General features: G+C 40.0%; 8 protein-coding genes and 1 long non-coding RNA gene across 13 annotated transcripts; 5 read left to right on the forward strand and 4 right to left on the reverse strand.

Annotated features, from left to right (window-relative positions):
- Positions 1-33,790: 33,790 nt before the first annotated feature.
- On the reverse strand, positions 33,791-46,906 carry st8sia1 (ST8 alpha-N-acetyl-neuraminide alpha-2,8-sialyltransferase 1). The gene is made up of 5 exons (XM_051391995.1): positions 46,149-46,906; positions 44,943-45,087; positions 41,759-41,868; positions 38,978-39,070; positions 33,791-38,408 (listed from the first exon to the last, which is right to left on the reverse strand). The coding sequence occupies exons 1-5, from the start codon at positions 46,325-46,327 to the stop codon at positions 37,928-37,930; spliced, it is 1,008 nt and encodes a 335-aa protein (XP_051247955.1). The 5' UTR covers positions 46,328-46,906; the 3' UTR covers positions 33,791-37,927.
- Positions 46,907-56,738: 9,832 nt separating this feature from the next.
- Positions 56,739-59,964, forward strand: LOC127358700 (troponin I, slow skeletal muscle-like). The gene is made up of 8 exons (XM_051392002.1): positions 56,739-56,789; positions 57,380-57,389; positions 57,594-57,635; positions 58,119-58,160; positions 58,617-58,748; positions 58,837-58,926; positions 59,264-59,446; positions 59,571-59,964. Exons 3-8 carry the CDS (start codon positions 57,615-57,617, stop codon positions 59,670-59,672), a joined length of 570 nt encoding a protein of 189 aa, XP_051247962.1. The 5' UTR covers positions 56,739-56,789; positions 57,380-57,389; positions 57,594-57,614; the 3' UTR covers positions 59,673-59,964.
- A 5,323-nt stretch (positions 59,965-65,287) lies between these two features.
- LOC127358708 (uncharacterized) lies at positions 65,288-69,303 on the forward strand. Its single transcript, XR_007882507.1, has 3 exons — positions 65,288-65,387; positions 65,662-65,805; positions 67,765-69,303. It is a non-coding gene; the product is annotated as an uncharacterized LOC127358708 (long non-coding RNA).
- A 902-nt stretch (positions 69,304-70,205) lies between these two features.
- iqsec3a (IQ motif and Sec7 domain ArfGEF 3a) lies at positions 70,206-175,945 on the forward strand. 4 transcript variants are annotated; one of them, XM_051391945.1, is made up of 14 exons: positions 70,206-71,018; positions 90,738-90,818; positions 119,053-119,731; positions 128,260-129,563; positions 146,490-146,651; positions 150,824-150,946; positions 155,504-155,670; positions 158,928-159,067; positions 162,809-162,934; positions 164,213-164,312; positions 164,812-164,970; positions 167,058-167,150; positions 168,583-168,626; positions 172,379-172,530. In XM_051391945.1, the coding sequence occupies exons 1-14, from the start codon at positions 70,429-70,431 to the stop codon at positions 172,439-172,441; spliced, it is 3,831 nt and encodes a 1,276-aa protein (XP_051247905.1). In that variant the 5' UTR covers positions 70,206-70,428; the 3' UTR covers positions 172,442-172,530. The 4 variants fall into 4 exon arrangements, with proteins under 4 accessions (XP_051247905.1, XP_051247904.1, XP_051247906.1 ...); XM_051391944.1 differs by having other exon boundaries at positions 70,208-71,018; positions 172,362-175,945; XM_051391946.1 differs by lacking the exons at positions 70,206-71,018; positions 119,053-119,731 and having other exon boundaries at positions 172,362-175,945.
- A 1,000-nt stretch (positions 175,946-176,945) lies between these two features.
- On the reverse strand, positions 176,946-191,550 carry slc6a1l (solute carrier family 6 member 1, like). Its single transcript, XM_051391964.1, has 15 exons — positions 191,363-191,550; positions 188,400-188,799; positions 186,881-187,012; positions 186,122-186,222; positions 184,527-184,636; positions 184,218-184,350; positions 182,157-182,291; positions 181,963-182,066; positions 181,724-181,848; positions 180,218-180,330; positions 179,965-180,096; positions 179,565-179,667; positions 179,161-179,261; positions 178,202-178,369; positions 176,946-177,908 (listed from the first exon to the last, which is right to left on the reverse strand). Exons 2-15 carry the CDS (start codon positions 188,635-188,637, stop codon positions 177,813-177,815), a joined length of 1,791 nt encoding a protein of 596 aa, XP_051247924.1. The 5' UTR covers positions 188,638-188,799; positions 191,363-191,550; the 3' UTR covers positions 176,946-177,812.
- An 8,425-nt stretch (positions 191,551-199,975) lies between these two features.
- LOC127358683 (sodium- and chloride-dependent betaine transporter) lies at positions 199,976-215,539 on the reverse strand. The gene is made up of 16 exons (XM_051391962.1): positions 215,236-215,539; positions 214,732-214,932; positions 214,224-214,358; positions 213,673-213,813; positions 213,370-213,487; positions 212,277-212,327; positions 211,408-211,537; positions 210,617-210,751; positions 208,645-208,748; positions 208,409-208,533; positions 207,074-207,186; positions 206,853-206,990; positions 206,395-206,497; positions 202,540-202,640; positions 201,231-201,377; positions 199,976-201,132 (listed from the first exon to the last, which is right to left on the reverse strand). Exons 2-16 carry the CDS (start codon positions 214,919-214,921, stop codon positions 200,965-200,967), a joined length of 1,899 nt encoding a protein of 632 aa, XP_051247922.1. The 5' UTR covers positions 214,922-214,932; positions 215,236-215,539; the 3' UTR covers positions 199,976-200,964.
- A 491-nt stretch (positions 215,540-216,030) lies between these two features.
- LOC127358693 (protein mono-ADP-ribosyltransferase PARP11) lies at positions 216,031-220,750 on the forward strand. Of its 2 annotated transcripts, none has more exons than XM_051391993.1 (8): positions 216,031-216,268; positions 216,553-216,677; positions 217,341-217,461; positions 217,607-217,682; positions 218,038-218,110; positions 218,332-218,459; positions 218,846-218,997; positions 219,098-220,750. In XM_051391993.1, the coding sequence occupies exons 1-8, from the start codon at positions 216,211-216,213 to the stop codon at positions 219,412-219,414; spliced, it is 1,050 nt and encodes a 349-aa protein (XP_051247953.1). In that variant the 5' UTR covers positions 216,031-216,210; the 3' UTR covers positions 219,415-220,750. The 2 variants fall into 2 exon arrangements, with proteins under 2 accessions (XP_051247953.1, XP_051247954.1); XM_051391994.1 differs by having other exon boundaries at positions 216,032-216,416.
- Positions 220,751-220,865: 115 nt separating this feature from the next.
- On the forward strand, positions 220,866-223,244 carry LOC127358697 (protein mono-ADP-ribosyltransferase PARP11). The gene is made up of 7 exons (XM_051391997.1): positions 220,866-221,106; positions 221,227-221,341; positions 221,429-221,498; positions 221,645-221,708; positions 222,063-222,196; positions 222,284-222,435; positions 222,554-223,244. The coding sequence occupies exons 1-7, from the start codon at positions 221,017-221,019 to the stop codon at positions 222,850-222,852; spliced, it is 924 nt and encodes a 307-aa protein (XP_051247957.1). The 5' UTR covers positions 220,866-221,016; the 3' UTR covers positions 222,853-223,244.
- Positions 223,245-227,156: 3,912 nt separating this feature from the next.
- On the reverse strand, positions 227,157-284,101 carry tmtc2a (transmembrane O-mannosyltransferase targeting cadherins 2a). Its single transcript, XM_051391953.1, has 12 exons — positions 283,672-284,101; positions 257,148-257,748; positions 245,698-246,532; positions 244,689-244,803; positions 243,818-243,903; positions 242,909-243,093; positions 242,531-242,609; positions 240,992-241,113; positions 238,221-238,302; positions 235,612-235,726; positions 233,308-233,371; positions 227,157-229,112 (listed from the first exon to the last, which is right to left on the reverse strand). Exons 1-12 carry the CDS (start codon positions 283,752-283,754, stop codon positions 228,909-228,911), a joined length of 2,571 nt encoding a protein of 856 aa, XP_051247913.1. The 5' UTR covers positions 283,755-284,101; the 3' UTR covers positions 227,157-228,908.
- Positions 284,102-288,358: the final 4,257 nt, after the last annotated feature.

Consider the following 288,358-nt stretch of genomic DNA (forward strand, 5'->3'; position numbering starts at 1 on the left):
TTTAGCCATGCCTGTAGACTCTAAATCTTGGTTATTCAGTAGCCTGTAGATTAATAAAGCAAAACAAAAACTGAAAACCAAATATATACTGTCTTTATTACTGAAGTTATGCAGATATAAAAACAGAAAATCTGCTCTAAAAGCCTCCCCCTGTGTAAACAAAACAAGTTGTTCTCAAAATCTGTCAGGAAAAAAGATATTCACCCATTCAAAGTGTCCTCTTTTTGTCAAACTTTCTTCATTTCCTAAAAACAGGCCTGGCAGATTTAAATGCCATCAAAGCAAATAACAGTCTTGCTTTAAAGCTGTTAGTCACCTACTTACTTTACACACTACTTGATTAAGTATTTGGATGCACACTGCTCAAACTGGCAGAGATGACTCATAGATGATTTTAGTGCCAGCTTACTCAGTGCATACTGGGCAAGGTGACAAATGGACTGAACCACTAAATCATGCAGCTGATAAATTCATTTAGGCTTGGACACTCGAACACACCCTTAATCTCCGTATACCTGGTTAAACCACTCTCTCCTGTTTGTCTCAAACCCACCACCCCGCTCTCTATCAGCTATAGCTCACACTTCCCTCCAATCAGCCCCCTTCTCATCCACCTGCCCTCTCATCTTCATTCACCCCATTTTCTTGGCCTATTTATATGCTGTCTGAATTCTATATTCCATTTTTGTTGCCTCCTTTGCCCCATCTCTGCAGAAAAAAACATATATTAATCTCAATAACTTTTAATAAATGTGAGGCAGAGTGAAGCTGTGAAGAATCACCCCCCCGATAAATAAAGGTTAAAAACTGTATCTGACACTGCCGCACCGCCTGAAGACTATGTACACACGCAGTATAATGTGCACGTTTTTCAGTGGTGTGCTGTAGGAATTGTGCTGTGTCACTCTCTCTCACTTTTTGACAATTCTTCAATATTATCTTTCTGCCCGAGTGGATTAACAATTTGTTAGATACATATTTTAACGTTGAATTTGTGGTGACAGATTATCCAGGCTGTGGAGGCATTTATGACTGACTTTGATACAGATCCAGAGCGACAAGTTGACACATTTCTTCTGGGAGAGCTCACAGAACCACAAAAGTCTCAGGATAGAACAGAACAAATTTAGATCTAGTCATCGAGAGAGAGCGTGGACAGTTTTTGACAGGAGCAGCACTGACGGCGAAAGCACCACTGAGGTGGTAGGATGTAAGCTGTCTCCTAAACACCTGCAGGCCTGCTGTTAGACACAGCACGAATGAATGAATGAGTGAATGAATGAATTATCCTCATTTTCATTTAGTGGCTTAAAATCTGCGAGTGATGTAGGCCCGTCTGCATCCACAAGGTGCAGGAGGATTGTTTGTATGCTGCTGTTCTGTCACTTTTCCATTTTCTCTCACACATCATCTTAAGGCGGTGAGACAGCGTGAGTCATCTTTCACTGCAGAGAATTTAGCAAAAATCAATTTTCTTCTTTTATTCCTGGCACTGGCGAGGTAGAGTAAGCATGATCGATTCCGCAGCTTTTGTCCTCAAGGCTTGCGTCTTCGTCCAGAAGTGTGTGCCGCGTTTTTCTATTTCTTTGGACAGTTTGGACGTTTATTGGAGCCTTTTTGATCGTATGTGCGTAAATTGATTGTATGTGACATGAGTGGCATTTACTGTCCACACACAGACAGCATAATGAGACATGTTTATGCATCCATGTACACCTGTATGCCTGCACACACCTCTACACTGTATGTGCTTTGAAACAAAAGTAAGCTGTGTAAATGGCCGGCCACTGACAGACTGATGTATGTGTGTGTGTGTGCGTGTGTGTGTGTATGTGTGTGTGTGTAAGTGTGTCTCTATGATTGCACCTCTCTGCCTGTGTGCACTGGGTGACAAATAGCTGACAGGCAGCGTGTCCAGCAGCAGGTGATGGGTGGGGGCAGCACGCTCACACCGTCCTTGGCTCTCTCATCATATCGATCCCCCTCCATCTTATTTAGCTCCTGCCAAAACTCACAGCTCTGTATTGACTCAAGCTTATTACGACTTATTTTAACCCAGCCACACAACAAAGTGTAGAACAAAGCGGCTGCTGGCAGGTGGAATCTGCTCAACTGCCTCCAAAACAAGTGTTTTCATCAGAAGTTATTCCCTGATCTCCGGAGAATACTGATCAGTTTTCTTTGAGGTGGATGTGAGCTTTCAGGCCAAATCCCCAAGATAATTCATTCACTGGGAAAAACACAGAATTATTCATCTTAGTGAAAGCTGCTGAGGCTTTAGTTACGAAATTAAACTCTTATAAAACCTCTATACCCCAACATACATCAAAAACAAAGCTTTACTGAATATATAGGTAGAAAATGAACCAGGTAGACACATTGAATCCCACAACTAATTGCTAATTTTCTTATTTTTCTTCAACTGTTTTATAGTGGAATTAGAACAAAAACAGTGTCTTTCGACATGCATCTTTGTGCACAGCCATATTCTAGAGCAATGATTTCTAATAATTTCTCTTTTTGATTCATTTTAAGGATTTTATGGGCCTAAAGAAGTAAAGTATAGAGTATTTCACAATTAAAAAAAAAAAACTCTATAAGAACCAGTACTCCTACTAGAGTACCAGCCGGAGTGCATTTAATGAAGAAATAGATTCAAGCATTCCAGCACACACCCATGAGCAATTAAAGAAGCAATTAATTAAACATTTTTTAGAATCTATACTGCAAAGGCATTTGAGGGACAAATGTGGGGTTTTATATTATATGTTATATTTCATATATTCTGTTAAAATCCAAATGTGGATCTGAATAAGACTGTGATTAAGGGTTATACAAATATGTTGGATTTCTCTTCCACAAACTCTTGCAAAAAGTTATTTGAACTTGGCTTTAAGGTTATGGGTTTACATACAGACATTATATGCCACATGTGGACTCTCAGTACGAGGGAGTCATTTTTTGCAAATAGGTGGCTCCAGTGTGAATCACGCTCCTGGCTCACAGGATTGCTACCAATCTGTGGCTACTGAGCGTCATAGATGTGACACACACTGGGAAGTCAGTATGGTTCTATAAAGGAGCGTAGAACATTAGTGCCGTAATGGCATAGAGGTTGTTGTTCTTTATTGAACGTGTGCTTCAAAGGCATTTCTGCCTTATTGGATGTCATAGTGAAGGTTGAAAGAAGGCACCACATGGGACACAAACTATAATCCATACACCAACCTATAAAATCACGAGCCCATAGCAAACACCTGCGCCCACTGAGAAGTAGAGGTTATTTCATAAATGTCCAGGGCTGCTCATATAGCGACTGTATCTACCGGCTGAGCTGAACACTGAATGGTTGGAGTTGACATGCTGTTCAGGTACTAACTCAACCATCTGTTGTTTACACTCTGCTGCCCTCAACAATATCTGACAATGACACAGCTGCCCCTGCCTCTGCAGTGACAGGGACACTGAGACTCACAAAGCGCTGTCACTGATCTCCTCTGCACTCTTTGTCAGCTGTGTGCGGGGAACTATTACTGTCCCAATGCACAAAGATTGATTCCTTCTCTCTTTGATGAAGTATGGTGTTAAACAAATGATCACAGCTGAAGAACATTATATTCTTAAGGCAAAACAAATTAGTCATTATTGTCCTTAAACAAGTGTTTTACATTGGAATATTACCACACTATATGCAGTATTTGTCTACTTACTCACTATCATGAAAACACAACTTTATCATTTGATCCCGTTACAGAACACGCAGGTCATGCCAGGCCCCTTTTGTAGTTGTTACATTTTATTGTGTGCTGACAAAGGTTAATGCAAGTCATAGTTAATCTACCCTACATTCATTTCCAAGTCAGAAATGAGAAGCCAAAAGAATGTCATTATAGAGTGACTTTCAACGTGAAGGCTAATGTAAATGATTTTTTTTTACAGCGGAGACCGGGTTTTAAAAAGCTGTGTGATTTAACAACATCTCATACTGAAAATCAGAATCTAAAAAGCACAAAAGTAACAATCGTTCTCTGTGGGAAGCCACAGTGAACTGACATTGTGTCAAGAAATGAGTTCTAAGAGAGCATGCTTGTTTTCCAGAGAAGGAAATCACACTTAAAATTATCATGTATATACTGGTTTTTTAGACCAAGGTAAACCTGCTAATTAAGTGCAATTGACTCATTTCCCATTGCCAGCTGATTGCCAGTAGACGAGTTTCTTTTTTTTTTTATGCGTCACGTTCGACGTCACAAATGTGCCAGAAAACAGGGTTAGAAAAGCGTAGAAAGCAGCATGGAGGCCAGTGACAGTGATTACTTTAATATTTTACTTTCTCTTAAACTCAACGCAGACTAGTTTGGAACAGTGTTTGAGTTCTAAATCTATTAGACAGCTGTAGTTACTTCTTACTGTAGATTAAGATTTTACATGCAAAATGACTGTCTGCAGGAATATGATGCATTTTACAAATTAACAACAAAACAGCATATTACAAATGAACAGTAGGCTAATTAATCTAATTGTTCTCCCCTTTTAGCAACCTCAAAACTAAACATTTACTCATTACTGCATACCGCAACGAAGGCTTTTACTTTTGATAATTAAAGTATGTTTTGCTATAAAAATGTACCAAAAAATTGAGATAATCACTCCAAATGTAGAACAAGAAAAGGTTGTGAATATTGTATCTATTAGAAATAACACTATAATACAGCCTATGCCATTGTGAAAATACTAATTCAAAGATTTACACATTTTGTGCGAACATTTTTTTTATGGTTAACAGGTTTTCTCAGCCTGTTTTTACATGATATATAAATAAAGCTACGTTATAAATAAAGAATGCTCAGTATATTCACCAATTAATAGATGCACACTGAACATCTCAGTGAAAGACAGTGTAAATGAAAGTCTACAAGTTGCCAAGCCAGATAATGACACGCTGACATGGACAATGGCACATCTGAACTTTAAGTGTGTGGCCACGCCTCCTCATCGCCATCCACCAATCACCAGACAGTCTGCGCCTCGGACCTGACAACCTGTTATGAAACAAGGTCTGACACGAGAATCCAGCAGTAAGGCTAGTGAGGTCATCAAAGTATCAAACGAGATTGAGTCCAGTGTGTGTGGGTATGAGAATGGATGAGTCACACTTGCCATTTGTGCTGTGCTCACACTAACACAGGACTGATCAGCTGTGTGTATTTGTACGTACCATCGTGCAGTAGTCCAAAAATACATGGTTTAAATGGTAATGTAGGAGCAGAGAAATAGTGTGAATCTTGTTTTGTTCCTCTAGTGTACACAACTCTGTCTACAAAAGATTGATATTTACTAAAACTCCCATGAAGAAGCACTGAAAAGGAGAGCAAATTAAAGGAGGCCAGAGCTCTGCTTCTGCTCAGTGGAACCTCAAAAAAAGATTATTTACTTTAGAGAGTAATGTTTGAGCTTCACTCCGGAGTGGTATGATTGAATCAGGTCTTCTCTCGCTCTCTGGATGTGCCAGGTTTGTCACTTCATGTCCTTGACACAGTTAGAGAACTGTCACCGCATGCGGCAAATTCCACGGCTGGACACAGTGTCAGTGTCAAACACGCACACGTGCACTCGTCTACCTGCCCAATTTCCCTGAAACTGCTGGGTCGACGGCCATTAACGTCCTCTGCTCAGTCTCTGCAGAGAAGCGAGGCGAGATGGGGGAGATGAGGACAGAAATAGATGTGGCACAAACATCCCTCAGTTCCTTGCCTCGGACTGTTTTGACTAATGAGCCACGATAGCAGAGGGGTTAATTCCCAAAGGGTGCGTAGGGTAACGTCAATGCCCCCTTCTCCTTGCCCTATTTTTTCTTTTTGTGCGAGTGTGTGCTTTTCTGAGTGTATTTCAATGTGTGTGGTCGACATGAAATGCTCACCCTGGGCTGGACACAGATAGTTTTTTTTCTATTTGGGTCAAAATATAAACCTCTAGCGGATGGCTAAAGTGGGTCTTGGACCAGCACACTGTCTTATATTAATAACCCTCATAATCACAAGGACACTGAGACTGGAAAAATCAGCACAATAAATTGGTGAAGAAGTCACCAAAAGTCAAATTTGTGGCTTCCAGAAAAACAAGTGTGACCACAGGAGAATTGATCTCACCAGACAGACAGGATAAATGCCCTCCACCCCCACTGAGGAGGTGCTTTTGAGTGTGACCTTCAACCTCTAACTGCTCCACTAAAGCTGCTCAGTGACTAACTGATCGCATTGTGGTTGTACTGGGCACTTTCCAGGTGTGAATGTGTGTTACTGTGTGAGTGTGCCACCGGGTGTTCCTGGAAATAAAAAGAGCATTAATTCCAAGTGAAGTGAAGTCCCCCCCCCCAAAAAAAAACTACTGTTAAAGGAAAGTGGCTTGGGCTAAGCTAACATTAGCCTAACACAGGCCTGCTTGTGAAACCACAAGATCTTCCACTCTACATGTTAAAATCAGAAGATTATGGGGGCCACGCACTGAGCTTATACAATTTTATTATGGAGGTTAAAAAAGATCATGTGTGGTGGAAACATTAGTGATAAATAACTTCAGAACTGGACACAACAACACTGGATGTAAAAAATATCTTAATATTGATTTGCAGGATAATTATCCTTTAAATGCATATTGCACAAAAGACATAAATCCTAATTCACACTACAAATCTCAGAAAAGCCAAACTATAAATAAATACAAATGACAAAAAAATGGTAAATTAACAAAAAGTTAGTAGGGGTAAAGGACAATGATGCACATGCTATCCTAAGGCTTTTCAAAAAACAACTAGAAGGACGACTAGAATATCCCAGCATACTATGCCCTTCATTCAGGACAAAAACTAAGCGGTGTGGCTAAAAATGTTACGTGTGTGTACCTGTGTGAGTGTGCCATAGGTCAGAGTCAGGTCCTCCCTGCGGGGATTGGATCTGAGTGTTTGTGTGTGACTGTGTGTGGTCACCCTGAATGTGAGCAGGTTAACATGACCACTGAGTGACCCTGAACAAGGCATGACCCTGCTCCCCCCCCTCCCCCACCACCCTTCCCCAGACACCCTCATAGTTCACACAGTGAGATATTTTTGAATGGGTGCAAGGTGCAAACGCAACATATAAATCTTCCACTTGTGTTCATAGCATACCTTGGTGTTGAGTTTAGAGCATTTCAACGGGAGCACTGCAGTTGCATCATGTGTGAATTATCGAGTATCATTCATGAGATATTCTTGAGAATGAAGTATTTGAAAGGTAACTTTCACAGCCTTCTTGCTAGTATCCCATGTCTCAATGTGCAGATATTAAATATAAAATCTATCTTTATTGTCCCCAATAAAGGGAATTTGATATTATTCACTTACATAAGGACTTAAAGTACAAACAAAAAATATACCAGAAGAATCCCCCGCAGACCAAACCAACCAGAATCCTATAACATTCATAACAATTTATTATAGTCCCAGTTAAAAAAATGACAACAAAATAATAAAGTTTTCTTGTTTCTTTGGTTAAAAAAAAAATGCATTACAACTTTTATTTACTCTAAAAACCGTGACCGTGCACTCATCTTGTTTAAATCAAATTCATTAAACTGTGTTAAGAATTAAAATGGCGAGAGGGCTGTGTGCCAGGTGACGCAGAGAGATTCAGAAATTCTGTTCTGTGGAACAAAAACCAAAAACCCCCCAAAAAACCACAAGATGACAGATCTTTCTGCTGCCACCTACTGTTGTAATGTTTAACCACTGATGAATCTTAGTTCTGCCTGAGGGAGCTTTTGCAGGGATTAAACCGGTTCCACAACAGGTAATTCCATATATTTAAATAGTAAATAGTCATAATTGTATTTCAAATGTGCCTGAATGTTCCAGGATATTGTGGACAGTATGTTTTCCAAAGATATTTAAATCAGGGTGCTTAAGCCAGGGTGCTAAGCCTATTGACGCCCCTTTCCAACCAAAGCATTTACATGAGAAGGATATGCTCTTAATGCTAATCATTCAGCATACTGATTACTCACCTACATCCCACCCCCACCACTCCCCATTTCCCAGTTACAAACCACTTTGAAGTTCCACCCATGAGTGGAAAAAATGCCGAAATATTTACACTTTAGTTAGCCACTTCTTTCAACAAAGGATCTCAGCCAGAATTCCTTCTCGTGGGAGCGAATTAAATTGCCCTTGTTTTGATTCATGTGAAGAACTTTTCTAATCTGATTTCTCCGGGGTGGGTCATACAGTTTGCGCCGAAAACGCACGTCAGCGCAGACAGATAGTCATCAGTGGCTGTCAGCTCAGTAGTTTTGCCTTCATGTGGGGTGTAGGGAAGGACTTGAGGATGAAGATTACCCCTTAATTCCCTCCACACATACTGTAGCCTGACATTTATCCTTGATGTGTTTTCACACTTTAAGCAGGAGCTGGAACTCACACAAACACATTCACTCACACACCGGATTCTTTTAACAGCTCCAATTAAAAAGGAGGCTGTGTCCAATGTCCCGTCAGTGCCAAATCCCAACTCTTGGCCGGCTGCCCTCTTTTTTTCAGGAGGAGCCAAGTTTCCAAACTTCCTCTCAGGGGTGAGTATCTCTGCTGAGGTGGGGAGAGACAACGGCATAAAAATGACACAATGATCTCTCTGTAGAGAAACTTCCTTTTCACTCATCCTCTTGAGAGGGGGGCGGTCAGAGGTCGGCATGGGCTTGTAGGCAGCATCAGGGGCACTCGAGGGCTCTTCAGTTTAGGGAAAGCCAGCAAGGACCTGGAACACTTCATGTGTGGTTAACGTGTTGGTTTACCTTGCCTTCAGGGCTGGGACAGGGTTTTGGAAGTCCTTGGAAGGTGTCAGTACAAAGATAACAGGAAACAAGGGAGGGAGAGGTGCAACGAAGGTGCCCACCACCCGTACCAATATTTATCTAGATGAGCGTCTGCTTGGTGACAAGGGCCCCCAAATTAGACTGACATGTCTGTAAGGGAGTTACAAATGAAAATGTCAGTAAACACTAGTTAGTGCCCTTACTGGTAGCTATGTCTCGACCACTGACAGTATATAGGTCTGGACCTAGCCACACATCAAGAGCAACCTGGTAACCCTCCTGTCAGTCAAGTATTTGTACTTAATCGTGTTTTTTTATGTTGTCCTGCCATCCACATTAATGTGTTATTGCCTCGTATTTATCACATTTTCTGAATGTTTTTGCTAATCTAATGCCTGGAAACATCTAGAGCACAAACATCCGTAGCTTCCTAATATCCCTGGACATGTAAAGAACTATGGAGTTTAATAAAAGTAGAGAAAATATTTATGAGATTAGTTTAAATATTTCTGTTAGTTGAATAGTTGATTATATATTTGTTTATTATAGGAAACTGAATTCATTATAAATGTTTAATTGTATGCAGTTTTTTAAGAACTCAATTATATACTCTTCCCAGGAACACGTGAATTTAGTTACACATCAGAATTTATAGGAAACTGACACTGTAAAATAAAATAAACTGGAGCAGACTGTGTAGCGCAAGTTTCAGAGAGTGTAAACTATTGTTTCAAATGATCTTATGGTCACAGAAGTGGGACGAGCTTATACCTGGACCTGTATACAGCACTGCAGCAATCACAAATGGATCGATGCTGTGGCAGGCCACAGAGGTATCCATTAATCAGCCAGAAGCAGTCCTGTCCAATTCCCTGCTCACACACAAACAACACACACACAGTGTACCTTCAGCTGTAATTGCTGACCATCACACTTGGCAGCTGGACCACATGGTGAGCTTTTTAGATTGACAAGGTACTGAATCCAGGCAGCAAAGAGGACATGGGCCCCGCCGGCAATAAGTGAAGGTGAAGCCTATGCGTCACTCCACAGAAACAACTGTGGCCATTTCTCAGAGATATCAGTCTCTGGATCTGACAGGTAGAGGCTGAAAGAGAATCAAGATAACTGCACTGCAGACCTTTCCCCGCCAACTTTTCTCCCTTAAAAAGACATGGACCTTTTTGTATCCTGTTTTTAGAGCTCCTCAGAGATGGTGCAATAATTTCTCCATTAAAAAACCCCCCTTGTATCAGATTTATACTATGGAAGGTTTTAATCCTGTTCAGTTACCACACTAGTAATGCGAGTAGTTTGTCCCCGCCAGCCTGCGGCCATAAAACTTCATCTAAAAAAGTGCCGCAGTGAGTGCGCCCCTCACTGAGACAAATGCCATGCGACATGTTCTAAAAGTGGACCACCAATAATCAACACCTCTCCCTCTGGCATCAACCCTGAGTGACCTGCATAGGTTCTTCCTTTTTGGGCTCCAGGTTTGTTGGACACTACTGCCATCTTGTGGTAGCTTCAAGTATTACAGTGTACATCATGGGCAGAAAGTGTGGTGCAAAAAGTATATTGCATGGGCTTATTGTCAGCACTGTTGTGTGCAAATTCTGAGACTTCAACTTATAATATAAATTCCTCTAAATTGTGTCAGCACTAGTGCTAGTGAAAAGTCTCATCTGACCAATTTAGTACTGATTACTTGTTACTGTAATTCAGTTTTATATAGATCAGCAGTTTGTGAGGAAAGCACAGGGCTATACAGTACATATCTAGTCTTATATTCTGTAAATTGTCCTACGTCAAAAGTTCCTGAGAGATATCTGCATAATCCAGTTGAAAAGACCTTTGGTCAGGTTAATGTCATGTGACTCTTCATTGAAAATTAGGCAAATCTCTAAATTCCATCTTTAATGCAGCATTACACCCTTCCCCCACTTCTGTCTTAACTGAATTAATGGCACAAATAAAATTTAAATATATTTATACATAAATTCCCATGTATGTTTTCTATTAATTTAAAAGTGAAATGTATCACATCAAATGTCCTAGAAACATGGAAAATATGCACGTTTGCATTTGATATATTGAGTTTTATGGCTCATTTAAGTCCTAAAATGTGAGGAGGTACTCAACACTGATTATGCCGTTGCAAATATATGTAGTCATACGCGCCATTTTAAGCTCGGGGCCTCAGGTTCTTGGCCTCAACAGGCCATAGATCTGGAAAACAACGTGATTTACAGCAGCAGTCTTAAGCAGCTGTGTTACTACTAATTTGTAGATTAAAACAAAAAATTACACAAAAACACAAGGTCAATAAGGTTTGCATGTAACAAGGCACATTTATTGAACAAAGTTATCATTTAAACTCCATAATCTTAGTTTAAAAACACAAATTTCAAAGGTTAAAGCAAACATTTCACCAGGATCATTAAACACATTTCAAACTTAAATCTTCTTGGGAAAACAGTCAAGATAACCAATGGGCAATAAATGTCACCTTGTGTCAGTCACGTGAAGACCGACCTCGTTGGTCTCCTGTGCTCCTCTCTCACGGCTGAACCATTTGTCCCGGCAGGGGTGACCTGGAAAACGCTCAGACAACAGTGACCGTGGAAAGCCCCAACATCGCATCACAAATCTACCACTATTGCCATCAAAGACAATGCAGTGCAACACAATACCTGCCCGGGTTTTACCTGGATTTCCACAATCCGTGGCCAGGCCGAGAGCTGAGGTGCGTTTGATTCGTTCCTCTGGGAGGGGGGGGGGGCGCCAAGCGGCGGCTCAGGAGCGCTCCCTACTGGGCGGGCACCATCCAGTGCGCCGCTGTGAGACAAATAAAGCCCAAAACCATGAATCATGCGACATAGAAATCACATAATATGACATGGTCTGCAAATATAAATATACATAAAGTACATGTATCACACAATTTTAATGTCACACCTTTGCGTTTGCCCCTTTATCGGAAAGTCACGGCTGGAAACGGACGCCAGACCAGTTGCACAAGGCCACGTAGACCAGTTCATTCCGGTTTACCAACACAGGTCAAACGCTGCCTCGAAGTCCCTCTGCTGAAAGGCGAGACAGCTGTCATAACCAGAGTCCAATGCGGTGTACACACTCCCGGGTGAGAGACATTCACCGTACAGATCTGCGAACGTATCGTGTGAAGCTGGAAGCGTGTGCATGTCGTCTGTCTTCATGTCTTCGTACACATTACCCATCAGGTACTGCGTGGTGTTCTCCGGCGCCATTGCCCCTGGTGGGGGACGGTGCACACAGGCCGCGGCGGGCCTTCGCTCATACACGGACTCCCTCGTCGCCGTGTTGCCCATGTCTTCCAGGATTTTGGAGAGCTTACCGAGCTGCGTCCGCCTCTGTTCCCGGCGGAGGGTTTTCCTGATGGGCGCCCTCACCGCGCTGCCTCGACACGGTTTGTAGGCCTCGTCTTCATCTGTGGAGACACGGACCAGCCTCCATCTGAACTTTGATCCAGGTTTCATGTTTTTACGGAGACAGTCGGGTTGTGTGTGTTTCGATCTGTTATCCATCGTTTCTAAACACATTTCCGACCAAAAAAAGATTGTAGAGGGAAAAAAAACGGCGTCTCCGGTTGAGTGACTAAAGGCCTTTTGGTTTTTTTTAAAAAAAAATAGTTTTAAAAAATAAAAAGTTACCAGCAGGGATAGCCTTAACTAACCAACAAAACTATTTAAAGCTAAAAAGCTACTAACTAGAACAACTATGTGTTAAAATATTCCGAGCTCCAACAACACGTCTCACCCGAAGTTTCCTCTGATCAATAGTCTGTCCAACGCAGGACGCACGTTGCGTTATATGCGAGATTACATCCACAATCCTTTGCGCTCCGGAACTGACGGCGAGGCTGCATGGAGATGTTGCCACCTACTGGTGTGGAATGAGACATACGAAACCCACACTGACACTCCCACAAAGAGATCAACAGTTTTCAAATTAAATACACACATAAGATATTCTGAAAAAATAACAACAACAACAAAAAAAAAGGTATGAATTAGACAGATGTACAATGTAAGCATGGGATAATCCGAATCAGAAACACTTTATTGATCCCTAGGGGTACATTTGTTGGTTACAGTTGTTCCACTCACACGACGTTAAAAGAATAGTACTTATATACAATATCTAACACAATATATATGATATAAATGAGTGTATAGGTATATACGTATAGAGAAAAGTAAAAATAAAAATGGATATTTTATTGGAAGATATATAATAAAATAATAAGAGCCTATATACAAAGTTAATGTAAATCTAAACATAATGTCTTAACATATTCCACAGTATTGCTGACCGAAATTAAATAAGTAGTAATGAGTTTTAAGATTGTGGTAATCCAATAGTTTAAAATTCAAAATGACCCTTTTTTTAAAGCCTGTTTTAGTTTCACAACCATTCGTCGTACTTGCTTGTAAAGTAAAGCGACATTATGAAATAAACCTGGGGGGAAATGTTGTGGAATTACCTGCACCACACCGTGAACTAACATTTCATAAAATATTATATGGTTTAACAATTTCATTGTTATGTTATATAGTGTCTGTATTTATTTGTATGATTTTTCTTTATTTATTTCATAATGTCTTTGGGTCTCCACACTTCAATAGTATCTTGTATTACTGTTGGTGGTGGCCATGGTCAAAGGAGACAGGGTTAGACATTAAATACACATAAATATAGAAAAAACAAGCCAATAAAATCACACACACACACACACACACATATATATTTAATTTTTAAAAATTAATTATTGGTCATTTCACAGTGTATTCTTTATTTATTATTTATTGTCCATTCTGAAATTCAGTCATTTTCACTGCACTGAGGAACGGCAGCTTTTTCAAGAAAACAAACAAAAATCAGCCTGAGCAGCCAATCCCAATTCTTAATCAACAAGCCTTAAAAACAACATGGGTTAAGGGATAATAATTGTCTTTATTACCAATGTTATCATCAATTGCTGTGTCCTACAGTCTAAATGGAACAGTCGAAACAGGTATGTCTGGATGTTTACGAGTCCCCTTCTGTACAAATGGATGGAGAGGCCTTTGCCAGAAAAAGAAATGCTTTGACAAGCACACTGACCTTTTCAAATCACAAGCACCTTTATCTTGCACTCCAGGAGAGAAACCGATAGGGCAGAGCTGTTTGTTTTTTCTCTTTATTCACTAAAAGGATAGGAAAACTAATACTCTGTAAGTGCAACCATAAAACCCAGTACAATGGCAACAGGTAATGTGATCTTATTATACATTTCAATAAATGTTAGAAAGACAAACATATAAACAATACTAATTTAATGCTGAAAATTCATACATGTATTATAGGTTGAATAAGTCAACCACACAAAATGACACTATAAAATTACCATTTAGTCCATAAAGGAATAAAACTCCATGTACTTCCCTACATCATATACGCTGTGGGGTCTCTTCTTTATTGAGTAACTCAAGATGATAATACAGTACATAATTCCTTCACAACAGTAATCTTGTGAAAATATAATAAATTACTATAACATTATAATCAAATTTAAAATAATTCCATTAGGATACAAATCAGGGAACCAAACAATAAAATCTCTACAGCCTGCGGGAATATTACAGTGACGAAGCAATGAGGAAGCAATTAGATCACAGTATGAGTAGTTATGTATTACAGCAATATTAAAGTGATTTTTCAATAGCTGACAGACTTTCTAGGGAAATGCTATGTCTTCCACTAGATGGCAGACTCCAACATGAAATGCATCTTGCACACACTGAGAAGTTATTTTTAGTACCACCAGGGGACGACATATAGATGCCCATTGTGTTATAAGTACAGATACTCTCTTGTGGAGGCCTGTTTTCCTCATGGTCTTTTAAAAGCTGAGTGTTTTTGAACTAGTGATCTTCAGTCATGCAGTGTGCGTGTGCGTGTGTGTGTGTGTGTGTGTGTGTGTGTGTGTGTCTGTGTGTCGATTGTAATGGGATACTTGCACTGATTTTAAGAGTTTAAGATCTAGTTATAGGACAGGATTGTATATAAAATATATTTTTGACAATCAACAATAGTTAGATTTATGCTTTTATGTTCATATTCTCAAAACCGCTTGCTTCCCTTTTACAAGATAAACGGATTTGTGGACGAGGAATAACTGTCTTCTAATAACTAAATTTGCCTGGTGTTGCTGGTGTTTAAACCCCCCAAAAGCATGAAAGGGGTCCCCACTATGAGCCCACTGAAGCCTGTAGAGCACACTAGTAAGTTTTAGTATAGAGAAAAGAAAGAAAATCATAATCTGACATAAATACATACCTGATATACAGTCTGTGTATCAGTAAGTAGTTAGCCCTAATAGTATAGTATGTATTATACACAAAAATGTAATTACAATGTTGTTTTTTCTAACATAACCCCCTGGTAGTGGTTAGATTTATGCTTTAATGTGTGTATTTTCAAAGTGAGTTTAACTTTTACAAGAGAAAGCACACTAAAATCTGATATACTAACACACTTGTTAAGTTGTAGTCCCGAGCAGGCAGTCATTTTCCAAACGTAACCTGTAATCCCATAATAATACAGTTAGCTCCTGAAATAGTTGACTGTAATTCCAAGCTAGTTAGCCCATGATGTTAATGTTTGCAGCTTATGTTAGAGCAGACACACACAACTTATTCTGTACATTTTTGCTTTTGCGTTTTGCATAGGTGATTTAAAAAAACAAAAGAAATGCCTCTCCTAACTCTTCAGCCAACAGACAAACATCTCCTACAGGGATTTACAGAGAATCAGAATATATTCCACTGAGCAGCCCTGACACGACACAGCCTTGTTCCTCTATGTATGTACCCTTCTGTGTTTGTTAATACATGATGTCATATTAAGTAGTTCTACATTATTATTATTATTTTAACTAATGCACGAGCAATAAGGACACCAATAATTTGGCAGCTTTTGCACCCTCGCAGTTGTCTCATGTTCCTTTGGAAACTCGCATATCAAAGGTTAGATTGCCCTTCAACTTCTTGTATTATTAACAAATGCTTCTAATTGCTAATTACTCCAAGCTGCATTATGGGATTTTTGACCACAAGAGAAAGAAAACCGCTGTCCGTGTATCAAGTTGCTAGGGCTAATTGTTGGATTGTTACATATCTGGCAGACATAGAACAAGCTTAATATTTACTGGTCTTTTAGCGGTTGTTTGATCCACCAACTTACCTGTGCTTTAACTTCTTCACAAGCCTGTGATTTACCTTGTCTCATTGCTTGGATGGTGACAGGGAAGAAGAGCGACAGGAAAAGAGTGACAAAAGGAAAGAGATAAGGAACGGCATGCAGCAAAGGGCCACAGGTGGGACCCGCTGCAGCAAGGAGCCAGTACCAGCACATGCTAGTATAAATATGACCTAGTACCAGTTTAAGAGTTATACTCTAGAGTTATTTTGTTTATAACAGCAAACTACTGTCAGGCCCTTACTGACCCCTTGTCCTCTGCAATATATATCCTGCTGCTAGTGCAACCTATCAATAGCCTATTATACTATTAGTCTTATGCAAGAAAATACTTACTTATTTCTGAAGTTACAGAATTTTGGCCACTTGGGGGCAGTGAAAGCAAGTATGAACACAGCACTGAAATATTATCACCTTTTAAGTTGGGGAAACCAGAGGGCGATCAAGATATGTTGGCTTCACTTTTGGAGAGCTGTCATATCGTATATCTTTATAGATGTTGATGATGTAGTCCTTTGGCTGTTATGCTCTACCAGCCAGTTGCTAACTTATGCATTTTCACGGTGGGCAGGTAGTGTACAGTGAGTGTTTTTGCTAAAAAACTTTTTAATTGTGTTTATTACAGTAATAGAAACAAAGCTTTGGTGAAAAATAACATCTAATAATAAAAGTCCAGTGTATAAGATTTAGTGGGACCTAGTGGTGTAGTTGCAGATTACAGCCCCCTCGCCTAACCCTCCCAGGTTAGGCCCCATCTAGAGCCAGTGTTTGGTTTGTCCTTTCTGGGCTCTTATGGAAACATGGAAGTTCATGGCAGATGTCGAAAAGGAGGACCAGTTTTATTCTGAGGTAACAAAAACACAACGGTTCTTATTTTCAGGTGATTATACACTAATGAAAACATACATATTAACAATATATTCCATTTCTGACAATAGCTCCTCCTAAATGGTACACACTGGGCATTTATGTCTTTTAGTTAAGAGTTTTTGCAACAGTATCGCCACTGTCAAACTGAAGCCAGTCTCTGTTTAAGACTTTATATGGTGGCAAAAATTTAAATTTATTTAAAGGGATATTGTGTAGGAATTTCTCCCATCTAGCGGCAAAATTGTATTTTGCATTCAAACGAATAGTGCTCTCTAGTGCCTCGCGTTTTCAAATTCGTATTGCAACTACGGTAGCCGTTATGTACCAAGAAGCCTACCTGTCGCTTACGAGGATAAGTCAGATCATTGGCAGAGGTAATTTTACACCAATGAGGACGCATTTATGAATGAAGACATTGATTTTAGCTAATAAAATACTTAAAACACTACACAATGTCCCTTTAAACAAGACACTGGAAAAAAGGCTTCCCAGGTCAAGATGTAAGACTAAAGTACAAGGGATATTAGGGGAAGCAAACTAATCCTTTCTGTTTACCAAGATCCTTTCTTTCACAGATACTGTAAGGACATGTTATCACAAAAACTGAGTCACAGAGAGCTATTGAAACCCTAGGAATGCATGTAGGAATTTATTCTTTATTCTTCTGGTACGAACATGTCTGTGCAGATCGGTCTTCTTTTAATAATTTCAAAGCACGTATATATAATCAATCTTTTGGGTTGGGCGCCTATGTTTATTGAGTTAGTTTCTCTGCCAACTCATGAGGAAACTGGAAGTGGTTTTAGATGCTTTTTGCACAGTGTTGCAGGATGCATTTAGGACCTGTGTGTGTGTGTGTGTGTTTGTATGGGCTGGTTTGTGTGCAGGGCTGTGTCTGAGTGATATTCACGGGAGCTGGGCACAGTTCAAGTTTCCTCCGCAGTGCAGAGGCTCTGTGGAGAGAGAAAGGGAAAGACAGAAAAGCAGAGAGAGAGAGAGAGAGAGAGAGAGAGAGAGAGAGAGAGAGAGAGAGAGAGACATAATGTTAATAAACTAAAAACCCTAAAAACACATTACTGGCTGCACACATTCACACAAACCACCAGCATTGTCAAGCATACATGTATCTGTGTTGTTTGATGTGGCTCTCCATATGTGTGTCAAAGATTTGCGGTGACACCCCTAAGTTCCACTGAACATTTGCACTACAAAACCATAAAAATGCCAAATAAATCAGATCTCTCTTCTCTCATGTCTCACTTTTGTTAATTTGGTTTCTCTTTTTGTGCGTAAGCCTCCATCATGGCCACAAAAATCTCCCTTTCTTTTCTAGAAGATGGATATTGTTACTGGTCTCAGGTAGCCTACAGCTTCCCTGTTTATCTACAGACTAGAAAGGTCATCTTAATAGCAAAATGAATGATTTATAAGATATGCTAGCCTAGAAGTCTGGACCAGCGTTTTTTATCTCCAGTCATGGCAACTGACTGAATGATTTGTGGTGACTTTTCCAGTCCAGCTTCTAGTGGAATTAGACAGTGATAGAGTGGTGGTTGGCTTGGTGTTAATGTATACGACTGTGTGTTTGTGCATAAGGGAGAAGAATAATTAAAACAAGCTTCATCATCATAGCTCATAAACTGAGAAATTAATAAAATGATGAGGAACAATAATACCATGACATTTGTTTTTGGGCAGAATCTGACTCCTACATTTTGGTTATTTAGCAGAAGCTTGTTTGTACAGAGGACTGAATAAACATGTTCAGTGCCACTGACCTGAAGCTGAGCGTGGTAATGGGTCATTCAGGGTAATCTGTCCAGATGTTTTTCAGGTTTGGCTTCTTTTATATATATATATGCTGTGGCTCTTGGTCCAGAATGAGATACTGTATCTCAACAACTGACAGAAAGCCATGAAATTTTGTACAGACTTTCAGGGTCCCCAGAGGATGACGACTTAAGACTTTTCTTCTTGTGCCACCAATTTCTGGCTGAACTGTTATAACTTTGGTGATCTCTTTTAGCAGGTCAAAATTTTGTCCAATACTTGGTATACAAAACTAATGACATCCCCATCAGCCATACTAGTGCAAACTATCAAATGTATCAAACCAAAATCATGACACCAGGAAATGTGAAACCTGTTAAACATCAACAGTTTAGCATTGTCATTGTGAGCATGTTGGCATTCCAATGTGTTTTTTGCATTTGGCTCAAAGCACAGCCTCACAGAACTGCTAGGTTGGCTCTAGACTCTAGTCCTGTCTTTTTTCTCTTGTCTATTTAATGATTTAATTTTGATCTTTAAGTGCTTTTAAATTCTGGAGGTTTGCCATTATTCGCATAGCTGCCTGTTTTATGTATCTGCAAGGCACACAAGCCAAGGGCTTTTATAGAGATTACTGTTCTGCTCACTGTTCATCATATGGAAAATTGGATTGGCAGATTTACAGTCTAAAGAAAGAACGTATTTCCTGGTCTTTGAGTCACCTCAATTAAACAAATGTACATGTGCCTTCTGACATAGAGACTATAAATATAGCATATTATTTTAAGAAGAAAGACCTTTCATTTCATATTTGCTACCGGTTTCATGAAGATCATTTTGTCTTCTGTTGAATTTATGGCTTCATGAAAGAAATGAGCATATATATATATTGGTTTTTTCAGTTTTCTGTTTGTTGTAGTTTAATCAAAATACTTTATACTTCATTACAAAAATTGATTAGCGAATCGACTGACTAATAACGGGCAATTATTTTGATAATCTTTTAATTGTTTAAGTAATTTAACAAACATTCCCTAATTTCAGCTTCTCAATTGTGAGAATTTTCTGTTTTTCTTTGTCTTATCTGATGGAAAACTGAATATTTTGGGGGTTTGGACTGAAAACAAGCAATATGAAGGCACAAGAAGGGTGTTAGGAAACCTTTTATTGTAATCTCTATAGACACTCTATAGACTAAATGCTTGACTAAGAGCGAAAGTAATTGCCAGATTAATCTTTTCTCTACTTTGAGATTTTTCTGTACAGATTTGATACAGTGTTATTTTCTTTTGCATTTTATTGTGCCAGGACCAGCATGTATCCAATGAAAAAGGCCTGTTCTCCAGGGTTTGGTACCTGTTGCCATGCCAACCAAACGATCGGCACAGGAAAATATCCTTCAGTGTAAAAGTAGAGGGACATCATCAGCACCCTTTGTGTCAGTTCCACGCAAGATGTGTATATATGGGTGCGCACAATACAGCACTCCCCCACGTCTTTTTGGCCGCAGCATGCTCCCCCACTTCCTACGCCCACTGGCCACCTGCTGCACCAAATGCATGCTGGGATCTCTCAACCAGACAGATTGAACAGATGATCAGCTCAGACAGTGCATTTATGTGTGCATCTGCTAACATGCCACAATGGGTTTAAAATATTGGTTTGGAGGAAGCTTCTAATTCTGCGAATAAGAAGATTTTTGTCTTGACTGTACAGTCTGTTCCTGTGTCTGTAGCGAGACCCAAATCAGGAGCCTCTGTGAGTGCAGTGTGTGTATGTATGTGTGTGTTTTGCTGGTGTGAGACAAATGTGTTCTCTCTTTGTGTTCACCTCTCTGTGCTGTGACCCTGGCTCTAGCAGGATGTGTCTAATGAGAGCTATAAATATCTTGGAACAGACCTGGCTGGGCGCTCACAAACCTGCAATCTCTGCGCACACACATGCACACATACACACACAAACGCATGCTCTTATTCCCATCGCTCCTCCCACAGAGGATGACAAGAAAAAAGAGGGGGAGAGAGGGAGAAACAAATAAATTATGAACAAAGCTCTCCGGCACAGTCAGATGCAAACCCCCTGCCTGTTCTCCCACCTACTCGTCTTTCCACCCACTTGCCATTATTCTCCAAACTCTGCCCGAAAGCCTTCCAGCTCCAACACTGTGAGTCACGGCTACTTGTGTGGGAGTCAAAATGTCCCTGTCAATACCTGTGATTGAATCAACAACAGCAATTTAAAAGACGGGTAGGAAGGAGCCTAAAAATAAATAAATTAATGAAATGGTGTTGAAGGATTGATCAATTAATGCAAATTGCCACATAGGCTGTCCATGTATTGTATGTGCACCCACATCTACAAGCACACGCACTTCCAAAGAGTGTCATTGTAAGTATAATTACGGGGCTTTGCTCTCTGCAGGTGGTTATTGTTGAACTCTGGGGTTACAGACAAGCAGCCAGCTGTAGTGTTTCAGAAGCCCCAAACTCACTGAGCCCAGCACTTTGAATTGAATTTTTTAGGTAAACTGAAGAATTAAATCTTCCTCAGTAAACTCTCCACCTTCTTAGGCTAAATGAAACATTTAAAGATTAAATATACGGAATTCACTTGCCACTAGAAGTCACACTAGCACCAGCATCTCAGACCAAAACAATGGGACTGAAATAAAATGAAACCCACCAAAACCATCTTTGGTATATGTTAATGGATATAACAGCTTCAAATATTCTGAATATAGCATACACTTAAACTGAAATGGATTTTTTATTTGAGGGCTGTTTTTGTCCAGTTTGGGAACTTCAGAATTGCGCATCTGCTTTTTGCAGATGATGTGCTGTTGGTCTGAGAACACGGTATGTAGCCATCATGTGCATATTTAAGACATTTTTACAGGTTTTTCATTTTAAAATGAATGAGCTGGAAATTGAAGTGTGTTCTAGCTACCTAGCTAGCTAGCAAAAGCTGAAAAAATCGTCTGTCAACAGTCCTCATTTGTAACTGGCGATGATTGATTCTGTCAGCTGAAATGATCAAATTGTTATCTGTGTGAAATTGAAGACCCAGTGCTTAAAAAATGAGTGAGAGTTTTAAGTGGTAAATATGTCACTGTTATTATAACATTATTAAACGACATTAAGTGCCAAGAATGAACACAAGCGTAGTAACTAAGAGGGTAGGGGTAATTGAGACCTACTCCTAGACTTTTTACAGTCATATGACACCACTGAATCCAATCAGTCTTCCTCTCTGTCGGACTCAAAGTGATACAAATTGATTTGCCAGCAAAGATCTCAGACAGATGGCTGGATTTGTATGATAGTGGCATCATTTGGCTTTGTCTTCCTCCCAATGCTTTTAGCCACATTGATTTTTTTTCTCTTTACACCAAGGAAGGTTAAACTGTACCTCAATCAAATTAGTAAATCACATTTTATGTGAAGCGCCTGCCCACAAGGTACCAAGCCAGGCAGTTTGCTCAGTCAGTCCTGGTTAAGAGGGGTCACATTGGTCCAGAAAGAGCCTGACACCTTATTGGCACAGAGGCAATCTCACTTTGTCATCTGAAACTCACTCTGCTTCTGTCCCCGTCTGACTCATCATTTTGACCTCCAGAGTTGCACAAGCTGAACTTTGAGTTCTTTTAAACACTGAGTACAAAAAGGAATAGAAGGTTTTGAGTTGACTCTTAGTTAAATGTTGAAATACTGTAACAGTGATTTGAGACATGAAGGATTAAGCTATTTTCATTGTCACTAATGAACACTTTATTTCATTTGTGCATGAACTGAGCTCAGCAGTTGACTATGCAGGGAAATCAGGGGTGTTTTCATATTAACTTCAGCAGAAACAAGCTGTGAATACTGTTAAAACATAATTACCCATAGACCTAACACTGAAGTTGCGTTTCTGTACACCTGATAATTGAAAACTCCAAAATTGACTTTAGCTCTGTTCTTCTCTCTGCTAGGCTTCTAAATGCTATGTTCATTCACTAATTGTTGCTGTTTGGTGCTAAACCATTGATGCACAGGGACTTCTTAGAGCATTTTCACAAAAACGGCTGCAATTGAAAAACGACGCCTGTGAGAGTGAACCAAAACATTACAGTTGCAGGTTGTAAAACTGACTAAAAAGACCCAAAAACACTCTATAGAGCAGTGTGGCACTACAGATTGGAGTAATAAATTATCTGTGAGTTTGTCAGAGCAATACACACAGTAATTTGATCCATTGCTCATATAGAATATTTATTATAGCAGCTTTTTAGATTTGTTTGTGTATTTGCTATGCACATAGGTTCCCTCATTACCCCTCTTGGTTTAAATTATTACCTCAGAATCACAATCTGCTAAATCAGCTCATTTCCAAAGTGGCCACATTTACTGCAGCCCATAAATCTCATCTCCTTCCAGTCAATTCAGATGGACCACATGGCTCATCTCCATCATGGGCCCTCCATTCTTTGGAAATCATCCCAGAGGCTTTCTACTTTCCCCCCTGTTGGCTATGTGATACATTATGGATTGGTTGGAGGGGAAAATGGTACGCCAACAGGGTGAGAGCTATATGGCAGAGAGTGACAGATGATTGCTCTTTTCTTTCTCTCTATTCATATGTTCTCCTTTTTTCAGGCAGAATCATTTTATTCCACCAAAAACCTCTCATTCGTCATGTGGAGACCCAGAAGACATTATCTACGACCCACTAGTCATTAGACACACCAGAAAAAGACAAGGATATTGAAGACTCCCTAAATGCATTTTCTTTTTTTTCCCTACCCACTCACAGTCACTGTAGGCAGCTCTTGAAAAGATTTGGATAAAGAACAGAAAAGCTCTCTGAAGGGCACACCACCAAACTCGCACCCTCCCTCGCTTGGATTCCACTAACCCACTTTATGCCTGTGTTATCTGCATGAAGGAAAAAAATTCTGTTTGTAGTTGGGTGAAATCTCTTTATTCAGAATATGAAAATATGAGTGCAGTGACTGAGAAATTACCACTGGAGTGAGGAGATAGTGGATAGTGCCCATGGATGAGTGGCAGTCTGGCTTTTTAGATTTAGAAAAATAAGTTTTTCTGTGGAAATATGCGCAGTGTAAAATGTTTTCCTCACTTTTCCAATGCGCGATAATGAAGAATATTTGAAGAAGCTTACAGAGTAGCCCAAGAAGCATGTTTTAATGCCTTTAACGTTCTCCATTTACTAATTGAAACATTCCTGCGACTGCTCACCTCCCACCAGTCTCCCGTATTATTCCTCCATAATGTGAACACTAGGGAGGGGGTTACTATTGAAGGGCCAATCCCATAGCTTTTAAGTGCAGCCCCGTACCCTAATTGGCCCAGGGGAGCAGGCTGCTGGATGTAATGAGAGCTGACATTGGGCACCGGTGGGGAAACATGTTTGCATTTGCCTGTCCCAACGGCCTCTCTTTGGGTTTTGTGTCTCTCCCTCTGTCTCCTCTCTGCAGTTACAGGCTGCCAGAGCGCTCAGGCAAGGCCACTGTGCATGTGTGTGAGGGTTACATGTGTTAGCATGTGAAGGGGGTGAGACACTGCCCCATATCAACAGAGAAAATTAAATATAGATGAAGGGGCATGAAAAATGGAAAGACAGAAAAGTCATTAAATATAAACCTTTTATCTGGCTGCACCGACATGGATTGGACCAACAGAGAGAGTTACAAAATAAGACACGTTTTCATACGGCAACATGTGAATTTTTTATATGCATTTTATAAATGCGTTTATATAAAACAGTAGTGACATCATCTGTCATGGCATATCATGGATATACTAAATGTGTTGGATGATTTGCTAGCAGACTCAAAGATCTACCTCACCATTTACATCAAGGGTCAACAAGAAAAATACACAGCCATAGTGGAGACTGGTGTATTTATACGAAACAGATGGATCAGAGCAAAGATAAGGAATTCAAAGATGCGTCCATGAGAAGAAAGGTGCATTTGGTCAATAACTTTAGACAATAAAGGAAAAGGAACACGTCATAAAGACATATATAGCTTCTGAGGTTAAGTCTAAATATGATCAATATAAAAATGTGACAGCACATATCCAATCATCTTTCAATAATCTTATGATATAAAATGACATTTTCTTAAAACCGGTGCAATAACAAGTAATTACTCTCCCTTGATTCAATATACTGACCTTTGTTCACAAAGAAATCTTTTGGTTATCTAATACCAGTTTGTTTTTTTAAAGCCGAAGGTGACGTGTTGTGCAGACTAATCACAGCTCAGTTGTCTCAGAAATTTAGAGAAATCTACATTTTAGAAGCCAAGATAAGCTTTTGGCCTCCCATTGCAGATCTTGACAAAGCTGGTTTTGCCTGTGCGATTGGTTCTCGCTGAGGGATGAATTTACATAAGCTGAGAACACTGAGGTGACCCAGCAAAAACACCACTTTAATTTGTTTTCCCTACGCCAACCCTCTCATCTCCTCTAAATACAGCGTGTATTCAAGAGGACGGCAGGGGAGAAAAACCTTTGTCACTACAGCAAGTGTGCTTGTGTGCATGAATATAGTATACATCTTGTATCTATGAATACACTAATTTATATTTATACCCAATCAATAAAGTGTGTACCATCAACCATAAATATTCAGCAGCTGAGATATTATGCTGAATGGCATAGAAGCCATGAATGTATTTAGACTTCTGGAGTCTAATGCATAGGCACTTTGCTCATTAGAAATGTTTTATCAGTCAATAAAAACATTTCCACTTTCACCCGCTGACCTCTCAGAATTTCTTTAATTTAAATACAAGGCAAATCTAGCCTATTTACATGTCAAGGGTTGTGTCCAGTGTACGTAGAAGGTCTAATGATGGAACAGAAGCAGACGATTATTGATTTAATACACAGCCTCTTCAACAGTCTCTATAGCTGTGTACAGTACATATGTGAGTTCCTCTGTAATTTCTATCTAATTTTACCTGTTGGGTCTTTTTTAAAATGTTGTTTTTGAGTTGAAGTTTTCACTTACATCAAGCTCAGGAAAGCCATTTCCTGTTCATGTGTCTGCAAATACCATAACCACATAATGAAGACCTCTGTTAGTTAAAGTAAACATGTCAGAGACACACTAAACATACCAATACAGCAGGGAAAAGAGGAGGCTGTTCGGAGTCTGAAGTGGATTAGAAGGAAGTAGAGAAGTGGAATTTAGGGTAAATCCATGGGCTCACTTCCAAACCCCTATAGGGTCAAAGTATTATGTCTATGTGGGTAATGTGTGTCTATGGGCATGCATGTGTCTGTGTCTGTGCTGTAACACAATACAATGTTAGTGGTCACCATTAAGTGCCATTACACTATTGATCAACTCCAGAGAAGTTTTCAGACTACGTCGGCCTGTGCTTAATGCACCACAGCGCATCTATCCCGAGCAATAAAAAGGCCCAGCTAGTACTATAGACTAAGTACTGATGCAGTTATGATAGAGTATCAAAAAGCATTTAGACTACTCAATTAGTGAACTTTGAGTACATTACATTTTTGTGTGTACATGCACATTTGGTTTGTTTTTCTGAGTAATTATTTGTGTTTTTCTGAGTAATTTTTTTTTATGGTTGGTTTTTGGGAGTCATTTTTTTCTGAGTTTAGAGAGCATTTGAAACAATAGATGCATTAATTCCTTTATTGAGAGCTCGATTTAATGGAAACAAACATGACAGGCTTGTTTAGCTAACAGAGTGACGTTAGGGATGGCAATCAGTCAGTCCAGACTTAAATATCTAATCAACAATCGGATGTATTACAATGACACATCCGAATCAGGATACAATGGCAGCTCACGTGGTCATGTAAGTATTACAGATAAACAGTACACTAAAATATGTTTTTAAAAATAGATTTGAAGTGAAAAACAGTAACAGAATCTTGATTCATATTTGTTCAACACTGCCCAGTTTAACAGTTTGATCTGCGTTGTGCTGGACGGACACTGAGAGTGACTTCTCCAGTGCCGGCCCGTGGCATAGGCAGTATAGGCAAATGCTATGGGCGCCGTCCATCTAGGGGGCGCCACATGGGGGAAGAAAAAGAAAAAAAAGGTGGGACTTTCAATATTTTTATATTAAAACTAGTTGGTGCTATTATTTCTTAGTCCGAAAAAAATAAGCCCACATTAATTTAACTGCATAGCAAAGCCTATTAAACAATAATAACACTTCATAAGCCCCCCGTCCCCTCTCCTCCTCTGACTGATTAGACTCTACCTGCTCTCTGAGAGATAGTTGAGTTTTCTGACGTCACCCCAGAAACCATTAACAATGTCAAAACGACCAAAACTTTTGCTAATCAATAAAAAGCATTAGCTCGTTTTAACATCAGTTCACGTTATGGAGGGGCCTAACAGCTGTTATGGAAAAAGGTAATACTCCCACCTTATATTTCTCAGGGACATTTGTAAAGATTAGATTCATTCAGCAGGTGTTTACATTTGTCTACAATGTTATTTTTTATTTATTATTGGTTAGCTAACATTTGATCTGCTTGTAACAGTCAGTCAAATGCTATTCCTTTCACACACCTTTATATATTAGAGTTATACGCCTTGTTGTTTGTTGTGTTACAGTTCAGTATTGTCTAAAGTGTGTTTATAGTGTTAAACTTTACATCCATGTTAAAGTGCACATCATTAATGTTAATACATTCCCATATATTATATTATGCTGCAGTTTAGACTTAGACTTCTCTTTATTGATCCTTTTAGGATGACTCCCGCAAGGAAATTGGATTTCCAGCAGCTTACAAAACACTAGAAATACAGTATAAGATAAACAATAAACTCTTAGCTAAATATAGAAAGTAAACAATAAACAGTAAAAAGTAAACAATAAACTCTTAGCTAAATATAGAAAGTAGAGATAAGAATAAAAGTAAAATAAAATTCACAGAAAATAAAATCAAATAAGATAAATGTACGGAACTGTATAGAGGATAAATATAGATAAATATAGATAAATATATAGGACTGTATATGGAATTGAACTGTATATGGCATTGTGTTATTATACAGTAGATAAATGACATTAGCAGAAATTAGCAGTTAAATGAAATTATTGCACTTAAATGGTGGATTAAGTTATTGCACAAAAAAAGAAGAAGAAGAGTGTCCAGGTATGTATGAGTAGATTATTAATTGCACAGTGAGTGGCTACCACTCCTTCCCTTCTGTCCTCTTTACCCTATTTCCTTCTCCCCACGAGTGAGGAGTTGTAGAGTATGATGGCACGAGGGACAAAGGAGTTCTTGAGTCTGTTGGTCCTACACTTGGGAAGGAGCAGCCTTTCACTGAACAGGCTCCTCTGGTTGCTGATGACGGTGTGCAGGGGGTGGCTGGCATTGTCAATAATGTCCAGCAGTTTGTCCAGTCTCCTCCTCTCTGCCACCGTCACCAGTGAGTCCAGCTACATGCCGACCATGGAGCCGGCCCGCCTGATCAGTTTATCCAGTCTGGAGGTGTCCTTCTTGGATATGCTGCCCCCCCAGCACACCACAGTGTTGAAGAGGACGCTGGTAACCACAGACTGGTAAACTGCTGCAGATGTTGAAAGACCACAATCTCAATCTCCTAAGGAAGTATACTACTATACTACTAGTGATACTACTACTTATATTACTGCTTCTTTGCATTCTGCTAATCAGCATTTCACTGTAATGACAATAAGATTAAATCTAATCTAATTTGCATATGAGAAAAAATTGCACTGTATATCATTCATGTACAGTACAGTGAAAGTAATGCATCTCTTAGGTTTTTCATTTGTATTATTTAATTTTATTCTTGGACTCATTTCTTTTATTATTAGACTATAACACCCAATGGTGTCACTTACTCCTCTTCTCTCTTCAGATGCACTGTTGAAATATTTAAATCCACCTCCTGTAAATCCTGGGCCATCTACAGTCATCGCCGCTTCAACAGCATCCTCCTGTCCTGTCATTTCTTGTATTATTTATGTCTAATTTATTATTTTCTTGTTAACTGTTTTGATTGAGCAACTTGTTTCTCTAAAACTAAAAGAAAATGTCAAAGACAAAGCTATTCAGTTTCTTTCGTGAGTATATGTATGTATATAACTGGCAGTAGAATTTACTGCGATGCAAGGGGGGCGCCACTTAAAATCTTGCCTAGGGCGCCAAATTGGTTAGGACTGGGCCTGGACTTCTCAGTCACATAAAGCAAACCCTGCTTTATTGTCTATTTTACTCTAATTGGACCATAATGAACCTGATGTTGTATGGACGGAGACTTCAAACTAGCAATTGAGACCATAAACTCATTAGGAAACTGTTTAGCAAGAAGTGAGAAGTAGGCTCACTTCCCCACAGGAAAAGTAATGGCATTTACTCTGATTTTCTGATCTGTCTTTCAAAGTGTTAAGTTGTGACATTTGTCCAAAAAATACAGAAATCCATCAGTGTAAAGCTTACAAGATAGCTACGAGACTCTTTAGCACACACTGTAACACACAAAGACATAACATTTAGTTCTTGTTATAGGCCAGACTGAGGCTTCATTCAGTTTCAAAATTATGTATTCCATATACAGAAGTTTAATCAGTTTCAGTATGGCAGAGGAGCAGAAGCAATAATCTTGTAACACTGACTCTATTGATTTATGTAGGCTACATTACTTGAAGCAGAGCATGAAGGAGAATCAGGTATAAGGCTGATTCAGTAGAATAACAAAGGTGCATGTTCTGAAAGTATTTTTCTTTTCGTGGTTTCTTTGAAACATGTTGGCTTTTTAAATTAATTGGCAATTAAATTTATATTTCCATCCTTGTTGATATTTTTTTGGAGTGCCTTTTTGTTCATCCACTTTTTTTTCCCTGTTTCCCAGAACACCCAATGCATCTTCTGATGTATGATTGACTATTCAGAGCAGCCAGTCATCTTCCTTTATGCTTTACTTTTGGTGATAAGATCAATGTTCCTTAAAACTGAAACAGTTTCCTAAATAATTTGTCCATACTATAGGATTACTGTATGTCACACATGTTTAAGGATTTAATGCACTCACAGTGTCTAACAATGTTACAACAAAGCATCATCAAAGTCAAAAACTAAAAAAAGACGAAAGACTGGAAAGGCCTGAGTGTATACATGCAATATGGATACAAGGAGTCATGCACAAAGAGCACCAGTGATGCTATGGAAAGCAAATAAAAACAAGACATAGCCAGACAGTTGCTCAGTACCTCTTTCATTATAGACTTAAAGGAGATAATATGATCATCCAAAATAGTATTTACAGTTGATTCACTGTCCAGTCACCACTCATAGCAGATTCTCCTCTAGACCAGGGCTCTATAATGGTTTTGGAGCACATCTGTGACAAGAATTAACCAAGAAAATGAAACATAAGTGATTTGATTTGTGACAGAAATAGCCATTCAGGGTGTCAGTGTAACTTAACATAAACACTAATTCCTTCGAGCTTGTTAAATGTAAGCATTGCACTGCACACAAAACCTATACTCAGGTTTATGTCATGTTATTTTGTAGATTCTCGAGCTAAACTGGCCAACATGTTGAGGGAGTGCTGCTGTGGAAAGGCAAAAACACTCATCCATGTCCAGAGTTGCTATTATGAGCTTAATAGTGCAGAGGCCGTGTGTGTGCCAGGAAGACAGAGAGTTTCTTAATCCCTCTCAAGTTTTAACATTTGCTACCCACTATGGATAGGTTGCTTCAGTGCCAGAAATAGAAAGAAGGAATAGACTTAGACATACATAGACATAACTAGACAAGTGGAGAAAAGTGTGAAAAATGTTTGCTCTCTGCTCTGCTACACTTCTTGCCTCGCATTTAAAAATAGGTGAGCAAAACTGTGTGAGTGGTGAAGAACAGAGAACAAGATTCTATTTTGACAACGTTATTTGAGTGTAAGATGTACATGTAAATACACGTCTATCGGTTGCTTTACCTCATGGCCACCAACATGATAGCACATGTCAGAAATTAATTCTGAAAGTTTAAGTTTTCATCCACAGGTACTTCATAGCATGAAATAAAACCATGTGTAGTGAATAAACGCGGTGCACTGATGGCAAAATTACATGAAGCTGGAGTTCTTTGTTCACAGTTAAACTAGCAGTATTATAAAACTAACTAACAGCTGTATTAGTTGAGCTAATACGTTTTCAATACAGAGCCATGCTATTAGCTCTGTGAGACTGTACAAAGCACCATTGAAGTACAGTGATGCTTTGTACTGAATGGTAGCTGTCAACATGTTGACGATAACAATATTTAAAGAACCATCATGTAACTTTTCTACTTTTTAAAGGTGCACTATGCGATCCTGCATGAGGTCACTTCTGTTGTGGTTCAAAATAAATATCAAACAAAACAGAGCAAGCTTGCCACTCCCCCCATGTTTCCGTAACTGTCATGAACGTGCATTGAAATCGAGAGTGGAGTTGTGCTACGCTAACGTCGCTAAGATGGCTGAGCTAACTCCAACTGTTCAGTGAGTACATTTATATTCTAAGTCTTTATACAATATGTTTACGATATGAGGTTATTAGTTACAGCTGATATATTGAAAATTCTTGTATGAGCTTATGCAAAAGATACGGAAGCCAGAACGGCCATGGATTTTTAAAAATTTTTATGCACTGTTATCTCGTGATAAATCCTTTTGTCGTGATAATGAATTAATAAATAATGTGTTCATCTTGACTTCAAACTAATGCGCTGCTATGAACAGCTTCCGTCATTTACCGGTTGGCTACAGCTACGGCCAGCATGCTACGGAAGCCGTTCATGGCAGCGTATTAGATTGAAGTCAAAAGCTAGGAACTACAAACTATTCCATATTGAAATGGCTTACGAGTGTCATAATTTCTTGTTTCGCCTCTCATACACTGTCGAGCTGCAAGTCGTGGAAGCAGAGGTCGTGGGAGAGGGAGAGGACGGGGACGGGGAAGAGGTCTTCGTTCACGCCTTCTCAATCTCTCTTTTGTTCGCCGTATATTCCTCCGAGCGTCTTTTCTTTGGTCGTGCCTCAGCCATTTTCCAAAATATTACTCTCAAACACAACTCACGCTACTCAATCACTCTGCTCTCTGCCCCGCAATTATGTGCACGCGCACTATTTTGATTAGTGCTGTCAGTTTAACGTGTTATTATCGGCGTTAACGCAAAGCCATTTTAACGGCGTCAATTTTTTTTATTGCGAGATTAACGCCTAGCACACTTTGTAGTTTTTTTCACATGCTGTTGCAACAACTAGTAACGTTAGACAAACTACAACACCACACCGGATCTAGCTAGACTGAAACAAAACAACATGCACGCCGCACACACTTGTTTAAGAGTAGTAGACGTTACGTTTTGAGTGGGTGGCGAGCGCGAGACGCTGAAATGGATGGATTCCTTGTTGTCTGAAAATGTCAACAGGCTTGTCTGTTTGAGTAACTGGCTCAAAGCAAAGAAGTAGTAGGCTTACCTTTTATTGGTAACCGTTACTGTTCATTCTTTCGGAAATAAGAGGCTGGGTTGAGCCTCTGGTGAATAAAGAGCAGTAGCCTGACTGCTATGTTCGAAGCAAACTTGAGAAAAGTATTAAGCCATGGTTTAATTGCACTTTAGTCCTAGTTTACCTTACATGTGCACTTTGTAATTTTATTTTGTATCGCCCTGTTTTGATCCCTTAGAAAGGGCTGTTGAAGGGGCTTTTTGTGTGACAATGTATTTTTTTCACCCTTTGATTGGTGGACAGTGTTACATTGTGTGAGAGATTATTTGCTCCAAGTGAGAATGATAGTGTGAAATTGAACACTACAGTATATGCCAATGTTGTTTTCAATAAAAAATATCTCCATATTTTATGGAGAGGATGTTTCCTGGTTTTCCCTCTGATGTCCTCTGGCTCTTCTGCATCAAATTTCTCTGGCATCGCGCCAGAGCTGGTGTTGGGCGAGCGGGCAATGTAACTGGGCTCAGAAGCTTCTGTGCAGATACAGAGCTTGGCTCCTTGCTATTGGACTAGTCAGTAATATTAGCTGGCTGGCTATGTCTTGTATTGTTGCACTTGAATGATGTTTGGCTGTGTTAGCAAATTTGTCGACTCTCTAGTTTTCAATCATAAGTAATGTGATTATAACAAATTTAAGTGTAAAGCATGATGGACGTCACATCTCCACTTCCTCCCACCTTAGCCAAAATATCGATTTATATTTTGGCTTCAAAAAATTGGCCCATGTCCCATCTGTTAACAGGGAGGCGGCAGGCTTTATGACCTATACTGCAGTCAGCCACCATACGGCAATCAATATACCTTTGGAGAACTGTCAAACGTTGCCATCCGTGATGATACTAGCATGGCTAAAAACCTTATTTATAGCGTGTAGTTTAAAAAGTATACTCCCTTTTTAAGTAACACAGGATCTATTGCATACAGCAGCTTGCTTGCAAACACACACACACACACTTATCTATTTCCTTCTAACCTCTATAATTAAATCTCTATCATCTTTAATATGCTCCATCCTCTTAGCTGGTATCTCTCCACACCAGATAGACAAATTAGGGCCTTGATCATAAATACAGCAAAGCTGAACGATCCAGCGGGGAACAGGGGCCTGGGAGACAGCTGTGTAGTTTTTGCTCACACATCTTTAAAAATTCATGGCCCAGAAAACAGGCCGCGCTTGTGGCAAGCAGAGAGTTTCTCTGATGCCATTCCCCAGGAGCAGAAACATTCATAACCACTAAACAAACTATATGGGCAGCAAGATTCCTATGCACCCACACAAAGGGGGAAACACAGGAATGGTATGAAAAGCTTGGAATGAATGTGTTTCACCTGAAACAAGTTGTACACATATTCAAGAGAATATGGGAAAAGTAGAATCTTTTTTATTATAGTATATGTGCTCTACATTTGTTTAGTTATCACCTAAAAATGAGTATGACTACATACAGAACATCTGGCAGTCGTCATGTGAAAGAAAATCACACAGCTGAAAGCATTTTATTATTTTCCTTCTTTTATTGGATACCAGTGTTCACCTTGTATATGGATTTGGTTGTTCATGGCTATTCTGAACTGCACATCTGATTTATTTTTAACATGCTCAGGCAGGGTTGTTCACATCAGATGACTTGAATGAGCAGAGGAGGTGAAGGTAGCACAAACAGCAATGCCTCCAAAATGTTTTTTGTCGTTCATCTTTTTGTAACAATTCAGTCAGTCAAGGCAAATAAAGCACATTTACATCTGTTCATCAAGCTTGGCATATCATCAAATATTTAAATGTCAGAAGATTGAGCCCTCTGGACCGGTACTGATTTAAAATGAGTCAAACAGTCTATACAAAAAATGATTATTTGTATTTGCTTTAACCTAATTTACTTCATCACCACAACTGTGTCAATTAGTAATCATAGAACACTCTAACTTAAAATACTTACTTAATGTTTAACTGTTTGTTTAGGAAAGCCAAAGCCACTATGTGTAGAATAAAATAATTCACGACTTGACGCCCCAAGTGGTAGACTTAAAAAAGACACCAATGTCCGTCACTGCCCCCTTCTGATTCAATCCAAGCGACTGAAATGAACAGGCTGAAAGCAGCACAGTCTGCACAAATATTCACCCCATTATCTTAGTTTTTACGAGCAAAAACATGCCATCAGAATCATTTGAAAGATTGCATAAAATACTACACATAATGGCTTTAACTTTTTTCTTCTTTTTAACCATTTGACACATTTTATATTGCCTTTGTCGTGTCATTTGCGACACAGCATTCCCTTGTATTCTGTAGGCGAAGACATGACGGAAAAGCTTCCAACGATTACACCTCTACATCTGAGACTCTGCTGTGTTAAACCTGCACTAAGACATCATCATGAATATCTTGCTGTTTTCCAACTAACATGACCAAGAAGTAGAAGACATTATCATCATGAGGTGAAAACACAGTGGCTGGTTTCACACTGCAATATGTAGAAGTTCAGAATCAAACATGTGACCTTTCCATGATCAGACTCTAACCAATTGGTCACCCTGCAGCCACACATACTTTGGCGTGATAAATGCGACCAGTTGGCAGGCACAGGAAAAGAAAATGGACGACAATACCGCCATTGTGTACGAGCCATGCTCTATTTTGCTCTGTCTAGTTCCACTTTTTTCCTGCGGGCTTCTTATTAACGCAGCGGGAAATGCGCTTATTTGCTTTCTTTGAGAGTTAGATCAGAATAGAAGAATTTCCAGTCTTTCTGAAAAGCTACGTTAACTGGCAGTAGCCTTATACTTAAAAAGGACAGAAAGTGAGAGTGGTATCAATCATCTCATCAAATACTCAGCTAGAAAACAAACAAATGCATTTCCGAAAATGTCAAACTGTTCTTATAATTTGTCTGAATATGCGATACAGCACAGAAAACCCAAGCATAGTTATGAAACTGTAGAGAACGTCTTCCTGTGTTTAACCACGTAATATGAAACCTGGGCTTGGAATGTAAAAAACCCTTGGCAATGGTGATGATATTGTTCTTACATGTTCTTCCATGCTAGATCAATAACAAAAACTATTAAAAATGAATGATGTCAGGAGTCAGCGCTTTAAATATCAACTTACGATATGTGAGCTGTGCAGGCTGTAGCAGGGAGAGCACAGTGCCAAAGATTCAGATGTTTTCTTTTTGTAACAGCTGCAGTTTATTTGGACCCGTTGGGCTCGGTGAAGCTTCTGAAAAAGTATACCTATAAAGAAGGATTGGAGATCTAAAACTAATTGGTCATTGTGTTAACAGACCAATATTTACAAGACAGATTCATCTCCCTTTTGATAAGAAATCTCAGCTCTTCAGTGGTTCGATTATCACTCAGATAGGATGGAATGAGGGCATGAATCAGAACATAATGGAAATAGATACAAATCTGTGTACCAAAAGCACATGTACATTAAAAACCGTCATGCTTACTTAAAATTCACACTATGTCACATTTCATTCATTCACAGTACTGGGCAGGAGAGGGAAAAATACAAAGGTGCAAATAAGAAACATCACAATAAGTAAAACAAATTGGTCAAAGTGTTCATCAAGTTCAGTTTGGAGTATGGAGCAGCAACATGTGCATTTGGACTGGAAATTATTTGATTTCGGATCACTTCATGAACTTCGTCCTACATGCGGCCATCTTTAAGTTCATTTTACATGAAGTCAGGGGTCACTTACACACAAGCGACTGATCCACAGAGCCAGGTAGGCCAAGAAATCAAACACATTTAAGAGCATGATCAACATTAGAAATATCCCTCGTTTGAATGATCTTTCTGCCTTAATACATCTCAAAGGCACTGGACCTCATTCAGTTTAACAGACAAGGAATTGGATAAAAGCATGAAGCACTAAGCTATCGACATGTTCTGTACCTTGAGGGATTGTGGTACGCCCCATGCACTTTCCATGCAGAGTCATCCATTGTTGCGGTACTGACAGTATGGCACGTTCACATTTATCACTCTTAAATAACATTTTAAAAGAAAGAACTATTTCCAATCAAGTACACTGTTTTTCCATCCGCAAGGCCTGCAAGTACAAAAACAGTTGTGTCTGTCGTGTTTGGCTTTCTAGATGAGCCAGTCATTATTTTCCCTTGTGTACAAAAAAAATGTCAAAAACAAAATCACAATTATGAAAAGGAGCACAGGGCCGAGGCTCAGTAGTCCCTGCACTCCGATGCAAAATGGTAATGACAATAATTGCATCAATAAATCACAATTTAACCCTAAATGGTGTCCAGCTAAAACAAAAACAAAAGTCACCCATTAAAATGCCACTTTCTGACAGCAAGTCCTCAAGTCTTTTTCTGTCACTACCACTCTTTATATCAGTGACCCCCTTTTGAGAGCTACAAGGAGAGCGTGAGAGTGAGTATCAAAGAGAACACTGTTCCCTTGGCTTGGCACTTGGCAAGTATAGTACAGCTACCAAGAGATGGCTTGGTAACTGCCCCTCTAAAGAAGCGGGTCAGTCTGTTTTTGTTGTTGTTTGTTTTTTTTAACCTAAGGAGCCTGCTATTGAGAATCGTACCAAATAGTCAGTCGGTGATGATGTCCACTTCGAGCTGAAGTACCTATGTGAGATGTTTTTTGCAACAAATGTTCATTTCTGATTATATATGTCAATAACACTTTCTCCCTTCTCTTCATGGACACAAAAGAATTCACATTAATCCCAAAAACCACATTTGGCAAACAAAAAACATAGGTGGACACCAGGGTGTACTCATTTTCCCTTTTCTCTGAAAGGTTAAAATGCAACTTGGCTAAACATTCTAGGCTATATACTACTTAAGACTCCATTTCAAATGGCTCCTGCTTTGAACTTAAGCCCTATGTGGCACCAGAGAATGCCAATCAAGCGCTTGGTTGAAGAAAAGCAGAGAGAAATCCTTTCATACACATACCAGCAGGCTTTCACTCTTTCTCCCCCCTGCCAGTCTTTTTTTCCTTCCATTAAATTTCAGTCCTATTCAAGCTATTAGGTACCAGGACACCATTATCTGTCCCGTGTTCCTCTCATTTCGCCAGTCTTTCAGAGCGTTTTATTATTCCCTCTGGTCCTCCACTCCTTCTGTCTCTATTTAACAAAGACCCAGAGGGGGGTTTGGTCCAGCTGCCCCTTATGTCAGTCAGATACAGTAGTCAGCATACAACCCCCCCCAAAAAAAAACAACAACCATCCCCCACCCATCCAACCCCACGCACTCTCACCGCCATTAGTCCCAGCTGAGGCTTTCACAAACACATCCATGCACACACACACATTTCAGAAACAAAGGGAGGAGACATGGTAAGTTTTGGGAATGTATGAATAATTTACATTGTGTGTGTATGGCTGCATGTGTCAGTGTGTGTATTCTATCCCTGATGTTGCTTGCCTGGGTGGAGGACATTCTCATGATAATTAGGGATTAGCTGTGGGGGACAGCAGGAGTGTGTATGGACACAGACACAGTGCAGAAGTTCCTCAGGGGAAATACGTGCACCCATTTTTGTCATCACGACAACTTCCTGACACTTCACAGCCCAAACGTCTTCATCTGCTTCCTGTAGCCCACTGAACTTCAACTGACCGCTATCACTTCGACCCTAGCTCCCTCCTTCTTGAGGGGGACAGTGGCCCACTCTTATGCGCAGAGTGCCGCTTTTGTGTAGGTGCCAAAGCTGGACAAACTCCTCAGGCATGGCGTGGAACCATTTATAGGGCAGGATGTTGTCGTAGTAATGGTGGCTGACCGGCTGCTCGTCCAGGCCAACGGAAAATGGCCAGAAGCCATAGGCCGTCACTTCCTCGCACAGCCCCAAGGCCAAGCTGACCAGGAACAGCCCCGTGGAGAGGCGCTTGGCGTGCACGCTACGAGCTTTCCAGAATTTTCCCACCGTGCGCAGGAATTCAGGGTTGGCAAAAAGCATGGTGAGGTTGGAGGAGGTGTCTGCCAGGGCGTAGTACGCCCGCAGTGACGGGTCAGTGCCAGGCTTCATGGAGAACGCTGGCATGTAGATGTAGCTGGAGCCGTAGACCTTCATACTGTCCACAAAAGCTTTTCTCGACCACAAAAGGTTCTGAAATCTGAGAGCGATAAAGAGAAAGAGTTACTGTAAATGTTGTGGTGTAACGATTAAAATAACACTTTATCAGGATCAACCAGGATCTGATACCCAGCTGTTTGTTCCTTTTTCTGTTTCTCTAGAAAGGACATTTTTTGTGATCAGAGAGACAGTGGGACAGATTTAGGCACTTATAAGATAAAGTGGACATTAGACAGTTTAGAGAGAAAAGGCATGCTTCATTCAATTTCGCTTTTTTTCACTCAAGTTGTATTTTTTCAATATTGCCTTGGGTTTCTTTTATATCTTGTCTTAATGCCCTTTTTATCATATGTAAACAGGGTTTCTGCATGTCCTTAGAAAGTCCAATCATCAGAATTTTAGGCCATAAATTGTCTTTAATATTATATTATTTAATCATTACATTTGACAAATCTTAAAATTGATTGGAATATGAAGTTAATGCAGGTTGCGTTAACTTCCTACCCATTCGCTTTTCCCATCTATATATGTAAGTTATCAATCAAGTGATGAATGTGCAAAGTTTTACTTAATAGAATTGATTTTGATTCTGATCACCAAGCTGATTACCTTTTCTCTATGATGCTGGGGTTGGCTGTGACCATATGTGTTCTGGTTCCCACATCCTCCACATATTCTTTTGAAAGTGGTGGAAGGTTACACCTAAATAAACAAAACACACATGATACATTTAACATCTCACATGCTCCAAATATAGACACACACCATAAACACAGTGTACTGATGATAGCACCAATGGTGATTTATAAGTTATTCAAGACCTTATAGCACAAGCAACTTAAGGATGCATTAAAGTCATTATACCTGTTTATCTGCTGATTGGATTGCTCATTTGATTATGAGAGCGATGTGGTCTTGTGTAATGAAAAACAGACGTCAAAGATCTTAAATTACTGGAGGAGGCTAAAGGAATGGGAGCTTCTGATTATATTACAGGCAGCAACAACAGGAGGGACACATTTGTACAACTTTTGGTTTGCCAAAGTTGGCAGAATGGTTCCCGTAATTAAAGTCATTAATAACTGGACTGACAATGTCCCTCTGTAATTACACCCTGTATTTCAGCAATGAATGGTTAAACAAATGAAGTTATTTCACAGGACTCTTACTTTCTCTGTCACGACAAACAGTCTCCCAGCTTGACTTGACATTATCACGCTAAATGTATATTCCATGCAAGATAATGTGTTTAGTGGAGTAAACTACAATAATTAATAGAATTATGGAATAATTACGTCGAGCAAGCCACATGTAGTTTATCATCTTATGACATATCAGAGCTGTGTTGAGAGCAGACAGGCGTGCCAAGCTGCCATTTTTGCCATAGACAGAAGGCTATAACACATTTTTTTTTATAGATTAAAATGAATTTTCTGTCACTCAGCACATGAGGGTGCTTGCCTACCAAGAGACATCAAAGAGATGCATTTGAGGGGAAAGAAGATCTCATCTAGGCTCTTTTCCACTTAAAGTACACCAGATAAACTAAATAAATTCATACTCCTGGACCATATTGGAGGGTTTTGAATCAGCATCGTTTTACAAAATAGGGGCCACAAACAACATTTTGCACAGGGCCCCCAAAAAGCTAGAAACGGCCCTGTCAGCACATGCAGGAAATGCAGGACAGTCGGAAAGGAGTCTTTGGCTGCGTTTCATTAGTAGTTCCACTTCCCCTCGTTCACTTACCCTCAGCCCTTGGTATGACGTAACAGCATACGTCGCACGGAGGCCACTTGGAGCGCGGAGGGAAAGTGGGCGGGGGAGGAGCGGGGGATTTAAATGAAACGCACTTGCCCTTACTCTGCAAGTGAACGAGGGCATGTTGAATGACTAATGAAACGCAGCCTTTGTCTTTTTGAAGGCTGCCATTGCGTCCTTGCTATAATGTTTCCTCTGTCAGGGTGAATCAGCCCTGCTTTGCTTCCAAAAGCTTGATAGGTTCCTACTTTACTTTAGGTTCACCTATCGCAGTAACCGTTTTCCCAAAACTGTAGCAGTTTAGCAGAATTCAACATTCGGCACACTTTTTTATCTCTACCAGGCAAAACATATGGTAACATGGACTGGCATCCCAGACTCAAATATTTAATAAACCAGACCCACTGGACAGTAAATGGCTTTTATTGGGTCAAGTCAGCCAAAATTTGTCTATACCTCCATCCATTATCCTGTTGCAGGGGCTAGAGCCACCAACCATTGGGTGAGATCAGGATTACACCTTGGGCATGTCACTATTCAGGCAATTTAGATTTTTCTAATCTGAACTGTCTTTGAACAGGAACCCAGAATTCCCTGAAAGAAACCCAAGCAGAGCTACATAAAAAGGTGCAATCTGCAGAACACACAAATTCCTCTTATCTAGAGTGCTATCTGTGATTCCAAACATCCAATACTGGAACAAAACAAGGGTCTGTTCAAGCCTTACACTGGAAATTCACAAGAAACAGTGAAAAAAAAAGCATCCTAAGTGATAGTGATAATACTCAATAAATTCATTACGGAATGAACGGTGTGAAGAACACAGAAAAGGCTTGGATCAGCAGCTGCTGTGAATTGCAAATGCGAGTTTCAAGTTTCAAGAGCATGATCTGACATAATTTCCATAATAAAACTATTTCTGACACACAAGCCATAGCGTACTTGTTGTTATGTTCTTTAGCATCACACGTCAAAGTGACAAGTTTGACATAAACAAGGGGGTTTTGCAACAGGCCGCTGTTCCTTATACAAAGTAACTACTATGATATGATCAACCATGTATTTTTCCGAGCTCTCACAACTGTAGATTCCATGCCAGCTCTCTCTTCAACTTGTTTCCCCTGCAACACTAGAGTAGTTGTCACATTCTGTATAGCATCTTCAGAGATGGTTTCTTCCTCTGTCAAATCCAAACAAACGCATCTCTTTGATTACTCGTTCCAAACAGAAAAACACCTTTATCTCACATTCATAGTATGAATATGATTCTCTTTGTGTGGAGTCAAAGTTTTTTCAGCAAGTGAACAAAGATCATTCCTTTTATTTTGCACCACCAGATGGTTTCATTCTGCTTTCTGCGCATCTCCTCTTCCTCCCTCATCTCAGTCTGTTCTGATTTTGCTTACTCACGCCTAAACTCTTTTCTCTCTTGTCCTCACTGTGGCCCATTTTTCTGTCTCTGTCTTTCTCTCTTGGCTACAGTCGACACCAGCTCTCATTATCACTGATGGCTGATTGTATTTGGCTGCTCTCTCGGGCACGGCTGATTAACATTTAGAGGAGCAGTGACGAAGTGATGTTCATGCACGTACTTGTGCTAACAGCCCCACAGAGTCCCTTGTTTCTCACCGCATGATGAAGTCGGCCTGGTCAATGTTCCGTCCACACTTGCTGTTACGGAGAATGCCACCGTTGCCCACCACCGCACACTTCTTCAGGGGCAGCTGCAGAGGGTTGTCCTAGGCAGAAGGAAACATGCAGCTCTGTTAGTGTACACACAGACGCTAGCATCTGGACATAAACACACAAAGCCACTTGCACACACGCACAAAAACAAATATACATTTTCTCTCAACTCAGATCCCAAAATTGAGGCAGGTGCATAATTCACAGTGTGTTTAGCAAAGCGCAGGACCTCGGGCCTACCGCTAATTTCCCGTCACAGCCTCATGTGCTGACGGATGAACGAGCGTGGATATATGAACCGAGGAGGGGGACAAAAGCAAGTCGAGGTCATACAGCTAATGAATCAGATTACATTTCCAGCATATGCTCCAAGAACAATGTCTATATTGTACATGGTGAAATTATTTAATGAAAAATACCAAGGAGACGTAGATAAATCAGAAAGGAAAAAGGAACTTTAGCTGCAACTACATTACTTATCACTGAAAACAAAATGCTCAAGGATGGAAACAAACTTACTTTATAAAAATTGTCTGTTATGTGCCCTGGTAAATGCCTTTTGCACAGTGTTTGGGTCGGGTCCCTGCAGAGGCTTTTTAACTAACTACATCACCCATTCATCCATTACAATTAATTAACAATCATCTATTTCAGCCATTTACTTTTCAGCTAATGGACAACCATTTATCCAACTGCTCAGACTTCACTGCTCACTTGCTAGTTGGTTTTCACACACTCTCAAATGCCAAATGTGGTGTTAGAGCTGAGTCAGTATTTGAATATCTTTTTATCAATTCATATTTTCTCAAATTAGTTTAGCTACAGCACAATCTTTCCCCAGGAACCCTGGTAACTGCAAGTGCCACCTGGGGCACAAGTAGGCTGGCTGGGAATCACTGCCCTATCATCATCTAAATTAAAGCCTGGTATAGGACAGTATCAAAGCTGTTACTGAGAACACTGAAATACCACACTCCATGAGGCAAGAGCCAAAATTGTCTTTGCCTTGGTTGCATTTAAGTCAGAGGCATGGATTAAATGAGATGGCGGAAACAATTGTGCTCATTATTCCCCCTATTCACTCCCACACACTTGAGAATACACACACACACACACACACACACACACACACACACACACACACACACACACACACACACACACAAATGCACATGCACATCTTCTTACCTCAGGGTCTCTTTTAGACCATGACAGGGAGTTGAGTCAGAGGGCAATTCCCTGCTAACAGCACATCGAGCAGGGGAGGGGAACCAGCAAGCTGGGCTAAACCTTGCGAGGGGGGCACTTATTACAATATTAATGATCCAGCTACTTCTGGAGAGTTATTAATCAAACTTTTACCAATATCTTGACAGATTTTTTTTTTTTCATTATAATATAGCATGTTGAATGGGACAAAATAAAAGAAAACGACATGCTGTGAGCTCATCTACTGTACAGTCCAGTAAACTGTGTGTATGGATGCTCTGTTTGAGCCATTGAACTAACCAGCAATTAACTGTCAAAGCCCTAATTGGCACATTCCCTGGCAGATACTCAAATACTGTAGCTGTTGCCAGCTTGGTGTAGTGAGGCTGGTTGTCTGTGTTCAGACCTACAATCATAGCACTAGTTGAGGAGGCAGAGAATAAGCGTGAGTGTGTGGTGTGTGTGTGTGCGTCTGAAAGAGCTTGTGCTTCATCCACCCACCTAACTACTAGTTACCTTTCCACAGAGAAACACATAACAGGCCTTAGTATCGCAGAGGAAGTGCAACCACACTACTAGAAATAGGCTATGCAGATGGAGAGTTGTGAACCTTGCGCAGGGCGATGTACTGGAGTCTGACACAGAAAAATAACCATATATATATATATATATATATAACATAATTTTAATAGCTCTAATTTGAATCAATGAATGCATGTTGAATTTAGATTATAAACACTTAATAACAATAAACAGTGTGTAGATTCTTCTGTGGTTCAGCTTGTCCTCTCTGGCTTCATGTTCTCATGTCTTTACTTATTCACCTCCCCCATCCCTCATGAATGAACATGCATGGCTCACGCCTGCAAATTAGGGTCAGATATTCACCGCATTTACCAAACCAGGATATTAAACTGCAGCTCCGCAGCATTGGTAATAGGGATCCAATCTTGATTATTAGTGAGATGCACTGCCCCTGGATACAAAAACCACGGCAACAGCACTTACACCAGAGTTTCTCATTTTGTCCTGTTTCCAGGCACAAACACCCTCATCCACATGCGCACACACACCCACACACAGGCATGGAACCATGTAAAAATAGCCCAATGGGCCTTATCTACATGAATATACACATACACATAGGCATAAATACAGAGGTCCTAGACTGTGCAACAATGGAATCCTCTGCAGGGAAAGGGCAGGGGAAATAAATCAGGAGGGAGAAACTTGAAGCACATCCTCCTCCAGTTTTTACCCATAAACTGAACCCCCCTATCTTAGATCAGACTATGTGGAAAGAAACAAAACCTCTTGGGTGATAAACACAGACCAGGAGCTTGATTTGATATGTTAAAAAATATGTGTATACATAAAAAAAGATATATAAACACTCCCAATTTGTCCTCATCTGTGCCTCTCCAACTCCCCCATATCTTGTCTCAACAGAAACCCTGATTTATTGGTCCTATAGGGGGGAAGTAAAGACAAAGTGATCGTGGCGATTAATTGGAAAAATGAAAGAGGAACACGTTTCATTCTTGCATTTGCCCTTCCTCTCACATCACATGTTAACACCAACTCCCCTCCACTCACGCAGCAGAACACTATACCAATAATCCTCTCTGCCTTCCTGGATGTCTGCCTACTACACTATCCCACCCCTCCCCGTCTCCATTATGGATCAACAAGGATCCATGTTAAAGCCCACACTCCCCACAACAGAGTGGTAGAAAGACATTTTTTCTTTGCGTTCTGGCAAAGTAACTAAGTCATGTGTCTTGTGGGGAAGAAGTCTTGTGGCTGTCTGAGGGAAAAACAACCCCTTAACTAAGATTCACACCCTTTTGCATGTGATGCCTGAACAGACAATTTTAGATTGATGATTAATTGCTTCTACTTAGCTTCAGCTACATACCTGTACAAAGAGTGGGTAGGTCTCATTGTTGACGGTGTGCGAGTGGTAAAACTCGCCATCGTACCACAGGACCTTTCCCATTGGCGAGTTCTCCTTGGTGACTGCGAACATCCTCCGTGGATCGCAGCACTCTGTCAGCAACTTCCTGTGCAAGAGAGGATGTGGGAAATAAAGAATCTGGTCTCTTGTGATCTCTGGATAGTTTGACACAAATTGGATTGAACAGGGCAGCTGCGATTGGGTGAGGGCTAAAATAAATCATTATTTGCCCAGAGACACACAGATCAAGATGTGTATTGATGAGACAAGACAGAACCACTGGGTAAAGTCAAGAGAAAATGGTCACATATTTTGGGTTGTATGTGGCATTTTAAGGATTTTGGCAGTAGATAACTCATGAAATGCTTAAATAGCAGGGACTGTCCTCAGCCTTTTCACTCTCCCGGCTGTTAAATCTCAAGAATCCACTGGACGAAACAAAAGGTCCTTAAAGCTCTGTGACATTAAAACCACCGCTCCAAGTGAGCATCACATCCCGCTGCAGGCCTTGTCCACTGCTCTGCAGACGTCACCTTCTTTTCGTGATCCTAATCGGCTTTGCCTCGGAGAGTTGTCTGCATACATTCTTGAGTGAATAAGATTTAAATGAGACTGCCACTGTGTAACTAAACATGCTGTGTTGATCTGGTTTTGCTTTCCCTGCCACAGCCCGCACAGTCTGTGGCACTAAATAAAAACAGTGTTTGTGATGTGTTTCCATCTCTTATATCTTGATATCTTGCAAAGTTTAGGAATGTTTTTGCAGAATTAGAGCTGTAATTTTTTTTCCAGATTTAGGTATTTTATGAAATGCGTAAACTAATTACTATTTTCATTAATTGGTATCTATTACAGCCTCATCATAATGACATAATGCACATATGTCCAGGGACTCCAACTACAGACAAAAGAGGTCACAAGCACAATTTGTTCTCAAGACACCTTACTGATAATAGGGTTGATTCATGTGACTTATTAAACCTGTTATGCATTGTTTTGTTAGTATTAAACAGGACTAGGTTGAAAAAAAAAAAAAAAAAACATAAACAAAAAGAGGAAATCTTTCTGGTGACCTATAGTGGAACCCACTTAAAGACAGCTGGGGGCCGCACTTTGGGGACCACTGCTGCAAAGCAACGAACATAAAAGCTGATCCCTGACACGAACCTGTACAAATCGATGCCCGTCTGGTTCTTCTGCCATACCTCCCCCTGCCTCAGCACCTCTTCCACTATTTCTTTATCGCGGGGGAGTCTGTAACCGGGGAAAATGTAAAACCAGCAGAGCACCAGCACGCACAGAGCGGCCCACACCGACAGCTTGCCCCGGTAGCATCGCACCAACATCTTTCCCCCCCTTCTTGTCTGTTTGCACGTTTTCAAAACAACCGGTGCATGCACACGAAAACAGGTGCAGTAATACGCAGACTCGGTTCAAAGCTGGTCTCTCCGTCCGCTGCAGATCCCCCGTCTCATCCCGCAGACGGGGGTGGAGTATGAATGGAGCTTGCAAGGGAGTCTGTTACCGGGTTGTTTTGCTCACGTATCTGTCAGGAAATCCGGTTTTGGTTTGGTTTGGCTCTGATGGAGAGAAGCACAAGCGTCCGGCCCTGCAGCAGCTCACACCGGGTTGCGGGCGTGTGGTGCAGTGTGTCGGGCTCTGCAGGAATCCGCCGCTCTGCCCTCGGTGCATCACCATCATCATTACAGCCTGCGGATTGTGAGGAATCATGCGGGGGCCCCCTCCTCCCCGCCCGCTGTCCCGCTGTATCTCAATCTGAAAGGGGGTTTTGCGTGCGTCCCCGATCCGGTCCACCTTGATCCCTCTTTCTCCCGCCCGCACCGGTCCTCTCCTCGGGCCTCCTCGGTCCTCGTCCTGCTGCAGGGTCTGCGCTGTAAAGTGGGCCGGGTCAGTCCAGTTGAGACTCCCAGCACCTCCACCCCCTCTTTCTCCTGTCAACACCCCCTCGGCCAAGACAAAGTGCTTCTTGTGCTGCTGGATGCGCGTCAAGCTGGTTAGAAACCAGGCTGAGAACGGAAGTATTTGTTTTCAAAATAAAAGCCCCTAGTTACTGTAGCTACGCCTGTCAAGCTTCCATTCAATTCAATTCAATTCAATTCAAATGGCTTTATTGGCATGACGTACCACTGTACATATTGCCAAAGCAAGCGTTTGGAATTAAAAATAATAATAATAACAATAAAGGAAAACAATATTTACAATAAATTAATAATAACCAATAATCTATACTGTTGGTAATACTCTAACTATGATTGACTCAATCACAATCACAGTCACAATCAATCAATCTCAGTAACAGTAGTAAAGTAACAGACCACAGTTAAAACAAGTAGTCTGTTGTCAATATAACAGTAATAACAAATTATTAAATATAATATATATAATATTAAAATATATTAAAATTAAAATGTGTGTGTGTGTGTGTGTGTGTGTGTGTATTAAACAACAACAACAACAAAAACAACTACAACTAAAACAATCACTTATTTTATACATTTATCTGAGTTTCCACTGGTCGTCCTCAGTTTGTGGCATGAGGAGACATATTTTGCTACAATAATTTGACTTTTTGGCATTTCTCCCAGTAAATAGGGGAGTTTCTGTGTGTCTGATAATAATTCGAATTCGGGGTATATTTGGGAAATGTTTGCGAATTGTTTTTCTCTTAAAGTTTTGAATTTAGGGCATGAGATTAGAAAGTGCAGCTCTGTCTCTACCTGTCCTCTGTCACACTGGGAGCAGAGTCTCTCCTCTTCTGGTAGCCAGTTCTGTCTGTGGCGACTCGTTTCTATGGCCAGGCTGTGTTCACTCAGTCTGTACATTGTCAACATTTTTCTTAATCTAGGACATTTTATTGTGATCAGGTAATTTGCCAGTTTGAATTCTCTCTTTAGGGTCAGATAACATTGTAATTTACTTTGTGTTTTGGTCATTTCTTTCCAGAATTCAATATATTTTTCTTTTTGCTTGTTGATAATTTGGTTTGGTCTGATTGAGTTGGTGTTGCTGTCCTGAGGCTGTTGGGGACATGTTACTGCAGAGAGCCTCAGGACCAACTGGCTGAGGGGACTCTTTCTAACACACCCATAGGCAGTGGCTGGAGTTATTTTCAAACACTGTGCTTCATTTTACTAGAGAGAATTTCTGTAAACATGACAATATTTTGGGACATAGCAAATTGTTCAAAAAATATTAAACATTTGCAAAAAAAAAAGGCACCATTTTATAAACCGGAATATTTTGGATGTTATCTGTATGGTTAAATGTACACTTCCTTTTCATGATTCATGATATATTGTTCCTGGTATAGTATTTAGTATTGCGGGTGTGGACAATGCTTGTCTGCATGGCACACGTTTTTAATGAAGCCACTAAAGGTAGTGGTCCATGGGGTTGTGAACATGTTGCACCCTACATGGTTACTGAAACCTCTGAAGCTCATTCTTTTTACAATACTTACTTAAAAAGTAGAAGACACACCAATGTTTGTGCTTGCATGCAAGTTGTCTTATAATTTGTAAAAGCCACATATAAATGAATGAATGGGTCTAGGCAGAGGCCCAGGAGTCCAGTGGTTCAGGGGCCCATACCCTAGAGCCTCTGTATGAAGTGACTCTTTTTAAAGTTTCATGTTGGAAGAGGTTAAAATTAGAGCTCTTTTTTTTGGATCCTGATGCTGACTGAGTACATTTATTTTTCCTTTTATTTTCTTTTTCTCCTTTTTTGGCTAGGTATGAGAGGAGCCCTTTTACATGTTAGTGCCCAGGGGCCAATTGGCTCATTAACAATCGCAAAAAAGGGACACAGCTTTAACCATGTGGCATTGTTTTTCCTTTTACACCCTTTTAGAAATCACAGCACTACAATTAAAAAGGACTTACTTAGGCACATATCATTTTCTAAATCACTTTGGACTCCGCTTTTAATTTGCTGTAATTAAACCATTTGTTAACATGAGCATTATTTTGAAAGTCCTGCTTCAAAGTCCTTGCTTTGTTCTCTGTGCTTGACACTGGCTGCTGCGGAATGAGAGTGTCTAGTCCCGGCTTCCCGCTGAGAGCTGTGTTGTGATGTGCTGTCGCCCCCTGCTGGACTGAGTCTGCACTGAAGGAAAAAAGGGGCTGAGATGATTGATGGAGATGCTGCTGCAGCTGTCGGCCACAGTACCACACCCTAACAGTTACCCTAACTCAACGTTGAAGTCACCTTATAATCTTATTCACCCCCCCCCTCCAAATTGCTAAATTGAGCAGCACACTCACATTCTGTCCTACAATATTACATCATTTTTATTCTTTTTAGATTTTTCTTCACACCAGCAGCTGCAGAGCTTTGTAATAATAAGGCTCTACTGACCTCTTGTGGACAAAGTTAGTGTTCAGACTTCATTGTTTCCTTTTCCATAAATACAATCACATGTGAGGACTCATGGGACATTTTTAGTAACTTGAACTTTTTAACTTGGCTGCCAGCTCTGTTTTATCTCTGGATATGTCTTTGTGGGAGAAGTCGGTGCCTTGAATATTGTGTTCATGAGGACCAGATGTCTTCAAAAATTGTTAATTCTTTATAGAAACCACGTGGAGCTGTACAGTGAAATTCTTGTGCCAAGATACTCTCAGTTTTAAAGCCAAAAATATTAAATAGCATAAAGGTAGAAAAAGGAACAAGTGGTTATCAGGCAATTCTTATCACTATAGGAGTTAGATTTAAGGGTAATGTTAAGATTAGGGACATAATTATACATGACCTACAGGCTATTTGTGTGCATTTCTTTCTGTGTATAATAGACTGTCCAGCTGCATTGTTTTTAAATAGGCTTCAACCTTTCCAGCCATCTTGGGGAATAACGCAGATGGTTCAGGGTTGAAGGTTGGCTTCTATCACCTCTCAAAGGAGAAAAACGTCTTAATTTGGAGTAATTGCTGAATTTGAAAAATTATCTTTTATTTGTTTACACATTAAAAAATACAATTGTTATCACAGATATGGTATGCACACAAAACAACATTCACATACAAATAACATTTACCTACATGATAATCAGATATAATGGGGAGCATTAGCAGGATTACTATTTTAAAATCCGGCAGTTTTTATTTGAAAATACCTGGAGCAAGGACAAATTTTTTACATTCAGAGCCTTGGTTTCCATTTTCTTTTCAAAGGTTTCATTGTTCTGTTGTCTTATAGAATACGCTTACAATATTTGATGTTAATATAATCCAAAAGTAATGAAAAGTGATCCAGTTATGATACTTTAATGCTTGAATTAGGTTAGTGACTACATTTTTAACAGGTAATAAGTAACGGTATCATATTACATTTTTAAAGTAACCCTCCCAGCCCTGTATGTCACAAAAAACAATAATTTAATAAAAATAAATATATAATAATAATCATGCAAATACAATAATTCCTAAAACAAAAGCACACCTTTATCATTTTATTATATATTCCCACTATCAGAATATGTAGGCCGATAGAAGTTCGGGTAGCTGAGAAATGTTGGCTACTCAGGGCACACGCTGCACCCTATTGGGAATATTCGAGGGCAGTGTCAAGGTTAGAGCACCGGGCAGAGGGATGCCATGGCGGGCCACTTGGCTTCGGTCATCTGTCAGCTGCTCTCAGTGCCCTGTGTCCAAAACAAAGCTGCCACTATGGAAGTCTGTACAAGATCCAGAAAGTGCGAGGAGACGGGCAGAGTTGCAGAGGTACAGAGTGATGGGGAAAAACACCTAATATCTTGTTGGATATTGACAATGTTGTGATTATAAAGAAATATATTAGATTTAAAGGAGAGAAGTAGTGGTGGAAGAAGTATGTTACCAAAATGTTTTACCAAAGCAAAAGTAGTGACACTGAAGTTCAAAAATACTCCTGTACAAGGATAAGTCTTGCATTGAAGTATTATCAATTGCAAATAGAATACAAGATTTCCCTGTTACATGTAGTGAGAATTAAAAAGCAGTATAAAATAGGAATACTTCAATAAAGTCAAAATTGTACCAAAGTACAGTACTTTAGTTAAAGTATTCACCTCCACTGGTGAAGATCTGAGTGATAATCCTCTCATAAATGATCTCCTTTACTGATGCCTTGTATTTTCTAGACTTTTGTGTAGGAAATCTTAAACTGTAAAGTAACTGATCATTATAGCTTTCAAGTAAAAGTAGCGCAGTAAAACGTAAATTTCCCCCTGAAATGTAGTCGAGTGGAAGTATGAAGTAGCATAAAATGGAAATACTCAAGTACAAGCACCAAAGGGAAATTTTGAAGTGCTCTATTTGAATAAATGTACTCACCACTGAGGATAGAAAAATTAAGTTTCAGCATCTCCTAAATAATATGCTTGAACCTTGCTTGGGTCCGGTTACGTACAATCCAAAGTGGTTTCAAATGATAACACAGACCCCAAAGTCAGCACCTCATGGCTGAGCTGACTGGGTCATGACGATGTGTCAGAAGGATTATATAGCAGGCGACTGACAATAAATTAATAACACTTCAAAGATCAGGTGAGAACGATGTCCCTTTTTCTGTATTTCCTTCCCAAAAGGTTCAAAATGAGTTCAATTATTCAGATATACGACCACATATGGAGAACTATGGGGTGACACATTGAGCTGTCACCTTCCTATTTATGAAAGCAGCAACAGTAGAAAGTGCATTACAAGCACACTTCCCCGATACCAAGGCCTCCCTATTTGTTTCTTTTTGTGTGTATGTGTCTGACAGCAGGGAGTTGGGTTGCATCAGAAATAGCTCTCCCACCTGCTGAGGATCACTGAAAGAAAAAAAAAAGATGACAGAACATTTGTTGTCCCCCGCGTCTTCCTCCTTTTATTGCCTCTCATTGCTCACTGAGGTATTGTCTCTTTAGCTTCTGTTCCCCCTCTGCTGTATTATAAAACACTGTTGCGCTAATGTAACAGAAACTTTGACATATCAAAGAGATTTTATATCTGCTAGAATACACTGTAAAACTAGGGAAATTAATTTGGAGGAAAACCTTTCATAACTTGTAGTGTATGAATGTATTAATACTGTCAAATGTTTGTATAATAAACCTATTATGAGATCATTTCCTTGGAGACATGACATGAGGAATATTAAAAGAGAAAATCTCAGATAAACCAATAAAGTTAAGACTTAAAGTTTTAAAATGCTCCTGTGTGGGTGCACACATGTATCTGCTTAGTTCATTTAATTAGTCATTAGCTGGGCTGTGTGTATGATGAATTGTTCACATTAAGGCAAATTGGTACTTCACTGAGCCTCAAAATGGCAGAATTTCTTATGCAGCAGCCCAAAAAAGTCTAAAGATGTTTAGGCATCATCAGCATGTGAGATTTGTGTTCATGTCTAAAATATTAAGTAGTATAAGATAATATATGTAGTATAAGTATTTTCGCAATAATTCTATTTGATGTTTTGATGATACATACAAGAGAACAATACATATTTTGGGATATACATTTAACAAATATAATTATATGAATAATATATTTATACCCGATAGTCTAAATTAAATAAATGTAAAAATATTTCTGCTATATTTTAAGATGGATGTCTCTATATCACATTTTTGCTTTGGACCAAATATAATGTGTTTATATGTGTATGTTTATCACCTATAACCAATTTACACATACAACCATATATGTTTGTATGGGGGAGATAAGACATTCAAGGTGAAAATGGCAGATAAATCATAGACAGAAAGAATCAGACGTGTTATTCCGGTTGTGGACAAATCATCTCGTTAATTTTCTGGTTTCTAATCAATTTAATTCAATTTGTTTTATTGGTATGTGTGTAACAAAGACAATATTGCCAAAGCATTAAGGAATTATACAGTAAAAAGGAAAAAGGAAAAAACACTGGAATTCATAAAATCAAGAAAATATTAGAAAACACAGACTTCACTGCAAGTGTGTTTGACAGAGATGTCAGATAATTGTTAGGTGTCTTCTTCTCCTTCTTTTGTAAAAGCAACACCAAGTCATCTGCCTTAATTTCAGCATCATTCAGAGTGAGACCAGGTGCCAGAGAGTGATCTAAATGACATGCAAATTCATTAATGTATAAATTGAAGAGGACTGGACTGAAATTGCACCCCTGCCTCACCCCACATCCCTGGGAAAAGAAGGCTCTTTGTTTCTGTCCCATTTTAACAGCACATTTAGTATTTGTGTACATAGATTTAATTACATCATATGTTTTCCCCCCAATGCCACTGTTTAGTAGCCTGTAAAAAGGCCCTCATGCCCGATGGAATCAAAGGCCTCTCTTGAAATCAATAAAACATGCATTGGCCTTTCCTAATCTCCAAGAAGCCCTCACAGCTCACTGAGAGCCAAAGGTTCAGCATAGACTCTTCCCTGTTTTATGCGTATCTTCCAAAGATGCCCTTGTAGCTAATGCTTGGTTGACCAAAAACACCTTAGCACTTGCATCAGCTTTATTCCAGTGTAAGCCAGTGGAAAGAAGAGAAACTTGATGCTCGTGGGTTAAGTGATTTGCAAGAAGTGTCAGAGCTCAGGCCGAGATTAGCATGCATGCCCTGAAATCTTGATAAAGTCAGGCCAAGGAATTGTTGACAGCAGATGTAAAGACAAAAACAAACACGTAACAGGACAGACATGTCGACAGGTCAGAGGTCAGAGCAAACACAGACCTTTTGATAGGCAAATCAATGAATGAATTGAATGCTCTACTATCATATTGAAAGCACAGTCTACTGCCACTCACTCAGCAGCTCTGTGAGCAGCAGTGCTTTGAACTAAATGCTACTGTCAGCATGCCAACATTCTCACAATGACAATGTTAACATGGATGTATTATGATTACCATGCTCACCATCTAAGTTTAGCATAAACACACAATAACCACAAAGTACAGCTGAGGACGTCTGATGGGAATTACATGATTTGGTCATAAAGAACTGGACAAATGAAAAGTCTGACCTGATGTTAGCAGGGGAGGGAGACACGAATGAGTGCACCAAATCTCATGGCAATCCATCCAAAAGTTGTGGAGATAAAGACGTTTCACTTAAATCCACAGATGTCAACCGAATGTTTGTGCTGGAGGAAAAGCTGGGGAGACTTAAACAGGCTATGCAGACAAAGAGAGATGACCAATCAGGAGGAAGGAAGTAAGTAAGAGGTAGATGTTTCTTTCCTCAACTAAGCCTGATCAGAAAGGTCTACAAAGGGTATCGTAATAAGTATATGGGCCTGCATACATCTATGCATCTAGAGTATTTTTTTTACAGTTACATGGCTGGCTTACACAAACATCTCGCAACTACACAGTTTTGAAATCTGTTGCTCAGGGTTGTTGTCTTTGCTGCGTATGGTAACATGTTTCTTACAAATGTGGAGTGCAAGCCTTTCCACATTGTTACTGGTTTGTGCTATTGTACTACTCTTAAGTGTGTTTTCTATTTGGCAGACGTGTGTATGAAATGTTCTTCCTTGCTGAATGTTTTTTTACCTTGTACACAAGGAAAAAAAAAGATTACCACCTGCAGTATCTCCCTGCTTGAACTGAAACTAATATATTTTCAATGTCTTGGAAAAGTACGTAATATGAAATACTGGATGAAACAGCGGAAATGGGCTGTAAAAAAAGATAATTTCACACTGAGTCATATGAGCACTACTGAGGAAATAATCAAACATGTTCTTACTAATTCTTACTTGTGTGACCTATTTAAACCGTTAATGACTGTGGCATTGTCAAATAAAACAATGCAATTGGTATCACAGAAATAAGCTGTGACACTTAAAACTTGAGCTTTCTGCAGATCTTTCCCGCAAGTACAATTATTTAAAGGACTCTGTTTATTAGTCACTGCCTGGACATCTGCAGAGAATTACAGGCCATAGCGTTGATAAACAGATCAGTACATAATAAAGAACTGTGTTTCATCTTTCTTCCATGCCATGCTTTAAATCTTCTTAATAAGACTGTTGAGATAATAAATTGTAGGTCTTCACTGTAACTGCTATTTAAACCTGCTATTCCATCTACTCCTCTTCCGATGAACTCAGAGCCAGTGTGGCAAAACTGGAACAACCTCTTGTTATTTTGGGGTGCCACATAATCCCACCAACCAGTATTTTTATCATAATAACTATGATTAGAATAGATCTGTCATAGGAGCTAATTCCTGTTATTTAACCTTGATAATGTCACTCTGCACTCTCCCCTTGGATAAATCAGAGTGGTAATGACAAGAGCTAACAGTCACTGCATTGCTGAATGTGATTAACCTTTGTACATGATGACACGTTTGACCAAATACCCAGAAACATCCAGAAAATGAATAATACATAATTTGACTTATTAGTTATTGTGTGTTGACAGTGTTACTGTGAATTCATGTTGGTTAAAAAACAGTCTACAGTATAATGGGAGAGAGGGCTGACCTATTCTTAGTATATGATTGTGTGCTTTGGCTATTGGTGAGGGCTTTGGCTGTGTATTGTACACATCAAATGCATTATTAGTTAGCTATTTTAACTCTTGGGCCATTATTCCTCTTACCTCCGTTATTGCACTCAGATTACATTTCAATCCGGAGATGCTAAACGAATATATTTAATTGACATGTGCCGAGTAAAGATGAGAAATGTGAAAGGTCGTGACCCCTTCGACAAGTTTGAAGGTTGGTGATGCCGTAGGATGAGGAGTGGACTTCTGAGCGCAACCTGGGCACTGATATGATGAATTAGGGGGTTAATGGGGTGGATTTCGCACTAAGCGGAGTGCGGAAGAGAGGAGAGCAGATTTAAAGTTTGACAGCAACGACACGATTGGCTGGAGGAGTTTTGTGGTAAAGTCTGATTGGTTTAATTTGAAGAGTAAACGCCCACAGTCAGCTGATTAAGGAGAGTGAGATAATTGGGAATGAATGAGGCATAGTCTTCCTGGCTGACACTTGTGCTGCGCTTCATGTTTAATTTACATGTATTTTACTTTCTTGCCAAGAGTTAGATGAGACTGTCATGTTTGCGCGCTACATGTGAAGCTACTGCGAGTTGCCAGTTAGCTTAGCTTAGCACAAAGACTGGAAACAAGGGGAACCAGCTAGCTCTGTCCACAAAATCCATCTACCAGCACACCTAAAGCTCTCCAATGACCAGTTATTGGTTCTAAACCGAAGTGTAAAAATGTTGTGATAGTTGTTAAGTGATTCTTGGAATCGCTGCTAGTTGCCTAGCAACTGGTCCTGGCTAAGGAATAGTCTGTTTTCATTAATGAGCTTTAAAGTGCTGGTAGGAGGATTGTGTTACCTTTAGACAGAGCCAGGTTTTCCTTATGCTAAGCTAAGCTAAGCTAAGCTAAGCTAAGCTAAGCAGCTGCTGGCTCCAGCTATATATTAACCAACTTTTGGCATAAAGGAAATTAGCATATTTTCCCAGGTTTTGAAGTTTTCCCTGTTGTGAAATGATAAATGGGAAAGATACAGTGGTTGTCAATATGTGTTATTGTTATATGCATATTATATTATATTGTTATATGCATATTATATTTTCTTTTTCACACAGGAGGAAATATCAGGATGATACCATTCAAGTAAAGCTCATGATTTATTATTACACTCCTGGTGTTGTCGCAGTCAGGGGAGGTGATATTTAATGCTTGGGCCAATGCCAGCACATTCTTGGGACCAGACGTTATATCTGCTGTCCACGCGCCACACTGCTCACATAAAAAGCTGCCCATTGTCCTCAGCAGCCGCTGTTTGACTCTGCAGACACCCATTCACAGGTAAAACAACCATTGGTTTATTGTGTGCTAGGTATTTAAGGCTTTTAGTTTTATTTAGTTTTTTTTTATTCTTTGGAGTGTTTTGTAAAGTTATTTGTAATTTTCTTTCTAGTTTAAGTAAATGAAAGTCAAAAAGAAAAAGAGGAAAATAGTATTTCTAGATTTATTTAAATGTAGGTCTTAATTCTATGTCAGAAGAATTTAAAAAAATGTATTACAGACAACAGGAAAATGTTTTAGCAGTTTATATTAACATGTTAAGTAATTATAAATGTGAAATATGTTAGCTTAATGAGAAGCTGTCAGGGTTCAGTCTGTTGTCAGATAGAGAGCTTTTTAACAAATCTGTTGAGGTGTCAGTCGTACTCAAAAACAAACAAACCTAACATGATGCTGAATATAGCGGAGGGAATTTTTCTTGTCACGTCCTTGCTTTAATCCTCTTGTCAAGGGGATGCTGAGGACTGTTTGCTATGTTGCGCCTTGATGGGTCAGATTACATTGTAGTTCATTCGGGTGACACATTACCCCTAAACTGTACTAATACACACACCTCTGTTTCTGTCGTGTGTTTGTTTTTGGGCTTATAGCTGAAGTGAGGTAAGAAAATTCATGTTAATCCTCTATCCCTGTATACTACTGTCATGATTCATAGTTGTGTAATTGACTGCTCGTGATTACAGAGGAAGCTGCATTCACTTCTTAAAAAGATAAAACAGTATCTCTTTTTAATGCGCTTATATGAACCTAATTACAATTGCCTATTGTATCATCACCCTCATGTGTCCCTGTTTGGGGTTTCAGGAGCCTGACAGACCAGGAGCCATGAATGCCAAATGGGATAAGGTGAGCCAGCTATATTCCACAGTGTTAATCCTCCATGCATGGAGAGGGGACACATTGTCCTTATGCGCATGGCAAAGATCCGGCAGTGGTTATCTGTCAGAGTTGTTATCAGCATCTCTGAGAGCTTTCCCCTTGACTTCATCCTAATAATAAAACATTATCTTTTCACATGTGGCTGCAGTAAGTGTTGTTGTGTTTGATACTCACAGGTCTTTCCATACATATTTTTGCTGGATAATAAATGATGGAACATTTCAGTGTAATTCCAAAATACAAGCCCTAAAAGAATGTGAAGTTTATTTTCAATTGCAGTTAAAAAGTTCTGCGGTTTATGATATTATATTGCAAGGTGTAACTGTAATTTTGTCCATCTTTGCCATATGTGTGCCTTTAAAAGTCTGAATAGTCTCAGTGACCATTCTAAAAAATATATAATGGTCTGTTGTATTTTCAAATAATATTGATAAATACCTTTTTCCACAGCCGAAGTCGAAGATTTCGGCTTCCCGCAAGCTCTCCCTCAAGGTGAGTAGTTATGGTAATACCTTTTTTGTTTGATGTCGCCTCACACCCCTGTCATATGAACTCAAGTACCCGTAACACCATCCGTCATTTTCCAAACGTGTTATTTTGAGCTGATTAAAAACAAGATATTTTAATTATTTATCAATATTTATTATGTGAAACTGTTTGTCAAGTTTGTCCATTAGGCCATTTGTGATACTCCTTGGAGTGGCAGAAGGTGGACAAACCATTCCATTACTTTTAGACCTCTGCCTGCTTACACACACTGTCAACTGCTGTTGAGATGTTAGAAAAACTTAACTTTTTTCAAATGACGTACCCCTGGTTGGGATTCATTGCTATAAAATATTTTGTGATACTTTATAGATAACAACCACGACTTTTTGCTATATGATGATGTAAATTCACTCTGATTTCCTTGCCCAGTTTTGATTGGTATATGTTTTGTCCAATCAGATGCTTCTCCTCACAAGAGCCTGTGAGGATTTGGAGAGGGAGAAGCAGGAGAGGGAGGAAGAAAAAGTGCGCTATATAGCAGAAAAGTTGCCCCCTTTGCAACTGTCTGGATTATCAATGGATGAGCTACAAGTAAGGGTTTTAAGTGCAGAAGAATAGATTTTTCTCCTGCAGAAAATGTATAGGTAATATGTTTAAAAACCCTTCTTTTCCCCTTCAGAAAATATGCAAACAGCTTCATTCAAAAATTGATGTTGTGGATGAAGAAAGATATGACTGTGAATCCAAAGTTAACAAGCACAACAAAGATGTAAGTCTCTGAACACCCTCCAGCACCTACCACATATTCTTCTTATTATCTTGCACAGTCAATATTTTAAAATGAAAAAAAAGTTTCCTTCTTTGGCTTGAAACCAGAAATTGCAACCTGGAGAATAAAACCTTTATTGCTTGAACTTTTCTACCAACACAAACCACTGCACTTCAAAGAACCTACCAGAACATACTGTATGCCCATACTCCAGCTAAACAATCTTGAAAATATTCAATGCTTCAATCTTAGCATATTTATAGGCTTGATAAGTAAAGGTCAGAACATCCCAGAAGCATTTGTGTTTGTTTCATATATTTTCTGTGGTATTTTTTAGATCCACGAGCTGAAGCTGAAGGTACAGGACCTTGGAGGCAAGTTCAAAAAGCCTGCCCTGAGGAAGGTGAGGGTGTCAGCAGATGAGATGATGAGAGCTCTCCTGGGCTCCAAACACAAGGGCTCGATGGATCTCAGAGCCAACCTGAAGTCTGTGAAGAAGGAGGATGTCAAAACAGACAAGGTATCAATATTTAGTCTAAACTCCAGACTTCTTGAGGTTTTCCCATGCATGCAGAAAATGTGGTTGTTATTGGAGAGATACATGTGTTTTCATTTATATTTTACATTTTTCTGTTCATTCCCAGGTGCTCACTAGTGAAGTGGGCGACTGGCGTAAGAATGTGGAGGCCATGTCAGGCATGGAGGGCCGCAAGAAGATGTTCGATACAGGCGGCGGAGGACAGTGAGGAGCACTGCAAATGATGAAGTTGGTCAACGAAGAGCAGGAAAGAGGATATTGTCTAGACAGAAATATGGAATACTTATCTGGAGGCTAAATAACTTGGAAGCTGTAGGAATTAAGTACAAGCATGTATAACCCTTAGTACATCAGCTCCATTTGCTTGATGGCCATTTTCTGTGCATTGACTCTAAGCACTCAAAGTGTAGGATGAGTAGAGACCCATTGTTTTTTTATTACCAACGTACCTTTGTTTTGCTATGACATATTTAGACAATTAAAGCAGATACGAATAAAGAGACAGTGCTTCGGTCTTTGATGCTCCATATCCGTACTTGACTTTATCATGTTTCATTTTACTGGCAGCCGCCGGTTTATGTGCGGCATGTAAGAGAATGGAAAGCAGCTTAACTCATGATGGATTAAAAAAGGAAGATGAGAGGGGGCACAACAGCTGTTACCTACCTAAAGTCAGCCTCGTAATGTTTAAATAGATCTTGCAGACACATCATAAAATAAATTGAAATTGCAAGTTTATTTTACAAGATTGTAACAATATTTGCATAATAGAAATAAACCTTCAGAAATGTGGAACAAATATGTAATGAGCTAATTAAAGTCAAAACAAAATTGGACTCAAATCTAGTAATAACAGTGTTTATTTTTCATTCAGAAATAATAATAAAAAAAGGCAGATTTACTTTGTAGTTCAGTACAGCTACTTTTTGATAAGTTATATATTCAGAGTTTGATGTTAGAAATAAACCACAGGAGACTTTCCAGCAGATGCTGAAAGACTCTGGAACACCTGGGCCGAATATTTTTAGCCATGATGATTGTCCTCTACATAGTTTCTAGCCTTTGGAAGCAAAACTTGAGCTGGAAGGCAAAACCCGCTGGCATTGTTGTCCTACACATTGCATGCATGCATGTGCTTCTTCTGTGTGTGTCAGTGGGTTGACTGGCTGTTGTCGCCCAGCCGTTGTTATTTCAAGTATGACGGCCAACAATAGCTTTAAGATCCATGGAAGCACACATCAGTCGGCGTATTGTATGCTTTTATGGGCTGGTGACGGAAAGGTGTCTTTAAACAGCTGATACACATCTTTCACACATGTCAAAGTCCACTTATACACATACTCACTCACACAGTATGCAGGATAACCTTCTGATGATTGGGAAAAGTCATATCCTTCTTAGTTTGTCCCAGCCACCACTGTATGTATGTGCGCGCGTGGTATGTGTTTAACCTCTTGCACTCAGGCATAGCAAGCTGATAATGAAAAGCAACCCAGGTCTTCATACACACTCTGTGTCTATAAATAGGCACTAATGAGAGTGACCTTCAAACAGAACAAATGTTCCAGATGTGCTTTCCAGAGTTCATTCATGTCAACGCCACATGGCAACTGTTAAATACGATAAAGGTCATGACTCGGAATGAAACTTGTTTAGGTGACAAACACATTCAAGGGTGGCTTCATGTGTCAAAACTTGAACAAACAGTATTGTTTATGGGATGCAACACACTGTGGTCACTGTGCTTTACTGTCATTGCCACTTGGTGGCAGTCCACAATCAGAGTAATAAAAGGTAAGTGGATGTATTGGATAAAATACAAGAAAACTGATTTGTCTTCAGTTTTAAAGCCATTTCAATTCTCTGACTCTTGTACAATTCTCATGTATATTTTTAACAAAAACTGAAGTATCTGAAAGGAAATCAAAATATTTTATGATAGACAATTGTAGTTAATCTTATAAAATAAAAATTCAAAGATTATGACTTTGTATATTTTGTTTTTGTAGAAAAAAAGTTGGTGAAGTCGAAAAAACAATGTCTTTATCTTAAAAACAACCCTAGTGGAAAAACCTTAAATTTTATGACTAGGCCTGTAGAATATTTGCATGAAGAAAGTTGAGTCAATTACTGCCTGTTTGAGAGCGAAAAAAAACAACAACAACAAAACTTGTGCAGTCTATCCACTTTCTAGGTCTAAGCAGAAGTTCTCAGTTCTCACTCTGCATCTACTTGACTAGGCTAAACTTAAAGAAACTCCATTCATTCATGTTTTAAAACTGACTCTTCTCTCTTGAAGAAGAAAATAAGTCACATTTCCAAAAGTTGTAAGATGTAAGAAGTGAAGCCTGACAATAAATAATTACCGCTGTGTCTCTAAACAGCACCAGTTCATTTCACTCATGGAATAACCCAAAGGAAAAGAAAAATGAGTGTTAGTCTGCGAAGAAAACACCGAAGCAGATTACAGCGTTTGCAGTGTGTATGTGTGTGTGGTCTGATGAGGAAGTGTGATTGATGTCATTAATCTTCTACATGCAGCACGAGCAGTGTATTTATTGCTGCAGGGACTGGGGGGGTTGACAATATTGGAATATATTTGACAGTAACAGAGGGTGGTCCGGTGATTAGGCAGACTGCCCTGTGACTGGGAGCTCCAGGCTCAGCTCTTGCAGCAGCTAATGTTGTGTACACAAGCGGTCATGTGACTTGTCAAATTTCGTTCAGTGAGATGAAGTGTAAATGGAGCTAGAGTCAGGATAAGTCTGCAGGTAGTGATAGTGAACCAAATTCACAATTATCAACATTATCATCATTCTGTCACGGTTCAGGTACCTGGCAACAGGGATGAATAACCAAATGCAGAAATTCAGGGGTTGACACACAATAAAAGGTACTTTTCTAGAAGCTGTGGTCAATAATAAAGATTATAGTCCCCGACTTGGAGGCTGACTGAATCAGACAAACAACTCAAAGAACAGGGCAGGCTAGTCACAGACAAGTAGCAGCTTTTAAAGCTCCTGTAGCAAATATTGAACAGGCTAAAGAATCTGGCAGAAGGTGGACATTACTGGACCACTATGGATGGTACTATTCAGGAAACAGGAAGTGACTGGTATACATACACTTGGGCTAATGAGGGAATTAGGTGTGTGTGCAGCCAGGTGGATAATCAGGTGATTGGCAACGGTGGGAAGGAAGGTTTATCAATATCATATTGTTGTGCTTTGTTATGCATTTATCCTTAAACACATTTGCATTGTTGAACGTTTGCCTTTCTTACAATTTGGCTGGGATTTTATGAAATGATGTCAGTCAATTTTAAAAACCCTATCATTGTCTTTAATGTTAAGGGTTATGGCCTTTTCATGCACCCAAATGACCATGATTCTCTTTCTGTTATAAGAACATGAGACAATCTGGACAAGGAGCTTCTGTAGATGATACTGGAGTGCAGTTATATACAAGTTGGACCTCAGTGACGTTTTTGTTATACAGTACTCAGAACCTGTCCAACCTGTTTTGTCATTTTTATAAATGAGCTCATGAAGCCTTTTTCATTTTGTAGTTTGAGGAGAAGGGGTGTAGTGGAACAGGTATAACTTCTACAAATACATTGTTTTCCAAGAAGGCAGGGGAGAAATGTATTCATTTACTTCTCCACTTTCACATTCCCCTGTTGGTTTGGGGCTGCAAACTGGCGCCCTTATGTTACAAGCCCATTTCTGTGACCTCTGGGCTTGTGCTGAACTAACTAGCGAATGTACGGTATGTATTTACAGCTTTCTGTGGTGATGTGTCAAATAAGCAGCTTGAGGCAAATCCTGTTTCTTTTCTAAATGTTCGTCTATATTTGGAGGTAATGACACAGAAAAGGAGCTTTAAAAACAGCATTAGACTGGTGGATTCGAGGGTTTAAACGGAAAGAAACCCACACATATAATATGCAATATGCTCCCCTCAGTCAAAAAGTGTTAATTGGATTTGGAGTGAGATGTGCATCTCTTTTCAGTCTCAATGAAATATTCACAAGCTGCAAATAGAAATGACTGGAAACAAAACAAAGATGACACATATTTGTTATTCATTGCTAATCCATTTGACCCAACTAAAAGGTTGAGGGTTAACTTCGCCTTTCTTGAACTGAAACTACAAGTTTCCTAATGAACCAGACTCATTTAATCTTTTGTATTCTAGTTGAGCTCTCTGTATTATTAGTGATGCCCCTCATATTTAAATATATATATTATAATGGCTTCTAAAGTTACGTGTAGCATGGCAACAGACTGAAAGTTATGAATAATATTGGGCGTCAATATTATGTAACTTGTAAAAACATCTGTCTATCACCATCTATCGCAGGCGAACTTCAACCAATCAGATCAACGAACCGTATGACATTGTCAAACTCTGACTGAAGCCAGTCGGGAGAAGAGTGAAGACATCTTTTCCATCAATAAAAGCCTTCAATGCCGTCCTTCACTAATTTCTCAATGAAGCAATACTGTCCAGTTCTGATACAATTTCAAGTAGACTTTTCAAGTAGAGCCGGTCTAGACCGTACCCAACAGTTCCCACCATGAGCAAGCATTTGGCGACGGCGGCAAGGAAAAACGTCCTTTTAAGAGGGAGAAACCTCGGACAGACCCCGGCTCTAGGTGGGTGGACTTCTGACTCAACCACATAGCATTAACTCACGCTGTAGCTGCCAGTTGTTCCTCATAGGACGTTGATAGATCTTTGCAGCATGGTGAGCTAGATTCTCACGTGATCTTGCGAGTGCAACTTCCTCACAAGGTTAATTGATTAGCGCTGCTTTAAGTAAACACACTCAGTCAACCTTTAAACTTGACTGAGGTCGAACATTTTATGAGTTAAAATGTGATATATTAAGTGGACTAGAGTGAGTTCTCTTTCCACATTTTCTGTGTTTGTGTGTGTTTCTCACACATAAAAGCTGTTTCAGGGCTGTTTCATCAGCTTCAGTGGTGGTTCACAGCAGGTCAGGCCTCGTCCCGCCCACCTGTGACAGGCTTTGGTCTTTCTTTGTTCCCCTTATACAGTATATTCAGCTCGCCGAACAATGCTAGAGGGAATCTACAAAGAGGAAGAAGGAAAGTGAGTCGATATGAGCTGCAGCCAATGCGCATCTTGACCCCAACACTGCACCATCCACACTTTTACACCCATCATCTCTAATGGTAAAGTTAATCTACAATAGGTGCCGTTGGCCTGGCTCCCTTCTCATTATTGATTTCCTCTGAGCCAATAGGAAGGGATGGGGGGGGGGCTGATGGGTATTGGTTTTGGACACCAAAGCAGGTGAGAGGTCAACAAGATGCAGCCATTAACAATTCCCCCTTGCTTTAATCAAGTGGAAGCTTTCGAAAGGGCTGCAAACAAATATGGATGCTCCATCCTGTCCCAAAGTCTGCAGGTTATGGACAAGATGGCAAACTACTGGTAATGTCTGGGGAAACTAAATCTTGGAATCAAAACCCTGTACATGCAGAAACTTGCTCAGCTGATACTATGTCGCCTCAGGTCTCCCTGGAGTGACTGTGTTAACAGCCTGTCTAAGTAAATTATTAACAATGATGTTGGAATGTACCACCATGGAAGATGTTGTAGGTACAGGACATTAAGCTGTTGTTGGCAAAATGTCCAAAATGTCGTTGTAGTTTTAAGAATACCTCGGACACTGTTGAGTAATGCTCAAAATATTAGAGGCATCCTTAGTTGCAGCCCCTTTTTCATAACCCACATCTCACTGGTATCAAAGTCTAACACTCAGTTACTCTGCTTCTCTTTTATCTCCATCTCCTCCTCTGTGGGAAAATCAATGAAGAATAATGACTATTACCTGGACTCACCTCAGCAGTGTACTTCATGAAAAGTGTCTGCAGTATTCTCAACATTCAGGGTTGGCCTCTCTTACTCTTACTGGATTAAATATTTAAATTGAAATTAGAGATCTTGAAGCCCTTCTAGATCAATTTAAAGTTAGTTTTAGCCTCCTTAGCTGTGTAGCACGAGGGATGGCAATGTTGGTTGGTTGGTTCGTCGCTTTGGTCCAGACTGAAATGTGTTGAAAACTTCTAGATGGATTTCCATGAAGATTTTGTAAGAAATGGTGCCCAGATGATTTATTGTAACAACCATTGTTTTTTTGTTTGTTTTGTATTGGATTTTCCCAGCTTTTCATCCACCATGAGCAACAGACTGGAAGTTTTGATTAGGAGTGAAATGTCCTCACAACTACTAGATGGATTGTCATGAAATTTCCCTCAGGATGAAACTTAATAACTTTGATGATCTTCTGACTTTTCCATCATCATCAGGTAAAAATCTCTATTTGTCCAATACTTTGGTTTATGACCAGTATTTGGAAAACTAATGACATTCCTATGAACATCAACTGTACTAACACACTTAACCAATGTAAGATAGTGAACATGGTAAACATTATCCCTGCATGCTGACATTTGCATTTAGCACTGCTGTACAGCCTCACAGCCCACAGCCACTAGACTCTTGTTTCCATTAAAAGATGACCTTTAGAGCCAAAAATTGTCCCATAATGATATTCATAATGGAATTAAAAACACTTTAATTTCTATATTAAGACATATGCTGTGTAAATACTAAACAGTCATTGTTGCCACTTGGCTAAATCATAAAGTGCTGTTCTTACCAGATGCTCATGGTGTCAATAACTTGCTGACTTGCTCATCTTGACTGGTACTGCTGCAGAGTGTCACTAATGAACTGTAGCATTGCAAGTAATTAATCTCTACCTGACATTAATTGCTTTATCGTGTCGTCGGCTCTTATCACATCTCTTAATGTTCCAAAGTCCTTGGAAAAGCGTTTGATTCATTTCTCCTTCACATCAGGTTTTAACTTTCCCTTCTCCATCAGCTTTTTACCATGTGAACTTGCTCAACTTCGTGGGCATCATTCATAAGAAAAAGATGACAAAGACAGCTTCATTTTGATAAATCTTTCCCTTTTTATTGTGTTTTTTTTTCTAAAACCTTTCATGCCAAAGGGATAGTGATGACACATAAAACATCCATAACCAACAAGTAATTTTAGGGCATAAAATCTCTCATATTCTGAGTCAAGTTGGGTGCATGCAACAAGCCATTTATCAATATTAATGAGAAGCGCTGCCCCCAAAAGAGCCAAAGAATAGAGCAGTTTTCTTTTATTGCTTAATCTGAATATTGGGGAAAAGTGAGAAATCACTCTGAATGCTGTAGTGATATAATGATTGAGAGCTATCACTTTAAATGGAAAAAAACCTTTCAAATATATATGTACTGTAGGTGCCATGGCTATTCAAATCAAAGGCAGGAGTCCTTGTTTGTTCCAGACACTCATTGTTTCTTAAGGCAACTTTGTGTTTCTTTGGGTTCACAATAGTGCAGTCAGTCTGTACGTGTTAGACTCTGCATCAAACACGGCTGAATAATGAGAGAGCTGGTCTACTTTCAACTTAGCAACAAGCCTGAGATACAACAGCACTCTGGGGAGTAAGCCTATATTGATATAACACAGTTTTGAAATTAAAAGTTCTGGAGGAGGATTCGAAGATGGGGCAAAAGTTGAACACTGCCAACCAACTTTCAAACTTCTCTCTATCAGGAGGGAGGAATTTGAATATCAGTGATCCCTCTAAGGTTTTACAGGTTTTAAAATGTGATAAATGTTTTTACCTTAGGTTTTCAGCTTTTGTAGCCATGCTAGCAGCATGGTTCTAGGGATGGCAATGTCAGTCGTCCACTACTTTGGTCCAGACTATAATATATCTATTGGAACTATTGGCTAGATTGGCATTAAATTTAGTACAGAGATTCATGGTTCGCAGAAGATGAATACTGACTTTGTTAATCCCATGACCCTGGCTCTATAGAAGGTTTTAATTTGGGGATTTTAGTGAAATATCTCAAAACCTGTTTGATGTCATTTCATTTGATACAAGCATCACCAAACACAGTACCTGCAAAACTAATGAGATTCCAGTCAGCCTCAGCTGAACTTTGTGTTTCATGCTAAACATGCCAAACTAAGATGGTAAACATGGTAAACATACCTGCTTAACATCAACATGTTAGGATTGTTGTGGTGAGCCTGTGAGCAGGTTGACATTAGCATTTAGCTCAAAGCCCACGTACAGCCTCATATGACTCTTACTAAATGGAACTTTAAGTTTTCTCATCTCCAGATACATGGTAACTGAAGTAAAAAACTTGATTATTCGTATCACACTTTGTGCCCTGTCCTTGCAATTTCAGATCAAGGATGTGTCCCCCTCTCAGGCCTCAGACTCCCCTGTAAGGTAATTGGTGTTAAAGGTGGGTTGCACCTCTTCTAGCAGAGAGTCCATAATAAGCAAGGCTGGAACTTGCAGATGTCACCCAATCACCAAAGTCACTGCTGGCACCTTTTCCATTTTTACAATCCCACTGCGAAACTCATTTTTGTATCCGTCCAGCCATGTGTCGCTGGTCCGGTGCGCAATCCATTTTTCACTTCATGCAGCTTGTAAAGCAGCCATATGGAAGGAAGGACCTGGCTGCACCCGCTCTGGCTCACCACTGTGGTCCTAATATTTCACTGTCTCAAGGTCATTTGATATTTATATTTCCTCTGAGCTGTTTTTAAAAGTTTTATGAAACTTTTAACAATGTCTCTGTCAAAAAATAAATAAATATACAAATCGATTTCAGTTTTTTGTCTGTTCTCATTAAAAATAGCATTAATCACAGCATATCATTAATGTCACTCCTGATCTGGATGGATTTGGCAGACTGTCATTAGACTCTGACACTAATTAACAGTAATTTACTCATGCTGAATGTGGACACAGACCATGAATAAACAGTTAAGATTTTGACATACGTTTTCCTTTTAGATCATCTTGTCAGTATAAAACATTCTTCCAAACACAAAGACAAAGGCCTGTTAAAAGTAAAAACACAACTCATTTGACAATAGACTAATCAGGAATATAAATTAATTCATAATCTCCATGCAACAACTGACAAGCATCTCACTGCAGCGACCTGAACAGCAGAGCACTCTCTTAGTGAGATATCACTTTAAGTCTGTATCAGGAGGGATCATCTCTGCAAACCTAAAACCCATTTCCTTTCCTTGCTCTGCATGCATGCTATCTGTCTGGTTGACTTGCTTTTTATTTCCCTTTTGGTAAAGTCAGAGATACCAAAGCGCAGACTGAAAGGCAGTCTCCTTCGCCTGATCCAATTTGCAAAACGTTATACTGCTATCTCACCATAGCAGGAGCAGAGTGGAGTTTTTTCCCCCAAACTTAAACACTGATTTGTTAGCATACCGAAAGAAAATGGCGAATGTGAATATGCTAAAGAAAACCTACATCTTCTGAGTAAAAAATGTCCAAATTTCATCAAATCATTTTCGCACTGTGCTGCTAAGTGAGCAGCATTAGAAGAAAGCTATTACATTCTCCACCACGCCTTTCTCTTCCAACCCTGCAGGGCAACATCCCAAAAAAAAAGAGTTACCATCCGACACACAAAGGCTGCTGTGTGACAAAAAAGAGCACCACAAGCAATTCTAATCACATCACACATTCACATGGAGAACAGGGTCTTCCTGGGCTTTATCTTGTTAGATTCACATGCTGAAGTCACATCATGAACACCAGAAGTGAATTTCACCAGATTTTTGGAAAAGACCATATGGATTTAATGGAGAGGTATTGTTTCAAACAATGTCAGGCACTGCAATGTGGTGTATGGTGGCCTTGAGAGCACTGCAACTTAAGAAAACACAAGCAAATAAAGAAAACATCAGTTTGACAACATGTGCAGCATTGAGAAAAGAAATGCTGCATAGTGAGAAAACGCAACCAAATACACAAAACAGAACCAAATACTTGAATGTTTAGTTTAAACTTTTTGATTCAGATTTGAATTGTCAAGCGAGTAATCAGAAAAAAATATCAGTGTGACAAGCAATAATGTGTCCCTGGTGTATTGGGACATTCGCCCATTCTTAGTGTCTCTGGCTGTTTTCTGTCGTGTTCTGTAAGACTTGCAGCATTTCTGTATCTGGTTGTCTTTTCTGTGTTTGATAGTGTTTCCTCATTTTGCAGTGTTTCTTTTTTATAAATTCTGCGCATGTGCTGTCAGATTGGTTAAGAGGTTTTCCCCATTTGCTTGTGTTTTGTCTTCTTGCATGTATTACAGGGCCCCCTCAAGCCAGGTGGAATGAATCCATGGACTGGGTTAGCCCTGTAGGATTACTTTATGCTCCAAGTTGACATCTTAAAATACGGAAGAGTGACCGTGGCATGCAGTTTAGTTCAGCTGCATAGAGTGAGGATCAGGGCACAAAACAAATGCTGGTAAAATATGCAGATGGCTGGCAGATTTACCTCACTCATCAGCAACCATAAAACAAATTGTAATCTGATCTAGGCTGGAAAAATGTGAACATTCATTAGCTGTTTAGAAAGTGGACAAAAACCTACTTTTAAGGGCAAATAAAGTCTTAAAGGGATTATTTTTCTCTAAGAATTATTTTGCTTCCAGGGGAAGAGAGGCTGCAACGACGACTGTGGATTTACATGTGAAACGTGAAAGCGTGTTGACATCAGCGGTCACTACGGCTCCGCCTCCGCACTCCGCTGATGCTGATTTCCCCCCTCCCCTTGCATCAGCACCATTTCTGGTATCCTCACAGAGTATCGAGAGAGAGAGAGAGAGAGAGAGAGAGAGAGAGAGAGAGAGAGAGAGAGAGAGAGAGAGAGAGAGAGAGACTACCCAACCCCAGCAGAGCGTAGAGGCGTCAGACAGCCGCCAGAGCATCCCGGTTACGCACTGTTCAGAGGCCTCATCGACGGTGTGCAGCGCCAGAAACAGCTGAAGAACAAGTCAACACAGCCGGGCACACGGCCACAGCTACAGTCAGTAATGGAGAGCCTGCTGGATAATCCAATGAAAGCCGTTCTTTACCTGAAGGAGCTCACCACTATCGTCCAGAACCAGCAAAGTCTGATCCAGACGCAGCGCCAACGCATCGACGAACTCGAGCGAAAGGTGGAGGACCTGATAGGAGAGAACCGACAGTTGCGGGACCCCCATCTCTACGTCCAGCAGCCCCCTCAACATCACCACCACCACCACCACCACCCGACTCACCGCAGCGCCAGTCCCCAGGCGCCGGCCCACCTCCATCAGCACCCGGGGAGCAACAAAGCTGCGGCTCACCTCGGCCAGCAGGCGCAGCAGCAGCAGCAGCCGCCGCCGCAACAGCAGCAGCAGCAGCAGCAGCAGATTCCCGGTCTATCGGCCCAGCCTCAGCAGCACCCGACCCCTCCTGCGCCGTCCTCCCACCACCCGCAGCAGCTGCAGCTCGTCCCCACCTCGCCGCAGTCACCCAAAGCGAGCCAAGCCAGCCCAGACTCCGCTGAGGAGGACAAGAGGAGCCCCTGCTGCAAGTCCCTGGTTCCGCAGACTCCCACTGCTCTCTGCCGCTCAGTTGGATTGGCCAGGAAAGCGGAGTAAGTAGCTTTCATGCTGTGTGCAATGCAAAAACAACAATCTCCATCTTAAGACAGATTTACAGTACATTTTGAGGACTCTAAGAATTAGATTTTTTTAAATAAAGCAAGCAAGAATCTTCCTATAATAGGCGCTTAATACAAATCAGCATCTGGATTTTTATCTTTATTACAGTTTTTTTTTTTTATTTGCCTTTTTCAGCATGACCTTTTCTTGAAATGTTAAAAACAGCACAGTGACTTTATTTCACCCTGCTGTTTGGGCTTCATCTCCTGTCTCATGAAACACACATAAAATGCTCAATATTGCATTCACTGACCCTAATAAGATGGAAATTTTCGCTGTGTACTCTGGCAGATTTTCTTGTCTAAATATAGCAATACGTGTTTGGCCAGAAAACAATGTGACATCCTCAAGGGCCATCAGATGTAATGCCATAGCCTGTTATCACCCGAGTAAGGGGGTCAGCTGAAATTCTGGAAACATTTTCTACAGAAGCTATTGAAGAAATACATAAAAATACATAATTCAATAAAAAATAATATGGAGCAGCCTTCAAAAAATAATGTAAAACGTATAACAGACTGTGCTGGATTTCACATTATTTGCCTTTGATTAACTTCACATCCGCTGACAAGCTGCGGCTTAATTTTCTGACAGGTAATTCAAGGTCCTCCTGTATTTTCACATTATTCACTTGGTTGTTGCTCCGTTAAATCAATCGCATGCTTGATGGATATTGATTTCGAGGACCCAGGCTGGCATCAACAGTGCCGGTTTGTTAATTTTGCACCAGGGTAGACTGTCACTACTCGGTGGGAGGAAAGTGTTTTTGGATGACTTGTAGCGGAACAGAAGTTTGGTTAAATTATGCACTCAACATTTTGGTTCTGTAGGTTGTTGCCTGTTCCGGTGAGGTTTCAGCGCTCTGTTTTATGGCCCCTTGTGTTTCCACACTTTGAATGTGGAATGAGTTGAGTGTTCTTTAAAATGCATTTGTTTTTAGGTTCAGCTGAGGTAGCGATTTCGCAGGTGCCAGGAGAGCGTGGTGACATTGTAAACACATTTAAAACAAGCAAAATGCCAACTCCAAAGGCATATCACTGACTTTGAGGCAAATGTCAGCACTTTCACATTGTCACATAAAAAAAAACAAAAAACACCTACGATCCAGGTTTGATTGTACTGACTAGAACAGCCTGTTCCCCATTAAGACAGAAGCTGGAAGATGTTACACTGAGAGGAACATATGGGGGGGGGCAAAACAAAAGCAAAGACAGAAAGACATTAGCGGTTGTAAATCACAGCCTTATAGCCTCTCACTAATAAGCATTGATAAGTTTGAATCTGCTTTCTTGGAGATATGTTGTTGTGTCATGCAGAGTTAGTGCCATTACATTTCTATTCAGCCTGTTTATTCCCTAAAAGAGAATTTAGAGCTGAACTGATTTGTTGACTTATCAATTATTCAACTGACAAAAAATTAATCAACAGCTATTTTCATAACTGATTAATTGTTCAAGCCATATTTTAAGTAAACATACCAAATCTTTCCTGTGATAATAAACTGACGGAAATTTGGTGTTTGGGGCTGTTGGTCAGACACAAGACGCCATTTGAAGACATTCATTAATGGGGGAATGAAAGGCTGTGAAGTGTGTAGGAGAAATTATATCGGCCGCAAAACTTGCAAACAACGCAAAAGACCCCATTGTATAGCCAGTGTTTTGTCGTTTGGCTCTTCTGGGCTACTGTAGAAACATAGCGGTTCAACATGGCGGACTCCATGGAAGGCAACCAGCAGTGTCTGTAGGTAAAAACAGCTTATTCTGAAGTAACAAAAACACAACGATTCTTATTTTCAAGTGAATATACACTAATGAAAACATACCTATGAATATTACCTCTGACAATAGAGCCTCCTAAATGTTACGCACTGGAACCTTTAATGAGTATTAGTTAAAACTTTGGACTACAGTGGTGACATCTGTAGGACTCTGTTTAGTGTTTGTATGCATGTATGTATTCCAGCATCGACAGATTACTACTTACAGTAGATGTAATGTGCCGTTCCGACACCAACCAACAGATAATAGACCCTTTAATGTTAACCAATGGTAAAAGATCTAAAATATTAAATACTAAATACTAAAGTCTTTCCCCATTCCTCTTGGCAAACCTGCAAATCCAGCCACATATTCTTGACTGGAGTGAGATCTAGACTCTTTAGGACATCGATGTTGTTGTTTTGAAGTCATTAGTATGTAGCTTTGGCTTCATGCTTGGTGTCGTTTTCCTGCTGAAAAACAAATCTTACAGAAATTTCTTGTCGACTCTATCAGATTTTTTTTCACAATCTTCTTGTATTTTGCTGGATTTATTTACCCTCACAAGCCTTCTAGGACCTGCTGTAGAGAAGCATCCACTCAGCGTTTTTGATCAGTCTAATGAAAAACCCACTTAAAATCCCCCTTTGATTCAGTGTTGTAAAACAATAAAACATGATTTGCACTGTATGTGCTTCAGAACTGTCCACAATGCAGACTGTTTTTTGCTTGCCACTATCAAGGTCACATGAATTGCCTCTGCCAGAGCTGCACACGCAAACACATGCACACAGTTACACACAACGCATTGCACTGAGCCCCATCTGTTCCACTCAGCTGCATTTGCATTGTATCTATTAATCCAGATTGATTTATCGTGCCATTAAGACGTAATTCCTAAAGAGTGCAGGTCAGGAATAGTATACATTAGCATGGATACAAAAAACTGCTTTCACATGGATTCACCCAGACATGGGCAAACACACAGAAACCCTCAATGATAGGCTATGAGTCGTACAAAATAAATGTCAGAGGGGGATTCAATAAGTGGGCTCATTTGTGATTTGCCAACCATGCCCCCTGACAGTTCTGCACAATGATGAGAGAGGAAGAGAACTCGAGAGAGAGAGACAGCGTACTACACTATGTTATCCTTAATGTAAAAGCAGTGATACATGAAAGGCAGGAGACATGAAGGATCATTGTAATTTGCACTCATGGCATTGATCCTGGTCAGACAAGATGGAGTCTGGCTGGTTTTGTCTGTGCTGCAGGACAATTCTATTAATGGGTGGATGACAGGGGACATGTCACAAACATACTAATAACGGTTGTGTGTTTGTATATTTATCCACATTATTCCAAACCTCATGATACGTTGCATGAATTATTAGGTGTGACCTCTGGTTACTCCTTTTCCTGGACCGGCATCTACGAGGGTTAGTGGTATGCTACAGGCTTAATAACTGACATGGGATCACAGCCTGTCACACCTTAAAGGTCCAGTGTGTAAAATTTAGGAGTATCTGTTTGCAGAAATGGAATATAATATTCACAGGTATGTCTTCATTAGTGTATAATCACCTGAATATAGGAGTCCTTGTGTTTTTGTTACTTGATGGCACGGGTCGCCTTCCATGGAGTCCGCCATGTTAAACTGCCATGTTTCTACAATAGCCCAGAATGGACAAACCAGACCTGGCTGTAGATGGGTCCTTTTCCCATTTTACAAGGCCACCAGAATCTCCAATACACTTTGCAGTCCCAGATCGCCAAATACAGACGTGAGCAGTGTTCAGTTAGTTGCAATCTGCAACTTCACCGCTAGATGTCACTAAATCCTACACACTGGTCCTTTAAAGAAAAAGTACAAATGCATCAAACTACAGGTGTGAATACACCCTAACTCTCACAGGAGCTGATTCAGTGAAAGGAAAAACTGAATGTCTTGTCCAAAATTCATGCTAGGTATCTCATGTGGCTAGGAATAATAACATAGATAGGTTCTTTTGTTAATTTGTGAAGTAAGGAAACAAATAATCCCTTAATACTAGGATATACTGGATTTCCAACTTAACCACCGTTTACCCAGCTCATCTATGTTTTTACTTGATTGAAAGAAGCAGAGAATCCATTTGCAAAGCTTTAAATGAAAAATTAAATGCTCGCTCACTCACATCAAGCATTCCTCATCTCTTCCAGTGGCATAATTTGAAGAATGCAAATCAAGGCTGCCTTCAGCTATCGAACAATGAATGGGGTTTAAAAAGTTGTTTCCATCCCTAGCAGACTTCTGCTCTGGTATGAGCTCAAACTTCTCAGACTGAGTAACACAATTGCAACACTTCAGATTCTCCGTCTGAGAGGGATTCTTAAGGGGCCTGTGTGATGTGAGGGAAGCCTTCAGCAATCCTGTCTACTCTTCTTTCTTCTTCCTTTCGCTGTCAACTGCCTCCCACCCTTAGCTTCCATTGTTCCTATTCTCATTTTCTCACAATCTTTGACTCCTTGTTCCCAGCCTACAAATGATACCTTTGTCCATCCTACCTCATTACTCCTCCCTCCTTGACTGTCCTTGTCTCTTCCTTCCATTGTCTAAGCTCACCTTGTATTTTTAAATGTATTCTTCTCCACAGTCCCATCCTATCTTCCAGTCTGCTTTCCACTTCTCTGTTCTCCTTTCCTGTAATCAGCAGCTTATGCTACAGTAGCCACCTCTGCAGTCTGGATCAGTATTCATCCTCTTACCATCAGGCTCTCCACCACTTAACCCATCTCTATCTTCTGGCTGGGCTGGAGCGTTCAGTCCAACCTGTCCTTTGGTTCTCTGTATACGCTTGGGGGCTGCCAAGTGTGTGTGTGTTAAAATGAGAGTGCGAAGGTTGGACCGTGTGTTCAGGAGGGAGTCAAGACGAGTGACAACAAGCGTAGGCAAGGTGGTGTGCATAGAGGTGCGTGCGTGTCTGATAGGCAGCAATCCTGATGCCTGAGGTGGAAATCCCTGGGTTCCCATATAGCTGCAGGTGCTTCTCTGCTGCTTCCCTGCCTCCCACGCATTCACACAGATATATTAAGCTCTTGCTCTTACACACAAAACACTCACTAATGCACACAAACCCTAACATGCCACATGCCACCTGGCAGCATGTTGTTCCGCATTGGCCATGACTCTGCTCTGCGCCCATCATGCCCTCGTTTCCCTCCTTCTGGCCTCGTACCAGCTGGAGTGCAGAGTGTATGCCATCTCCCGCCTGTGCCTGTCTCTTTCATGAATAAACTGGGATGTACAGATAACACTTAAAGATGGGGAGTTCAACACATACTCACATGCATTACAGAGTATCCCTGCTGAGTGCCTGCTGGATGCTGCAGTCTCTCCTTGTTCTGATGCTCTCAGATCAATGAGCCTGGAGCTGTGCCCATTCAGGCTCCACCAGCTATGCCACCCCCTTAGAGCCACTGCTATTTCTGTAGCTTACAGTCAAGCTATTTTCTATCTGAATATATCATGGTTATTTTCTCTAAATAATGTACTAATAATAATAATGCTCCAGAGCAACCAGTACAGCCACACTAACTTGAGTTAATGACGCCAAAAGAAGAAACACACCAAAAAAAAAAGAGAGTATAAAAATGACCTTAAGTTACATTTACCTGGCAATATAAAGTGTCTGACTTTGACACCTGAGACACTTGTGATTTCTTATGAACAGTCAAATCTGGTTTGTTTAACCATGACCGTAAACTTTCATTTACCTTAACCAAGTTTTTGTAATCATGGAAATAATTATTATCTATCCTTAACTGAAAATTTGTTGAAACCTAACCAGATACAGTATTAAGCAATTTTTTTGGCCACTTGGCCAACCCATTGAGATATTACCAAATAAATTTGTTAGTAAATCAGTTGCCTATTTAGATATTCAGGAGACACAGAGCAACATTGGCATTCATTTAGAGCTGTGTTTGTGATCACCAGATCTCTCCGTGGTCAGTCTGCCCTTTGCCTGAGTTTAAAATAAGTTTTTAGCCAAAAAGAGCCGCCAGCTGCTGGAAATTAAGTTAATTACATTAAAATCGCAGGCCTGATAAAAAACAACAATGAACTGAAAGATGCTATAACAGTGCATGGAGATGGCAGAGTCAGATGCTAAATTTAAGAGCAATCCTTTTATATTACATAGTTAATTGATCATAAATATAAGATATTGATTTATGCAGCTTTAACTATATTTTTGAAAGGCATTGACAAATGATCCATTTTGCCAAGTATGAGGACTTTGTGTTGGTTGGCTTTTTGAAGTATGTATGGGTCAAATAAGTTTTTTCTTTTCACTTTCAATCAAATCACAAAAGCAACATATATTAGAAATCATTTCTATGGAAGAAACAACCCCACTAGACACTGTTGATGGAGAGGTTTAGACATTGTACAGCTTTGAGTGGCAAAATGAAATGTCATTCACCTCCACTTACTTATAACTGTGGCGGTATAACAGTTTCAGGACAGATATGTTAAAAAAAACTTGGCATAAAGAACTGAAACCATGTGCATAGCTCAATATGGATGGATAATGAATGCAAGGAGTTCAAATGGACATATTGCTCTCTCTCTCTGTCCTCCTTTCTGTATTTTCCTTCCTGCCACCATTACTCAAGAGTTGGAACCTCCTTTCCTGCAAACCTATGCTCTTTACTTCGCTTCCCCTCCCCTCAGTCTGAATGGGAATCACGTCTGCTCGGTTATGACAGGGTGGCTTGGCTCTGCTGCTTCTGGAATCCAAATCATGAATATCACATTTGGTGCGTAGTGCTTTTAAATTGCTTCATTTCTCAGAGGACGTAGCTGCTGGGTGATTCCTGACTCCCTGGTAGAATATTAGCTGTTTTCATGCACAAGTTGAGCAAAGACAGTCCCAGTTGTCTGTAATCCAGTTGTGTGTGTTCATGTGTGTGTGCATATGGATGTTAAAAGGACAAGAGAACAGATGTTGTAAGGGGATATAGGAGATAATTTTCTGTCTTTTTCATTTATGTGGTGGATGTATGGTAATCAAGGATGTAACTTACTTAGGCTTTGGCTTACTGGACACCTTGTTGGTCTGAGTGGTTTGTTTGATCCAATTTAGTGAACATATTATAAGATTACACTACACAGAGTATAAATAAAAAGGTTTCTTTTCAGGAATGTGGTCAGGAGCACAGGAAAACTAAACACAAAATTGATTAAAATGCTCATCTCTAAAAGTAAAAGTAACAAACCCTCTCTTAATTATGTCGTTATTTTACCCAGATTGCACGCCTACATCCTCATGAAACCCTTGCAAACACTATCTCTGTTTAGGTCTCAGTGTAAAAATACAAAGACAATTAAAAAACGGATTTCTGTGGATCTATTTACTAATTACGCTTCAGTCAGTTCTAGCCAGCAGCTTTTGATTGATGGTATATTTTGGCTGTCTTTCTGCACCTTTCAGGCTGCCAGATATGTTTACAAGGGGAAGATGATTGTAGAGAACATGGTAATGAAGGCACATACTGTAGACTCAAAAACAGAATGACAGACAGGCTAAATAATTAGACAGATTAAATAATAGGACATAATAGGATGGAATAATTTAATGCTGTGAAGCCCCAAATGGCCAAAGAGTCCAAATGTTGTCCCACTTTCCTCAAAACTTGGCTGAAATGCAAACAGTTTTTTTCCAGTGTCTTCTGCCTCTATGAATCCCAATCAATCAAAATGACAAAGTTTGGCTCAACTATGATTTTTATTCTTATAAACATGGCTCCCAACTGGCAGTCCTGGCAGTGTCACTTGGGCAAGATGCCCGACTCACTGAAAGACAGACGTGTCATCCTCGTCCTTGACACTTCCAGATGCCTCAGATGACATCATCTTTTATATGTAAATATTGCACACCCACATTATGGCTCTGCATAGAATTTAAATATGTTTTTGTTGTTAGTTACACTAGCTGCATAGTGAGTCGCCTCCTTCATGGCTGGAAGTAAATTACTCACACATCTGATTGATGCTTTTCAATTTTTCTTCATGCAAATGAACAGTAGGCCTAATGAGCAATCAGGAGAGTGTGTGTGTCATTAGTATGCAAACTACATATTTCAGAGTTGTGGTTGCTAATAGAAATGCCATCAGTGTTGTCGTCATTCAATCAGATTGGATAATGTAAGCAGATCATTTGATTCAATGCTCAAAACTAAATTTAAACTTTATTATTATTACTGATAGAAATGTAAAAGCATTATCAAGTTTTATAATGTTTAAAGATGACTTAAATTTGTTATCAAAACGAATGTCTCTTATTGTGGTAAAAATAAAATTATGTTACATTTTAAGGAGCCTGCTTTAAGATTTTCTTGCCAACAATACAGTTCCATAAAGGCACCGTTTTTTATTGCTGAAGTAGGAAAAAAAGTGTGTAGATGTGATAAGTGTAGCACTTGATAATCCTCCCCTCATATCACACTGTTTTAATGGCTCTGTAATGTATTACTCATTTTATATTTCACCATAAATGTGCTATCAACTGGCAGTTAGCAGCTGCTAACATATGTGGTGCTGTAATGAAACCAATGTGTTGACCACAGACTAACACTTAGAGATGTCTTGAAAATGATGCATGATTTAAAAGCGTGTTACTCCAGTGTTTGTCCTTCTAAGATGGTGGGATTCCTCAAGGGCAGATAATGCTGTGGCAAGACTGACTGTCATTGGTCAGTGAGCCAATGACCTCTGTAGCTCAGGGAAAAGGGACCTTTAAAGAAGGAACCGTGTGCAGTTATGGAAAAATGTCCACCCATCTGTCACAGAGATTTCCCCTCCTGAGAGCTTAGCGCTGAAAATCCCTCAACAGACAATCCTAATTGTTTTGCACCATGTGTACCAGTGTGCATCTGTGAGTGCTCGCGTCTGTGGGGGTTAGGCGACTGGTTAAATAATGGGCTTGTGTTAGGGATGAACATTTTGGGGAAGATATTTAGTTGTGATTTTCTGACTAATTTTGTGGTCTAAATTTCTAGTATTTTCTACAAATAAAGCCACAATCCTGTATTTGTGGTCTACATAGTAATAAACTAAACTAACTACTCCCCTAATAGTCGACTAAACCACTAGTCGATGAGAAACTTCTAACATATCTGTCTGCTAGTTGTATGTACAATTTATTTTTTTAAATGTCAAAAAGGATCTTCTATCATTGACCAAAATGCATCCTACAGAGAGAGTAAATATGAGAATTTTTCGGTCAACACTCAATTTAATGTTAATTAAGTTAAATTACAGCTGTGTAAATTTACTGGTGAGAAATCAACTGTCGCTGGCTTAAAACCCACTACAGCTTGGTCAGACACTTAATTATATAAGTTATAATAACTCTTATGATTTGAAAATTGCACTCTTTCAAATTCGATACAAATATTTTTATTGCACGGACCTAACTCTAGCTTATGTGCATTTGTGTATTTTAGTGTATTACAAGCTACACATTTATTTTCATAAGCAGTGTTAGATATGTGATATATTGTCATTTTATCTGAGTAATATTGGGGTTCATTTCTTGGCCATTGCTCTCTATCCAACCTAATCCCCATGTCCGCTGTTGCATTGTATACTGAAACAAACACACGCATGCAGAGGCACACGCTTGCCTAGGGAAATGTCAGGTACGGTTAACTTTACGACCCAGAGTAATGTTCAAAGCCATCCACCTAAGGCTGCGAGGCATTGCAGAGCTGATCGGAACAGGCACAGCATGTCCAATCGGCTTTCCTGGTCTTTTCAACACATCACACAAAGCCTCAACCGAGGCTCAACCATTATTTATTGTACTGTGCAACAGACAAAACAGAGGATACGTCCACTTGGTTACTAATTTAACCCCACACTCGATCATTCATTTGCATTTTTCACACCTGTAGATACACATTCAATGACGTTGTCCTTCCTTTTCTTCGACACTTTTAAAATGTACTTGTTTATGCGTGCTTTCCTGCAGTCCTGGTTGTGTAATATTATAGAGCGGTATTTGTTACCTTGTATTAAATGCTTGGCTGAGTGCAGAATTAAATCTTTTTTCCTGGAGGTCACAGGTAGAAATGACTATTTAAAGTTTTGTATATATGTGTGCCTCGTTGGTGCGTTAACCATGACATTTAATAAGCATTTGGCTTTTACACATAGTAGACTGTCTTCACATTCAGATGACCATAAAAGCATCTTGCCCTTCTCCTGCACTGTGGTTATATCATCAACGCCCCGTCTGTCAACCCCTAGATGCCAGGATTACATCATCAGGTACGCAGTGCCAGGGGGAGGAGCTGATGACTCTGCCAGTGATGTCATCAGAGGTTTCAACTTGGAGCAAATCCTAAAAGAAACAAATGAGATGAGCATGACATGAAGTCTGAATGAGTCATACGTGTGGGAACTGAAGTAAAGAAGTTACTGTATGTGGATGATGTGGTGAAAATTTTGCTTTCTTTCCCTCTGTCATGTCTCCCCCACCATCTGCCTACACCTCTTCCTCGTTCTTACGCACCAATATATTTTTTCTTCCTTGTGCAGAAAACCGGAATCATCATTCAAGTTCTGTGCCTGCCTTATAAATGTATAAATGAAAAATCATTCACTTCAGCACAAAATGTATGGCCGCCATCACTGATCTGGTTGATGGGATTTTCCTCATCAGCCGGAGCCCTGGCTCCTTTATGACAACCACGTCAGTTTGATAGCTGTCAAGCATCAGCGTGAAGCATGGAGAATATCTGTGAAATTTGACCCACTGCCAAGTCTTCAGCAGATGGCCCTGCAGCAACACAGTGTAGCTTGATGCTCGATATGAGCCGCTAAAACTGCTCAATAGTGGAGGCACCAGATGGAGATCAGATGAAAACAGTGGAAAAAGCTTCTGCTTTCCTGGAAAAAATGAGTGGCTGCAATTGTTTTTTTTTTTTTTTGTTTGCGAGTTGAAATTGATCCCTTTGTGATATTTGTTTCATCATGGTGGCTAACTTTTCCATCATGTGAAAATGTCTTTCTGACAGTAGTTTTAGATTAAATACACAAGAGCAGCTAACCAGGATGCTACATGAAGATGAAGATTCATTTTGTAACCTTGTATTCTCGTCCTAGCTGATAAATTCTGCCATGCTTGAAATGTTTTACTCAAGTTGTGGGATCAGAGTCGGGTTGCATGACTCAAGAGATTTAGAGATGCACAAATTTACATTTTCTAGCATTCTTCTCTACAGTAAAATCATAGCAGCCAAATTTTTAAAGCCAGAATAATGACATTGTGGAGGTTGGTGTATGGGGGCAAAGTTCAATTGGATTGTTTTTTCATTTTTTATCATCGTAGTAACGTAGTTATGTGGCTATGTATTCTTAAGAGATGTGGGCAGCCATTCTGAGGTCTGGAACCAGGCTACCATTAACTATTGCATTATTGTAAAAATATGAACCTGGTTTAAAATGACGAGGCACACAGTGAACAAATAAAATTTTAATATATTACTATATTTTTACTAATGTTATATGTAGTAGTTTGTGTTTGTAATGTTGTAATTGCTATTTTCATTGCCATTCAGTGGATTTGTGCTTGATAGAGGTGTACTAGCCTATTCTTCTCGACTCTTTTAACAAACATCAGTTTGCTGTGGGATTCCAGTTTTTCCAAACTGCAACGCATTTATATCGGAATACCCACTCAAAACTGTCAAAACTGACTTGCAATGGATTAATTACAAAAACTTTAAATCAGTGTGAAAATAATCCCAGCTATCATAAACACTGATGTTTGCAAGCTAACACTTCATTTCTTTTAAGACTATAGTGGCATTTTAGCTTAGCTTCCCTAGCTAGCACAGACTAAAAAACCCAGAGACAAATTTGGCTAAAGAACAAAGTATTTCTTGTAGACCGATAAAGTAGAAATAAATTTAGCTTAATTTTAGTCTTGAATCCCCTCAGCCAACAAACATGACTAAAATCTTTCAAGATTATGTTGGCAAAAAAGAACTAGCTAGTAGAATTAGCTAAAACTGAGGCTACTGATCAGTTTGCTATCGCTAAATAACCCAACAAGTACTTCCATTAGTTACATTTTAGTATGAGAATTTCAGGTGGTGTAGCTCGCGATTTTTGTAAGCCAACTCTTAATTTCTATTTTTTGTGGCAAAATAAAACTCATCTTCTGGCTGTTTCACTGTAATGTCTGCCACTGTGTAGACTAAAAACCCAGGTATCTGACACAATGCTGCAAAAAAGTGTTTTCGGTTAAAGAACACCATATTCTCATTTCTAACACAAACATGTCCAGTAGAAATAAAACCAAGTCAGTGTCAGTTTTGAACCCCATTCAGTTGACGCAGCTCTCTTTGACAAGCGAGCACCAGGAAGTGGTTCAACTCCTGTTCTCCCCCCCCGGGCTCAGCTCTCTCCTTTACTGCTTGTTTCGCCTCCTCCGTCAAAGGCTTCTCTTTTAAGTTTTACTGAAAGGGGGACCAACAGTTGGGAGTTGTGTTGAAGAAGAGTATAAAATGTTGAGAGCCTAGGAAAAAAACTCCTTCTTTGATTTTTAGGGGATGACATCAGAACTTGACATTTCCGTTTGATATTTTGGATAGTGTATAATTTTTCCTTCTCCAGAACTCGTACAGCCGCTGAAAATATACCAAAACCGATGCCACGCGGCTGACGTTTGGCCTGGTAAACACTCAAAGAAAATCTTCAAATAGGGCAGATGATCTTACGAACTTTATTACCCATCACATTTCCCTCTCTTCCGCTCTGAAGCCTCAGTTGCCACCAGCTTACATGTTATAACTGTGATCTCAGGAAGTGTTCAGACAGACATGATGCAGCATAAATGATAGAGAAATGGTTTCATATTGACTGTCGAGTGCCGCAGTGGAATCAAGTAGGCCACAATGAGACGGAGAAAGTGTGAATAAAGCTCAAATGTTGCAGCTTTCCTGGCACTGGCACTGTCAGGAGGTTTTTTTTCTTCTTCTTTTTTAAGGGATCGAATACAAGGACAAAATGTTTTTTTTCTCCTCCTTTGTTTGCTTTCTCTCGGGAAAAGTGCTCTCGCTCTCTCTCGTCCATCACCAGTTCTCTCAGTTTCGCTTGCAGAAGGCGAGCTAAGCCGCTTGGGATGGCCCGTGCTGACGTAAACCTTTCAAGGAGGCTTTTTTTTAATTCACTATGCGTGTGTGTGTGTGTGAAGGAATTGATATGGTAGGCTTTCAGGACCGAAATCTGAGGTGTGTATCTCTGTGTGTGTGTGTGTGTGTGTGTGTGTGCGCCGTGCAGTACTTACACAAGAGGCGTCTAATTTAGTTCAAGGATATGTTTCGGTTAATAATCCACTGCACAATCATGTTTAATACATCGTTTTAACCACATGGAGATATGCACAAGCCACCACAAAGCTCTGGGTATGGCTGCTGAATTTGTTTCTCTCCAAAAGCCTTACACACTTACAGCCTGTAAAACATAGTAATAAACTGGCACTTACAGCGACTGCCAATTTACCAAATGGAAGTGAAGTATTACAAAAACATTTTGAGTGTCTTTTTTTATTTAACTTGATCAAAGCGCTCTAGTAATACTGCCATGAGATGGGTTGACGCGTGGAATGCATATGATATATCAGCCGACCTAAATTGATCTCAAGGACTGTGATGATTTCTATGCTGATGCTTTTAACATTCTATATTTATTCTTTTTTTTTAAAACCTTTTTCTAGATGTGAAATAAGTATGCATGACTGTCAGAGTTACTTGGTTTTCAACCTATTTCAATAGAAGGTCATTTTGTTGGGGATTTATAGTTTTTTACCCACCTTACTATTGCTATATGTACATGTTTCTCTTTACTTTCCCAAAGTCTACTCTTGATCTCACTTCGACCTTGACTCTACAATTCATTTATTCCAAAATGCTGCATCAAAACAAACATGGAAATAAAATAATGGCAGCAAGCACAAAAATCTCTCTTTTTTTTAAGTAAGCAGTCATGACGCTTACTTAAAAAAAAGAACGTATTAACAAGCAGCCATACGCTTGTTAGTATGTTTACTTCCTCCAAAGTCAGTTAGGTTTGTATTTACCATGTTTGGCCTTCAGGGGCAGCTTCTGATATTGCATAATATGTTGTTTCAATGAGCGAAAATGTTCACAGCTGTTTTTTTTCTTTCCCTGACTGCAAAGGAAATGGTCTGTGAAAACTAATACATCAATTATTGTGAGCTTTGATCCCCCCGCCCCCCCTCTGTCTGCCCCATGCTTCAAATTGTATCACTTCAGTGTGCACAGATCTTTTTCCGCCTTGAGCCGAGTTGAATCAGCCGGAGAGCTATTGACACAGTAAGGCTGAATTCAACACAAGGAGGAGCGCATCGACAAACACATTAGACACGAGAAGTTAAAACAAAATACAATGAAACCATGGTGCTCAGATTACACTCTTCCTCAAACAGACCCAGTGTGTGGAAGAGCTTATAAAAGCTTATAGATTTTTTATAGGTGGTATTAGCGAGTTTAGGCCACGAGGGGAGCTGAGTCAGTGGTGTGGAAGATCAGAAAGCAGGTCATGCGAGTTCAGTTTAATCTTCGGCGCCTGCATTGATCAAACAGTGTGTACTGTTCGAGGGAAGTGCGTTTGAAACTGGAGGCAAGGGTTTGGCGTCTAATTGAAATGCAACGGAGGAGACGTTCATGTGGATGTAGGAGAAATGTTTGTAATCCTGAACATGAGAACGGGTGGATTGACGTCACAATGGGAATTTGTGGAAAGGAATGAGATTAATCAAGGAAATCATAGCTCCTAGTCTTCTCATATCATATCATCAGCAGGAACAGATTCACGATGTATGACTTTTGTGCAGTTTCAGGTCGGGTGTGTGCTATCTCTGCAGCACAGAGGTGCCTTTTTAAAAGGTCCCCTCATAAAGCAAAATTGTTATAAAGTGCTTGCGAGCTGTTTTTGAGTGGAAAGATGGAGCTGATAATAAAACTTAGCGGAGAGAGATGGCAAAAATAATGGAGAGAAAATTGTGAGAAGCCAGAGATCAAAGCAGAAAAAGACAGATGGTTAAGATGAATCAAAACGAAAGGTGCTAAAAGATAAAAAGAGTCCATGTGATTTTCAAAAATATGGTGAAATCAGTGACTCAAATGGGACCATGCTATTTTATTTATGACAGTTTGGCTGAGTGTGGGTATATGTCAGCTATGGCTGTGTCTTTGGATCATCATGAGAGGCAACTAACCCCGATACACACCCTGCTCGCCAATAATAGCCATTGATTAAATTCAAATGAGCTGTGCTTTTTTCCCCCATGCTGGTTTCAAGTAAAGGACGACTCAGCAAGTTTTGAGTGTCTGAGATTATGGGGTCTTTATTCATACGTATTTTGTTCAGCACTCAAAATCAGAGGCCGTTCCAAAGTCAGATCAGGAAGATGATGGCGAACTAGTGTTAGGATCCTCTCAAAATGGAGGATGTAATAGGTGTAAAGTAAGTTGGCAGCATTTTTGTGCTTATTTTTTAATCATAAAAAGTTGTTTTTAAGATTAAAATCAGCACAGGAACAGCACATTGACGATCACAGTAAATGTTATATCACTGATATAGAATAACCAAAAAGGAGTTTACTTATGCATCTCTTATTCTTATATTTTCTGGGTTAAAAGATCACAATATTGATTATTTTTTGGTTACATAAAAAGTGTAATATTCACAAGAACTAGTAGAAATACTGTTCAAATGTTAATCATATAACTCCAATTAAAGAACTACCATGACATTTTGGGGAATAAGTTGCTTACTTGCTGGAAGTGAGGTGAGAAGATCGATGCCACTTTCTTGGCAAGAATGTGAGTATAAGTGTACTTATGTCCAACTATTTAAAGATACTCAAACTGATTGTGTGACTCTATAAAAAAAGTAAATTCTAGCCAAAAGAGCCAAAACATATTCTATTATCAGAGAACTGAAGAATTACTTATTTTACTCATGTCAGTTTGCTGTAAATCTTACAAAATCACAATGTCTGTTAACCTAGATGTTTTTAAACCTCGTCCTGCAGAATATACACGCTTTATCTGTGCGAACAAGTGGCTCTGCTGTTTTCAACGCTCGCACTAATCTGTGTCCCCTCAGAGACCGACTGTGTTCTCGACCTATTAAAAATGGCCACAGCGGTGTCATGGTCGTTAAGGCAAACACAATTAGACGAGGCATTAACAATGGGAATTAATTTGCTGTCATACCCTCCCTGTACTGTCTGCTATTGTTGCTGTCAAATACCCCCCCAACCTTCCTTTTTTTAAGGTCTTTCTCTCTGCTTCTTATTGGCTAGCCTAAAGAAATAATTCTTTTTTTTTTTACCTTGTGTATTGTGTGATAAACTATTGAACCTCACAGCACGGAGAGCAGGGTGGTTAGACTGAACAGATTGAAGTGCTGTTGAGGTGAAGCAGCAGTCACGCACTTGAAGGAGGTATATAAGAAGACATACAGGTCTCCTTGTTTTCTCTGTCCTCTCCCAGGGGACAGACAGGAGGGGGGGAAGAGATTGGGGGAAGGAAGATTGACTACAGGGCAGAAGATAAAAAGGCAACAGAGAGGTGATAAGGGATGGAAGAGTGGTTGCTGCTCAGAATAGTGGCCTTGGTTTCACATCTTTATGTCTCACCTCTCTCCTCTCCATCCTTCTCTGTGTTTCGTGTCCAGGGATAGGACATATGGAAAGCAGCTGCTCTTTTTTTACTGGCTACATCTTCTGACAGCAAGGGTAATTGTGCAAATTCCTCTCTTGCATAACACACCGTGCCTCTAGGACCCAGAATGGGGGGGATGGGGAGTCGTAGAGAGTAATGGAAAATCAGTTTTAAAGGGGACAGAAGGAGAGGAAGAGAGTGGGGGGAAGGGTCGATCCCGAAGGATGAGACGGATGAAGCCCGAAAGTCAGGAATGTGAAGAATGTGAGGATTCAGGTTGAAGGAGAAGACGTACTGATGGAGAAAGTAAATGCACTCAATTCTTTCTCACATTAAATTTTGATGTCCTTGCTCTTTCCATGCTATATTTCAGTATCAGTCTTCACTTGGGACTGTATCCAGAGTACGTTCCAGTAAAATAGGGGAATATCTTAAAAAAAATTGTAAAAAATTTCTGTGTTCACTATCCTGCAAATTATTCTTATTTTTATTCTGCCGAAATGTGAGGACATGTTTGATCACAGTTTGATCAGTGAATCCAGAAAATAATAGGTAGCTTAATTAACAATGAAAATAATGATTAGTTGCAGCCCTGCACTGCTTTATAAAAACTGGAACTAAGTTTTACTTTGTATGGCAGCCTTGTTTTTTTGAGAACCTCTCTTTCAGATTCGAGCTTCAAGTTCAACCTTGTCTCTTCCTCTGTCTCTGTCCATGGTGCTGACACATTCGCTGTCTGTCTGTCTCTCTCTCTGTGGTTCTGAAACAGTGAAACGTGTATCTTTCTGTCTATCTCCATGGTGATGAAACACTCAAACTTACATTCTCTCTATATCTCTCTCTTTATATAATTTTCAGATCAACTGAACGCAGAAAAAAAAACATACATCAAAAGCAAAGCACATAAATGTGGCCTTTGACTTCATCTGCAGCTTTCATTTATTTATTTATTTTTAAAATTCCCAGACTTTGAGACACTGCTCACACTCTTCTTTTAAGTCTATAAACACGTTGCACTTCACATTGATATTATCTAGTTAAAATTCACCTGTAGAGCTTTCTTTCCTTTGATGTTTTGTGTTCCAAGTTGGGTTCTTTGAACTCTTTTAAAGGTCCACTGTGTAGGATTTAGTGGCGTCTAGATTGATTGATTTGTTCATTCTGGGCTACTGTAGAAACATAGCGACCCCCATGGAAGGTGACCTGCAGCATCTGTATATAAAAACAGCTCATTCTAAGTTTAAAAATACAATTACTCTTATTCTTAGGTGATTATACACTGATGTATAGTAAGAATGAAAAAACAACTGCCACTTTTCTGCCAATAGAGCCTCTTAAATGTTCCACACTGGACCTTTAACTGCACAAACTGCCTGTTCTGCTCTGTTTGTGGTCAGGATTCACAAAAATATTACCAAAGGGTAAAAAGAAGAAGACTTTTACTCTGCGGAGGCTCCAGTCCTGCTTTTGGAAATCAGCACACAGGTTAGCAGAGTCAGTACAGTCTTAAGATATTAGTATTGACATGTCAGTAAAAAAAAAAGAAAATAATTAAATCCATCTTGTATCCTGACTTTTTTAAAGCCTTGAGGTGTTGGTGCTGACAGAACCTGGCAATCATCAGTGGCAGCTGTGAGTACTTGAGAATGTAAAAGACATCTGGTTGTATCAAGGTCTAGTGTTAGTGAGACTGCTGTAAACCGGGCAACAAAGCTGTCAGTGGCTCAAATCCAGGCCATTGTCTTCTGATTGCCAACCTCACTGACATTGGGCCAGAGATTTTATGCTAGGGTAATCCTGAAAGTCTCCCTGTAAATAACCTCTGCAGCAACATTGTGTCTGGGTTGAGCGAGGTGGTGTAAGGGCTAGACAGAGTTGCTCTAAAAAGTTGGACTCAAAAGAAGCAGACGTTGCAGGCTACGGTTGTAAGGGTGGAAACACTCTTTACTTGGTCAGTAATCAGAAAAAATGATGATTGTGTCTGCAGATCGCACAAGAAGGCTGACAAAACCAGAAGGCCTAAGGCAAGAGGGAGTCAAACAGCAGGCAGGCAGGCACAACAGGGGAAAGGCTGGAAAATCTACAGTTATGAGACCTAGTGGACAATCAAGGCCTAATGGCAAAAGGGTGGATGCTGACTGTGGACTATATTCTGGGGCTGATGATGAATGGGAAGCAGGTGTGTACGGAGGAGACAGGTCAGGTGACAGAAGGGAGGAATGAGGAATGGCAGGGTGTTTCATCCTGTAGGTTAGCTGCAAATAAACAAAATCAACTGTACACATTTCTGTTGTATCTGTATCTAGGTTATGTCAGTTAAGAGATACTTATTCTAGGTTTTGATGCAGGAATATCAAGATAGTGTTTAAATTCTTGTCTGGTGATTCTATAATTGAATCAGCACACAGTAATGCCAATGTTGGATAGTTTTCTAGTTTTTATGTCTAATGCCGTCATTTTTCTGCAATTTCTGGGCATGGCAGCGATTATATAGTTAAGGTAAGGGTTGGCATTGTAGTTAACGGAACTAAAAATATGGGTATAGTTAGGTTAAGCCTACAAAATAGAACAATGTAAATAATGATGTGCAGAATTGTCATGACGTTTACAGTCACAGGTTTATGAATAAAAGTGATTAGTTATGTTTAATCAAATAAAGAGCAGGACAGAGCTGCTAATGTGCTAAAATATAGGAGCAGGACTTCCCACTGGGTAATTACTAAACAACAGATGTGCTACCATGAACAAGTTTTATTTTATTTATTTTTTACGTAACCTGTAATAATATAGTGTGGAATGCTGTGTTAGGACACAGCAGATCAATTTCTTATACTTCTTCTCTTGTTGTTTTTGGTATTAGAGATGGTAGAAGAAAAAGATAGGACCATCCAATCCCTTTATGGTATCTCTGTTCAGCTCCATGCACACCGCTTCAACATGTGGACTAGTGATGGGCAAAATTAAATGAACAAATCTTTTTGAATAATTTTTTTCTTTTGTTCGCTGTTCAGGGAAAGGGGTTTAGCAAATGGTCAATTCCAAGGAATGGTATTGAAAATAAACTTTTACAATGAAGTATATAATGACATCCTTTTGATCATTTATATTTATTCAGTTTTTCTGTTTCTACTCTTCTGCTCAAAGGAACCAAACAGTGCTTCACCAGTTCTGCTGCCCCGCCCCGGAGGCCCCTGAGGGGGAGACTTCTACCGCCTGTGTCCCCAGGTAAGACAACTGCATCCTTGTAACATCTGCACAAATATATTTTTTTAAACTTATTTATTTACTTTGAACAATTACATTTTTATTTTCTGTAAATTTTAATTGCAGCCACTTACCATGCATCCTGTTAGTAGCGGTGCTGCAGTAGCTACTGTAGGCAACACAACTACCCCAGCAGTGTTATCTAAGTTGAAGTGGTTGCAAATGCTTCAGTTTCTTCCTTTCTTCAATCTGAATTTCCTCCCCTCTGTGTTAACAAAGAGCCAATAGGAGGGAGACTTCTGGATACATCAGCTTGGGTTTTGGGTCTTTGTTGTTGTGTTGTTTGTCTGTCTATTGAGATAAATCCACTGGAACACAGTAGTAATATCCAAATCAATCACATCAAAATCCCATTTCCTGGACAATGGTCAAGTCCTTGGTGGAGCTTTGAATAATTGGGAAAATATAACATTGAGTTTAGCAAGCAAAGCAGGATGATAATACTGTTATCTTTTAATGTCAGATTGGCACATGATAGTGATAGAGCTGATGCTGTCGAAAATCTAACTGTGTACAAATACTTATATATGAACTCCAACTCTTTTATTTTAATAACAATCTGCCATTTTAAAAGCTCTGATGTTACTTGGATGTGGCAATGTGCACCCACTGCCCTGGGAAATATGAAAAATAGAACAAGTAATAATAAGCTGCTGTAACTGTACCTTTGTATGGTGGCTTTGAGGGAGTATACTAATTGATATGTAGCGTTGAATAGGCAGTCTATAGGATTACATAAGCAGGAACAAAAATAAATAATAAATGCCTTTATTATCTCGCCTCTTTCAAGCAGGACTGACAGCACAAAATGTTGTGTCTACCGCCTGCTTTTATTTACCCAAGTGCACTCCACCACCGGAGTTTCACTGAAAATTACAGCATTCATCTGGCCAAGGCGCATCAGTAGCAATTAAGCCATCCGCCCCAAAATGGTTTGTTTTTTGTGTGGACCGCACATTTTACAGGATTGTTGTGCTGCATTGTCTGAGCTATGCAGAAAATAGCAGATAAGCAAACGTGTATTGATGGCAAATCACGGCCCCCGCAGTAAATAAGTGGCAGAAAGCGCACTTTAAACATTTCGGAAGGCCTGTGTTGTATTAAATCAGCCACATGGAGACACTAAAGGACAAAGAAATGTGGGGGGTGGGAGGGGAGCAGGGAATTCATTATTGGCTTTGTTTGCCACTTTAATGAACAGCAATTTAATGAAGAAAAAAAAGGGCTTCATAAAGCCACTCAGATAATAAATTGTCAGATGGTGACTGACTCAAAACCCAAGTCTCTTACGGTATCACAAAAGTCACTTCATGCCTTTATTAAATACATGTGGAGATTCCAGAGGCCGTGGTTAAAATTGAACAGGACTGACTTTCATAAAATCAGAGCTGGAGGGGAAATTGGAAAGGTAGAAAAAAAAAAAAGGACAAGAATCGATCGGAGTTCAGCAGCTTGAACTTTGCTTGATAGAAGCCGTTTTGGTGCTGTTCTGTTTGGTGATTGCTTTGTGCTTGGGGACCATTAGTTAAAGGTACAAACAAAGTGCACAACAGAAGGTCTTTGCTAACTTGTCAACCCCTCCAACTCCTCAAAACAGCCCCCCCTGCCAATCGCTGAAGCAAACCACTTCATAGGAGGACTCTCTGGGGCCCCGAGATAGAAAGCAGCTTGTGGTTTTGTCTTTCTTTTTTGTTCTTGTTGCGTCTTATCTCTTTTTGAAAGCTGTATTCTGTTGTTGTTGATTTCTGTATTTCCGCATTGTTGTCAGTGATTTGTTGATCATTTACTCACGTGGCATCACCACATCACATCACAGCGACATAACTCCACATAGCACCCACACCTCATTGCATCCATCATCATTCATGGTCACTTCATTCGGGCTTGTCTCTCCACTGTGGTCACGTTAAGTTTGAAAGAGTCATGTATGAATATTACCATGTAACAAAAGTGTAATTTATGCAATGTAAAACTACCATAATGCATTGATGTGTGTACTGTAGGGTCTTTTCCATGCTGGAAACTGGTGAGCCTTCTTGTTGACACATGTAATGCATCTGTGTTCATGTGAAAAAAAAAGTTCTTATCATGTTGCATGCTTTGGCTTGGCAGTGATCAGAACATAGCTCCCTGTCTATCCGTGTGTGTGTTGATGTACATGTGTGTGTGCCAGTGTGTCACTACGGTACACACAGCGTACGTTAAGTAGTTTATATACTCCAGGAGAACACACAACACTGTGCACGCCACCAGATCAGCAGGGATATCCATAATAATGGCCAAAAGAGATGAGTGGGTTACATCACCTTTATCGAACCCTAGGCATTTTTGCTTGTTTGTTTTTTTCCACTCTTTATTTACAGGCTTTAGCAGAGTCACCGCATGTGTTAGCCAGGCATATATTGTTATTTTCAAAAGGCAAATATCTGGGGAGAGGCAAGTGTCAGTGTTCCATGAATATAAATGCCAAGTTTATGGGTTATTGTGAGCCTTAATAATGTCAATAAACATATTGATAGTGCCACAAAAAGAATGTTGCTATGGATTCAGTGAGCCCTCTTTTTTAGCTTACATTTATTTATACTTTTTGGCAAATTGGCACCATTAAAAGCATGCTGAATGAGCAATTACCAGTTCCCTATTTGCAGTGTACCCACAGATATTCAGACTATCACTGACTTACTTTGATACTGAGGGAAACTTAAAAATGTGATGATTCTCAGGCCTGGAGTTATATGGAGCGCCTTATTTTCTATTCGCATGGAAATCAGAGATAATGACATCCTTGGAAAGTGTAAGTCACGCTGAATCAGAAAAAAATATGTGTATCACGTCTGTGTGTTCTCATTTGTGTAGGTTTTGACTCTGACAAGGAGTTGCACTTTTTAAAGCAAACTGCTGCAAGTGGGCACAAATTACTTAAACCTTGCGAAAATCTACAAAAGCCTCTTTTAAAAGATAAATGTGAGTGGATTCTCTTGTCTCGCATGATTGAGGGGTTCTACTTGCCACCAAACAAGGCCTGATTAACATATAAAAAGAACAACTCATTGCCTCTTTGTGCGCTGCCTACCCTTCAGGATGTAATGAAGCCTTATTTCACACACTGAACCTGACAGACAAAGTGCAATCATTGATATTTCATTTGCACCGCTCCTTCTACTGAGAGTAATTCAAGCCTCGGTGTCAGCAGGGTCAGCTCAGAAAAGGGCACCGGTGTGCGCTTCGACAAGAACTCATTGTGCTAATTTGAAGCCATATTTGCTCTTGGTTTGTATCTGTCTGCACCTGGGGGGATTTATCTGATCAGTTAGGAAGCGGGAAACAAGCAGGTAATAACACGGTGTATGTGGGATCATTTAAATGAAGAGAAAGTAGGAAGTAGTGAACTGAAAAGAGGAGGATTTCACTGTCACATATAATGAGGACCCTACGGAGGCTGGAAACTCACCCTGACAGTCCGGTCACTCTTGCCAGGCTTTCAGGAGGCACCAGAGGGTTTAGAGACTATAGGGGATTTGTATTCAGGGTCACCAAGTCAGATAATCACTCATGGAAGGGGCTGATTGTGTAGGATGGCTGCAGCCTTTCAATTAGCATTGTGAGCCATCTTCTGCTGCTGTGTGCTGAAATTGCACTCAGGAGTTTCGTTGTTACTTTTACAGTTCCATAGGGGACCTTAAGTTTAACTTTCTGCTTTGCAGCAAAACTGAGAACTGCTGTGGTCAACACATGAGGCCCCAGAAATCTAATAAATGGAAGGAAAGCATTATTAGAATATTCTAGCATGGAGGCACAGCCGAAGAACTATAAATAATGACACACAGGAAGATGCCTGGTGGAAAAGCCGCAGGTAGAATGATTACTTTTTAAATCGCTTGTTTTTGTGTGTATTGGCGTCCTCTTTTGGAACAACAGAAAGACTCTCCAGGTTTCAGGCTGAACAGAAGTGCAATGGCTGAAATTTAAATCTGTGAGATTCACATACACAAGCGCACTCATTCAAACTCATTCATGGAATCTCTGAATTCGACTGGCAGAGTTTCCAAGTACAAACTGTGTATACTCAAGGCTTGATTTGTATTGCAGCGCGAGGAAAACATTGCAAGAAACAGTATCTCCTTGGTCTTAATAACACTTCCAATGCACACATTTAATTCACAGTTTGATGCCACTGTATGAGGTTTACTCAGGTGCTTGGGAGAACATCCAAATAATTTCTCAAGTGTTGTCTGTGTACTTCAGAAACACAGTTTATTTTTGTAAATCAACAAAAACTGATGTGTACAGTATGTGTGAACAGTTTGAACCGTGTGAGGTGTAGCTTCTACAAGGAGATCAGTAAGAGTGCAGCTGCCTTCTCAGCTATCTTGTCCAGTAAAGTAGCCAATAAATTGTTGGCTAGGGTTGGTTAGAGTTGTCACTTAAGATTTACAAGGTCACTGGTGCAATACTAGTTCTAATAGAAAACAATACAGCCGAAATGCCCCAGACAAAGGGCACATTACTGCCATATGGACTGTATAAGATATAAGTGATGGTAACATTTCAAGATAGATATGATTTCTCCTATTAAATATACACCAGCCACACAGACAATGAGACAATGCAATTGGTAAATAGAGGTAAATGCAAATCAATATCAAGAAATACGTTTTTGCAAGTTTTAAGTCTGGTCTTGGTCCAGATGGTGTTTTTCCTTGTTAATTACTTTTTCTGACCACATTTCATCCTGTCTGAAGATAAAACAAGCATAGAGAGTGAATTTAATCCAATAGCAGAGCCGCCACAGTCCAGGTGGTTCAGACTTGCAGTTCTGGATGTAAACTCCCAGCTCAACCTGTGCCACTGTTAAGGCCCGGTCATCCCAGCATCTAAAATTTGTGCCATTTTCAGTTCCTTTTTAATGGAACTGCTACAATTAGTGGATTCACTTGCAGGGCCAAAGAAAATTACCAATAGCAAGCCCTCTTGAAAGGGATCTATAAATTATTAGCTGTGCTGCACCATTCATCTTATTTATTTAACTAACTGACAAACTGACCATTACCAACCTTGTGAGCTTGGAGAGCTTTATTTTCCCCCTACAGTAATCTTGTTTATTGAGCAAAATAAAGAACAATGGTGTACAAAATGCAGAGTAAACACAACAAAAGAGAGAAAATAGAGAATCTACGGGAGCTCTTGTGACTGAGTCACACTGGCCCGACCTGCTTGCAAGTTGGTGGTTATAGCTCATCAACTACAACAGTTCACCAACCAGCCCTGTGAGTATAGTCACTCCATCAAGTATTTTGAATATTAGATTCGCTAGACCACTTTTTAGTGTGAGCAGGCGTTTAAGCAAGAAAGGGAACAACAGCAGAAGTTAAGAACAATGTACAGGAAGGGAAATGAATAGCTTAAGCCATTTGATAAATGTAGCATTACATAGTCTCTTCTTCTTTCTTCTGTAGGCAAGGCAAGGGAGGTTTATACCAATTCCGAGTCCTTTGCATACAGTAAATGAACTGAGGTAGGGGGCAGACAGTGATATCTACATGGTGCAAGAAACAAATAATGTGAAAAATATGGAAACAACAACACCTTATAAATAGGAGCACATCTCTGGAATAGCATTCCCAGCCACACAGAATAATGTCATGCAGAACAATGTCTTTAATCAAAGACTTTTCTGTCTCAAGTGAGTCCCAATATGTATTGCAGTATATCACAATTTGCATAAAAACAACTGTGCTGAGTCTTCATACTTGAAGTTTAAATTTAGCTTAGCTTAGTGGAACTTTTTAGCACAATATACTGTTTTTACACACTTCCACAGTACTTCAAGTTCAATAAAACAGTTTCCCTTCATGGATGAGTCACCTTGGACACATAATGATGGCACTGATAAGGATAGTAAACACTCCCTCTTTTGGTCACAGAGTTAAATATAAACTGACCAGTCAGCCTTTGGCAGGTGACAGCACATATTTTTGGCATGATACTCGAGCCTGTCGGCGTTTCAGCTGCCAAACCGACTGCTTTCCCAACCACCAACTCACGGTGCGCATGGAAAGACTGACATCTTGCTCACCATCTAAAAACCCCTTTAAATTAGTCTTCCTGCTGTGCTCCTGACAAATGACTTGCACACACGCACACCGATGCCTTAATGAGGTATTCTATGCTAATTAGCTCACACAATCTGCCATAATGATTTACCTTGTCAGAGAGGAAATTAGTTATCAAGTTCATGAGACTCTTTTACTTTTTTATTTGACAGAGAATAATTTTAATCTTAATGAATACGTGATAATAAGAGTTTATTTTGGGGGTAATGGTTTGTTGCTGGGCAGTAAAACCATTCATCCAAACGTTAAAAGCAAGATTTGTAGCTAAATTTTGGCTTGCCTAATCAGAGTAAATTAGAGGCGATCTCCACTTTTGAACCCCCAGTGTAATTAAAGTTTACAACCTTATCTTTTATGATAGGCTATAAAGCATGCTAAAGTAGAGAAAAGGAAGGATTACGCAGTACATCTGGTGAAGCATATGACTTTAGAGAAATAAAAAAAAGAAGGACAACACATTTGGGTCATTGCCAGACCAGATTTAGGAGGCTTGTGTCATCGTTTTTATCTGCACCTCAAAAACGTCCTTGGTCACAAACGCGGATAAAATGTCGATAAATGCCACCAGTGGTGAAGATGAAGCATGACACCTTGAGAGATCGTGGTGGGGAGAACGACTGTGTTTCTGCAGGAAATTAATTCACCTCTGGTCGTGGCACGGGTAGACAGCTGTGTCGTCTCGCCAAGACACCTTTTTCTCTAATTAATCACTGGAATTAATAATAAACTGCACTAATTAGTGGAATCATGCTGTCTGCCAAATGGTAAGGTGACATGGGATGAATAAGGACACAGCTGGAAATGCTTTGTCACTTTGGGTAGCAACCAAGACAAATAGAGGTTCTGGTTGCCGGGCAGAACTACAGGGACCATGATGCATTGAGACAGACTGAGGAACTGATAGAGTGATTGATCTGCTCTGCTTGGAGGACATTCAGGGGGCATTTTGGGGAAGTGCGCCTGGAGCTTTATTTTAGTCATTCAGGCCTTGCCTTTGAGATATGCCGTGGGGCCACACACACACACACACACACACACACACACACACACTGTAAGGCCCGGACTTGTTAAAGTGCGAGATCACGTCTGCCTTTTGTCCTCACACCAGCAGCCACCCAGCATTAGTCTCACTTGTGCATCCACAAATTAAATTTCACACGTGTGGTATTCCTCGATCACAGTTCCCAAAGTTCCCTCACCTCTTCACCCTGTGATTTAATATTTGGCCTCATCTCCCTCCACTCCTGTCTCTCTCTGTTGTGCACTGTGGTCGTGCTATCGTGCTGCCTCAGCTGGAGAAAGTGACCTTGTCAGCTTGCTGTTCTGTTGTCATGGGAACTGAGGGCACAGCAGGCAGATACATAACATCCAGAGACTGTCTGTTAGGAGCTAGGCGTGTCTGAGTGTACAGTATGTGCACATGTACGAATTTGTCTTTGTCATAATGGCAGTGTCATCAGTGTGTTTTCTTTCTCTGTCTGTCTGTTGTCGTCTTCCTATTGGCTCAGAGGGGTTGTCTCGGAGCCAATCAGAGGAGCAGTCGGTGTCATTCTCCTCAGGGGTCCATCCATTCAGCTGTTGTTTTTTTTTGTTCTAGCTTATTCCTCTTTAAACACATCCTCTGGGATTCGAGTAGCCTAAATTCACTCGAAAATTGAAATCAGCACTCAGCAGCATTGTGAATGAATGAAAGGAGCTTTTAAAGAGTGCGAGTGCTTGGAGTAATTTCTAATTAAAGTGATGCTCCGACTAATTTATTCTCACCCTAAGGCCTGCTTTATGCAAGACACTTACCACAGAACAGTGATACCAGATCTGCTCGTGCTCAGTTGCATCATCATAGACGTCATTCACTGTTTTGTTCTTTTTAATGCATGTAGATCTTGATGAGACTAGACGTGCTATACATGAAGAGGACCGCGGCTTTATACTTGACACGTCGCTCTGCCGCATTCCTGCACAGCGTCACGTCAGCCCATCTCCCGCTTTAGCAGAACAGTGGCACAGTGGTGAGCGTCAAATGTTCAGATCTGAGAACTTCTCCTCCTCTTCTTCTCCGTTCTGCAGCTTATCTCAGCATTGTGAAGCAAGCGGAGGGTTTTATTACAGAGGAGATTTAATAAAAGCACAACATTCTGATGACTTTGCTGCAGCATCTCTTGTGTGTGTGTGTGTGTGTGTGTGTGTGTGTGTGTGTGTGTGTGCCTGCTTTCAAATGTTTCTATGCTTGCATCTCTGTATCAGCAGTCTTTTAAGTTTCAGTCTCTGTATAAATGTCAGGGCCTGGTTCTTAGATCTTCTTTGACGCAGACAACCTGCTTTTAAAAGCAGAGTGAAAGCTGTTGATAGTAATATACATTATTTATATATTTAAAGGGGGTCCAATGATTTCACATGTCAAAGCCAGTTTACTTGTCACAAGGACTGCTACTCAGCCTGTTTAATGTCTTCTTTGGTTCTTGAGGAGCTTTGTCAAATCAAGAAAATAACTCTTAATGATGCCATAATAAACAGACTTTGTTAATAAACTTAAAAAGATTTGGAAAATTTAGAATCTATATGAGGGACTACAGTCCGGATATCTCTTTTGCTTCAGTTTTTGACCAAAAATCAAAGTGCAATTTTGTGAATTCCTGGTGTACCAATATATTTCATTCTATTTGGGATTTTAATAATTATAGTTAATAGGTAATAATTAACTTGGTAGCCTAATATTGCTGCTGTTCATACCGTATTCTTAAGTAAAGCCAAGTATTACATTCACAGATGCAGGAAATGTTTAAAGTGCATGGAATGCCTAATGCATGCAATTTTTCTGACTCTGTTTGGGATATCTGATCATTCATATCCGACATTGCACCATGTTAAACAATGTTTTAGGTCATTTATCTGACTCACTTGTCCCTGGCGGCGCAGCTACCGCCATGATATAAGCAGGAATATGCTGCAGTAAGTAATGACAAGATCATAAATACAGCACAATGGTTTTGATTTCCTGCAGAGGGAGGCAGTGGAAAAAAAAAAAAGGTCCATGAAACGCCTAATGCCTGCAGTTTTTCTGACTGTATTTGGGATTTCTGATCATTTTTATCCCTTACTGCATCATGCTAAACAATGGTTTTAGTCATTTCTAGGAACCGATTCACTTGTCCCCGGGGGCACAGCTACTGCCATTGAAATATGCCGCAGGAAGGCTTATCATGCAATAATAACCATTCTGTTCAAGCACAGTCACTGCAGGAAATAACACAATAAATATACATTCGTCCGCAATGTTGTCCATTTTTCAGAGAAAAATGAGGTGATCATTACGAGGTGAAGTCCTATTTTATATCTGTCTTTGCTCTCAGCCTGAATACAGATCTTTCGATTGGCCAACAGCTCAGATGAATGCGGTGTTCTGGCTACTAGGATTTCAGATAATAAAGATTTTGAGTACAGTGGCAGGGCTGTATGATTTATAGTCTCATTGACTTACAGTAAGCATCCTTCTCTTTCTCACTATCTCACTTTTTCCCCTCTCACACACACCTACCTGCAAGCACACACACACACACACACACACGGTAGGTAGTATTAATGCTCTCCCTTTCCCCTCTTTTGTTCCTTTCTGCGGACGTCTTTAATGGTCTGCCATCTTATTAGTCTCCATCATCTCAGGGGTCCCAGAATACCCATAGTCCCATTCTGCAGGCCAGTCAATAGCTCAACCCCTGCCTGACTGCGCTGCGATAAAATGTCCCCTGTGTGTAGGTGAGTGTTTGTGTATGCAAGAGAGGGCGTGAGAGCAGCATAATGTCCAGGGATGAGTGTCTGCTTGTGTTCCTGTTCTTTGTGTGTAGCTGTCCCTCTATCTAAATTGCCTGCAGCTCCAAAAATGGACAAAATTACTCCCCTCTGGACAGCAGGGGGTGCTGATGAGGAGCAGAAGTTCTGGCAGTCAGAGACATCTGTCTGTCCACATGCTGGCTGCACATTTTGTCCTGACCTTCCTGCTTTTGGCCGTCAGCCCGTGTTTTCATCGTCTGCCCCCCCGCCGCCATAGTCATCTTTGCTCTTCCTATCAAACTATAAAGAAGTCAATGACTGCAGATATATCATTTGAGCCCAGTGAGCATCCTTTTCGCCCCGCGTAGTCCACATCATGTGAGCCGGTGCCAATGTGTTACATGGCTCATTGTGGAGAAAAAAAACTAGAGCCAAATGCCCCAAAAGCAGGCATCTGGTGCCCTCAGCTGCACTCCCATCAGCTCTAGATGTAGTAGAGAGTGTGAGCTGTAAATCTCCTGTGGGTTCAAACGGAGGGAAGAATTAACAATCTGCTTGATTCTGCAGTGCACAGCAGGTAACACATGAGGTACTAAGAGCCTGGAAATGTAAGGCTCTGTCTGTCCTTTTAAATACAAATTATTTGCATCTTTATCATGTGTGAGTCACTTGGTTAAGTTCTCTTAGCCCCACTCAATATCCCCCTTCTTTTCCAACACAAACAATAGCAAAAAGGCAGTGATACACTAGATAACCTTTAAGCTAGCTTTAAAGCTAGTCCCTATGGAGGATGGATTTTTCACTAAGCTGAGTTGGTGTTTTTTTTTTACCTCGGTTCCCGGGTTAGTGTTATCCCTCTGAATAATAATGTGTGAGCGCACGTCCCTGTAAATAAAACAGCACGTGGCTTGAGGAAACGGGAGGAGTTAGGGGCCAATTGGTAGTAACATTAGCTGCTAACCTTACGGTCACAGGAAAGCACTTGAGCTGATTTACGCAGTTTCCTGATGGACTTCTTGCTAAAATTAGCTAACTGCTAACTGTAATGTTAGCTGACATTAGCTGGTTAGCTTGTGCAGCTAACATTAGCCACCTCAGTAGTGTATTAGGCCGCATTGACTGGGGGCTCCCAGTCTGACAGAGTCAGCTAATAGAACTGCTATAGCTACATAGTTATAAAAACCCTGGGGTTACATACTTAAAGATATAGATGGTTGATTACAGGTTTCCAGCTGGTATACCAAATCATTGATGGCTAAATCGCACACAAACACAACCATGATTGTTAATTGGCTTTGCGCAGCGAGGTGCCATAATGTGCAGCTGTCGGAGCCTTGTGTGTTTAACTTCATTCACTTCACAAGCAAATACAGCATATAAATAAATAACTGCAGGAGCATGGGAGAGTGAGAGACTCACTGGTGTTTCAGAGAAAAATGGAACAATGTGTTGCATTTATCCTGCACACCTGCCGAACCTCCCAGTCACGCACACACTGAACCAGGTAGCGATCTAACGGGTACAGGTTGTTCCCTACTGTTCCCTGTGAAGGGACATTAGGTGTCCCAGGCGTGGATGTCACTGTCAGGTTCAGCGTACATCACCGGGTAGAGTCCTTGTCCTGACAGCTCACCGACAGGCACACGACGGTAGATCAACAAGAAAACGAGTGGAGAGGAGGAGGTGTGTGTGTGGGGGGGAGGGGGGGCGAAAAAGTGCTGACAAGGCGACCTGCCTCTGCTGTCGCCTCGCTCACTGTAATGAGAGACGGGGATGGCGAGGAGGAAGAAAGGAAGGAGCGTGTTTGAGGTTTAGATTAGAGAATGAAGAAAGACAAGAAGATTTAATGATGTATGTCTCCATCTGGTAAACGAGATACTATCTTCCACGAGTTTCAATCATCAGTGCGGTCAGTATTAGAGGATGAGAGGAAGCCGTATCCACTGAAAATGAGCTTTTTGTGTTTTCGCTCAAATGAATGACCCACCTTCAGATGGTTGAGTGCTGATAAATGTAAAGTGTTTCAGAGAGCATCATTTTGTACTCTGTTCATGCTTTTGTGCACACTGTGCAGCCGTTACCATGACTTCAACTGTGGGTTGTGTTTTTTTTATTTATGGTGAGTCATTCCCTGTCAGCCCTAGCCTTCTTTTGAAGAGGTGATGGGTGGTCAAAATGAGTTACTTGTTAAAAAAGACCAGCGGTGGCAGTCCCAAAAAGTATTTTCCACTTTTATGTTGAACAGAAAACATGAAGAAACCCTCGAGATGAAGACGGCTTAAGAAACCTTGAACTTAAAGGTAGAAAAAGTAACTTAAAATAGTGTCGGTGAGTCACGATCATTCAAAGTTAATGTAGCTTCTCCTCGCAGAACTTAGTTTTGACCTTTTAATGTAAAAGACATTGTTGGAGAAGTTAGACTTGTTATTGCGCCACTACTGCAGACCAGGTGTCCTTCTCTTTTTGATTCCACCCTTTCACCCCATTTGGTAACCATATAACGCACCATTAGTCTGCTACTACAGTAGCCCACTAAGCCCCTTTTGAGATAGACCTGCCTTGACATTGCCGAACCACTCTGGTCGCTCTCTAACAGCCCACATCACCCCCAAAGAGGACCAATGTCAGAGAAAAGATTAAACGTGAAGGTCCACACAGGCATGGGCTGGCTCTCACTCTGGAAGAAAAACCTTTCACATTTCACTGAGATGTAATTGAATTTTCCCCTCCTCTTATCGGGCCGGTGATGGGATAGCGTCTCACCACTTTCTAGCGGAGAGTCAATGGGAACACAACGCTGGCCTCCTCCTGGCTTAACTTTATTTTTGTCAAAGAATGAACAGAGTGAAACTTTTTTTTCCCTTGAAAGCAATTTCACCGATGAGGGGAGACTGATTTGGAGTATATGAGTGTGTGCATGTGTGTGTCTGAGAACGGTGACAGATAATGGAGAACGTGCCAAACAGTGAATAGTGCTGCCTGATGCTAGACAATGCTTCTTCTGCCACGGCGCCTTTGTTACGATAAACAACCTCCTTTCCCGATTTTCTTTCTTTTGTAGCGCAAAGCGCAAGTGACAAATAAACCCTGTAGTAGGAAGGGAAATAAATAACTTCACACTGTAAGCCTGTGCACATAATCTGGAGGCCGCCTTCTCTAGAAAAATTGACAGCATTAGAGCTTTGTTCATACACTTTAAAATGACCTGTGCCAAAAGCAAGAAGTATATTTGAAAACTTTTATGGGAAAAAAAAAGCTTTGAAAGGTCAGTGTTTCAAAGCTTTAAGTATAATAAAAAATAGGGTTTGCAAGGTTTTAAAGGCTTGCATCATTTTAAAGTTAGATTTTTTTAAATGTATGCAAATATTATTTTTCTTTCACAACTGCAGCACTCTTTTCATAGCCTTTCTCCAAAGTTTCAGATTTGTCACTGTTCTCCCGGCATATTTGTTTGTAAGTTTGAAGCTTTGTTAATGGCTTTGTAAAACCTGGTGCGTATATGTTGAAGAGTTTTGAGAGGGCAAATCTTTATTTATTTTGAAACTGTTATAGATGCACGTTTGCACTCGTATTGCAGACTGTTCTTTCAGAGCTGAATTTACAACAGCCACTTTTCTATGGAGATCTGCCCACACAGTTGCAAGTTTGCGAGTCACATGATTTCTGGCAGTGTTGTCTCGTAGCTCTGGTCTGAAACTCAAACTCTGAAACGCCTTATGACACGAAGACACGAAATCTTGAAGTCCAGTCACATTATGCAAGCCTCCAAAACTTGGTTTTATCTTGCAAAATATTTTAAATTAGATTTGGAACCTGTCTATTGTGTGTAAAGTTGAAATATCGTCTTCCCATATTTGGTATTATGGAGTGCAGGTAGAGGCTGTCGTGTGGTATAATGCAGTGAACAACTTGTAGTGTATTTATCAGATATTTGTGTTATGTGTGTCCCAGAGTTCCTCTGTATTATTGTTTGACAAGCCCTAAGCCCCTGCTGTGTTTGGCTGCATTAAGTATCCGGCTGTGCAATGCCGAGTCTGTGTTTGTGTTTGTGTATGTGTGTGTTTACGAGCGTCAAGGCCCACTCTGGTGTAATACACTGAAGAGCTTACAATGTGTTTTATCAGATGCCAAAAGTGCTGTCTTGTCCCGTTATCTCTTCCTCAAACATGGATCAAACAGATCATTCTGTATGTACGGGACAGCTCCCGCCCTGACGCTGTTATATCCACACTTCCTTTACTGACAGAGAAGCGTGAGTGATCATCAGCAGGCTTTTAAGGTTTCTGAAGGTGAATGTAAGGAAGTGGAGTGATGTTTTCCATTTCTGTTATTGGCACTATTTTAAGAGCACATCACAATACTGCAGGGTCCAGTATAAAAGTTTTAATCAGATTTATGTTTCATCATTTGTTTCTGTTTCATGAAGGATTGTAAATTTAGTTTATAGTAATTCAGTTTTGTTTTCTATAAATATAGCAAGAAAGCAAGAGTATTCAATAACTACATGATTTTTATTATACCGCCTGGGAAATTTACTTTCAGCAGCCACTACCAAAATAAATCGTTTACAGTGACGAACCCATGGAGAATTATCACTGGACTCTTGCAGTTCCCCTCAGCTACAGAGCATTTTTGCACCTTTTCAAACTCATAGGTTGGTCACAAACTTGCTCGGGGACTATAACAAGTAGGGAGTCTGCACAACAGAGTTACTAAAAACAAAAGAAATCTATTAAACTAAGGTTAACACAAATTATAAGACAAAACAAAAGACAGCGATGCAGGGTGGAAGCCAGCTGTAAGAAGGGAGAGCGTGAGAAAACGCATGGGCCGGCTTTAATAGCAAAAGTGTGCAGGCGCTCTTCATCAGCTGACGACCCTCCCGCGTCAACCAGTTGAACGCTAAGGTTGGCAAGGACAGCCTCCGAGACAGTAGGAGGGGAGTCGCACTGAACCACAGCTTACTGATTTAATTCACCTCATCAGCCTCAGTTTGAGCTCTGATTGACCCACTGTACACCGGCTGCCCAGCACCAAACAGCAGACAGACAGTTAGCAATTAGATAGTGAACACAGTTCAGCAGCTTAAGAGACAGATGTTTCCCTCAGGAGACCAAAGCAGAGGTAAAGGGAGAATAAATATTGGACTTATATTAGCAAGGAATGAAAATCAACTCTAAATCATGTACATTTGGATGTGTAAATAGGCCTGACATTGGCAATGATAGTATGTCAGTGTCTACTGTCAACACTTTTCCCTAATCCTTCATCTGTTCTGACAATTACTTTCAGAAAAAGTTAATGGGATAATCATTAGTGTAATGACCTTCATGACAAAATTCTACATCCTTTCCTTGCTTATGTTTTACATTTACAGTGTTTAACTGGTTGTCTCTTCAAATGTGCTAGAATCTGTCCATATCCTAGATCACTGCACTTGATCTTCCATTTTAATATCCCAGCCTGCACTTCCATCATTTCTGTCTAAATCACTCTGAAAATTGGTGTATTTCCACCCATGTCCCCCTATTTTGTTTGTTTTGGATATAATCTCTTAGACAATCAGTTTCAGCACTGTATTGATAATCCTCTTTGAACTCATCTTTATCCTCTACAGCAAAGTCAGTCCTCAACACAAGGGGAAATTTCTCTATTCACATCTTGTTTGGTGTTAATATTTTGACTGTCGCTACCACTGCACTGGGTAGTTTCATTTTCATTTCATTTTCATTTTCCATGACATGTCTGTGAGCCTTTCTGTTCCATTTGTGAATCTGTCTTCTCCGTAACCGAGAAGGCTTCATCTTCTCGCTGCCCCACTCTGAAATATCGCAGTGAGTTTGTGGATATTCTTAAACAACTTTAAGCTCCCAACATAAATTTGACCACTCATTCCCTATCCCCTCCTGGATGTAATAAAGTCTGGATTTATCTCCATGCCTCCGATTTCCCTGGATGGTCTGACAACCCCCTCCAGCCATTTGTCGAATCAGTCTCTGGGTATTTTTTCTTCTTTTATTTTTCTGTAAACCAGACCGTGTAATATACATTCATCTCCTTGTCCACCTGTCTTTCCATATTTCCATCCAACCTTTCCAGCTCTTGGTGAGCAGCTTTACTCTTCCTCCTCTTTCTTCACTGTTTATCTGTTGACAGTTTATACCACTGCCATCTTGCCAGTCTTTCTTTTAGTTTAAATTGACATACACAATTCACCCTTCACTAAGCCCAATTGCAGTTAGCCAATTACTATGACTATCAGGCTGTCTGTTTTTGCATGGGTCATATGCAGTTTACAATGATAATGGTGACAGACTTACTCAACATTTGCAACAACAAACAGGTGTTTGATTTCACACAGACATAAAAAAAAAAGCAGGCCTCTCATTTCCAGCCAACAACTACTGTTTCCTGGTAGCTTGGAAATAATTCTAGGTCACTGGTATAAAGCTAATTAGCTGGGAATGCTAATATTTGCACTTTGGAACATCAACATACGTATTTAAAGATGAACAACATGACAGCTCTCCAAAAGTGAAGCCAAAACCTCTTAATCGTCTTCTGTTGGCTGACTGCAGTAGGCCTATAGTATTTAACGCTGATGAAGGTTCAAGTGTTCATTTTTCTGATCATTTGGTTTTCAAGTCAGCCGTGCGGATGGGCGGGACTTCGATACTGTGGCGCCAACATCGTTCACTACTGCTGGCTCTGAACGGCGAAAGATGGCAGCGATGTCCATTTTAAAATGTCAATGGTTTAGAGCAGTTTTTGAAGGGCTCCTCCACTATCTTTTTATACAGTATCGCTCATATTAGAACCCCATGCACACCCTTTCAGCATGCAGAGAAATCCAAATCTTGACAGATCTGCCGTGTATAGATACACTTGCAATGCTATGAATGGATTGACATTTGCTGTTCTGGCGTGGGGTTTAGTAAACGGTCAACTGAAGTGAGTCTTCACAACATTTTATTATGAAAACACCCCCTTACTTTAAACTTTTACAGCCTTCAAGCCTGAGTGTTAAACCTTTTTTGGATATCGCTAAGAGCTTAATCAGAAAAACATGGCTTACATAAACTCCTTAATCGGAATAAACTTGCTAATTCCAAGAGAAATTTCATTGCATTTGAAAGTGTAATATCTATCAGTGCATGCGAGCTCACCCACATGACACAAAGTAGCTCCCGGGAGATTCCAGATCATGGTGGGCGGCTCGTCTTCTTCCATTTAATAAGTGCATGAGTAATAAAGGAGTCACTTCAGTAGAAAGCATTGAAGTGTACTCATAAAAGGTCAGAAGTTCAATCTTTTTTTGTTGTAGAAAGACTTTGACAGAAATTGGGAAGGGCATCCTAAACGTTTATTTCATTGCTCAAATATTTTGCAAGGATTTTTATTCTGGTTAAATTTAATTTGAAAATAACCAACCAACATCTACTAGGCTACCTCCTCAACTGACATGGCGTCCTTTAATGAATCCTGAGTGGTATTTCCCTCAAGAATTGGTAGAATCCCTTCAGTCAGATTTTCTTTAGGTTTGGGATTGTTCCCTCTCTTCCTCCTTTTCCTCCATTTCTTCCTCATAGCTATACATAGCTATGTATATCTGTGGACAATACCACCACATGTTAGCACTTGATCAAGCTAATCAAAGTCATAGATATTATTTATTAAGATTTTAATATCCAATAACCCGGCAGAACTGTGTGGGTCTGGTTTGATTGGATTTCATTGATGGTTGCCTGGCAACATAAGCAAACAATCCACCCACTGTCATTACATTCTGATTCAAATATTGCTGTATTCTGATTGGTGCACAGAGGAATGTGACATCACCATATTCTTATGTGAAATAACCAAAGCTGTTCCAGCTATGGCAGATTATTTAATGTTCATAAAGGACTCCTTCGCTCATACTAAGAAAATATAAACTTCATTCTGTCACAGCAAAGAGTTACAATGTTCTCCTAACTCATTCCTAAGAGATCTAAAATGTACAGTTACCTCATTATTTCATAGCAGTGGCTTTTTAAAGTCTTTTGTTTCACTTTGACATCTCTATTACAACCTTCTTCAGCACTCAGCCGACACACATAACTGGGGTTGTCAAACTGGGGTTGAAAACCTGCACTTTGATCATAACCACTGTGCAGTGAATTACAATAAATCAAATACTATACTAGCTGAATTATGTGAGACTTAACGATGTCTTATCACCGCTTTACCCTCAATAGATGGACATAGTAGTGGCAGGGACTAACTATAACAGCAGGTATTAGCTATGATACACAGGGATTTGCTGTAAGATCTATTCCTCAATATAGTTTCTCCTCTTTTTAATCCAATAATTTTATAACTTCAATAAACCCACGGCAGCAAGTTACCTTAGAGCAGTTGAATCAATACACTCATATAGTGTGTGTACAGTAGATGTATTTGATTTTTTTTTTTTAAAGCGCAGAGTTGTTCATTTCTGAACCATTTCCAGTATTTTTCAAGCCTCTGTGATTTAGCATCACATCCTTGAAGTATTAAACTGTGCTGCTTAAAAGAGCCCATTTCAAACAAGAGAGACGTGCATTGGGAAGCTGCCTAAGGATATTTTCAAAAATGTGAGAAAGGAAGTAAGCCAAATAAGGAAAAAAAACACAGTTATTTCCCCCTGACGGGCCACATAATTGGCAATTAGCTTGTGAAATCGTCAGGGTGGGGGGGACGGCTCAATTGTTCTACTCACAGCGAGGCGAAGCAGCAGCTGAATGCTTTCTTCGGGCATTGTTGTTCTTGAACACACCCTTTTCTTTCTGCCTCACTGTTAGGCGCCCATAAAAAGCTGCTTTTGCCACAAGGTTTAAAATAGCATTGTGATTCTTATGTGTAACAAGATGTGAATGCGAAGCACGGAAAAAAGCAACAAGGCAAAAGACAATGACAATGTGAAAATGAGGAAACATTTATATTGAGAATATCTGAGAAATGCCTTTGTACAGTGTTCTGTTTTATGGTTATTTGTAGGCAGTTCCAAGCACTTGGATAAGGTTGGCGTGTTAGGAGCCAATACATAACTCTAGTCAGACTTGATTCATAAATCTGATGACTTTGACAGTCTTGACTTTAACAACTGAATCTGGAGCCAATCACATTGTGTGCCATTTTGATTTGTCTGATACGTCCTCCTCAGTTGTAGGTCGCGTTTAGGGTGTGCCTAAGTCATTGACAGTATATATAATGGGCCAAGCTTCCGGTTCTCAAAAGTGAAGCCAAGTGTCTTAAAACCTGCATTCTATGTAAAGGTCAGCAGGGGGAGCTCCACTGGCTGCAATAAACACCGATACGATACTCTCTAATGGAGAATGAGCCCACTTCTCACTTCATTTATGAGCTCAGCAAACAGTTTCCTAATGAGTTTATGTTCTCAATCGCTAGTTTCATGTCTTCTTTAATACATTATGATCATTCATTTAGTAAATTATGGAGTTTAGAGTAAAAACTCAAACTCTCAAACTAGGCAGTGCTGATCAAATACGAAGCAAGATTTTGTTACTGCGTTGCCTTGTTCTCACTTAAAATCGTTTACAGAAACATATTTTTGTGTACTGTTTAGCTGTACTACCAGATTGTGTGTGACCAGGCAAGCCGCCATTGTTTCCTGCTCAGAAGAATCAAAACTGTGTAGCCAACTTACAGTACGTCACCTCCGCTAGCTCTGGCTCTGGTAACCGAACTCGAGGCTTCAAAACGGTACTCCACAAACCAATGGGTGACGTTGCGATAGGTCCACACTTGGCCTAAGTACAGACTCACAGAGACTTTAGCATGACTGTAAACTTTAAGACTTGTTAAATGTTGTTAAGTTAATTTTAATTATATAATAATAATGCTAATTTGATTAGTACCGTATACTTTTTCTCTTTTTAGCCGCATTCAATTTGTTGCATTAAGGCATGGACTTGACCGGTAGAATTTGTAGCCTTCAGACTTACTTTTGACTTACGAAACAGGGCTCTCATACCTCAACTGGAATGTTTTTTTCACGGTGCATTTAATACTGGCATCAATTAATGTTTCCTCTAAAAGGTAGTATAGTATAGTAGAGAAACATATTTTTTGGCAGACAGGGATGATATGTTTATAATTGACCTTCTGTGACATTGAATGATGTTGTCAGTGTCTCTCTCGTTTTTGATCCTTGAAGTGCTGCCTCTCAGTACCGGGCTGTGTATATATCTGTATATTAGCAGTATGTCAACCATAAATCTCTGATGCAACTTCCACTGCCACTGCTCTCTCTCTCTCTCTCTCTCTCTCTCTCTCTCTCTCTCTCTTTCTATCTCTCCCCCCATTTTACCCACATCCCGGGGCATCGGCTTTTGAAGAGATTCAATTCGAAATCCTGTCTTGCATATTTCACGAGCCCAACCTGTTTTTATACTCTGTTCTCTGTTGTTGCTGGAAAGATGTTTCATTGACACTGCATGGGAATGCCTGTGGTTATAATGGTCTGTGTCTATATACTTGCATACTGCAAGCAGTTTGTTCCTAAATCCTTTAAGGCGACTAGCCTTGTTCACTCTTAAAATTCCACACAATGAATAAAAGCCTACCCTTTTACAGCAGGAGGCCGCGGTGTCTTGTTTTGTAGTCTCACCTCAACCTGTTCACCCTGTGATACAGATCACTGGCCCTCCATAAAAGAGCAGAGTGCCTGCATAGGATTTTAACAAGAGCCAAAGGCTGATTCTCTGTTTTTCCAAGATATAAACTGGTTGACATTGATCTCGCTCCTCTTCAGTCAACTGCCAGTGTTCAGAACGTATGGATTACATATAAGAATACAGAACGGCCTCACTTTTATGTCACGTTTCTTCTCGTCTTCTTGCCTCCTTCTTGCTAAATAGTGCTATTTATGAGCTATGTTGTGCAGCACAAGCGAGTGCAGTATTGATTGGCATCCCCATAACCAATCCATCACTTCAGAATTGATCACATGAGGTGAGCATGAAGCACAAAGAGGACACCACCTTCCATGCATCACTGCAAGTCTACTCAAGGTGAATTTCTTAGCGCAGAGTTAGCCATGTTTGCTATGGTATCCTAGTTATTCAATACATATTTTATGTTTACGTAACCTTTAATATAGGTCTTTATCATCTAAGTCTTCCAGATCCAAAAGGAATTGTCTGGTTGTTTTAAAATGACCTTTCCCCTAGCATGCTTTCAGTCATACACAAGTGCAAAGGCTTTGACTTCTTCTCCTCGGGGGAAGAAAAAAAAAAGTCCAGATACTGTTAGACATGTGACTCATCCACTGCCTATCTCATGATTTAAACATGTCATGGCTATATTTGTTAACCATTCTACGCTAAAGCTTCAGTCAACGTGGCCAAGAATGTGCTGCCAGCTCTCTGGAGATTACTATTAATATGCAGGAAGCATGTGAAATGTTTTTTTCACTCCTTTTCTGGACTTTATTGTCTGCTTTGAAACAAGAGGGTGGTTCTTATGGGAGAGAGGGTGCTGCAGATGTGGGGGAGTAGCCGATGTATGTTTGACCTTGATCATGGAAAAGGCCCTGATGGATGCATTCGATTCCAAAGAGATACTGTACTTTTTCATTTATATTGTAGGCCTTTGTCAACAAATATTGGATGGACTGCCATGACATTTTGATATCCCATGGTTCCCAGAGGAAGAGGCCTACTGACTACTGATCCCCTGACTTGTCCTCTAGCACCACCGAGAGGTTAATATTTCTGGTTTCGAATGAAATATCGATATAATACGTTTATAATGTACTAAATCATTTTCCTAATTATGATGTGGTGATAAACGTAATTGTAGCCTGGATTATGTTAACAGGATTGTGTTTTGAGTGAACCACACAAGAGTTGCAGGGGGATGCATAATGGCCGTACAAGGGACAGAGCCTAAACATAACCTTAAAAAAGTTTAATAATGCAGCAGTCACTGCAGTACAAGCAGATATTTTATTGCAAGATCCGATATATATATATATATATATATATATATATATATATATATATATATATATATTTGGACTAAGTGGTCAAAATCAATGCGGCAAAGTCTAAGATATCCTGACTTTTATTAAAGCTTTAACAATGGTGGATCCTACAATACCCATAATGCAGCTCTCTGTTTAGACTCTCCCCACCTAAATGCCCACGTCTCGAGCCTTTAACATCATGGATCTTTTGCACATCAATATTATTTGGCGTGGTGACTTTCCCTTACTGCCTCATCTCCTCATTCCTAATGCAGTCATACCACATCTCAGTTAGCAGTTCACTCTCCCCACTGCCCACACACACACACACACACACACACACACACACACACACACACACACACAAACACACATTCACACACTTGTCTCTGGACACTGGTCTCCCACTGTAGCCCTGACGGCTCACGCTAGCATATTATTTTTTTTAAAAGTGACACAAAATAAGTGAATGTCAGCCTTAAGTACATGTTCACAGGCGGGTTAACAAGCAGCGAGGTCATATATCAATGAAAAGAGGTAGCGGAATTGTGTTATGTACTCTTCTTGATCGCTATTACTAAAGAAAAACCACTCAACTTGACCTCGTGATTAGAGAGAATCAGAGTCATTTTGATGCTAATTTAAAGCTGACATTGTGCATTTTAATAGCTCGTGTTTTTTTTATCAGGGGTGAGATCTTCTTAAAATAAACTGGAATGGTGCAAAGCTGAACTTGTGGCACTGTCTTGAAGCCTGGAAATTCATCAGTGTTAGATTGAAGTGAATTAGCTGAAATATGGAGGTTTTCTTGTATACTTTTGCCTTTTTCTTAGAGATTTGTTTGCTTAAGTGAAGTGAAATAATGCAGCATTGTCAGACTGACTTTTTAATGTTCAACGTGTTACAGTGTGAATTCTCAGCTGTGCACATGGCACTAAGTCATGTTTTTCCAGCTTGCAGAGACTGTGATGAATTTCAAATACACTCGGGTGATGTATTCAGCAAATTTACCCCATACATTACCCTCTGCATGCATCAGAAGAAAGAAATATGCTTATTTATGCAGGAGCTTCTGCTCTCCAGTCTGCCCCTGTGTTCTGCCTGATGAACTGATTAATTCTCTATGAGCAGTATGAGAAACAGATATAGGGGAAGCAGGAACGGAAGAGGAATTTAGTATAAGTGACAAGGCGACTGATTCCTGTTTAGTTTTAAAGAGGGATGAGAGGCACAAAATAGAAATAGGCTACAAATATTACAATACAAATCAATCCTCTATATGGCAAAAACATAAAATCCATGTCTAAAATTGGAAGAAAACTACTTTCTCGAGCAGGAAATGATGGCAGCGACTCGCTTCTTTGGGGATCTCATTTGCTATGACTTCTGCTGATGCGGTTTTCCTCACATAATGCCCTCTTCAGCAACTCTTTGGCTGCAGTCCACCAGAGGATAGACCCTTTGAACCCCACAAGTCACACGGGCTGATGTCTCATCTCTGCTGCTGCACACCTACACGGTGATGATGCAGCAAAAGCTCTGCGATCAAGGTTAATGAAAGTAATGAAAGTCGAAGCAGCCCACAGTGGCTGAGTTCACGCTGAAGACATAATCAGTGGACCTCCTGCATAAAGATGGTGGTCTTCCTGTCAGATGTCATCACCTTTACAGTGCAACAGATGTAGTCAGCACCGGGATTTAACTTATTTTACTTATTACTTACGTATTTTACTCTTGGAACCACTTCAGTTGAAGGATAGACATCTGTCTATTTAGGCCTTCATTTTTAAAAGGGATACATAATATTATATTTAAAGGAATAGTATGACATTGTGGGAAATGAAAGCTTAAATGCTTATTCTCTAGCTTGAAGCAAAAATGTTGCCACAGAGGTCTGGTACACACTTTGTTTTTAACATATGCAGTCGTACTTCTGAACATCTGTTCCCCATTAAATGTGAAGCTACAGCCAGCAACCATTTAGCTTAGCATAAAGTTTACCAACACCTTTGAAGCTAATGTGCCAAACTGTGTCTTGGCTGGGACCAGAAACTTCCTGGCAACTGGTTACTTATTAACTAAAATGTCAAAAATATTCCTTTAAGCCAAAACACACTCACATCTCAGGCTGCTGTGTGAGAAAGAGCAGCATTGCCAACATACTGTATATAGCACATGAGACAATAATTATACACTTGAATTTATACCTCCACAGCAGGGGTCAGTACCTTTTAGTACTGAAAGAGCAATCTTTGGTCTGGATCTGCAAAACACGTTTGAGCCTTATAGCACTATATGCAGATCAAGCATACTGGTAAGCCAGCAGTATTGGTGGTAAAAAGGAAATTCCCATGTCTTTTTTTTGTCAAAGCCACAGAGAGCCACTGGAGTGGGCCTTAAGAGCTCTGGAGCCACAGGTAGCTTATCCTGCTCCACAGGTTCAAACATTATTGCATCTTTTTTGGTAATTTCTTGGTTCCAACAAATAGCCAAAATGTCGGTGAACAATGTGATAGATCACGCCAGAAGAACTGAATACTGTCTTTCTCAGATGTCTCTGTTGCTGCCCTTTTGCTTCCTTTCTCTCTGCGACAGAAATAAATGATAAGGATGGAAAGAATACAGCGTCTCCTCAATGTTCTTTTGCTGGTGCTCCAAAAAAGGAGCACAAGCGCATCTGAGCCACTCAAGAGAGAAACTACAAACGGTTGAAATAATTGTTCAAAATTATTAGAGAAGAATTTGTCCAAGACCACGTTTGTGTAGTCAAGACCAAGTCCAAAGAGGCGTGAGTCTAAGTCAAGAGTCCAAATGAGAGAAACAGAGTCAAGACCAAAACAGAAAAAAAAGAATGCTTTTGCCATTGCCAATGAGATGAGTTTTGGTACGATTGCAAATGACTGGCCACCTGGTAACCATGGTTAACGCAGTCTTGTGGTCTAAACTACCAAACTGCATTTAAAGAAGAATTCAGCTGTTGTTTCACCACGTGTCCAAAAACTTCATATGTTCAAGTGACAAAACTCCATTAACAAAGTATTTTATTATTTTAACTCAAACCATTTTCCTTAAACCAAACCTTAACCCATAGTGTTGTCACATCATAGAGTGGATTTTTATTTTTCAACAGTAATTTCTAATGTTTTATTTTAAGGCACAGACAAATTTTGTCCTGCCGATAGTTGCACATTTTGCTGATAATAAGCTGGACTTTTACTTCCATAACGTAATGGAATATTTTTACATTTAGATTTTACTTACTTATCTGTTCTTATACACACACGCACACAGAGAAAGCAAAAGTGCTTGTGAGAGCACACTACACTCACACATAGTCAGTATAAATATAGATTGTTTCACATCCCTGCAATGCTGCAAAATGACAGCACGTATAGAAATTGTGTCCAGCCAAAAGTTAAAAGAACTTAATATAGGTTCCTCGATTAATGTTAAACTAATGGACATTTGCTGGTATATGGTATTGCAACTCGTTGCCTGTGTGATACACTAAATAAACAACGCCTACCACCACCACACACACCTGAACTCAGATCACACTACAGTACCAGCCTGTTAGCAATCATGGCAGAGAGAGCAGGAGACGTCAGCGGACACCGTAATTATATTCCGGATGGAACGCACGGAGGCCGCAGCGCTCATCCGTCTTCAGTACTGACGCATGGGATGATGAGAGGTAGAGAGGGGAGGCATCCAGGGCTTGTCTCCGCCTCGTCAGTCACGTTGACACCTGGAACCGCTCAATCTCCTTACCTGGTTCAGGACGGAGTGGCAGGAATAGACGGTTGGACAGAGAGGATGACAGGAATGGATGACAGGAATGAGGATGAGAAAAGTTGCTATGCAGAGACGGGGTGACAGACTTAGAGGTTGGAGTTGTTTACAATAACTCTCGTGCTTTACATAAATATACACACATGCATATATTATGTTACCAGTGACTGCGCTCATGGTGATTTATTTACCGTCTCCCCTCACAAATAATCCCTTTTGAGAACTTTATCCACAGTGTGTGTAACTTTTTTTGGGGGGTTTCCTTATCGGAATTTAGACTTAAATCCAGCCCCACGTTAGCCTATTGGTCGTCAGATTATCTCTCAGCAGAACAAGTGCTCCTGCAAAATGCAAATCGGGGGAGGCTGCATTTAGATTCACAACAGTGAGCGGAAGCATTGTGAGCAGAGATGGTAGGCTGCATTCTCCTCCTAAAAGAAGTCTTTCTGTTTTTCCAGGCAGGTCTATTTTTCGCATATGAAAAAAAAGCTCACCTGCAGCTGAGCGTCGAAGCAGCAGACGTTATTTCTCCATTCATTATTCATTACTCATACGAGCTCTATTTTAGAAGCTGCGGACCCAGCTATATCCCCCACTAAAGATACTTTCTCTTCAAGCTTATGCGCTGCCATGTGTGATGAAAATGAGAAGGGAGCCGATGCAGGAAGAGGGAGCAGACAGGATTTTTGCTGCTCACAAATCTGTTTGGATCTTTTTTTTTTAAGATGTAAGGCTTTGTACACACAAAACACACTCCGGACATTTATATAAAATAGCAAAGTTTAGCCACAAATAGACACATACATTTGGCGGATATGTAAGGGGGTTACATTCTTTGCACTTGTCCCTGCAACTTCTTCAAATACACAGATTGCAGCAGCTGAAAGTTTGTCGTCTCTCTGAAGCCTCTTACCCCTCTGGGGAGAATCATGCCGGTTTTCTTCTCCAGCACTCTGCATATGGCAGCCTGAATGTCCTGATTTTATGCTCACTGACTCCAGTCTTATCACCATATACAAACTGGGTAGTATCATGCCGAGCTGTTGTCACAACCACTGACAACTAGTGCTCAAATTCAAGATGATAGAACGATAGATGAAGTGATCGATGGGAAAATCTGCTGATACCTGATGCCCTTGTGAATGGTGTGTAGCAGTACTTAACAACTGTGACAATGCTGAGGAAGAAACCTGAGCAGGATGCAGCGTTAAATCTGAGCATTAATAATTTATTAGTCAGATGTTGCTTTTTCTTCATAAAAGGTATTACAGTATATTTTAGGTCATAAAATTTTGCACACGCATTCATGGTGCTTAGAGGATGCAACGTAATACATTTAGTAATCCTCTGCCATTTTATCTAGCGCCACCAGCAGGTCAAAGTTTTAAATTTATCCAGTGAAATATCTCAGCGTCTACTAACATATTGTACAGACATTCATGGTCCCCAGAGGATGAATCCTGCGGACTTTGGTGGTGCCCTGACCTTTCATCTAGTACCACCGTGAGTTAAACTTTTGTGATTTTGAGTGTAATGTCAGAAAAACTATTGAATAGATCTCCATGAATATTTGGTAGAAACATTCATGAGTTGAGTTGTGATGAGTAATGATGACGGTGATCCCTTAACTTTATCAGGTTACAATTTCAATACATAAGAAACTAATGACATTCCCATTAGCCTCAGCTATACTTTGTGTTAATTATCAAATGTTAGCATGCTTACATACGAAAGAATTCTTATGTGTCGTCACTACAGCTTTAGCTTTTAATCTGTAGAGCCTGAGCTGCAGGGTCAGACGTTTATTCAGCAGCTGACAAAGAAGCTAACCAATCTTCCTTGGACTTAAACTGCACCACAGGAAAAAAAAAAAGGGGGCTCATAAAAGAAGAAAGAAGGGGGTCTAGCCGGTCTTCAGACACAAATGGAACCAAAACACAGATTCCCACCTCCCCTCTGTGCTTCAAGTCGCACCTCTTGTTGTTATTACACCATAAACTGCCACCTCCCACACTAACACTCATACATGCAACTGTTCGCACATATACAAGCGCAAATATAGTTTAAAAGACATTTGTATTAGCTGCATGACAGTCTCCCCCCCCCCCATGTTTGTGTGTGTGCGTTGGGTGTGTGTCACTATTGGCTGTCAACGTCCTTGTTTTTTTCACACTTTCTCTCCTGAAGATTTCTGAAATAAATAATCGCTTTTGATCTTTTTTTTTTCACTCCTGTGCACTGTGGTTTTTGTCAGCTGTTCTGTGCTGTACGTTTTGCCTGCGTTTCATTGTCTGTCAGTGTGTAGACAGACAAGAGAAGCAGACAGAACAGAGCAGGTAGACAGATGAACTGGCCCTGCACACAGTTGGTAGCAGATTGAGTGAGATCATACAAAAAAAAAAAAAAAAAGGGTCAACTTCTTACCACTAACCCAGGCAGCCTGGAGAAGAGGTCAGAGCTCACCACGGATGCAGCAGCAACCTCACTCTGCGTTTTCTCCTCCTTTCTGCAGCGATGACCTTTCTCCAGACTCGTCTTTGGGGGAGGAAGGGAAGGGAGGAGAGGGGGAGCTGCAGAGTGAGGTCGAGTCACAACCACAACCACAGCCCCAGCAGCAAGAGACTCAGCCACAGACTCAACCACCACAGCCACAGCCACAGTCGGAGCCCCAACCACAGACTCAACCTCAGCCCCAGCCCGAAACCAAACCTCAGCCAGAACCCGAACCAAAACCCCAGCCTGCGGCAGAGCCTGAGCCCGAGCCCCAACCCGAACCTGAACCCGAACCTGAACCCGAACCCGAACCCGAACCCGAGCCTGAGCCTGAGCCTGAGCCTGAGCCTGAGCCCCAAGTCGAGGCTCCTTGCAAGGAAGCAGCGCAGGACACCCCTAAAGCCCCTTCACCTTGCAGAGAGGAGCAGACAGTGGGGGAGCAAGAGAAGGAAAAGTCGGAAGAAGTTGTGGAGGCAAAGCAAGAGGGAGAGGAGGCACAGGCCGAGCATCGTGAGGCCGAGGCAGCACAGGAAGAAGAGGAGGAGGAGGAGGAAGGGGGAGGAGCAAAAGGAGGTGGGGCGGGTAGGAGAGCCAGCCTGCACCACACGGCCTCGCCCTTGAGGGTGCAGCGCAACGGGGCCGGCTCGCACTCCGCCACCTCCGACTATGAGCTCTCGCTTGACCTCAAAAATAAGCAGGTAGGGTTGTGTTGGGGACGGGGGAGGGGTGAGGGTTGGTGTGTGGTGAGGGGAGTGGGAGGGCGGCAGGTACAGTAACTTTGGCTTGTGTGTATTGTACGTCTTGTGGTCTGACATGTTTGTGATGTTTAGTTTTTCTGTCTGAGGAGGAGGACTTTTGGTTTGGGGGGGAAAAGTTGGTGTTTGATGAGACTTTTTATTTTTGTTTGTTTGTTGTATTGATCGCTTTCGGCACTTCTAGACTTCAAAACTGTATCAACTAATGATGAGCTTCCTTTTCTTCATTATCATTAACCATTCATGGTCATTGCCATGTCATCATCTCATCAGCATCCTCACATGGTTTCATCTTTCACCAAGTCTGGATTGTGAAAGTATGTTTTGTGAGAGTACTATATAATCTATCCCCAGGTATTTCACTGCTGTGCTGTAATTTACTGAACATAGAGTGGCTCATGTGCATTCACTTTTAGGTTCAGGTCTTATACACTGTATTGTTTTGGCAGCCTTGCATACGTACACATACACACGTCAGGGTAAAATAAAGACAATTTGCAAACAAGTTGCATTTGTATCTGCATAAATGAAAAGCTTGTTTCTCTGCTGCATTATGAGATACTTTGGATGATGAAAAGCCCTCATTTCCATTGAGAAAATGCATGCGACTGTTATCTGTTCTCATCTTATTACAGCCAGTTAAACCGATTTTGTCTGAAACTGATGTGTCTATGAACTGTGACTGTATTTAAACATGCATTTCCATGTTCTCATGTTTGTGTTCTTATCATGCTGTCCATCAGGGGCTTGGAAATCATTACATAATCATCTCCATTTCAAGAGCCATCAAACGTTCGCCATCCGTTTTCATTATCATCCATCTAACCGACATTCTTCAGTCCATGAGTCTTCGACCAGGTAAGGCAGCAGAGTTTGGGTCTAACTTTTGGGGCTCCTGATCAGTTTGTTACAGTTGCAGTTTAAAGGACCATTCCATGGATAAAATTCAGTTTTCCCATCACATGAAACTTCTGAAGTTGAACAGTTTGCTTATATTACAATGTTGTTGCAAAGGTGTGGGGTTTTAAAGAAGTGGGCATATTAAGGAGGCAGAGATGGTCTAATGAAAAACGCTGTTATGTTGCATTATGGGAAGTTTAGGGTCCAGAGTTTTTGGAACATGATCCTGGACTAAAAGGCAGGGTATCTGCTTCTGCTGCTTCAATTGTAACCAGTTTTTTAGTCTTTCTCATGCGAGTCCCCCAACCTTAAGGAAGTGTAATACAAAATGGATGGAATACCTCTTCAATTCCTTGTCAATTTTCAGGCAGAAATGTGAAACAATGTGAATTGATTATTTTTGGATTATGTTGGATTATGAACTGTTGGTAGGACAAAACAAGACATTTGAAGGCATTAACTTGCACTGTTGGACATTGTAATAGGCATTTTTCATTATTTTCTGACATTTAATTGAGCAAACCGGTATTTTCAGATTAATCGACAATGGCAATATCTGTTAGTTGCAGACCTGAATATAACAAATGCACATCATGCATATTTTGTAATAATTTTACAATGTTTATGGATTCATTGGTTTCTTTATGTAGCACAAATGTTGCTGACCTGCCTCCCTTAAGTTTTGACTTCCATTAAAGTCTCTGTAAGTGTGGTGTGGCGCACTTGACCTCTTAATCAATAACTCAGAACAATCAGTAAACAGAGTCGCTCTGGTGTTAAGTGTTTCTCAGCCTCAGGGCACCATCCATAGACTGTGAAGATAAATCTATTCAGTGGTGTGAGGGTCAGTGTCATTTGGATTGTGTCCCTCTGTGTCAATATTTTTTTTAAATTCAGTGAATGAGAGGAAAACCTATAAGATTAGCTACCGAAGCATTGTGGTGGATGTTTACTAAAATCCATCTTCCAAGCGACTGGCCGCTGAAACTAATGCATTTGAGTGAGATGGTTGCTTTATTTCACTCTCGGTCAGCTCCATTTTCACTCAGTTTTGCCTTCATTTCCTTACTCTTTTCGCTTTCCTTTTCAAGACTAAAGGTTCTTTTAACATCGGCTCCTAACCCGCATCACCCTTCTTTTCTCCATTCTCACTCTTTTAATCTCACATCTGAAAGTTCCCCCTCTTCCACTATCTCCCTGTCAACAATGCAGGAGATACGAGATCAGCGAGATTGATCTTCTGTCTGTACAGTGGGGTGGTGCAGGGGCTTGATGCCTCTACGGATCAATGTCAGGGTAATTGGATCTGTGAGCAATACCTTGATTGCTGGGGAAGAACCTCATGACGAAGTAGTTAAGCGTCAACTCACTTCAGCTAGAGCGTTAAACCTCCAATTCAACTTTTTCCGTGTTTTTTTCAAACTGATTTGAATTTAAAATGTCATTTAATGTTTAATTATGCCCTATAGTAGAATGCTGGCAAATTAGCATGTTATTTTCATGCTGTAGGCAATTCTGTGCATTACATTAATATGCATTTCTGTAATTGTTTCTTCTTTAATGAGATAAATGAACAAGAACAAATTCCTTGTTCCATACAATACAAAAAACACTTTAAAAAAAAAAAACTCTAGCCAGTAGGAGTTATAATTAATTTCAAATTAAATAATTAAGTAAAAAATAAATTATTTTTACAGCCTCAGGAATAATAGAAAAGGAACTGGAGTGAGTGTACTCTTTGAGCTGCTATGTGAAAATTAAGAAGTTAGGCTTTATACCTGTAAATTTGAATTTGTAAATATGAAATTTAGAAAGATACAGTTGAGAATTAGAATTTATGTTATTTTCTAGGATGACAAATAGTAGAAGTTTGCAAAATAATATTAAATGTTAATCAGTATGACTGTTTATAAGAACACCAAAGTTATTCCAAGAAAGTCTCACAAAAGGACTTCCGATGATTTAGATCAATATCAATATCTTAACTTGTTTCTGTTAAGTTGCCATTCAGTAATGTATCTTACAGTTTGTAATACAAACTTACAGGCAATACTAAAAAAAGGTTTTGCATCACCAGCTGCAACACATATGATAAAGAGAGTTGTTCATGTTAACAATTATGTGACTTATAGAGGCCACAGCAGAGACACAACAATGAAAGGTTCAGAATGAGCACGCAACGAATTCAGAGAAACATTTTCACCATGTGACCACCCCATATACACTACATAAGCAAAATCAGCACAGCTTTTGCATGAAAATCCTGCCGGTCTCTGGTACTGGTATATTGTTGTTTGTTGTGAATTGACAAATTTAGCAAAAAATTAGCAGCCCACAAACCCACTGCCACCGGGGTCACTCAGGTTAGTCTTAACGCCAACTAACGTCATCTCAAGATCATTTGAATTCCTTTTTAAATTGTTTTTAGGTGACACAGTGTTTCTCAGACTCATCTGCATTTTCATTTGCTCTGAGTCAATTTACACTCTCTCAGCCAAAGCTTTAGGAACACAACACTGGTTTCCCCCTGTTTATATAGCACTGACAAATTGACCAAAAAGTTGTTCATCAAATGGAGAGGCCTCTGTCTTTGCTGACTGCGAAGCCTTTCGTTTTACAGGATGATGAAGTGATAGGGGATGAGTCCCGATTTTAAACGACTACTTCTGCTCTGTAATTGCTGCAAATCTCCACTCGAGTAAATAAATCAAAAAGCTAATCTCCATTAAGCGAAGCATTTAACAGTAAAAGGTTAAATTTGATGGCTTGTATTCACTCATAATTAAACTCAAATGCACAAGTGCATGAATATAAGAAAAGGGCTATCGTTCAAAACGTCTTTTCTGTTACAAGAAGTTCAATAGTTGCTTGTCTTAAAACTGCTGATGCAAAGGGATGGATGAGCAAATCTAATGACATTGTACAGTAGGTCGCTGCTGAGAAAAGTGAAAATGTATCATCTCATCTAATTTTTTTTCGACTTTGACTGTCAATATCATCCAATTTTTTCATTAATTCCTGGTTTTTGTGTGCGTCAGAGTGAGTCTTCCAGTAACCACTGACCTTTTGCGGTAACTGACTTTGGTCAAGGATGAATCAGCTTAACGGATCCCCATCTTCAGATGACATCAAGTCTTTTATTGTCATCCTCATTTTGTAATACAGTCAGCATTAGTTGTGTCCCAGTTTTGCGCTTATATAATCATCTCATTAATCATGCAGATGTTTCTGTGCTGTAAGACAGTGTGCATGAGCTTGAAAGCTAATAATCATGGCTTTGCATTTTGCCCCTTATTTCTGCAGCACATGATATCCGATTATCTGCTGTTTTACTTACACACATCAGTCTTTTCTTGCACATTTAAAGAGGAGACCCATGGAATCTAATAGTGATTGATTTGGGGCTAAACTGATAAATTAACAGAGAGGGCTTTATGACTGGTATTGACATTTCACAAATTGAACATTTTTAACATATTGTTGCTGTCCTGTAAAACTTCAAAACATCAATGTTAACAACATTAAAAAAAACATTGTCATAGAAAGCAAATAAGCATATTTCCCAAAATGTTGAAAAATTGCTTTCAATTGGTTGGACTCCCTAACAATTAACCAAACCGATTCCCCACACACTGTAATTTTAAATACAATGTTAGTACTAACATCCCATACTCACTGTGCCTGCTATTGTAGCTCATGCATGGAGAAATACTGAACTCTAAAATCTAAATTTCGTAGACTTCTATCGGTTAACGGGGTCCTTAAAGGTGTCACAAGTAAAATGTGTCATCCAGCTTTAGCATTGCTAAGCAGAAGGTTAAAGCAGACGTGTAATGCCAGGTTATCTTAGGAAAATCTCTTATAATGCTCAAAGGAAGAGAGAGGGTGTAATAATCATGGCTCATGACGCTAAATACCAAAATCTGCCTCTCAAAATCACAAAAAAAACCATGCTGTGTATTGTACTTCTGGTTGACCTTTAGTTCTGAGACACGTTTGTATTTGCTGCGCAAACATTTCCAGACTAAAACACATTCCTTTTCCAAAGCCTCTTAATAGTTTATATATAGACAGAGAAAGTCCCATATTTCAAGCCAACATCATGCTGAAAATCAGCCTTTGCTCTTGCAACTGGAAGATATTTTTTTTTAAATTACTGCATTTGAGCTTATGTGTACATTTTTTTATTATTTCTATTTTCTAAAATTTCCTATACTCATATACACATGAAAGAAATGAATACTTCATTTTATGTCCTTGACTTTAAATATTTACATGTCCCATTTATACACTTGCACCTTTTCCACTCAGTGTTAGTTCTCCATGTAGAATGGCAGTGCTGTGCCACTTTGCACTGGTTTGTTTTCCACCTGTTTTCCCCCTCATTGAAAGGGGAACATGAGGTCAGCATGGTGCTGATCTGCCCATCAAAATCGATTTAGACACCCTTGTGGAACGGAGCAGTGCCATCACCGTTCTCTCAAAGCACTGCGTCTCCGGAATAATCTCTCTCCATCAGCGCTTAGTGAAGTGATCAGAGGTAGAACTGACAGTCGGTTAATGGGGGGGGGGGATTTTCAGCAGTGCCACTCTTGGCGCGGTCATCCGTCTCGCCACCTCTTTCTATATCTTGCCTCCTCCGCAATACCCTGAGCCACTTGTTTTCGTGTTTCTTCAGTGCTCTGTTCATCCATCTTTTTGCTGTTTCTTTTCCCCCCTGTAGAATAGATGCTAAGCTCTCTAAGCGGTAGTCAGGTCCCAACTAGGATGTGCCGGTATCAAATTTTCATGCCACGATTATTGTGGCGATAAATATCACAGTATTAACACGATGTACCTTTAGGCTCGAAGTCCAGCTTTCCCCTAGGAGGAGAAGATAGTATTGTTGTTGTATTTGTGTTTTTAAGTTTAACTGGACATTACTTAAAATGTATGGTTTGGTTGTCTGGTCCCCAACTTCACTCTTTTCACTCACCGCCCTCATAGTTTTGTTCTTGGCTGCAGCACTAACTACTAACTCACTACTAACAAATACAGACAGAGTTGAAGCTAAACCATGAGGAAGAATGCAATATGTGCCATCTAATATACAGCTTTCCTCTTTGTTGGTCATGTAAGATGCATGCTCTCAATCTAGCAACCCATAAAGTAGGTCTACTAGATAATGTTAGCTGGTAGCTGGTCTTTGACAGAGCAGCTAAAGCCAAGTACACAATCAGCCTGGTCGTCTGTCCGTTGGAATTTGGAGGTTTTGAATGTTGATAATCACAGTAATTAAAGAAGTTGCTTGTATTGAGAGTGTTTAAGCACACTTTGGTATACCGGCACATCTCTAGCCCCAACACAATGCTTGCTCGATTGGCATCAAATCCTGTGTTCTTTTCTTACTTTCTTCCATCTCTTCATGCTTCCTTCCACTATACATCATGTCCCAGCTCTTCCTGGTGGCTGTAATTCCATCTGAATGGCAAAGTATATCAGATACTCACTCTGATAAAGAAAGCAACGTGACCCAAATGCTTTATTCATCATCCCCGACCCGGCTTACGCAGAAGGCAAAACAAACAAGCTCGACTGCCACATTTAATCAAACGCAGCCACACTGACGGCCCTTTCTCACATTCAAGGGCACCTCTGCAGTGGAACTCGTTGCAGAATTTGTCTGATGAAGGACACCTTTCTGAGTAATGAGGTCAATCATATTACCTCTGCGTCTAACTTAAAAAACGAAACAAACCCTAGACAAGGTCTATTTTGGAGTGCAGTCATGACGATAAGGCTAACCTTGTCATTTCAAGAGTGCACACAGCGCAGTCACAGAACAATCCAGATTAAAAAGTGATGAATATTCAGGCTGAGTTTGACAAGTCTGCAAGAGCTGACAGCTACTGAGAAGTGGCCGTCAGCAGATACAGTAGAGCTCCAAACCGCCGTCCTATTCAGAAACCACCTTAATATTTTCAGTATGTCTCACTTTGCCTGCTGAGGCTCTGCAGCGAAATGTAAATGGAGTAGATAAGATGGATTTTCAGTGTCATTTCACTTTTCTAAAGAGCTTTGTATGTGATTCCATTCCTCCAGTGACAACGGCAGAGGCTGCATCTTGTTGAACTAACCACTTATCACAAATTGCAAACCTTTGAGGCATTACAGCATATCAGGAGACCGTACAGGGTGGTTGGGTGACTTTGTCCAGGACTAAAGCGAAAGGAGATTAGCGGCCAAAAAGTCAAATTTTGATCCTTCGTGCCCATGCTAACCATTCGTTCAATTGCATTTACAGGGCGGATATTTTACTTGAACCAAATTAATCCTCATGTTTCATCACCCTGATACAAGAAGCCAGCTTCTAAAGAAAACACTGAGGGAGGGAAAAGCAAGGATTTCTTTTCCCTAGAATTAAATGCCATGCTATTTTTAATGTGCACCTTCTGTGCAGTATATTTAGAACGTGTACATTTATTCATATTTGTAAAGTGACAGAATGTGACACTGCTATTCTTTTCAAAGCTGAATCCTCCTCCACACTCGTGCCCTTGAATAAGTTAGAACAGAAACAGAATTATATTCATTGATTTAGTCTGAATGAAAAGGATTTCAGAGTGACTCAAAAAGATAAGAGCTCTTTCTGGGCACTTCCAAAGATACCCACACCCTGATTGTTCTGGGAAACTCAAAGAGGTCTCATCTGGTGTTTGAGCTGCTGCCAGATGAGTGCGGCTATATAACGTCTCTATCTAGTTCCCACAGCATTTGAGCAATTTTTCACAGGCAAGATTAATGGCTTGTTCAGTTTCAGACAATTTAAAGTTGCGTGGAGGACCTCTCTATGGAATTCGCAGAGATTATGAGTTCTATTTGCTGAGGAAATTAACAGTTTGTCCAAATGCCATGAGTCAGCCTTTACTGTGCTCTCCTTTCCAAACTGTGGCTTTGACCAAACTGCTGTATATAGTTTCAGTACACACATTACAAAGCCTGCTTGCAAAATAGAATTACTGAACCATCTGAGGATATTATTATTTGAATTTGGAGTACTTTAATATTTGAATTTTGCCTACTCCTTCCAGAAGTTGGACTTTACAACCCTTTTCATCTCCTGGGATTTTCATTTATTTTTCTTTTCATACCACAATTATCTCATTCCTCTTTTAATGTCCAGCTCATTTATTTTCCACCAACGCTCCACCTGGTTTTTCACACCGCTATTCAACCCATATACCATAATCATCTTCCATGCTCCACAGGCAAGAGAATATTAAAAATGTTTAAACGCTGGTAGTGACATGGCGTGCATGCTCCCTAACCAAATACAGATGTCTGTGTTATTGGGGATTATGGTTGTCACAGATAAGGAGCCCATGCCAATGTTTTTACCTATCCTTACCTATCTGTGTGTATCTGTGTTTGTTCATCAATTTCTAATCAACATGCAGCTATGACTGTCATATTTGAGTCCTGACAGTTGTGTTTATCAGTAATTGCAAGTTGTCCTGATGTAATGAATTGGTGATGTACAGAAATTCCAGCAATTCATTTTTGCCCTTTGTATCCTCTCTTCTATTTTATAGATCGAAATGTTAGAGCTCAAATACGGTGGCCACCTCATCTCCCGCCGCGCTGCCTGCAAGATCCAGACTGCCTTCCGCCAGTACCAGCTCAGCAAGAACTTTGAGAAGATCCGCAATTCGCTGCTTGAGAGTCGTCTTCCTCGACGCATCTCCCTGCGCAAGGTCCGTGTCCAAAACACGGAAGGTTTCTCCGCTGAACGGGCCCTGGCAGAAGGCTACAACTTGGCAGGCATCCCATTGGTGCGCTCACCATCTCTGCCCACCACAGTTGGTGGCACCCTGACCGACCTGGAAGACTCATTCACTGAACAGGTCCAGTCACTGGCAAAGTCCATAGACGATGCACTCAGCAACTGGAGCCTGAAGACCATGTGCTCACTGCAAGAAGGCGGCACTTATCAGTTCAGTGCCGACTCCTTCAGTGCAGCAGCAGCAGCAGCAGCAGCAGCAGCAGGAGTGGGAGGTGGAGGAGGAGGAGGAGGAGAGGGAGGTGGTGTGGGAGAGTCAACTATTCCTCAAGGCCCAGTGGACCCGAGTGACCTGTCAAGAAGCGCGAGCAAGCTTATGATGGCGTTCCGGGATGTGACAGTACAGATCGATAGCCAGAACTTCCGTGTCTCATCTTCAGTCCTGGAATCATCCACTTCTGTCACCCTCGGCAGTGTCCAACAAGAAGGAGCCTACACCTCTGTTACACCCACTTTCACAACAACAAACTCCACTCCAGCTTCTATTCCTTCTGTCCCCTCGCAAGACCCCCCTCCTCCTCCTGCAGAGGTCCCGGCTGAACCCATAGATCCCCCACCGCCCCCACAAGAACCCCCACCACCACCAGAATCAGAAATAGAAGGAGATGAGCAGGATGTTGAATTCCCTGCTCCTCCTCCAAGTGAAGAAGAGCTGGGGGAGGAGGAGCAAACCCTCCTTACCCCTCTGGATAAGATGGCTGCTCCTCAAAGCCCAGAGGAGATTGTGGTGGTGACACTACCACCCACAGAACCCTCTTACATTCCTCCACCACAGGAGGCTGTACTGCTGAGGAGCTCGCCCGTGGTAGAGCCGCTGGAGGTCAATAGGTGTGGCTCCGAGATAGCAGACAACAGCTCAGAGCAGATGAGCAGCAGCAGCACATCAACAGAGGCACGCTCCACATCTGAAGCCTCGTCCAAGGAAGCACTGCAGGCCATGATCCTCAGCCTGCCACGCTACCACTGTGAGAACCCCGCCAGCTGTAAATCTCCCACGCTGTCCACTGACGTCATGCGAAAACGCCTCTATCGCATTGGCCTCAACCTCTTCAATGTGTGAGTAGCCACTGTCTTTCTTTTGAGCTTAGATGATTCCAACTTTTTAAAACAGCAGAATACATCAGGATGAGGTTTTGTGTTATCACTGCGGAATCACTGCTCCTGGTTTGCCATCATTAACTGCAGTGAAACACAAAATAAATCATCTCAAAGAGACAGAAATAGTTTTTTGTGTCCGTTAAGTTATTTTTCTTAAATTAAGTTTCAGAGGAGTGAAATTAGCTTCTCATTTCTTCCTTATTTCCAAAAATAAGTAATGTGATTGTTCTTCTTGTAAGGTGTTAAATTCATTAAATCTGCTGATACAGAGACAAAGGAAGAATGCATATTCTGATGAAAATTATTACTGGGAAGGATAAAAGAGAGAGTGAAGTGAGATTTATGAAACAGACTACCTCCACCCCTCCTCTACGTGCACCTGAAGTTTGATGGGGCCCTCTGGACTCAAAGAGCAAAGAAAGCACTTTTCCTCACAGGTCCCCATTGTGCCGAAAGAACAAACAGAAAGAAACCAAGTCTCTAGCTAGATCTGAGGTGCCTTCTTTCTAAGAAACAAGACAAGGACAAAAACAGAAGAGGATGGATTACTGAGACAGGGAAGTGTGTGAAAATTGATGTATAAGCAAAAAGGAACGACGTGAAGTAAATTTGAGTACCTTTTTGAGATGAGCTGAGACAATTAATGATAACGTACATAGTACCCAGACATGGTGGAAATGACAGTTGACAAAGGCCCACACCCCTGTTGCTACCCATGTCAATCTCTTCATTCTCAAACAAAACATATGCAGTAATTTTGTCATTTTTAAAACAATGGGTCCTTGATTTCAGACAGAGACAAAACACGGCTTCTCTTTTCTAGCTGACAACCGTCAATTTGCTGGATGAAGTGACAGTCAACTGTCGCTGACAAATAAGCTGTAGCTCGCTAACTACTTGAGCTAACATTGGCTCCATGAGTTGCTGACTCTAGTGGAATAATTTTCAAACAAAAATATGTAAAAATATGTACTTGAAGGCTACATGGACTAAAGCTACATGTACCCTAAAATCTATGGGGAAACACAGTTTATAAGGTAGTTGGGAACAGTTTTTTAACATAATTTGTTCACATCTGGCTCAGCTAGCTAACTAACTAGCTAACTAGTCGATGACTTGATGATTGATGTTGTGCCCCTTGGCTTTGGAAGTAATGCTCAGTTACTACTGCAGGGGGTAAGCTAGTTAGCCAGACGGGCTAATTACAGCTAATGTTAGAGTAGGGAATCACATTCCTTTTGTTCTTGTGTTTTGTTTTTTGAACATGTTGGAAAAAGACACGTCCATCCAAACGAATTAAATATTGCTCGCGCACTGCTTAAAAAAGTATAAAGACTTTGATAGTGCCTTTATGTTTGCTAAACTAGGATTGGACAGTCCCTGCTCAGTGTAAGGGGGTTAGCACAGTCAATAGTGCTACAATATATACAATTGATCTGACATTTGTGCCAGGTATAATGTGCCAGTCTTAAAGTGCATCTTTTAATGCCAAGAACCCAGGTGTGAGACCCGATACAGGTAGCTCTTGTATTCCTACCAACACCACCAACTCCCATTGCATTTTCCTCTGCGGCTTCACAAATTGTCAGCAGAAGAAAAACATGCCTGTCTTGAAAAGCTGGCTTGTGTTTCCTGTTTGCAGCTTTTCAGTCATTGTGAATTCATCCCTCCCCAAACGCTGCCGAGTGAAGAATGACAAAGTCAAAACCAGATAAGACCTCCCAAGACGCGCTCCAGACAGGTGCAAGGTGGTTACATGGCAGCGAGAGATAGGAAGAAAAAGCGTTACCATGGCGACAACGGTGTATGGGGCCAGAACTGACTGAATCACACAAACACTGAAACCTTGAGATGTGTGTCAACCTTACTCAGTTTGGTAGCAGAAAATTTAAAGTTTGACCTCCAGCTAGTTCCCATAATTAACACGATCAAAGCAATCACATATTCAGAGAAGCAAGAGTAAAATGGAACGTCCCAGCATGACTTTAGGTTGGTTTACCCCTCGAAACAGCTCAGACTATTTGCTCAACAAAACCCTGAATTCTCCTTTTAAGAATGTTTGTAACCACATGACTCCTGAAAATGCGCTCAGCAGCCGACAGCATACTTGGAAGGAATCTTTAAATAGGGAGATTTACCATATGCTCTATTAGCTTTTCACCCAAAACATACCCTAAAGGACCTAAACACCCCACATATTCAAATAAATGCACTGGACTCGCTCACATATATTACAAGTTGAGCTCAACCACTGACGGGGAAGCTGGGTACAATTAAGTGGAATACACGAGGAGTGAATTAAAAAAAATAATGGCAACGATCCACAAAGCCTAAAATTCTCATTAGTCATTCCGCTGCGAGTCGTGAATGTAATTAAAAGTTCCTTCAGCACTGTGTGAACCGGCACCTTGGGAACTGGAATGAAAAATTTGTTAACATTTCAATCCGAGCTGCCCTGCCACCTCAACCATTTCTGTAGAAGCTCCCCTTGCTTTACAAAATATCTTGCAGTGTGGCAAAATACACTGTGTTCCCTTGGGTGCAAAAGCACTACAAGATTTCCTTAAGATATTGCCCCAATTAAGCCATCTAATACAAATTTAGAAGATTGGAGCTCATAAACACACATTATCTTTTTTTGCTCATGCCAAGCTCTGCAGCGCAATAGAAATGCACAATAAAGCCGATTAACTTTGACTCAATGCTGGAGCGTGACACTGAAAACAGGAGGAGCAGGAACGAGCTTTGCAGTTACTAGATGGAAGATGCAGTCGGAATAATTACCAGGACAAAAAAATGAAAGGCCTTAAAGAGAGTTGTGAAGCTGTCAAGTAAATTTGAGTCTGTATTTATATTTCCATTTTCAAAGGCAAGGGGGTTTATATAGAAATTGCAATAAACATAAATTTTTTTTATTAAATAACATCAGAGATTTGTTCCCTGGTGCATATCAACAGCAATCAGCCGTGCCCCATGTTATATAAAATACTAAAAGGTGTCATTCTCATATAGTCAGGCAAGGACTCAAACTCAAATGTTGCTGTTAATATGCACAAAAGAATTTCTTGAGTAACTATTCTCCTCATAATGTTTTTTATACTTGATTTAAGTCATTTCAGCCAACCAAACAGTGTGCAGCATTGATCTAATTATACTATATAATGTTACAGGATTGTCTTATGATATCAAGTCAAATAAATAAATTCTGTTTATAAGTTTTGGGTAAATCGGCTCATTCTGTCCAACAACTGTCCTCATCCGTGTCAGAAACTCTGATCTGCCAACAAATGTTGTCGACTGTACAGAAAAGATTATTGCATGTTCCTTCATCACGTGGCATGTTAGGCCTGTAACTTGTGGATATCAAATATGTATATAATCGTTAGTTATATAATACATGTAGTACAGTTTTGATAATAATGACGGGAGCAAAGGAGTAAGTCAGGTGATTGTTCCATAACCTTATCCACGTCTATTACTGTAACCATGACAACGAAGGTCTCCTAACCTGAACAAAGTAACAGTATAACCAGACCTTAACCACAGCTTTGTCACATGTAAAACAGATTTCATTTCAAACAGTGGGTTTTTGGAAGGCACAGACAAATGATGTCGCCCTGTGAAGGACACATTGAATAAGGGAATAAAGTTTGGGGCCAGCTAAACTCAGGAAAACTACTTAAATGACAGAGTTCTTGTTTGGAAACTAAATCAGCCAGGATTCAAGGTCAGAATTGAATCACGCACAAATGAGAAAAAAAACTAAAACTACAAACTAAAATAATTGAAATATAAACCTAAAGTGAACACACTGGCACAGGTAATATAAGGTATGAGTTGAGACTTGATCCCTGGCAACGACACTTTCCAAGCATTATTTCTACCCCTACCTACCCCAGATTACTTTATATGTGCAGAGGACATATTGGTACTACTTTGAGGAAATTGTAGTTGAGCTTAGCAGTTAGACTAGACTTAGCAAGTGTACCTACAAAGTCAGTTTTAACAATAAAAGATCACTTGGTCAGACTCTAAATTGACCATTTTCTGTACAGTTAGTTTCAAACATGTCTACCTTGATATTGTCTGTCTGAACAGCAGATCATTTGTCTGTTTTTTCAAATTGTATTTGAAACACTCAGCTGGGTTTTTTTTCATTATGAGGGGTGAAGTGAGGATGGTACACATTTGTAATGACTGTTTAATGAAAGTTTCCAGTTTGATTACGAGGTTCTGTGACACTTCTGAGACAATTTTCATAAAATGACCGGCTTCCTAGCCTTTTCTGTCTATTTGCAATCCCCTCTTCTCATTCCCCCGATCAAACACCTTGAAAGATAAGCTGACTTTTAATAAATTGGCTGCAAGAGAAGAGAGAGACAGAATGAGGAAAGGAGAGCAAAAGTAGAGAGAGAGAGAGGGCAATCGAGCTTGAGGCTTATTAGTTCCACCAGTTCGTATCCTCCCTCTAATACCTGCGCTGTTGTATCCTTTGCATCTTAAACAGGGCTGTTTGCTTTGGGCTAAAGCTTGGGTATTGCTTGATCATGCGGACAAAAAAAGCTCACGCATATGCCCACAGTTGGGTAATGTAATGTCTGAGTGTGTATGAGTGTGTGTTTGTCTTGCAGCAGGTGGTCTATGCGCAACCTTAGCGGCAGGAGCAAGAACGGCAGGGGGAGAAAGTAAATTAAAAGGGAGGAAAAGTCAGAAGTTTCGGGTGTTTGCGTGCACCCGCCTGCACAAGAATAAAAAAAGATACAACAGCGAGTGATGGAAATGGAGTGCAAAAGCAAGAGAGAGGAACTGAAAGAGACACAAAAAGGTGGCGGAGAGAGAGAGAGCGAGAGAGAGAGACCACTTGAGAAAGTTTCCACCTTGAGTGTGGATGGAATGACAATGAGTCCATTATGGGAGGGGAGAGTGTGTCAAGGACACTGGCATCACACAAGGGAGCTGGTACCAAACCTTCAGCAGGGAGAGAGGATGATGATGTGAGCAGGTGTGACATTAATGACAGATTCCTGAGTAGATTTCTCTTTTTGTATGCATGACTTTTTCATTTTATACCACTGGGTTTAGACGTATCCTTAATTCTCACTCCTGCGGTATAGTGTAGCGAGAGCATTGATTGGACACCAGAGAGCTTTCTGAATTAAATAAAAGGTGGCATGGACTTATAAGGTGATGGCATAAGTGTGAAGAGAGGGTGTGCGGTAGACAGAAAAAGACAGATCTGAATACATATGTCAAGGAAGGCTAATTAACACAGCAGCTCAGCAAAGCCTGCCCAGCTCCTTGAGAATGATAACCTGACGTGCCAGGAGGAAAGAGCTCAGTGTATGTATGGTTTGTGCTTGTTTGTGCATACACAAACCTTGCCAGTATTAACATTCTGCCCCTGGTGCTAAATGACCCAGCACATAATTACTAACTCTGAATTCCAGATGGCGAACAGAGGAGGCAATTGACAGGCGGACCAAGATTGTAGAGAAGCACAGCTCATTAGAAAAAATAGAAATTACACTTTTATGTAAGTTTGGAATCGCCTGTTGTATTGATGACTTTTCTTCAATAATGACTATCCTAACATGGATAAACACTATGTATTATTTACATTTGAAACAGTTTTGGACCCAAAAGCAGAACGATTAAATGATTAAATCTTCCATTTCGTCGATGTCCCCACAGTGTTGCATGACAGGGAAGAATACTGTTGTAACCACATTTCCCACAAAATATCCTTTGATTTTGAATATGTTTTTTTCAGTTTCAGATCATTACTGAACCACAACGGGGCAATTGGGCTCAAAATAGTTTGGGAACCCAGTTTTTCTTTCCAGTCTAATCAGTGGTTTGTCTGAATAGGTTTAAATTTTGATTTGTCTGTCGGATGTTAAGCTGTTATTCTTTGATCCAACAGCGCTAACCTTAGACCAACCTTCTATTTCTATTCTGAACTTTTAAGAATAGCTTTCCTAAGGGAAAAAGCCTGTTCAGGAGAGACTTCTTTAATAGTGAACAAAAAATAACAAATGTTGGCAATCAGGCCCCATTGTGTCATCGTATTTTAAGATGGTAGTGAAGCCATGAGTAGCATAGAATACCCCCCTGATGGAGGCACTGGTGGAGGTGTGAAAGTAATAAATAAATTGTGGAAATATCGAGCTCCTGACACTCTAATTAGAAGTACTAAATATTAATAAAAAATCTAAATATTCACTTTTAAATTGTGTTAAAAAACATAAAGTTTAAAATCATTTCAGAGTTCAAATGAACATATGAACATATCAAATGGATTCATCTGAGAGGGCACCCAAAAATCGAGAAAAAAAAAAGGTTGGAAACGACTGCCCTTATTGAAAAGAAAAAGAAATGCTAACTTCAGGAAAGGAAAAGCAGCCATATCACTATATTCTTGCCCTTTCAGCAACAGCACACTTGATGGACAAGAGCAGCGTTTGCAACACCAAGTCCATATCGGTGTAATGATTCAGGGCTTTGAAGCGTTTGCAGTCAAACCACCCAATCGTGTTCCCACTCAGAAAAATGCACAGGGGCACTAACCGGCCATCAATCTATCACTAGTTAGTAATGAAACAGAAATGTGCGCATCTGGAGAAATAGGCAACATGCAGTGCTGACAGTTAAGCACTTGTAAAGGCCATAAAACACAGTTCTACAGCCACTGTGCAACATCTGAAATAGATCTAAAATAGAGGGCCAATAAAAGTTATATCAAGGCGGTGAGGGAATGGTGTTTTTATGATGGAGTGTCAGTCCGAGATGAAAAAAATAACAGTGTGTGTGTGCGAGAAGGAGGCAAGGAAAGTGTGTGTGAAGAAGAAAGATGTCTGGGCATGTAGCAGTTTACTTGGGAGTTGTCATTTCAGCATGACACCTGGGTCCCATCTCTTGCACTCCTTCCCCTATTTTGTGTGCATGTGTGTGTGTCTATGTCTGCCTTTCACATTTCAACCTTGGTCAGTATCCTGTGAATCAACTGCTCCATCCACCCAGTACACATACGTAAATGGCAAAAGAGGTAATTTGTCTGTTTGCTCCCAAATGACCGATATGATATCACTATGGTGAAGGTCTGGTTAAGATTAGGACAATAAAACTAATTGAGTACAGTTGGTTTAAACCACTGTTGACTGAAGGCAACCATGTTTCCTTGAAATTATGTATATACTGTACATACTGCAAAATGTTGATACTGATCATACATTTTCATTGATAATGTTTTTCATTTGTTTTCCCACAGTGCCAAATTACAGTCACAAAAGCATGATTTTATGGCTATGTTGGGTGGTCACAACACTTTGGTTAGGTTAAGGAAAAATTGTTGTCTTGGTTAATATTTGATAAAGTCAACAGTGACTTAAAGGACGAGACAGAACATGTTAGCAGTATGGACATTTTTACTGAAACCACAATTGTTCCCTAACCTTCACTGAAGGGATTTTGTTGCCAAAACCAATCCACATTGGAGTATAGATACACACTTCCTTCGATTGAAAGCACTGTCTGTGAACGTAATCCATCTAACAATAACAATCCCCATCAAAACGGAACTGGAAAAACAACTCAGTAGTATATAAGTCATTTCTAGGAGACATGATTGCAGTAGGAGGTATATCGGAGATGGGATGCAACCCAGAAGCCTTCTGTGTTAAAGCCATTGTGTTATAACATTACAGTACTGAGAAAAATGAAATCATCATGAAAAGTGTAAACAGGGTTGCTTTAAGCATTTGAAAAAAACAACCCATGCTTCTGATTCTCTAAGGAGTACACTTCCCGCTCTGCACCACTCCATCCATCGTGCATCTCCTGCGCCATTTGCTCCCTTTCCTACCCTATCTTCATCCCTCCATCCACTCTGATTACGAATAATAATCACCATGTGTGATCCATCTGTTGTTGGACAAACATCAAATGAGTGATATCTGCCAAAATTCATTTGGCGAGACATCACCTTCAGCTGAGAGGGTGAGCTACAGAAGCTGAGAGTGTGCCGAGGCACAGCAGATGCTTTCAGGCACTCAAGCCTGCGCTCATCGTCCTCCCTCTCTGTCCTCGCATTCCCCATTCTCGCACATCTGCTCTGTCTGGTCTTCTTCCAGTCTCCTCCTTATATCCTGCCCTTTATCCTTCCCTCTACCCTCCCCTCTGTCCCGCCCTCGCCTTACTAAACCCATTAGCTGTGGTGCACACACACTGCTCCGTTATGTAAAGGCTGTGGTTTAAACACTGTATAGAGACCGGAGAGGAAGAGCTGTGGCAATAATGTGGTAGCCTCCCTAGAGCAACTATCCTCTGTGTCTAATAGGGTTATAAATAGTTATTGTGCCTTGCAAAGCAAGCACAATACTACTCTTCCTCGGGCTTATTATTGTGCCTTGCATAAGCAAGCACAATACTACTATTCCTCGGGCTTATTATTGTGCCTTGCATAAGCAAGCACAATACTACTCTTCTCTTATTATGCTTATTAAACTTATTATTCTTCCGCACGTTTTTTCGGCGCGCTTCTTCTCCCGCAGCTTTTGTCGCACATACACAAAAAAGGTATCAAAACGTGCGGCTCGGCCGGGAATGGTAGTGCTATGACTTTTCTAAGAATTTCGCCAAACGGTTTGCCGATAAATCGCCAAAAACCGGTCCAAAAAATGAATGGGTGTGTATTGCGAGAACCTCCAACCGAAAAAAACTGCCAGAGTGCGTGACATCATCGCTAGAGTGTGGGGAGAGGGAAAAATTTGTCGAAAAAATAAATTTGTAAACTGCTGTCATGGCCACAAATTTCACTCTACCGAAATAATTTATAGATAGAAACGTAGGTAAATCCGTTGGGGTCGCAGTGATACTACTGCTGAAGCTGTCAGACAAATAGTTTTGGCGGGAGACGCACTGATGCGCCAGCAACGCCCTCTCACGGCCCCATCTACTCCCATGTTAATTTTAGAGGAGGAATCTTGAAACACGCTCGTTGAACCTCTTCTCTCTCAATCTCCCCAGGTCACATTTTTTAACTTTAGCCACTGAAACTCGGCAGCGCTATAGTCAACAAGATGACGACGCCCGCGGTCTTTTCGGTTTTCATTTCGGTCGTTCCTGGCCATGCTTTTGAGGGGATTCATTTTAAATGTTTTCTGTCTCTCTGAGGAGTTAGAGACAGAGAGAGAGCGTGCGCAGCTGCTGTGGGCTCCCCTGATTGCCATGACAACCAAAGCCTGCTCACACACACACACACACACACACACAGCTAGCTACAGAGAATGACAAGACATTAATAAGCTAGCGCTAGCTGGCTAGCTAAAGACAATTAGCAGGTGGCTAACAAGCAAACAATTTAAAGCTGAATGATTTTAATATTAACACAAAATAAGAACAATACACCTTAAATATTTTACCCTACTATGAGCTGTTCCTTAATTTACATTAGCACTCCTTCAGGAGCATAATACAATTAAACACATTAACCAAAGCTAGCACTTAGCTAGCGATTAGCGCTTAGCTAGCGATTAGCATGTAGCTAGCGATTAGCGGTTAGCTAGCGATTAGCACGTAGCTAAGCACTAGCTTTGGTTTATGTGTTTATGTGTGCTAGCTCTAGCTAGCTAGCTAAAGAGAATGACATGATATTAATATGCTAGCGCTAGCTAAGGAGGATGACAGGTTATCAATATGCTATAGGGAGGATTACATGGCATTAATAATCTAGCGCTAGCTGGCTAGCTAAAGATAATTAGCAGGTGGCTAACAAGCAAACAATTTAAAGCTGAATGATTTTAATATTAACACAAAATAAGTTCAATACACCTTAAATATTTTACCCTACTATGAGCTGTTCCTTAATTTACATTAGCACTCCTTCAGGAGCATAATACAATTAAACACATTAACCAAAGCTAGCACTTAGCTAGCGATTAGCGGTTAGCTAGCGATTAGCACGTAGCTAAGCGCTACTTTGGTTTATGTGTTAGTTTACTCTAGCTAGCTAGCAAAGAGAATACATGATATAATATCAGCCTAGCTAAGGAGGACAGGTTATCAATATGCTATAGGGAGGATTACATGGCATTAATAATCTAGAGCTAGCTGGCTACTAAAGATAATTAGCAGGTGGCTAACAAGCAAACAATTTAAAGCTGAATGATTTTAATATTAACACAAAATAAGTTCAATACACCTTAAATATTTTACCCTACTATGAGCTGTTCCTTAATTTACATTAGCACTCCTTTGGGAGCATAATACAATTAAACACATTAACCAAAGCTAGCACTTAGCTAGCGATTAGCACTTAGCTAGCGATTAGCATGTAGCTAGCGATTAGCATGTAGCTAGCGATTAGCACGTAGCTAAGCGCTAGCTTTGGTTTATGTGTTTATGTGTGCTAGCTCTAGCTAGCTAGCTAAAGAGAATGACATGATATTAATATCCTAGCGCTAGCTAAGGAGGATGACAGGTTATCAATATGCTATAGGGAGGATTACATGGCATTAATAATCTAGCACGCACAAAATAATTAAAGGGGCTAACAACAAACAATTAAACAATATTTTAATATTAACACAAAATAAGAACAATACACCTTAAATATTTTACCCTACTATGAGCTGTTCCTTAATTTACATTAGCACTCCTCAGGACAAAATACAATTAAACACATAACCAAAGCTAGCACTAGCTAGCAATTAGCGATAGCACTTAGCTAGCGATTAGCGCACAGCTAGCGATTAGCGGTTAGCACGTAGACATGGTATTAACATATGGGCCAGAGCAAGGCACAATCAAAATTGCTTTAGGAATTTTCTAGTTATTATTCTTCTTCCGTACGTTTTTCGGCGCGCTTCTTCTCCCGCAGCTTTTGTCGCACATACACAAAAAAGGTATCAAAACGTGCGGCTCGGCCGGGAATCGAGTGCTATGACTTTTCTAAGAATTTCGCCAAACGGTTTGCCGATAAATCGCCAAAAACCGGTCAAAAAAATGAATGGGTGTGTATTGCGAGAACCTCCAACTGAAAAAAACTGCCAGAGTGCGTGACATCATCGCTAGAGTGTGGGGAGAAAGGAAAAATTTGTTGAAAAATAAATTTGTAAACTGCTGTCATGGCCACAAATTTCACTCTACAGAAATAATTTATAGATAGAAACGTAGGTAAATTCGTTGGGGTCGCAGTGATACCACTGCTGAAGCTGTCAGACAAATAGTTTTGGCGGGAGACGCACTGATGCGCCAGCAACGCCCTCTCACGGCCCCATCTACTCCCATATTAATTTTAGAGGACAAATCTTGAAAAACGCTCGTTGAACCTCTTCTCTCTCAATCTCCCCAGGTCACATTTTTTAACTTTAGCCACTGAAACTCGGCACTGCTATAGTCAACAAGATGACGACGCTCACGGTCTTTTCGGTTTTCATTTCGGTCGTTCCTGGCCATGCTTTTGAGGGGATTCATTTTAAATGTTTCTGTCTCTCTGAGGAGTTAGAGACAGAGAGAGAGCGTGCGCAGCTGCTGTGGGCTCCCCTGATTGCCATGACAACCAAAGCCTGCTCACACACACACACACACACACACAGCTAGCTACAGAGAATGACAAGACATTAATAAGCTAGCGCTAGCTGGCTAGCTAAAGATAATTAGCAGGTGGCTAACAAGCAAACAATTTAAAGCTGAATGATTTTAATATTAACACAAAATAAGAACAATACACCTTAAATATTTTACCCTACTATGAGCTGTTCCTTAATTTACATTAGCACTCCTTCAGGAGCATAATACAATTAAACACATTAACCAAAGCTAGCACTTAGCTAGCGATTAGCGCTTAGCTAGCGATTAGCATGTAGCTAGCGATTAGCATGTAGCTAGCGATTAGCACGTAGCTAAGCGCTAGCTTTGGTTTATGTGTTTATGTGTGCTAGCTCTAGCTAGCTAGCTAAAGAGAATGACATGATATTAATATGCTAGCGCTAGCTAAGGAGGATGACAGGTTATCAATATGCTATAGGGAGGATTACATGGCATTAATAATCTAGCGCTAGCTGGCTAGCTAAAGATAATTAGAAGGGGGCTAACAAACAAACAATTTAAAGCTGAATGATTTTAATATTAACACAAAATAAGAACAATACACCTTAAACATTTTACCCTACTATGAGCTGTTCCTTAATTTACATCAGCACTCCTTCAGGAGCATAATACAATTAAACACATTAACCAAAGCTAGCACTTAGCTAGCGATTAGCGGTTAGCACTTAGCTAGCGATTAGCGCAGAGCTAGCGATTAGCGGTTAGCACGTAGACATGGTATTAACATATGGGCCAGAGCAAGGCACAATCAAAATTGCTTTAGGAATTTTCTAGTTATTATTCTTCTTCCGTACGTTTTTCGGCGCGCTTCTTCTCCCGCAGCTTTTGTCGCACATACACAAAAAAGGTATCAAAACGTGCGGCTCGGCCGGGAATCGAGTGCTATGACTTTTCTAAGAATTTCGCCAAACGGTTTGCCGATAAATCGCCAAAAACCGGTCAAAAAAATGAATGGGTGTGTATTGCGAGAACCTCCAACTGAAAAAAACTGCCAGAGTGCGTGACATCATCGCTAGAGTGTGGGGAGAAGGGAAAAATTTGTTGAAAAATAAATTTGTAAACTGCTGTCATGGCCACAAATTTCACTCTACAGAAATAATTTATAGATAGAAATGTAGGTAAATCCGTTGGGGTCGCAGTGATACTACTGCTGAAGCTGTCAGACAAATAGTTTTGGCGGTAGACGCACTGATGCGCCAGCAACTCCCTCTCACGGCCCCATCTACTCCCATGTTAATTTTAGAGGAGCAATCATGAAACACGCTCGTTGAACCTCTTCTCTCTCAATCTCCCCAGGTCACATTTTTTAACTTTAACCACTGAAACTTGGCAGTGCTATAGTCAACAAGATGACAACGCCCACGGTCTTTTCGGTTTTCATTTCGGTCGTTCCTGGACATGCTTTTGAGGGGATTCATTTTAAATGTTTCTGTCTCTCTGAGGAGTTAGAGACAGAGAGAGAGTGTGCGCAGCTGCTGTGGGCTCCCCTGATTGCCATGACAACCAAAGCCTGCTCACACACACACACACACACAGCTAGCTACAGAGAATGACAAGGCATTAATAAGCTAGCGCTAGCTAGCTGGCTAGCTAAAGATAATTAGAAGGTGGCTAACAAACAAACAATTTAAAGCTGAATGATTTTAATATTAACACAAAATAAGTTCAATACACCTTAAATATTTTACCCTACTATGAGCTGTTCCTTAATTTACATTAGCACTCCTTCAGGAGCATAATACAATTAAACACATTAACCAAAGCTAGCACTTAGCTATTGATTAGCGATTAGCACTTAGCAGTTAGCTAGCGATTAGCGCTTAGCTAGCGATTAGCATGAAGCTAGCGATTAGCGGTTAGCTAGCAATTAGCACGTAGCTAGCGATTAGCACGTAGCTAAGCGCTAGCTTTGGTTTATGTGTTTATGTGTGCTAGCTCTAGCTAGCTAGCTAAAGAGAATGACATGATATTAATATGCTATAGGGAGGATTAATGGCATTAATAATCTAGCGCTAGCTGTCTAGCTAAAGATAATTAGCAGGTGGCTAACAAGCAAACAATTTAAAGCTGAATGATTTTAATATTAACACAAAATAAGTTCAATACACCTTAAATATTTTACCCTACTATGAGCTGTTCCTTAATTTACATTAGCTTTCCTTCAGGAGCATAATACAATTAAACAAATTAACCAAAGCTAGCACTTAGCTAGCGATTAGCGCTCGCTAGCGATTAGCGCTTCGCTAGCGATTAGCACATAGCTAGCGATTAGCGGTTAGCTAGCGATTAGCACGTAGTTTAGCGCCAGCTCTGGTTAATGTGTTTATGTGTGCTAGCTCTAGCTAGCTAGCTAAAGAGAATTAGTAGGTAGAAGAAGGTATTAGAAGGCTAGCTAATTAATTTAAATGCCTTGCTTGCTAGAGAGGATAAGCTACTAATGTTCTAGCACAAGCTAGCTAGACAGAACAAGGTATGAATGTGCTAGCACTCGCTAGCTAGAGAGGACAAAGGATTACTGTGCTAATTAAATGTCACAAAAGACACTGAAATTCTTAATTAGCCATCTATTTCAACTTGTTACACATGACACAAGTAATACAGATTTAGTAATGTAATAAAACATCAAGTTAGATTTATTTTGTGAGGAAGAAGACACTCAGACTGTTGTAACTGCCTATGACTGCACAGTAAGAATAGTTTTCTTTCTTAATTATGTATTATTTATTAATATAAATATTGTTATTCATGTTATTGATAGCATTACTTATTATTGTTATTATTATTATTACTATTATTATCATTATTATTATTATAACTACATACTTATTATTCCCACCATTGTGGTTATTACTTATTTAGTTACTTTAGCAATTTTAATTAAACCATGACCCTTCCTGCATTATCCCAGGACAATATTATGCCAAACTCCATTTAAGAAATACCATATGTTAACAATTATTTGCGCTTACATAAAAGCACATAACTGTAGAAACACAAGAAAAAACTCATCATATCTCAACAGTCTTCTTGTTAATTCGGCATCAATATAATACATAAATACCAACTTTTTGGCCGACTTTGTCGCATCAACTCGTTACCGGCCTCACTATTTCAGTGGGAGAAGATCGTGGCAATAGATGGAAAAAACAAGATTTGTCATTAAAATACGTGGTTGTTAGTGGATCACGCGGACGCCGAATTAAACACAGGTGTCTCCCCTCATTGTACTGTAAACTACTCGGCAGTGTCAGTAATGTATGGGCCAGTGTCACGGGCCAGAGCAAGGCACAATCAAAATTGCTTTAGGAATTTTCTAGTTACGATATTACTCCCTTGTTCATACATAAGTAACTTCTGCCATGCAGCTGAAATAATCTGCATGACGTCTGATAAGATCATAGGAAAGGAGATGATTTTCAAAAACAATAATTCATGAAAACCAATGAGATGTTTAGACAGTTTTCTGAAGGCATGAGCATGGAAGTACACCTCATTATCCAGACAAATAGATGTTCACTTAGGCTACTCATACATAAACATCTCAAGTAACCTTATGTCTATCTAAAGAACCCTGCCATGCATATTTTAGCTTGCTGAATTAATGGCCTCTTCTACCCTCACTATGTGTATGCAGCTAAACACTGGAGCAATTGTGAAACTGTGGAAACAGTACTGAACAAGGATAGTGATTACAAATCAGACAATTAGACAGTTAAGCTGGCCCAAAAGTAATTAACATTTAGCCCCATCAAACAACAAAATGACTATATTAAAAAGAGTAGTTACAGATTATACTCCAACAATTGCATTTGAGGAGTAGATACAAATGCTTGGAAATATTTGCTTGGTCACAGATATGACAAAATGGTGGATGTAACAATGTCAGTTAAACTTCTATGGAACTGTGCCAGTAGTGAAACGGCATAGAGTCAATTTTCAAAATAAAATACCGCATGCAGGCTCCATATCGAATTTTCCGCTACATCAACATTGTGGCACCAGGCCTGAAGTCAATCAGTCACTGGAGGGTTCGATTGTAAGCATAGAAATACATCATCCATTTCTCCAAAGGCCTGTTGTTCCAAATAATGGGCCGTTGGGACAATGGGCAGTCCCCAGCCCTTATTGGTCATACCCGAACAAGTAGCTCTGACAGCAACATTCCTGAGTACATTTAATTGGGGAAGTGTGGTTTTATTGCTCATTAATTTAACTTATGGTTTGTAAGAGATATAATGTAATATTTCTCCCTTTAAAAGTGACCTAGTCTTGCTTTAAAGCGAGCCTTTTGTTGAGCAACAGCTAATGTGGCCATTGCTGAATGCCAGAATATCCATTTGCCAGCATTAGCCATCACAAGCTTCTCGTCGAACCAAAAGAAGTTAGGCTGAATCAGCAAAACCCCAACAGTGTGTTTTATTGCTTATGAATAAAACTTTGTTTGTAAGAGTTGTAATTGTGTTATTTCTTCTTCCATCAAAGTTAACATTGCCTCACTTTGACTTCAGACTGCCTACTTCAGCTAACTTTTAACTGTTTTCAAAACCATATCACAAACAATCTGACAGGTAGCAGTTGGTTTATACAAATTTTTAATTTTGGTACGCTGTTAAAATCAACTTGGGAGAGACCTGGCGTAAATTTGTGAAAAATCCACAAGTCACAAACTTAACTAATCCAACACCTGTCCCACTTTAACAAAGTCTACTGGAGAATTCCTCACAGTCTGTGCATAGAAGCAGGGATATAAAGCTGCATCCCAGATCAGACATTATGATTCTGGCAGTATCCTCTGAATTTAGAGCGTTGGGCTGTTTAGTAGTTGTTAATGAATGTTGGAAGTCAGTACGGGAAGGAATACAAATTAGATTTTGTCGTGCACAGTGGGTGTGCACAGTCAGAACCCAACTCATATTTTCAGACCAAGAACCTCCGTACTGCAGAGCAATCTTTTGTTTTTATTCATTTTTTTTTTTTTTTAATGGTCTCTCAGCAATCATTATAATAAATAAATAATAAACAAGTAGCTCTAGTTTGTGGTCTGCATGTGTGCCACATTTACACCTGCCCCTTGATACTGTAAACCCAAACAATTGGACTTATTAATAATGCTAAGTGCGGTTAACTATGTTAAAGTGAAAATCATCTGTCACAGTCACACAGCTACCGCCAATATTTAGCACATGGAATAGCATCTCGGCAGTTTCAGAAAACTGACAAGATTTCCTTTCACTAACTAACCAAATCTCTTCCTTTCTTCTCTTTTGTTTGTCTCAGAAATCCTGACAAAGGCCTTCAGTTCCTGATCTCTCGAGGCTTCATCCCAGACACACCCATTGGCGTGGCCCACTTCCTGCTACAGAGGAAGGGCCTGAGCCGACAGATGATAGGAGAGTTTCTCGGCAACAGCAAGAAGCCCTTCAACAGAGATGTCCTAGAGTGAGTAGAAACACATTACTTCATGAAACCGTTTTAGGATCATTTACTCCTCATAAAGTGATTCTCCTTGGTAATCCCTACATGTTCTGGGAGATCAGGGGTCAGGGTCAACTACAGGACTGGATGTGATAGGGGATTTGGCACAAGGAAAGTCCATAGCTTTAGTAGTCACAATATAGTGGTTTATACATTTTTCAACTCTATCCTGGGGTTAGATGATTCCCTTAATCTAATCTAAACGTGAAGCCTAAAGTATAACTTCAACATCCACTTATATCAAAGCGGTTGTTTTTGCAGACACTGGCATTTCATTATAGTTTTCATCAGAGTAAACAAACTAGCAGAAACTGAAATGTCATGATCTGACAAATAAGCCCTTATCCGACTGCAACTTGTAAATCTAGGTTGACTTGGAAAACAGATTATAGAAGTTGGATTACCAACTGATAAAACAAAAATAAAATAAATTCAGCTGATAATGAAAAGATTATTTTTGAGATTTAACCCTAATTAGTTTATTTTCTCAGACTTAAAATTAAAGACACATTTTCTGGAAATAACTCTAGAAAAAAAATCTAAATAAAAATGAGTTATGCGAAGACAAAATCATGGATCAGTTTTTTTTTCTTCACATTTTTTGTACAATCTGTTCTTTACAACAGAATAAAAATAAAAGGACATAAATGCCCTGAATGAGTATATAAGACAGATGCCTCCTTCTTATGTGAAGACACTGTAGACGTGCACACATGAGTCACATCACCCTTTAATTCCAGGTCCTTAATCTAATTGACATTATTTCCTTCAAAACTGCAGAGGTTTTTTTTTTCCTTTCTCTTTTCCATCTTTCAATATCTCCCTTACTTTATCTCAGTAATTGTCTTTTCTATTCTATTACATTCCTCTCATTCACCAGTTACCTCTAAATGTGCATATTGACTGGAGGAGGTACTGCAGATCTTCCCTTTTGTCCAAGAACACACTTTTAGTCTTTGCAAGGTCACGACACAGCACTCTGCCAAGTCTCTCTCCCCCCCCCAGGTCGCTCCTCATTTAATATCCATATATTTTCTAATGGATGCTAGCATGGTTTCAAACGCACTGTTTTAACAGGATTATGCTTTTAAGACTTCCAACTCCAATTTGCAGTGCAGATATAGTCAGTGCAGGTGACATTGGGTCATATAGATGTATATTCTCCCACAGAGCAGTCATACAGTCGCACTCTGAGTGGAAGTGATGTTGAAGAAGAACATGATATGAGAGTGCAAAGTGTGTGTGAGAGCACTTTCGATAAAGTGTAGTCACAGGAGAGTGGGTGAGGGATTGCAGTCTAATGTGAAAATCACTCATGGTGATTTACTGAGCTTGAATTTGTGTGTGTGTGTGTGTGTGTGTATGTGTGTGTGAAATCATGTGACTTCTGTGTGTGTATTGGGAGGGTTTGAATGCATGCGTGTCTATATTTGTGTATGTCCTGAATCTACATCCTCTCCATATAAAGCTAATTCTCTTCATTCTCTTCACATTTCTGTAAGCATAAACAACCATAGTTAAAACGTCTCAAGTCAATTAAGCCAAATTGTGGTTATAGATTTAGGTTCCAAGAAATGTGGCACCCCGAGGACTCATTTGCTGATAATGTAGTGTACTTGTTAAGCAGGAAAAATGAGATCTGTTTTCATCCTGTCATCTACTCATTGGTTGCTCAAAATATGGTTCCATCTGGCCTGCTGTTTCTTTTTATTTGAATTGTGTGTGTGTGTGTGTGTGTGTGTGTGTGTGTGTGTGTGTGTGTGTGTGTGTGTGTGTGTGTGTGTGTGTGTGTGTGAACATACATTTTAGGCTTGCTGTGCAGACAGATGTGTCTGTTTCCCTGCCAGGTACTGTATACTGATCAACAAAGTGTATATGCATGTGTGTTCGCCCGTGCGTGTGCGTTACTGCGTTTGACTGTGTATGGGAAGGAGACGGGAGGGGGAGGAGAAGGCTGATGTACTCAGGCTAGAGAGCATCTCGTCTGACGTTACATAAACAAGGAGTGACAGCCGGGGAAAGGAGGGAGGGACGGTGGTGGAGCGAGGAAGTGAGTCATGAAGAGGGCGATAAGAGTGGCTTGCCAGTCAAGAGGCCTGATCAAGAGGGGGATCGAGTCAGAGTCACTGTAAGCTTTACCTTCATAAGCACTGTGTGAAAATGGTCTTTAAATGTAATCACTGGTAGGAAATAATACACGGCTGAACTCTCCTGCCAGTCATGGGATGATTATTAATCGCATTAGCTGTATTAATGGATGTTGGTCGCCCAAAACCCCACAGGATGAGTGGGTAAAGATAATCGATGGATGTCTGTATTTGTACATTAGAAATAGCAGCATCCACTATCATACTAATAGCAGTAATAGTGACGACTGTGACGTTCAAAGTAAAATACATAGTAGAAGCAATCAATTTACAGAAGACGTGACAGGAGTACTGACAACCACATAAGTAGCTACTGTACAAACATCAATCAAGTCGGAATAGTTTTATACTACTAGTATGTGTAATAGTAACACAGCACAAGTAGTAAAGTTAATACTGACTAAAATACTACTAATAATAGTAGACACTGGACAAATGCTAGTTGTAGCTGTAGTAGTAGATAGCTGTAGTAATATTAGGAGACTAAATAAAGCAGAGGGCTTTGCAGTGTTTGTAATAATAGTTTTAATATACTGTGAGTAGGTTTTACTCAACAGGGGGAGCAGAGGGAACAGTTAAAGTAATAGCGATTAGTAGTATAAGTCATACACATAGGACAAGTAGTTAAAACTGTAGTAGTAGTATCTTTGGTAGTATTGGTAAACGTAGTTGTAGACATGGTCGAGTAGTAGTACTAGAAAGAAGTAACAGTAGTAGTAGTAGTAGCTGCAACGTAGTAGGAGTAGGAGTAATACGCATATCACTAGTAGCAGTGGTAGTTGATGTAGTTACAGTACTAGTAGTAAAACAATGAATGTGTAGCAGTAAAGTAGTAGTAGTAGTAGTAGTGACCAGAGTAATACGCATGGCTAGTTGTTGCAGTAAAAGTCACAGCAGTGGTAGTAGCTGGAATAGTGACTGTAGTAGTAGTGGAACTAGTGGCGGCCATAGAAGTAGTAGTAGTATATGTGTTTGTATACAGTTTGTGGTTTTCTTACGGTTAACCATGTTTTGCCCTGATCTCGTGTTGTACTACCACAGCATCAGGCAGTACTGTAGACTCAGCTATCTGACTCTTTTCTGCCAGAGCAGCATGTGTCACAGTCAAGTACTCACCTCATTAACTCGCTTTGTTCACAGTAATCCATCTTCATGTAGTGTGTGTGTGTGTGTGTGTGTGTGTACGTGCAAGAACCCCAGTGTTTTCTTAGAGTACAACAAATAGAAAAGATCTGAAGCAGAAGGCTGTGTCTTGACACCACCACTAACTTGTATGTTTTTAAGGATTTTGAGCTCAACAACATCATCTTTCGTTTGAACGTGCGTCATAACCATCAATAGGGCATCAAAAATTAAGGTTATCTCGAGCTGGAGCGCATAGGTTGGGAGTAAACCACATGAAAGCAGATCCGATTGTTCAAAAAAATGACTTTAATTTCATACTTCGATTATCATTTCACTTTGTACCTCGATGGAACATGTCACATCAAAGCGAGGAAAACTTTAAAACCTTCCAACTTGTTTTCAAAGTCACCTTTTACTTAAGAACCTCATTTCACCTCCGACTCGCCCAAGTTGTACTTATACCGCCTGAACTCATTGGACAGGATATTTTGCCTTTTTAATTAAAGTCATTAAGCTGGGGTTGTCAGGTAATAGGAGGATTTTCTGCTCGGAGGGACTGTATGCGAGTACGTGAGCGTGTCTGTGTGTCTCTTGGCAACTGTGGCGCGGAGAAAATAGCCGGGCCCAGTCCTTATCCCTGGTGTCCGTGCGTGTCTAATACCTGCAGAGTGACCGGGAAGCACACGAGTGGACTTCTTTTATCTTAGTTGTCCATCCACAAATCCAGCCATGCCATCAGTGAAGAGGCAGCCACTTGCATCATGTTGATATATTGTTAGAAAGTTTGCTAGAAATGTAATATATTTTCTTTTTCCCCCATGTCTTCCTTTCCATGTGTCATCCCTTCCCCACTGTGCTTAACAGTTGTGTAGTGGATGAGATGGACTTCTCAGGTATGGAGCTGGACGAAGCACTGAGGAAGTTTCAGGCCCACATTCGCGTCCAGGGAGAAGCCCAGAAGGTGGAACGTCTTATTGAGGCCTTCAGGTAATTATAAAAAGCAGCTGCTGTGAGAGTCGGGGTTTATCTTGCATTGTTCTCACCGTAAAATAAATGCATTAGCTACTAGTTGTACAAAATTCCAAAAACTGAATTTGGGTATGGTTTTCTTGTATTCATTTAACGTACTTACTTGCGTAGTGTGCTAATTTCGCAAGCGTATTGTTGTCTCAAATCGAGAATGATTATTGATCGCGTCATTCTACCGCATCACCTTCTTCTTACGGGGATCTGCTATATGATTCAGATTACACTCCAGAAACCCCAACCAAACTCCCGCTAGTCAACATTACATTTGCCAAACACGTCAGTTAGTCTCATCTTCAAAGCATTTTATCTTGTGACATTAAAACTGAAGGATATTGTAGGATAATTATCTGAGGATGCTAACTTTTTGCCTCATACATGAAGTGTTAGCCATAGTCTTTTACCATAATGTCATGTAGCCAACAAGTGCATATTTAAACCCCTTTACAGGGTTCTGGTTTTAAAAAGAGTCAGCTGGAAATATTTTTAACCAACTCATAAAGCAAATGTCAGCTAGAGCTAATAAAATCTGCTAGTGACATTTGTAATTTCAGCTGACAAAAAAAAACTTGATTTTGTCTACCTCTTAAACCAAGGACCCACTGTTTACAAAATGACTGAGTTTGAGTAGTGTTTTTGTAGACTGCATTTCTACCGTGCAAGAAAAATTAGCTTGAAAAGGCGACCACTAGTGAATAGATCATGCGAGAACCAGAGACTGACCATGTATGACAAATATATTAATATTCAGACACATTGTGCCGGGAGAATAGTTGCTTTGGAGGAGTTGAATATAAATATTCATCATCCTGTAGGTTATGCAAAAAACCCCTCATTTGTCCTACTGGTGTGGTGTCATTTGTTTTCTACTATAATGCAACACTGGGTGTGTTGATATTTGAGTGCATGTAAAAAGTGAAATTAAATTCTGTCACTCAAGAAGAAATTACCTCTGGGCCAAACGTGTCTTGCAATGCTTTAAGATGCAATTCAGAGGTTTTTTGATCATGAAAAAAGCATACATTAAGTTTTGAAGGCGTGCTGAGAGGTAAAGATGGGGATTTGAGATTTGTTTGTGAGATGTAAGCGAAGGTTTTGCGCTTTTTTTAATGAGTAGGACACAACTGGGCTCACAAATACGCAAAGTGGGAACATGAAAACAAGCTAATATAATTAATAATATAATTTAATTAAAAAAAACAACAGTTTGTGTGAACAATCTAAACTATATGTAAGAAGTAATGGAGAAATCAACCTTGAGCATAAATATGCATGAATCACACACACACACACACACACACACACACACACACACACACACACACACACATATGCTCTCAACAGTCAAGTCTCACTGCCTCGTCTCACCAAACACACATGCACACTTTTTTTGTCCTCTCTGCTACAATACAATGTTGACAATGCAGCCCTCATCTAAATAGCCAGGCAGGATGTAATTTCTGGCCACAATTTGTGACAGAGAGACTATTTGCAGTGCAGCTGTGGCACTGTGTGTTAATGCTAACTGTTTGCAGTAGCCCCTCTGGAGTAACAACCACCTGTCACAGTTGTCGAGGTGCCCAATGAGGAGAAAAACGGCGGCATTGTCATAGTCAGTGGGCAGAGAGGTTGGCGCTGGTAATGTTTGGACATCAGGCTGGCTCTGCGTGTTATCGGGAGCAAGAGAGAGGGGGAGGACGAGGGGGTGAGGAGACATGGACTGGGAAAAAAAGGAAGGAAGGAAGGAAGGGGAGAAAAGGAGCGAGGGAGGAAGGTTTATAAATATCCAGCGTTGCGTAACCGTCACTGCCTCTCTGTGCCTGCCTCCCCTGCTCCTGGGCTTTGATATGCCTCCAAACACACACACACACACACACACACACACACACACACACACAGAAAGAGAGAAATCTCCAAAGTAAGTGAAGGGGATTTGAAGCAGCAGTGAAAAAGAGTGAGGGGAAAAGTGAAAAGCAGCCAGCAGCCTCAGTATCTGCTGCGTCAGTGTGCTAATGAATGAGCAAATATGAGCCAGCTCCCAATGCTGCAGATTTATATTTATATTCATGTCTGCATTACAGTGTAGTTTCCAGACATCCATGTTTACTCACCCCGCAGTCACATACAATTGCTGTGTTTTCTATTACGGTTATTATAGATAAAGATCGTGCAACTTGTGTAATCTTGCACCAAAACCCATCTTCGCTGAGTACATAATGACTGTTGGATTACGCCGTGTTTAGCAATCTGTAACAAAGGCAAAATTGGTTTGGAAGACAGCAACAAATGCCAAATTTGAAGACTGCCAAATCCATTTCAGCGAGCAGCTTCATGTGCCATTTTACCCTCTCGTTTTTTCATTTTTCATTTTTCCACGTCTTTCTGTGCAGAGTAAGCGCACACTTAGACAGAAAGCAGCATACATGGAGGCTTTTTCGCTGCATGGTGCTACAGTACATTAGGATTTACAGACAAGGGCATAATTACTGGTTGCTGTCGAGTCACGGTTTTCAGACACGAAGATGTGGATAAGCATCTGTGCAGCCCTGTGATTATCATGCTAAAACAAATACCGCGTGATGAGAAACACACATGAAAGCGCTGCTGCTGGAAGTACACACACAATTGTGGGGTTGGGAGTGCAGGAGTTCTTCACCAAACAAAGTCCTCAAGTATACGACACAAGTAATATAAGTATTATTTATATAAGTTATAACATACGTAAGTATGTTATCATGTTTTCCCTAATGGTAGTGTACCAAAAAAGTAGCCACATAACTACTGTGACCCAAAACCTCCTAGTACCTTTGATAACTATTCTGCTAAATAATAAACTAAGAATTCAAACTACCATTTCCAATATTAACAAAGGGTTTTATTTCTACTACAACGAGCACTATCTTCTGTTGCATTATCTTTGATTCAGGATGAATTTTAGGAGAATTATCTAACTAAAAACAGCAAAATTGTTTGATTTTTACCTGAAAAAGCATAGCAATTGAGGAACTTTTTTCAGCCCTGAGTTGTGTCTGTAGTTTTCCTCACAAACATATAGCCCCAGTAACCTCCACCAAGAAGGTAGGGTAGCTTGAATGTCGCCTGAGTAGCAAAAAAAAGGCAGGAAATCATTTTTTCTACTGCTTGTAGAGTTAGTTTCTCCTTTTCATAGTCTTGAAAAGCTTAAGCAGCATTGGAAAGCACATTAAAAGTCTGTGTGTGTGTGTGTGTGTGTGTGTGTGTGTGTGTGTGTGTGTGTGTGTGTGTGTGTGTGGAGAGAGACAAGGTATGAATCTACTGTATGCATACTAATATTTGTGTCTTTACTCAGTCCCACAGAGACATTAGTTTCCAATCATGTGGCTCAGTGAGTCTGCAAAACGGTGCTACAGGCCCAATGTGGAAATGATGACAGATTAAAGTAACAATTACAGTATACACTCCAACACTGAGCCCACAGGGTCCCACACACACCTTCTCATTCTCCTTTCACTCTGTATATTCCTGTCTCTGATTACTCATTCACTGTAGATATTGTACTATTGTATTATTCATCCCACAACCAGGAAGTATCCATGCACCTCACAGAGAAACAATTTATTTGCCTCCTCTAGGCACTTCTTTCTTAAAACACACATATGCAAACACCCCAAAGTGGGTTGTCTACAAATCTTTTAGATTCATGTCTTCCATAACCACACGGTGCGCAGGCATTTCCATTCTCCACCTCTTATATTTAGGGGTTTTTTTTTGGGAACTACATCAAACCGAGCCTGGCCTCTGTCGCGTTCTTTCGCAGAAAAAGTGCCTCGTAAGGGATTTCACATTTCAAACTTCATATTTCTTCTCTCCGGCACAAAAACAAACTGCATAAATCCAACAACCAGGCACATAAATGTTGGAAAATGTTTAACTATGGCTAAGGGCTCAGCGGACTCACCCAAGATAAAGTCAGAAAACCGACCCTTTTTTTTTCATGTGAGCGTCCAATCCAGTGAGACAAATGTGTTTATACAGAGGGACACAGATTCGGCAGAGTGGTCACTGTGAGGTTCATTGTTGCTGAGGGGCAGCTAACAGCTTCAGATGAGGCCACGAGCTAAATTAAAGCCATAACTCTTATTTCGGTGCGACACTCACACTCAGCCTGTGCCAAGGCATTCATGAGCATGAGCAGTGTGTTGATGGATGCTTTTAACGGAGGATAACATATTATCTGTGCCTTTTTTCCCATCTGTTTTTCCTTCCTATACCTGTCCCTTGTGTTTTTCTAATTCATCTCTCTTTCTGTAACCCTAACTGGCCTCGCAGATCCTATCTTCTTCTCCCTCCCTCTCTGTCATCCCTCCATGTTTGTGTCCTCTGTCATGACCCAAATCTATTACTACAAACATTCATCCCTCTCTTTTCCTTCTTTACCCTCCACCCTTTGCATCATCACTCCTTACATAATTTTGGTCTCGTTTCCCCCTTTTTTTCTCTCTGAATCTAACCCTCTTCTTTGTCTCTTGACGCCAACAGTCAGCGCTACTGCATGTGTAACCCCGACGTGGTGCAGCAGTTTCACAACCCAGACACCATCTTCATCCTGGCCTTCGCCATCATTCTGCTCAACACCGACATGTACAGTCCCAACATCAAGCCAGACCGCAAGATGTTGTTGGAGGACTTCATTCGCAATCTAAGAGGTAAGTGACACTGTGTCGGCTCGAGGAATGTGAGTTGGATTTGTAGAAATTTGGCCATAAAGTATTGGACAAATTAAAAGTTTTACCTGATGATGGCACTAGGTGAAAAGTCAGAGGATGGCTAAAGTTATTACATTTATTCCAGGGAAGAACATGAATATGCGACCCAAATTTCATGGCTGTCCATCCAGTGGTTGTCAGGATAAGTCATTAAAAAATGCTCGGCGCTAGAGAAGAAGTCTGGGGTTCACCAGAGTCAGTAGGCTTCCTCCTTTGTCTTGGCAATCCATCTAATAGTATGGGATATTTCAGTCTGGACCGAAGTGGTGGAGAAAAAGACAGACTGCATTGCTCAGAGACGTTGCCAATGCTGTTCATAGAGCCGTTGCAGTAGCACAGTGAAAAATATGGTTAACAAATACGGTATCTTACGCCCTCAGTGCTGGGATATTTGTTTATGCCAACTGAATACCACCAAAAACTGGAATAAATTACCGCAGACAAGAGGAAAATTGAAACACCCCATAGTTATAGTGTATGGCTTTCAATTTGAATTTACTCTATGGCACAAGATGCTAAAAAATGCTCACCAATGGCCGATATACAATATATGACTAACTGTACAGAGGTGCTGTTCCAGAAGAGAAGAGAAATGATTGGATTTAACTACAATGTAGCCAAAAGATATATATAAGAAATCAATATTACTCAGAAACCTTTCCTAAATATCTCCTGTTGGGGGCTTTAAACAAGGCAGCTGACCCCACATATATAAATCAGGGAAAGTGAGTCAGTGTCCAACAGTGTTTGGATCAGTATCAAATCAAACCGCCCTGCATAAATTTAGCTGATAAAAATAAGGCTGAATTTCTATCCTTGCCCACCATGCTTTACATATTCACAACTCATAGTGACACAGACAGAAAGCACCTGTAATTCTTGTCTCCCATATGCAGACAGATGCTCATTCGCCGAGCGGGATTGCGGGATAGACGGTCGCGTCGTAGTTATGTTCTCCCTCTGCGCAATCAATCAGGGAACACTCAGGTCGATGCAGAACAACTTTAATAGATTCATCCAGACTGTTCCCCACAATTAAATTAAGTTGGAAAATCAATTTCGGCATCTTATGCAAATTAAAATATGCCACTCTGTCTTGGCCTCTCTATTTGTCTTCAGCTCAGTTTACTATGTTTTCTCTGTCTATCCATTCTCTTATCTTGTTTTGTCTCAGTCAGAATATTATTTTGTCTGTTTATTCATCTGTCTTTCCTTGTTTATATTCTCCCAGTTTCTATCTCTCCTCTTTTATACTCACTCATGTCTCTCATACACAGTGACAGAAGAATAGCTCACTCAAATAATTGGCTGAGGTGAAATGCAATTATGCGCCAGAAACCAATTGTAATGAAGAACCATAGAACATTCATTATCTCAATTAAAACAGACTGTCAGTGTCAAAGCTATTTCACAATGGGCCAACATAATATAAACCAGCTTCCACCATAAATTAATCCAGTATGTCAGCTCATTAAAAAAATGAAAATTGTTGTGTCTCAGTTACTGGATGCTTTGTTTTTAGGGAGGGTGGCTCTGATTTGCACAGTGACTTCACATCACCTTTTAAGTTCGATATGGTGGGCTGCTGGTTCATCAATAGGCCTTGTGACAAGCCAAATTTACACTTGGGATGATGAAAACAGGAGGAGACAGGGAAGGAAGAGGCCTGGCCACAGGGGGAACATGGGTAGTCTACAGCCGTGCTGGCAGCTCTGTGGAGTGTACTCGGGCCCCGCAATGCTTTGAGCTAAATGCTTATGTCAGCTTGCTAACATCCTGATATTGAAATGGTATAATGTTTACCGTGTTGACCATCTTAGCTTAGCATTCGCTACGCTACGTGAAAAGTATGAATATATCAAATATGGCAGGTGGTGCTAGAGGAAAAGTAATTTTTTGGGGGGAGGTTTATCATCTGGAGGCCGTGAATGTCTGTTAAATAAAGTTGTGCCAACCCCTTTAGAGAATAGTTTTTTAGGATAGATTGAAATTATGTCCTGCTAGTGTTACTCAAATACATATCAGAAGGCCACCAATTAGCATTAGGATTCATCCTCTGAGAACCATGGTCTGTACCAAATGGCATAGCAATCCATCTGATAGCTGCCTTATACATTTGACTAAAAACCAAAAAGGTCAACATGCTGGTGGCACTTGAGATTAAGTCAGAGGATCAGAAAAGTAAATAGGATTCATCTTCTGGGGACCACGAACGTCAGTACAAAATTTCATGTCAATCCTTTATATATAGATATTTCAGTCTGGACCAAAGTGGTGGACCAATCAACCATCATTGCCATGCAAAGAGTCATGCTGATAGCATGGCTAAAATAAAATCAGTGAAGTCATGAGGAGTGTAAGGAAAGTGAAAGAACTGGCAGAAGAATAAAAAAAAGGAGACGTTCAGCAAAAAGATGTAACTTATTAATCTGACACTTTACACACATTTGCCCCTGGACATCTCCTCCTCTCCCTCTGACTCCATAATGTGCAGCGATGTCTCAGCAGTGTCCCAGGGTGCCTCACTGTCAACGGCATCACTTGTGGCGGCTTCATTTTCCCCAAACACATCCTGCCCCATTGAAAACGTAATGTACCACACAGCGCGGTACAGCTGTGCTGATATAATGGGGAGCATCTTGAGGGCAACCTTTCAGCCTAATGACATGCAGCTCTACCTGCGTCGAAATGCCACGGCCTTGAACTGCACTGTGTTCCAGACAGAAAATCTTCTATGAGTGAGGCGAGGGTGTTAACCTTTTACTTGCCAATTAACCTCCCATCACGCTGCCTTCTGTCATTATTTAATGGAGACAATAAAAGACAGAAAGTTAAAGAAGGACAGACAAGGAGACTGAGAGAAAGAGCCCTCATTTGCTCTGAATATTGACTATCCCCCCCCCAACTCCTTGAATGTCATATAACAAGGCAAAACCGATGTGTGATTACAGCCAAGTGTGTAATATTTTTGCGATTTTTTTTTAAATGCACCCTTATGTGTGTGTTTCTTCTTTTGGCAATGACACACACCCTGCTGTATTCAAGCCACAGAAGAAACACCGTGTCTCCTCTACGCCTCTTAGAACAACCGTCACTCCATATTTCTTCTAATGGACGTGGAACGCTTGCTAAAAATTAAAAGCAGCCACCCTGTGATGTGTGTTTATTTGTGTGTAATTAGCCTATTCCCATCTTAGGTGTGGATGACGGAGCAGACATCCCCAGAGACATGGTGGTGGGAATCTACGAGAGAATACAACAGAGGGAGTTGCGCTCCAACGAAGACCACGTCACCTATGTCTCCAAGGTTGAGCAGTCCATCGTAGGCATGAAAACGGTGAGGACACGTTTGCTCTATACTTGTGAGGACGTTCACCATTTTCAATATCATTTTTAAGATCAATCCATTAATCTTATGGTTTATAAAATGTCAAAAAATAGTCCATCTCAGGTTAAAGGTTATGCCTTTAAATGTATTTTCTATTCAGCCCAAAACCTAAAGATATTCAGTTTAATATGATATAAAACACAGGTTGAAAATTGCATGATTATTTTGATCTTGATTTACTTATCAATTCTCCAATTAATCGTTGCAGCTCTTAACACAGCAGTCCTATAGTCTTCTTGGCTTGCTAGAATAGTAGACGGGGCAGGATTAATCACACAAAAACACAAATGATTACACACACGCCCTTTTTTCCAGCTCCATGCCAAGTCACTCACTCATTATTCAAGGCCTTATCACTATCACCTAGCCTTAGTAGCGTTAGCAGAGTACATTTATTAGCCATTAAATGTCTCATCAGCAGCGAGATCATTACCCTCAGGTCATTACTCCAGCTATTTACGTCATTAACCACTGCAATCATTAGACTCTTTTTTTAAAAAATGTTTAAGGTTAAAAGGCTTAGTCGGTGCACACGAGTAGCAGAATGTAAGTGGTTGAACCTGACGCTAGAATTTCTTTAGTTAAGAATCAACTTCATATGCTCAGAGACTTGTTGCTATTCTTTTCATTCAGTGAGACTATTTCTGTGGAAAGTTTCATGTGTTTTAGATTGTCAAAGACAGAGGCAGATGTATTTAGCTGGATAATAGACTGATTACTCTGATTCATGTGGGAATGTACTGTGTGTGCCCACTCATAACACTGAAAGGCTTTTTAAAATGCTTAAACAGTGCAGGGAATTCATTTTGAATCTTATCAGTGCACCAAGGCCTTTCAATCCTTTATTCATTAAATGTAGATATGTTTGTTTTTTCCTCCATGTACACTCTGAAACTCTGTGAAACTCTCTGAAATTTAAAAACATACCGCATCCACATATACAAATTATTTCAAAATTGCATTCTGGTTCGTGCAGATCCATTGAAACTGATTTCTTTTGTTAACATCACAGAAACACAAGTGGTTTGAGATTTTTAGTCATGCTATAGCAGCGGGGATCTAGGGATGGCAATGTTGTTCAGTCCACTACTTTGTGAGTAATATTATAACCCTTATACCTGCTTCGTATCAGGATGTTAGCTTTGTCATCGTGCATTTTATTATGTTAACATTAGAATTAAGAAAAGGAATTTGAAAATTAAATGAAAGACAAGTTCTTGCAAAACTAACGTAATTCCCATCAGCCTCAACTGCACGTTGTATTACTGCTAAATGGCAAATGTTAGCATGATAACATGCCAAACTGAGATGACTAAGAAGACATGATGTCATGGGGTTACGATTAAATATATTGTAATAAATCATGATACTGTAAGTATAAAGAACACACTATCATATTCATAAAGTCTGAGTTTAAAAAGGTTTACTGTTTTTATGCAACCAGAACAGCTGGATCGACATTTGTATTTTAGTCCCTGTAACATCCAACGCCATAGCTCTCAGTGTTTACAACACTGCTATCTAGCAGTTGGGGGTCTAAACACAAAAATCAGTACGCTGTTTTTGAGAATCAATACAAAATTAAAAAACGAAATATTGTGATACACTACTTTCTTACACCCCTAGTACCTGCCTCTTGTCCATCCACAATATGAACCAACCATTGAATGAATTTCACTATAAATGCACTTTTTAATTAGTTTAACATTTCAATCTCTGTCATATTCTGTTAACTTCAGAATGTCATTGGAACTCTGACATTAAAAGGATTGCTTCCATCTTTTTTTAAATTTTGGCTTTTGCCTTTAAGTGTCCCTCAGTGATGGATGAGTAGCCATAAGATGACAGAAGGAGTGTTGTCATAGCCAAAACAATGATGGATTGTTGTGACAGGAAGTGACTATTCCTGTCCTATGGGCGCCATCTGCCTTAAAAATAAAGACTTAGATAAAGTTTCTTCCTTATTAATACTATCACAGCAGGTGTCAGTGTCCCTGTAACGGGGTTTTAAAGATGTCTTATCTATTATGCTAAGAGGAAGTATCCCATATGAGAATGTATTTAATATAATTGGGTTCTCCATAATAGAGTTTGCTTGGTGTAAATATTTGATGACTTGATGAAAGTCATATAACAACTCTTCTCCAATGTAATGGAGTAGCTTTACATCCAACTGTATTCCTCCTCAAACACTGTTAAATTTTGCTTAAATATTTGATATGGAAAACATTTGTAGAATCGTTTTTCTTTAGGCATACAGTTCATTTGTTAAATCTATGACTAAACACTCTCCTGTCACACTGCTTCTTAACAATCCCATCATGAAAGGACTGCATTTCATTATTTATTTATTTATTTATTTATTCAAGCAAGAGGCATTTCAAGCTAATGATGTCTTTACATGTTTCTGACATTAGTGTAATGAGAAAGCAGCCTGGCTGTGGCCAGCTGGGCGGGAGTGTATACCCTGCAGTGGTGAGAGATGAGAGAGCAAGAGACAGAATCTCTGTGTGGACTCACTGCATTGCAAATAGTCCACAGGGAGCAGGGGGAATAAAAATTGGAAATGCACAGAGAGAAAACTGAACAGCGGCCGTGAATATTTGTGTTTTATCATGAAGAGGGGATCGACTCCACATCGACTGACAGTCACTTGGCTGCTGTTTGGATTGCCGTGATCCAACACAGAAAAAGCTGGATGAGACAAGTCAGAAAGACATGAGTGTGAAGGGGCGAGAACATGATTAGATCAGTCTCCGAAGGCATGAGCCATTGCTGTAGTGTAATCTGCTTAAACGGGGGAACAGCACTTAAGTCCAAGAGGAGAAGGCAAGCCCCAAGGGACACAACCACAGCCTTTTGTGAAAACTTTACATTAGACCTCCAAGTGTAGCGTTATCACCTTTGCTAATTCAATTTGGTCTAATATCACAGCTAATAACTAAACCACAATCACCTGAATGTACAGCTCCCCTCAGCTTTATGGAGCTTTATACTTTCAGCTCATTGTTTAGCTGTCCTGTCTGCAACTTTACTGTTTTGTTTCACTCTCAGTGCGGCATTTTTGGCAACAGCAGGCAGCTCTTTTCAGCAGAAGAGCTGGTACACCCCATCTGTTACAGTTAAGAATCCGTCAATAAACTCATATTAATCTATGAATAGGAAGAGTTCATTTGGCACATTTAATCTACCGCTCCATCAAAGAAACAAAACTGCCCGCAAATATGAGTTTGCATTGTTGTTATTACTTACACATGATACAGTGAGAAGAAATGTAATGGACACACTACAGGCATTTGCTTTTCAGATTAGGCAAGAAAATGCCTAAAATCTACCCCTGCAGTTATTCCCATGTTCTCCTCAGGGGAACACAGTAAAATATTCAGATAACCTTGACACAACACAGTCTTATCTGTTGCTCTAATTAATGTCTTAGGTCAGTCTTCATGTCACTAATTTATCTCAGTATACTGTATTTAATGGGTTTTTCCTTTATACTCCAGTCTTAGCTTTTAACCCCAATGAATAATGTGTGGAACTCCAGCCAAAAGTCATTTGTATTCAGTCTCAGTTTCTCTTCATCTCATCTGTCTCTTCATTTTGAATGGTTTTAAAGCCTCTCAGTCACCTAATCTGAGTGATTGAAGCTCTCCTTTTTACCTGGATGTCTGTTTCTGCCTTTCTCTGCAGGTTCTTTCTGTCCCTCACAGAAGGCTGGTGTGTTGTAGTCGACTTTTTGAGGTCACAGACGTCAACAAGGCCCAAAAACAGGCAGCACACCAGAGAGAAGTCTTCCTTTTCAATGATCTCATTGTGGTAAGTAAACGGGAAAAAAATAAATGTTGTTTACATGTGTACAGTTTCTTTTAAACTAGCCCTAAAATGTTTGTTTCTGCTGCACACAGTCGAAGATTTAAAGCTGCTTATTTTTTTGTGACAGCTGCAATGCACCATCACCTACTTCGCCTGTAAGGAGCTCCCTCTCTTCTTTTATGTTGTTTCATAACTCAGGACTCTCCGGCCATTTCTTTTAATAATAGATAGTAGCAAAAGCAGTGTAGCAGTGCACTCATAAGCAAAGATCGGTTCCCTGTAGTGCAGCTTTAAGGGCCAGTAATAAAGTTGTGTTTCACTGGCGCCACAGCGCAGATAAGTTGTGCATTTGGTCCAAAGTCGTGTAGATTAGAGTATTATCAAAGGTTTAATGTTTGGCGTAATTGATGTGCTCATTAGAAGCCACATATCTATCTAAAGTGTTTAACTACTCTCATAATTATGTCAAATGTTGATCTCATTCCAACAGAACACAGAAAAAGAAAAGCAGTATGGCCATTTCCCCCCCTCCTCCTCTTTCTGCTAAAGCAAAAAAGTAATTGGTAGCTGCAGGAAAAGGAGGTTAAAAGGCAGATTTTGAAGAAAGAGGCAAAAGGAGTTATCCCCCAACATCACAGTGGAATTCTGTTCATTTGGCACTAAAAGTTAGCTGTGCGATATATTCCAGTGAGATGTTTTCCCCTGACAGCTTTGAAAGCAGGGCAGAAATTGTCTTTGAAATTTTTTTTGTACAAAATTAAAGTGATGGGGACTTCTCTTTTGAAATTTGGCCCCCTGTTCTAGCAGCCTGAACATGTCGAGAAGTATTTAAAGTGCCAATGTGATGTATTGGTTTAATACGGCTCGCCTGGTAAATTATGCCCCACAGTAGTGCTGCAAAAACAGATTTGCCTCATCTTTCTCTATCTGGAAGGTCATTCAATGAAAAAAGCATACCATCTTTAATACATCCTGATTTAAGCTTGCCAAGGTGTTGTTTTTCATACAAATTAGAGCACTAGCTCAATCTTAAAACACTTTGAAGGTTGTAGTGTACATGAATATTGACTCTATCTGCTCTTTAAATGTACTTTAAACTATCAAACTGTTTGTTCTTTCTAAGCCATCTTTGAGGTGCTCTGTGATATGGAAATCTCAGTGACAGTCAAAAAGATTTCAGAAGTGCCCAGAACACTGAACAAACTAATTTAATGGGTTCTCGTGTCATTCAGAATTGTTACTAGAAGTCTGTTTTTTTGAACGTTTTCCCGTTGTCTGCAGATCTTGAAGCTTTGTCCAAAGAAGAAGAGTTCTGCAGCCTACACTTTCTGCAAAGCCATGGGCCTACTCGGCATGCAGTTTCACCTGTTTGAAAATGAATGTAAGTCAGAATGTTTTCACTGCAGTCAGCAGGCATGAAAAACATACACCACCATATAACAAACAATGCTTTGGGCTGGTAGGAAACAGGGAAAAGTACAGAAATAGGTTTCATTTTAAATTTTTATTGCTATCATTATGCTATACTACTTTTTGTCTATATTCATGATGGCAGAAATTCATCATCTTGGACTCGGTTGGTCACATAGAAAATGTTTAAAAACAGATAGCAGTCTCACATTAATCATGTTTTTGCATTTTTTAAAATGTAATTATACCAGCCCCTCCAGTCCACACTGCATGAAGAATTCCTAGCATATTTGAAATACCTCGCTAAGTTTATTGTGTCCATGAGAATATCTCCAAAAAGACTCCACAAATTGACTTTACAAATCTACATTTTGAGCCATTTTCACACCTCACAATCACAAATCTCTCGCCTGCACTTCTTGTGATTTAACTCATTACTTTTTGTCTCAACAACTAATTGTCCTCCCCAGACTACCCTCATGGCATCACCATCCTCTCACCTTTTGGCTCAGACAAGAAGCAGGTACTTAACTTCTGTGCCCAAAGTGCTGAGGAGCTGCTCAAGTTTATAGAAGACCTGAAGGAATCAATTGCAGAGGTGTCGGAGATGGAGCAGATACGCATCGAGTGTGAGTATCTCGCCTTATGAGATTTCTCCCTTGACAACACAGTCGGGGGGGGTTGGTTGTTCCCAGCATTGCTTATTGCACACGTTTTTGTGCCCATACTTGCCCATGTCCTCTAGGACCTTCCATACACCGTAGTACTACTTAAGAAAGCAGACATATTTATAATTATAAGGCTGATTCTGTGGCTGGAGGCTACCAAAATACATATGGGCAATTCATTACATCATGATGTCAAACCTATTCTCTATTGGGGCTAAATGCATGTACAGTATATTTGTGTTGTCCATCATGCTTGTGTGTATTCCTCCTGTGGCAATGCACCCAAGAACAAAAGAAGGGTCAACAGCCAATTACATTGTGGACTAAATCAATAATCTCAAATTTTGGGGAGTGAGAGACTACAGTGGATTCTTAGATACTCAATGTGTGAATCAATAGGTCCTCCGATAGTACAGATGAGTCAGAAACCATCCTTTGTTTTTATTATTTGCTAACTTGTAGTCAGCGTCCCCATTTGTGTAGGTGCAGAACGACTTTTGCATTTTGTTTCCTTTGGTGCACTGCAGCTGAAACAGGCTGCAGGAGGGCAGTAAATTGGAGGTGAAAAGAGGCCAGTTTTTCGAAAGGCAGCTAGGCATCAGAGTTGTTTGGGTGTGTGTGCATATGAAATTCTCCAGACAATAAGACATCCACATACTTAGACACACATGGAAAAACCTGAGTATCCCGTGCCTGGCTCCTGCCAGTGGGCATCAAAGAGAGCCTCCCTGCTGGGATTTGACGCAACTGCCTTACCCTTCACAGAGAGGGAGGGCCAGCAGCCCGGGGAGAGCAGGCAACAACATATGGAGACAGGCAGAGGTTGACAGAAGGAAGTTATTTCTCACTCTAAAATGGAGCTAGAGACAGCTACTGCATACAAAAACTCACATAAGCCAACTCACTCACACAAATAAGAAAACATACAAAGACAATACAGCAAGCACACACTTTCTCTCAAGATATAATACAGGAACATAACTTGGAGCAAGAATGATTGTCAAACACCACATTTTCTTTTCTCCTCTAAGTGCTTTATATTGTTGGCACATTAGTAAATATATGCCTGCGGTTGGCTCACTTATGTTTGGGCTTTCCCTCTTTGAGATAGGAAGGAGAAACCTGTGTTTGTTTATCTGGAGGTGCATTTTTTTCCCCTGCAAGTTTTAATGAAGGAAATTCATATTTGAATTGATCATTTTAATTCACTCCTACTCTCACACTAAACTTAAAAAAAAAAACACTCATTTCACAGCTACTGTTCAGTATTTCTTCTCTACAGTCAATATGCCTGCACTGTAGTAACATAACAGTAAGTTAGGTCAATTTCTCATTTTAAGTGCAAAATAGTACATATTAAATGTGAAAACTGCTAATTATAGGACAACGTTCACATTTTGGCCTGTTCAGATGACCTGCTAGGCACTGACTAAAAGTCTGTACTGTAGGTTACACTACCAATTAATTAGAAATGTACCAGTAAAACACTGTCTCTATTTTCCCTTGAATTATTCCCAAAATACGTAGTTATTTTCAGGAAACTTCTAAATTAATTCATGGGAAATTTTTAGGAACTGGTGAAAGTAAGTGTCACTGCTGTCTATTTATAGCTTAATCTGACCCCTTTTCGAGGAGATAAACTACAAAGCAGGACATTTTCTGTTTATTTTGTCAGATTTTTGTCACACTTGCACCAAAATGAATCGGAGGACATTGTGTTCTGCACCCTTAAGGTCTCACCTGGCAGTTTTGCGGTTCAGCATCAGAATTAGGATGCAGTGCAGTGTTAGAGACAAAACAACATTTAGTCATCATGATTGGAAATGACATGCAATTACCATCAAGTGTGAAGTTTAATTAGTGAGATGGAGAGTCGTGTTTTGAGCTTAGAGAAGAGAGTGGGAGGGGAAGGCAATAAGAGAATGCGGATGTGTGTGTATAATAAAGTAAAGTAGAAATAAGCTACCTACCTCTACCTGTGTCTACCTATTTTGCTTTCTGTCATGGTGATTATGATGATGATCATTTTTGTCTTCTGTTCTCTTCAGGGGAGCTGGAAAAGCAGCAGGGAGCCAAGACTCACTCTGTAAAAAACAACGGCACACAGCTAGAGCTGCGTGGCAAACAGGGCTCCCCATCAGGTGTGTGTGTGTGTGTGTGTGTGTGTGTGTGTGTGTGTGTGTGTGGAATGTGTGTGCACTGTCGCCTTTTAATTTCAAAACCCACTGCAGAGACCTTGCACTCAATTGCATTAATTTACCCGATGTAAAAATAAAGTTGAACTACTGCTGTTTTTATAAATTGAAAAACAGAAGAAATTGTAGGCCTATATTTAAAAAAAAAAAAGGAGGTCAGATCTGTTTGGATGCTTAGCATTAGAGGTTAGATTTATGCTTTATTGTTCGGATTTTCAATGTTACAAGAGAAGGCCTTGATGAAGACTCACTGATAAGCTTGGCATAGTTGCATAAAGCTATTTGGGGTAAGGAGTTTGGCTAGGTTTGCTGAAGAGTAACTAATAGAGAGCAGAACAGCCACTAATAAACTAAATTATGATATCTCTGAACCCCTATAACCTGACAAAATAATGGTAATGATCTATATGTATTGAACTAAAGCTATCTTAGCGCTCTACTGTAGGTAGGAAGCTAGTGGGACAGAAGTGCTAATGTTGGTTTCTGAAAGGCAATAAATGCATATCTAACCATCTATTCATCCTATATAAAAAAAAACTTCCCCTTGTAAACTAGAAATAATATGTTAAATATACTTTTACTTGTAATTATTTTGATTGAATCTGCATAGAGTTGCAAAGTGGAAGGACCTATGCTCGTTCCAGAAGTGAAGGACCCTTTAATTTTTCCAATAGACAATATTATGTGATTCACAGCTGGAGATTTTCTATGACGCAGTCCAAAATATCAACATCTGCATTCAAGTTCTTTCATAAAAAATAGGAGGCACAAGCTTGAAACATCCAATCACTGAGCCTCAATTTCTGTAATGTGTGACGCTAATGGCTAGCGGAAACTAAAGATTACAGTGTTGAGAAAACTGTTAAAGAAATCCATTCACTTAATTCTGGGCTCAGCTTTGGTTCTCTACCGTTTTGATATACACCTCTGACTGGATTCTCCATGGCAATGGCAGCTGAGATTCATGGGTATTGTAGGATTTAGAGCCGTCAGCCATGCCAAAACATGTTCCACAGAAACAATGTTGCAATAATTGAAATTGGGGGTCCTAACATACTGGCAAGCCTATATGATTGTTTCATTATCTAGGAGAATCCTCTGTTTCTATATTAAGCCATATGGAGGATATTGTTGAAAGGAAAAAAATAGATAAGAATACAGAATGGAAGAAACTGCATTTCTGGAACCAGCATCCCCTCCCCACTTTGCAACTCTAATAGCATATCATATTCAATGCACTTTAACAAATCTTAAATTCCTTATAATAAAAAAATCTAAACCTGTAGTAGAAGATAAAATGAATGTTTAACACAGAAATTTTGCTGCCACTTTTGTCTCTTTTCCCATCCCTCTGTCCCATCCCATGACCTCTGTCCAGGAAACCAGGAGATAGATGAAAGAAGTGGACACAATGCAGTAGAGGTAAGTGCTTAGTATAGGGCCATCTTCCAAACAAAAAGGTAAGTCAATACAGTGTGTCATTGTCAAACTATTGTAGGATGAGGATGTAGGACTAGTCATATCTTTAGGGCTAGAGGCGTCAAGCAGGAGTGGGTGAAGAGTGGATGAGAGAACGAGTGCTGCTGGGTAAAGTGCTGCGGGCATGTGAGGTAACCCAACCAAACGAAATATTAGATAAAAGGAATCCTTTGGCGTGCAAAAATTAAAGACGGTGGTTTGGGGAAATTAATAAAGTCATAGCAGTCAAAACAGAAAGCGCATCAGACTCAGTGGCTTGTAAGCCTAAGAAGGAGTAGGTTGTAATTAGTGTCACAAGGCAGAAATTGTGACTCCTGTAAGGCCTTTAAAGGAAAAAAAGAGAAAGCAGCTGTTGCTAAAAGTAGCTGGGGACATGTGCGCACTGTGTGTGTGTGTGTGTGTGTGTGTGTGTGTGTGTGTGTGTACGTACCCAAATTCAGCACAGAGACCTTAATTAACACAGTAACATGCAGGCGGATAAATTTAACGCTCATTTGACCTGGAGTCGTCACCTCCTCACCCCTTCCGGGACCTTCGGGGGAAACTTCTCGTGCGAACATTTCGTGCAAGCAAGAGAGCAAGCTGAACTACAGTACCCATGGGGCTTTGCAATTACCATCCTAGAGGCATCAGATGACCTTTCCTAGTCTGTTCCGTGGCAGCGGAGTTGAGGGCTGGAGCGAAAAGCCAAATACGCAGGGTCAATTTGACATTCAGTGGCTGTTTGATTCCTCACAGCTCACTGGTACACTGTGTTAGGCTGTAAATCTTTACTCAGGTGCTGGTTAGAGCAGAAGTAATTACATATACATCAAACTGAAAGGCTTCAGAGCTGTTTCATTTTCAAAGCTGTAAATGCCTGTAGAACGACAACAATTACAGCGGAGCAAACACGCACTCATTTCTGCTCAAGAGACATTTAAAGACATTAAAATGAAATGGCTTTTTTTTATTACGCAATGGAGTATCTGCTCATTTTATGCATACAAGCTCTCTCTCGCGCTTAATAGCCTTTGGGTTCTGATAATAGGGAGCTATGATCAGGTCAGTCTTCATGGTTGTCTGAGCTACCTTCACCAGCCGTCTTCCCCTCTACCGTGCAGCCTGCGGTAAATGTCAGCGGCTGGTGGGGAGCCGTTAGCTGTCGAAACACATTTATCTTGGAAACCAGAAGGGTCACCCAGACAATCTTGCTCATACTAGAGGCATGGGGATGGCAGAATCCCACGACTTATAATCAGAATTTGATAAGGAAGGTGTTGAGATTTGAACCGTCTCCCTCAGAGCAGTAACAATACACAAATCTGTGCTGAAGTTTCAGAGCGGCTAAAGATAGTCAGGGGTGTAATTTTCGTGTCACTATTTTTTGAAACGACGCCCTTGAAGACAGTCGCGGTAATGGACTGTGAAGTCAGCAGTGGCAGTGACATGGTGGAGCATATGTTTGAACAGAAGTGTGGTGGGGCTTTTGTTTTTGCAAACGCCGAAACCAAAGACAAAGAAAGCCATCATCACATAAAGGAAAGGCAAACAGAGGCTGTTTCAGTCATTGACTCTTTTATTCAGATCATTTTTAGAAGCTTAAAAGGACAAAGTGCTTAAAAGTGAATTAAAACCCCTAAATCAATAAAAAAATTGTCAATGATCGTTCCTTTAGTTGATGCATATGATAATCTCAGTCAGCTGTAAACAAAGAAAAACAAACTTGATTTTCATTGGTATGTCTCCTACAAATATACCACCTGATTCACATTCAGAGACGGTCAGCTTAAAGGAGTAGTTTGGGGAAATAGGATTATTCGCCTTCTTGCCGAGAGTTAGACGTGAACATCAATAAACTCACCACTCACCAGTCTGTCTGTCAAGTATGGAGCTAGAGGGAAAAACGGTATCCCAGCCCTGTCTATAGTTTAAAAATCCACTTACCAGCATCTCAGAATCTCTCTAATTAAAACTTTATAGAACAGAAATGTAAAAATTATGAAAGTTGTAATATGTGCTAAATCTTTTTATTGGCTAGATGCATTAACTTACTGAGAGCTGTGTTGGAAATCACTCCCCATACAGTATAGTGCACTATATGTGTTATTTGGACACTATATAGTAACTAGGGAGTGATTTCAGACAAAGTGGGAGTATTAAGTGTATATATGGGTATTTCAGTAATGTCTTTATTCAGAAGGGATCATGTAGTGCTGAATTTCAGCAACCAAACAACCCAACCTGTCCTTACCCAATGTAACAGTCAACATTTTACATTGAAGGACATTTTATAACAGCTTATTCTTCATACTGAAGAAATCCAACTTTTGAAAGACACCAGGAAGTCAAAGAAATCCTTCACTCTTTATCTAAAGTGCTTCAGAGCTCATTGATAATGTACTCTTAAGTATATGTGCTAAGTCGTCAAGGAGAAATAGTGCAAATGTTAATGGAGTTCTTTCACACAAGAGTTACAAAGGCTCCTGTAAGAGAATGAACACTGCTGCAAGCCCTTTCTTGCCTCAGATACTTTACATTAAAGGTCTATTATACTGCAGGTGAATTACTGTTGACCTTATGGCCACAGATGCCATTTTGAAGAGGTTTGGTGAGAAACACTATTCGGATTGACACTTACAGTAGATTAAAAGTTTATTTAAAACGAAGATGTAGGGTAAGTTAGCTACCTGAAAGAACCTAATAGCAGGATAAAACAATGTGTTAAAATCCAAATATGAGCTCCATGAAAAGTAAGGCTGTTGTTTTCTAACACAAAAACATGATGTAGGGTAAAACCAAAAAGCAAAAGTCATAAGTTTGGATACATTTAGTTATATACACCAATAATTTAACCTAACTTTCTTTAAGGTAACAAACACATGACAAATGTGTTAACTGCGTGCCTGCCATGTGCTGTGGTTGCATACTCAGATTGTGCTCATTCCATTATTTTGTATGAGGCTCCCCTATATTTTTGTTCAGGTGTATGCTTTTCAGAGAAGCGTAGTGTAAGGTGACATGGAAACAGGTTTCTTAGAGATATACAATAAAGGAAACAGAGGTAACAGAAAAACAGCTCTGAGAGCAGGTCAACAGGAAATAAAAAGTGTGACAATATAAATGTGACATAATGGAGGTTTGCATTCTGATGAGTGTTGCCTGTGGACGTCTGTGGTTGTCAGTCTGCTCACCTCCTCTCCTCCTCTTCTTCCACCTCTCCCTCTTCTTCGTATGACCTCCGTCTATGTTCTGGTTACCCCCCCCCCAAATCTCCTCGTGTCCGATGTCCCCATAGCGCCACACAGTGGTTTGGAAGGGAGACACAGGGGCCCTCAGTGTCCCCTTTGGAACCACCGGGCCCCTTCTGTTAGCGTCGCACCAAATTTCTTATCCCCATATCCCCACCACTGTCCTCCTCCTGACCCCAGTCACACACTGGTGTTCCCAGCATCCAATCTACACTGTTCCCAGTACCTGTGGGGGTGGAGGGAGGGGAGAGTGCAGTAGTCACGGTGATTTAACACCTCCACCGACCCCTAACACCTAAGCCCCCACGCATGCCCTGTGTGTGTGTGTGCTGTGCGTTCACCACCCCACCCCCCCCAAAAAAAAACAAAAAGAGGGCTTGACGGATTGTAGAGGAGGAACCAGTTTTATAACATTTGATGCTGTTCTCTTGGCTGTTTTCTAAACTAGGTGTCAATTCACAACAGGCTTCAGACGTACCAGCTCAGCAGCAGCACGGCTCGGAGTCCCGAGAGCGTGGCCCTTCTTAACCACCGGGGGGAGCTGCTTTTCCAGCAGGGGCCCCAGGGGCTAACCCAGGGGCCGGCGCCTCCACCTCAGCACCCGCAGCTGCAGTCAGCGGCAAGCACCCCTGCCCACCACCTCCACCTCCAGCAGCACCACCAGCCCGCTGTCAGCATGGCTGATCTGCGGCCCGAGACACTCATCCAGTGTCAGCAGATCGTCAAGGTCATCATGCTCGACAACAGCGGCCACGGACGCATGGAGGCCTTCCTCAGTCAAACGCCCACACACCACCACTACCAGCATCACCACCACAGCCGCCACCAGCTCAGTCAGTCGGCCATGTCCACCCCGGTCCGCTCGCCGGACGGCTCCCATGGCAACGATGGCCACCAGCCCCCGCTGCCTCCTCCACCTCCGCCTTACAACCACCCGCATCAGTATATACCACCCGACCCCCGCCTCAGTCTACACCGGACCCCAAGTGGCTCTCGGAGCATGGTGTAAATAAATCAATTAGTATTCTTTCCCCGAAACACACACTTCCACACAAACCCTACCCCCTCCTCTACCTATTTAAAAGTACATAATGTACATATATACATACAGATGAAAGAGCTATAATGAAAAAATAAAATCTCACTTATATGCATATATTTAAGGAAAAAAAATAAACGAAAAGAAAAATCAAGGTTTTAAAAAGAGATACGGAGAAATAAAGTGCATATATAAAGTTTTACTTGATTCCACATGTATTTTGAAATATTATGTAGTTTTAACAAATTTCTATAACTTTTTGTCAGTTTTAATTCTTGCTAGAGAAAACAGATGTTCAGTTTCTGGATGGATCCCTTGTAGTTCCAGTATTCACCAACAACAACAACAACAGAAATATGTGAATCCCTCAAACTTTTTTGGGGGGATTGTGATGGACGGTCACACTCCAAGGACCTCCTGCTTCTGTTTCGCTTTTCTCATCCCCAAACCTCATGCCTACTGTGCTGTATGTGCGCGTGCGTGCATAGTTGACACTTAACTGAAAACATGTGCCAAAATACATACGCTTCCACTAAAAACACTGACTTCTTTGCACTTGACTAAAATGCTAGGGCTAGAAGAAAAGAGAGAAAAAAAAACCCTCCCTCCTTTTTGTTTTGAGAAAATAGTCCTTTCACGCTTCTCCCTCAAGGAGCAGAACAAAAAAAAGAGTAACAAAACTGATATTACACAAAAAACCTATCTCCTAGTTTGCGCTGTTGCTGATTTATTTATGTGATGGAGAGCCTTCTCTCTTCTTCTCTGCTCCCCTGGATTAAAAAAAAAAAAAAAAAACAACATCCTCCGATAAGCTGTGTTTGTTACGCGCTCCTCTGTTGTGTTGTGGCTCTCTATCATCCGAAAACACTCTCGCTCAATTGTCACTCTCCATAGATCATTCTACAGCGAACGATGACAGGAAACAAAAAGGCAACCAATCACATGGATTGCTGCCATACCAAAAAGTCAGCCCGGGATGGTCCTGTTGATTGTTTGTCTTCATATTTAATATTGTTAGCGCTTCCCGGGACTTCTCGCCACATTTATCTGCTGATGGAGGAAAAGTTTTTCATATTTTGGAAATTGTTTAAGGCTGAAACTGCTTTTGGACTTTTCTAAAAAAAAAAACGATTCAGCATTCACATGTAATATTATGTGCAACACGCTGTGCTGTCATCTGTTTATGAAATGCTTCTTCACATTTCCAGGAAATCGCCATAAATTTCCATGAGGATGCTTCTGCTACAAACTGTTAAATGTCAAGATCTATGTTTATTTTAATTTGCGTAAAGCATATTCCACCTTTGTGTGTGTGTCCCCCCCCCGTTGGTGGATGAATGCAGGACCGAGTCCACCCGCTAACACACATCCAGACACCGTCTCTTTGTGTCGGTACAACTCCCAGGTTTGGTTTTCAGCTCTTCGTGACTGTTTTTCTCTCCCCTTCTAACCTTTCGGTCTGACATTTTCAAAAAAGGCAAAAACTACAGAGGCACACACACAGCTTATATTGCAAATGCTGGCATTAATGGTATTGTTTGTGCTGTTGGCAAGCCTGCTTTAAATAAGAATGGGACAAAAAGAATGCATTATCTGATCTCTTTCCCTTTCAGCCCCAGCCCAGAATGTAAATACCACATTCAAGCAATGTCGGAAAGGACAAGCAAACTACCTTTAGCCTCTTCAAAATGCTATTGCCCTGTCACGCGTCCTTCATTCTGAAATAGGTCAGCCTGAATGCGTCTATCTTTTAAACATAAGCCCCAGCAGGTACTGTGAAATGGATGTTCGGTTAACTCTGCTCCCATCTGACCCCCATCTGTCTGATTTGTTGATTTATAATCGCAGAGCCACTGCAGGGAGGTCTCTATCTCATCTTTCTGTCCTTTTCCGCTCCCCGACTTTACCCAGTGGAAAGACAGAGGTTGCAGAAAGAAAGCAGTCTGTTGTTCTGGCAGAGGTGATAAATGTGTGTGTGTGTGTGTGTGTGTGCGTGTGTGTGACCTAACAGTAGCATCATAACTTTCCCGTAAACAAAACCTCTCTTTTGTTATTATTTTATAACACAATGAGAGGAATTAGTGCTTTAGAAAACGAACGAAGAGCAATTATGGCAATTTCAATATTTTTTACTGGTTATAAACAAACTTTTGAAGGCGATACATTTTAGCATATAGCATAAGCTCTGCATTTGCATTGATGGATGATGACTGTATGATTGCTAATTTATTTAAAATCAAAACATTCAGATATAAAGCGATTCTTTTCTCATGCATGGCATCAGTTTGGAGGCCTATTGAACTCTGATTCCCAAAAGTATTTTTTGTGCATGACTGAATTTGCTGTGAGCACACAAGTGGGAGATGAAGATGAAAGTTTTTTTTTGTTGTTATGCTGCACAAGAGAGTTTGGTGGAATTGAAAAAAAAAAAAAAAAAAACATTTATAACAGCAAACACCCCTTCAAACAGAAAATTGATTTACAGTGGTAAATTTGAGGCCAAACAGTGGCCATTTTTGCTTCCCTGTCTTTAACTACCCTTTGTTTATGGTTGCACAGTTCTTTGCTACTTGACAATGTGTTAAAGCATTTTGGGAGATAGACATGCTGTGTGTGCAATAAACACGAATATGAGGCTGAGACTGAGTTTATATTTGAAAGGAAATAAATGTAGCATTTTTGGGAGTGCAGCATATGATACAGAAGCGCAGTAGTGGCTAACTTTCCTAAAGAAACTGAAAAAAAAGGGCTCTGCCATACCAGTGCACTGCTTCATGAATGACATGTGGATCTTTTGTCTGGCTCTTCAACACTGTGTTTGCTCATACTAGTTTAAAAAAGACAATATTTACAAAAAGTGGACATATTTAGGTTAAGACAGGCGGAAACTGAGTGTAACAGATATGAATCATCACCTCCCTCAGTTGGCTTTGAATCCCTCTCTACCTGTCTTTGCAGTATATCAACATGCTATTAAAGATGATTTAAATCTATTCACCACAGTGGTTTGATTTGGTTCCTTGGATTTAATAGTTTGATTCTTCAAAATTCCTCAAACGCCACCATCAGTCTGGAATTCCTGGGGAGTTTTGTTCATTTTGAAATGTCATGTTACACACTGCACACACATTTTACCATGCATTACACCACAAAGCTAATATTTTAATTTGATAGCAGGAAGTTTAATCAGTATTTACAGTATATACTACAAACCAAATAATTAATGTTCTAAAAAAGTACAGCCAACATATTGAAAAATAGTACATTTTCATTAACAAAGGATTGCATGATTACTTTTATGTGAAAGGGGAATTATCACACCACAGCTCTATGAACTGTTTTAGTGTCTTTCAGCTCATTGTTTTGGTTTTCTGGAACACAGCTTTAATGTTTTGGTAAATCCTTATCTGCTCTTGTCAGACCAACATAAGCATTAATTAACTGTGTTTGCTGGGTGTGTTAATAGCCAACTTTAAAAAGGATATGTCTGTTTTGTTCACCGCTGGTTTCTGTTTCCCTCAAGTGGCCAAAAAAGTGTGGCTTGCAGGTTCAAGGGATAATTCCCCTCACAACTTTGGCTTTACTCCTGTAGCTTTCCCCATGGTGATAAATGATCATATTCAATATTTCATCACTTAGCTCTGTGGAGAGCTTTATGTAGGTCGATGTTGCAAAGAGTGCTGCTCCGAACACATCGCCAACTGTGAATAGTGATCGAAGCGCTACAGCGGAGTCAGACCACAAGCTTCAGGGTTTATCCCAACAAGACTACCTTTTACCAAACGCTTAATGCATCACATCATTTTCCTCACCATCTCAGTTGTGTAATGGACCACTTTTCAGTAATGATAATACATTTTCTGGTCTTTTTCAATAAGTACTCTTCAGTGAAATACTCTCGTATCAACTTTAGGGGCGTAATAAGTAATTAGCAATGAAAAAGCTACCAAGCACAACACTATTAGATGCTGCAATATGCCGACAGGAAAGGAGTTACCGGGAGCAGTTTATTTTGTTTTTAATGACATGAAAAAGTGGAGTAAATACGAGGCAAATCATTCATACTCATTTCATTTGATGTAGTCCCCAAACTGACAAAACAGAGCCTTTTTATGGCACTCTGTCGTAATCCACAGTAGGAAACAACCCTTTAAAAAAAATACACACAACACAACATACTTAATATAGTGGCAGAATTATATTTACAGTTTTCTAAGATTTTAATCAAACAATCTGCCATGAATGGCTAATATTTAAGATTATACAACATCATTTAAAACTTATCTCAAAGCTGTGTTATTTGAGTAATTGTCTATGATGTACAACTTCATCACATTAATAGATACAAATGTTTTCTTTTTGTTTTGATTTTTGTCGACCTGGATCAACAAAGGCAGCAAATATAACTGTAGGGCCTACAGGTTCTTTAAGCTACCACTTATATTACCACAAATAATTTTTGATGCATCACAGTTTTTTAATGCTTCTGTACAACAACATTTGTGGGCTTATAATCAAAGACGCTGATTTTGTTGAGTAGCAGAGAAAATTACAACATTAAATGGTATATTTGTGGTATATGTACACAGGTTCAATGCTGAGCTATAGCATTCAGTTTGCTATCAGAGCTCACACTTTTACTGCAAAAGGAAATCTTCTATCCTCTAAATTTCAAAAGTGCCCCCTCATCTTCTTCCTTTATTCACCTGATGTAACAGCACAATTTAAGATGGAGGAAAACATAATCGTAAAGTACTGTACAAGACTCCATCTGCCCACTTGTCAAATTTCGATGTTGACTACAGTTAAGTCCTGGCAGACGGAGGAAAATGGCAGATATCTCGACCTGAACAATCCTGGCTAGACAGGAGCTTCGCCCACGCTCCCTGTGTGTGTAAATTCTTCATGCCCCGATGGCTTTTCATCCTCCAGGGCAGTTGTCATCTTCCGCCAACGCTGTTCAAGTAAAAAAGAGCTACATCAGTGCCAGATTAAATGCCTAAGAGTGATTCTTTAAGGTGAATCCAGATGTGGAAGCTGGACCAAAATGTACATGCAAATAACATAAAAATTTGCTTTGTATCTCTCAACTATTGCCTGTGGCCTAGTATTTATTTTGTGCAGCCTACTTTCCGTTTTCCCCTCCTTGCACCAGTTCCGCATAACAGTATCTTTTCTCTTTGACTGCAGGGAATTAAAATACATTAAAAAACATGCAGAAAACAGAGAGGCTTGTAAGAGGTTTGTACCTGTTTGATGCTGCCTTTGCTGGTGCAGAACATGTAGATGACATAGCCTGGGATCAGTAACATGGAAGACAAGGCCATGAACCAGCCAATCACTTGGCCCCAAAGCGGGTACACATACTTCCCCAAGGTCAGAGGGGTCATCTCGATGGCACTGAAGGTAAACACCCCCTACAATATACATTTATGTTATTATGTTATAGTCAATTTAATCTCAAATGAGATCAGCGAGCACTAAAAAAAAGCTTAAAAAGCTTTAAGCTAAATGCTAACAATGCTCACAATACCAGTGCTAACATGCTGATGTTTAGGTGAGCATGTTCATATTTACCATGTTCACCATCTCAGTTTCGTGTGTTAGCGTGCTTACAGCTAACATTTGGTAAGGACTGAAACACAAAAGTCAGGGTTTTTGCTCTGAAACCATGCTGAATAATTTAAAACCTGATGTTGGGAGGATACATTTGTAAACTAACTTTTATGGCAATTCATCCTACAGTCATTTAGACATTTCAGTCTAGTGGTGGACCAAAAAAAAACTGTTAAAACCGGGCTAAATTCACTTTTCAACCAAATTTAGCCCGGTTTTAACCTATTCATTTAGATGTTTTTTGACCTACCCACAAATCATCAAATCAGTGCTTACTGGGAATAAGCTGGTAGAACACCATTCATTTGTATTCGTTCATTCACTTATATAGCTTCCTTTAACAGTACACTTCCTTTATCTCTATGTAGTGAAGATAAAGACTTTGCCATGATTTCCCCCGAGGGCCTGAAGTACAAATCACCACAGAGGGGAACCAGCTGAGCAATGTCATCAATTCTCTACCTATCGGCACTTGCTGTAGCTTGATGGGTCCATAGATCTCCGCGAGGGAGAAGGAAGCACATGTTAGAGTTCGACTTAGAAAAAAAATTGCATATCAAGGGGGTTAAATCGATAATCCCTCCCCGCCTACCAGGCAGATCAACGGAGTGAAGAACTTCCAACAGAGCTTCCACCAGCCACATGGCCTATACCCGATCATTTCCTCAATGTTCTTGTAAAACCTCTCAGCTCCTGTGGCATAAAGAGAGGAGGACAAAGAAGAAACATGTGTGCGTTAGTATGGAGATAATGACTACAAGAACAAAGCCTTATGGGGTGAATGACAGGGGAAGCTGATTGGACAGAGGGTCTTATAACAGAAAGTGAAACAGATAAATCCAATTTCCTGTTGGACAGCCACAGCGTATATAGGAAATACATGGTCGTCAGGCAAGTTGGCACAATAAAGTCCTTTCTATCCAGAACTAATTTCAGCTATGATTTTACTCTACTGTGTTTAGTTTAAGCGTAGACAACATAAAATAGGTATCCTACCATAAAACCAGGATATGGAAACGGTTTCAAAGAAGACGAGGAAGAGCAGGCACATCCCACTGGCGGAGTAGTAATCAAACAACTTGAACACGTACAGACCACCCTGGGAGATTTCAACACACACACACAGACACACATATCTGCTTTAGAGGCTGAATATTAACATCGCTCTCTTTATTAAATAAAATATGCATGATGAATGTACACCGCAGGTTGTTGTGAGATCATTTTTCCATTATGTTTAATGCAGGAGGGGGCTCTATTCCCTAGTGTTGACAACCAACTTCTTTGAATACTTATTATAAGTCATACACGCTCACATCCTGCAGTACAATGTAAAAACCGATCTTCTGAATGTTTGTTATATTAGAGAATCCACATGTGCACAACTCCAGTGAACCTGTGTGATGTTGGAGAAGCCGATAATGAAGGAGATGAAGCAGACAATGAGGATGAAGATCTTCTTTCTCTTCCTCAGCAGCAGGGGATATTCATCCATCAGAGCTGTGATGAAGCCTTCCACTGTGCAGAACTAATACATGTACATTATTAAGAGACATGGGGCAGAATGTACTGGAGTTTGTTATTAAAAGAGCACTCCACTAATAAATAATGAATAGTTCAGCAACAGGTAAAGTGTGTGTTGTTTGTACCTGACTGTCCAGGCCCAGCATCATGAGCATGGAGAAGAAGAGGATGGCCCACAGAGAGGACATGGGTAGCTGAGTGACAGCCTGAGGATAAGCTAAAAACGCCAGACCTGGACCTAAATGTCACACAAAAGAGACATCATTTTGTGGCAGTACTGATTTCCCCAAGTCTCTACTCAAGGAAAAGGAGCCTGAGAATCGGTTCCCAACTGCATAATAAAAATTGCCAAATTACACCAGACTGCCCTGGTACAGGCACTAATGGAGCAAAATTCCCTCTGTGTTTAGTGACAATTCTCAAACACTTCATGGCAACAAGAGAGACAGCAAATAAATCTCATGGGGGTCCTCAGAAGTTCAATGCAGCGACGGACTGAAAGCAGGTCAATTTGTCTGAGAAAGCTTGTTCAGTGTAAAATCACAACCTGTCTCGAGTTTTAAGAACATTTCTCTAATCACGATAAATATATGCCTTTAAAATGTTAGAACATGAGTTATCTTACCATCGAGACAGAGAAAGACAAAAAAAACATCACCCATAGTGTGGGTGGTGGAAAGTAACTAAGTAGATTTACACGAGTATTGTACTTAAGCAGTTATGAAAGAGTCTCAATGTAATGATGACCTACATAAACAAAGAGAACCATCAGCTACAAGATAGACTATGAGGTTATTCCTACTGCCTGCCACTGGGTCGGATTCAAATCAATGAAATTAGGTGGTAGAAACACTACCATGATTGTCCACAGGGGCCGCCAGAGACATCAAAAAATGAAAGTTCCTTGCAGGGGCCTTGAGTACACATTTGAGGTACTTTACTTGAGTATTCTCATGCCACTTTATACTTCTGCTCCACTACTATTCAAAGAGAAATATTTAACTTTTCACTCCAATACAATTATTTGACAGCTTTAGTTCCTGGTTACTGCTGTTGGTGCTGACATTTTACAAACAATACATAGATTAATCAATTGAGGTAGAGCAGTGGTTTCCCACCCTTTTCCTTAACGGACCCCTTTTCTATCATTGAGTAAACTGGCGAGCCCTGACTAAATGACATATTTTATGGAGTCTTATGTAAAACAAGTGATTTGGTTGAATTTTGAGCAGATTATTTCCTATGAGTATTGATGAGTAAGTTTCACTAATATTTTTTTAAAACTTTTTATGCAATTTTTAACAATCATGCATACTTAATAGGCTTTTTTTTTGTTGACAGATTCAGTTTTCTTCTCATTGTTCTATTAGCTCTTTGGTTGTTTGAACTTTCCTTTATCAAATAGTGAAGGTACTTTTGATACTTTTAATACATTTTCCTGATGATAATACTTAGGTAAGGTTAGACTATTACTTGTAATGCAGTCTTTTACAGAGTGGCATTAGTACTTTGACATAAGTAAAAGATCTAAGTACTTCCTCCTCCACTGTATAGTAGAACAAGATAATTATTTTCAGACTCGTGCCTTGGAGGATACACACAGCACTAAACAAGTCTATACAGTACTATACCTGATGCTGCTAATTCCTGGACAGGTCTCTTAGTGATATGGGACATAAAGCCTACAATGGAAAAGATGACAAAGCCAGCAAACATGCTGGTGCAGGAGTTGATGCAGCACACTATGATGGAGTCCCTGAAGAGAAAGGAACAAAATTAAGAAGATGAAAAAAGAAAAAAAAAAAAAAATATATATATATATATATATATATATAAAGGATGCACAAAGCTTGTTACTCCGTGTTCTTACTTGTACACATCATTGTTGAAATTGTTGTAGCTTCCCAGCGCGATGAGCGAGCCCAGGCCCAGTCCGTAAGAAAAGAAGATTTGAGTCGCCGCATCCAGCCACACCTGTAAGACAACAGATACAAGTACGGGCATGTATTTGTGTCTCTTTGTCTATGACCATGTGTGATTTGATGTGTGTGCAAACCTGTCTACCTCAGACCGGATGAGCTTATTGAAGTCTGGAGTGATATAGAAGCGGATCCCATCAATGGCTCCAGGCAGAGTGACCCCACGAAAGAACAGGATGAACAGCATGAAGTAGGGATACGTGGCTGAGAAATACACCACCTAGGAGACATACAGAGAGAACAAGTTAATCACAATTGCAAACAACTCAAAGCCATTCCTCTTAAATAAGTAAAACTTATAAAGAGATGCAAAAACCCTTGCTGACACAGATCACAGAGTGAATAATGTCTCAACTGCTAGAATATATCCATGGCTTCACTTTGCCAGAAGATCTTGCTAGAGGACGTGGCCAGTAGTTCTGTAGCATAATCATTATGCTTAATTGGTAATGTCCGTCAAGGCCAGGTTCTTGGGGGAATTCATTTTTCTCACACACATTATAATCCAATTATCCCTGCCAGTGAATGTGTAAATGTGTTTCTGCTCACATACATCGCTTCGACTTGCTGTAATTTAAAAAATCCAGGCAGTAGGCAGAGTGAGTTATTTTTTTCTTCTCTTTTACTCATTTTCTCTTAGTAGCTTCCTCATCCAGCAGTTTGGGATTAAATAAAAACTTTTGATATTTCATATTTCAGAGTGAAATGCTGAGAGAGTGACAGGGTTTGAACAGCAGAATGGCAGCAGATATAATCAGGGTTAATATCTGAGAAGAATAAATACATTCTAAGACCCCTGCTCCATCAAATTTATTTTATGTATGAGGGCTCAGAATCAATACATATAGACAATTTACAAGCTCTCCAATCAGGATTGCATATTGGGCAGCTTTAAGAAAATGAATAAATCATAGATAAAATTAGAACAGACACTCTTCGTATGAAGTTCAAAGAGCCAGACATTTCAATTTGATTTGCAGATAAATACAAATAAGCAATAGAAAGGGGAAGAGCTTAAACAGTCATTATTAGACTAACAAGCAAAAAGGAAATTAGGAAAACTGCATGTTCATTAATGATGTCCTATCCAGATTTGAAAGATCTGTAACTACTAAAACATAATATACAGTTTATATTATAATATCTAACTGGGTAAGCTGAAATGCCAGCACCACTTAATTTGAAACTCTCTTCAAACTCTAGAATCAATTTTGAATGTGAATTTATGGATCAATGGATGAAATCCTTGTTTTCCTATTTTGGGGACAGATCAATAGCCTGTGCAATGATGAATAACATCCAACTGAGCTGTGAACTACGAGCTATGACTCTATGCCAGTGTGCTTTGTGATTAATAAACACACAGACAATCAGAAACACTGAAAAGGAGAAGGGGGCTGAAATGATCCAATTACCAATTTCACATATCTCGTCAAGCCTGAGATTACTTTTTCTGGCCCAAGGAGAGACCTAAATGAAAAACAAACCCACTACAGAAGTTCAGTTCTAGTGTCAATTTTTTGGAGCCCCCCTTTGGACTATTATATTAATGGACCAATAAACCTACTGATTCCTGATCATCTAACTTTAATCCTAAAAAAGACTAGAGTCTGCTAGCACCTCTGGGATGTGCATGGACACTGCAGTGCTTTGAGCTAAATGCTAACATGCTAACAAATACAATTACAACTATAAGATCAGTGTTCTAGCATGCTAACATTTGTTAATAATCATCACTAAACGCAACATACAGCTGAGGCTGATGGGAATGTCATTAGTTGTGTTTAGGTTTTGCTCATAAAAGTATAACACAAGTTAAAAATTTTAACTAATGATAGTACTAGAGGGAAGGGTTAAAGATCCCCTGCAGACATGTATTAAGACGTATTTTTAAAAAAATGGAACAATAATCTATTTCAGTCTGGTCTCCTGAATCCATTTTTCTCTTTAATCAGCTCCACCGATCAGGAATGGACAACAACAACATCAGTTCTGCCTCCTGAGCAGCTCTATGCCTTGTCATGTTTGTATGATTACAACGTGAAATATGCAAAAGGAAGAGAAAGAAGCTCAGATAGATCAGAAGTAGTCTGCGGCCAGAGACAGTACTGGAAGTTTAAAGAGAAACTCAAGCACAGAGTCTGACCTTCCCCGTCCACTCCACTCCTTTCCAGATTGAGAAATAGACAAGGACCCAGGCCAGTGCCAGAGTGCCCACTAAGGGCCAGCGAAGCTCCCCTGGCTCCTCCAGACCGCTAGACAGCTGGTGCATGTTACGCCTTCAGGAAAACACACACACACACACACACACACACACACACACACTGAATTCAGACACAGATAAGCACAAATAGCTTCCAGAAATAGCTTCAACACTTATTTACACATTCTTGTACAGAGCATCTTGCACACACATTCACACGCTGTATGGCAGGAACGTATCTCGCTGACTTACTCCCAGAACTCGGTGACAGCACTGGTCAGGTTGGTGGTGTCTGTCAGGCTGTAGTTGCAAAAACATTTCTCTGTGTTCCAGGGGTTATCACAGCTTTGCCAAGGCAGCTCCTTCACACAAAAAAACATATGCATAAAAAAATATATATGGCTCCAAAAATATGATGACATATTTCTCAGTTTTGCATTCTATATTTTGGCACCAAAGGCTGTTGTGGGATTTATCGGATGTAGCATTTTAATAAACACATAAACCAACAGGATTTATACAAGAAAAACACATTTCTGCTTTTCTTCCCAGGAAAACATTAACTTCTATCATGTGTATCCTTCACTCTCCACGTTTTAATGAGCCAGTCATGTTTTTTTCGGCCTTCAGATTAAAAGCATAACAATGAACAATGTATTGTTTGATCCCTGCTTCTCAATCCTCCATTTTTCCCACCACAAGAGCCTCAAGCACAATGCCTGCAAAGTCTTTAAATTTCTTCCACCAGGCTTCTTTGAGCCGGGCAGTCATGCAGAGACATACAAACAGAATGAGAAAAGCCAAAACAGAGAAAGAATGACATTGTAGAGGGGGTAAACAAGACCCTGAGTATCATTTCTCAATATACATGAAGTGATGAAGGCATGGCTGGCAGTAAACAGGTACAAATACCTTTCTGATGTGACACTGAACCTGCAATTACTGATTTTTTTAAGCCACTTGGGGGCAGCACAAACAAGCTGTAATCACAGTAGGTAGGTAGTAGGCCTTAATATACATCCAACAGACATAGAGAAATGTTAGTATTTATTTGGAGGCAAATGAAATATTTGGCTATGCTATGCTTTTCTATGCTGATCAGAGCTGTGAGAGTGAACCTAAACAGTAAAAATGCCAGAAAACCGAAACAATGAGCTTAAAGACACCATGTGATCTGTAGAGTTGGGGTGGAATTACAGAGTTTGGTGATAATTCTATGTGGGTTTGTCACTACAGACTACAACTTTCACATTACACATAATCATTTGCCTCTTTGCTAATATAGAAATACTGCTTAGTGCAGCTTTAATTTTACTGCTTCATTTTTTGATGAACTTCTATATCTCTTTTAAACAGATCTGGCTCAGTCAGTGGTGAAATAAAAAGGGCACCAGTGCAGCAAGTCGCATTTATGGTAAAACAGATACATACTCTGATAAGATTATTATGTTTTGTCCACTGGTATGTCACCCTAGGGGGGACTTTATCATGTTTTATCAACCATAGGGGCATCCAAGAGGGCACTTTTGCTGTGCGGGGCGGTTGCTCTAACGATTTGCAATTAATTTATTAGTAGACTAATAGATTAATTTGCAGAACATGGTAAAATATTCAGATTGCTTGTTTGTCCATGAGTCCAAAACCCAAAGATATTTAATTAACATTTTCATCATATATGACAAAAATTCCACGTTTAAGAGGCTTGAACCTGTACGTTTTTGACATTTTTCTTTGAGACAATTAATCAATTATCAAAATTGTTGGCAGTCATTTTCTGTCAATTAACTAATCAGTTCTTAAAGTTTTAGTTTAGGTTTGCCCCCCGAAGGATTGATTATGTAACATACCGAACCAAAGGAGTTGAATAAGTAGTAGAGTGCCCAGGCAATGATGATAATATAGTAGATGTTGAGCCAGAAGGACAGGACCACTGCAGCTAAACCAACACCTGAGGAAGGAAGAGACATTCATCATTTTACTGTACAATATTTTATAGGTGAGCTATCATGCAAGGTAAACATGTAATGCAATATGTAAGGGCTAAATAACACCAGAGCAGATGGTAGGCAGAGAAGAAAAGGTTTGTTACTCAGCATGTAAGTAATAATCTTCATCATCCTCATCATTGTTATTTTTCCATTTCTTGTTGTTTACTTGCCCTTGGCTTTGAGTATCAGTTGGCAGGGCGGCACACTCACTATCACTGTTGCCGTCTGTGCTGGCAGGAGATAAAATGTGCTTCACTCGAGCTCTTTGAGCTTGGAGGCAGTGGCATAATTGCCACCAACAAGCACTGGCTGGAGAAGATTCTTAAATGGGGAAAGTTGTCAACAAAACTATTATCCTTCTTTTTTTTTAAACTTTTGTTTTTATGCACCTCTTTGGTAGTTTAATATCCTTGCCATTTGCATTTGAATGTTTATTTTACGTAAGCAACAAGTGTCATGGTATAGAAATCATCCTGAATCTGTGCTAATAAATCAAATGTTTCCTTTTGTGCATCCACTAAGGGGAACCGTGTCAGGAGCTCAAATGTGTACATTTAAATGAGGCAACAACAGGTAGTTCAGTACATCCATTTCTTCATATTTATATCTACATCTTACCTTTCATCATGGGCAAGAGCTTCCACACCCCCAACCCTCCCACTGAGGTGAACTGTCCCAGGGACGTCTCCAGAAGGAAGAGAGGTATCCCAGCAAACACCAGGGTCAGAAAGTACGGGATCAGAAAGGCCCCTAAAGAGATCACCACAAAGTACATAAAGCAAATTTGTTTGGTATGATAATGTTGATACTAATTTGAACGACTTTATGTCTGTCTCTAATTATATAAATTCAAAAATGGCTGAAGTACAATCAGAAAGTTTTAGCAGCAATACTATCATAAACATATCAGAGTAATACCCATTTCAACACACTGATATGATTTAGATTGACAGCTCATAATACAATGTAGTGACTGTATGAAACCTTAATATTTAATATTTATTTTTATTCATTTCAGACTGAAAAAGAAATGGAATATTGCTGTACTATTATGGTAAGAATGACATATCCATTTTCTCCAATTTGTTCAACCACAGCTCCCGCCTGAAGATCTATTTTGTTATTAGCATTTTATGAAAAATGCTAGAAGACAGTCCTGTTAAAAATATGATACAATCTGCATGCAGGGGACACACATCTTCCAGAGAATATACACTTGCCCAGAGCGAAAGTTTGCAACTGATTAAAAAAAGTTTCCATAAATGTTAATGTGTTGCTCAGGACCTTTTCCCAATAAAATGTATTCTGAAAGGGCAACGTCAGTCAAAGACCCTATGAAAGTGCACTGGAGGGACAATTTGGGGTTTGTGAGACTAGGAAAAAGTTAGCTTTAAAGTCAAGGCAGCAACAGGAGATTGATAGGTTCATCAGAGAGTGAAGGCAACTGTAGATAATGAGAGGGAAGTGCATTAATGAGTAAAAAAAAAACAGTCAAAAATGAACTAGGTAGTTAGAGGCTTACTTAGAAAAGCTGTATACACACAAAAATAGGGACAGGTTTACCTCTACATACACCCCCCACTGGGGTACTAGACCACCCAATGGATGTTGAACACCCACTTTGAAAAAGGTGGAAATGGTAGTTAGGCAATTGTAAAGGGTGTGCTTTGAAGTAAGAGTTTTAGATAGATGGGGACTTTATTCCAACAGTGTTAGAGAAGCCAGTTAAAGTTCATAAAGGAGCAGATCCAGTTGTTGAGGATGACAGTATAGATACTCAAACTGTGGTGTCTGAGGGCTCCTTATAACCAGTTTAACAGAGGAGTGCAAAAGCAAGGCTGGAGATGATGCTGAGTCTACCGATATAGCAGCAGGCCTACATAGTACAGTGTCAACAATCTCATCAGGGAGGAAGTGGAAGACAATACAGGCAGCATTTAGACATAGGGATGTTGTAGGGCAGGTACAGCTGGGGATGGGGAGTTTGGACTACAGCTGGCATGGGGCAAAGAAGCAGCGGTTGGCAAGAGGAAGCTGGTTTTAGAGTTGATTCAGAAGCAAGAAGAGACCGCTAGAAGTGTGTGTTTGTTGCTTGCTAAGATGAGGTAGCTGAGGGTGATGATTTGATGGCAATTACCTCCACCATTCTTGCCACACAGATAAGGGAACCTCCAGACATTTCCTAGGCCAATGGCGTATCCCACACATGACAGCAGGAAATCAAACTTTCCCTTCCAGCTCCCCCTGTCGGGTGGCTCTTCTTTTTTCTTTTCATCTGCAGGGGGCGCCACAGGATCCAGTTCCTCAAAGGGAACCGCTTGTTTGACCTCCGTCGGGGAGTTTAAATCCACTGTACTCTTCCCAGTCTTCCCCATGGTGGGACCACTACAGACCAGTGGGGTCAGGAAGTCACTTGGTCTTCACAGCCTGTAATGGTGACGAATTAAACTCTCTGGTCCTGTCCGGCCAAGGCTCTCGCGTCGAATTTGGTTCTCGACAGATTCAGACAATGCGCAGACACTCAATGTGCAGAAAATCTGTAGACAGAGGGAGAATACATTTTGCAGTGTTACAACAATTATATATGGGCAATACTGGAAGCTTTTTGGTGTGTTTCAGGGGAATGATACTTAAATTACAATCTACTGATGTTGAGGCATTTTTTATGGTGTTTACAGCCCTTTTATTAACTTGGGCAACTATATAGCTCCCAAAACTATGACTACTGCATAAATCAGTGAGAAAATAATACAGTGAGGAAGTTGAGAGTTCCTGCACAGACAAATATGAATCAGAAAGAAGGAAGAATGATAGTGGACCACATTTTCTGGTGTAAAGGTGAAAATATAGTACTAGAGGGGTCAGGACTCAGGCTGACCTTTTGTCTGTTGAGACAGTAGACTAGCTGGCTCGCTGGATTTGTTCCCAATCCAAGAGCCCATGGAAGGGTATGAGAGTATTGGTCTTGAAAAAGTAAAGTAAGTTACTCTGTGTGTGTGTGTGTGTGTGTGTGTGTGTGTGTGTGTGTGTGTGTGTGTGTGTCTGCAACGTAGCTACTTAGCATAACGATAACTGTTAATTGTAGCCGTTTAGAGCTAGATGATAACTGTTTCCACCGATGCTTTTGAAATTTATAAATGTTGTGTCTGGGTGTTGTGTAAAGATATTTTCCAAATTATTTCTTAGTTAAATTATGACTTTCATACATCTCTAGTACAAACTTTAGCAGAAGCATATCCTAGAAAGTCATAATATCTGGGTGGCTTAAGAAGGTGATACAACTAGGATCTCAATTCCTTGCTCTATATGTATGTATATGTTGCAATGATGGTTAAAAAAACAATCTGAACTTGAGTGTAAGTACAAAAGTGATATTTTTCCAACCAGTATTGGGTGTAGCGCTGCAAATAAAACATATTGTCATTATTGATTAATCCGATTTTTTTCCCTCAGATTATTCAAAGCCCAAATTTTCTTCTTTTGTTCAACTAAAAGTGAAACTAAAAGATATTCAGTTTACAATTACATAAAACAGAGGAAAACAGCAAATACTTTCTATTAACTGAATGATTTATTGAGTAATTGGGGGTAATTGCTTCTCCAGAAATTCTCTTTAGAATCCTATTTTTGGTGAGCAGGTTCTGTGCCTCTCCCACAGGCGGAAGAAGCTCTATTATATTAAATCAGGGAGGCATAACTACACACAAGACAGGTTTTTATTTGATTATGGAAGCCAACAAAAATAGCACAGAACAAGCACCATTGGTCTGATATGAGCAGGCAGGTGGCGCAGTCCAGGTCATTCTTGAGAAGACTGCACCGTACATCTTAATCACTACTGACACACCCTCTACCTCACCTTTCTTTCCAGTCCACCACAGTCGAGTTCATGGTGAGTCATCACAATACCAAAAGATGGGAAAAGGAAGAGAGGAAAAACCTAGATGAAAATATCACAAAGGTTCAACTATGTGCTTTCCACATATCGCTGCTCACTCTGGAGAATATAAATATATGAGCGCGCTTCTAGCAAAGTGAATTCTTATTCATTTATATCTTAATTATTAAGCCATTAATTGCCTGTGGAATAATCTCTCATCTCATGTCCGGATGGCATCACATGATCGCAATGTTAATTGGGAGGAAGTTGTTCATGATTAGCAAATATTGATTGACCCAGAAATTGTCCAAATCCCTTGATTTCATCGCTTAAGATTATTTGCTGATATAAGAACAGAGATGTTCTCTGATCAGCCCTGATATTTTTCGAGGAAATTTCATTGCTCATTTTCACACACAGAGGAGCTTTGAAACAGAAGGATCACACTGAGCTTTCTCATTGTATTACTCTTTTGCATACTTAATCATTAACCATGTTACACTGATTTAAAAAGCCTGCCGTACTTCATTATCTGTCTGATTGACTGTGCTCACTGTCTTTTTCTTCAGTATTCTTAGTATTCAAATGTATATTCATGTTCAATTGCAATTTCTCATGTTGAAACGTCTTTGCATTATTTAATAGATGCATCATTTATGACTACTACCCTTTGATGATGCTGATGAAAAAATTATTGGCAAAGTGTACTGTCTACGCAATGGACACAGATGATTCTTATTCAAAATACAAAAAAGGACAAAGTAATGGAAAAAGTCAGAGTGACAGTTTTAAACAGTGACTGTTATGTTTAGTATAATCAATACTGATCAAACAAATTCTCCCTTGCTGTAAAATGACTTGTGTAAAAAGCAATCAACTTCAATTGTGCATAATACTGTGAAATGATCAAAAATGTACTATCAAATTGTTGTCTAGGTGAGTACCGGTATCGGCTTCAAAAGCATACCCATAATACCAAACACATCAGAGATTCCCTTTGAGGGTGTCATCCATTTAGATTCAAAGTAAATCATGCTGTTTATGACACAGACTTTGGATGCCAGTTTTTATTTTGCCTTTCTATAGCAGCAAAGTTTTGTCTCGCTCAACAGTTAAAGCAGAATTTAACAAAGAGTTTCAACCCGTTAATGAAGTCATACTGATTAACAGATTTATTTCTAATGTCTGTGACAGACAGGGGAAAATGAGGGTAATCCTACCTGAGAGATTTTCCAAGTCCTTCGTCAGGTCATCAGCTTCAGTTCTCCACACGGGCACCACAAAAGTCCTGAAACTTCAACTTAACATCCAGAGGGAAAATGATCATCTTTGAGTCAACTGTGAAAAGCTTCAAGCCGGCTCTCCAGGCCCAAGGGAAGCCACAATGTATCTGCTGCCTGAAAAGCTGTTTTTGATTTTGCAGCTCTTTCCTGTACACTGTATTTTGGAGGACCTGTGGCTGTTCCTGCTGCTGGTATCGAGTGGTTGATAATAAAGTTCGACCTGTGTGTCCTCTTTGATTACTGCTCAGCTCTGACTAGTGAGGCCCCGAGGCCATGGGGGATACGTCAATCGCCCATCTCTGGTGGGGAACTCTAGCGGCAGCAGCAGTGTGTCTTTTGTGCTTTGTACATGTGTTTGTTGCGATAGCCGAGGTCAGCTCTTGCCAACACCGTTGCCATGGTATTTCCCAACAGAGAAGGGCCCGATCAGTGAAAGAGCTCATGGAGTTTTGGAAAATGAAACGAGGGACGACTGCTGGCAAGGACCCTGGAAATGTATGACCACAAATGCGGTCATGCCAGTATCAGATTCAGCAATCAGCACATAAAATGACCTAATATTCATCCTCAGTGTCCCCACTCATATGATTGGAAGGAAATATAGGACAGATTAAAGTGTATGAGTGCCAAAGAATTTTAATTTCTCTGCAAACTTTGTGTACCAATACCATATGCCAGCAGTCTCAAGAAATATTGCATCTTGAAGCATCTTCAGGCATATAGCAACCTTTTCTGCTAATGAAAAAAATGGACCGTTGTGCCACACAGACCGAAAGGAAATGTCATGTGCCACTCTACTATACCTCAACTATCTGCCATATTATTCCTCTAAACTGAAACTTTGTTTGAACAAACTCCTCCTCTGTCTTTAAGCAGTGCCAAATAGTCCCAGTTGGCGCCTCAAAGGCACATTCAAGCATGACTTTGACTACTTTGATTTTGCTTAACCTTCACTGACTTGTGGCCACAAGGGGCAATTAATGTCACACTGAATTTTCCCTAGATTGAGTCAGTTGAGTTGAGTTTGTTACGGTTTAATCCAGACACCATGAAACCAGTGCAATTGTTACACCAATAATAGATACAGTGATGTTAGGTATATTGTATTTTTAATTACTCTGGTGACAGTAAAACAATGTCTTCATTAATATTAATAAGATTAGATACGATGAACCCCTCTTGTTTCCCCTGGCAGGTATCCTCCTAACATTAATATCTGCTCCAGATATTTCATCACCAGCCAATTAGAAAAACTAATGAACATTGCCACAATGGCCCTGGCAACACTGTACCCAGTGCCCATTGGCGTGCTTGTGGGTGGGGACGGTTGATAGATACTGGGTTTTTCAAAAGTGAGAGATTAAATGATATTAGAAGCTTAATTACACCCGTAGCAAGCTGCCCCTATCAAGAACAGATTCAGTGTAATCTCTGGTGAGGTTTATTGTCCGTATGGACCCAAACGATGAAAGCTGGTTGGATTGGAGTTGTCAAAGCTGGTTTTCATCAATCTGTTTACAGCGTCCCTCGATCAATGCAGCCTAATTACGATTCCAGAGTGTCCACAGCCAAGAATAATAGGGAGCGATTATGTAGGTGACAGAGGCAGGCTGACAGAGAGAATGAATGTCATAATGAAAAAGTTTAGTTTGTCAGAGTTTTGAAGATTTCCCTCCTTAGGTTTTTGTTAAAGGGCAGATGCGTAATATTTAGGTGGATCTGTTGGCAGAAATGTAATATTCATCGGTATGTATTTATTAATGTATAATCACCTGACTATAGGAATCATTTCCACAGTAGCCCAGAATGGACAAACCAAACACAGGCGCTAGAAAGGGCCTTTTTTTGGGAGTTTTGCAGCCACCGTAGACATGCTTGGAACAGGAGGGTGAGACGAGAGGCTTGTAATCTACGCCGCTATAGATGCCACTAAATCCTACACACCGATCCTTAAGAGAGAGAGACAAAGGAAATAAAGTGACAAAAAGTGAGAAGCACAGATTATGTTCCTCTGTCTAAAGTCCTCTTTAACAGCGTTTATTTTCCTGCAGTAATGCTTGTTGGCTTTCCAAAACATGGTCAGAATTTAAGATCTTCTTTGTGGCAGATTTAAGTCTCCCACGTTTTTCTTAATACAGAACAGTTAAGGCGCCGAGACGAAACACAAATGTGGTGTGAAATAAAAAAGATAGAACAGAAGCAAACCCTTGTTTCATTACACAATTGCTCCACCATGTAATGCTAAACCATTCTTACCTTGTTGTGTTTTTTAAAATATATTTGTTCATATACTGCATATAAACCTTTGTGGTTCCCTTTGTGAGGTGTGGCATGTTGTGTTAAGGCCACCATAAAATCCACTGTAATATCTTATTTACTTTGTAACAGCATCTTAACTTATGGATACCTCTGAGATTTGCTGACTCTGCATGCCCAGAGATATACTTCTAGTCATTTCTATGCATGAGCGCTGGTCCTGACGGTATGTAATGAGTGCCTGTAGCAACATCCAAACACATCCTCATGAAGCAGAATAATGGATCATAGAACATATTCAAAATGAAGAATATGTCCAGTTTTTGAAAACATTAAATTCTATAAATTCTCAATATTTCACTGGACTAATGTTTATAATAATAACCTATGTTGCTGTAGATTTCTTGTATTCAACGTTTAAAACGAGTCTAATATATTCTATTTTTGTCAACACAACATTATTGTTGTAAGTTATGTTGGCAAAGGTCAAAAGTATGTTGCTAGTGAGAAAGACTTCATATTTGATGCATTTCCCTCATCACATTCGTTAGAGAGCTGCGCTGCATTATGCTACATATGATAAATGACTCAGCAAATCCAGATGTTGTTTTGTTGCAGAAAAGCAAAACAAAAAGCTGAGTAATGGCTCACTCCCGACATACAGAATAAATCATCTTGGAGGTTGATAATAATAATGTCACTCCGACCCCCTGACCTTACACTAGTAGGTCAAAGTTTACACTTTCTAATGAAATATCTTTAATTGGATTGATCCGCACAGAATTTTTTCACTGTCTGAAGGCTACATCCTGACAACTGGTGATTCCCAACCTTCACTGTAGTGTCAGCAGCAGATTGAAATGTGAGTTTGTCCAGTTCTTAGGTCTATGACCAAATACTTTAAAAAACATTCTCATCAACCTTTTTTCGCTAATCAGGGCCCGAGCAGCGACCACTGTGAAGGCCCTATAGGTATGAATATAGGAATTATTATGCCTCCAAATGAATCACATACCGGTATTTGAGGGGCTAAAAGTGCTTGAAAATCTACATCTCACAGGGGTCTTGTGCATGGTCCTGCTAACGAGCAGCGCCACGGTAAATTCCACTGATATGCATATATATTACTTCTAATACCATCAACTCAACCCATTTTGGATTTAGTGGTCATTTCTTGCTGGAACAGAAGAATCCGTGATGTTGAATTTCGATATTTTGCAGCAAAACCGGAAGTTGCAGTAACTTCTAACTAGTGTACATTGTCCAATCTGCCTTAATCTTAATCTCTTAATAATAAATAAGGGGATTTTTTGGTGAATCAATCTTGCAAATAGTAATAATTCAACAATTCCAACATATCATTCTGTGTCAGTGCATCATAAAAAGTGTTGGATTTGCATTTTGCTACTGCTGCCTATGGGGCCTCCTTGTGAGCTGCCTTTAATTCACAGCACGTGTCGTGGTCTGTGAATCAATGCAGGGGTTATTATAAAGCATGGAACACCCAGAGGCGATTGGCATGCATAGAAATGAAGGCTAATATTACCAACATTTTTACCCAGTAATGCAGTAGGTCGGTGCATGCTGCATACATTTCCACAGGTTAAGGACAAACGCAGGTCAGGCGCACATCAGAGAGAGCATGATTGTGTTAATGAGAGAGAAAGAGTGAAAAGATGAAAGATGATGAGGGAGGCAGGGGCAGAGAAATCACTGAATAGAATGAGGGAGGAAAAGGTGTGGATACAATTTGGGGGGCAGAATGGAAAGATAGTGAGATAAAAATGGGAAAAATTGATATGTCGCAGTATAGTTCCTGAGTAGATAAGAGAGGAATGAGATAAAAAGATACACAGAAACTGGAAAATGACTGCAAGATGCAGAGGAAGATTGTTCCATCACTGGAGATAGAAAGAAAAAACGGAAAGTGAGAGAACATCGGATAAAAGAAGTGACAGAGGGCACTGAAATGTCTTCATTTAAAGTTTGCCTGATACATAAATCCAGTAGAGTTTCATTGGCATCGCTGCAGAGTGTGCCATTTCCTCCCTAGAGATCTATCAACCCCCTCATTCTCCATTTCATTCTGCTCTCCTTCCATTACCCCTGAGTCATGTTTGATCATTGCAACTGTCTAAAATTTTTGTGACCTTGTTATATGCAAAGTCATTGTCCTTAATATGCCCCCCACTAAATTACATCAAGACACTGTCGCCATAAAAGCCTTAAAAAAGCAATCAAGCGGAAATACAATCTGTTATGCGGAACAATCTGTTACCATGATGCATTCAGTGTTGCCTTCATCTTAGTGATTTTGATCAAATGGTCGACTGAATGATAAGGGCAGACATTTTTTCCTTTTCTCACCTTTTGCCCTGTGAGAATTGCAATGCAATCAAAAGCTTCATTAAACATTGATGAAGTTATACAGGCAGGGACAGACAGAGATAAATGCAACGTAGAGTGATGCATGCCTTGCAGAGAAAGTCATTCACTGCCATGTATTCAGTGAGATATGTTAAACAGGAAGTGCATTTCTACCTGCATGTTTTTAACGTGCATCTTCAACTTGGGCATAAACTAGAGGTAACGCCTCGAGCTTGTATTCCTCCGCCCACCAGTGAAGTTGTAGTTCGGTTCAGTGTCAATCCTGACTCATGTAACACTTTCTAATACTTTCAATACTTGTATTGCTAAATGGACGTTATCATCCATGTAATGGCTGGTACCCATTTACCTGATGTAAAGATTGATTCTTATATTGAGTAAAGCTCACATGATCACACACTCCACACACATTGTTTGCAGTCACATGATTCCAATCATGCTCGAAATTCAGAATGAGGCAGGAAGTGAAAGGCATAATGGATGAGGTGGAAATAGGAATGCCAGTACTGTGCTAGGTGTTTACCCATTGTGTTGTCCCAGTCAACGTGTGTGTGTGAAATCTGAAGTTCATTCTTTAAATTATTAGCTAAAAACCTAATTTGAAGTTACAGCGACCTTTGACTCACAAGTGTCACAAATTCAGTGTCCAACCAACTGTGAAATATGGCCGCAATCTCCCCTTCTGTTCCTGAATTATGCTGTTGAATAATGGCCAGAACATTATGATGTCACAGTTAACCTTTGACCTTCTGGGTGAAAAATGTCATCACTTATCCCATTGAACATCTGTGTGAAATTCTGTATAAATATTTTTGACTTATGACCAAAAACAAGTGTGATGACCTTGACCTTTCACCACCAAATTCTAAATCAGTTCTAGTTTTAAATAAGACAAATTAAGACAGAACTGGTGGTGACCTTGACCTCTGCCCTGATTTGATATATTTATTTGGAAGTGTTTTTACCAAATAGTCTTTACCTGTCTCTTTTACATCTGATGCTTCCAAACGTTGAGCATTCAATTTCCTTTAATCAGCTGGCCAACTGTATATATGATTAAACGATGTGGTTGAGGCATCAATAATTACCTGACAAGATAATTACCATTCAGCTCCATGTTAGTAATGAGCAAATGATAATATCACATTTCCTTTTTGTTCACGTCCATGTGTTCTATCAGCATTGGAGATAGTCGAGGAGACGTCACAGCCCAACTTAAGGCTGGACAAAGAAGAGAAGACACATGCACTGTAACTTGAAATATGTGCTATATTTTTACTTAAAAATAAAACTTAAATGAGAGGGAATGAAACCAAACCAACAGAAAGACTGCTACCAGCTTAAATAGAGTAGTAAGCAGTGAGTGCAGGTGAGCCAAATCTCCCTGATTATCCTACACCACCCGCCGTGCTCCTGCAGGGAGAACCAAGGGAAACTTGTTCAGAGGGTTGTTACAGTATTAGGTATACGGCAAGACATGAAAACATGGTAATAATATAAAAACAATAGAGAGAATACTGAGTATAAGTTCAGCGAATATCTTTGAGTAAACTTTTTAATTTGGGGTCCCCTATTTACAACCCACTGCGGATTTACGCTCTGTAATCTTCTTCCCACATTTAACTTAATAGAAGAAATGTCCCTCTTGTCTTGAAATATCTTCGCAGTATTTTTTACAAGCCCATTTTTCTTATCTTCTGCTTCTTTCTCTTTGCCTTTTATGAGGCAGAACGAGGGAAGGGGATACAAAGATAGCAGGTATCATTTGGAGGAAGATCCCAGTTCATTAGTGAAGCGAACTAATGATGCAGCAGAATTATACCAATGTGATATCCCAGCATGCTCAGATTTACTAAGTAATTTAAGAACAAACTATTTTTTATATTATTTTCTTTAATATTCTATGTCTTAATTTTGTTGTTTTGTTGATTTTTCAAAGATCGGTGGTTCAATATTGATATGTTTTTAAAGGGTAAAATTATGTCTTCCGTGACTTCCTGAGAAAATAACCCTGATGACATCACAATAACGTCATTTAGCTCAAGACTTTGGATGTTTAGCAGAAAGCCTGCATTACAGACGAAATGAAATGTGGAGTTTGACAGATGTCAGCATTTACCAGTCAGGGTAGGCCTATTGACACTGTCAAGTTGCATTATGGGAAATATAGGATTTAGTGTTTTTGGTGCTTGACCCATACTAGGGACTGTAGGTTAAAATATTTCAGCTTCTGTTGCTTCGATTTTGACCATTTCTGTTTTAAAAGAGTTTTTGTGACTCCCAACATTTTGTGGATGACCAATGCTAAATTGCTGGAGTGTTCCTTTAATGTAGCTGCAGTACCAGTGTTTTGGGTATTGGCTGCAATATCAAAAATATAGAAGTACACAATAAAAAATGACCAGGTCAAAAGTGAACCAGTTGGAATCAATAAAGCACTGACATAATACTGGGTCAACTTTTTTTTTTTTTTTAAATGGTGAATGGACCTGTATTTGTATAGTGCCTTTCTAGTCTTCCGACCACTCAAAGTGCTTTTACACTACATGCCACACATTCACACAGCGATGGCAAAGTCCATTGAACAGAAACTAACATTTTCTGGGTTCAGTATCTTGCTCAAGGATACTTTGACGTGTTGCACCAGGAGCCAGGGATCGAACCCACAACCTTCTGATTGGTGAATGACCCACTCTGCCTCTGGGCCACAACCACCCCGTGCTTAGTGCTATTTTTTATATTATTGCCCTGTTATTTGCACAGGCTGTTATACTCTAGCTCTTTTTAAACTTACATGTCACTATCTGTTAATGATATGTGTGTGTCTGTTGTGGTTTTTAGTGTCATCTGCATATTGCTTTGTACAAACATTAGATTTGTGTGACTTTTAAGGTAAAACTTGAGCTTGTTTTTGTCCCTTGGTCAAAATAAACATATTTAATAACCAAACAGTAAATAACACAATCACTGGGTCAATACACAACAATGGTTCTGGGTGAAGTCAACCCAGTATTGTGTTGGTGCTACATTGAACAGCGTCATGTTGTAACCCAGTGATTTTAAATGTGTAGAAAATGAACTTGCTTAATAAAACCTACAATATTTATTTATTCACTTGTTTGATTATTGTTTCCATGACAGCTGATAACCCACTGGCCTTATTTTGTTGACCTTTTGCATGCTGTATTTGTATGACCTGCAGATATAGACAACTGGTTGGGTTTTCCATTACAGTAACTCTGTAATGTTCTGCAGCAGGTTAGCGGCTGATCATGGAAAGGCTGATGATGCTCCAATTAAAAATGCTGGCAGTGTTGCACCACATATAGCTCTTTATCCACCCTCAGGCAACCTGTAGCTTCTAATGTAAGCAGAGAACCATCAATGTATAAAATGGGGGCATGACCTCACATATTCCTACTGCTGTTTTCTACCACTTGAGGAACATTGAACTGCCAATGGATTGACCCAATAGTGGGCTTTCGAGCATTCAAGGCAATATTTTTTCAGGACTGAGGGTCATTTTGTGTCATCGGGGGTGGAGTGGAGGCAGTCAGGAGAGCTGGGAGGCAACTGGGCGGAATAGCTTGTTAATTGAATGCCGGTTTGGATTACACAGATGACTGAACTTGGCATTATGATGGAGCAAATTCATGTTCACCAATAACACATATCCTGTGAAATCACACATACATACACATACACAAGAGGGTATAAAGTTCCTTTTTTAGGAGGTAGGAAGACACACAGACCTGTGGAATATTTTTGTTTTCTTGCTGCAAAACAGGAAACATGAGATTTGTTCACTGATCTGACAAGCTTATCCTCCTGAACTTGTATTGAATGTTTGTCCTCTCTGGTCAGAAATCAATAGGACAGAATCAAAAGAGACACACTGCACCAGGATATTTAGCAAACTGACACATTTAATGAGATTAATACAGTTTGTAACCATTGTCTGCACATATAGTATAAACACAGATAATGAATTGAAGATAATGTACACAAATTGGTCCTATAAAATAAATATTCCAGTGTACACAAGAATACTAGGATTAACACTATTTATTAACAAATTACATTAAAAACAAAAAGGAGCGAACTACGTATTTAGTACATCGCTTCATGTCAAATATTCACTGATGAATCAACATGCGAAACATGTAGTTTGCACCATATTGTCTTTAATGTCATCTATTGATAGCTATTTGTCAATCCTAACAACCCTTAGTGCACTGGAATATACATTTTTTGCATCGTTTGTTTATACAATAAAGATCTGTGTGCTGATCCCGGTAGACAGATCACAGGCACATTTGATTACTTGTTCACAGAGCACACGCTGCAGTATCTTCAGTGTTCAATCTTTTGAAGTATAAGTAAATATATGTAAGTAAATGTATTCCAATATCTTCTGTTTTTAAACACAGAGGGGGTATGCATTGGATGCAAGGTGGTTTGTATGTTTTAAATTTTCCATCCTTGTGTTTTTCTTTATTGCAAATGAAAACCTGGATCAATAAAGGCTTGGTTAAAGCTTGCTCTCTCTTTCTCTCCCCTACTCCTCCTCAATCTCCTAGAAAATTACAAAATGATTGTGATATTTTTTTTTTAACTGCCCATCACCAGTGCTAAATCTGTGGAGTACTTTTTAAGAAAAATACAGGATTATAGGTGTACAGGAACATTATATGTGACGCTCACATCATTATTCATGATAAAAGAAGTATAGAGAGTAAGGTCTTATGTAACAACAAAAAAAAAAAACATTACCCTAACTTTTATAAAACTTTGCATCTGATTTAAAAAGTGTATTTTTGTTGTCATGTTACAATTCAATGAGACCATTTATCCACCATAATTTGCTTCAGGCCTATAAGTGTCATCAATGACCATCAAACCCCACCGTGGTCCCCCATCATCATCTTCTCTTCTCTTCTGTCCACACTCGTGTTTGGCTGCCTCTGTGGCCCGAAGATGACGCGTTTACACAGTGTGAGGATTGGCTTGTGTGGTCGAACCTGACGCAGATCACTGGATGGTGTAGTCATGTTGTTAAGATTCTGATCACAAGGGGGGGAAATGCAATTATGTAATGTTCTGAAACATAGTCATGCAATCACATTTTGAAAATGACCAAATACAACTTGAATTGACTCACCTTATAGAGTGAGACAAAAGTGAATGCTGGGATGCATATCAGTGGAGTGATGATAAGAAGTCTGGCTATTATGGTACTCCAGAAACCAGGTACATAACCATACACCATGAAGATATGTGGTTGTAACAGGTTATATAACAGTGTGATCTAGGCGATAGGAAATGGTCAAGTTAGATGGTTCAGCTTTGAAACAAACAGTAGTTGTCTTTAGGTGAATAAAATCAAATTCTCTGCATCAAATCAAATGATGAAGAAATTATATGATTATAAAGTATTCAACTGGTAAATAAGCACATGCAAATGCTGAACTATTCTCCAACTTAGAGGGGCAGCTTCTGCTAATGGTTCTCTCTTTATTATTTGTCTCCAGGCATATTATATAACTTAATATATTATATAACTTTCTTCACTACAACTACTTCACTGGTGGTGTTAATATAGTGCCAGTGCATTTTTTAATGCTGAAGGCTACAGCAATGAACACACAGTATTCTGTGGAACATTTTTTGACCACTTGGGGATAGCAAAACAAGCTGCAAACACAACATATTGTCACCTTACGCAGTTTATATGGCGTTAGCATTTATTCTCCTTTTAGCTCTGTTTTGGTCTCCTCCAACAAACGTTAATATTTCTTCACCAGTTAGTTTCTAACCTTCCCTGCCCCTTGATGGTGGGTACAGTGGGTTTATTCAATTTTGTTTGGCCAAAAGAGGTTGATGAGAGCAGTGAGAATGGACCAAAGCAAAAAAGCTGTGGACCAGAAAACCAAAACAATGAGCTAAAAGACACTAAAATGCTCCGTAGATAATTCTCTGCGGGTCCATCAATATGAGCGACATGTAAAACTATGATGCAACAGTATCTTAAATTGTGTGATTTGTGTGGCTTAAATACACAAAAACACCAGTATGCTCCTTTTACTGACTTAAGAATTAAAATGCTGTCTACAGTTTTTGATTTTGCACTGATCATGTCTACAGTGAAGTGTGTTTTAAAACAGATGAGTCCACATTTTCATGTAAAGAGAGCAGTCTCTCCTCTTCTTTCCCATATGTGAAGTCAAGCATAATTACTGATGTGGCAAAATTAAATATATGAAAGTCTGATCAAAGATGAAAGGCCAGGAGAGAGGGAAACAGGAAGAAGCAAATATAAGGGGTGATGAAGGGCAGACAAAGATCTGCGCTCAGAAGTAAAGTAAGATTGGAAATAATGAACACAGATGAGAACATGAGAGGAAATACACATTAAAGCAGAGAGCCAAGTAGATCAATCAAGAGATGTGAAGCAGGTGTGAGTATCTTACTCCACAGATGAGCGGCGTGATGAACATCCAGCAGTATTTCAGCACGGGGAACGGTCTGTACCCAAGCATGTCCTCAATGTTGTCATAGAAACGGTCCGCACCTGCAAAGTCATGGATGGGAGGTGTTGGTCAATCAAAGGGAACAAAATGGTTTTGTTTTTACCAGAAATGCTCTCAAACTCATGGGGACTGAAAACACAATGAGATGGTGAAGCCTCGGGTTTGTGACATCCTGTCATCAATTCCAGATCGTTGCTGTTCGGGAATGATATTGTTACTCTTTATTAAGGAAGTTTTTAAATTCTTAATCTATGATTAGATTGTTGATTGACCAGTAACAGAAAGTTTGTAAGTTAGTACGTAAATGTTTGAAATATTTCCATTTCATGCTACTTAAAACTTCTACTAGACTACATTTATTTTATACTAGGCTACATTTATTTAACAACTGTAGTTACTTGTCAGATTAAGGTTTTACATACAAATCATGTAATCAGTTCATGAAATATTAAATAAATGTATTTAAATATCAAAAATATCATAAACTACCCAAAGTCACAACAGCTCTACAACATTAAGGTCATACATATTAATACATCAACAATTATGAAATAGTCTGCATAATAAAATACTTTTACTTATACTTTATGTCCTAAATACTCATGTACAGCATGCAAACTGTAATTCAGTCCCATTTTCTGAAACACCAATCTTAATTGCAGCTATGAATTTAGAAATACAGCATTAGTAACACAATCTAATATATCATTTTGGTTTTACAGTGTTGCATGGACACAATGAAGAATAAGTGAATAATTAGGAAGGAGGGAGGGGAGAGGAGGAGGCAAGTATCCAGGGAAATCAAACTCCAGTTTAATCTCAGTACAAAACTCAGGTGGTTCAAATGAGGGGGAAAGGTGAGGGGAGGAGGAACAGAGGAGGAGGAATGAGATGGAGATGAAAAAGCTGCTCGCCTTGAGCTGCCAAAGAGAGGAGGAGGAGGAGGAGAAGAGAATAACTACAGAAAGAAGGAAACATTAAAAAACAGGAGAAAACTGATATGAGATCGGTCAAGTACATGACCTGGCTGATTGAACAGCATCCGCAGATTGACTTTTTGCAAATTCACAATGCACGGAAGAAGTTACCTATTTAGGAAAGCAGATGCAAAAATAATACAGTTTTAAAAACCCTAACTAACTACATTCCTGCACAAGAGGAAAGTGAGTGGCCTCATTTAAATTTGGTTCAGGAAGTTTCTCCACACATAACACAGACTCACTCTGAAGAGGCAGAGGAGCCGAACGAATGGCTAAACAAGTCAAACCGGGGAGAGGAAGCAGCGGCAGAAACTGATCGATATCTCACTCCGAGTCAGTTTGCAGTATGAGATGTGTAGCCGGACACTAATTCCAAAAGAGCAAGAGGCCTTTTGGGAATGGAAACGCACTTTTCCAGAGTCACAGAAATTGAATATACATGTTTGTGAGGACATTTTTAAGGAGTGACACATACCTTCCGTTTCATTAGAGGAAACGGCTTGTTCTGAGAAAAGTGTACGATATAGATGAGATCTGAGAGATGAGCTCTAAAAGACAAACACGAAAACAGAGGAACTCCCTACCCACATGCTGTAATTTAGCCAGTAAATTCAGTCAGCTAATGAAGGTGTGGGAAGCAGTGAGAGCTCAGACGATTTATCTAAAACGATGGCAGAGGAAGACTGGCATATGGAAGTGGATGTGGTTCAGGCTGTGGCATTTGGGATATAGGCTATGGACAAATTGTGACGCAGTTGAGGAGAATACAATACTGAAAACGAAATGGTAAGGAGGCCTAAAGTTCTCACGTTTCCTCTGTTAGTGTTTGAATGAAGTCAGAAACAGTCCAGTAGATGGAGCACTCGACCTTCTGCAGGAGAGAGAGGGTCATGAGAAATACATCATGTTCTTATTACTCTCTGTTCAGAGTGCCTAAAGTAAAGCCACTTAAAGTAAAGCAAAAAGGAAGAAAAATGCTATTTACAGGTCATCAGTATAACAGCAAACAGGTATTTGCTATGTAAAGATATAGTGGATTCGTGCCATCCTAAGCAGAAATTGATGTCACACTCCCTCTGTGTGTGTTGTTATCACAGCTTGTCTGCACTAACATGCATGTCCGTGGCCGCACATGCATGTTAGTGCATGTGAGTACCTCCCTGTGCAACTGAGGAAAAAGACTGAAACTGCTGTTTTTCTCATCCACGACGGTGAATTATGGATTTATTTTTAACCAAACCAGAGTTTGTGATTACTGGAACAGTGTGAGGACTAACAATGGCGGCTTTGATTTTATTTTATTTCTGCCTTTGAATGAAGTAACAATAATCTGGGAAGAAAATTACAGTTTTTGTAGTCATGGTTGCAAGCGATAGCAATGTCACAGTTGTTCCTGGTTAAACAAAAGTTCTATCTCTGTAGGGATCCTTTCCATAATCTTATCGGACACTTAACAATAAGAATAACAATCCAAGCCTGTCACAAATATTTTCACATCTTATTCTGCGAACTAAGGGTTTATATAAACCAAATCAGCATTTGTGATTGTTTGAAAGACTAACAATGACTATTTTGTTTCTGTCCAGTTTCAAGTGTGATTGACCATTATCTGCGAGGTAAAATTACTGTTTTTTTCAATGGAGTCTGGTGGGCTGCAGCACCCATAGTTTTATTATGAGATCCCCTAGTTAGACATCTAGTAGCAGTGAATTTTGTATATTTAACCTTTAAGGTTGAGGTCCAAAATTAGTTTTTGATCTTCATCAGCCCAGCATAGTTAATTTAATAAATTTCTAGAAGGCGGTGTCAGAGTCAAAAGAAAGTCACACACAAATAATTGCAAATGATTTGTTGCCAATAAAAATAGTTCACAGTATACATATTTTTACCACAAATTACAGTCCTTGGAGAAATAAATTGTTTTTATTGTTCATGTTTTTTCTATTATTATATTCAGAATTAAAATTTTTAAAATACAAAGTACAGTTGAGGCTGATAGAAAAATGATTGTAAAATTGAAGTATTGGACAAATAAAAATTGATGATGGAAGTCAGAGGATCACCAAAGTCATTAGGATTCATTGTCTGTGATGAATGAATGTCCGTACAATATTTCATGGCAATCCTTCCAGCAGTTGCTGAGATGAGCCGACCCCAGCGATAACTCGGCCAAATATTTGTGCCATTGTTTGAGATTTTAAAAAAAAATACAAAAGGCTGGAAGCACCTAAAATATATTTATTGAAGCTCCTAAAAAAGAGAAAAAGCCCAAGGTATTGAAAGTGGATACCTGGATTCTGTGTGCCTCCATACCCCTGTAGTGTATGTCTGCAGTGTATGTGATGCATATGCAGAGTAATGGGGGAATAATGTCTGAGAAACTCACTCTAAAACAAAAATGAACACAGATCCTGTTATCTTTTCAATCTCACCAAAATGTCTTTTTGTTGTTAGTCCCCTTTAATGTGACTCAGGATAAAATAAAATGAGTGTGGATCTTTTTATCAAAAGCCGGCCTCTTACAGATAAGATTATACAGATGCAGTGAGTTGATTACACTGATGAAACAAATGCTGCTGTCAGGATTGCACAAGTACGAGAACTATAATGAAGTTCCTTTTGGTAGCTACTGTGAATGTAGTGCACTACTGATGATGCTGATATTGAGCAGCGACACTTCTATACCCAAAAGCAAAAGGTTTTCACACATTTTCAGAACATTTTAGAAAATAAGTTGATAAATCACTTTTGTGTTGAGAAAAAAAGTCAATAAAAAGCATCATGTAGTGCAGTAAAGACCAACAGAGTGACTTACCGTACACCCAGCCAACCACAATGGTCTCTACACAGGCAATGATCAGGAGACTGGTTCCACTAGGACCGTACGTGTCTATCAGGTTAAAGAGGACTATCCCTCCCTGAAACATGAGCAGAAAAAAATCATGTCAGGCAGGAAGAATCTGTCACACGGAAGCTGTGTTTTTCCACTTGACTGTGAAATGAAACCATTTAATTATTGGTGTACATAGCATATTTAGCGAAGCACATAGTGGGCATTCCAACAATTTCACAATTCCCTTGCTAGTGATGTGTGAATCATGAGCGAATTGTTCGAAACTCAAGACTTTTTTTTTTTTCACTGACTTTGGAGTCACAAGTCCAGCTCCACTAAGGCGTTCTCTGACTCCCTCCTCCTAGTTAGTGCAAACTATTGTGCAACTCATTAACTGACTGTACTTGCAGCATCCATCAAACATACTCTCTGCTACAAACCTCACTGATGAGGGGCAGCCCCAGTAGAAAACAGACGACAGCGATGACTAGGGTCAGTTTCTCTCTGGCGTACGGTCTCCTCAGGTAACGTGGGAACATGTCGGTGAGGGCTGTGGCCAGGCTCTCCACACATACAAACTTTAAGGACAGAATTGAAACAGATTATTTTTTAAATACAATATGATGCTGGAACTCTATATATGATGCATTGCATACAATACCTGACTGTCCAGACCCAAGAAGAGGATCATGAGGAAGAATAGCACCGTCCAGAAGGACGAGACGGGCAGCAACGACAGAGCCTTTGGATAGGTCATGAAGGCCAGACCAGGACCTGTAGAAAGCACATGCATGCATCTATTAACACATGATAGTGGGCAGCAATCTTTCAAGTTCCATCCTTTCTGCCTTGTGACACCTTAAAATGTTTTCTGAACCTCATCAAAGGTTAGAGAGAGAGATATGAGTTGAACATTTTACTTTATTTAACTTCTTTTGAAGGATTTTTTTAGAAATCTGAAGAGGTAGAAGAATCCAGCATCCCATGCCAAAATAGAGAATTATTATAGAACAGTGAGCAAATGAAACAAAACATTGTGAAGGATAATTTTTTTGGGCACCACTGTTTTAACACTGTCGACAGGTTTTAAACTATTAATAACTTTAGTTTAAGAGCTTTGTTTGCATAGCCCTTTCCTCTGCAGAGATGAAGTCTAAAGTGCTTTCCAAAAGTTGAGCAGGGAAGTAGAACAAGGAAACAACAAAAAAATAACAATAAAATATTAAAAACATTCCACTGACCACAATAAAGAGACTTTCAAGCAAATTCTTTCAAATGTATGTGAACATAAGATGCCATCTTGTGGACACAGTTGGTTGTTGTACCAACTGCCTGTCTTTGTCACACATGATATTAAACTCAGAGGTGCGAGGTAACGCAGTATAAATACTGCTCACTGCACTTAAGTCGTTTTTTCAGGTATCTGTACTTTAGTTTATTTTTTAATTTTACTTCCTTTTTTTGGCATCACTGAACGCCTTCCTAGCATCAGAATGAGTGTCACACATGACAAACGTTACATGATTAAAAGAACGTAAAAGACTGAACAGACAAGAGAGGGAGACTCGACCCTATTTTAAAGTTTCAGTTAGCTTTGCACAGGAACAGCCAGTAGAAATGTCCTTCAAAGAAGCACAAGAGTACTTTTTACTTTTATACTTTGAGTACATTTCTGAACCTGTACTTTTTCACTTTTACTTGAGTAAATTGGTTGAATCTGTACTTCTACCTGATTAGAGAATATGTGTACTTTTGCCACTGTTGAGAAAGGTGTCCTCAGGCTGTGGGAAATAAAGGACATTTTCCCACTATTTGCTGGTATTTTATAGACAACGAACAATCAATTTGTTGATGAAATAGTTCATTGCAGCCAATGCATAAAAAACTAATACAGCAGCTGTTATGAGATGTAAGAATAGCGCTGTTTATTAAATGAACAGCAAAAGCAGTAAAATAAAGGATGCAGATGATGATGAAAAGGGAGGAATTAACTCACCAGCACTGGCAACTTCACTCAAAGGCAAGCCAAGTTCATGAGCCATGAATCCCAGCACTGAGAACACCACAAAACCAGCAAAGATACTGGTTGCACTGTTCAGACAACACAGTGCCAAGCAATCCCTAAAACACAGCAAGAACAAAACAACCTGCACTGTCACAGAGCACATGAATGTAAAACTGTAAATGTGATAATGGACTGAGAATGGCGTGACTGTGCGTATGGACGCTGACCTGTAGCAGTTGTTGTTGTATTTGTTGTAGCTTCCCAGAGCAGTCAGTACTCCCTGACACACAGCGTAGGAGAAAAACACCTGAGTCCCCGCATCAGACCATACCTAGAACGGGTAAGAGATTAACTTCATGAAACATTTCCAGGTCCAGTGTGTAAGATTTAGTGGCATCTAGCAGTGTAGCTGCAGATTGCAACTCCCTCGCTTCCTGCTGTCCCCCTTTTCCTTTCCCTTTTTTTTTATTGATAGTGCAAGATACATGATTAACATTAAGACATGACAGCAACAGATATTGACAGCAACAGGGGTATTACACAACAGCAACAGCAACAACAACAAAAGTCAAATCAATTAATCAGAACTTAACAAGAACAAACAGCTCTGCTTTATGCCAGCGTCAAAATTGATAAAATCTCCTTTTGCAGGAATACAGATGTCCACTTTTTTTGTAACTACGTGAACGTGCGTGTGTATTTGTGCGCATTCAGGTTTCTGGGTGTAGGCGGGTTTGTATACAAGAATGTCTGTGGGCCCTTGTTCTGACAGCATCTGGTTAACATTAGTGGCACCACAGTGCTGAGTTTAGTCACTAAAAGATAGAGTTGGCAAGGCTCCACAGCAATATACAGACCCTTACTCTGGCCCCTTGGTGGGCCCGACTTAATCCCAGTCTAGGGTCAGAAATACAGGCTTAAGTATGTCCTAAAGGATCTTTACATTTGATACTGGACAAAGAGGAAACTGTTGTGTTCTTAGAAGAATGTGTTCTATTTTGACTGCTCTGCATACAGACTCGCATACGCACACTGAAACATGGACAAAAGGAGACACATTCACACATTAAACAGACCTCAGACGCAAGCCAGAGCACTATTACGATTTCCTTTCTGAAGGAAAAACAGATGCTTGCATGCTAAAGCAAGACTCATTAGAAACAGATCTGTTTTAAGAGCATCTGGTATTGTGTAACTCTCTCACCCATAACTGCTTTCACCTGCTTTCGACATTATCCAAATAGTATTCTCACAGTTTTTCTCTTTGCTGCGTCTCATGATAACAAATGAAGATTTCCACAATAGTTCAGAGCTGTATGAATATCAGTCATGTTTGGGTTCTTAGAGAGGCAGACACATTTTGTATCTTGCATCTTCTCCTTTGCACATCTACATTCCCACAGAAGAAGAGGAAGCGACCTTCTGAGCCTTAACCCCCCCGCTGATTACATTTGAACCCTGAAGCCGAGAGTGTGAACATTCCAGGGGAGGAAGACAGAGATAGAGAAGCAGAGAGAGGGAGAGGGGTGACAATCAAGAAAGACCCCTTTTTCTTAAGACGCCGTTACTGGCAGAAACAGACGCTGTCGTTGTACGAGAGCGTGCCAACAATCCCTCCGATCTCCACCCTGTTCAATTCCCTATTCAGTTTAGAAATTACATCATTATGCTGAGTGAATAATAGATGAGCTGTAAATATCGCTTTTGGCAAATTACCATCATCCTAAAGCAAGTTGTATTGACTTTTTATATAGTAAATATACCCTCAAAATGTGTGAGAAATTCCCCATGTGAAACTATTTCTGTGTGATGATGTCACTGTGTACTCAAGGGAAATGCTTTCTCTGACAACCCTCTCACTGGAAAAGGGTATCTTGGTTTGCTTTTCTTGTTAAGACTCTTAAGTCTTGGGACCGGAAGCAAGAGTCAAGGCACAGAGAAAGGGAGCGGCGATGAGAATAATAGCACACTGTATTCAAGGATCTCCTGACAGTGGAATCCAACAGTGGAATCCAACAGTGGAATCCAACAGTGGAATCCAACAGAGAGATGTATAGAGAAATAAAAAGAGACAGATGATGCTCTGGTTGGTTGTGAGACCTGATGTCAAACGCTTAAAGTTCTAATGACGTGGTTCTAACGCAGTTGTAACAGCACACGTGGTTACGAGAGCAGTTGCTCATGACAGAGAGGTCTTACCGTTGGATCAGCGATCTTGCTGAAGTCAGGGGTGAGGTAATATCTCAGTCCGTCCCCCGCTCCTGGGAGCGTCACTCCACGGATGAAGAGAATGATCAGCATCAGGTAGGGAAATGAAGCAGTGAAGTACACCACCTGAAAACACAAAAAAAGCATAGAAACAAATAGGTTATGATTCAGTATGTACACACAAACACTTTAAATCAAACCTGTATTAAGTGATTTTTTTTTTTTTTGGCCATTTGGGAACAACAGTTAACCCATTCTAAGGTAACAAAAACACGATTGTTATTTTTTAGATGATTATACACATATGAAAACATACCTATCAATATTATATTCCATTTCTACTAATAGAGCCTCCTAAATGTTCCACACTGGCCCTTTAAGGATTATAACTTAATTTCCCTTTATTAAATCTGTATCAATCACACAGGAGTGAACGTAGATAAAAAAGAAAAGAGGATTAGCTAAAGGCAGCTGACAGGTAGATTGTTCATTAAGGCAGATTCCCAACAGTTTTTGCTGGTGAGCCCTCAAAATGAAGATATATGTATATGCAAACCCTTGTCATAGATTGCATAATTCTGAGATGTGAATACTTAAACCAAAGATGAATGATGTTTATAGAACTATTCAGTGTTTCACAAGAGCGAAGACTAAAGATAAGTCAAAAACGAAATAAATTGTTTCATGTTCCAGGATCTTTTGTTTCTTTCCTATCCAAGTCAATCATTTGGACCGCTGCAATATCGGAGACATAACTGTTTGTATGCTAAAGGAATACTTGCCTTTCCTGTGACTTTGATTCCCTTCCAGATGCAGAGGTAACATATAACCCAGGCAAGCAAGAGACACAGAACCAAATCCCAGTGTATCTTAGACAGGTTCATGTCATCTGATATTCTTAACACACGGTGCCTGTGGGGAAGACATCACACACGTAAACACATATATGCAACTGCATGGTCTGCAAATAACATGCAGCATAATGGCATACAAACACACTTTGTTTGTTACTTTCAAAGCTTTCACCTATTGCAAATACACTACACAGCCAACTACAAATGTGTCACGGCTTAACAGCATGAGAAGAATGCTATATTTCGTGCGACACCAAAAACAAATACAAATACAACATCCGCATCACGAATACAGATGTTTAAGTCTGTCTTAGTTTATTTTGGACAGCTTCAGTTTATATTATACAAGCTGCAGGGAAAAGAGAACACGTTGTTCTCGTCATGCAGTGAAGCTGCGTGAGAGATTTCTCAATATCTGACCTTACACCAAATCAGGAGAATATCATGTGAGGAGCAGCGGCCATGTTTCAAAATATATAAAAGTAAGAAGAAAAAGTACTTTTAATCAAAGCTGGAAGTTAAATAAAATGGTGTGATTGGTCATTTTGACAAATGTAACTGGCTCACACTCTCTGCTATGTTTGGGTGACCTCGGTTCAGCTTTTGTTGGTTCACCATTAACATCACGTTCACTCAGTATCCTGAGAGTATAGATGGTCTTTGGCATCTGGGATGCATTAAGAGTTATTGCTGAGGAATGTTCCCCCAAAGACCAAGCGAACTAAGGAGGATGATATTACTGTCAAAGCTGTTTTCATGTTTTAAAAAGATAAAGTGTGTGTTTGTGTGTTTCTCACTTCCAGAACTCCTCTTCAGGTAACGTGGCAAAGAAAGGGTCTGTGTCATTCCTGGAAATATAAAACAAAATAGAGATACTGGATTTTGATGTCAATAGTGATATCAATATTTAAGGGTTTCTAAAATCTGATAACAATACAATGGCTATTTTTATTTTTTTTTTAACATTAACACATAGCATTGTTTAGAAATTACCTCAGACCTTTATTACATTTCTGCATTGCACTTTGATACATATTATTCTGACTTATACACTGATGTCAATGTATCTGAAATGAGATACTATTACTGATACAGAGTGATATATTTATAGGTCTAGCTTTACAACACACAACCATAGGGAAGCCCATTTCCGCCAAGTCATTATAATGACAAACCTTCTCAAAATAATGAGAAACTTTCTCTAAATCAGGACTTAATATCTCAAAATAATGATACACTTTTTAAATAATGACTATGTATTTCAAAATAATGACTTAATAACTTCCTAAAATAATAAAAAATGTTCGTCACATTGGTGGAAATGGGCTTCTATACAGAATCCTCTATGTGTCTTTTTTTTTTTTTTTACGTTTATATTTTTACACTGATTTTGTTACCTTCTGATAGAGCCAAGCTAGCTGTTTCCCGTTTCCAGTTAAGCTAAGATAACCGGTTGCAGGCTGTAGCTTCTCTTCTAATGAAAAAGCAAATAAGTGTATCTTCCCACAATGTCTAATTATGTTTTATTATATTTTAATATGGTATTTTTCTACCACTTGACACCCCACTTGTTTTTTCAGCAACTTATAAACTTAGATCTGATAAGTCCTGTTTATTCAGTGTACTTTTCACCTCTAAACTGTCCCATGGCAGCAATTAATAATGTTTTTATTTACAGTAACAGATGTAAGAACCTCCTGCTCTGAACACATAAAAGCACGGGTGTGTCCCAAAGCTGCTGCAGCTATGGAAGCCAAGACTCATCTCTTATTTCTTATCATTTCTTTTTATGTATCACGTCAATATGATGACTTCCCACGGTGCATTCAGTATGTGTCACACAATTAGAAGTTGTGATAGTTAAGATGGTAAAGCTGGATTATAACTTACAGAAAAGTGAGTTTCTCAGAGTAGTCAGATGCGGTGAAGTTGTTTAGGAATGACCAGTTGGAGTCAGGTTTAAACAAATGGGGGTTGGCAAACATGGATACGGTACTGTGACATGACTCTAAGAGGTTGAGGAAAGAGAGAAGAAGGTGAGTCGGATGTTGCAAATTTCAAAAGGTTAAAATGCGTGGGAGAATTCCTCTTGCGCTTCCTGTTGAAGCCTATAAGAAAGCAACAGACACACGTTAATCAAATACAGACGTGTTTAAACAAGCCAGCATTGACTCTTCACAAAACAGTTCTTACCAGTGTTCCACCAGTTGTCACAGGTGGACCAAGGCAGCGGGCTCTGGAACGAGTTACACAGGTAGAAGATAGCCCAGGCCAACACCACGATGTAGTAGATATTCAGATAGACCACAATCACTTGGGATGCTATCCCCACCCCTGCAGGACACATTTTTCACACAGTTAGTGAATGTTTACAGCACTGGCCACAATCAATGAAATGTTCCCTTCCACTTAGCATTTATTTTAATGTATACCCTGCCCTTGTTTTAGAGCTGTGTGAATTTAAGTATTGGAGAAAACAAGCTTGAAAGAGGATGAACTATTGTTGAAAAAGACAGAAAATATCTCTACAAGCCAATATAAAATGATTGATATAGTCTTTTAGTTTCATTCGATCTGGTTAGAAACATTAAAAATGTACATCTTTAGTGTATACCAGCATGCAAACAGATATATCTTCTCCATTAACAATGAAGAAAGGACACTGAACATTTTCCCGCTCGTCAGCTGACTCTTCCTCCGGTCTTGTGTAATTCAACAAAAGTCTGTCTGAGGTTTGTTTTTACCCTCAAACATGGGGCATATCTTCCTCCAGGCGGTCACCCCGCCTTCACTGGTATACTGGCCCAACGCCGTCTCCAGGAAGAACACAGGGACACCACAGAAGAAGAGGAACACAAAGTAAGGGATGAAAAAGACACCTGCAAATATAGACACCCGTGAGGAAGAGTTACATGTTTGTGGCATAAAGCAAGAGAGCTCCATAAATGTTGGCATGCCACACACACTGACAGACAAACACATATTAAGCCACAAAAACCTCCACATATTAAAGGTGGATTATGAAACTTCCTAGGCGGGAGGAGTTGTAATGAATGACCTTTAAATGGAATTATCCTTTCGACTTGTCTGGACAAGCTAAAACGGTACACTATGAAATGTTTTCTGAATATGGTGATAACAATGTGCACATATTTTCAGCCTATCTGCAGTGCTTTTACTCAGCCTCCGCAGCCATTTATTTTATATGAAATCCAACAGAAATCCACCACACATCCAAACCCGGTCCCTCACCTCCTCCATTCTTGTAGCACAGATATGGAAAACGCCATACATTTCCAAGGCCAATGATTTCTCCAGCCATGGAGAATAAGAACTCGGATTTGCTGGCCCATTTCCCCCTTTGCTGAACCCTTTCCCCAGAGATCCCTTTATCTGGCTTGGGGTCTCCGGCAGGGGCCCCTCTGGCTGTTTCTTGAGACATGGTCTCTCAGTCTGTTGTATGCACACATAATAAAGAGAAGATTTTTTTTGTTTTTTTTACATTTTAATAGATAGTTCTCACATTTATTCTAATAGATGCAGTGTATTATGGTCTCTTCCTCTGGTTAAATGAATGCAAAAATGTAAGAGACTCTGACAAAAACAAACGCCCAAATGCTATTAACTGCAAATTGCATCAAATAAATGATCTACTAACTTGTGCTGAGGACTGGAAAATCAAAAAAAAACAAACGCAATGAGGCAATTAAATATTTTTAGCGTCTTAAAAAAAGGTTTTTAATGCATTAAACTCACCCGTGAGCTTGCAGTGGACTCCGACAATAAAATCCCCTGACTGACTGAGCGAGGTTTGAAGAAAACCTTTGGGGGTGTGTCCTAAACATTGACCTAAAGGATACCACACACAAACACACACACACACACAGACAAGACGACGACTGGAGCAAATGTAACGGGGCAGCGTGTACTCTCGGCGCCTGCGCACTAACTTACAAAGATTGGCGGAAGGAATGTGACTTTTTCAAGCAAAACCTACAACACCTCAATGTAGGAAGCAAAATGCACTCCAGAAACAAACGATGCAAGTTAAATGCTGCACCATTTAGTCAGTCAGTGTTATTATTATATAGGATTATTATTACAGATGTGCGTACTGATGCGTTGTAGTTTAAGCAGGTGATTTTTTATTTTTATTTTTTTCATGTAAAATGATAATTTGCAAAGTAATTTAGTATTTTTATTTTTTTTTTTTACTATAATTTATACTTTCTGAAGGGTAGAGTGCGAGAGTAAAATGCAGGATATTCTCTTTGTAAAAAAAAAAAAAAAAAAAATGGATTGCAAATACGACCCTATTATCAAAAACCTGTTTAAATCGCAAGATGAGATATGTTGAACTACCATGGTTCTTCTTATTCCCCAGGTTCCTTAGGCCTACAATACTACTCTAACCTCTATACCCTCATAACTGTCTATGCCATAGATACCTATCCATACCATGGGCACAATTACATCCAATTAAATCACTCTTTGGGGGTGTGGTATTTGGGGGGGCAGATTGTTCACCTGACAGGTCAAACCCGGGGCAACAGCGCTGCACAAAAGCTGGAGGCGTTACATCACATCACATTGACGCATTGACGTTTCGTGCGTGACGAACCAGGAAATAAAAGTAAACAACGCACAGGAAGACGAGAATGTTATGTAGCGTTATTAGTCATCCATTCTCACTCCGAGCCTGTGATTCCTGTGGTGATTTATTCATAATGAATGAAGGATTTATATCCCGATAAGGACAGGGAGCCAGTTAGAGACAGGCTGAAAACTGGTAAGACACCCGTAGAGTGGAGAGGAGTCGGGTGCGGCAGCCGCTAATGATAGCTAGCTCGATGTGGCTGTTTCCTGTATTGTTTGAATTTGTTTACAAGATGAAATACCCTCACGACCGTGGCTTAAAAATGTCTCCTTGACGTTAGGTTCGTCACACGAATTAAACATCACCTTGCCCTCCCTCCCCACCTCCCACCTCCCTCCCCCCTCTCCCCCGTTGTACTTTCCTGTTATTCCAGTTGCTGGTCGTCTAAGTGTGTTTCCACTTTATTTTAATTTCAGATTTAGCTATGTTAGCCATCAGATCGTCCGAGGAGGAGTCCACTGAGATGGAGGAGATGGACACCTCAGAGCCCAACTGGTGCTGGTTCTACTTGGCTGAGTGTGGAGTGTGGCATATGTTCGAGGTAGTTCACAGGACATGGCAACTGTACACATCACAGTACTGTAACCCCCCCCCTCGGTGACACCTGGGTCTCTTTATTGTGTGAGCCAACAGTCTGATGTTAGTCAGAGACCAGGCACAGAGTAGTCCTTCCTCTTTGATTGAGGTCCATTAGTCAATAAAATGATTTGGTTGGTGTTACTTTTGCATATGAGTTCAAAATGAATGGATTCATTCATTTAAGTTATTTGTCAAGTCAGAATGCTACGCAAATGTGAGAATTTGCTTGCTTTTTCCCTTCTTACTTTGTTGTAAATGTAATATTTTTTTAACTTTTGCTGGTCTGACAAAGCAAAAATATTTGATGATGCCGCCATGTGCTGTAGGATATTGTGATTGGCATTTTTTCCACTGGTTGTTTGCTCTATAAAATATAGACCAAGCAGTTAATTGAGTAATTGAGAAACAACATGTTAGTCCAACCCTAATGTGACATCAAATTATTTTTGACCAACAGACCAAAACAATATAATTTAAAACAAAGAAAAGCCACAAAAGACACTGGAACTAACAAATTGCCTTTTTTCTCTCGAAAAATTACTTAAACAATTAATTATCTAAATAGATGCCACTTAATTCTACAGTATGTCAATCGCCATTAGACTAATTCATCTTTTCCTGTCAGATTGATCCCAGTGCAGCCTGCTCTGTGACAAGTGCTCAGATTGAGCAGTGCTACAACAGAAACCAACGAGGTGTTATGGAATTCTACACAGCGAAGTACACCTACAGACTGGACTTCTCAGGTAAGGGAACATTAAAGGTGCTTCATCAGACAAAGAATAAAAGGAAAGTAGTCAAGAATTATGGTAAATATAATTAATCCCGTTGTAGAAATTGTGCATGAGTATGAGTTCCTATGGCTCTAATCTTTATTAAATTCCTCACCAGTCATGCGGCAGATAAACGTAACGACGGGGAAGCAGCGGCCAATCAAACGCTCCCTCCACTCTGCAACGGGCTTCAGGTAAGATTTGGTGACATCCATAGAACCTTTTTTTTTCATTTTAAGTTTCAGTTCATCCCTTCATCTAACAAAGACAATATGCTAGAGGGAGCTAGATGAAGTTGTGAGTGAGGACACCATGATTTCAGTGAAAGGTCAGGGTTCAAGCCTCTGCCAGCATCAGGAATCCTTGACAATAACCCCAAATTCCTGCTAGCCCCACAGGGAGCTGTCCTGCTGCTGACCCTGAGCTTTGTTATCTCCATAAACACAAAGAGCAAGAGAACTCTGCATCAGGCACAAATATCTTAGATGAGGAATTTTTTTTTAATGAGACTTTCTTACACTGCTCTCTTTCTTCTGCTCTTTCTGTCAGGTTTATTTGTGATAATCTTGCCTTGCCTGTTCCGTGTCATTGGGAGAGAATCAACACAGATGAGCCCTATCAGGTGAGTAAAGGAACCCACAGCTTAAGCATTTAGCTACCCAGTAGATTCAGATTCTTTTTAAAGTTGATATTGAGAAGAAGCTGAAAATGTTTTACACTCTTTTACACTCTGCAGTGGTTTAGTGGTCTACCATGATTTAGTTTTGCTTTCCAACCAAGCTTTGGCACTGTAACACACCATTGCATGTCCTGTTTTACCCATGTGTGATTGTGTTTCTGCAGCTCATCCAGCTCGGAAGAGACACCTATGAGTTTAAAGAAGTCGCCAGACTGTATGAAAGGACTATGGATCATCCAATCAAATCCATCCAGAGGATTCAGAACCTGGACTTATGGGAATTCTTCTGCAGGTAGATAATTGTTGTCTTGTTGTGGGTTGACTGCAAGTTCTGTTTTTTGTGTTAGCAGAGGATTCTGCTCTTGATTTGGCTAATTTTATAATAATTCTTTAGGGCATGCGTTAATTTACAATGAGAAATACAATGGTACTTTCCCCAGCTCCTACTGCAGACAGAGCTGTTAAAGTAAATGAAACCCAGTTGAGATTCTCAATTCTCTTACCTTTACTGAAACACTGATTTTGCTGCAACATCTGAAGGTACACACATTCAGTTAGTCTTTTTCCATTAAAGTCAGTCATGCTGTAGGTTTGAGCACATGCCTGTAGGAAAGTACACTTTTTAACAAAGTGATCACTACTCTGTGTTGTGTTGTCATTCCTTGGTTCCCTCCTAAGGAAGAAAACACAGTTGCGAAAAGTCAAGCGCACATTGGATATTGAGGAACGAATGCTGTTTCACGGCACAGGACACAGCAACATACAAGCTATATGTACATTTAACTTTGACTGGCGGCTGACAGGAAGCCATGGCGATGTCTATGGCAAAGGTAGATCTTTCAGTGTTGTGATGCAGCATCATGAAAGAATTCACTGCACATTTTATTTGGGCCAGACTTTTAACATTTCATTCAATTTTCCTTCCTGCAGGGAGCTACTTTGCCCGGGATGCCAAATACTCCAGTAAATTCTGTCACACCACAGGGAAGCACAACACCACCCTGCAGAGACACGGACTCGCCCCACCAATATTTGCTAGCGAGCCTCCCTACAAGACCATGTTCCTGGCCAGAGTGCTCGTTGGAGAATACACTGTCGGTCATCCCATGTACTGCAGACCGCCCTCCAAGGATGCCAGCTTCACCAACTTTTATGACAGCTGTGTGGACGATATGGCCAATCCAAAGATTTATGTCATTTTTGACAGTAATCAGATTTACCCAGAGTATCTGATTGAGTTCTACTGAAGCCTGAAACGGAGATATGTACTTTTTTTTAATAGAGGCTGGATCTCAAAAACTGAAACATTTTGGATACAGAATCAGATGACGGACAAAATGGAAAATGCTTAAGGGACTTTTGCTTTTTCTTTCAGTCAGATCCAGTGCCTAACTGAATCTGAGTCATCTAAAGTGCCTTTGGGGAAATTGGAAAACAAAGAAGACAGTAAAGGCTTTGTGTACACTTTGTATACTGTACAGTATATTCTAAGACGGGCTGTCTCTCTGACGTAAAAAAAAAAAAAGGATGAAAATAATGACTAAAGACCAGTCTTTGTGGTAATTTTGTATTAATTGCAGATTCTGTGCTTGCTTGTTCAATATCTGTGCACAGTTGTTAAAAATAAGAGTGGCACTTGCAGCCTGTAGGTTATATAGGTGATGTCCCGCCATCGGCAACAGCCCTTCCTTCACATCCACAGTGCCACGCATGAGCTTATTTACAAGTCATGTTGTCATGAATCCAAATAACGAAGCCAAAAACCACAACATGTTCCTGCTCACTCATATAGCACCGTGATCCATCAGTCAGTGAACATCCACATCTGTGTGTACCTAGTACAATGTATTACGTAGGCATGGGTTTTGTTTTTGTTTTTATTCAAAAAACGCTTCTACCTCTACATTTTTTTTGAACCATGCATCAGTGCACTTTCCCCCCTTTCCATGAAAGGTTTTGTATTTGTGTCACAATGACATAAAGTTGTGATGTCATGTTCACTTGTGGTCCCTGAGCAATATGTTCCCTTCTTGTGCATCTTTTCTGACCATTGACTTCAGTCTTTAAAAGACTTAACAATGACTGAGGTTGGATTTCGTGGTTCAACCCGAAACCAGAATAAGATCCGTATCAGCATCACATTTGACTTAAAAAAACCATCCGAGTGCGACGTCACCACCTGCTAACGTCTTTCTTTAGAGGATTACACAGGTTATCTTTGCACCTGTGTAAATTTATCAACAAAAAAGAATGTAGCCAGCACATGTATAGTACTGTAATGGAAAGTAACCACACAATGTAATATTGCTTTGCTGTGTGTGTGTTTGTTGACTTTATTGTATGACTGTGTGTGTGTGTGTGTGTGTGTGTGTGTGTGTGTGTGTGTGTGTGTGTGTGTGTGTGTGTGTGTGTGTGTGTGTGTGTGTGTGTGTGTGTGTTTGAGCAAGGATAATAATAAAGCAGAGTACTAAGTTTGCCACAAGGTGGTGCAAAAGTAAAATGGATGCAGCAGTGGTGTGTATGAAGCTCTATGTGTGTGTCTGTGATTTGCAAATGTTAAAGCAAATAAACTTTTAAAAGTAATTGTGTTTAATTATCTCTTTTAGAAGGCTAATGAGAAATGAGTGCTGGTGGCATTGTGACATGCTCTCCCATTAATGTTTGGTGAGTAAAGCCGGCCTCCCTTTAGAGGTGTGGCTGTTGATGACATTTCATTCAAATGAACTAGGAATAGCAGTGTCAACTTTAATAGCTACCTCAGCAAACGTGAGAGAAGAAGGCTAGCTTTAAAACTTATTTATTTAGCTTCTTTTCTGATATAATCCATTTCATTTCATTCTGTGAGGACAATGTGGCTCGAGGAAGAAGACATGGACACATCAGACATCCCGTGGTCTTGGTATTACCTGGCAGACTGTGGAAGGTGGCACAGGTTTGAGGTATGCTTTTTTTTTTTTTTTTAACATTTTTATAATTCAGTCTATTGCCTTACAAAAAGCGTATAAAGAGCAGAATGCCTGGTGTAGCTGACCTGCAGTTGCTTTCTGTCCACTCTACAGGATGACCCTGATCACCCCTGTAGGAGTGAGGATATCGAACAGTACTACCAAAGAAACTCAAAAGGGGTTTTAAACGTGTCATCTCCAGGTTGTCAGAGGAAGATTGATTTCTCAGGTTATCCAGTTACGTTTTCTTGTTCACATTATGTCCTCATTTATCTGTAAAGAACTTGGTTGACGTGACTTGTGTGTTCCTATACAGCAATGTTACAGACTGACCTCAACACGGGAAGGCAGAGAAGAATCAAACGGGGCTACAACGTTGAGAGAAGGTGAAATAAGGCTTAAAACAGCAATATAACAAATAATGCACGCTCATAACAGTGAGACGTGGATAAGTCAGTCTTCAGTTTTGTTTCTGATTAAATGAAAGTGAAAGTCAGCACAATGCAAATGAATTAACTCTTTCCTCCCACAGTTGCTCCTGCTTCGGTGCTCCCCCTGTGTTCTGGGAACATGTGGATCCCACCTGTCCGTATCAGGTAACAATGACAGAAATGTACTGGGAAAAGCAAAATTGTTAACAAAAAGTTTTATTTGCAATGTGAGTGAGATATTGTGGTTTCATTATAACAGGCATCCTTCATTCCTAAATCAAACTCAGGTAGAACAAGTAAAGAATATTGACTTGTAAAAATCAATTAACTCTAAGGTCACGAAATATCACAACATTTTACTTTATTTTATTTTTTAGAAATGTCTTTATTTTCAGTATTTTTTTTTTTTTTTTTTTTTTAATCTGACAGCTATTGGGATTCAAACTGTGCTGCATATATGCTTTAATATTGTCTTCAACTGAATATGTACAAAATGTGTGTTCCTAATATATTTTACAGTTAATCCCTCTGAACGAGCTCACCCCTGAGTATCAGACTGTGGCAGATTATGTGAAGAATGATGGGCTGTTGGACAAATCCATCATCTCAATCAGCAGGATACAGAATATGGACCTATGGGAACTGTATTGCAGGTAGGAAAGTCTTTGAGTTTTCTCCATTCCATTTATCATTGCCCTACTTTGTAATCAGACTGGTCCTTCTCTCTGTTCATGTCAAAGGAAAAAGAAACAGCTGATGAGAATTCAAGGCGTCAGAGACATTCAGGAGAGGAGACTCTTTCATGGGACCGAGATCCAAAATGTTGAAAACATTTGCAAGTATAACTTTGATTTACGGTTAGCGGGACAACACGGCCACATATATGGTAAAGGTAAGTTAAATGATACATTAATAACTCTCTGTGTCACTTTGTACAATGTAAATAATTGTAATCTACGTGTGACTGTTCACCAGTTTCCCCAGTTGATCTGAGATTTTTTTTTTATTAGGAATATATTTTGCAAAACATGCCTCATATGCGGACAAATACAGCAAGGGCAGCGTGGATCCGTTGAAGCTGTATGGCGGGCAAACGCGGGGTGGTCACGGTGAATACACTAAAGTAGTATTTTTGGCACGAGTGATGATTGGAAAATCCAAAGTTGGAAAAAAGGAGTTCAAGAAACCTGATCATCAAAGTTCTGAAAACACTCACGACAGCTGTGTGGATGATGTCAGATGTCCCACTATTTTTGTTATTTTTGATCCAAATCAAATCTATCCCGAGTACTTGGTTCAGTACAAATGACGTCAAGAGAAGATGCTAAGCATGTGCAAGCATCAACATGTCTACCTCAAACTGGGAGAACACTATTTCCATCCTAACTTTTATTGGCTTTGGTGATGGGTTTTTGTTTTTCACTACGTTTTTAAAAAAGGAGCTAGGTTATGAATAAAAAGCTATGTTTACATACATTTAGCTATTTTAAAAATGAAGTGATCTTTTAATAGTCTTAGTAGTATTTATTAATTAATAGTAATAGTATAATAGTAAAAAAAAACTTAATAGTATTTTACTATTGGAAGTGCTGTTTCTAAAATGCAATCTACACGTGGACCTGTTTACAATATTTATGACCAAATATACAGATTCTCTTTGATAAGTTTCATTAATAAATTTACTGGTAGGACTAAACCAAAGTGTGTGTGTGTGTGTGTTTATTCCTTTTCCAGCTTTTCATCATCTGTATAAAAGGCTTAAAATGACAGTTACAGGAGAGAATTTGAACTTGGAATCATACTGATTGCAAATTGAAAGAAAAGCCTCAATAATTCTTATAGCTTAAAAAACCTATATGTTTTGAACTCAAAACATGACATTATTGTGGCACATCGGTAAAGAATTGAATAGAAATATCTAAAGGTGGCATTCGAAATTAATAAATCAAATTATTTTAAAGGTTAGTCTAAATTATGTGTTACATTTTACAGCCTTTGGCAACAAACTGGGGTGGCAAGGCGTTGTTACGAGGAAAGCAAAACTTAACTCACACTAAAAGAAGAACATGGAGCCAACTGTGTTTAAAGAAAAGTGTCAGCAGAGGTCGCCATTGACACATTTAGCAAGAGGTTGAACTCTTGGCACATGTCAGCACTAGCTGGTCCACATTATGTTCAGTGGTTTCTATTGGCACATTTCTGCCATTATTTCTGCACTAAACTCCTTCAGAGTGAGTCAGCAGCTCATCATTATATTTTCAAAAAGCCAGCAGCCCATCTCCCAGAATCCTCGTGATTAGTTACCCGAGGGTCCCAGTCAGTGGTTGTGTTCAGGGGTGGAAATTGCCTGAGTACATTTACTGAAGTGCTCTACATCACTCAGATTTTCAGCTACTTGTGCTTTATTTGAGTATTTAAATTTCATGCTACTGTGTACTTATACTGTAAGCCATTTTAGGGAGAATTTTTTTTTTTTTTACTACATTTACAGGACAGAGGGACTTACTAGTTACTTTACAGATTAAGATTTTACATTGTTAAAGATAAAACTAGTGGTGTCTGGCTTGTGACCCCTTACAAAAAAGTAGATGTCTATGAGGTGTTGGCAGTTCCAGCAAAGAGATGTTTTCCCTCTAAACTTCAAATTTGTGCTCTAAGAGGTCAGAATATGTAATGAAAATAGCTTTATATTTTCTTCTTTCCTATGCCATTAGTGATTGCACAACCCTGAACTATACATAAAGAAGTTAAAACGAGCAACTCAGCCAGCTACAAGAGTAAAATGCTGCTAAATACTAAATACTACACATTATTGCATCAGCATTACCTAACTTATTTAAATAATATATCAGTCAGGGGGTATTTTTATGTATAATGGGTACTTTTATTTTATCTTATCTTACATAAAGTATAGTTTGCTGTGTATTTTTTACATTGTTGTATTGGTACTTTTACTTACTGAAGGATCTGAGTACTTCTTCCACCACTCAAAGAAGCACTGTTCTTCTAAAGTACATAACTGTAAGTATAAATGAAACAGGTGCCTCATAATTATGATTTTAAAAAGTTTACATTTAAGTTAATTTATCACCATTTAAAAACTGAGGCAACACTGAAGGCTATAGCTGTGGACCACATTACTAATATTGATCTTTCTCCATGCTGTAACAGAGTATCTGTATTTTTTCCTCAGGTACATTTATGTTTATATGCCCAGCTACTTGCCCCACAACTTACTGCAACTCCAAAACATAAGGCATTAGCCGAGTGCTTCCACTACTCCAACATGCTTACCTTGCAGGTGTAGTATTGAACGGTGGCAGGAAATCTTTCATCTTGTCATGGGCCAGCCTCACTTCCTTCCCTATTGTGTAGTTTTAGTGGTTTACTTTAACATGTTGGCCCAGGTGTTGCTCCAGCTGTCAGAAGTCATGTCTGCCGGATATGGAACACCCGCACGCACATGTAGCCATCATGTGAGAATAACTTTCATCTTCTTAATGACAAAGGCAGCTACCAGTTAACTGGAAGTAAAGTAAAGAAACAAGTACAGACTGTCCTTGCTGAAGGAAAGGAGAAAAAATGTTACTTCACTGATGTTTTGCCCCTTTGATTAGAGGTTATGAAAGTATTTGCTCACTGGGTGTCAATCTAGCGTGACCTGGGATACACAGAGGTATGATGGGGTCAGGTTTACAAAAATAAGAGCTCTGTTTCCTCTCTCACAGTGGTCACAGGATATTACATAAATAGACAATTCTAATGAGCTTTATTACGGTGGATTGAGTGTGTTCAAGGTTCAATGTTTTTGTGTTTCAGGAAACATAAAAATCACATTACTGTCCAGTGAAATCCATTCAGCACCATAAGATGATGCAATATTTCATCACATTCATACATAAGACCAAATATTTGACTGTACACAAGATAAATACACCTATAATATTACCATTTCATTAAATATTTTATTATTTATTTACCAAAATATTCACACCCCAATTTGTAAGAATGAGGGGGGAAAAAATCACACTTACTTTCCTCTATTATTACTCATTCATTTATGTTGGCTCAATATTGTGTAAACTATTTGAGATTATTTAGTTGGTTCTGTGGATAAGATGGGCAGATTCAGTGATGAGTCCAGCAGATGGTGTTTCAGAATAAGGTTATTTCTATGCATAACAAACACATTATTGATTCAGTGTTATTACTGTTACATAACAAAATCTGCCCTCGTAGATTTATGCTAACTTCTAGTGCAATCTAGTGTTTAAAATGCTTGAAACTGGGGCTTTGAGTTCTTCCAAGTCAATGAGTGAGTCAAGTTTGATATCTTCTTAAATATTTACAGCTTGGTGTGCTCAGAGTCTGGCGTGTGATTAGAACCTCTTTGATGTCTGCTTGATCAGATGATATCAACATGTTGAGTTTATGAAAAGACCAAGTCTAATTAGTGGTTCCTCTCAGAGAGCTGTCTGTGTGTGTTGTGTCATTTAGAGAGGCTGAGCGTGGCACTTTTCTTCTCCGTCTCCAGTGAAACCAAGGCTAGGACCAACAGCACTGGAGAGAAATTACTTCCTTGCTAAATTATTTAATATTTCAAACACTCAAAAATATATTTGGGGAATCTCAGTTCTGATGTTCTGTTTGGGTTCCTCTTCAACAGCCCTAATAAACATACTTCATGAGAATTGCTTATAAACATGATTTTTAAGTGTTTCAGAAGGTCATGCCAGAAAATGTTGTTACAGTACAATGGATTTTCTATAATGCTCTATGTTTGGTTATTTGATTGATCCCTAACAGAGAGTTAGAACCTCTCTCGGGTCTAATCAGTGGTGGAAGAAGTACTCAGATCTTTTAACTACATTTAAAATTAAGAAAAGCAAAAGCATTAGCACCAAAACGTTGTTGATCAAATCATAAATCAATTTCAAAATAATAAATATGAAATATGAAATTATATTATAATTATTAATTACTGATGCAATACTGTGTAGATTACTTGATGTAAACTGAGATGTAGTAAAGTAGAAGTATAAAGTAGTAGAAAATGGAAATACTTGGTATAAGTACCTCAAAATGGACTAGTTGCACAGCAGACATGTTGACTAAGCTGGACAAACACAGGTGGACTTAATAACAGTAACGATGGCTCAGTTCTGTTAAACGAACCAACAGTACAACAGCAGGACTTCCACTTAGCGGTATGCAGCTATCATCAATACACCTGTGAGTATCTGCTGTGCAATAAGTCCATTATACTTATGTACAGTACTTGGGTAAATGGACTTAGTACCTAAATGAAAATACATATACAAAAGAAAGACATTTGTAAATGTGTCATTCTAAATTTTACATATTTACACATTTATTTTTGGCAAACTTAAGAAATATACATAATTTGGTCAAATTTGGTTTGACAATTCTAATTAGGGGGGTTCCTATTGCTGCACTTTGATTTAACCACTGTAAGAAGCAGGTGGAGGTGTACGATTGCATGCAGTGACAGAAATGAAAGCCACATGTGCGTCCTCTGTACTCACATACATATATGTTTGTTGGAATTTACATTGTTGAGAGGTACAGACTTCTCGGAGGACATCACACTGCTGAGAGCAAAAATCATATTTTTTTATTATGGAAAAAGGTTCACTTTTCTTTACAAAACACAACACAATTTTCAGCTACACATTTTTCTATAATTTAACCAAACATCACAATCATCAAAAACATCTAACATCATCTTAAGAAGCTCTCTCTGTGTCACAAACCCATTGTGTGACAGGAATCACAACCTGATGTCCCTGAGCAGAGAGAAAAAAAAATATAAAAAAACATTTTAATGTAATTGTCATGTTGCCTTCTGTAGCCTATCTATGTGGAGAAATCGGAGAACGAGGGCTACTGTGACAGTGACGGCACAGTGTTGGCTTTTTCACATAAAATAACATGTATTAATAAATTAAGTTCGATCGTTTGATCACATGAAGTGAAACGCCTTCATTTGACACAAAGAACACAACACGTACGTGAGAACAGTTCTTGCTTGGCACGAGAGGCGTAAAGACTCAGTACAAGCTTTGGCACCGCTGAGGAGTTTTCTCATGATCTGTTTTCATTCTTACAGTCACAAGTATTTAAAATGCACCAGGTGCAAACAATCTTCAGTGACTCGGACAACAGAATGTGATTGGCTATGCATTATGCTTGTTCTTTTAATTGGTTGGAGCAATTTACTATACAACTGTATTAGATGGTGGTACCTGAAGATGTCTTAGCACTGTCATGCTTTTAATATTAATGCTTTACTGCGTTAAGAGTACAAGTTGAATGCGAGAGCACCCTGAGGGTAATTAATCAGGGTTTTAATTTTTTAAGAGTGTTCCACTGATATAGCAACTCGTGGTGTTTAAAAGAAAATCAATCAGACGGAGATATCATCTTTTTTTATTCCACACATTCTGCTTCCCTGTCGAATCATGGGACCTTCATGACCCACAATGCAACTCGACCACCTGCAGTTCGGACAGAGATTCGGGTGTGTTGTGCCAGTATGGCGGCTAATGTAGCCGTAACCCGCTAGCTTGGGCGGAGATGAGGAGCGGGCATCAGAGGTCTGGTAACGTCTTTCTAATGCCACACCCCAAGATATTCATCAATTTCAAACTTGTAGTCTTCAGCCCTCTTCAGACTCATGTGACATCACTTGAGGCAATTTTTCAGACTCCCTATGGAGCCGTAAAAGGCTCTATACAACTTTTTTCACATAACACAGTAAGTACTCCTCAAGACATGTAAACAGACTTAATGAGTAAAATCGGTGGCGTTCCCCATTAACACAAACCAGCCGGCATCATTAAGGACAATATAGTGCTGACAACTTCAAAACGCATTTTGCAGAAATTATTATTTAAATACTTTTGCTACATCTTCATTCAAATTAAGTGCTTTAAAACATACCCACGTTTTTAATGATAGGGAAATAATGATCAGCTGACCTTTGAGACCTTTGTTCTCAATCTTCTTTTGGACTTTGCAGATATTTGCCTTCAGTGCATCATTTAGCAACTGAGCATCGTTTTATAAAACGCAATAATAAAAAGGTGACGTTAGTCGTTTGAGCCACCATACAGCACTGAATTCAGTAGAATTCAGAGGAAGGCAGAATTCTTACACCCTTGAATCCCAAACATGCCAAGCCTCAAACTGTCTTCCCCAAAGCATCACAGGCCACAACTCTAAAGAAATTGTCTTTCCTGTCTCGTCGAGAAGAGCTCTTAGCCTCAAGCTCTTTTATATCCTGTGGAGCTTCACTCTCTGGAGGACTCATCGTTAAAGAAAGAGTGCAGCAGCTCTCTCAGTTCAAATGTCCCTCTTCTGCATCCCAAGCCCATGCCTAATCCTGAGTCCTTGCCGCTCCATGATGTTCCACAGCTTGCGCAGGTTGGACTGGGTGATGACATCATCGGGTTTGAGCTGTAGTGCACGCAGGTAGTTTGCCTCCGCTTCAGGAAGTTTGCCATTCAGGTGGAGGATGGCGCCGAGGTTCATCAGAGCAGCCGGGTACTGGGAGAGGGCAAAGACAAAGTGAGAAAAGGGTCAGAACAGTAGAAAAGGAGGCAGGGAGTGGTGCATAGTGCCATAATTATAGTGTTCTAAGGTCTTACGGTGTCAACTTACAGGATTACTGTACTTGTGGCAACTGTGGCGACCTTGGATTTATCTATCCGGACAAACTATTTTAAACTTGCCCTTCTCAGTTCTACTTTTGATACAGACAGTATGAGAGACATACATGCATTTTAGGAAACTCGCCAGGTTTTTTTTATGGATGGTGGATTAATACAAGGACTCTGATGAAATTTGCTTAAGGCTAAGAGAATTAAATATGCATTACATTAGCCCTAATGCAATCTCACAGCACAGGAGCAGGCATGGCCAAAGACAAAAGTGTGTGTCCTTTAACAGTGCCACTGGGAACAAATAGGTAGCTACTGTGTGTGTGTGTGTGTGTGTGTGTGTGTGTGTGTGTGTGTGTGTGTGTGTGTGTGTGTGTGTGTGTGGGTGGGTGTGGGTGTGTCATAAAGCATTTTTTACAATTTGAATTACAAACCCATTTAGAGGTGTGTTTCTGGAGTCTTATTCAATAAAATACCATCGTTTGAAGTTGCAAAGTGAAACCATCTGGCCCTGAATCATGTACCAGTCGTGGAAACGTACAAAATCCAAGTCATAGACATGACTCTCAGCAAGCCATAACTAACAAACACACCCAAATCTCATCCTAAAAGTCGTCTGCACCTCATCCCCCAGACCTGGCCTTGTTCCCAGCCCTGCGTCCTCGCTGCATGACATATGGTTAGCAACTTGGCAACTAGTTCACAGATTTTCTCTCCCCAAACACAACTGTTCGTCTCTTCTCAACGCTGATATTTCACTTGTTTACATTCCACTTCTCAAGCGGTGTTAAAAGACTAGCCTTACGAAAAGGGAGCTTGTTTTTCTCACCTAATGTATCAAATGAATGCTTACGGAGCTGGAATATTTGAAGTAGTGGCCTGCAAGATGCTGCAAAACGAATTAATTAATGCAGTTTTACAGAGAGAGCAGCTGCAGTGCAGTACGGCCACCCCTTTTTCATTGGGTTTGATTTTCTCACCTAGTTCAACAAGTACATGTATCAGGCAGCTACAAGTGCTCCAAAGCACATGTTCTGCTATTGTACCACTGAGGAGCTTTGCAAGCAGCTGAGACATACTGTACTAAGCTAGATAAATGAGGGTCTCTCAGTCATTCTAAATACATGGACTGGGCTAAATCATTAGAAATGGAACCCTCTTCACATGTGTTCTGTGCCCAGGAAGACAGCCAGAAAGTTAGTCAGTAAGTAATTTTTTTGCCTTTATTTTTACTGAAATGACTTCTGAAGTTGGGTCAGTGTTTCTGTAACACACTCACAGTGATGAAAGGATTGTAATCTCTTGAACTTCAGCAAGTTGGATGCCGTATTTTTTAAGATAGCATCTGCCTCTGATCTGCAGCTTTTGAGATGCACCCTGCCCTGTGAGCTACAGTAAACCAATATCATATTGGCTTAAAAGATCTAATCTTAAAAAAAAAAAATCCCCTCCAGACATGCTTTAAGACACAGAAAGATACTTTGCTTTGATCAATAATTCATCTAAAAATACCTTTTTTGACATGTTTGCCATGTAACAAGACATAAATGTGCATTTGATACTGGGGCACAAGATTCAAAGTTGGAAATTTTATTTTTCATTAGTATTAGTTAATAATTAATTTACTGCAAATGCAAATGGAACATCCTGCTGCTGCTGCTTCACATTAAAAGCATTCAACTGGCGAAACACTGGGTGGTGGTTATCGTGAAGAAGCAATCCATTTGTCACCGCTGTCAGCACTCACATCATTAATCATTAATCAGCGGTCATTACGAGAATTATTCCCACTTGCTGTTAGCACGGTAACCACAGGTTACAGGTTAACCACGTGATTACAACTGTAAAGTAAAGAAGAAAAAACATTATTCCAATATGAGCTCCCATATAATCCTCTTTCATTTACAGGGACCAAACACGAAAACAAAAGAACACACTGAAGCATAGTTACTCATAGAATTACAGTACCAGCTTCCCCAGTCAGTGAACATCACCTGTCCTAGATCAGAGTACAGCCGTATACTTGAAAGGAACCTCTTTCTGAGTGGTGTAAATAAAGCATACAGTCTGTGTGTGCAAAATGAAAAACTCTACTTGCAGCTTTCTCTCAAGGCACACAATCATTTTCTTTCCTAGCACGAACAGCCAGCGCTGAATCTTTCATGACCTGAAAGCTATTGGATTAAGTTGATATTTGAGAGACTGTCATTCACTAAGCAGACGTGTGCAGGGAAAATGTCAAAGACAAGAGGCGCTTCACTCGTGACAAATGACAAGAGGAACCCTCAGTGTGTCTGAATGTGCACATGAATGCCTCCAGACTTTGAATTATAACGACTGTGGCTTTGAGGTATTATTTTTTACAGAATAAAATACAAAACACATGGTTTTCAAAATTAAAATAGACAACCAGCATTCTCCTCTTCTATAGTTTTACTGACGTTTAAGGTCTAACAGGCAGACTATCTATAATGGGCAGATGCTACAGTGATTCCGAGCCAGTACTTGTTCCCCATGGGGTAGTTTTGTAGTTGCCAGGGAGTATATGTGTAAAAATTGTAGAGTAGCTCAGCTAATTTGAAATAAATAAATAAACAGAAATGAACATGGAGAATGCATGGAAACAATAAGGCTAGCAGGAAGTTTAGTTAGCTATCAGTAGGCTAATGCATTAATGTATGTTAGCTTCAGGTATGAATACAGAGTTAGCCAAGATAAATGGTTTAAATAATTGGCTAAAAGTATGAATAAACACTGAAATAGTTAGCTTAATATAATAGATGGATAAAATAAAAGATAATTAGCTAAAAGTAATAAAAAAGCAGTTGAAATAGGTATCTGAAGACAATGGATGAATAGTTGAAATATTGAGCTAAAAGTAATAAATAAATGGTTAGAATAGTTAGCCAAATATAATAAATATGATTGAAATACTGTCGTTAGCCAAACGTTATAAACATAGTTAAAATAGTTAGCCAAATGTAATAAATATGGTTGAAATATAGCTGAAAGGAAAGTAGCTGAAATGTTTAGCTAAAAAGTATAAACAAAGGGTACTAAAAAGTACTGTGATAGATAAATGGTAAAGATAGCAATAGTAATGGATAAACAGTAGACTCAGTTAGCTAAAAGAAATAGCTAAATAGTTGAAATAAATAGCCAAAATAATGGTTAAAAATAGTTAGCTCAGAGTAACATATAGTAGCAGGAAAATGGTTTAAATAGTTAGCTAAATTAGTGGATAAATGGTCCAGCTTCTGGCACTTTCAGCGATAGTAGAATCTAGAACTTAAAGATTAGCTCAATTGTATGAAAATGTTTGATAATGTTAAAATTAAATTAAAATTAACACATTTGGATGACAGGTATTGTTAATGAAGGAGTACTTGAGTTCATCTGACAGGGCTGTTTCGGGTACATCGGACAAAAAGGTGGGAAAACACTACAGGTTTTGCCAGTTACTCCAGTGAAGGGCATGAAAAATGAAAGTCTGACCCTTTGTACGGGCAACATAAGTCACAGAACAAACTGTCACTGAACAGACTAACATGACAAATGACTGCAGGAAGCTCTGTCTAGGTCTTGTCTAACAACACAGAGGTTCCTAGGACTCTAGGTTACCAGACCAGTCCATGTCCCCTTTTGTTTTTGAAGTAACTAATTCATACTACATAGAAACAGGATATAATAGCCTTCAACTTCCTCAACCGCATGTGCTGACACTGAGAGACATGATATCCCACAGGACTCTGTCTGTTTAACTATACTGCAATGATCTTGTATTACTCTGAAGCCAAATGTGTGAATTCAATATCAGGCGACAGTAACCACTGAACTCTTTCCTCTTTGGGATTGTTTTTGTGTTGGCATAAGCACATCGAGGCACCACTTTGCAGGCATGAACAGAACACAGTTTCCATTTTATATTCAGTTGCATTACAGTTTGCCAGGAACAACAGTACTATAACATAATGTCAGAATGATGGGTAACACATAGTATGTTGTAAATTGAATTTACAGTACAGGCGTGTGTGTGCATTTCCATGATAAGTGCTAACAGGCCCACCAGTCCAGGTACTTACATCTGGTCTGAGGCTGGCTGCACGCTCATACTGCCTCTCGGCTGCCTCGTTTAGACTGGCCTGTCTGAAGAGAAAGAACGGAGAGGAAAGACGAGTAAAAATGTGACATAATACAGTTTATATCAATAACATTGTACTAATACAAATTGCTGATTATAATTGTATTCATTCATTATTGCACAGCACATCAATTACTGTAATCAGAGTTAGCCATTCATTAATTGTGTAAATTGCTGTAAAATTCTTTGTTAATAGTTGGCTTCATTGCATGTAAAGATTATATTAACCTTACTGAAATGATCAGCAATCAAGCACACAGTATATTGTATTCAGTTAAAACCTCCTGCCTCTGGGTCTCATCACAGGTGATATATTTCTCACTCACCGTTGTGTCTCGTATGTATCTATAAGGTTCTACTGGAAATGACTATCTAGCTACCTCTGCTCTTTAAACAGCTCTCAAAATACAATAATCATAATGTCAGGTCACAGGATATTTAAACTTTACAGCATCTTCAAACAAACTGGTTTTAAATACTATACTTTTACATTTAAATCTCTCTCTTGTGTGTTGTGATGCCTTTTTTAAGTTTTTTAAAAGTAAATTCTAAAGATTATTATTACTTATTAACAACTGTTTCATATCGAACCTTATTTATCTGCATTATGATATCATATCCTTTCTAATTAATTTCTAATTAGCCAGCAATAATTCATTTTGAGTCCATACTGTAATATAATAGACAGATGGTACAGATCCTTCTTCGGCTGCAGCAATGTTGGAATAATTTTTTATAAGCTTGTAAAATACTTTAGTTTCTAATAAAATTATCTTTGTTAAGTGATTCATTTTTTGGCTGTGCAATAACTGTGATAATGCAGTAATGACTTGAAGATGAGTAGCTCACTGTCCATTATGCCTCACTTATTATTTATCAGAGTATGATGAAGAGAGATGAATGTTTTTATAATGCCAGGAACACTTCACCAACCAGTCCTCCCTTACATCTCACAGCTGGGTTTATGAAATGGCAACCGTTAATCTGCTCCATACATACGATTTTATCCAAAGAGTGCATGAACCGGACTTTGCTGTGCCAAAGTTAATAGAGTCAAGGAAACGATTCTTTCCTGACATGGTGATTAATATTTATAAGACTGTGATTCAAGTAAAATATGCCTTGAGAATGCATGCAACACTGTATCAGGGTTCACTGGAGTTCATAACTGACTATCATAGGCCTCATCTTATAGCCTTTGTCTTTGTTTTGTTTGGTCAAGTGCTGGAGAGTCAGTAAAGAAGACAGAAAAAGACTCAGGACGTCAGGCTTAATGGAAAGTAACATTGGGTAGAAGGAAAGACAAGTCATTCTTTCTTTCAAAAAGAAAAACGCATTATTATTTAATCCTAACTGTTTCATTGGATAAATCTCAGATTACCAACACAATATTTGACAGTGGCCAAGCACATGCATTTTATGGGGTCATATTTATAATCTTGGTTATGGTCAAGATTTGTAGCTCACCATTGCTATCAGTGGATCAGCTTCAGTTTTAAATCCAGCTAATGACAGGTGTGTGTCACATTCATCAAACCCTAATTCTAATCTGTTTGGATTTATGTCACAGTCAGTATCAGATGAATATAACCAGTTAGGCCAGAATACAGCAGAGTGATCTGTCATTTAGATTTACTCTTATGTTTCCAGAAAGCGAACCTCAGCCAAACCCTGAGACTTTCAACTTTTGTACAAATCCGTGGTGTTGCATTTAGATGGATACTAGAGAGCAGTGATGACTTTTCCAGATATGTAGAGCAAAAAAGGAATGAAGGCACATCGCTCCAATATTTCCTTGAGTGGCTGGGAGTAGAGGACATTTGCAGTCCCTTTTGACACATTTTAAGACTTATACGCGGTCTGTGCATGTGCTTGCCAAACTTAGAGGGAAAATTCTCCAATGGCTTCTTTACAAGCCCTGGACCGAAACAGCACTATGATGGACTGAAACTGTACTGCTGTTTATTAATGTTATACATAATAGCTTTTATGGTAGCTCTTTCCATAGGGAGGACATTTACTATTCTATAACATTGCTATACTTTATATTTCAAGGATGGTTATTAAATGGCTGTGGTGCAGGATAAACCCACATATGGTGAAGTACCACGGCAGCAAATTCTGTAAATACACATTTTAAAAAACCTCAACATTAATTTAAATATATACACGCTAATTCAATTTTCTGTACTGTGCGCTTTTTCAAGCAGGGAAACTGTTGTTGTATGTCAGTAGTTTAGCCAACCTGAGCATGTGAGCAGCACTGAAGACCACATCAAATTCTGAGCTGTCCAGCTCCGCAGCTCTCTCCGCCATCTCCGCCGCCTCGCCAAGACGAGACTGCTCCAGCAGAAACTGACCTGGAGAAAGGGGAAAACAGAGGAAGGGCACTTATAGGCACTTTTATAGTTTTTTAGCCATGCTAGTATAACGGCTTTTGAGATGGAGATGAAATATCTCAACTATTGGGCGGATTAAGATGACATTTTGTACAGCACTGAAGGTCTCCATAGAGTTTTTCCTCTAGGACGAACAAGAGGTTGACATTTTTTATTTATGAAATATCTATTGGATGGGTGGGTGTAATTGCCATGGAATTTGGCGCATATCCATGGTGCCAAGAGGATATTGAATTTGGCGATCCCATGACTTTTCCTGTAGCAACATCAGCAGTTCAGACTTATCCAGTAAAACAGCTCCGCATTACCTCAATGGATGCCTTTTACTCATGGTTTCTAAATGATGAATCATCATGACTTTGGTGATCCCCTAACTGTTCCTCTCGGGCCACCATGAAGTAGATACTCTTGGATTAAATTGAAAGGTCGCCAACTACTGAATGTTTATACCACATTTCATAGCAGTCCATCCATGCTTCCCTCAGGATGAACACAAAATGTGATTATCAGCTAACATTATCATCTTAGGACGTTAAACTAAGATTGTCATTTTATGTCAGCAAGTTAGTTTTACCACTGTAGCCTATAGACTGTGCCACTAGTATGGCTTACGCTCTTGTTTACTTGCAAATAGAGGATTTGGCGTGGCTTTTGTTTGTTTGTTTGCTATTATTCAGTTTAATCTTTAGTGTCATGTTGTGGCAAACATACAGAAGCGGTACTGAGGGCAAAGCAAAGAAAGACGGGGGAAAGCTTGTAGAGAAGCTCTGACAGACAAAGATGGAGATCGTTGGGGAAACAAAGGAAGACGAATGGAAGCAGCGCGGAGGCAGAGACAGCGAGAGAAAAATGAGACAGTGAAAGGTTTGTTGTTTTGCTCTGCGATGTTTGAGAACACAGATGAGACGGAGGTATTTCATGCGTTTTCCTGTGGGAGTCTGGCCACCTGGTGCGGCACCCACAAGTGCCTGCCTCACTGGCTATATATTAACAGCTGGGCCTGGCCACAGATGTTACTGAGTGTAGGGAAAAGGGGAATGTGGGGAGGCTCCACTGAGGTGTGTTTCAGTTGTCTTTACTTGAGCTGGATGCTGACTGCATTTGCCTGAGTGCAGCTTCCAAAAACAAAGCAGACTATTTAGAACCGGGTCGTATGAGGGACAGTTTGCACTAAAATGTGTTATTGTGAACAATGGCAGGAAAGGGGGTCTTGTCTTAGCTATCAACGCTCTGTGTACTCTCTTCCTTGCGCTCTCTGTGTCTTTGTGTGTGCATCCGTTGTGTTATAATGTGGGCCGATATCATCACTCCTCACACACTCACACCTGGAGCTCATCCAGTGAACCCTGGATAGCTAAAGCAGCCAGATTTGCGATAAAGGAGGGGGACCAGCCCAAATAAACATCACCTATAGCAAGAAGCTAACAAGATAACATTGAAAGAAGAAAACAGCCTGATAGGCAGAGAGGGAGAAAGGAGTGTAAGGGGAAACAGCTCGGTCCAAAGACAGCAACCCACCCCTCGCCAGGGACCAAACTAAACTCCAACACCAAGATATCCAGTGCAGAGAAAGCACCAGGAGGAATGGGGAGAGATAAGGAAGAGGAGAAAGGGACGACGCACAATGGCGCTTTCAGCGAGACAGTGGAGATTTCATTTCCTATGAATATCCTAAAGATAGCGACACGGAGCAACAGAGAGCCTGCTCCTCCCAACTGATATGAAATACTGCATTAAGGCGGAACGTGGTATCATGTTGTACTCTCTGTTACGAATGGTAAACAGTGTACTCTGATCCTGTCTCCTCACTCAGATAAACATAGCATACATGCCTGTTTGTGTGTGTTTGCACCATCTGCAAAACCTCAAACAGCTCCAACACTCCCAGCACTGATACCAACAGCGAATTAAATGACACCGCAAATTAGTTACTGTGGTGCAGGAATTGCTAAAACACGCCCTGTGATTATTTTTTGGGGGGGAAAATGATAAAAACAGAAGGGCTTTTGACACTTCCAAAATGGTTACCACACTGCTTTGGTTCTTTCTAAAACTCTTATCAGGTTACACAAGCTATGAGCTTGGATCCAGGGTGCTTTACAACATAAATTGTAAGAGGACATTGTATATTTAATGACTCTGGGTCTGAGGGTGACGCTACAAAGTTTGGGTCTTGGATAAAAGAGTCTAATGACCGCTGCCTAATAATGATCCAGAGAACAGCTTACTGCAGCAAAGCCTGATCATCACAGTAAAGCCTAGCCAGAGGTTTGGATTACAAGCAATCAGGCATGTTATACTTAGTAGAAAATGACTTATATTTTCATAGCTCTGTCAACCACAGAGAGACATTTTTTGAGAGCAGAAGCATCCATATGTTTATGATTCTAATGTGAGTTGTCAAACAGGTTTTGCTAGAAATGTTAGAAGGGAAACCTTTGCTATCTCTTCTTACCATAGTGCATGTAGCAGTTTCCTTTTGTCGGGTCTAGTTGAATCGCTCTCAGATAGAACTTCTCTGCTTCGGTCTTCTGCCCCTGAGAGGAAAAGGAAAGAAATCATTGACTACACCTGATATTTATAATATTGATATTTAATATACTAGACCTGCAAGCCGGAATACTGGGGTACAAACAACTGACCTAAAGGAATAGATACTAATTTCTGAATGAGGTGAAGCAGAAACTGTAAGGAAAGCTAAAAATGTTATATTGTATATAACATGCATGTTGTATACGTGGACAGACACACACATTTGAACACACAGCTACAAAAATCACGTGTACATTACTGTATCTGCTTTGAGTTATTTTGGTTGAAGCATAGTAACCCTGCTGTTAAGTTTCAGCAGGAAACCAATGCTCATAAGAACCTTTAAAATAAACCTCCAAGGTGTGAATGTGTGTGTGTGTGTGTGTGTGTGTGTGTGTGTGTGTGTGTGTGTGTGTGTGTGAAGAGAATCTGCAACCAAACTGAGAAACGTATTGCTTCTGTGTGCATGAGGCTCGATTTCTCCACCTCCTCTGTTTCATGCTTCAGCACTGATTGCTGCCATATTGCCAATGGACTTGCCATGCAAGAAGAAATGAGAGGACTGGGCATATTAGGTTTGCTTCATTAGCCTTTTCCCATGCCCGCAATCACTCCATATGAATGAGCGAACATTGGGCCTAGATGGCTTATTTCACATTTTCTTTGGCTCTTTTCTCTTTGCATTCAATTAAACATTTTCCCCAGCCATCCATCAGAACTGAAAGTAGAGTGGTTCAGTGAGGTTAGCATTTCATCATTTAGCAGATTTATGAAAGGTTTCAGGTCAATTAAAAAAAAACACATTTATAAACAACTATCAAAAAACTATTTTGTGATATGTTATTTTTTAACTGATTTATTGCTGGGTATGCACTTCTCCAGTCTGAAATACCTGCACACTTTCACCATATGTAATTCTCTGTGTGTACATTATTACATTATTATATTGAATGGTCTCCCACCATGAGAGGCAGTGGTTATCATCAGGGCTAAATGTATCTAAATTCATAAATCAGCTTAACATTGACTGACCGCAACTTTCCCTTAATGCACACCACACCCCTCTGACTCCAGCATGGATCTCTGACCGGCAGTGGGGCTCTAATGTTACACTACACTTATTTGAAAGTACTCTGACCTTGGGAAGAATAAGGCAAATTAGTGGCTTTAGGAATTGGACTTGGTTTTTGCTGAGGGATGTGGATGGGTACAAGACTATTCCAGCTTTATTATTGTGTGGATTTACTTGTAAAAGGAGGAAGAGAGGGTCACTTTTAAACTTGGAGCTCAACTCCACATCAACTTTCAGCAAGAAAAACAACACTACAGCACATGCTGGGGTGAGCCACAGTACAAGACTTCAGTTTGACCTCTCCTCCCCGCGTCTGTATTGTCGATTGACTTCGGCAGGACGGACAAAAATGTAGCTGATGGAGTGATTCAATAAGGAAGGAGAGTAATTGCATTATAAGCCTGTCCACTGGCCCATTGTCCGGGGTCCATCCAATCTCCTGTTCCTAAAGCCCTATAGTTGTGGAGGGGGGCCTATGCATGGATCTGCAGCCCCGAGCCTGAGGGAGCACAGCAGATGTCCAGCCACACTGGGCGACTCTAATCTGAACCTGTGCTTTAGGTGTGTGTGTGTGTGTGTGTGTGTGTGTGTGTGTGTGTGTGTGTGTGCTGTGTATATCTTGAAATCTTTCAGCGAAAGAGGGGAAATGATCAGAACTCAGGTTTAAAGCCTGTGAGGGTTGCAGCTGCAAGTGCGTAAGGCACTGCAGGTTGGTTGTGTCTTTATCCAGCACCCAAGGCCGTGGAAGGGAGGAGGTCAAACATCTCCAGAGAGGTTACAGAGGACGCACAGCTCAACCCCCCCCTACATCTAAACTTGACTCAGCTGTGAACACATCTGTTGTCACATGAGTGTGTTTTTGTTTTGATAGCGAGGGAGAGGTGGTGGGAGGACAGGAAGTGTGGGTTTTGTCCTGCAGAAAAAAAACACTAGAAGTTGGGCAAACTTGTGTGCCCTTGACGTCTTCGAACACTTTCATGTATATACAGATACACACAGTGAGGGATTGAAAACACACAGATAATCTGGAACTCATCCAATCACAGAGGGATAGCTTTCATCCACACCAGAAAAACTCCCCCACGTCTGTGACCTTCAGACAGCAGACATGAATTTATGCAGCTACTATAGAGCTGATTTTTAAAGCTACTTAGCTATGGCATCGCTCCTGCTTCAGGGTCAATCCAAGGTCACAAAAAAAGCTATTTATCATAACATTTCTGTCATAATTCCATCTTTCATGCTGTGTGATTCCCTTTTCATCCAGCTATTGCTAAAGGTCAAACGCTATATTCATGAATGCATCATAATTCCTGTTGACGTCTGAGCAGGGGAGGAGAGCTTGTTTAGGATGCACCTTTTGGAGTCAGAAGCTCGTACCTCATAACAATTATCACAGTTCTTCAGGCTCTGCAGGGGAATCGATAAGATGGGTTCACCTCGCTCCGATGTCCCATAAGTCACTCAATATGCATTATTCATCACTGCACTCTGCCACTTCAGGTCCCTTTTAATTACACTCTGCCAGGTAGTTAACCACTGCAATCGTTACTAAGATAAAGCTTTGGCTCGCCTCATGCTTCTTCCTGTGTGTTTGTGTGTGTTCCAGTAATTGGACTTACAATGATAGACAGGAGTTTGCCATAAGTGAGGTGTGCAGGTACGTGGTCAGGCTTGGTCCTGAGGGACTCTCTGTACCAGTGGCCTGCTTCCTCCAGCCTGTTCAGCCTCATGTAAGCCTCCCCTGAAACAGATCACAGATCAGGAGTCAAGATTGTGTTTTTTTGGGGGGGATAATAATGACTTAATGAAATATTAGAAATGAAAAGCTTTTCAAGGTGCAATATCCATGAGTGCTGGGTTTCTGGCATATGTATTTCATTTTGATATTTGAAGAATATTATTAATAAATGCAAAAATGAAACATCAACAGCTGAAAAATGATTTAATTTCAATAATAAATACTCATTACTTTTATTACTGGCATGTTAATTAACGACAGAACCCTTGTTTTGCTTTTAGTTTTCTCTCACTAGGCTCGCCATTTGGTTAATTCAAAAATGATTTACTGAGAAAAGTTTTGGCGGGGATCCTCGTGGTTTAAGGCTGGAGCAGACTGTGGCAGTGTGCAGAGGAGGAGGGTGTCTTAGTCTGCCCCAGCGTACATACAAATTGAACCACCTGTTTATGCCATATTCTGCAATTCTCTCAGCTCCCTGGTGTATTATTCATATTAACAAATTAGATTTTTATTATTTGAATCTCCCGACCCCTGTACATATATGAAAAGTTAGTGTTAACACTGATTCTAAGAAGAAAACAAAAAACAATAGATTGCAGCATTTTGTAATAGGTATGGACAAATAAACTTCCTTGAACTCTGCCTCTTATCCATAGGGTCAGCATTCCTCACATGCTGAATAAATACACAACTGTAGTTCAATCTGGAAAACACCCTCTCTGAAATAACAGTTGTTGTGCTTAAAACATTTTGTTTGATCTGAGAACATGCTGTCGGCCCCTGGGGTAAAATGACATCAGTTTTAACAAAGAATCCACTGGATATCACAAACACTGCCCTTCTTCAAACCCTCCCTCCACCTGACAAAACACACTTCCTATTCCCATTTAGCTTGTCAAAGGAATTCTTGCAGACATCTCCCTGCAATCTCAACTATGCCGTCAGGATGAGCTTCCAATAATGTAATTAGTGCTAGAATAACAAAGAGATGGATGTGATTTATTACACGGATTAGCTTCAGTCCTCTGGAAGAGGACACAGTCTGTGCACACACACACTTGTGAGCTACAGTGTTGGAGTAAAACAGATGGTTCATGTCCTCTGACCTTTTTTTGTCAATTTGATTAATTCAATTCAAAGCTCATATAGAATAAAATATAAAGGAAATGCAAATGAAAATCACGTAAAATGTATCACTAAAACTCAAGCCAAACTACATATGACTACACTGTCACCATGACACTCTTCATAATGGATGCAAATGTAATTACATGCTTAAAATGTTTACCTCATCAAAATACTGATTAACATTTCAAAGCAGGTGTCGCCAAAGTAGGGAATTTATAATCGCGCAATCTCAGTTTCTGTATTGCAAAAAAAAAAAAGATTCAGGGTGAAACAGGCTCCAACGGTAACTTACCCATCATGTTGAAAAGGCTGTGTGGTGCAAACTGTCTGGGCATTTTCTGTACCGCTTCCTTATAAATAGACAGGGCCTCCTGTCAGGGAGGGGAAAGAGTTAGACTTAGCAAGTCCAGTTTTTGTTTTGCATCAGCATAACAGAGGCCTTGTAATTGATGAGGCTTTTACTTTATGCAAAACAGGTTTTACTAAGTACACAGTTTCCTGTTCAGTTCTAAATGGTTGAGCTTTTAGCCTTACATTAGGAATAAGTGGTAAGTGGTTAAATCAAAAGTGGTCATAAAGTTGTTGTGAAAAGTAATACAAAAAGTATTTTGGTCCTACCCTGATAATCCAAATTTAAAAGCTCCTAAAAGCACAAACTGGACACACTAACCTCCTGCTGGCCCTGTTCATGGAGAAGTTTTCCCAGGTTGTACAGGCAGCTGGTGACGGAACTCTTGTGGGCGTGGGGGTCTTTCAAGTTCTCATCTGGAATGTCTGCACAGGTCAAAAAGGTGCGTTTGGCCTCCTCCAGGTTGCCCTGGTTCATCAGGATGATTCCTGTGTTCAAGTAGGCCGCTGTAAGGAGGTGGAGGAGGAGGAGGTGGAGGAGGAGGGAAAATGTATTAGATTTTTGAATTGATTGAAACAGCACAACCTGCCATCCAAATGTAAACACAGGATTAGAACCTGTCACTTACACATTCAACAACTAGATCTAGGTCTAAGTTCGGATGCTGTTAAAGGTTTGTTTATGATGTGGAAGATCTACAAAGCTAGTTGAGGAAGATTGAAAAGCAATAATATATCCAATAGGAGACAGGACAGAGGTCACAGAAAGGTAAAATTACCATAAGAAAAGTAAGTCAGAAGAAGAAATAAATTTGGCTAAAAGGAGATTAGGCTAAGGACGAGTTGAAGATAACTTATCAAGTTGAAAAAACAGCCAGGAAACCTGTCCTCTCTCATAAAATTGTCCTTGGTACAGTAAAAAGACGTACCCTCATCTTAAATGCGAGCACTCAAGTGTGAGATTGAATCTCATCACTTCACCGTCAAGCTGAAATAGGCTGAATGGCCCTCCAAATGAACTACGAGGCACCGAACAGAACATCTAATTCAGCACTAAAGTTGGACCATGATGATGGTCCAGTAACAGACTCTTAGCTCACATCTAATTAATCCAAATAAAGACTCAGCCAAAATGAGAACATCTAATTGCTGATAACTCTTCCCCTGATCACAACCACTCCAAACATCACGTATCAGCTACAAAATGAGACTTTATCTTAAGTTTACTTACATGCCAGTGTTGGCCGACTCCCAATGGCCAGTTTGTAATAATGCAGCGCTTCAGAAAAACGCTCATTCTCCTGGAGCAGCAAGCCACTAATAGAGAAAAAAAGAAAAAATGTGAGACAATTTTATAACACCATAAACTGCATAACAGAGGATTTGTCTTGTTATTTTAAATCTGTGAAGCTAAAGTAAGCTTTACCCAAAATTACAGCATGTCAAAGTGATGAGGGCACTTTGGGTGAAAGCTAAGAAATAAAAACAAAATGTAGCAGCTTCTGTATCCCTTACCTAATATACCAACACATAACCCCAATATACCCGACCATCCATCATATTCAAACAGCACCTCCGTTTTAAAGAAAGCAAGAACACCAACATTCGGTTTTCCCTTCTCCCTATGTTGCTTTGCCAGCTTCCTGACACCCGTAACTTGAGAGGGAGAAAAACAGTGTCAGCATGAGAGCAAAAGACATGGGTCTGCTATGAGGTTTTGGCACCTTTGACACCTTGTGTTGCAGGATTGGAAGTGATCTCCCATAGGCCCTGCAAACCACGACTAATCTAATCAGTAGCAGAAGGTACAAAGAGTCACCAGGGACACACAAAGTTATTTCCTTTTTGTCACACTCTTGCATCACTCTTAGCTCTACGTCTCACTTGCTTTCCTCCTGTATTAGATCTATTTTTGTTTTGGCTTCTTTAAGTTCTTCCTGTCTGTCACCATCTCTGTCATTCTCCCTTCTCCCTTCCTTTCTCTTTCTGCCTTTCTTGTTCTGCCGCTGCGATCTCAAGTGATGGATGGGGGAGAATCAGAACTCGTTCGTGTCAAGACTTTGCAAACAGGAGGAGGGGGAACTGGCGTCTTTAACACTCACAGGTTATACAGCATGTCAGCCATGTTCCCTCGGTGGTGAAGAGCATTTCTGTACGCCTTCTCTGCCTCCGCCATCTTGCCCTGGTTCTTCAGTACGTTTCCCAAGTTTCCCCAGGCTACAGGAGACATGTGTCAGTCAAAAAGTTGCACTTGTGGAGTGGAAAAACTTTTGGTATTGATGTAAAAATACTGTTATTGCCATCAATTTGTCAAAATAAACTGTAATCGGTTTATTAAATAACAAGTCATCACTAAAGCCTACATAGTTATACTGCTTATGTTCATTGGTGTAATGTGACTTAGAATTACTTCTGTATTTGAAGTATTTTAAAGCCAGTCTTGCATGAAATTTTCTTCTTCATGCAAGACTGGATTTAAAATAACTGTGGTTTTCTCTGTGGGTTTAACTGTGTTGAAGTTCCCCAAGCAGAGATGTTAGTTTAACTTTATTCCCACTGTTTTCTTTCAAACAAACAAAAGTTATGTTTAGATTCAATGTCCCATTGAGATCTAACAAAAGTACTGAACGTCAATCATTTCAATAATGTGAAACCATCTTCAGTAATGCGTATCGTGTTCTGCTTCCTCGTGGGCATGCTTGAGACAAATAGACAAGGACTCGTAGCGCCACTAGTGGTCAAAAACTTTGCAGGGTGCCTTTCAGTTAGCAAAATGAAAGATTTTAATTTCTTGTGAATGTCACAAGACATAGGATATTGGTAAATGCTAATACATTATGTAAAAGTAGCACAAGTAAATAAGGTATCATGTTACCGACACATTAGCCACCATAAGTTAGTCATACCAGGTCACTTTGGCAATAAGATTTAGAGTGTATTAGATAAAGGATGTGTTATTTCTTCATTCAAAAGTTATATTGTCTTGCTTTAAATCAGATTTTGGTGCTTGACTGCTTTGAATACTGATGCTATGCAGAGATTTCAGTCAGTACTAAAAAGGTATTAAAGTTTGATACCCATCCCTAATGATAAACGGTGCCCTTCTCTCACCTTTAGCAGGATTCACACCAATCCCAGACTTGTAGAGATTCTCCTCATTGCTCCAGTCCCTGTTTCTTTGAACAGTTCTGAGTCCATTCAGCAGCACTAGTCCCGTACAGAGACACAACAGTAAGGCCTTGCAGCCTCTAGTCCTCAGTCTGACATACACGGTTCTTGCACCAGTAGCAACCAGTAAACAAAAGCCTATACTGGGGATGTATAGTACCCTCTCTGCAATTACAAAACCTACATAAAAGAATAGGTTTGTGGCTGGGATGAAAGGCAATGACATGATGCCTAATGAAAATATTACTAGGTTTTCTGTAGGGGGCAGGGAGGTCCGTGGAGGGCAGTGGTGGAGTCCATCTGACCCATTCAAGGTGGACTTTGGCAGTCCCTGGTCTGTGTTATGGTTTGTGTCAAGGGCATGGTAACCATTCCCGTTAGTGATTGATTTCCCATTAGTGACATAGGTCTTCCCATTAGTCTCCTTGGCTTTGTAGGTGGGGCTACGAAGGCCAAACAAAGCCAGGAGGATAAATCCACCATAAAAGGCAACAGTGTGAAGGTTCCTCCAGTCGGCTAAAGACCTGACCAAGGGCACAGCGTCCATGGACCAATCAAAACTGAGCTTGTCGGGGCAGAGCAGGAGCCAGGCGTTGGCGGCGGGCAGGTGGAGGAACGTTAGCATTCGAGTGAGAAAATGTGGCGAGTCAGCTGCGGGGTTGTCAGAGTTGGAGAAGTTGGGAGGCTTATTGCCCATCCAGTAGAGGCGAGCTGACAGCAGAATCACTCCCCAGGAAGCCAGCGCACCAAGACTCAGCAAAACGCTGATGTTCTTTTTCTGAAAGAGAGGGGGAAAAAAAACTCATGCTAAAGGAAAACACCTAAATCAACATTTCAGTCCAGAAGAGCTTAGTTAAAACCACAATATTTTTTCCGTGTTCCAGAGCACCTGAATTTGTTTTCATATAAGAAGGCTTTTTAATACCTGTCAAGTTTTTCAAGGTCTGGATAAGCGCTGAACCAGAGTGACAATGGTCCTGTAAATGTATTTGTGGTCTCAGTAAACAACCAGCTGTTAGTCCCAATCTTTCAGTATGAGCTGTTAAGGTTTGATTTATAAATCCTAGAAACTTCGAAATGTATTATCCCACTGTTGTATAGAAAAAGAAACTATGCAAAGCAATCTCTGGAATGTTTTTGATAGCCGCCTGGGGCATAAACCGCACTCATGTACAATTATACAGTTCTTTGTAACACTAGCATAGTTCTTAAAATTAAAATGCACCATAGCCAGAAACAACACAGCTCTGTTTACATGAAAATAGTGAAATATGACATATTCAAACTGGTGAAAGACACACTGGGATTTGGACAGCTGTGTCCTATAATAGGTGTCACTTTTGGGCAGCAACAATGGGACTGTTTATATGAAGAAATCATCATTTTTAATTAAATATGTCATATTCAAACTGGTGAAAGATGCATTATTTTGAAATGTCGAGAACATATTATTAAGGGTAAGAAGGGAAAAAGTCCAAAATCAACGAAAAAAGAGAAAAATCATCATACTTCCATACAGATGTGAAGTAAGGATTATTTCTATAATTTTCTATACGTTAGTAAACCACATTCTCCTCAGTTCTGACCTTGCTGGGCTCAACTTTGAAGTAAACTTGAAGCATGAGAGGATTTCTCTCTAAGTCTTTCCCTGTTGCCTGTCAGGTTTTGCAGTGAGTGTGACTGGTAATCAGCTTAGGACTCATTGTGTTGGTATGCAGATGCTGTTTACATCTCATAAGAGCATTAATTCCGCAGCATGATCACCATTAGGTCCTCTGTCACGCAACACCTTTAAACGAACTGTCACACGCCAACAGGGCCCTCAATGCAACCTTGAATGAATGCTCCCTTTCTAAACTAAATCATGTTAAACTCCTTAAAAATGGCTGCATTGATACATACTTGGAAAGAAATGCAGATGACATTTGGTTAGTGATTCTTTAAAAATCTGTTAAATCAGTCTTTGATGCATAAATTAGATTTAAAGCCAGAGACTGGAACTATGTGATACGCCGCTGGGGCAAAAGTAATTCATTTCAGTTGCTTCACTATGGTCGGCAGTTTGAGTTACAGTTACTAAAACATAACAGGGTTGTACGATCACATCCTTAACCTCTTGACCTATGATCACTGGCTTGTTAAATGACATTCATCAGTGACAGAAGGGAAAGAAATGGGAAGGCGTAGCCATAAGACTGATGACAGCAAGACAATTTTTGTTTGGCTTTCTCTGTCAGATGCTCTGATGTCTGATTTCTTCAATACAACATTCTGATATGATGCTTTCTGAAATCAATTACTGCTTAAATCTGATTTAGTGGTGTGTTTTTGCCAAGATTAAGTAAATCTGATTTCATGTCTTTCATTAAACACTGATGAAACTGGAATGGCATATACAGGCAAAGACTTATTGACGGAGACAGTCTGGCGCAGTCCTGACCAAAAAGTGCTTGTTAGTCATGTTCTTTACCTAGTGGACTAAATACAACATAACATCATGAGTGATGATCACAGAGATGCTGCTTCCTTTCTATTTTCTGAGCCCATTTATTTATTCCGAGCACCAGTGCAATATGAACTCTATTTGAACCTGTCCACGGGGAATTAGAGCTGGTACATGCTTACATACTGTAAATACTCTTTACACTGTGTTGTATTTTTGCGCAGGACAGGAGAAGTTTATATATTGGTGGTCTGTTTTTTGTGTTATCAGTGTGGGCTTTGATGTAACTGATAATCATCATCAGAGCATCTATAATTCAAAGTGTTGATCCAGTGTGACCCTAATTTTTTTTTATCTCTTAAGTCAGTTTACACTACAATAGTAATAATTTAGACTTTCTGTATAATCCGCTCTGAATGAATTGCACAATAGGCAGATATAATCTTTTTTAAAAGCTACACAAAGAACAAAGAACAAGCTTTCAATTGTCTCATTAATAAACTTTAGAGAGATTTATTTCCTCTCCTACAATGAGCATGAATGAGTAAGCTCATGTGTGCACTTTGAGGAACCATGATGGAAACACACAAGTTATCCATAACAAACCCATGTTAGGATTAGAATAAGAGGTTTAGCACTGCCTCGCCTGACCTTTTGGCTCCAGCTGATTTCTCCGGATCTGAAATGGAAAAGTTCCCTGAAGAGTTTAACTAAGGTAAGAAGTGTAGGCACAGCTAGTTACAGAAAGTCACTTGTCAATAGTACGATGGAAAAGGGCCAGTTCAAGGAGTTCAATGGCAGTGAGGAAGTGAGAGTGGAAAAAGATTGGATATTGATTTCAACGCTGAAAGGTAGTACACAAAGGATAAGAGAGAGTTCCTTTTACATAAAAAGGGGGGGTGTGCTTATTGATGGATGGGCTCGTGTTGGCTGTCAAGGGAGGAAACTGTCTGAGAAATCCAATTCTGCTTGGTATTAGAAGATAAGCCAATTCCAGCAAGAGAGTCATTTGTGGTATTTAGGTGAATGAGCTTCATTTTACCCCTCGCTGCCTTGTCTATTTCAAAATCGTTCCTTAATTGACTCCCCGATCAATCACATGAAGAAGTCAAACTGCAAGTGTGCTAGAGCGGAGGCCGGTTCTGCTTTTCAATGATGTATGGCCATAAATTCACAAACTCAGCAGCAAATATCTGCAGTTTTCTTCCCAACTTTACACAAGCTTTCTAAGTGTTTTTAGAAGCATCAGGTTGCAGGTTGGTTATTGAAGTAGGCACGAAGTGGCAGGATTGCCTCTTTTTATTTCCTGTAAGAGTGATACTGCAGAAGTCTACAACGACCGTTCCTCCCAACTCAGTAGTCTCCTGCGGTCGGTTGAAAATAGATCTTCAATAACCAACCAACTGAATCACTCCCTACTCAACTACACCCTCTAATTGCTCTAAAAAGTCCTTTCTCGATTTCGCAGTTGATTTATTGATTTCCCTAACAATTCCAGCTTACTTTGTCTATCTATGCTCAGCAATATTGGCAGGACACTAAACTCACTAATACAGATCTTAAAATGAGATTTTCTGAGCTTAATACTCTTAATGACTCTGCTCTGGAAGTTAAGTTAAAAAAAATACATAAACTTAATTCTGGCCATTTCTTGGACCTTTCTCGTGGTGCATGTTTTGACTCCTGGCAGGAGAAGCACAGGTGTAACTAATCACATTAACGATGGCTTTGCCACATTCAAGTGTGCCACTGAACTAGCACGCTCGACACCAGGACGGACCTAATTAAGGTTATGAGTTACACCTGTGTTTAACGAGCCAAACCGCTACAACCGGAAAGGTCTATTCTGTCTTTATTTGTCCTTGTCTGTCAAATTCAATTTTTTTCTCCATAAACTCAATAAAAATCTTTAAACCACCTTTTGCCTTTGGTAACAAAGTCATCATAGCAACTTATCTTTTCATGCTCGCCTCATGATCAGACTTCAATGAGAGAATTAGTACAATTCAGTTATTTTTCAACCTGAACTTATTCTCATTTTTGTGGCTCATGCTAATGCGATTGAATTATATTTTCACAATGTACAAGTTTATATTTTCATTCAAACTTTGATTGATAATATTATGTTTTTAAATTAAGTTATTTCATTTAAAATATATATATTTCCTCCGTATAGTGGTACACAGAGGATTCTCTGATATATTTTTTGGAAGATCTTACCATAGTTTTAGAACCAGCGGCCAAGACCATATGCGTTGCATACAAAATTAAGAATTCATCCATAAAAGCACCATGTCTGCTGGCACAGAAATATAATGAGATTGTTCACTGGATGAAGACAGCTGATGAAAGCAGGGGCGCCAGTGGTGTTATGAGTAATGGCGGGACATCGGTGTTAAAGGGGGTTTAAGACAACACAGGGATTCTTGAAGAGTTAGCCCCCTGGATTAGCTAATGTGGATCTACTTCTGGGGCAACTTGCCGTCTAACCATAATGTTTTTACCGGACTTGTGCTTCTCAAATCTTTACAACGGAGGCAATGAGTGCAAAGTTAGCATGTTTTTCGATATTGGGCTGAAAATACTTTCTGCTCAAAAATACAAACTCAACTTCTGGAGATATACTTAAGTGACGTTACATTCTCTATAGGTTAAATATATATTTTTTTATTATCAGTGGGAAAATAAACAATGCTACATCAAAAAACTAAAATACCGCCACAAATACCAGTTATATCCTCAGTGAGTGTTTTTTTAAAAGATTTTTTTTTTCAAAATTTCACCGTTCTCCGCTTTCCTGCTATCTCACTTAAATTCCTGGGAACTGGTTCTTGCTCTGATTGATTGGACTTCATGAGATCTGTGTGTATCCATGGAGGAAGGCTGCCGCATAATCCTCTGCCAACTGTCAAATGTAACATCCCGCTCGCTCCAAGCCTTTGAACCTAACGCTCTTTCACATATCTCCTCCACTTTGGATCCTCATTTGGAAATTCAGCATCAATTTCTGCAGCTTTCCCTCTACTACTTTTTATTCTCTTTCAGTTTATTATCCACTTTCTTTCCTGAATTAACCCCTCTCTCATTCTCTCCATCTCTCTCTTTCCGCGTATAAACACACACTATTAAGCTCCCGAGCCTTCATCTTTTGTGGTGCCATTCATTATTAGCTCTCATTTTATTAATCCCAGAAGTGTGTGGTCCATCTGTTGACACTGTAGCGTGCAGAGTGTTTAAAACATGTCTGAAGAAACAGCAGGATACGGCTGACTTCATGCGTGCACTGTTTAAAGCTGCTGTGGACTGACGCAAGACAGCAGGGGATCAATCTTCCGGACTATTCTTGTTAAAGTCGTGTCCAATTTAAATGGCTCATAACTCTTTCCAGCATAGGGCTGATCAAGCATGGGATTTTTTTTCAACAACTTGTTTGAGAAAGTTAAATTAAAGTGTTATAGTTATCCTCCAAAACCCATTTTTAGAGAGAAAAAAAAACAGTGTTGATCATTATAATTACTGTAGATTTCTCTAAAATATACACAAAACCAAACACTTTACCATTACTATTCATTAAAAGTTAAAATAAATAATGAAGGTATATTTTTCAAATGAGAAAGTTTTCAAAAAGTTGAGGTGGGAGCTACATCTCCCTACTGTGGAGCAATTCTTTCTCAGTGACATGTGCATGGAAAGGCCTTCAAAGTTTTGGACACACTGTGTTTGCACAACACACATCCAGCAGCGCTCGTATTTGATGCATTACCAGTGACATGCTAAATCGCGATGAAAGGTACAACGAGGCATGCATCCAGTTCTTTTTCCAGCTCTAATGTGTTCTGGATTCTGCTGACTTGGCACAACTCACCCAAGTCATCAGACAGCAGCACCATGGCTGGCATTGAGAGGGTTGACTTTGATAGAGTGACCTAATTACCCCATAGTTCTCTCCATGAAAGCCCTGCTGCTGCTGGCACAGAGACCTGTAATGAGATGGGTCACAGGTTGAAGCCTTGTATGCTATCCACTAAGACAGCTGATAAAAGCAGGGGCACCGGTGGTGTTAACTTGACATTTAAAGAAGTTCCAGTGGGAATAATGTAGTGACATCCGCGTGACAGGGGTTTTAGTACGAACTCTTGATGCTCTTGATGAGATGTCGTGCGTCTGATTTTGCTTTGTTGGACCCATTTCATACTTACTTGGTTACTTGAAAGATCAATTGATTTGCGCTATTGAAGATAATGAGCAGCTCAAACGCACATTCCAGTGCAAAATTACAATGAGGCTCATGCAAGAACCACTTGTGTTAACAGATTAGTTCTTAACTGGCATGTACAAGTGATTTAAGGCCCCATTTACATTTCCTACCACAAATGTCTTGTATTCGGACAAAATCAACATGCAAATTCAAGATGTGACTTATGCGTCACCGTATAGGTCATAAATCTGATAGCTATCTGTTGGTTTTCTCATGCTACGTGAAAATCAGTGTTGGCCCTACTACAGCCCAGAGAGTAGTGGTAATACACCTGAATCTGCTGGTGATTGAGAAAATGCTTAGTGTCCCTTCTGTATGATGTGTGGAAGCTACTGGAACTGCTTTCGCAAATTTGCTGTGTAATTTAATTTATCACAAGGGACACACCACAGAATACTTACTGATGTAGTTACACTAGGAAGGAGTAAAAAAATACGTATGCATCTTTGAGACACGGCTGCATCTACACCTTTTCAATATCTGGCTAGAGAGCAAGCAATCGGATTTCAATCTTTCTCTTCGCTTCTTGGACACATTTATACTTAGCTTCTTTGAGATGGGGTAGCATGCATGAAGTGACAATGTGTAAATGGGGTCCAAAAGAATTTCATACTTTTTTCTTTAATATGAACAAAATCATCTTTCTCCACCGAGAGAAAACACTTGTTTGATAGTATTAGCTATGTTTGCCTTAATCGGAATGATTTTGGAATAAAATGATGAAATAAAACTTCTTGTCCCTCTATCTGACTGTCACATCCCCTTCACCCCCTTCCATTTTAGTCCCACTTTGCATGAGAAAGATGTTTGTGAACCATTTAGTATTTTTTTTTGCAATAACATGGTGTTGATAGCTTTTTTTGTGGGTCCCATAATACCACTTCTGACGGAAATTGTTTGGTTTTGTCTGGTGCTTTCAGATGGTGTTCATCAAGTATATTGGAGCAATTTACAATAAGTTTGTGCGGCTGAATCCAATCTGGAACACTTGTGTGGCAGGTTTAGGATAAGAATTAAAAAGAATTCTGACATGATATGTTGTTTAAATGTGTCAGAAAGCCTGAACATGGACTACTTTTTGGTATTACCCATGATAGCAAGCTAAATAAAGAGCATGCAGCAGAACTTGCAACAGAGGGCATCATTTCGCAGCCGAGTGCTTCTGCCACATGATAATTGGCACAACATTCATCAAGCCGTCAGCTGGTTACACCGAACTTAATCTGCGTGCCTGCAGCGCTCATTGAGACAAATTAGAAGGAGGAGTCCGTAACACTTTAATTGCAAGAATAGAGCCAGAACCAGAGCCCTATATTGTCCATGTCCTTCAGTAAAATCTCTCATCTTTCATTTGACTCCAGGTGCACACATTGTTTTCAGTACGAAAATCCAAAGGAGTAGAATATGGAGGATTAGGGAGAGTGAGAAAAAGTCCTCCCATCTAATCCTGCTTTATTTCTATTTGAGGAACTGTATTTCATTTCACACCTTTTGATTTATCTAAAAGGTATGATCACTGACGTCGATGTTATTCAGTCAAGTAAATGCTTAAAAGTCTGGCTCAACATTTAAATAAACACCTTGAATGAAATCAATCTTGCCTGCCAAAGAATCACAGTTTACCTCAGGCTTAACAGAGAGATCTCTGACTTTTCCTACTACCAACAAAAGCAAACAATTTCCCTGGCCCCCGTCTAAAGCCTGGAGCCTCATTCATCAACCAGTTTGTTTTAGCCATTGACAAATGGAGAGCGGAAAGAACAAAGACATTATGTTTCTATGATTCTGGCATGCAAGACTCATTCTGCCCTCTCAATAGGCTGCAGTGCTAACACCACACCTTCCTTTGTCTCCATCTATCACTTTCTAACTCTCCCTCTGTCCTACCTTGTCTCATTTGAAATCTCATCTCAGTCTGATTAGGGAGTTAATAGGATGAGAAATGGAGTGCTGGCCGAAGCGCATCTGTCGCCTGTGCCACGCTGCAGCTGATTTACATCTCCTCATTGTTTGTGGCTGCTGTGAGGCAGCGGTCAGGTAATGTGATGTCGGGGGAGGGTGTTTCAATCTTTTGCTTCATTGTGGAAGAAATGGAACATTTTTGATTGAATAAAAAATACAATTTTCAAACAATTCAATGGCCGCTGACTGTGCCCTCAGCAGTAGAATATGATACAGGAGAAGCCAAGTCGATCATTCCCAAAGTGCTGCTAGGGCACAGTAGGTGAGAAAGACCAACAACAGATAGAGGAAAGGAAGTGAGAGCATAGTTTCCCTCTCCCTCACTTATTCTCTACCGATATCCCTCTCCCTTTTGTGTTCCCATGCGTCCTGAAACGTCTGGCTCATAATCGAGGAAACGATTGCCCCTGTGGCTGGCCCCGGCACATAACGAGCTCCCTGCCAAGATAACTGTGACTGGGGCAAGAGAGGAGGGCATTGCCAGAGTGATAAACGAGCCAGATGTGCTAGCGGTGGAGGGGGGGGTTGGCACCAGGACCTGACGGACGGGCACATGGATGCCGGCCAGGGCTATTGTGTCTGGGCAGAGAGGTGGAGGCTGCTGATGATGTCCCTGCTCTCCTGTGTGATAAATACACAGGGAAATGTGATTTTTCATAACAGCTTCTGACAAGCACGGAGGGTGATGAAATCTTTCAGACCGTAATGCAATCGACTGGAACAAGTAGTACTCGATGTCTTTCAGGTTGTGGTTTCAATTCCAAGGCTCGTCTTTGTTTGTAGACCAAAGATGGAAAAGGGGAACACCCAATAATACAATACAATGCCAACAAATATTACATTTTAAGAATGTTTGAAATTTCAATATTTATCTTTTTTCCCCCCATAATTTAAGGTTGAGACAGTGTCAGAGAGGTAGGTGGTTCAACAAATGTAACCTCTTTAGCCCCACAGACTCACCTGAGGGTCAGTTAGTCAGCCTCATGCTTATCTCAAACCCACAGAACTTTATTTTAAATTCTGGGCAAGAATCCAAAGTCTCCAAAGATAAATATGTTATATATGCATATTAAGTTAAAGTGAGGCCCTGAATGATATTTTACATCTCACTTATCAAGATCAAGATCAAGATTTTTAGTTGCCCAGTTGAGAACTGGTATTCTTCCCCTGACCACTGAGGTTGGCAGATTCAAAAATATTCAGGAAGGGAGCAGATTGAGAAGTGAAACCTGAGACACAATTTGGTCTTTACTCTACATACTATGATTGTTTATGAGCGTGATTTTCCCCTGAAACAGGTTATAGATTATATATTTGTCTGCCTCATCATCTGCAAGTGAGTTACATCCCTTTTCCTCCCGCATAGCTACTCTAACATAATTTAACAGCTTTAATAGATGACTGGGTGCAATTTGAAAGACAGGTGTTGTTTTGCATCTGCTAAGGTCTAGCAGTCATGAAAGCACACACACAGGAGTCACTCCTGCCAAACGCTGCGAAAAAAAACATCATATTTCTTCCCTCTCTGATCTCTCTGGGCCGCTCACCGCAAGCCCCTCTAATAACAGTTGCGGGTTATCATTCTGCCAGAAACCACTACTGGAGAAGCTGCCCCACAGGTACGGTTAAGCCATGCACACTTGTAGGGAGAATATGTTTTCATTTGGATGCTGGCTGTGTAAATAAGAGAGTCACACATAAGTCTGTAATGGGCCGGAGTTTGTGTACAACAGAAAAGGGCATTTGTCATGTACTATACAAGGTTACATCACAAACCTTGCAACAAACAGAGGTATTTATAGATGTTTCCTCCAGAACAAACCACTATAAAAAGTTTCCCCACACACACACAGACGAGAGCCAGACTGTCCTTGCTCAGTAAAACCCAAGGGGACTTTTTATTACACCAGTTATGCATTTTACGAGGGCCATCATGTTGGCTAAGGAGCAGTTTCTCTAATCAAATGTGGAGTGCTTGTGAGGGGAGGTTTTCCAGTCAAACGCTGATTCCCATAATCAGATGAGTCACTGCGTCAAGGTTGTCCTCCTCAGATAACTTGAGTTTGGAGCGGAAAAATTGAGTCCTGCAGAGGAAGGCTAGTGTGCGCGCACATTTCTGTATGTTTGGACAGCTTACTCGACAAGTGCACCAAATCATTTACCAGAGTGGGATGTGTTATTGTTTTCCTGCACATACCTTTTGTCACCTTAAATTGAACAAAAAAACAACTCATCCTGAAAATAGCTTTTCCTGTACAACCGCTCTTTCTTCCAAAAACACACACACACACACACACACACACACACACACACACACACACACACACACACACATAATGAGGCTGAGATCCCAATCTTCCTTGCATTAATGTGTTTATATTTACTGCAGCAAACTGAAGTTTCGAGGAAGTGGAAAACTTCCCCCTCTGCATACAATTTTTTTCCTGTTTAGCATATGACAAATGAGAATAGCTTACTTTTCATGCACCAACTGTGCACCGGCAAACAGCTTTCCTAATTACACTCCTAATGGAAAGCAAACAGCATGCGACACACACAATTTCCACTCACAACCATGGTAAGTATAAAACCTAATCCACCATACAGGAACCATTAACAGCTGGCTGGATGAGGTCTGCCTCTGAGGTAAGGAAGAGGAAACTGGATATGTATAGACGCCAAGACAAGAGCCAGCGAACACACCGGCCCCCGTGGCATGCATTAATCTACCTTTCCCAGCAGGAGGAGAAGTGCCTGGCGAAACCGGAGTCTCTGGAACACGAACAGGTCATACACAGCCGACACAGCCAGCACCGTCACCCCTTGCTCCTTCCACAGCATGCTGGCTGCCGCACACCACAGGCTGCCCAGCATCCAACCCCAGCACCAGGCGGCCGAGCTGCTCTGAAAAGTCCCACATGGGTTCCCACGGAGTCCACAGTGTCTCATATAGCAGAGAAGTGACAGCAAAAAAAACAATGCTGCACCAACATCCGCCCTCCCAACCACGCCAGAGACTGCTTCAGTGTGTATCGCATGAGAAGCAAAAAGAAGGCCGGCCAGCAGGCTCCACAGTCCTCCACCAAGAAGCGGGCGACTGAAGGCCGTGAAGAGGGCGGTGACCAGAGCGTGCAGCACCAGGTTCAGCAGGTGGTAGCCCCAGGGACGCAGGCCGTGCAGCGCGTAGTTGAGGCGGAAGGAGAGGGTGCAGAGTGGACGGTAGGACTTGTGGCTGCCGCTGTGAGTGAGCAGGGTGCCCCAGAAGTCGTCATACAGAATGTTGGTCCACGGAGTCTCAGGAAGAAGATCCTGGTTGGTCTTGATGGCTCGGCTATAAAGGGCAGAAGAAATAACGATGAAGTTCCTCAAATAAAAGGGAGTCTACTGTAGATACAGTACATATGGTAAGCACAGGTGTTAGGGCAAATGTACCTGTTATTTTGTATTATACTCCATATTGTTTTGTGGTTTTATATTTTTTGCAATTAGTGATTTTTTTTGGCCACTTGGGGGCAGCGGAAGCAAGCTCTGAACACCACATATTATTTTCTATAAAGTTGATATGGTAAAATTGTAAGTAAAAAGCTAATTTAGCTAACATCCAGCAGATAAGAAACAACGTTAACATTAATTTGAAGTCATGTTTCTGCTGGGTGCAAAAGAAAACCTTCTCTCTCTTTCACATATAAGTAGCCATGTGATCAACATATACATAATACATTTTTAAAAAGCACAAAAAAGCAGATTTAAGCTAAAAAAGAAACATTAAATTATGAAACTAAGTATTTTAACATGTGAATAAATAATTTTCTTTTCAAGAGCCTTTTTGGGAAAAATTCAACCCCCTGCATCTCAAGACACATGCTGTATATCAGCATGGCTTCATGTGGAATAATATGTTTTCCACATTACTGATGATGATCCAGTCATAAGTGAAATTTAATAGACAAATGTAATAAACAGGCCACAGAGCGTGTGATTAAAAATACAGACGTGCGCTGTGTAGAAAACACAGCATGTACACATGTCACAGGTACCTGCTTACGCACACATGGGCAGGTGGTTTCACACCCCCCGAGGCTGCTGCGGATTCTCATAATTAGCAGATCATTACCAGGAACATGGGCTGCATTCATGTACACTCACAGGCTGTAACGAATGAGGTTCACCACAGGGATTAAGAGTGATGAATGGCAGCTATAACAACCCACAAGTGGGAGAATCCCCCATAAGATATAAAGTATCATAATAATAAAATAATATCAGAAATATGATTAGAGATGAAGCTGGCATAGATATCACATACTGGCTGTCAATAACACCAAATTTTATTTTCCTGACACTATAGGCAGCCTACCAGAAGCGGGGACCAAGGAGAAAACTAACACATACACACAAAACTAAGCAAGAAGAAAATTATAAACCAGTATTTTCAGTATTGTTAATATCTGAGGTTCTACCTGGAGTTCAATTTTAATGCCTAGATTGATAAAGTATGCATTTACACAATTCTAAAATAATTTTAACAAATTCAATGAGTCTTGTATATGTGAATCTTATAATCAGTCAAATGATAAAAGTCACTGAATGTTGGACTGCCATTAGCTTCTTCTTTATTAAGAGACACAACTGCCTGAAAACATATAGTATCACTGAACATGCTGAATGGAACACTGTGGCTTCAGGGCTTTATAAAAACTACATTCAGCTGTAGTGCCAATGCTACCCAACTAGCAGGCAACAGATATTAGATTTGTTATTTGCCAGATCAATGTAAAATTAAGATTTGACTGTTGACTGACAGCAATACAAATGATCTCATATCACTTTTTAGCAGGTAAAAGGCCACTCAACACCATCTAATATAACTCAAACTATTTTGTTATTTGAAATTGTGGCACAAAGGGACCTGAAAGTACTGGACGTGCTTAACCCTCCAACCCAGGTGTGGCAAAACCAGTTAGATACTAGCACCCAAAAAATAACTATCATCAGAAACACGCAAGAAGCCAAACATTTAAAGTAATTTAGAAAACATTCTGATTGAATAAAAACTCAATTTCATTAAAAAAAAATAGTTATAAGCGATTTTACTGAAGCTATTCAACCTTCCAGAAGAAAATAAGAAGGCTACCAAACTCTTACAAAAAAGTGGAAGTGGAAAAAAAGTAAATGGGAAAAATAGCTACTTTTCAACTAAAGCTTCCAGAACTATGGAACTAGAGGAACTAAACCTTCCCTTTTGCAGTTTCCTGTTAGCTTTATAACCTAACCACTGTGTCACATGGGGCTCATTTTGAATGCTGTTTGTGTTGCAAGTGCAAGTTTTTTTTCAGTTTACAAACTGAATAAAGAATTCATCATAAACTTTAATTCAGACGTCACAGTCAGACTGATGGAGGACGATAGTAACTTGATGCAAATGTCAAGTATCAGTAAGGCAGCTAATTGCTTTTACTATACTAGACTATACTCAGCTGTAGACAATGCCACCCAACAAGTTCTGACTCAGAAGCAAACCATGCACATGACCTGTGCCCTGCAGAAATTATGGGTTTAATTTAGTTTTGCTAATTAGTTTTATGTAGGCTACATATTGCTGTTGCATGTTGCAACCTGCAAACTCTGGTTATGTGAGGCTGAATGTCATAAACTTTGGGTTTCCAAGATTTGATCACACTGGCCTAATGGAAATCTTCTTTCTCAGGGCTTGATTACGATCATCGCTGTTTCTGCAATGGCGCACAAGAGAGGAAAGGGACAGCGACATGGGGGCCAGCCGAGGACTTCCTTTGTTTCGAGATTGTAACTGAGTGCAGACCGCATAAAGAAAGAGGGAGGGAGAGGACGAGGGAGCTCGAGCTGCCAGCCTGCACCCAGCATGAGAGCAGGCAAAGTAAAAAGGGGAAGACTGACAATGAGAAAAAGAAATAGAAACATTTTAAAATAAAAAGGACATCAAATGAGGTGTCAAAGCGAGAACTGCTCAATGCATTATTCTTAATTCATGTTTTTTCCTTCAAGCCTGCAGCCCTGTCATCGCGTGAGCTATATAGTAAATTCCTCCATTTCCCAGGATTGTTCTCTGTCAGGGAAAGGCAAGTGTGTGTTTCTCAGGCTCTGAGCTGCTTCAAGCCAAAGTGGAACTCTCCCTTGTCCGATATATCTAAGAACTAAATGCATTACATCACTCAGTTTACTTCCTCTTTTTTTAAATTTTTTTTTTTAACTGTAGTTCCACAGCGAGCTATTATTTATAAAATGTTTTATAGCCCCAGTACAGTGCCGAGCATGGTATGATGGTGGGAGGACTCAGGATATAAGAGCAATAAACCTATATTGAAATGTACAGATTATCGACATTGAAAGTTTTATTCATGCTGTATATTAATATTAATGTCTTGAGGTTATAGAGAGATTACTGAAACAGAATAAGTAACGTGTCCACCAAAATCAGCAATTGTGTCCATGTTTTTTTCCACTTTTCTGTCCCCTCAAGCAATAACAGCACACTATCAAATCAAAACATGGCTGGATTCACCCTCACCCAGCTCCCTCGTGTCCTTTGGCATGGCTTGGATCTCAATACTCTCTGGTGATAAATAATTTAAATATTTAAATCAGCGCCAACCACTCATCTCCCTCCCTGTTCCTGCCCGCCACTGGAGGATGAAAAGAATGCATTAGCCATGAGGGTTTGGGAATGGATTGAAAGCACTGGTGTGTGTGTGTGTGTGTGTGTGTGTGTGTGTGTATGTGTGTGTGTGCCCTATAAGGGGTAAAGGAATACATGCAAAGGTGTCTTTCTTTGTGTTTGTGAGTGTGTGTGCTGATGGCTTCATTGAGACCTGTCGCTGCAGCGGTGCAGATAGAGTGGTCTCCCGTAGTGATTGCTCTTACAGAGTGGGGTCTTTTGTATTCAGCCACCGTATGTGGGGCAGGCAGGCAGGCAGGCAGGCTGTGGGGCACTCTATTCACAATCCTCAAAGTACAGGACGGGTTTGGTCTTTTCAATTTTCTTCCCTTTTTTTGTTTTTGGTGGGGGGAGGTAAAATCGAAGGGATTTCCATCAGGGGCTGAAAAGAGACATTAGTGGGTAGTGGTAAGGATTTTTTTTTTTGTAATGGGTTGAGGTCTTCTTTCACCTGTCCACTGCTTTAAGTGAAGAGAAAATTAGATGTCTTTCAGTGTTTGGATATGTGTCTTTTCAATATGCAAATGTGGCACTCCACCACCTCCCCAACAGTGATCTCACCACCAGTGATTTGCTTCTTCTTATGCTGTGGCTGCCTACAGATCCACACTGTAGGCCTCTGCTAGGGAGAGCATGCAAATATACATTGAATGTGTGAAAATATAAGGGACATTTTCTGTACACTGATTAGGTGACTCAAGTAAAAGCCATTATTTATTATCACAACGCATCAGTCAGAAAAGAGGAGACAAAGAGAGGAAGAGGAGTTACAGAAGTTTAAAGAACAAAAGATGACTCCATTAGCTCCCATGTGTGGGAGGAATGGAAATCATTGCATCTCCTAAAAATACAGTTATAGTGGAGCTGACTCTACTGGCAGATTATTACAGTTTTTATTTCTTGTGTAGCAGTAGTATAAAAAGAGTTGGCACACCCTTATGTGTCAGGATACTCTTTTAATTAAATATTTCCAGTTTCTATGATTAGCACAAAGGAATAAAATGCACAGATTCTCAGGTATGCAGTCTTCACGGTGATAATATGGTAATATTCATAATAATAATATTGAAATTGGGTATTGTCATCACCTGTCATCAACACATACTTTTAATTAGATTATGGTCTTCTTTATATTAAAGTACTAGCACTATTCAGTTTTATTGTACACAAACAAAAATCTTTACATTTAGTGTTTCTGACCAAAACATATATCATTGTTGTGTTAAATGCACTTTCTTTCTCATAAAACATTTGCAAACCCAATTTTTGTCAATATTCTAAGTGGTGCATTTTTTATTTATTTTTTTTTACATATTGTTTAATTTGCTAGCTTGCAGTGTTCTTCTTTACTGCCTTTGTCGGCAGATTGCCGTGTTTATTTGTGTGTAACAGCCGACAACTATCAATCAGAGGAATAGTGCAAAACCGGCAACAGGAATGCATGTCACATCACCTACATGATGGTGCACCTGGTTTGCTTCCTGGGCCTTGTACAAACAAAATAGGGAACCGCTCATGAATATATTGCTCCGTATAGCTACTAGTGGTCAAAACCGCCACATGGTGCCCATACATTCACAAAGCTATATATAGATGATGTATATAATTTACACATTATCATAGTAAAGGCAATTCTAAACAACTAATCTTAACCAATATCAATAACATTTGGAATCTATTATGGAATCACAATGCCAGCAAAACATAAGGGCTACAATGCAACCCTAAAAAAATGTATTCTCTACTACATATATTTATTTTGATTTTCAGAATACAATCAATTTTATTTTTGTCATAAATCCAAGTATTAGTCCTGTATTTGAATGGACAAGCTGAATATTCAAGGGTAGCTATCTATGTGTGCTTGCATTTTGGATGTACATGTTACTCCCTGAACCTTAGTGCTGAACATGTTTGCACTCTTTTATTAAAAAACTTTCTCTTCTCTTTACTAAATCCATTAAGTTATTTATCCAATACTCCAGCTACAGTTTAAATCATTCCTGCCCTGCTGATCCTCCCTGAACAACTCTCATGAGACAAAGGGGCCATGGAGGGATCTTGACTCTTTCTCTCAGCAAGACCCTTGAATCCCCAGAGTCAGACACTGTATCCTATTAAAAGAGTTGTTTCCTTAAAGTTTAGTTTACAGATTTCACATGAGAAGTTTATGCACAAACACACACAACGGTACAGTACTCCCTACCTTTAGTTTAAATGTTTGTGTGTGCTCTAATAAAAGAACAGCAATATTAACTGCATTGCAAAACACAACACTTGAGTCTCTTTTAAATATTTGGGCTCTCGTCCAGCCTCTCTGTCTGGAGTGCATGTGCACTGGCCGGCCTGTTCCACTCTAATAAACATCTGCAGAATAAACTGCCATCACTTAACATAATCAGGACTGGCTGAATTGCAACCTTTTGTAGCAGAGTGCATCCTCCTGCTTCCTGATGGCAGTAATGAGATGGATTAGCCAATCATCATGAAAACAGCACTGTTAATGGATACTGGCCTGGACATTATTTCATTGATATCATCACCTCTTTGTTCATTTTCCTTTTTTTCTCTTCTATTTTCTACCATTATGTCTTTCTTTCTAACCATCCACCTCCATCCATTAACTCAATTTCTAGTATTTATGAAGTCATTTTGGCCTTGTTCTCCATCCATCTTATTCACCTGAACTTGTCACCTTTACTTTCTGCTCCTTTATCCTTCTTATCGTTCTACTCTGCCTTAATAACCCATCTGAACTGGTCTACTTTGGTAGACGCCCTCTTCAGTACCCCTTGTCTGGCCAAGATCTATTAAATTTCCCTCTCCTTACTGAGCAATCTGAGTGTTAATTAAGCACACAGACAGAGAACTGCGGCAGACAGGCCTATTCACACAGTGCTAATCTTAGGCTGGCGCACCGCTGAAGTAAACACGCCACTGATGTTGCTGGCTTTGTGCAGGAGTAACAGCAGTGCAGATGATTAAGACTGTATGAGAAGGAAAAGCCTCCGTACTGAGGGGACAAAACAAACCCGTATCACAGCAGCACAGACAAACATGTGATGAGGTGGAACAACTAAAGAGCAGTGTGATTACAGAGCTGCCACCTTCATAAACAAGAAAAATATGCCTAGGTCAAATAGTATTCACCCTTTTTGTTCTTAAATAGTAAAGAAAAATAAACAAGAATCACAGTGGACTTTAACAGTTAAAGGGCATCCAGATAGCTGTTTGTCTCCAGTAGGGAACCTTTTGTTGCATGCCATCCCCCTCTCCCTCCCCCGTGTTTCCTGTCTAGCTTTACTGTCACTATCAGTAAATAAAAAACAGACATAAGTAAATGCAACACAGTGCAATCTAGGACCATTGTTTTGGACTGCCGACCAAGGATTTCATCATATTTCTCTCACAACTGTCAATTTTCGGCTGAGAAAGCCCAAAACAGCTCTATGTAGGGGCCTTTACACCAACTATTCTTTGGTTTTCTGCTCTCTATTGTGACTATTGCTGGTTTTCTGTGTCTTATATCATTGGGAACTGAATATATTTGATGTTTAGACTATTGGTCTGACACAACATGACACCTGAGTGCTTCATTTTTGACTTTAAAACATTTTTCACTATTTTCTGACATTTTCTAAATGGATTCACCATTTATCACAGGACAAAAAGATAATTAATAGTGTAGTTTATCCCTGCTAATTTGTAAGAAAGCAAAAGTTATGCTTCCAGTGACACCTCCTGATTAAGTCAAGAACAAATGTTTGATAATTTACTGACAATAAATCAAATTCATTGATTTTGACATCAAGTTTTACTGAGTTCTCAAAGCAATTTGCATTGGGAGACGAGGCTCTCACCGCATCCGCAACCAATTATTGATTTCATCTTCATTTAGATTCTGTCTAAGGGGCAGTGTATTAAAGAGAGCTGGAGAGAGAGTGTATGTGTGGGTGGGTGTCAGGGTCCAGATCACCTCTGTGTTAATCCAATACTAACAGGATTAGAAAGTGATCATAAAGTGCATGCAGTTTTGGTGACATGCACAAAGGTCGGGGTCAACGACTAATCTGATTAAAGGTTGCGTGTATGCGCGCTCAAGGCTCCACACTCTGAACATGTAGAATGACACCATATGTAATCTATATGAAACAGTGTCCTAATTCCATATGGCATTACAGTTGGCAGGAAAACAGTGTTCATGGCTTTGTTCCCAGCGAACGCCACAGCTGGCTGAGGATATAAAAATCCCATAAATTTCACCTCAATGGTCACTGCAGCAGGGAGTGTATTGTACTGCACCACATGATGCAACTTGAACATGTGAAAGATGGTGATCTGGTCTTTTTTTTATCCTAGAGGTACCTACCCATCCATCACAGTGCAAGGTTGGACGATCATGCGTAAAGCCATTACGCTTGCTGGCTGGGCCTGAGTGATTCATTCATTGGCTGATTATCAGCTGCTGTAATCCTGTCAGTATGTGGCCACAGCACGATGGCAGAAAAATGAGGAGATGGGGATGAAGACGAAAGAGTAAGATGTTGAGAGGGAAGAGGACGCTAGAACGCCGGCCTCATCAGTATTCTTTCTACCTTCATGAAGATGCTTTTCATATCTAAATCGTATTTGTTCTCCTCACTAAATGGTCGTGCTGCAGACGTGGACAATGCATAAAGATGTCAATATACAATATTTTCCCGTTGTATCAACTCTTTGTATGTGTTTAGTTAGTATATCTGTAGGCAGAGAGGTCAGGAAGTGAGCATTAAGGGTTTGTTCAAACATCATACGTCAGCGACACCCCTGGCAGAACAATACCCCGACAAGAAGCGGCACCATTACTTTCCCACACTCCGTCCCACGCCAAACTGGCACGAATATGGGAGGAGAGGAAAAATGCATAAATGTCCAGATAGCATTCATAAAACTCTGTCATACTGCCAGTGGCCTACTTGTGATTTATGCTTAGCTTTGCAGAAGCTCTTCCCTTGACTGGTACGTCAGATGAAATTTGACATTCATTTGGCGGTTTTTATGTCCAATTATTTGTTTCTTTCCATCACTTGAAATGTGTGAACAGTGATAAACTGCTGCTGGATGGCGTTCAGCATAACTGGGCACTGATGAAGTGAAAAAAAAGAAGGAAGAAAACCAGCAAGATTTTCATCTTTTTATAAACATACTACTGAAAATAAACCTGAGACACAGAGGATGAAACTTGCTTTGAATTCAAGGCACTAACCTACATTTTTTTTCTTCTTCTCCTGCTCAGTTCACTGGATCTATCTTTTCATTGATTAAAAATAGCCCATCCTGCAGCTCCCAGCAATTTTCCCATGGGTACAGAATAACCAGCCAGAAGTTTGGTGGAATGAAAAGGCCAGATAAATGACTTATTTTAACTCTTCATGTAGAGATTAGTGTGAAAGCACAGCGCATTATACAAAGCAGTCCATTTTAGACTAATACAGCCTAGCTAATACGGCAAAGGTTAATATTTACATTAATTTTGCTCACAGATACATGCATTCGATGTGTTTACTTTGAGGAAATGCTCGTTGATCGAGTGTTTATTAAGAAAATATTTGCTGCATAGGAGGTAGCCGACACACACGTGCATGTATTCACTCATGCAGGGGCACATGGGGCTAACAGAAAGCGGCTCTCTGTATAGTGTGAATTGATTCTTACACAAATATTTGTCTGAACACAGACTGTGTTCTGGGGACACAATCTGGTTAACACTATGATGCACATACTAATTAACACACAAACAAATAGAAATGCCTCAAAAGGGCAAAAGAAAATTTTTCATCTTGATTAAATACTGAGGATTATTACAGACTTCCACGCATAATCAAAAGAACACACTTCTGCATAGTTAGTCCTCATCACTGAAGTCCAGCTGTTTTACTTTCATCATCAAGCCGGCCCAACAGTCAACTCATACCTGGTTAAGATAAAGTCTCTTCTACATCCTCGGCCTGTCCAAGCAGCCAATCAGGAGAAACAGATTTCTTCCGGGGGCTCTCAGCTTCAAAGAGGCTGTAACGGTCTGAGCTAAGCGTCAGGAAGTTGGCTGTCTCTCTTTTGTCAGGCCAAGGACTTGCTTTCATGTCCCCTGTGAAGCTGGTTTCCTGATTAGCAGAACAGCTAACTCCAAACAGGCCAGGGTCAAGTCACTGTGCGTAACATGAACGTGTGCACTTAAATAAACTGTGACTTGAAAATATGTAGTGATTGATAAATAAATACTATTTATGCCTGTTTATATGTTCCTTGAGTGGATAGAATTTACGTTTTTAATCCTACAAGCTCTGTTTTCAGGATATTAGTCTGAAAAGGGTCGGCTGAGAGCTGGCTGAGTTTGGCAGCTGAAAGCCAGACTAATTGGTAAATGGAGAGGTTGGAGGAGGCACAGTGCTGTATTTTGAATATGTAATGATTGTTGAGGCTTACATCTCTGAACTTCCAAATATCTGCTTCAAATAGATGTTATAGATTGAAAAATTAGGCATGATTCAACCTCAGTGAATACTCTAAATTTCAGATTTCCAGAGTGGCTGCCATGTTTTTTTTTCCAGTATTAAAATCTGAAGCAAATACCCAGGACAGCCATTTACATGTTCATGTCAGGTACATTTCCCTTTTGATATTTTAACTCTGCACTCTGCAATCATCTGTTGATTGCTTCATGTCAGAGTCTTTTGATATGCCCATTGATATGCAAAGCACAATTTCTACACTTGTGCAAGGATATATCTAACATTTAAAGCAAAAATATACTTATTTGCTTTCTTGCAGAATATTAGATGAGAAAAGGAAGGCGGCCTATCAGCTTAGACTTAAAAAGGCTGGAAGCAGGGGAAAACAGCTACCCTAGATCTGTCCAAAGTTCACAAATAGGCCTAACAACAACTCCAAAGCTCACTGATTAACACATTATATCCTATTTGTTTAATCCGTAGACAAACAGAAATGTACAAACAAGTTCTGGTTTTCCAGGGAGTTAGCTTTTCGCCAAGAAATACTCTCAGCGAACTGCCTTTTTGCTCTAGTTCCACACTTAACGGACAGATATATGAGTGGTATCATCATCATTTTGTCCGGTAAATTAAAATGAAACTTGGTTTAACGCCGTACAAGTGTGCAAACATGTCCACTGTCATTAGTGTAATCTTAGAAATTTTCCAATACACTACATTTCTAGTGACTTAAAAAATTATGAACCCAATCATTGAGAGTGTGACTCCTTCATCTATTTTTTAGCTGATTGATTGCCAAGTCTTTATCTCCATCGAAGTGATTGATTGATCACTTCCCATTAGCTGGTCGCACAAAATAGAGGTGATCTGACAACAATGCCACCACTGCCACCTCAGCTAAAAAGGAGGCTGAGCCCACCGCGGCGTTCCCTGAGTGATGGTGTCAATAAAAGGCTGTGATGAATCCTCTGCCTCACCAGAGGGAAAGACTATGGGAAATCAATGGCTAATAAAACTAATGCTTTACTCTCCCCCAGGGTATAAATATAGCGGAAGCAGTGAAGGGAAAGACTGCATTGGGATTTAAGGGGTCAAAACTGATGCCTCAAAAAGCTGTGAATGAATTTATTTTTTATAAAGTATGATGAATATTTCTGTCCTCTCTATCCTTGCAGAATTGCAGCTTGTTGAAGCATGTTTAGTAAGGTTCCAAGCAGAGCTGCCACTTAAGAATATATTATTAAAAAAAAAGCAAAATGTGTGAATGCAATCAAATTGAAAAAACACTTGGGACTGAGGTGTACAGTTCACTTCAACAGCAAATTACAATTTCACACCTCCATGAACACCCCAAAGACCACCAGGAACTTTCTTTCTTCCTTATACATTAAGATAGGAGCCCTTAATGGGAAATTCATAGGTATTTAATCTCACCCAATAAATATGCCATATGCCTATATTATGGTACTGTGCCCAACAGCATTCGTAGTGAAAAACACATTTAAATGAGCCAATGTCCAGGGGCACTGCATTCTGAGAGTTTTATAGGGTTTCCAAAATCCTTGGCTTTCCCACACATCCAGCTCTTATCAGTGAAACAGTGGCCAACTTTAACACCCTCCATCCAACCAGAAAACCACCTCCAGCATGTTAAAAGAAAACAAATGAGCAGCCAATCAGTCGGTCCAAATTCTGCATCCAGTATGGTGTGGACAGTTGATTACAGTGTCTGACTGTGGACGGGGTAATTAGGGTGGCCTCCCTGAGTCGCCTGCATCCACAGTGATAAATGTGATGCTTGATTAAAAATGGACTGAGTGCCGTTCTCCGACTTCGCCAAACAATACATAAATCACGGCTGTGTGCAGACTGGGGATATGATTTAAAATGCCAGACAGATGTTGCTGTATCCCAGCTCGCTCCTGCAGATACAACATTGCCGCTTCTTCAGGAATTTATGCAGAATTATGCTATTTCACTGGGGTCTTAATTTGCTGCTTGCCAATTTTACTGTAATATACAAAAATGAGCAACAGGGCTTTTACTTTTCATTAAAATTCCAACAACCATTTGAATGAGGGAGAAATTAAATATTCAGTCTGTAATTATCCGTTTAAATTCAGAATACAAGAGCGACAGGCTGTGTCTTGTAACCCAGTGCGGGATGTTACACTGTCCGTCTGACCCAGTGAATGCCCTGTTTTCCTTTACAGTAAACTAGGCTGAGGTTGTCTTTCTAAAGGCTAATGGAGAAAACTAGCCAGCCATTCTGAACAGGTAAATACAAAATGCTTCCTCACATTATTTCTTAGATATAAGAATAGATGTGGATAGGCTGTTTGTTGAACCTACAACTTATGTGGTGTCAGAAATAATGACTTCTTCATTCACTTAATTAATCCTCTCAGGACAATGATCATTAAAAAGTTGACTTGTGTCAGTAAATAGAAATATCCCAGATTCAATCATGTAATTTTTGCATCTATAAAATTCCAGGATTGTTTGCATTAAGTAGTGTACTACAATTCAAGGCACTGTCTGAAATTACTCCCTTGTTCATTCACTCTCTGCTCCCTGTATAATGGACAGTCAGGAAGTAAATTGTGATTTCAGACATCATCTTGCGTCATCACTGACAGCTGAAGAGCTGAACTGTCATTTCTAGTGGGATTGTTAGCAGAGTCGAATGCATGCCATGGACACTACTCTTTTCATTGCATTGTGGAATTTTTGAGGGCGCTATATAGTATGTAAATTTCACACTCAGAGTTTAGATACATTTAAATAAAATTGATTACAGTCAATTTTATGCACTATATAGTAAATAGGAATACAGCCATAGTTTGGAATTAGACTAGGTGGATTTTGTTTCTTCTCATTTTTTTGTTTTTTTTTTTCAAGAAAGTGTAGAGAGCAATAATTTTTATGTCCAAATATTCTGCCGATGTTACTATTGTTAATATTACAGCTCCAGTTGCACGTGACCATGTATTTCTTTAGCGCCAGGTACTCCTTTTCCCTTAGCTCTTTAATTCACTGAACCTTCTGCTTCTACAATCAATTCCACTGGCCTACTTCCAGAAAAGCTGCGGGTGTTGGCACAGTGACCTATAAAAACGTGCACTTCCAGTCACCTAAACTCATCATTATAGAAGCCCCCCTTCCGCACTTGAATTCAAATGGGGGACTTGAACACCGTGGAAAAATACGTTGCCCCGCATTGATTTTTCTCCACAGGGAATGGATGAATGTTGATGGGTCGTGAAGAGTCAGGGCTCAGAAAGGCCTGCCAATGTTCCCGGCTCACTTTTCACCTTAGTTCAGCTGTATAATTTGCAAGCACACCCGCAGAGCACCAGGTGTGGACACACTGCATCAACAATACCCACCAATACCGTCTCCAGAGTGTTGCAGGCACACTACATTCACTGGAATCAACAGCATGGCAGACCTTGGCAATGTCCTGCTGGGCCTGTTCCTTGCCAAGGAAAAAAAGTTCCTTTTCTCTAGTCTGCACCAGAAATCGGTGTATCAGACCCTGAAAACATTGAACCTGGAAGCACTGAACTGTTGTGTTCCCCTGATACTAGTTTCTATGAAGTAGAAATAAAGAGAACTTTTGCTAAAGGCTAATCAAATGTGAATAAGGGGAGTCCACCGTTTGGGGTACAGGTCTATTCTGTAGAGATCAAAACTTTTGTTCAAACTTTGGAGCTCCTTTGAGACCCGGATCATTTTTGATCTGCTGTGGAGATTATAATGAGGACAACTTTAATTGCTGATGACAAATCACAGAGCCAGTGGAGGATCTGTGTGCTGCAGTGCTGCCAAGGGAGCAGCTGGAGAAACAAAGCAGCATTCTGTTTCTGCTCAAAAAGCCTTCTGTCTCTGATTTAAAAAAAAAAACACTTTAATGCTCAATCAGAATTGGTTTGTAATTTGATCACAAATTAAAAAAGGCAGCTATTTTGAGAATGTGGAGGATTTATGCCTTTATGTTGTACGTAAAGAATGTAAAGTTGCACAGAAAACAAAGACAGCCAGCAGTGTCACACTTCTTTCTGCTTTGACAGCTTCCACTGGTCAGATTCACATGCAGCATTTGTAATGCCCAAGTATGCTGCACTAACAGACCGTACAGCACTGTATCCAATCCAGAATAGGCCTTCTTTTCTTCTGCCGTGACCAGTTGTCACATTCCAGCATTAGCAAGAGAGAAACAGCAGCTATAGAGGGGTACCACAGGGGCCAACCCAGACCAAATCTGTCTTCTTTTCAAGGATCTGTGCTAATTATCTAAGATCTTTTCAAATTCTGATCTGCGATCTGTTGAACATGGCTGGTACAACGAAACCATTTGCCTGAACTCGACTCTCACATTGGAACCAATGAAGTCATCACTTAAGTGCAAACCCCATCCATTTGACCCTTAGCTTAGGACAAAGTAAATGTTAGGTAAAGTTAAACTTTCATCCAGCTCTGAATCACCTTACCAATACGAATTCTATCAATGGTCCAAAGACAAACTCAAATAATTATAGCCTATGAATTATGAGACCAACAGAAATCAGTGCAATAATAAAATATGTCAGATGTTTTTCCCTGTAGGAGGTTTAATATAATCCAAGTTTGTCAAACTATCAGCAGGGGTTCCAAAATATATGGCCATGTTTAAAATGCTGCAGGAAACTCCATTATGAAATCATAAAACGCATCGTATAACATCATAAAAGTACCATATTCCCCCCTGAGATGGACTGGAGGGACAAGCAGACATTATGTCATGCTACAACGTCATGATGTTTGTATGGAGGACTGGGTTACAAGTGATTGTAGCCAAGTTGTTCTTTTTGTTATTCAATATATACATAATAAATCACAGCAATAGAAAGCACTGATGGAAAGAAACTGAACACTTCCACTTTATTTCCACAGTTAAAAGGGAAAACTCACATGAGGCATTGCTTAAAGGACAGTGAGCCAGTTAACAGCCAGTTAGCTTAGCTTAGCTAGACTGGAAACGGGGGGGGCAGCTAGCATGGCTCTGTCTGAAGGTAACAAAATCCACCCACCATGACGTCTAAAGCTCACTATTTAACAAGATGCAGCGTTTGTTTAATCCCTGCAAAAACTGAAGTATAAAAATAGTATGGCACATAATCCCCAAAAATTATTTTTACACTTTGCACAAACTAAACAAACCAGATATAACATGTTAATATGTGAGCTTTAGAGGTGCTGGTAGGAGGAAAAAAACAAATCTTCCTATTGACAGTCTTTTAAGCCAACTTCACCGGCTACTGGTTTTAGCTGCAAAACTTTTACTACGACTTCTGTACAGCTGCAAAAGTTGATGTGTTGAGACACACACAAATTGGTTCATTTCACTTCCCACACAAACATCTTTCCTGTCTGCAACAGGGATGTCACATGGTATGTTCCTTGTGCTGATAACACTATCAGTGAGTAGATGCTGCTGGTCATAGCAGGAAATAAAACAGAAAGGCCAGTGTGTAGATGAAATTGTCGTTGTCAGCCGCCCCTGTAATGGATTGACTGGATGTGGTATCACGGTAATGAGCGAGCCTGGGGGGAAAATGTCTGTGTGGATTTCTTGATGAAATGCACAGCGTGATGGCTGAGCTGGCACCGTCACACTGAGTGGTGACCTCTAATCTGTCTGCTCTCTATGTCTACAGAACAGAGATAGGAATCTACAACAGGACAGCACCTTTGGAAGCTCAAATTCACATGAAAAAGAATGACTGATTGCCTTGGATACGGAATTTCTTTTAGGCAGGGGGCAACCAATCAAAGTATTGACAGTCTGAGCTCCCTGTTGCGTGTGTTTCTTACCAAAATGAAAGTGAAAATGCATCACAGAACTCCTATAAACTATCAAAAGTAAAACATGCATAATTCAGTACAGTCCAACAGATTAAAAGATGAAAATAATAAATGAAATGGGTGAACTCCGAAGCAGATAAAACTGTGTGGTGTGGTAGATTTCCCCCGAAAACACATCAAAAATAAATTGCAGTGCTGTCATAGCTCATCATGAAAGCACAACAACCATACAGCCTTTCCCATAGCTATCGATCCATGAATATCAAAATGATGGCAAGAAACAAATTACATTCTGTAGAAAGATAAATACGGTGGCTGGTTTATCTCGGGCTGAGCGAGGTGGGAAAACAACCATTATCAAATGCAGATTTTTCCCATTTATCAAGGCTGACTTCCACTGTGGCTTGCTTGCAGTCAGAACTGCCATGTTTACTTAAACAGCGATTCACCTTATCTGTAGCGAGCTCCGAGTAAGTGAAAAAAACAGCCACTGATCCCATCATGAGACTAACTGCAAAGATGAGGAGTTCGGTACCCCTCCGTGAGATGGGTGAGCGGACTATTGAGCAATGCTTAAATGGGCAGTCCATCAATGTGGGGGAAATTGGCTTAAATGTTTCCTGACCCTGCATAGAAAATTAAGGAGGATAGTTAACTTGAAGGATGATGTGCTTTATGGTTCTAAACACAGAATAATTACCTTACGACCAAGCCAGACCTGAGCGAATTGGAAATGATGTACCACAAAACCAAATATTGTGGCTAATTGGTGAGGCAGGAAATTGCAATTTCAATTCCAACTCTTTATAGATTAGCTTCGAGCTATGCAGATTGTCTCTCTTTTTTTTTTTTAAATCAAAATTCTTTCAACCACAGTCGCCAATTCCTCCTATTTCCAACTATCTATAATAATCTCTATCAGCTCTCTTTATTTCTCTAAATAGCCCTCCATTGTTCCACAATGAGAGACCCTCTAAACAACACAGCTGTACTGAGACCTCCACACTTCCTCTATCTGTATTATCTGGTGTGGTTCTCCTCTTTTAGGGCGCTTATCAGGAGGAAACAGGAAAAGGAGAAAGGCTATCTCTCTCCCCAGAGTAAACCATGTGGATGGGAGTGAAATATGAACATACTATATTGGTTCTAAACATTTATAAATCCAGTAAGTGTGAACATAATTTGGACACCTGACAAAGGATTTATATTATACAAGAATCTGAAACTTTATGAGACATTTTATACATGTTCAAATGAAGATACGGCCATAAATTCAGAGATAAATTACTGCACTGTTCTAAAACCTCTCACAATACTTTCACGATGACCTTCTACGGGTTCTATTTAGTCAAATTTCTTTTACAAAGTGCTACAAAGATAATGAAAGCAAGCAAATACTGACTGTAGCACACACACAGTGACAATGCTATACCATTATAATCACTTCACTCCTCCTACATCTCAATACCAAACACTATAACTGTGCCCTTGAGTAAAGGTAGCGGGGCTGTCATCTGATCTCGCCTGAACCTTAAATCTCTCAAGCCCTCACACCAGCTCTCTCTCAATCTCGCCCTCTCAAGTTTTTTTATGAGGTGAGAAGCACAAACCAATTTTCCCCCACACACCGGGTACTCTACAGTCGGCCCTGTTCTGACCCACAAAGCCTTATGCATATTAGTCTTTTTTACAAGAGTTAGCTGGAGTAGCCATGCGTGAAGATGGAATGAGTGTGTGCAGTCCTCAGCTAGGGTTCAGTGCCAAGGTTGCCAAGCTAATGAATCTCTATTGGTTTTGTGAGGTGCCTCGCACTTATAATTAAGGCACAGCACAGTGTTCGTTTCCCTTGCTGAGATGAATGGGAGTTTTATCGCAGCTTGCATGGCACAGCGATTTTTACCCCATCATATTATAGGTATTCATCAAACAAATATCTTGTTTTAGCAATATAAAAACATTTATTTCTCAGTTTATCTTCAGGAGCAATTACTCCCAACTCAGCTAAATGCATGAGGCTGGGGGGAAAAAGTTATTGCTTCAGGTGAACGAGAGCAGTAGGGAACAGAATGAGAACAGTGGGGAACTTCAAATGTTCATTTCAACCAGCTGTTATGTGTATACATTATGTGTATACCTTCAAATGAGGTCAAATGATCTAAAAGGCTGTAGCTTGCATTGAGGTCTTTCTTTAAATATGGTAAGCATCGCAAGATTAAAGGAACTGTTACAATATTTTGGGGGAATACGCTTATTTGCTTTTTTACTGAAAGTTAGATGAGAGGATGGATAGATGATGGTGAAAATAAAGCTACAACCAGCAGCCGGTTGTCTTAGCTTAGCATAAAGATTGGAAACAGGAACAAACTGCTAGTTTGACTGTGTCTAAAGGCAACAAAATCTGCTTATTTGAGTTTACCGTAGCATAAAGAATGGAAACAGTAGGAAAGAGCTGGCCTAAATAACCTGTAATCTGTAAATAACCAGAAATGTAAAAAATGACAAAGGTGGAAACCCTGCAAATGGTACAAAAAGTAGCCAAAATGTTCAAAACCCATCCAAAACAAATTTTGCCTGCCCAATTAAATAAAAAGTAGCCCCAGTGAGCGGAACACCTCCCAGTCTGGCAACACTGGCTCCATGAGCCTGATCATTTACACCATCAACTACTCACAGCTGTCAGTGCACATGAAAAACACAAACACCCTCCACATGCACAAATGGACCCCTTCAGATTCTGAGGAACTGGCTGATGATAGTCAGAACTCACTATGAAGTGCTTTTCACAGTCAGAACTGGTACAAGCTGTAGTGAAATGTGAGCGTTTTGTCAAGTGCCGCAAAAAAAAAAAACCACGTTTGATTTTCTGTTCTGACAGCTGTTCTGGTCTCCAGACCAAAAAAAAAAAACCTCAGTCAATGAAAGATGATACTGAATGGATATTGATTACAAAAGGTAGAAAGGGTAACTGCTTGCGATTTGTGTGATCCACAGCTTGGGTTTGGTTTTGTATTACGCCCCAACTGCTGTAAGTTGTTTCTGAAGTTTGGAAGAGAGAAAGTGGATGCGAGCTTCTAAGTGTAATCTAACTCCACAAAAAGGAGCTTTGCTTACAGAGTGAGTTTGGTGCGCTGAGGTAGAAATTCAACCCCATGGTGCTGAACAGTTGAGAAAGGTCTCAGTTAGGGAAGAGCAGGATGAACACGCATGCAGTTAGCCAGATAAGAAACCTGTGAGATGTATTCACCCCTTTATCATGGTTTGAGGTTGTCATCCTCCCAAATCTAGCATAGGTGTTATATGACATATCTACAGCTTTGGCATGTGTTTTTTGCAGTGAGCTGGCAAACTTGTAAGCCCAGTTGTCCATGGATACCAGTGTTTTGGGATCCACATATGGTGTGTATACAGGGAGGGTCGTGGGACTGAGGTTTGGCGGTCATGTCTTGGCAGACAGGCGAGTCGACTGCGGCCCGCAAAGCGCATGGGCCAGCCAAGGGTTAGCAGCAGCCTCAACCAGCATCGTGCATCGTTGGGACTCAATGGGACACAGAAGGACAACCTAAAAATAAACAAACCCATCTCCTATCCATGTCTGAGAAGTGGTTCCAGAAGCAAGGGTGGTATAAAGTATTATAAAGCCTGTCATGTACGCTTGCCACTCGCAGAGAGCAGCGGAATTAACAAACGTTGAAACAAACAGTTGCGTATGACATTTGTTTTAAGACGTTCTTGGTCCTATTTGCAGGATCATTTAGTCTAAGAAATGGCGGGAAATAGTGATCCAAACCCAAGTTGATATTTTCAAATTACTTTATTGACTCGATTATTACAATTGTTGATAATTCATTTTCTGCCAATTGACTTTACTTGACATTTCAGCCACATTAGGATGTACAAACTATTTTACATGATGGAGTGATGGGGATGCAGTCTGACAGGCTTATATCCATATCTACCAGACTTTGCTTTTCTAAAACTAGGTTTATAGCTATGAATGGATGACTGAATTATTATATAATTATGTCAATAACAATCAAGAACACACAAAATCCAGGATTTGTATATGCTTTTTTTGTAGAGTAACCTTGGGCAGCAGCTACTCTATAGCGATGATCTCACTGTTTCAAAATGTCAAAAGTCCTCAGAGGTTACTATACTAAATGCTACAAAAGATGATACCTTAAATAAAAGAGCCCCCAGGTCTATCCTCTGCATCACTGAAGATGTCAAACGTCAAGGACATTGAAGTGGGAGAAAACCTCAAGTTTCTAGCATGTTCTAAAGTCAGAAGGTCCAGCTGGCAGACCTTATAACTGCACATGAAAGAGATTTAGTTTATTATGACAATACCTTTCAGAAAATGTTTCTGATTTAAAAAAAATCTGCCTTGTGCGTGCCTCAGTACCCTTTCATTATGAGGAACAAGACATGCAAGCTCTTCTGTTTGCCAGAAGACTGTTTTTCCTGCCCCTTTAAGGATTGCAAAAGCTGGAGCGCATCCCAGCGCAAGAAGATAGGCTTTAACATTTCATCCTCTCTTCAACACATCTACTGCCATTACTTTCCCTCACCGTTGAACTGGACACCATTATAAACCTGAAGAGAAATTCTAATTCACCCCATACAACATACTGGGCTCAAGCCTTCATTTGTGGCTTTAAAGCAGTTTCAAAGCCACAACATCTGCAAGAGTTGACCACTAAGTGCTTTCGTGAATAAAATCTGCTAGTAATCAAAATGAGACTCTTTGCACCGCCTTCCTATTGTTTGACTGATATTCCCAGCCCTCCACCACCAAATCTGAGGAGGTTACGGATAGCAAAAACAAGACATCAATAGCAGAACTTTTTTTATGGCCAATGAGTGAAAAAATATGTTAGCGCTCTAAGTGCATAAAATAGCAACATCTTTTTTCACCACCAAACCACACTTTTCATGAAGTTTGCCTGTTTCTCCCCGAAAACACATAAGTTAAAAGCCTCTTGCCTCAAAAACCATCTCAAATTACTATTCATGAACACTTTTTTCATCAGTTCTACTCACCACATTGTTCGCTTTAATTTTTTACTTGCCTTTAGGCACTGTTACTCATTTCTAAAACACTTAGCTCCTGACGGACATAAGCCTTTTCACTTCAGCTGGATTACTCTGGAAGTCAAAGACATTCTGCTCACTCATTTCATTAGCCTACATCTTCCCTCAATATTTATCTGCTCCAAGCACATATTGTTACTTAAACAGCCTTCACACAACTAGGGCACATGTTTTAAATAATTATTCCACTAGAGGCACAGATATTCCTGGCAACATGTACTACAGTGTGCTGAAACTGATCACAGTGAGCCTTGGGAGTGTCAAGCCATAAGAGATAACAATTATCAAATATCAAATATCAAATACAGAGATGATTTAAAGATGACATAGCTCCTTTTCATGGAACACAATCAATGCATCAAATTTAACTAGTTTGTTGAGCCAACAAATGTATGAGTCAAACCCTATCTACACCAGAGTAGGGCTAACATATTCCTGCCTTGTTATAGTAATGTGAGTTCAGAAGTTAGTTAATAATTCCAGTAATGCTCCATTACTACAGCATCTTGAGGGGTAAGCCTGTTTCCTGTCAGACCCATGAGTTTGATGGAGGGCTAAGGGCAAGTTTGAGTAGGCTTGACTCAGGATAGCTGTCTTATTTACGTGTTTTTTGTGGTTTCTTGGCTGGATATCTTACTACTGGTAAGCCAATATTCACCAATACTCCTCATTGTCTTTAATTGTGAGGTTTTTTTTGGCCACTTGGGGGCAGCGCAATGAGCTGTAAACACTACATTGATATTATTGCCTCATAAAGTTGATATGGCAAAGTTGTATTACTAGCCACTAATTGAAGTCTATAATTTTCACTCACCTTTATTTATTGTCTAGTCTTCACCAACTCCGGATAAAAGTATCTGTTGCAGCTAAATGCTACAAACTAGGCCTTAACTTCTACTTGAAAGAGGTGAGACTGAAAGCTGCAGGACATTAAACCTATGCAGTGAGCTGAAAGACGCTCCACGGGGCTAAGAGGAACTACAAAGTCAGGTAAAATGTAATAGAACATAAAACTATTGTTTAGAGCAGCTTAAAATACAAAAAATACGACCTGTAAGTGCTTTGGAGTTGTAGGGCACCTTCGATGTTGCTTGACTGAGTAACAAAATACTGTAACAATTTGTTTTTATGTTGAGTAAGTGATGTAACTACTTTAAGGAGTTATAAGTAATAACAGATTGATTTATCATGTAACCTGTCAAACACTGGTCATGGTACAATAAATCTAAGTTAGTAGCCAGTAGCAGAGAAACAACCAGAAACACTGCAATGAAAACTGGCCTCCTGCGTGAAACTGATTTAATTTACTGCTTCTCTTATCTCAGTTGATTCAAGCACATGAACATTCCTGACACACAACAATGCTCCTTATTAACTGAGCATACTTCCACATACTTGCTACACACAGATTCATACATGAGAGAACTGGCAGTTACATGAAAGTTAAATAGAAGGAAGCAAGAAAACTATATCTAACAATAGATATATTGTTCAAATGTACAGATGATCCAGGGCCTTCAATAAAATGTGCATAATCCATACACATAAAGGCAGTTCATTAGCGCTTCAACTCAAAGCACTATGGTTTGAACTATGATGAAAGGGCACTTCTTAAAGACAATCCCATATTGATGCATTTATCGGTCAACCTCAGAAACCGAGCTAGAAAAGTAACAGATGTTGCGACCAAAAGACTCTGTGATCTTCTATCTTCTCTTGAGTCACTGCTCTTGTGTCACCTCTGTGTTATTTGTGTGGCATATTTAATTGCTTAAACCCTTGTCTTGGGTGAACATTTAGCTAGTTTAATGGTGAGGCTATTTCAAACAGAGAATGAAACTGGATTTATAAAGGGAATATGCCAGTCGGTGAAATCCAGACTCCACCAAACCCAGCCCCTCGCTAAGAGATTGGATTGCTTTGCTCTTCTGATACAAAGAGGGAAGATGTTTTCACTTCAGTCCCCTGAGGGACCATAATGCAGTTGCGCAGGGGAACTGTGACGTGATTGGGGTCACAGATGTTTTGGGATTCATGACTCTGAATGCTGAAAGCCACTTAGGATTCATTTCATTTCACGATGACGCTTCCTTTATCTCTTGTCCTTGCTTCACTCTTGCTGTCTACTGAATAATGTGCTATTCGTCCTAGTAAAGACATCCGTTACTGGGTCCATTTGTCAAAAGGTGTTATTAAAAACCTCTTTGAAATGTCAGCATCACACAGAGCCTCATTTGTTAACCTGTCAAAAAGCCTTGATGATGGGTATTCAAAGGAGAGTTCAGAGGTGAGGGTAAATATATTTTCCAATCTATGATCACAACTCTCAAGCAATCAATCTCACTGTACAAACACCTTATCAGCACTGTGAATACATTTGGCAAAATCCTAGAAAAGCCTGACCGTAAACCAGCAGATCACGTCTTCAAAGATGGCCTGGCTCAAGACCTCTCCCGGCTCCTGTAAAACGTAGTCATTTCACACGCAGAGGATTTTCATTGGGATTACCATTGGCCAAGAGAGAGCTTGGCTGGGCCCTGAGCAGTGCCCAGGAAAAACACTTGACATGATTGAAAAAGCAGAAACCGCCAGAACATCCCCACAACTTGGAGCGCTGGGACATAGACGAATTATCCGCCTCGCCATCTCGTCTTCTGTGTTATGAAAAGCATGTGACGTGCAACGAGAGTTTGATTATAGGGTGAAAGGTCAGATAAGATCATCTCAGCTCAGGAGGCAGCTTAAAAAGACAAATAAGAAAAACAAATTTGTCTACACCAAAGACAATCTTTTTTTAGACGACTCCAGACCAGAATGATCATTTCAACGCTTCTCCACTTCAATCTTTCTCTCACCTTAACCTTTTGCTCATAACTCTCTTCTAATCCCTGAGGGAAGAGACTGGGAGAACGCGACTCTTGACCCCAAGAGAGGACGCCGTTTGATGAATGACCAGGGAAGGTCAGACCTCTGATTGGTATTCAACCTCCTCCATCTGAGGGCGCTGAACCAAAACGCCAGCGAGTGTCCCCCAGAGTGCAAATTACCATGGTGACTTTGATAGATACACAGCGTTGGCGGACACTGAACTTTCACTGAGGGGATGGAGTGCGAGCGTAGGCTGAAGCGGGGCACTGCAGGTAATATGTCACCAAAGGGCTTTTCTGACAACCCTCGCCGTGTCACGGTCACATGTACAGACGAGGCTGACGGATGAATAACCGCTGGGCGCTTTTTTTTACGGGGGACACTTGGTGAGGTGTGACGGAACTGGAGACGCAGGCACACGGAGCTCATTTCTACCACCGCTCTACGTTTCTCCTCCTCCTTCACCTCCACACGCACTCTGTCTTGCTCACAAATAACACACACAGGGGTCACTGATGGAGCTGGGAGGGGATCTTTGACCTTTAAGGGGTGTCTGGAGATGCATACCAGACAGCACCCACTGACTGAGCTGTGCAGGAATAAGGGAGGCGACCTGTTCACTGTCTGTTCGCTCTTTTTTATCCCCAGAGAAATCTACCACATACCTTACATATCAGTAGTTTTAACCCTGTGATTTAATACTTGATAATGGAAGACTAATTAATATCCGTTTTGACAGAACTGTTGCAGGAGCCAAAACCTCTTATGCCCATATACAGTACTTCAGAGTCAGTGAAGAACTACCTGTCCAGTTCCTCTTTTTTATAAAGGGACCAGCTGTGTTGCAACTACTGAGCATTTACGCAAAAGGGGCGATTATTCTTATAAGCACAGATGTATGGCAGGCACACACCTAAAAAAATATTAACAGCATAGTTTTTTTCTTTGTAATACTTGTGTGTGAGAGGGATGAAAACTGGAATATCTAACAAGAAAAAGGCCAAAACCAGAGAATAAACATTATTTCTTGTAAGACAAATATATGTTTTGGGGGCTTAAATGATTAGTCAATCAACGGAAAACATTATCTGCAACTATTCTAATGGTTGATGACTCATTCCAAGCATTTAAATGCCAAATATTCTCTAAATGTCAAGATTTGCTGCTTTTCTCTGAGTGTCTCTGGACATTTGAAGAGGTCACATTGGACACTAGGATGGACATTTGACTGTTTTCTGACATTTTATAAATGAAGCGACTAATCCGTCAATGGGTAAAATAAGTAAATTAAATAAATGAATCAGCACATTTACTAATGATGAAGATAATTGTTAGTTGCAACCTAAAATGTTTTTCTTTTATATCGCCTCAGATTTTTCTTGGCACCGGTTGGAGGGTCCTGGCCCCGGTTTGGAACCACTGGTCTATATGACTCTCACTGACAGCAGTAGATATTACTACCAGATATTGTTAGTACGTTTTTTTTATGATGTTTTTAAAGTTAAAGTCATGTTTTGTCCACCTTATCCCTCTCCACCAGAGCAGCCTTGCCCCTCCACAGCTTTAAAAGTGTTGACATATTTATTCAGCTGTTTGCAAAATGAAACTCCCGGTTTAAATTAGCTTTAATTCCCCAGGGGTTCAGGGCATTGTTAGAACAGGCACCAGTGCTTCATCAACATAAAGAGCATCTGAACCTCTTCATGTGCCCTGCAGGCGATGGGACCGAGCCTTACCCTCAGCTCACAACGTGTTGAACTTCACCTCTTTTGCTGTTAGTTTCTGTGGACATGGAGCATGTGGTTTTAGGGCAATCATCATATTTGTTTTGAAAAAAACAAAAAACAAAAACAACCACAGTGGGTCTTTCTCATCTTGGCTAAATTTCTGCTTAAGTCTCTCAATGAATATGAGGGACAAATAAGAACAATAAAGCAATATGAAGTCAATGAAAGCGCAGTCCAAGTTCTAGAAATACACCACTGCAGGTACATGTTGGTAACAGCTACAGTTCTACCGTTCAGGTGTTTCAGCATACTCCTTTTCCTTCCCTCCCCTATGCCTTTGTGCCTTTTACTACAGCTGGAAATAAAGCCGTGATTTATTACAGGATGCGGACAAAAGCACATGCAAACATAAGGGCAGGCGCAACGACCCCCGTCCTCCCTCCTCCTGCTTCCGTGCGGAGGTAAAGAGAGGAGATGACAAGCGGAGGAGCGGAGGGTGATGTTGCTGGCAGCGGCGCTCTGTGGGCGAAACCTACCTGTCATCGTAGCAGAAATCTGCGTCCAGCGTGTTCAGATAGAGACCCACAGCCACGGCGGTGCACACCAGCTCCGTGATCATCTCTCAAAACCAAAGTGGGGAGAGGAACCCGGGATAGAAATGACTGGAATCAGGTCCCCCCCCTTCGCTCTGCTCTGTCAAGTCTCTGTGTTTGTTGTGCTCTCAATTCAGCCCGCTCGGCAGCACGGCTCTCCAGACAACGCAGGGCATTTCCCATGTCATGCAAAGTGTGTCAAAGTTTGCTATATTCCCTCTAACCCATTGTGTTGGGAGATGGGTCAGGGGTGTCGGGAGGTGAAGCTATCGCCGGGTCTGGGTCGGAGCTGTGCGCATTTCTGTGCTGCGGTGTCCTCAGTGTGCGCATCTCTCCGCCTTGGCACTGGAGAGAGCAGAGCGGGGAGACGCATGTGGTTTTCAGGGAGGTTGAGCATGCGCACTGGGCTCTGCGCTGGAGAAAAAAAAAAAAAAGGTGGAGAGTGTAGGAAAGAAGTAATTGTGATTTCATGCATTACTGATGGGCTGGAATAAGAATCAGTCTTGTAGTGGAAGTGTGAATATTTATATCTGAAGTCATTTGCAAGGTAACATTGACTCAACTGGAAGACAGTCAAACTGTTTGTGTTACTCTTTATGTGGTATTTTATTTTCTTAAAGTACTCCATATAACATAAATGTACATAGCCTACATATATTGATGAAAATAAAAAGTTTAAATAAAAAAAAATGACTTACATAAAGTGAAAGTAACAAAGCTTACTGAGATTATTAAAAGCAATTTTCACAATGTCAAAAAATGTATGTATAGATTATACAGTAGAAATGTATAAATCAGAGCTTAAATTATTATTTAACATGTTCTGTAGGACCTTAGGGATGATGCAATTTCTTATATCTTATAGACAGTAAGGGCGCTTTACTGTAAAAAAAAAAAAAAAACACAGTTAAATGCAGTATTTTGATGCCATAACTGACAGTGTCACAGTATGTAATTTTACTATAATTTACTGTAAAAGTCATACTATTATAGTAACTTGCTGTGAAAGCAACTAGTAGCCAGTCATTTACAGTCAATATACTGGCAATTTAAGCTTATGTTCAGTTTCCATTTAATGCAGAGGTGTCCTGCTAAACAGCTGAGCTGGTGCTGCTGTAGGCGTCATATTATCTCACTCTAACCCCAAATTAAAAATATTGATTCATTTGCTATACACAAGCCCCCCCCCCACAGTCTCTATGGAAAAGGCTAAACTGGGAGAGTAGGTGTGATTGATTGAACCGGTGCACCTCACCCTATGGTGAGGATGCATATGGCCGTCAGTTTGGAAACGTGCAGCCTGGTCCTGCTGACTACCAGCTGGACCAACGCCTGTCCCACAGTCGGGGCTCCAAGCAAAGAAATCCAGCGCAGAGCCGCAGAGATAGAAAAACAGATGGTTGGAGAAGGATGTATATAGCATCAGGGTGTCGGCTGATGATGGGGGGGTGGGGGGGGGGACAGTGACGGAGCATTACGGGGCTGAGGATAGAGAGTCATTTGTAACAGTGGCATCCTGTGACCCTGATTCTAAACAAGACTTGACCCCGACCTCATGGAAAGACGGGCTGCTGTGGTTTTGTAGGGCCTATGTTGAAGCACCAATGACACAGAACCAATGACAGTCTGTGTTTGGGTTGTAAGAAGGCAGTTCTTTTTCTGTAAGACAGTCATTATCAAAACACACACCCAAACAAACCCGCGTTCACAGGCGAACACAAAGCCTACACGATGCACACAGCGCCCTCGCTCTGCCCCATGGGGACAAGGCCTGCTCTGTCTTGCAGTCGTCACAAGTGATTAAGGGATTAGCAAAGGAAAAATATGGGGGGGGGTATTGCTGTAGAGAGTGTAAACAGGCCCCGGGGCAAAACAAACACATCACAGGAGAAGTGTTTACTCCATTTGACTGATTACCTGCTACGTCCTCGCCGTGGCGGAGCGTAACAAATATACTGCTCACTCTTTAGGTGTAAACAGGCAACAGTGCCACATAAAAACATCCTGTTTTAGTTTCAGCTACGTTTAAAGGGTCAGCTGAGGGCGAATGGATGACGAATCATTCGGCATTTTTTTTTCGTCTCTACATTTCAAAAATAAAGTCTAAATATTTGTCATATTTGATGAATGTATTTTTCTTCTTTCATTTCCTATTTGGTTTCTCTTGTTTTGGGAAGTGACAACCATTTGCGGAGCTTATAATTTAAAGCGCATGGGGTTTCTTATAACCACATTTTGTTCTGCTCATCAACAAAGCAAACGCTTGCATATTTTACTTGACAAGTGTCCAAACTGTTCTTTGTTGAGGCGTTCAGCATGCCATTATTCAGCTATGCTCTTTGAATGAGTGCTCACAGCTGGTTAGCCTAGCTCAGCACAAATGCTGGAGACAGCTAGCTTAGCTCTTTCCAAATGTAACAAGACCAGTACCTCTAAAGCTCACGTATCAACACGTTATATCTTGTTTCTTTAATTTAATCCGCACAAAAGCCTACATATGTGAAACAACGAGACCCGAGGAATAAGTAGCAGGTTTTTACAGCAAGCTAGCTGTGTCCCTGTTTACAGTCTGTACCCTATGCAAAGCTAAGCTAACTGGCTGCTGTTTGTCGTCTTATATTTAGTGGCTACATATGAGAGTAGGACCTCGTCTGTTCAGACATAAAAGGAAGCAATTTTATTTTACTCGAACAGCTAATGTCCCAAATGTGCGTTCCCTGTAGGAACTATAGCATCTCTGTCAGAACTCACAGGAAAATCTGGTAGTTTCTATTATTTTCCTTTTTCATGTCAAATCTTTGTTTGTTTATAAAGCAGAATTATAAAGGTCTGTGCAGGAATTTTTCACTAAAATGGAAACATTTTCAACATTGACTTCTGTTTGGGCGAATAAGCGTAGTTCCCAAAATGTCAAAACTCTTCCTTTTAGCATCATTGTGCATGGGTTACCATGCAGAACTATGGTGTAATACGACTTTTTAATGTCTTTTTTATGTCCAGTTCAAGAGACAAAAGGCAAAACTGACCAACAGGAAAATATTTTCCAACAAAGTCTATTCCCATTGCCGCTTTTATTGAGTGATTTCCGCTCCCCCTTTAAGCCACACGAAGCGAGTAATGGTAATTTCCCCATGCTTTTTACTCCGGAACCACTGCTTCTTCACCCCAGCAGATAAACATCACACAGGAAACAGATAATCACAGCTGGAGGGACCGGGCCCGGGCCCTGCCCTCACAGAAATAGCACACTCATGGTATTAATATCAACAAAGCCCAGCAACCCAAAAAAATCAGGAGATATCAAGCACCAAATCAAATCCACCCTGGTTTGTGGAACATCCGCAAGGGTGTCACCTCCTCATTCTGCTCAGGAAGATGAGGTTTGATGATGGCTTGGATTTGACGCTGAATTGAGATGCATAAGTTAATGACTGTTTGTTATTTTACGCTTACTGTTAAAGCACACTTATGATATAAAATTACTTAAATACTGGTGAAAGGGGTCAGCGGATATTGTTCCAGAAAAGAAAAGAAAACACAGATTGTGAAAATCAAACCAAAAGAGATTGAATAAAACAACATATCATAATCATAAAATTCAGCAGCTCATTACGGCCTTTACTTGCCGCCCATTACTGGGTACAATAAATTTGACGAGTTGATGAGTGCTGCTGGAATAAAAAGGAGGATGCATGCTCAACCTTACTTTTGGGGGTTTTCTACTGATGCTATATGCTTTTAGAGCACAACGCCTACTGTAAAATAAACACAATTTATACAAATCAAAGCATTTTCTTACTCCAGGAAAGCCTTTAACCCAATGACAGTAAAGGAAGGTACAGATACAGAGCGGTTTATTCTACATGACAGATAAAACTGTTCCACTTCAGTTTCCTTCTGTCACATCCATTAAACATAGCAGTTTGTGCCACCATGATGTAAATACTATACACTAAATGTATTTTACAGTATGAAATTATTATAGGAACATCAATATTCCTGAAATCACAGTTCACTGAAGGATATTAAATTTAAGTAGAGGGCGCCCGGTTAGCTCAGTTGGTAGAGCTGGCAACCCATATACGCAGCGGCCCGGGTTTGAATCCAACCTGTGGCCCTTCGCTGCATGTCATCCGTTTCCTGTCTATCTCCAGCTGTCTCTCTATCATATAAAGGCATAAAGGCCCAAAAAATAATATGAAATCTTTTTTTTTTTAATTATTGTAAGCATTTGCATCTATTATATGTCAAAATGGAGGACTACTTTCTAGAAGCCACATATTACAGTGTTTCTTGTTTTCTCAGACTGTTTTCTATATCTTGGCAGATGTTTTAGATTTATCTAATCTGATTTTAATCTGGATAACATTGCAAAAGGACGGGCAAGATTAATGGAAATTTTGAATCAGAGGGAAAAGACTTGTTATTGGAAATATGCAATGACCGTGTTTCCAGTTGCATGCAGCAGTTTTTCAAGTGTTTCTTGAGGGCGACATTGTTTGAGACTCAGAGTCAAACATTTATACGGCACGACGGGCCTGTTTACACATCCGCAGATACATCTCTGACAGGTGTGAAATGCATTTTTGACCATATGGCTCTTCAGAGAATACATCTGCAATGACTTGAG

The sequence above is a fragment of the Dicentrarchus labrax genome, unplaced genomic scaffold (assembly GCF_905237075.1).
Source record: "Dicentrarchus labrax unplaced genomic scaffold, dlabrax2021, whole genome shotgun sequence".
Classification (NCBI taxonomy): Eukaryota; Metazoa; Chordata; class Actinopteri; family Moronidae; genus Dicentrarchus; species Dicentrarchus labrax.

Coding starts and splice junctions, on each gene's coding strand:
- st8sia1 (XM_051391995.1), bottom strand. CDS start 46,327: ATGTTGGTGCGATGCTACCGGGGCAAGCTGTCGGTGTGGGCCGCTCTG. Junction 39,071..41,758: donor CAGGCCGACTTCATCATGCG/GTGAGAAACAAG, acceptor TTGTTTATTTAG/GTGTAACCTTCCACCACTTT. Junction 38,409..38,977: donor CCCAGCATCATAGAGAAAAG/GTAATCAGCTTG, acceptor TATCGCTCTCAG/ATTTCAGAACCTTTTGTGGT.
- LOC127358700 (XM_051392002.1), top strand. CDS start 57,615: ATGAATGCCAAATGGGATAAG. Junction 58,161..58,616: donor CCCGCAAGCTCTCCCTCAAG/GTGAGTAGTTAT, acceptor TTGTCCAATCAG/ATGCTTCTCCTCACAAGAGC. Junction 59,447..59,570: donor AGGATGTCAAAACAGACAAG/GTATCAATATTT, acceptor GTTCATTCCCAG/GTGCTCACTAGTGAAGTGGG.
- iqsec3a (XM_051391944.1), top strand. CDS start 70,429: ATGGAGAGCCTGCTGGATAATCCAATGAAAGCCGTTCTTTACCTGAAG. Junction 119,732..128,259: donor TTGACCTCAAAAATAAGCAG/GTAGGGTTGTGT, acceptor TCTATTTTATAG/ATCGAAATGTTAGAGCTCAA. Junction 159,068..162,808: donor CCATCGTAGGCATGAAAACG/GTGAGGACACGT, acceptor CTTTCTCTGCAG/GTTCTTTCTGTCCCTCACAG.
- slc6a1l (XM_051391964.1), bottom strand. CDS start 188,637: ATGGGGAAGACTGGGAAGAGTACAGTGGATTTAAACTCCCCGACGGAG. Junction 187,013..188,399: donor GTGTGGCAAGAATGGTGGAG/GTAATTGCCATC, acceptor TGATCTCTTTAG/GGGCCTTTCTGATCCCGTAC. Junction 179,262..179,564: donor TTCCATATCCTGGTTTTATG/GTAGGATACCTA, acceptor TTTATGCCACAG/GAGCTGAGAGGTTTTACAAG.
- LOC127358683 (XM_051391962.1), bottom strand. CDS start 214,921: ATGTCTCAAGAAACAGCCAGAGGGGCCCCTGCCGGAGACCCCAAGCCA. Junction 206,991..207,073: donor TCTTGGGTCTGGACAGTCAG/GTATTGTATGCA, acceptor CTGTCCTTAAAG/TTTGTATGTGTGGAGAGCCT. Junction 201,378..202,539: donor TCACGCCGCTCATCTGTGGA/GTAAGATACTCA, acceptor CCTATCGCCTAG/ATCACACTGTTATATAACCT.
- LOC127358693 (XM_051391993.1), top strand. CDS start 216,211: ATGAAGGATTTATATCCCGATAAGGACAGGGAGCCAGTTAGAGACAGG. Junction 216,269..216,552: donor TAGAGACAGGCTGAAAACTG/GTAAGACACCCG, acceptor TTTTAATTTCAG/ATTTAGCTATGTTAGCCATC. Junction 216,678..217,340: donor GAGTGTGGCATATGTTCGAG/GTAGTTCACAGG, acceptor TTTTCCTGTCAG/ATTGATCCCAGTGCAGCCTG.
- LOC127358697 (XM_051391997.1), top strand. CDS start 221,017: ATGTGGCTCGAGGAAGAAGACATGGACACATCAGACATCCCGTGGTCT. Junction 221,107..221,226: donor GAAGGTGGCACAGGTTTGAG/GTATGCTTTTTT, acceptor TCCACTCTACAG/GATGACCCTGATCACCCCTG. Junction 221,499..221,644: donor GGCTACAACGTTGAGAGAAG/GTGAAATAAGGC, acceptor TTCCTCCCACAG/TTGCTCCTGCTTCGGTGCTC.
- tmtc2a (XM_051391953.1), bottom strand. CDS start 283,754: ATGATCACGGAGCTGGTGTGCACCGCCGTGGCTGTGGGTCTCTATCTG. Junction 244,804..245,697: donor TGGTGTGAATCCTGCTAAAG/GTGAGAGAAGGG, acceptor TGTCTCCTGTAG/CCTGGGGAAACTTGGGAAAC. Junction 243,094..243,817: donor GAGTCGGCCAACACTGGCAT/GTAAGTAAACTT, acceptor ACCTCCTTACAG/CGGCCTACTTGAACACAGGA.